Raw genomic sequence first — 226,982 nt, 5'->3', positions numbered from 1 at the left:
CAGACATATTCCCTGGCAGACTCACACGCACGCCCACACTCATATTCAGGAGGGCAGCCAAGCTTTCAGCGGATCTACACTGCAGTGCTTAGCGGGAAAACCTTAGAGACACTGTTAAGGAACTGAGGAATGGGGAAAGGAGAGATTTGGGGGGATGGCATCTCTTTTACCTCCAGCAGTATTCTGTAGTGTAGAGAGCGCTGGGGCTGAAGTTGAAACATTTAGGTTGGAACCTACCCACTGCCTCGGTGACCTTAGGCAAGCATTTCGTCTCTCTGAGTCAGTTTCCTGGGGCTGTAAAATGAGGGAGTTGGATGGATGATCTCTACTGCTCCTTCCAGCTCTGGCATTCTATAGTATTTTCCTGATAGTAGACATCCAGTACCAGATACCTCTGTAGGGAGAGCTTGCCTAGAAAGGTGACCTCAGAGAAGTTTGCAAAAATATAATAAAAACAGTGAGAGAATGACAGGCTGTACCAAATTCAGAGTGATTAAGGATCTATTTTAAAAAAAGAAAGAAATGAGCCTGCATTAAGTTTATCCTACTACCTGTGTAGAAAATAAATATAGTTACAAAGTTCATGCGAGCTGCAATGTACCCCCTTAGCTACACTCCCTACTCCCTTCAGAAGAGCACAACACTGGGTGGGGGGAAGGGAGAGAGTTTTATCCACTGTGCACAAGTAGGGAAATCCAAACCTTATATAGACAACCTTTCATTGACATTAAGGCTTTTCCACCAACAGACTGGATCACTGTGTTCCCAAGTTCATAAATGCAACTTGGAAATACAAGCCATTAAAAGCACAAAGCCGCAGTTTTACCTCAACTTAAAAAAAAAAAAAAGACATCAGGCACTCGAACAGAACTGGTCCTCTGGCATTTCATAATCTCATCTAGATCTTTACTCTTTGAACTAGAAATTTTTTTAAAAATCCCAACCTTTTCTTATGTAGCCATTTATATATGGCTCTAAAGTGTGCAGAATGCTGTACATACCTTCTCTCCTGTGAACCCTAATATCCTACCTGGGAGGTGCTACATGTGTTATCCTCATTTTGCAGATGAGCAAAGTAAGGATCCTAAAATTTTGAACTTTCTTATGGTCATAGTGAGTGTTAGTGACAGGATTTGACTACTCTTTCTGACTATAATATTACATTGTGTTTTAGTAATTTTCCAGTCATGTGTGACTCTTGGTGACCTAATTTGGGGTTTTCTTGGCAAAGATACTGCAATGGCTTGCCATTTCCTTCTCCAGCTCATTTTACAGATGAGGAAACAGAGGCAAATAGGGTTGAGTGACTTGCTCCAGGTCACACAGTAAGTGTCTAAGGCCGGATCTGAATGCATGATGAGTCTTCCTGATTCTGAACCCAGTCCTCTATTCACTGTGCCACCTAGCTGTCCATAATATCACATTGCCTTCCCTTGTAAAGGGGTTAAGCATACATTGGAAGAGAACAATTTTTTATTTGTGCCCAACATGATCATCATGAGGAGTCTAACTATACCCATATACAGCTTTCTTCAATTCATCAATCCCTCCCTGCAAGGCACCTGTTAAGGAAATAGTTTCATCACCAGTTTCTTCGAGGGAAATCTGAAAGAAGGTGTATAATGATGCCTGTCTCCTGAGGCTGAGCTAGAGAATAGAGAAAATAAATGAAGACCTCGGTTAGATCTCCTTTCACAAACAATAACCCACATGCTGCCCACAAGGACCACAGAATTCTATGGATTTGGGTCAGGAGCATTTGCTAGGTGAAAGAACAGAAACTCCTGGAAGAGGGGAAATGTTCAATTTTGTCTTTGCAACTCCAACACCTAGCACGGCACCTAGTACGTAGTTGGTCCTGAATAAGTACAGTAGTTGTTGGTTGATTCACTTGGCTAAAGAAGTTGTTTTCATAGGATCATAGATTTAAGGCAGAAAGGGACCTTAAAAAGCTATGTAATTCAAGCTCCCCCCTCCCCTTTCCCTGGGCAAAAAAGGATTCCTTATTTAGGAAAGCTTAAGAATCTACTAGTGATTACAAATCACTGAAACAGAACAATATACACAGTGGCTTCAACTATGTCTTTGAAAAGATCACAAAAAAAGAAGCTAAGCTTTAAATAATGGAGAAACCTATAATGGTCCAGGAAAATAGATCGTTCTCTTCCCACAGAGGCAAGGAACCACTAGGGAAGAATACGATCTATGTTGTCAGACACTGTCACTGTATCAGATGTTTTTTCTTTCTGGAAGAGAGAGGATCAGTGGACATTTCCAGAAATGACTGTGAAGTGAAAACAAAAGATAACGATAAAACTTGATCTTTAAAAATCCTTTAATCCAAAGAATTCGGATGTGAATTTGTCAAGCATTTTTTTTGGTACCATCCAGAGCAATGTTTACCATAGTTTGGGCTTACAGATGGAGAGGCTGCTGCTTTTAAATTCAGTAGCAATCATGATTTCCATTTACAGTACATCTTTCATTCAAGAAGATCCCCCGACTAAAATCAGCAAGCAGTGAGACATATGACTCACTCCTCCCACCTTAGACATACAAACACTGCTCAGGTGGAGAGAGTTTCTGTGTGGGAGACAATGCCACTGTTTAAGAACAGGAAATAAAAAAGGTGGCTGTAGCCAGTGGACGCTGCAGGGGAATTTGAGTAGGAAGAATGCAATTACCCTAATTGGAATCTGACTAGGTCATATCAAGGAATACCTCTCCACTTTTCAAAAGAAACTTGGGTTTCCTTACTGGCTAAGTTAAGGATTTTAAGATCTCATTTGATATGGCTAATGGCACAAAGTCTCTAGGAGCCTGCTGGGGCCTTTGCTTTAAGACTGATTCGAAAGACCTGCTGATGAATCACCCTGCCTGCTATCTCTGGATATTCCTTAGAGATCATTTGTCCAAGGAAAATAATTATTTTTCAGGTCTTTATATAACTCTTAGCTAGAAATTTGGTGAACTCCAGGCATCATTCAGCATCTTCAGGACACAATGATTTTTTAGAAAGGTACTAGGGTTCTAGGTCCCTATCCTTTGGTTGGTAGCAAACCGTGTCCTTAATTGCATCTACGATCAGGAAGCAAAAGAACAAACCAAATGGTTTAAGCAGTTTCATTTCCCCTAGCCCTGAGTAGTATATTCCAAGGGTAATTTTTGTGTACATTTTAAAGAACCAGCTTTAACTAAGAGAAGAACCAAAGGTGAAAGCCAATCATTTCTCCTTGACCTGACGTACCTCCTAGTAGGTGGTAACGGTATTACTATTCCCAGTTTATTGGGGGGCGAGGGGGAGGAATAGAGTGACTTAAAAGTTACACAATGGCACCATGACAATAATGGTAGAACCAGAAACTTCCACAGCTTAGTTCTAATTTAGCTAGTGGGAGCAATCAGCTCAGTCCAGGGTTTAGGAATAATTAATTAGTCACACTAAAGTCAAGGCAAATTAACCTTTTCCTTTCCACACCCAGCTACAAGAAACTGAACAGCCCATGCAGAGCACACTGGAGACTTCAGTCAGTATGGCAGTATAAAACAATCAATCATCAAGTCTTTATTAAGTACCCACTGTATACCGATGCTAATCCCAAATCATTTATGGCATTAAACGGATACTGATCAACACTTTACTATACAAAGCATGGAGCCAATAGCCAAATAAATATTTTGCTGGTAGGAAAACTATATAATCCATGCTCAGAAGCTTGTTGAGTTAATGTAAGTCTGGTTATCCCTGTTAGAAATACCCCCCTGGAGTTCAAACGTGGATGAAAAAAAATATTATTTTGGAACATAGTATGAAACATTTTACATTTTGTGTTCCAACCAAACTGGCCTACCTTTTTTCCTGACCTTGGCATTCTATCTCCACTTCTGTGGCTTTGTGTGTCCCATATCTGTAAGTTGCTTCTTCCTCATCTCTGTCTCAGAATGCTTTGAGTCTATTGACTCAGAGTGTATAATGATGATGATGATGATGATGATGATAAATAATAATAATAGCAATCATGTTACAGAATTTATATTCCATACCCATACTCATAATAATGGCTGATATTTATATAGCATTTTAAGGTGGGCAGAATGTGTTCCATGTTATTGCAATCAGTCCTCATAACACCTCTGGGAGATAGCTGCTATTATTATCCCCAATTTATAGAGGAAACTGAAGCTGAGATAACTTAAGTGACCAGCCCGGGGTATTTCAGCTGGAAGTATCTGAAGCTGGATTTGAATTGATGTCTTCCTGATTCCAAGTCCAGGTCTCTAGGCACTACTGTGTCATACATGCATATACTACAGGAAGCTTAATCATTAGAGTTCTCTCCTTGAAGAATAACATTGATTTGTTTGTTTATATATTGTATCCTACTGGTAAAATATAAACTCCTTTAGGGTAGGGACCATTCCCACCCCCCCACCCCCCAGGACTTTGTACTTAGTACATGCTTATTAAATTGGATTCTATTTCTATGGAGAACAATTATTAGTCCTTCTCCAACTTCAGTCTATGTGTTACTTCGATTTAAGCAATAATACAATTGCTATGTTCCCTGAGAAGCAGAAAGGAGAAATGGATCTAAATCAATAATTAACTTGCCATGAAGTACTTTGAGTCAAGGTCATTTATGCAGTTAGAGGGATCCTTCTTTAAATTTCAGCTACAGTTGTAATTAACCTCTACCATCTTTCCTCTAAATTATAGAATACCAGAGTGTTGGAAATGATGTTGACCTTGCCCCTCCTGATAGAAAGATCCCAGAAATGTCTAGACCGGCAGGGCATCTGCCCTTGTTTAAAAGCAGGGGAAATCTTCCCTTCCTCCCAGGTCCCCCCTCCCCCGGGTGTTCCTGTCACAATTGGCAATATTCAAGCCAAATCCTCCATTCTGAGTAGTGGTTACTTAGTCCAAGAGATAACTCAGACTTTGCTCTTCCCAGGTTTGCTATCAAGGAGTTCTTTTCGGATTGTAAATCTTAAAAATAGAAACCGTTAATGAGTGACTGATGACTAGAACTGATTAAAGATTTATAAGCCATGGTATCTCTGGCTGTTATGCATCTGGATGGATCCACAGGCAGGACACATAAAGTTATTCCAATTTTACCTAACTGGAAGTCAGCATAGTAATTCTGGGGTTGGTTCATAGGTTGGATGTGAAGGTAGGACCCAAGCGATACCATAGTTACAAAAGATAAGCTGGGATCACTATTCTAGACATGGGAAGGATGTTATAAAGGTTGAGGAATATAGGGGTCCTGCATCTAAGTTATAGTACCAACCTAAACTGAGAACTTGGAATAGGTGAAGATGAAGCCAACTCTGTGTCATAGGGATAGAATACCATTTTGTAGCCAGGTGTGGCAGCACATGCCTGTAATCCCTACTCCTTTGGGAGTGGGGGGCTGATATATCATTCGAGCTCAAAATTCTGAGCTGCAGTGGGGTTAAAGCTGGTCCCATAGCTGATCTAAATCTGACAAAGATGCAGGCCCCCAGAAGAGAAGGGCCTCTAGGCTGCCTAAGGGGGAGTGAACTGACCCAAACAGGAAGCCAAGCACATTAAAGTTCCCATGCCAATCAGGACTGGGTTGGAGCCTGTGAATGGCTGCTGCATTTTCAACTGGATGAGACAGGGAGACTTGGGCTTAATTAAAAAAAAAAGATAGGTAGAGAGTGGATTGTGTGGTACATTGTATTTAAGATCAAAGAAGAATTGGAGAGAGAACACAGAAAATTTTATATACATGCAAAACACATTAACTTGTAGTTAATGAAACACATTGTTTCACTTCTGTTCACACTTCAGAAAATCCACATCAAATTTAAAAACAGGTCGGGTTTTCCCAAGGGAATCTCTGTGCAACCGGGAGTTTGAGCCTTCTGTTACCATGTTAGAGAGGCCCTGAATGCTCCCTTTGTTACCTCTGTGACAATAGGGGAGTAGTACTCCCAGGAGCAAGGCAGGGGCAGAGGTTAAGGGTCTGAAAGTAAAAGCCAGCTCTGACCTGCAGGAAATCTAGAGGTTGTGGTTTTTGTTTTCCCAGTTTATTTTGGGATAATGATAAACACAATTAATCCCAGGGGACAGTGCCTGGGTTCTAAGAGAACACCCAGGATGATTCTTCAAGGAAAAAAAATTGGGGGCTATGTGGCATGCTAGAGGATCTTGTGAGTGGATATCTAAGCCAAGCCGTGAAAACAAAACAGACAGGAAGGGAGATGAGGAGAGAGAGCTGCAGACACAACATAGTCAGGCATTAGAGGATGTTGGAAATACAAGACAAAGAAATGAGAAGAAGCTTCAGAGGAAGAAAGCAAAGGTTTGGGAGGAGAAACAGGATGAGTTAAGTTAGTGGCTCTCAAGAGAAACAGATAAAGGAGACTATGGGAGAGAATGGAAGGAGGCAGGCTAGGGTATGTATGTGTCTGAAATTATGTTTTTGTGTTTGTGTGCATGTGTATGTGTGTGTATGTGTGTGTAGCACTATCTGGGGTTACCCCCCAAACCCATAGGTTGGGTCCCCATGGGGAAGACTACTCTTGGGTATCACTTCTACACTCCTAAAATTATGGCTAATTTTAGCCCCAACTAGTGTTCTAGCCTTTAATAGTCAGCCATCAGACACAATTAGCTTAAAGCAGAGGCATTTAATGAGATGATGTCATAAGAACAATAATAATAAATATTCTTTCCATAATCCTGTGGCACATTCTCTGATGACTACACACAGCATCAGTGGAAAGACTGGTCACACACATAGAGAAGAGGGGCATACATGTAGAGAACATACATGATAGCCTTTCTCTTCTCATTGTTTCTTTACACTTCTCCTCCTGGGCATACCATGTAGCTGAACATGTTACTCAGCTGGTCTTCGTGGGCCTATGCTTCTCCATAGCTCAACTCCTGATAGTCAGGGCTAGTTCTCTTCTTGATAGTCTCTTCTCATATTCTGCAGAGCTATTTCTTGCCTCAGCTGATCAAGCCTACATTCTACTATGTGTAATCTCTCCTACTGAGTAGCTCTACCATGGCCAATGGTGGGGGTAAGAGAGGGGAAATAAGAGAGGAACTCTTCCTTTCCTTCCCCAAAGGTGAGGAACCATTTTCTCTAAAGCACTAATTTCTTCTTCCATAGCTGGTTCTCTTCTCTGCTTCCAGAGGTCACAATCCTTAGAGCTATCTCCTTCTCCAACTGACTTCTTGGAAGATATTTCTCACTTTTTAAAGGGCCACCAGGAACATGGCTGTCTTTTGACCAGCCAATGGCTAGCTTCCCTAATTCCATTAATTTTGATCAGAGAACTTTTTCATACTCTGTAAAGGGATATCCATACCATGATATCTCGTTTTCTCTGTTATCTGCCCTTTTCTATTATTTCACCAGCTGGCTGGGGGAAAATCAACTGATCAGGAATATCAACTATTCTCCCTACATATGTTTGTGCATGTTGTTCATGAGAACAAACCCCAAAATCTGAAATAGTTTTAGAAAGAAATTTATTAGGTCATTTGGTAGAGGAGAGTGAGCCAGAAAGGAGGTGTGGCTCCCTTTTGTCCAGACTCTGGAAGGTTTACATTATATAGGATTTAGACAAAGGTGCCTATATATGAACCACACATACACACTAAGCAATTATGCTAAGAGGGCAACTTGAAAGAAGAGTTGACTGAGATGGATATGAGTAAATGTAAACATTTGATAAAATTCAGATAAATCCAAAATATAAGTTTGGGGGGACCTAAAACAAGACCTGGGTGTGGGTTTTGGGTGGATCCAAGACCTAGGGAAACCCAAAATTCCTTGTAGCCATTTCTAGCATTCCTAGAGAGTTACTGGGGTCAGGTGACATCCTAAGTGAAGACAATCACATAAGGTTGGATTTAAACAGTATAATCATTTCCCCAAACAATATAATAAGTCATTTCCCCCACAGGCACATATAATATCTGAGCGTATTTTGTAGTGAGATTCCCTTGTCTGTGAATGCTTTAAATTTTTTCAGATCCTCTCATATCCCTTGTTTCATTTTTTTTCTATCCCAATACCTGTGAGGTAGGTAGATGAAGGGAATTAAGGCCCAGAGAATACTGAATGTCACATGACTACTTAGTAGCAGAGTTGAGACTAGAACTGGGTCTATAGAATTCCACTAGACCACATTGTCACTAAATATAGTGGGACCTTGGATGAACAGTTGACTATAGTATATATCCTTAGTATATAGTAATAAATGTTTATTCCTTACCCACCATAGTATTTGATGAGTCAAGGAAAATATATACCCAGATGCAACCAAAAAAATTTATAAATCTACCAGATTAAAAAGATGCGTAGACTTGAAGTAGCAATGATGGAAACATTTCATCGTGTAATATACTAATTCAATTAAATAAACGTTTACTAAGTATGTACTCATGCAAGGCACAGAAACATGGTACCATAATAGAAAGAGTATTATACTTAGATTAGGAAGACTCAAATCCTGCCTCTAAAATTTACTGTAAGTCCATGGACCAGTCATTTAATCTCTCTGAGCCTCAGGCAATTTTAACTTATCTACAGATAGTTTGTGATCAGCTGAGTTGGAGGAAGTTTTTATACCAATGAGATCTAACGGGGGCAGCTAGGTGATGTAGTGAGTACAGCACCGGCCCTGGAGTCAGGAAGACCCGAATTTAAATCCGGCCTCAGACACTTGACACACTTACTGGCTGTGTGACCTTGGGCAAGTCATTTAACCCCAATTGCCCTGGCTTCTCCCCTCCAAAAATAAAAAAAAAAAACAACAAACCAATGAGATCTAATATCCTATATTATGGACATGTAAAAGTGTAGTATATCTTTTTTCCCCCACAAGACCACCTGCCTTCTTACATGGGTACTAAGAACAGTAAGGGAGGTAAGTGGACAGGTTTATCTACTCCAAGTTTAATTTCTATTATATAGAAATCAAAATTACTGGGTAACCATAACCCTGCATATGCATGGATATAAACTGCCTGCTTGGCCCCTAAACAAGTGGGAAAAGATTGACCTGGGCTCCCAACCACCTCACACCTGTGAAATTAGTTCATATTTGATCCCACCCTGGAGTGGAAAATCTGGAGATGAACAATTTACACATTTGTCAAAATGGCTCAGCTTCCACCCCTTCCAGATTTTAATCACCTTTCCAATGTTGTGCGATTCAAAGGACTTTCACCTTCATATAATATGTACATTAGGGTACATTTATTGAGTAGAATAAAAAAAATAAAACACCCAACATTAAAAGAGTGATGGGCGACCTGCTACTTCTAGCAAGGTCTGAAAGCCCAACTTCCCCTGCAGCCCAGGCCTCTCCCATTAAGAACTGAGTCCTTCACTTTTGTCTAAGGAACAAATGTTTCCAGTGATTATTTGTAAGGGAGCCACTATCAAGCTGCCCCTTCCCATATCAGTTTAAAAAAAAGAGAGGGGGTGGGGAAATGGAATCACCTACCATGAGGCGGATAGTATTTACCACATGGACTACTATAAAGACAGTGGCCCCTTTTTCAGCTATCACCACGTAAAATCTGGAGTCTACTGGTCACCGGGAATGTCTCTAACATCTCCAACATCACCCTGAACTACCCCTGGGCCCAGCATCCCCATGAACTCACACACTATGATCTCACTATCCATGCTACATTTTCTGGAATGTTTTCCTATATCCAGGTAAGTGTAGCTTCACCACTATTCAAAACTGCAAGTTCTGACCTGATGATGGGGAGGGAGAGGAACAGGGACAGAGGAGGAGAGGGAAAGGGAAATAGAGGGAGAGAGAGAAGAGTTGCAAAATGCTCTGTTATACCATTTTAAATTACCATGAGAGCTTTGTGACCTGTTGCAACCCTGTTGCAACTGTTGCACGTGCAGTAGAATATAAGCTCCTCGTAGGCGTGCCTAGAATGGTTTTTTTTCAATAGTTGTCTCTTACAATAGTTGAGTCTTCTTCCCCACCCCACTTCTCTTCCTTTGGTGCTTAAGTAAAATGAAAGGTGAAAAATGCCTTGCTACAATCAGGTGTTAGAAATATGCATAAAGCATCATTCTAGGCACTGAGGATACAAAGACAAAAACAAAACAGTCCATGCCTGCTCTCAAGGAACTTACATTCTGCTAAAGGCATAAACATGCACACAGATAATAATAACAAGTTAATTTGAGAAAACAGAAGAGTATTAATAATTGTGCAGATCAGGAAAGGCCTTGAATGGCAGGGTAGTGCCTGAGTCATCCTCAAATGAAGCTAAAGATTCTAACAAGTCACAGGTGAGGGTGGGGGAAAAGAAGGGAACAAGTTTTTATTAAGAAACTCATATGTGCCAGGCACTGTGCTTAAATGTTTTACAAAAATCTCATTTAATCTTCACAACAATCCTGTGGGGCAGGTGCTATTACAATCCTCATTTTACAGTTGAGCAAACTGAGGCAAACAGAGATTTAAGTGACTTACCCAGGGTCACATTTAGTTCTAGATATGTAGGATAGCAGGTAAGAATACATGATGATGGGAGATCAAATTCTAAGTTTGGAGAATAGTCAGTAGTTCACTTTGACTGCAATTTAGAGTTTATGAAGATGATTGATATGAAATCAGTCTGGAAAGATACCAGAATCAGAGAATCTTAGAGTTGGAAGTCATCTGAGAGGTCACTTAGTTGAAATAAGTGTACAAGAATCCTCTCTACAACATATCCAAGAAGTAATTGTTTTCTTGAAGTCTTTGCTTGAAGACCTTCAGGGTGGAGGAAATCGATGCTTCCTGATGAAGTCCATTTTTGGATAGTTCCAAATGTTTTTCCTATATTGACTCTCAATTTGCTTCCCTACATTTACACCCATTACTCATAGTTCTAACCTTTGAGTTGTCCCCAAACAACACAGTAGACAGTACTTATATTTGAGGAAAGCGATCACGTCCTCATAAATCTTCTCTCCTTTGGGCTAAATACCCCCAATTTTCCAGCCGATAATCATCGGTCGTGATCTTTAGACACTTTACCATCTCTGTTTAATTCTTCTCTATACTTTTCAGCTTATAAATGTCTCTCCTAAAATATGGTGCCTAGAACTGAACACAGTGCTTCAGGTGTGATCTGACTGTGGCAGGATACAGCAGGACTATCACTTACCTAGTCATAGACACCATGTCCTTCCTAAGACTTCCTAAGATTGCGTCAGTCTTCTCAACTAATATCACACAATTGATTCGTGTTGAGTTTGCAGCCTGCTAAAACTTGTAGATTGTTTTCAGAGGATCTGTTGTCTAGCCATACTTCCCCCATCTTATTCTTGCCAACTTGATTTTAAGACATATTTAAGACTTTACATGTATACCCTATTAAATTTAATGTTATCAAATTTAGCCCCAAGTTCTAGCCTATCAAGATCTTTTCGAATGACTACTGTCATCCAACTTGTTCATCATCCCTCCCAGCTTTGGGTCATCTGCAAATTTTGCAAGTATGTCATCTATGCCTTTATTAAATCATTAATGAAAATGTCAAATGGCACAGGGACAACCCCAGATCTCTGGAGATCTCTACTAAAGTCTTACTTTCAAGCTGGCAGCCATTTAACCAATTTCAAATCTACCTAACTCTTCTATTGCCTAGCTTCCATCTTTCCACTTCTACCACAAGAGTAACACAAGCAACTTTATCTAATGGCTTGCTAAAATCTAAGAAAACTTTTCCTACAGCACTTCCTTGACCTGCCAGTATAGTAGCCCTGTTGAAAAAGGAAATGAAGGTAGACTGGCAGGACCTGTTCCTGATGGAGCTATGTTGGCGCTTTGCGATCGTTTACTTTTTTAGATGTTGACTAACCATCCCTTTAATAATACATTGTAGAATTTTGCCAGGAATCAAAGTTAAGATCAGAGGGGTATAGTTTGCAATTCTTTTCTTTTCCCTATTTAAAAGTTGGGACATCTGCCTTTTCTCTAGTCCTTTATTACCTCCCGTTCTTCAAAATCTTTCAAAGATTGCTGACAGTGCTCCAGCAATCACATCTTTCAGTTGTTATCTTATTCCCCTTCCCACCCCCTCCAGTATCCTAGGATGTAGTTCATCTGGGCTTGGTCAATTGAACTCATTCAGGGCAAGTAGATGTTGTCTTACTATCTCTTTACTCATCTGGGGTATCGACTACCCGATAGCCATTTTAGATCTGTTCTTTCTAGTCCAAAGATCATTCAAGGTGGGAATCAAATGGTGGAGAGCTTTTAGTGTTAGGTTAAAGAGCTTGTATTTTATTCTAAAGACACTAGGAAGCCATGGAACTCCTTAAAGTATGTTTTATTGTTGCCTTTATTTCTTATATCACAGTCATTACTTGAGACAATATCCCCTCTCCCTTGGGAAATGAACATGCCCATGTAACAAAGAAAAATGACTGAGCAAAAAAACAAAACAAAAACCTGACAGTGACCGCATCTGGTGGTACATGTGGTATTTCTCCACTATAGTTCCCTACTTCTCTGACAAGAATAGTGAGCAGTGTTTAATAATCCATTCATTGGGACCTATGTTACTCAGAGTTTCGTTTCCATTTAGTGTCCTTGTCATTTACACCATTGCCTTCATGCATATTGTTTTCCTGGTCCTGCTTATTTCAGGCTGTATTTGTTCATACATATCTTCCCTCCATTTCTCTTAATTACACATATTCATCATCTTACTGCACAAGAGTTTGCCATTCCATTAATATACCACAGTTGGTTCAATGGACACATACAGAAGGTTCTCTTTGCCTCTACAAAAGTGCTATTATTGATATATTTTATATATATATGTATATATATACATATATACATATATATGCATATATATACATACACACATGTATATACATACATATATATATATATATATATATATATATATATATATATGTGGAACTCTGTCTTTGACCTCCTTGGGACATATCTCTAGTGGTGGGATCAATCAGCCAAAGGGTAGGAACCGTTTACTTACTTTTATCACGTAATTCCAAATTGTTTTAAATTCCTAGCTGTACCAGAAGGACGTAAGTGTACTTGTCTTTCCACTGTCACTCTCACATTGACTCTTTCCAAATTTTTTGTTATCTTTACCAATTCCCTGGAAGTGAGTGGAAACATCAGAATTTTTAAAAATATACATTTCACTTATGATTAGTAATTAGTAGCTCTCTATGATTGGTAATTTAGAGCATGTTATCATATGGTTATGGATAGTTTGCTATTCTTCTTTAGAAAACTATCCCTTGACTATCTTTTTGGAATTACTCTTGGTTTCATGTATTTCTGTCAGTTCCTTATAACTGTGATACCTGAGTAGCCAGCTATTGCTAGAAAAACCCTGCCCCCAGCCCCTAACTGCAAACCCCAGTCTGCATAAGACAAAAACAGACTGAGGTCCTGCCTGTGGCGAGTGTCCTGGGCCCCTAAGACATTTCCAAGGAATGTAAGCTAATTAACTGAGTGGGCTGAGAGACAACTCTATCTCTCCTCTCAACAAAGCCAGCTGGAGCATCCCTCAGTCTGCCTATGGCCTTGAAGGATGAAAGCCTCAGCCCCAGATATTCTTTTGAATTATGTGACTGTTCCTAGCTCTTATCTCATGAGTCATGTTGTGGGATATATGGCAAACTGGACACAGAGATCCTGGGTTGTAATTCCAATTGACACTTTGTCAACTATCTGATATGTTGTATTTACAATCTATTAAGGAGTTTCCTTTGATCATGGTCATAAAAGGTACAGGTGTGCCGAGTCTGCAAAATGACATTTCAAGAGATAATTAAGCACTGAATCCTGTATTCTCTATAAAAACTACCCTCTCCCTTTAAACGTGGCCATTGATTTGGGAAGACCCCAATGGCCGCCGGCTAATAAACTTCTCCATTCAAAACTTATACTCTGTGGCGTGTCTCACTCGCTTCTGGTATAACATAACCACTTCAGAGTCTTTTGAGAAAGAAAGTGATATTGTCAGATCTGTGCCTTTGGGAGATTATTTTGGAAGCTGTGTGGAAGATGAACTGGGAAAGAGACAAACCAGAAGTAAAGAACAATTAAGAGTCTATTCCAATAGTTTAGGTGAGAGGTTCCAAATTAGGGCAGTGGCCGTATCAGTCAAGAGAAGACAGATGTTATGAAAGAAGAATCAACAATATTGCTGGGTAAAATTTTATAACATCCATTTCTATACTTGTATTAGCCAGAGACTCAGCATCTCCTTTCTAAGCTTCCATGGAGCAAAATGAATCTGTATGTTACTGAACATATCAATAGAATCAGAGACAGCCATATGGTTCAATGGATAAGAGTGCTGGGCTTGGGATCAGGAAAACTGATCAGGAACTAAGTTCAAATCTGACCTTCGGTGTGTACTAGCTTCATGGCCCTGGGCAAATCACTTAATTTCTATCTACCTCAGTTTCTTTTTTTTGTTTGTTTGTTTTTTGGCAGGGCAATTAGGGTTAAGTGACTTGCCCAAGGTCACACAGCTAGTAAGTGTGTCAAGTGTCTGAGGCCGGATCTGAACTCAGGTCCTCCTGACTCCAGGGCCGGTACTCTACTCACTGCACCACCTAGCTGCCCCTACCTCAGTTTCTTCATCTGTAAAATGGGAATAAACATAATAGCACCTACCTCCCACGCTTGCATGAGGATATAATGAAGTAATATTTGTAAAGAGCTTTTGTAAATTTTAAAGTGTTAGCCATTATTATTAGTATCCAGGCATTTTCTTTGGCTGCTCTCCATGCTTGGAACGCTCACATCTCCTGGTTTCTGTGTTCAAGTCTTCAGTCAAAGTCTCCCCTTCTTCTTGGAGCCTTTTCCAGTCTTCCTTAATCTTAGAGATTCTTCCCTCTGAGCTTATCTCCGAGATTATCTGTCTTCTCTATGTCTTTTTTGTGCATAGCTGTCTGATGTTGTTTCCTCCATTAACCTGTGACTTCCTTGAGAGCAATGTCTGTTTTTTTGTCTTTCTTTATATCCCCTATGTACCTAGTAGGCACTCCATAAATGCTTACCTGGACTGTTGGATGAAAGTGGGAAGAAGTGAGGGTTTTCTTGTTAAAATTTTATTGATGTCTGCTGTTTTTAACATCACATTCATTTCTGAATATGACTTTCTGCCCCTCACCCACTGCCTACTCAGCAGGCATAACAAAGATCGAAAGAAAAAAGCACCAATTCAACAAAACTAACTCACACATCGACATTGTCTGACAAAATAAGCAGCATCCCATACTGATGGTCCCTTAGCTCTCCAGTGAAAGGACAGAGGTACACTTTCTCATCTTTCCTAGAGCGCCGAGACTGGTCATTATAAATACATTGATTAGTTTCCTTTTTTTCCCATTTTTTCCATTTACTTTGATGTATTTGTTGTATATATTGTTATATTACTTCACTGTGCCTCATTTCATATGTCTTCAAATTCATCCTTTCTTATGGCATGGTAATATTCAATTATAACTATGTAACAACTTTTTAAGCCAGTCCCCTATTGATGGGCATCCACTTCCCATCAAATTCTTTGCTATTAAAAAAAGAGCTTCTATGAATATTTTGCTACATACACACAGGACTTTTTTTTTTTCTGTCTCTGACCTCCTTGGGGCCACATATCTAGCACGAGTATCTCTAGGTCAAAAGGTATGGATATTCTTGTCATTTTTTTTCATAATTCCAAATTGCTTTCCAGAGCAGATGGACTGCTTTACAGCTTTACCATGTGTTGAGGGCTTTTAAGGCATTCATCCCTTGGTTTGCTACTAACCACTCTGCCATAGAAATCTAATTCTGCTTTTTTCATCCTATGAGGATGAATTTCCCCTTCTATAACAAGAACTCTTGCCATGTGTCTGCCTAATACCCAGGATAGAAATGACTCTTTACTGTTTTCAGTTTCTGCATTCAAGTCTCTTTCTGCTCATAGATGAAGACTGACAAGCTCTCGGCCACATGTGTGTCCACTCACAGAGCGGGGCAGCCGTTTTCTTCATCCTGTCCATTGTAACATATTTAGCTTAATCCTTTCTTTTGGAGAAAGAGCCCAGCTTTCTGCTTGTCATTCTTATCAGCTCAAGCTGATTGAGCCTCAGGGAAGGCAGAATTTTGTCCTTACTGAATTATAAATGCTAGAGTTGTTATTTTCTGCTTTCTCCTGCCCTGCCCCCTCTTGCTTTTTCTATTGGATTGTCATGCTAGGGGGAGAGAGAGAGAGAGAGAGAGAGAGAGAGAGAGAGAGAGAGAGAGAGAGAGAGAGAGAGAGAGAGATCAGCTTGAATAGCCTTTTTATGATCTGAGCCTTGTGGTCCAATTATGATAGCTGTGATGGGTGAAAGACTTTGCTAGCTACTAAAAAAAAGGGGTTCCCCCTACTCTGACACTTCCCTCTCTTTTCCTTTTCCAATCCATGTCTCCAATGATTTTTTTAATAGAATGCTGCACCCACATACCCTTGTTCTACAGTTCAAAGCACCTTGTAAATTGTGATTGTGAAGAGGGAGAGAATCCGCCCATTTTCTTCCACAAAATCAGATTCTTTTAAGGAGCTCTACATCGCTCACTTAGGAAATGAGCAGAGAAGCCCAGGTTTTTGGCAGTGTAAGGTTTTTTTACAGATTGCTTTGTGATAATGGAAACAACTGGCAGAGGAAGTAGCCAGTAGTGGCATTCTCACAGATGATCCCCAGTTGGAATGTTCGGTGTGGGAGTATCTGCTTGCATACATTTCTCTTTGTTGACTTGAGACTGCCTCTTGGCTCTGGGTCAGTTTCTAAACATCGGGCTTGGCATGGAATACAGTCCTTTGTGCTTTCATGGGCAGACTTCAAAGCTTTATAAAAAACTGCTTCAACTTCACAGCCTCCATGGGAAACTGCTGAGCACCAGCATTCCTATTTTAGAGATGGGAAAACTAAGGCATAGAGAGGTTCATTCATTGGCTTATATTATGGAGCAGTTTTGAAGCTTGGTAGTGGAAGGACCTCAGGGAGTCTCTTCCCTCCCACCACTTTGATGTCTTAACTTCACTGAAGGAAAGAATCTTCCAGAACAAAGGTGCCCTTTGCCTATTTAATTATAACTTTTCCTTGGATTCAAAGAGAGACAGGCAAAAACAGGCATATTTGGAGTGGAGATGTTCCAAAAAGGAAGGGGGAGGAAAAAGGCTTTATGGCTTATACAGAGTTATTTTTGATGTTAGTCGATAAACATTTATTAAGCACCTACCATGTGCCAGGCACTATGCTAAATGCTAGAGATACAAATATATCTATATACACATATACACACACATATATATACACATCTATGTATATGCAAACACATACATATATATGTATATGTGTGTGTGTGCGTGTGTGTGTATGGTCTCTGCTCACAAGGAAGCTGACAAGGAAGTCAAGGAGGGAAGGTACCCAAACTGGTGGGGGGTAGGTTGTATGATAGACAAATCCAGTTGGACATAGCCAGGTGGAAAATGAAGAGATGGCATGGGCATTGTCCTTAAATGCTCTGCCCTCCAGTTAGCAGATAGCAACTATAAGAAACTCCTTGCAGCTTCTTACGTTGTTTTATTTCCCATGGGGTGAGATTTATTTATTTATTTTGGTTTTCAGTTACTTTATACATAATTATTTAGTTAATGCTTTCTGGGATATGTGCAAGGTTATGGTAGGACACAAATGTTGAATGGAATATATATTTTTAGAAATTCACTAGCTGTATTAAGGGTATCAGGGCCCATCCCAGCGATCACGTGTGGGAGGGGCCTGAGCTCTAGCCCCTCCCAGTAGAGCAAATGTGTTCTGGTCCTTTGCTAAAGGGCTAAAGGACAGGTCCGAGACAAGCCAGGTCTAATGGACTCAGACCCATCCCACACATGGTCCATGGGATAGACCCTGATACCCTTAATACAGCCAGTGAGTTTCTAAAAATATAATTCAATACATCCAACATTTGTGTATTGTACTAGAGTGATACAAACATCATAGAATATAATTGATAACCAAAAAAAAAGTTCCCACTCATTCAAAACAAAACAATCCAGTGTACTATGAAGTATTTTTTGCAATCTTTGATCTTAGTGGATTTTAAGGGATTGGAACTTTGCCAGTGGTTTTAACTGATGTGTTTCAGTGGAAGCTGGTCAAAGAATCATGGAACAGGCTTCCAGAAATCCCAGTCCTGTGCCTTTAGACAGTCCAACCAATCTCTGAAACCAGTGTATCAGTTGTGGATTTAGGTATTGTTTGTTTTTATAATAGGTGTTTGCTCTTGGTTTTGAAATATGTGTTTGGATGCTTCTAATAATTTGGATCTGTTGTGTCTGCCCTCCAGAACTGGGCAAATCAGATTGATTAATGCTTGAGAAGAGCATGAGTGTGTCTGATCTTTATTACTCATCAAAAAAATTCAGACTTGTCTGCTCTAATCTTCAATTCTCTGCAAGCAGCTTATTTCATTTAGGGGAGAATTCTTTTCAGGGTGACATAACTGAGGAAGAAATGCAGTTCCCTAAAGCTTAATTAAACTTTTCACAAATTAATTTAAGAGGGGGCAGCTAGTGGGTACAGTGGATAAAGCACCGGCCCTGGAGTCAGGAAAACCAGAGTTCAAATTTTACCTCAGACACTTACTAGCTGTGTGACCCTGGGCAAGTCACTCATTCCTACCCTGACTGCCTCCAAAAACAAACAAACAAAAAAGAAATTAATATAAGACACTTAGTCAAAGCATTGACTGTGGAGTCAAAAGACCTGACTGAAATCCTACAAGATGATTACTATTCTTGTGACCTTGGGCAAATTCTTAAACCTTAAAAAGCCTCAGTTTCTTCATTTGTAAAATGAGAAGGTTGGATTAGATGGCGCCTAGGCTAGCTCTATATCTATGATCCTATAAATGATTAAGGTTTCCAGCATTAAAGTTTTGTGACAATAAAATCTATGATGCTGGCTTGGTTTGGTGACAGGCAAAGGCTTAGGATTTGACTGGAATAGAAGGACAAATACTCAAAGTCACCTTGAGGACCTATCTCTAGGCTATAACAGAGAATGGAGGCTGGTCTCTTTATCTTTCTCTCTATCTGTCCTCCCTAACATTTGTACCATCACAATCATCAGCTGTTTTGAGCACAAAAAATGATTATGTCATGAGTATTGGGATACAAACTATATGCAGATAAGTGAACGGGGAAAACTCGGTTTCAATCCTCTTCAAAGTTAAGAGATGTTTTCTCTAAGTATTTCCTTGGTTCTTTGTTTTCTGCCCATTCTCACATTTGCTCCAACTCCAAGCCCCTACCGCTTAGCTCTCTGGGACATGGAGAACACTAATTGTGATAATTGTGAACCAATAAATCAGCCTGACTGCTCTACCAATCATGAAAACCAGAAAATCCATAGTGAGGCAGGCAGTTTAAAAGGGACATCATTTCAATTGAAAGACAAAAAAGGGAGCATATATCACAAGATGGTTATGGTCATCTGCTAATTGCTAAACGGGTTTGGAAATTTTCTGAAGTGACTTTATGAGGGAATTGAGATTGGAATGGCTGAAACCACTGGGAATTCTCAAAGGCCATTAGTGATCATCAGTTTTCCTTGAGGCAGTTATTTTTTATTGATTCTCATGATGCAAACTCCTTTCAACCCTGTCCTACCTCGAAGGTCATGAGTTTATGCTCAATATTTATTCCAGAGATTTGCTTCTGTCACAAATAAGTATTTAAAATGGGACAATGTCAAAGTGAAATTGCACCTTAACTATTTTTCTTTCCCTCCTTCTTGATCATCTCTGTACAAAAATTGTCATGCAGGACAGAGCACCTATTTGGCTCCAGAGCCAGGCGTGTAGAGGGTACATGTGTTGGAAAGACTCAGTAAACTGAATAGGTGAAGGACTGGAGACAAGGGTAGGAAACTGGCGAAAGGAGTAAGGGGAATCTGGGAAATAGGAGTGTGGAACCTCCCTTGCTTCTTAAGATTGTAGCAGGAGGTAGGTAGGAGTAACACTGAAGATGTCCACCATCTTGCACATTTGTTGTTCGGTCATTTTCAGTCATGTCTGACTCTTTGTGACCTCACTCGGGGTTTTCTTGGCAAAGATACTAGAGTGGTTTGCTATTTCCTTCTCCAGCTCATTTTACAGATGAGGAAACTGAGACCAATAAGGTTAAATGACTTGGCCAGGGTCACATAGCTGATATCTCAAGGGCAGATTTGAACTCAGGAAGATGAGTCTATGCATTGCATCACTTACTTAGCTGTCCTTCTCTTGCACATAGCCTTTGGTAAAAATGTAGCTTGAGATGGAAGATCCTGAAGGCATGCCCTCTGTTTCCAGATTCATCATATTGAAAGCTGGAAGGAACCTTAGATATAAACTGGCCCAGCCCTTCATTTTGTAGATGAAGAAAGTGGGGTCCAGAGAGAGGAAGGGACTTCTTCAAAGTCCCATACTCAATCAGCAAGCATGTATTTAAAACTTACTAAGTATAAGGCATTGTGCTAAGGTAGGCCTGCACAATATATGGTCCTCAGGCTGCTTGCAGCCCGCCAAAGGATTTCGGGCAGCCTGTGAAAAATGTAGAGGATGTAAAGGACGTAAAGATGTAACAAGTGCTTTGTCCGTGCCCAGCTTAACCCACCTTCCACTAGTCACTGCCACTGTACTCGCTCCTGTTTGTCATGTGACCCTCAGCAACCAACCATGGGGTCAGTCTGTCTCTAGTCTAAGAGGTCACAGCTCTAGTCTAGAGAGATATCTTTTTGCTGTGTTTTTGGTCATTCTTGGCATTGACCAGGCACAAAGTGAGTGCAGCCAAGTGCCAACGCAGCTGATGCCCACTATGCGATGAGCGGCAACAATGCAAGGGCTTCTTCCCCTCCCTCCAAGTTACTTGAGTGTCTGGAGCTCTCTCCAAGGTCAGACACTCAGTTCAGTGTTTCTTTGTGTATGAGCACTTGCTGTGGAGATTTTTTGCCTCTAACATTAATGTTTTTGGGGTGACTTTGTAAAAAGGATGATAAAAAGAAATGGAAGATCAAATCAGAACATAGGGTGTTTAATCCAGAGTGGACAAATAGATACTTGTTTACTTACACAAGAGACAAAATATTGTGCCTTGTTTGCTGAGAAGTAATAGATGTTCCGAAGGAATACTATCTTTGTCGCCATTTCGAATCAAAATATCCTGACTTAAGCAAATTAGACAGTAATGAAAAACTAATTAAAGTGTCCAAATTGTTGAAAAATTTCAGTGGGAAACCATGACTTTTCAAGAAACTCAGAAAATGAGGCAGCTACTGAGATTAGTTTTCAGACTTCTAAAGAAATTGATTTCAAACATGAGTCCAGAGTAAGAAGTGTAATATGTCCCATTAACTAAAAGTAAACAGAAAACCTGAAACATGTATTAAAACTCATACTGCTTAGCAAAGTAACTTTTCAAACATTATGATTTAAAGATAAATAAAATATTAAGTTATAATTGTAATTAATTGACATTAATTAAATTTTCCTTTTTAAAAATATGGTGTGTTTGCTAAATAGTTTAATCATTAATTATATCTTTACTTAGAAAGTGAGCTGCTAAAAACCTATCTGTGGCCCAAAGAAGTCTAGCCTATTTTAGTTTTGGCCACTACCTACTGCCAAGTTGTGCAGGTCTTTGCTAAGGGTACAGAAATAAACTGAAACAGTTTCTGACCTCGAAGGGCTTATGTTGTATAGGGGAAGACGATGGAAACACATATGAGTATATATAAAATAAATACAATGTAATTTCGTGGTAAGTTTTCTCAGATTGGGAGGTATCAAGAAAAGCTTCTTTTAGGAGATAGCACTTGACTGTGTACTGGGAGAAACTAGGGATTCTAAGGGGCAGAGATGAGGAGGAATAACATTTGAGGCATAAGGAATGCCTTGTGTAAATGCATTTTCTAGGCTCAGATCCTTCCTCTCTCCTCCCCCCATTTTCTTCTACATCCTTATTGTCTTCTTCCCTTCTTGAAGTAGATGGGATGTCTCATGTGGGGAAACGTGAAGAGGTTTGTCTGGACCAAAGAATATATAAAGAAAAGTAAAATATAATGTCTAGAAAGGCTAGTTGGAGCCATGTTGAGAAGGTCTTTATAGAGAAGAAGGGTTTGTAAAAGGGAGCCTTTGGAATTTGTTGAGTAGGTGGTGACATAGTCAGGCTTGCGCTTTAGGAAAATGAGTTTGACATCTCTATGGAAGGTGGATAAGAAAGGCTAAAGACTTGAGGTGGGGAAATCAGGTAGGAGGCCATTGCAATGGTTCAGGTGATTGGGGCTCTGATCTGAAGTGATGATCTTGTGCTTGGAGAGAAGGGGATGCATACAAAGGCTATCACTGAGGTAGAATCAAGACTTGGCAAGTGGTTGGATTTGTGAAGGGTGACGATGAGATCAAGTCTGGGTATATAGAAGGATGGTGGCAACCTTGATAGAAATAGACAAATTTGGAAGAGGGGCAAGGTTTTTTTTTGGGGGGGAAAGATAACAAGCTCTGTTTTGGGTATGTTGAGTTTGAGATGCCTATAGGACACCCAGTTAAAGTGTCCAATAGGCTGTTACTGATGTGGGATTGGAGGTGGGGGGGGCAGTGTCTGGGAGTCATCTGCATAGGGATAATTGAACCTATAGGAAGCGGTTAAGTCACCACAAGTAGTAAGTAGCAAAACCTCAGATTTAAACTCAAGTCTTCTGACTCCAAATCCAGGGCTCTTTCCAACATACTATGTTTGCCTCCTACACTATTAGTACAGGTCCAAGCTTCTGGCTCCATCCATTTGGGAAGAATCCAGAGATTCTTCTCAAGGTGCTAACTAGCGTTCTCCTTTGTTAAAGCCAAAGTATATCCTGTTGGCCTCCATTTTTCATGCCTTCTTCTTTAGGGTCCCTTTGTTCTACCCTTTGACCTCATGTCCTCTATTCTCTCCATTTTCCTCTGTTTTTATATTTTATATTTCTCTCTCTAGTATCTATCCTTTATTCCGAGACACTTTCCTTCTTTACCCCCACTCATTATTTCCATCTTCCATTTATCTCATTTCTGAGTTGTTCTTGAATTTTCAGTGGGTTATGGTGAATGAATTCATAAACCTGAATTTCATGAATCTCATTTTCTTTAGTTCACAGAGATGGTTCATCTTTCTCTGACACTGTGCTCAGCTTCAGGGAATGAGTCTTGGCTTCTCGGTTCAATTTTGGAATGCTCTCCACGTGGAGGAATTTCAGGTTTTCACTTTGAAAGCCACACCTAACCCAGTGCTCTACACAGGCCTCTACAGACCTAAATGGATATAGGTTCAATAAATAGTAACCAGGGTCTTTGTCCCTGCAGGGAGGGCTTAAAAAACAACTTCGAAGTGAAGGCACTCTTCAGAGAGGTCCTTTCACCGCGCTCCTGTGAGGGAGGTGGACAGCAAACCCAACGCCACTCAGCCTACAGATGGGCAAACTGAGGTGCCAGGTGGCAAACGACCGATGACTTCTCTCAATAACATCGAGGCAACTGAATTCTTGAATCCTGAAAATGCGGGTTCCCTCCGTATCCGTGCTCCTGATAACGTAGCTTTGGAGCCAGAGGCCTTGGGTTCAAATTCCATCCCGGCGTTGTATTGCCTTCATTCTTTGCCACTACTAAGATGGCCGCCCCAATCATGCTCACAGTCGCCACCACCAAGATGGCCTCTGGAGGCGGCTGAGAGTTTTTTTCCTTCGCTCGTAGGGGCGGGGCCTCGAAGCCAGCATCCAATGGCTTCGCAGGCTTCGTCGTGGCCAATGAGCAAGCAGCGCGAGCGCGGGAGCGAGGGGAGGCGCGCGCCAGCGGCGGGATTGAATGCAGAGATCTCGCTATGTCTGCGGGGCCCTCGGACTCGCCCCCAGTGCCGGCAGCGGGCCGGCGTAGGAGGGCCTTGTCCGAGCTGCTGGGTATGTGGCGGCGGGTGGGTGAGACGAGGCCGCCCTGTCACCGGAGGGGGCGGTGGAGACCCCGGCGGGCCAGGCTGACCTGAGCCTGTCCTGAGCCTGTCCTTCCTCCTGCCCCTCTCCCCCGCCCCCCTCCCCTTGGAAAGACATTATTCCCTCTCCCTCCGTGGTCCCGCCCCTTCCTCCCTCCCTTCCTCCCCCTCCCCTTCTTCCCAGCCCCTCCCCCTCTGAGTCCCTACTCCCTCCTCGTCTCCCTCCCTCTCCTCTCCTCCCTCCCCCTGCCCTTCTCCCCTCCCTCTCCTCCTCTTCCGCCTCTTGTCCCTCTCCCCTCCCTCCTCCTGCCCTTCCCCCTTCTCTTCAAGTCCCCCTCTCCCTCCTCCCGTCCCTCTCTCCTGCCCCCCTCCCCCCTTCTCCCCTGGCCTCCTAACTTGTGGTCAGGGGAGGCTCATTGGTGCTCCCTGCCCCTGATCAGAAGGCTGCCCAGGAGCCCTGACCCTTCCGCCTACACGGCCTCCCTTTCTAGGCTCAGACTCCCCCCACCCCATTTTCTTGGACAGGCGTGTTGTCTTCTGGTCTAGAGTGTGGGTTCAGCGCAAAGACTCGGAGTCAAGCGTCCTGGGTTCAAACTTTGGACCGCCTGAGCCTCGATTTTCTCATCCGTAAAGCGGGCATCACCGGGCACTGTTTGGGGGACGGCGTTGGCCTGCGTAGATGCGCTGAGTTGTTAGGCTGAGTCCTCCCCCTGTGGCGTGTGCCCAAGGCTGGGGTCTCTTTTTGCGTGGATGTCTCCTCATACATAGATTTGGGATACAAGGATCGCTAACATTAAGTGCCAGTTATGTGCCAGGTGCTGGGGCAGGCGCTGTGATTATGTCCTCATTTTACAGAGAAGGAAACTGAGGCACACAGCGGTTTCCGTGATTTGCCCAGGGTCACAAAGCTCGGAAGTGTCCGAGGTCGGATTTGAACTTAGACCTTCCTGACTCCTGGCACAGGGCTCGGGCTGCACACTGGCAGCGTAGGAGGGGACCTTCAAAGATCACCTCATTTAGGCCCAGGGGTTAGAATGGCCCCCTACTTCCTCGAGCATCCCCTGCTATGTTCAAGGGATTTATTCAGTAAGCGCCAGTTAAATGCGTGTTACTGTTCCAGGGCTCAGCACTTGGCTACTCCCTTTGCCCAGCTTTCTTTGGTGCCCCCGTGACTCCCTGGGGACAGGAAGGTGGCGGGCTGTGGGCTTGGCCTGCCTTCACTCCAGCTCTCCACCCTTACAGTCCCCGCCCCCCCCCCCATATCTTTTCCCTGGGGGTTTGAAGCTGTGGGCTCCAAGGTGAGGGATGGAGGGGGAAGGGCACCAGTGGCTGGACTCCAGGGATGTGTGATCTGACTGCTGAGGCGGTGCAGTGGATGGAGGGCCAGGCTTGCGGTCAGGAAGACCCGGCTTTAGACCCAGCCTTAGACCCTTCCTAGGCACGACTCTGAGCAAGATTGTTTGCCTCAGTCTTCTCAGCTGTAAAGTGGGACCTACCTCTCCCAGGATTGTTGGGAGGATCACATGACATAAGATTTGTCTGACCCTTAGTACAGTGCTGTACCCATAGTAAGCTCTGTATAAATGGTAGCTATTATTAGTATTTTTCCTCTTCCCCTAGTATACTCACCAGTGGGGAAAAAGATCATTGATGGGACCCATGATGAAAAAAGAATTGGAGACCACAGGTTTGGAGGATTAAGTACTATGTTGAAGTGTAAGCACAAGTACCAAGAAAAGAAATCTCAGGGACGAAAAATTCTAAGCCTCATTCAACTCATAATTTATTGTGTAATTTTGTTAAATTCACTCTTATAATCTGCACCTTTAATTTCTTGCTTTGTGAAATAAAATGCTAAACTGCTTTCTGGATGTATGAAGAGTAAGAAATGATTGCAGTTTTATTCACCATGACGATAGGATTAAAGTCTGTTTTTTTTTGTTTTGTTTTAGAGAAAGCTAGCTTAGTAGGTCAGTAGATTGGGTTAGACAATTCTGTGGTTCAGTCTCCACATGAAATGGACCAATACTGTAGGATGGCCACAGGTCAGTGATACTTTCCCAGGGAAGCAGGCATCACATCTGTGAGATGTTGGCATGTGGAAGAGGGATTAGGTTTGTGCCCCTGGCAGAAGAGGCAGAAAAAGTAGCAGTGGGTGGAAGTCGCAGTCAGGTTTAGCCTTGATCATAAGGAGAATCTTCCTCAGGAGATTTCTAGAAATGGAAAATGAGAGCTGTTTCTCATTAGGTAGTAGGGAGGTCTTCCAGCCAAGCCTGGATGATGATTTGATGGGAATATTGTGGAAGGGTTGTACAAATATGGGATGGAGCAGATGGTTTCCGAGATGGTATGATCTCAAGAGATCTGGGAATGGCTCAGCAGAAGGGGAGTTTGTGGAGCAGATGGTGCTGGGGTTGTCTACTATTACTGCTGACCTTTTTTATGAAGAGAAATTTTATATTCATAGATCAAATGGATGTTATGCATTAGAGACTCTCTTGTGGAAACATGAGATGTGGGCTATGGTTTTTTAAATTGAACTTTTTTTTTTTTAAGCGGGAAGAGTCAATAAACAAAAATACAAACCTGAAAGGGAACAGAAACTACAGGAAGCAGCTATATACCTTCTGAAATGCCATCAGAACTTAAATGACCTATTTCTTGAGGTAAGAGGGTTGATTGGTTTGTACTTAACCATGTTAAGGCATGTTGGGTTTGTGTGTGTGTGTGTGTTTGTGTGTGTGTTTGAGCCCAGCTGAGGTATCACCTTCACAAGAGATCTTTGGAAAGATCAGTGACCATCCATTGATATAGATTCTTAATAAATTTTGTTAACTGGGTGAGAAAAAACTAGTGGAAGAATTTCAGTGTTTAGAAGTAAGATCAAGTTATTTTAAAATAAACTCTGTAGCTCCCATAAGTCTTCAGGTTTTTGTTTTTTTTTTTACTTTTTTGTTATATCTTAAAATATTTGTATGTTTTGGTTTTGCTTAGCAGTCAAACATTGTGTACACCCAGTTTATTTTTATATAAACACAGCTTGTAGACTCTATTCTTTGTGTTTTTGATTCCAGGTAGATGGTGCACAATGTAAAAAAACATTGTGTTTTAGCAATTTAATTGACCGTGAAAACTGTGGAGTGCCAGGTACACATTCTAAATCATTTGTAGGTGAGTTATTACACAAAATCATTTTTTAAGTGGGGATGGAGGAGTGGGATATTGAGGGATAGGATAAAAAATAAGGCGTTTTTCCTCCTGGGTCTTCACATTTCTGTAATAAATAGAAAGTGAACACTAGTCAGTATTCACTTCCGGGAATCAATACTAGTTAGCTGAATTTTGCTTAAGTGGATGTTTCCAAATTTATTTTTTATTTGAATAATAGCTCTTGATGTTCTTTGCATCTTTTCACACTAAAATGGCAGAATTATTAACACATTAGAATATTGTGGTGCTTTGAATCTAGAGGTAAATTTTAAGGTGCATAATTAATGGCCTTTAGTAAATGAAAATATGTTTTCATTTCCATAAACAGTTTCCTAAAAGCTTACATTTTCATTACAATGAGCCTCGTTCAGTTGATACTGAACTGCCAGTGCTTCTAGAAGCATAAGACCTTATTTTAAAAAACAAATAATAAAAAACAAATTTCTGATATTCAGGTGTTAGGTGTACAAAGGTTTTACTTTTATTTACTCGATAGAATAAAAGCGTAAATAAACTTTGATTTGTGAATTTTCTACTTTTTTGTTGGAGGCTTTGTCTGATCTGAGTATACAGGCTAAGATTAATCTCTAACTGTAAAGTCAGTGTTTGATAGCTCTCTCTCCCCCAAAACGACTTTGTCCTGCCTCTCTTTTTGGAAGTAATTTGCTATGTTAGCTTTAGTAGTAAGAGAAGAAAAAGAAATTGAAGGAATTAGAATAGGCAAAGAAGAAGCAAAGCTATCACTCTTTGCAGATGATATGATGGTATACTTAGAGAATCCTAGAGAATCAAGTAAAAAATTACTTGAAATAATAAACAACTTTAGCAGAGTTGCAGGATATAAAACAAACCCACGTAAATCATTGGCATTTCTATATATAACTAACAAAGCCCAACAGCAAGAGAAATTCCATTTAAAGTTACTTTAGACATTTTAAAAAATTTGAGAATCTACCTGCCAAAACAAACCCAGGAACTATATGAACACAATTGCAAAACATTTTTGACACAAACAAGTCAGATCTAAATAATTGGAAAAATATCAGTTGCTCATGGGTAGGCCGACCTAATATAATAAAAACAACAATCCTTCCTAAATTAAATCACTTATTCAGTGCCATATGAATCAAACTACCAAAAAATTATAGAGCATCTGGAAGAACAAATGGTTCAGAATATCAAGGGAATTAATGAAAAGAAATATGAGAGAAGGTAGTCTAGCTGTACCAGTTCTTAAAGTATTATAAGGCAGCAATCATCAAGACTACTTGGTACTGGCTAAGAAATAGAGTGGTGGAACAGTAAAATAGGTTAGGTATGAAAGACACAACAGTCAATGATTATAGTAATCTACTATTTGATAAATCCAAAGACTCCAGCTTCTGGGATAAAAACTCACTATTTAACAAAAACTGCTGGGAAAACTAGAAAATAGTACGGCAGAAACCAGGCATAGACCAACATCTTATACCCTATACCAAGATAAAGTCAAAATGGGTACACGATTTAGATATAAAGGCTGATACTGTAAGCAAAGAAGGAGAGAAAGGAACGGTTTACTTGTTAGATCTATGGTGAAGGAAAGAATTTATGACCAGACAAGAGATAGAGAACATTATGAAATGCAGAATGGATGATCATAAATTGAAAAGTTTCTGCACAGACAAAGCCAATGCAACCAAGATTAGAAGGGAAGCAGAAAGCTGGGAAACAATTTTTACAATCAGTGTCTCTAATGAAGGCCTCATTTCTAAAGTACATAGAGAACTGAGTCAGATTTATAAGACTACAATTGATAAATGGTCAAAGAATATGAACAGGCAATTTTCAGAGAAAGAAATTAAAGCTATCCATAGTCATATGAAAACATGCTCTAAATTACTGTTGATCGGAGAAATGCAAATCAAAACAACTCTGAGGTGCCACATCATACCTATCAGATTGGCTAAATGACAAAACAAGAAAATGATAAATGTTGGAGAAGATGTGGGAAAATTGGAATACTAATGCATTGTTGGTGGAGTTGTGAACTGATCCAAGCATTCTGGAGAGCAATTTGGAACAATGCCCAAAGGACTAAAACTGTGCATACCCTTTGACCCAGCAATACCACTACTAGGTCTGTATCCCAAAGAGATTATAAAAATGGGAAAAGGGCCCACATGTACAAAAATATTTATAGCAGCTCTTTTTGTGGTGGCAAAGAATTGGAAAGTTAGGGGATGTCCGTCAACTAGGGCATGGCTGAACAAATTATGGTATGTGAATGTAATGGAATACTGTTATGCTATAAGAAATGATGAGCAGGTAAACTTGAGAAAAACCTGGAAAGACTTATATGAACTGATGCTGATTGAAGTGACCAGAACCAGGAGAACATTGTACACAGTAACAGTAACATTATGCAATGACTGACTTTGCTAGACTTAGCTGTTCTCAGCAATGCAGGGTTCTAAGACAACTCCAAAAGACTCAAGATGGAAAATGCCATCTACATTCAGAGAAAGAACTTGGGAGTCTTGAGTGCAGATGGAAGCATACTATTTGCTCTCCTTTTCTTTTGGTGTTTTGTTTTATTTCTTCTTGTGGTTCCTCCCATTAGTTCTAATTCTTTACATCATTACTAATGTGAAAATATGTTTAATATCAGTGTATAAGTAGAACCCATATCAGATTGTATGCTGTCTTGGGGAGGGGGGAGGAGAGAGTGGGGGAGAAAATTCAAAATTCAAAATCTTAGGGAAATGAATGTTGAAAACTAAAATTACACACACACACACACAGGCACACATAATTTGCTGTATTCTAGTAGACTAGGTAGAAAAATTATATCCTTTGTAAATACCTGCTAATTCTGTGGACCTATGTATTTTATGTCATATTTGTACAGGTCGCTGTTACTTTTGGAATTTTCTAGTGATCAGCATCAGTTCTGATCATCAGTGCTGAAGTTAATTGTTGATTTCACTTTTAGATGCCCCCTTCCTCAAACCTCCTTCCCATTTTCCCAACATTTTTAAAAGGAGCCTCAAGCTTCTAATTAAAATGTAGGTCATAATTCTGTATACTAAGGATAGAATTGTTTAGGTTTTTTCATTAAAATATTACTATATGTTTACCACCAGGTTTTTAGAAAAATACAAAAATCCAACCCGAGGTTTAGTGCTGCTGGTTTTGTATTGCTTTTCAGTCTCTGCTCTACAGGAACAAGCTTCAAAATTAGGTGTCCCAATGGGAATCCTGTCAGCTCGAACAACTGCCTCCAGCCTTGAGCAGCTGTGCCAGGCTCCAGGGGGATCCAAGCTGGCTGCTCTGCTGAACTTGGAACAGAGGGTGAGAGGCCAACAGCTTCTGAGCTTTCTGGAAAAATTATTATTTCCCTTGTACTGATTAAGTGCTTTCTTTCTCCCTCACTTTCAGAAGAAATTTTCCTCCCTGTTAGATATTGCCCAAGATCTATTGGAACGTGGTCTCTTTTGTCGTGTTTCCTTCTGTCAAGAACTTTGGAAGGTGCAGGTAAACTGCCTCCTTGGTAGCTCCAGCCCTGGAGCAATATTATGAGGACTCAGCTGAAGCCTAGTCAAGTACTTAGATTCTTTTAGATCTCTCTTTGACATTTCATTAGTGCTAGATCAGATGAGCTCATTGGAACTTCTGTGAGCCAGAAACTAGAACCTGCTGTAATTCTCTTAAGTCTAAATTATCATGATCTGCCACTGCTACTCTCTCATAGTTTTTCTAAGCCCTAAGATACTTACCTTCTGGCTTTGTTTCAGCTATTTTTCAGTTAAAAAGCTATGTTCCATAGCTTTTCTTCTACTGTTACATGTTGTGGGATAATTCTTTTTTCATGTCTTTTTGGCTTCTGTATTTACAGTCCCTTCTGGGCTGACATAATTTGTGTCTAAAGCATTCCTTGTTAGTAAGCCACAGTCTTATGTTAGCAATTCTTAACAACCTCATATGCATATATAAAAGTATGTGTCTTGAGTGGGTAGCTTTGTATAATGGAAAGAGCACTGAATTTGGAGTCTGAGGACCTGGGTTCAAATTTGGGCTTTGCTTAAATCACGTGTGTAACCCTGGGCAAGTCCTTTTACCCTTCTAGGTTCCATTTTCTTCATGTTAGGTTGGGCCAGATGATCTTTCATATCCTCTCCCTGATCTTGTGTATATATATGTATGCATATAATTACATATATATATTCATGCTTAATATGAACCTACTTACATAGGGCCCCACACTGATTTCTTCTGACCATTAATGTTACTATAGTAGAATGAGGAAAACATCTGAACATTCCTTATGCTATCTAAGCATTTTTAAACATTTTCTTATAGAGAAAATCTCTGAGGACTGTGCAGGAAGCTTAGAAAACTTCATTGTACTTTAAAAATTATTCCTATTTATTATTCTCTTGAAGAATTTGAAAACTTGGAAGATTTTTTTTCCAGAGACTTATCTATAGTAATTGAATAGATCAGCAAATATTTAGGGGAAGGATGTAGAGGGGAGAGGGAGTCTTATAAACCAAGACTTTTGGAAATGGAAGAGAGTTGAGAAACAACATTTAAAACAGGTGCTTGTTATTTTTAAAATTTCTTTCGCGTATACTAGACATATTTGTGAGGAAAACAATTTTGAATTTACCTCTGGTGAAACAACCAAATGTGATCTGAAGAAATGAAGAAAATTGAAAATGTTTAGTTTTATTTTACAAATATTTTAAGAAAACAAAGCTACCAAATAGCACCTGTCAGTATCATACCAGAAAGTAGATTTTTCTGTCTAAGTCAGGTCCCTAAGAATTTAGTAAATACTATTTGCTAGACACTGTGCAAGGCCTGGGAATACAGATAGAAGCAAAAGGAAAGATAGTGCCTGCCCTCAATGAACCTTCCTTCCAGTGGGGGGCTGGGGGAGATGACACAGCAATGGAAGCTGAAGATGGGGCTGAGATGGGAACGAGGTACCCAGAGACATTCCACAGTTGGCAGTGGGTCTGGAGAGGAATGAAAACGTTCACACTGGAGTTGTTTTTAACCTACCTGGGACAGGAACATGAAAGCCCTACGGAGTTTTATACTGCAACTCTTGACTCTTGTTTTTCTTTAGCGTTCTCTGGTACTTGAAGCTGTCTGGCAACTTCACTCCAAAAGCATTATTGGCTTAGAAGAGCTGATAGAGAGGTAAAGCTTGTGATGAATGAATTTATAGTTACTTTTTTTTTTTTTTTTGCAGGGAGGAAGGCAGGGTAATTGGGGTTAAGTGACTTGACCAAGGTCGCACAGCTAGTAAGTGTGTCAAGTGTCTGAGGCCGCATTTGAACTCAGGTCCTCCTGACTTCAGGGTCGGTGCTCTACTCACTGCGCCACCTAGCTGCCTCTATAGTTACTTTTAATGCAATCTGATTAGTCTCTTGCAACCCAACTCAATCTAGGATTTATTATTTGAATCTAAGACCTCCTGACAAAACTTGTTTTTTGAAAAATAAAACTTTGCTTATATGAAGACCCCATTGTGTACCAGTTTTGCAATGCTATTCCAAGATAGTGGTGTTTTAAAGTAATATGTCATAGTTCACCCCTGCTAAAAATTCCTTCGGCTAAAAATGGTTATTGCAATGAGATGACCATGGTTAAGAATTACTATAGTAGTACTATTAGGTAATACTTTCTATGGGATGTTGGGTGTTCAGGAGTAGATTTTCAGGGTCCCTTTTTAATTTTATGCTCTTCCACATGGTTAAACTCCTGTGTAGCATGATGCAGTGTAGAAAAATCTAATAAATAATGTATTTTTCCTCTTTCCCATGTGAGAGATTTCGTTAGAAATTATAGTAGAATGTTCTGTGAGCAATAGGTACGAGTTTGCAACCCTTTTACAATCTGCTAAGTAGACCATTTAATGAATTTTGGCTGAGGCCTAAAGACAATCATCACCTGGTAATGATGACTCTCTGAATCTAGTTAGGTTAGTCCCATACTTTGGGTAGAATTCTCTAACCCTTATTCTCTGGTGGCATAGTCTTCAAAAAAACCAAAATACCAAAAAACCCCAAGGCTACCAAATCATAATGAAGATGACTAAGAAAATACCATCCATAGAAAAATCATTTGCAAGTGCTTCTAAAAGAAAGCTTTGCTTTATAAAGTATTCATTTAGATAATGATTTGCCATAATTCATTTAATTTGTGCTTTTAAAATGTTTACATCACAGGAATTTCAACCATTTCAATGAACCCATTGCAGGAAGAAAAGACACTTACACATTTATTCCTGTGGATTTGGTGAAATGGTGCTCACTTTAGCCGTTCTGTAATTAGAAAATGAACAAGCTGTTTCATACTAAGTAGAGAAATGGAATGTATGGAAATCATTGAAAACAGATTCTATTGTAATAAGTTTTCTGGTTCTAGGAACTTTACAACATCAGATTTCTTTTAGTAAAAACAACAGTCATTGAAAACTTTTTAAAATATAAGTGTTTTTAAAATATAACCTGAAATCTTTTAAAATTTTTGCAAGCTTTGGGCAGGTCACTTAACCCCAATTGCCCTGCCAAAAATAAATAAATAAACAAACAAGCAAATAAATAAATGGATAAATAAATGAATGAATGAATGAATGAATAAATAAACAAATAAATAAATGAATAAATAAATGAATGAATAAATAAATAAATAAATGGGATTTTTGCAGGCTGAAATTTGATGCTATACCAAATTGAAAAGTAAATGCCACTTGTATGTGGGAATACTATTGTGTGAAATGAACAAAATGGTTTGACATGATGTGTCACCAGTCATTGTCTTTTGCCTGCATCATTGTGCTCTTAATAGCATGCATAGTAAAGTATCAGGTAGTTGCGAGAATTTAAAGGGGAAAAAAAAGAAAAGGGCAGAATTGGGTGAAAAGCTGAAAGGAAGATCAGACAGTAAATTCTGAGTCGGAAGGTAAAAGTGAAGAGATCAGTGAAGGTGGGAAATGCTCTTTGAATACATTATTCAATGTGAACTCTATTGAATCTTGTTTTATAGTCCATACTCTGATTTGTAATTTGTAATAATTGTATTGATTTATATTAATGTAGAAAAATTTGTCTCTGAAACCTAGAGGTCAGTAGGATAGTAGAAGGATGGGTTAATTGATTGTATGAGTCAGAATACTCTTATCCCATAGTCTTCTATTACAACCTATACCTCTTCTTATGTTGCTTTGATTTCTCTTTTTGACTCCTTTACATCCCATATGAATGTAGGATGTAATGATATACCACTGGTAGGTCACAAGTTTCTAGTAATCATTACTTTTACTCATTACTTCTGCTGTAAGGCTTATCATATTTCATGCATAAGGGTTCCAAGGGTAGTGCCCTAAAAATGAACCCATAATGGTGCAGTATGATTTATATCTCTTTGTTATCATGACTAAACTCCCTTTCCTTCAACAATTAACTTTCAAATAGAAAGAAAAATGGCTAAAATTAATGGATTTTCTGGTGCTAGGAGGACCTGAACAGAACTTTTTCTCCTAACATCCCATACATTTTCACATATACTGGCCTGGTTTGAGGGCTTCTTTGGGCATTAGCTGTTAGGTAATAATAGAGGCCACTTACTGTTTTTACTAGCTTTGATATGGAATGGCTCATGTTTCCTGATGAATGAATGTTAGAGAAAATACAAGAGTCATTCTTAGAAAAAAAGAAACTAATTATCTATGAATATGTATGTTCTCAGCCATTCAGACTTCCAGACTGTGGTGGATTGGTTGTATAACAACTTGTGCCTTGTGTGTGAACAAATGGAAAACTCCATCCAAGAAGTGGAAGTTGCTGAGCATATACTTTCTGGTAAGTTGGAGGTAGAAGGAAGATCCTTTTTAATTTAGGATCAGAATCTGAAGTTAAGCTTTAAAGATTTATTGGAAATAGAACTTCTTTATCTCATGGGCATAGAAATTTAATCTGTAATGAGTCTGATGCACACTGATTATGGGGGATTTAGTCTTTGGCTAGTGAAATGACAAACAGAAATGCAGTGATTTGGTAAATATTTCTAGGTCCCCTTGCCTTATAGGTGCATCCCTTAGCCTGGTATGGAGACTCTCTTTTCTCATTCTCTCTGAGGCGAGTTATCTCTTAAAGCAGACATTGATTAAGCTCTTGAGAGCGATAAAATCCTGAATAAATATAATATTGGCTGGGAAATGGAGTGTTCAGTGGAGGAGCTTGAAGTTTCCTTTTAAAAAATCTCAAAAGCCTAAATTATCCCTAAAACTTTCTTTTTTGGGACATAAACTCAGCTCTTGTAACTTCTATAACTTCTCTAGTTATGATCTAAAACACTTAATAAAGATGTACCATATTTTAATATTAACATAGTAGGCCTGGCTCTTCAAGAGACACATGAGTTTTTTGGGGAAAAAAGGCCCCCATACAGTAAAACCTTGATTAAAATACTTGGGGAATTGGTTCTTTTGATTAATTGAATTTTCTTATTAGCTGAAAATTAAACCTTTAAAAAATAAAACCTTTTGGGATAAATTTTTATTGGAAATCTTTCTAAAACGTATTTGTTTCTGTTTCTGTTTTAGTGACTAAAAGTATTTGAATCTTTGAGTGCTTAAGAGTCATTAATGTAAATATCAAATCTTTAAAATATTGTTGGTCTAGAAAGTTATTAAGAAAATATAAAAAGTCTACTAAATGAGATATCCTTCACAATATTCTTTAAAAGTTAAAAAATCCCCAGTAGGTATTTGATTTTAATTTATTATAATTTTTTTCCCCAACGTTATAGTACTAAGAATTTCTTTTCGAGGGATTTGGTTAGTTAAGTTCTGTTTAATGGAGGTTTCACTGTATATACTATAGTACTTAATCAAAGAATGTGATAAACAGAAAGTTTCTTATGGACAGAAACTGTTGAATCAATTTTGTTTTTATATCCCCATCACCTAGTGTGGTGCCTGGCACATAATAATAGATACTAATAAATAACTTCCTAAATTTGGACTAGTGCTTCAAAAAGTGAGGTATAACAAGGGCTGTGTTTTTGTAATTGCATGTATGATTCCAGAAATAATTTTAATCCTTCTGTATTTTATTTCAGCAGTCTGCATCCCTTAGGCACCAGGAGATTCTACTCCCTCAAACAATAACGTTATTTAATCAACCCTCCAGTCTTTGCTGCTAACTCTCCTTATGTTCCTCTGGATCTGTTTGTCTTTTTTGGATTGAATTTTTTGATTCATAATTGAGCTGGAAAGAAACCATTAATATTATTTTGTATTTATGATTTTCAGATTTCATGAGAATTTTTGTTCTGAGGGGATTTCAAAACATACCAGATCTGAGAAGAAACGTAGAACTTGAAAAGGTGCCCCAGGTAGGAGGAAAAGTTAAAGTTGTCTTTGGGTGCAGGGAAGTGAGACTTATTCACAATCATCCTACTTAATTTTACTGGAATAAAAGAGAGGAGAACTTAGAGAATCCTCTAATACCATTCCTCCCTTGCCCCTTCTCCCCCGGTTTCTTTTTCCTCAAATTTGGAGAAAATATCTGAGCTTAGGAATTGTTTGGATCAGTACTCGATAGTAATAACAGTAGTAGTAGCTGGTATTTACATACTGCTTTACAAATGTTGTCTCATTTGATCCTCCCAGCAACCTTTGAGGTAGTTATAATATTATTCCCATTTTGCAGATGAGGAAACCGAGGTGCACAGGTTAAGTTCCTTACCCATGGCATACAACTAGTAGGTATCTGAGATAGGATTCCAAGGTCTTCCTGACTCCAAGCTCAGCATTATCTCCTATGTTAGGTAGCTGTGCTAAGTGTTCAGATGGGTCATTGATCTCATTGATTTAGGAGTTCTTAAGTAGTGTAGAAAGGTACACATTCCTGTACAACTTTTAAAAACATTAACCCAAAATTTCACCATAGGCAGTCCACCCAACACGCTGAAGGCTTACCTTAATTTCTCCTTACATTGGAAGGGTACCAGTGAAACCTCTTCATCTGTCATTCTTGCATCTTGCCAAGTAACCCAACCTATTTTCTCCTCTTGTCATATGATTTCTTGATGACATCTTTTATTCCTATTCTTCAGAGTCCCATGTTGATTATATATTGCAAGATGCTCACACATCCTGCGTACCTCTCCATTATCTCTGTTTGATACTTTAGCTCTTCTGAAACAATGGCGTTCTATGTATCACTGCCATATAGAAACACTGAAAAGTTGTTAGTATTTGAAAAGATGGCCTTTTGCTCTTATAGGGAGCTTGAGATGGGTAAGACTTTTTTGTGGTTGTGTCATTTTTCAGTTGTGTTTAACTCTTTGTGATTCCATTTGAGGTTTTCTTTTTTTTTTCTCTGTAAAGTTGATTTTTGTTTTTATTTTTTGGTAAATAGTATTTTATTTTTTCCAACTACATGTCAAGATAGTTTTCAGCATTCATTTTTTATAAGGTTTTGAGTTTCAAATTTTTTCTCCCTCCCTCCCATCCCCTCTTCCCAAGACAGTAATCAATAGGATATAGGTTATACATGTGCAGTCATGTAAACATATTTCCACACTAGTCATGTTGTAAAAGAAAAAACAGAGCAAAAGGGAAAAGCCACAAAATACAATGAAATTACTATGCTTTGATCTGCACTCAGACTCCATAGTTCTTTCTCTGGATGTAGATAGCCATGAGTCTTTTAGAATTGTCTTGGATCATTGTACTACTGAGAAGAGCTAAGTCAATCATAGTCAGTTATCTCACAATGTTGCTGTTATTGCGTACAATGTTCTCCTGATTCTGCTTACTTCACTCAGTATCAGTTCATGTAAGTCTTTCCATGTTTTTCTGAAATCCCCCTGCTCATCATTTCTTATAGAATAATAGTGTTCCATTACACTGAATGCAAATTGAAGCATAATTTTTTCACTTCATTTTTCTTGCTTTTTTTGCGACTTGGCTAATATGAAAATATATTTTGCATGATTTCATGTGTATAATTGACTATGGCAGAGTTAATGGCACTTAATCTGCTTATTCCACCATCTGGCTCCTGAAAGTGAGCAGTTCAAGCATGTTTCTTGTAAGCAATTTTTACATTCTAACAGAAGAGAAGGTATAAGTATTTGTTAAGAATTTCCCAGTCTTCAAGGATCATAGTGGGAGTAAAGAAAGATAAATGTCGATTTAGGGAGGTGGGGAGTGATTTGTTCTGTGTATTGTTTTTAAGAAAAGAAAGAAAAGAGAAAAAGGAATACACTAGGGAACAACTTAAAAAGGAGGAAGAACTTACTATTTCTTGTAATTGGGGTGTACCAGAAGATGAGTATGAAAAGGTGGAGAAAGAGGTGGGTGGAAAGGTTAGAAAAGAGAATTTGCTATAAAAATACATTAAATGCAACATTTGGGGACAGAGGTATAGGGGTTTATGAAGCAGGGCAAACTTGGTAAGGGAGTAGTCAAAGAACAAAACAAACTTTATGCTTGGAGGATAGGTTGTAAAAGGGTCACCAAAAAGTAAAAGAAAATGTAAGAACTAATGATTGGAGTTTGAGTTGGGTAAAGAGAGGAGAAGCAACAATGGAGTCTGATTATTTTACTTATAGCATAATAGTGTTGCTCATATTCCTTTTCTTTCTTCTCTAGTAAAGAGCAAGGGTCCAAAGAAAGGAAAAAGTTCAAGAGGATATGAAGGAGGGAAAACAATTAACAACCATAACTGTCAATAGAAATGGGATGTACTTGCCCATAAAATGGAGGATAATAAAAAAAATGTGTTAGGAAACAGAAGCCAGCATATGTTGTTTATAAGAAACATGCAGCATAGTTGAAACATAAAGATCCACACAGAGTTAAAATGAGGGATTGGAGCAGAATTTATTATGCCACAGATGAAATAAAACAAAAAAAGCAGTGTTGTCTACGTGTTCTCAGATAATCTGCAAATACAAATGGACACTGGTAAAAAAGATGCGGTGTACATACATTATGTTGAAAAGCACCATAGATAATGAAATAATATTAATGCTTCACATATATGCATATATATACATATATATGCATATATATGTGTGTGTGTGTGTATCTACCATATGACAAAGCACTTAAGTATTTAAAGAAAGGCTAAATAATTACAGGGAGAAAGAGACAACAAAAGTAATTGGGGAACTCACTGTTTTTCTTTCAGACTAGATACCTCTTTGGTTATGACTAAATGGTAATTAAATGGAATGTGTGTATTCTTAGTTGTGCATGGCACCTTTAAAAAAATTGAACATGGTCTGGGGCATAGAAACTTTATTATATTAAATACAACATTTATTCACTAAACTTAATAAAAATTATAACCAAAAAAGGTTACTTGAAAAAGATTCAAACTTAAGTGGAAACTGAATAATTTCCTAAAGGATGTTAATCAAAGAATAAATCATAGAAATATAGAAAATTTTTATAACATGGCAGTTATTAGGATAAATTTTATATTTCTAAACACATCAGCAAAAAGAAAAGAGATTAATGATTTGGGTATAGAAAAATGGAACAGCAACAAATTAAAAAACCCCACTAATCACAAAAATAAAAATTTTCAAAATTTGGAGAAGGGATAAACAAAATTGAAGATAAAAAACATTAAATAGGTAAATTAAGGAGCTAGATTTTTAAAAATAAAAATAAACCATTAGGCAATTTGATTTCTAAAAAGACTAAAAAATGAAATGATTATGCTCATATGAAAAAGGGGGAATTCATAATAGTTGAAGAGGAAATTAATCAAATTGCTAGCAACTGTTTTGTTAGACTATATGATAACTTAAATAGCTTAATATTAATATTTATATGAAGTACCCCAATTAATGGAAAAAGAAGTAGAATTTCAGTAATTTAATTTTAGGGAAAAAATTAAGTGATTACAAAAAAAAATTGAATAAATAAATGAGCTCCCAAAGAAAAATAACTCCAGGACCAAATGGATTTACATATAAATTCTATCCTATCTATTTAAATTAAGTCTATTACATAAATTGTTGACAAAAATAGAAAAAGAAGGCAGTCTAGACAAATGCAGTACTAATATAAAAGCCTGGGAAAGAGAAAATTAAAAAGAAATCTATAGGCAGACATCTCCAATGAAAATTAATGTAAAAATATTGAATAAAACAACAGCAAAGAGGCTACAGCAGATTATTCATAAAGAATATACACTATGACCAGGTTGAATTTACACCTTACCAGGAATGTAGGGTTTGTTTAACCTTAGGAAAATTACAGGTAAACTGATCATGTTAATAACATACCATAACAAATGGTTAACATATATATATATATATATATATATATATATATATATATATATATATATATATATATATCTATATATGAAACATAATAACAAAACCATCCAACATCTCGTGATTATATCAAGAGATGTGGAAAACAACTTTTAAAAAATATAATGCCACTGTATTTTGATATAGTTCTATAAATGCTAGTTACAACAATGACAAAAATGTAGAGAATAAGCTTAGGCAAAGAAGAAACAATCTGCTTTTTTGCAGATGACATGATAATTTCCTTAGAACTCTTTAAATACAATTTAAAAAAAATAATTGAAACAACAATGAATTAAGGAGCAGGATTAAAATATACCTACAAAAATTATCAATCTTTATATTCCCAACAAAATCTAGGAGAAAGAGGGAGAAAAAAAATCCCATTTACAATGTCTTTGGGATGTATAAAAGAGCTGGGAGCCCACTTACCAAGATACATACAGGAATTATATGGATACAACTACAAAAACACTCATACAGAAATAAAGACTTAAATAATTACTGTGAGATTAGTTTCTCATTAGTGGATCATACATATAAAAATGACAATACTATCTAAATGAATTTTTAGAACATAATAAACTACCAAAGGTTTACTTTGCAAAACTAGGTGAAATCGTGAAAAAAATTCATTTGCATGAACAAAAAGTCAAAGAAAATAATGAAAAAAATTAGGGAGCAATAGGACCTAGTGGTGCTAAATTTCTATGCTACAAAATAGTAATTATCAAAACTCTTTGGTACTGATTAAAAAATGGAAAAGTTGGTCAGTCACAAAATCCTGAAGCAATCAAATATAGCATAGTATTTTGTAAATCCGAGGACACTAACTACTGAGGTAAGGACCTACTAGTCAGCAGAAATTGCTGCAATACTTGGAAAGCAGTTGGCCAAAATTAGATTTAAACCAACATGTCACATCATGTATCACAACAACCCCTGCCCCACCACCCCCCGTAGATGCATGGTCTATATCTAATAGAGCTTAACATAAATAAGTTAGATGACAGGGGAAAAGAGATAGTTTTCATAACAGTAGATAGGGTGGGGGCATAATTTCTTGATCAAATAAGAAATAAAGATGATCATGAAAGATGAGCTGGACTATTTTTATTACATAAAATTGAGAAATTTTTTGCATAAACAAGTGAAATATATTTAGAATTTGAAAAGAAACAGTTGACTGTGAAATAAATCTGTAGTAAATTTCTTTGGTAAAGATCTGATATTCAGGATAAATAAAAAGAGCCATACATTTTATGTGAAAAGGGTATGAACTAGAACTACTCAAAAGAAGTGCAAGTTATCAATAGTTGTATGAAAAAATACTCCCGTCACCAATAATAAGAGAAATTGAAATTAAAACAATTCTGAGGCTCCACTTTATGCCCATTGGATTGGCGAAGATGACAAGGAAAAAATGGAAAAGGACCCATATGCACAAAAACATAGCAGCACTTTTTGTTGTAGCAAAAAACTAGAAACAAATTTGATGTTAATAAATTGGAGAATGGTTAAATTATAATATGTAGAACTTAGTACAATATTGTGCTTTTAAAAAGACATTTATTAAATAGTCAATACTTTGGTCACATACTGAGAAGACAACTCATTAGAAAAGACTCTGAAGTTGGGAAAGATTGAAGGCAAAAGGAAAGGGGGATAGCAGAGAATGAGATGGATAGATAGTGTCATGGAAGTGACAAACATGAGATTGGACAGGAAAAAGACAAAAGCAGCCTCTGCCCTTCCAATCAAATAGGGAAGATAACATGCAAACAACTGAACATTGAAGATACAGGGCAAGTTGGAGGAAATTTCAGAGGAAAGACACCAGCATTGAGGGGGACTGGGACTGGGAATTTTGAAGAAGGTAGGATTTGATCTGAAACTTGAAGGAAGCCAGGAGACAGAGGTGAGGAGAGAGAGCATTCCAGGCACGGGAAACAGACAGCTAGTGAAAAGGCATATAGTGTCATGTTCAGGAAACAGCAGGAAGGTTAGTGTCTCAGTATTTAGGATATGTAGGAAGGGGAGTAGGAGAGTAAAGTGTAAAACAACTAGAAAGATAAGAAGGGAGTGGGTTGTGAAGGGCTTCAGAAGTAAATGGATTTTCTATTTGGTTCTGGAGATAGCAGGAAGTTATTAGCATTTATTTTTTAAAATTTACTATTTTATTTTTTTCCCAATTACATGTAAAGATGATTTTTAACATTTGTTTTAAAAAAAAAATTGAGTTTCAAATTCCCTCCCCCCTCTCCTTTCCTCCCCCTTTTCCCCCGCTCCCATTGAGAAGGCAAGCAATTTAATATAGGTTATACATGGGCAGTCATGTAAAACATATTTCCATGTTAGCTGTGTTGCGAAACAAAATACAGACACCCCCTCCCCCCGCCAAAAAGAGAAAAATAAAGTAAAGAATAAATATGCTTCAACCTGCATTCAGACTCCATCAGTTCTTTCTTTGGAGGTAGATAGAATTTTTCATCATTAAATCCTTCAGAATTGTTTTAGATCACTGTATTGCCAAGAATAGCTAAATCATTTACTGTTGGTCATTGTACGACATTGCTGTTACTGTATACAATATTCTTCTGGTTCTCCTTATTTCACGTTGCATCAGTTCATATAAGTCCAGATTTTTCTGAGAGCGTCCTGCTTGTCATTTCTTATATCACAGTGGTATTCCATCCCAATCATATACAATTTGTTCAGTCATTCTCCAATTAATGGACATTCCCTCAATTTCCAATTCTTTGTCACCACAAAAAGAGCTGTTATAACTATTTTTTGTAGATATAGGTCCTTTTCCTTTTGTTTTTTAATCTCTTTGGGATACAGACCTAATAGTGGTATTGCTTGGTCAAAGGGTATGCATGGTTTTATAGTCCTTTTGACATAGTTCCAAATTGCTCTCCAGAATGGTTGAATCAGTATACAACTTCACCAACAGTGCATTAGTGTTTTAATTTTCCCACATCCCCTCCAACATTTATCATCTTCCTTTTCTGTCATACTAGTCAATCTGATAGGTGTGTGGTGGTAGCTCAGTTATTTTCTTCAATGAATTTTTGTACCTCCTTTTCCATTTGGTCATTTCGGTTTTTCAAGGTATTCTTCTCTTCATTGAATTTTTGTGCCTTTTACCATTTGGCTTATTCTGTTTTTTAAGGTATTATATCCATGTACAAGCCTCTTTTTCTGTATATGGAAATTTTTATATTTGTTAAGTTTATAATTGAATTTTTAAAATGCATATATATCGAGTGATGGCAATTTGTTATATTTTAACAGATCTGTGTTGCTGTACTTCAGAAAATACTCACATGTAAGTAAATTGCTTGAAGCCCTAGATCATCAATAACTTGCCTGGCTTATTAGCAGTTCTTCGACTTAGAGGTTTCTGCAGTTCTGTTTGATACATTTCCCCTTCTTTCCACATTTCGTCATCTAATCATAGACTCAAGCCTAGTAGGCCTCTTTCCTTAAGTGGCTATCAACTGACTCTTCATGTTTCATTACATCACTTTTACTTCTCATTATTTCCCTGTTTGAATTCCAGAGACTAAGGAGTGTAGATGTAGATTAATGCTAAATTGTAGATACTTTTTATGGACCATTAATACTTTGAAACATTTTTTGAAGGCTTAATCTGTGGTGTAATTTGTTTTCAATCATACTTAATAGACTTAAGAATTGGTATAGGGCATTTAAGCACATGTAACGGAAGAGATAAGTAATTTTTTAAGTTTAAAGACTGTTTATGAATTTATTTCAGGTGTTATCTTATTTGCACAATAAAAGGAGGTGTGAGGGCTTTTTAAAAGAGAATATAGGAATTCACTAGAATCAGAATTATTTGAAGTGTATACTTGCAATCACATGTACAGTTGCCAACTTAAAATTCAGTGTGCCCCAGTTCTTTTTAGCAAAAAATAGTACTGTGCTGTGAGCAAAAAGAGTTTGAGAAACGTAGGCCCACAGTGAACTCTCTCTTCTTCAGTTGTTTTGTTGTTCCAATGTAGAACTAGCGTAAAAATGGTGGTGCTGATGTTCATATGGAAGATTAATTACTGAGACTAAAGGTAAAGTCTTAGCTCTAGTCTTAGCAGACTGTGGTGGGAATATCCCATAGAAGGTATCACTTCTTCCTTCTTTTATTTATTGTAGGAATGTTTCTCTATTTCCTCACATATCTCTTTTCTTCATTTACTAAGAAAATGTTTGAGTTTGTTTAAGAGCAGATGATAAAATATTTTTTCTTTGTTTCAAACTAATCCTGGTCTCTAAATTAATATCCTCTTCTCCAGCTATTACCTCTGCTCTCCCTCTCTCTCTCTAATCTTCAGTCTCTCCCTGTCTACTGCTTAGTTAATATTTATTGACTGATTTCAAAGGAATTTGTATTTGATCCTGGGATAATAAGGAACCAATGGAGTTTAAGTTAGGGAGGTAACATGGGCTTGTGCTTTAGTAAAATTATTTTGGCAACTATGTGGACTGTAGACTGGAGTGGGGAGAGACTTCAGGCAGAGAAAATAATTAGATAGCTATTTTAGTAGTTTTGGTGAGAGATGATGAGGGACTGAACTAGTTGTGAGTAGAGAGACATACATGAGATTCTTTGTAAAGGTAGAACCATTAACATCTGGCAATGGACTAGATACATGGGGTGAGAGTAAGGAGTCAAAGATGACTGAGAATCTGGGTAACTGGGAGAATGGTGGTACCCTTAACAGCAATAAGTTCGGAAGAGGGGTTTGGGAAGAAAAATGAATTCTATTTCGGACATATTGAGTTTGAGATGTCTACAGAAAATCTAATTTGAAATGTCCAATAGATTCTTGTGCGATATGGAACTGGTGCTCAGGAAAGACATTCTAGGGGTAAATATATAAACCTGTGAATCATCTGTATAGAGGTGATGACTGAACCTATGGGAGCTAATGAAATCAACAAGTGAGAGAATGTGAGGAAAAAAGAGGACCCTGAACAAAGCCTTGGGGACACCCACAATTAGCAGTTATTACATAGATGAAGATCCAGCAAGTGAGACTGAGGATAAGTAGGAGAACCAAGACATGGGAGTGTCACAGAAATTCTGAGAGGAGAGCATATCTAGGATGTGAAAATTGAAGGTTAAAAAGGTTGAAGACTCAGAAAAAGCCATTAGATTGGTGATTCTGAAGAGAACATTTATGGTTGAATTCAATTAGAGGAGAAGTGGGAACACTGAATCTATAAATGGCTTTTTTAAGGCATTTGACCACAAAGGGGAGAAGAGACAGGGAGTGGGAATGGTAGGATCAAGTGAGTTTTTGTGTTGTTATTTTTTTTGTTTTCGTGGGGTTTTTTTGGAGGAGTGAGGGCAGGGCAATTGGGATTAAGTGACTTGCCCAGGGTCACACAGCTAGTAAGTGTGTCAAGTGTCTGAGGCTGGATTATGAACTCAGGTCCTCCTGACTCCAGGGCCAGTGCTCTACTCACTGTGCCACCTAGCTGCCCCATGTGAGTTTTTTTTTTTTACAAGGATGAGAGATGGAGTCAGTTATTTTCTCCCCAAAATTCAATTTCAACAGAGGGAAAGCATGCTTAGGCATGCAGAACATTTTGTTCTTTAGCAGCCATTTTGCTGTATTTGTCCCCTGCATGAACTGTGCAAGACTAGCTGCAACAATGGGCTTCTTTCAGTGTCTCCTTTCCTTTTCTAATTGTTACAAAAACACTTAATTGGTAAAGAAAGATTTCAGACTCTCCGGACTGTTCCCCTTGCTTATTTAGCCTGACAGGTAGTTCCCTTTGATTTAGTGAAACTGGCTATACTAACAAGAAAGTTCCCTTAACTATCTCCTACAGTAAATGATACACATTTTCCTTAGCAATCATACTATTTTTTTTCTTTGTGTGGCCATCTGTGTTTAACGAGCAGCCACAGGTTTTTTTCCTTTTGTTTCATCTAACATAGAAATACTGAAATATAAATATTTCATATAATGTAGAAATTGCTGAATTGTGAATGACATTCTCTATCAACTGTGAGGTATGCCACACTCTGAGTATAATAATGCCTATCTTCTGATTTGTTCTGGCTTATTGGCATTAACTAGTCAAATTGATAAGAAAATTGATCTGACACTTCCTTACTTCCACTTCCTTAAAAAGTCAGCTCAGTACAGTAGGCCTTTCCTGGTCTCCCCCCAGGTGCTAGAGATTACCTCCCATCTGCTGTGTGTGTGTGGGTGTGTTTTGTATATGCCTTTTTATATACTCATTGTCTAGAATGTAAACTCCTTAAGGATAGGGGCTGTTCTTTACTTTTTCTTATACCCCAAGCATTTTCCACAGTGCCCAGCACATAGTTAATGCTCAATAAATACTTATTGACATATTGATTGATTCAAAACAAAGTAGATAGGGACATGTTCTGGGTGATTTTGCTTTTTTAAGGTGCTTTAAAGATAATGGAGCTCAAAAAATGGAAGATTCCTTCCGTTGCATTTCTTATATATTCCCACTGTCTTTTTTATTTACCTGGTATGACTACGATATGTCATTGCAGAGCCTGTTAACGATGGTATGTCATTCCCCTGAGCCATTACCACCAAAGTCTTAGTCTTAAAGTGGGTGTAATACAGCAAGTGTGGCAATGTCGAATGCTGAATTCTGTCTTTCCATTATTTTGTTCAAATGATTCAAAGTAAAACTCCTTAGGCTTATCATCTAACAAGTACATTTTCACTTAGAGTAGTTATACAGTAATTGAATTTCAGTTTTTAAATTTTTAAATCACATTGTTGTCAGAGCTAATATTTTTTATGTCTTTGCCACAAGGAGAGTTTTCAGTAAGTAACCAGACCTTAACATTAGGTTCTGCTGTCCATTTCCCTGATAGGGTCATCTGCTTGGTAACTATTATAGAGATCATTAGAATTAATTTCTCCCTGATAGTAATAACATGATTTGGTTTTGGTTCAATGCTCAATTATGGTTTTTATTTATTGTGATGTTTGTTTTGTTGTCAGATATACTTAGCGCTTTTGCTACTGAGATACAAGAAGAGTCCGTTACATTTAAGGCAGTGAAATGCTGGTATGTATATATTTATGCACTGGTGAATATCTGTGTAACAATACTAGTGTTTTCTCCAAGCTTAAGCTCTATTTCCTCCCCATATGTTCAGTAGTCACTTGCACCAAAAATCCTACCTTGACGACTCAGCTCCTTATGGCATAGAGGTAGCTCTGTCTTCTCAAAGGTCATGCTATCAGAAGAGTCCCTGCTAGACTCTGGACTGTCAAGCGGGAAAGACTTTAAGTACAGGCCCAGTGGTAAGTTCTTTGTCTGCCTTCCAATGACCAGTCTGGCTAAGAGTAGAGAGGCTGATCACCAAAGAGATTTTTTTCTGTTCCCAGAAGTTCATTAAGCCAGCTATGAAGATGTGGAGAGACATTGGTAGAAGGTGTGCTCTTACTATTAAAACCACAGTCAGTAAACATTTATTAAGCACCTATTACATGCCAGGGACTATAGCATAGCCACTATGCTAACTCTGGGGAAAGGCAAAAGACAGTTCCTGCTCTCAGAAAGTTCACCGTGTAATGGGTGAGACAACATGTAGATAACTTTGTACAAACAAGCCGTATACAGGATAAATCGAGACAATCAACAGAGGGAGACATTAAAATTAAAGGGGATAAGAGGAAAAGCTTCTTGTAGAAAGTGGTTTTTTGTTTGGACTTAAAGGAAGCTGGGAGACCAAAATCAGGTGGGAGAGCCTTCTAGGCATAAGAGAAGGGAAGAGCCAAGGACAGTTCGTAGACTTGGGAGATGAGGTGTTTGTGCAAGAAGGGCAGGAAGGCCAGAGTCACTGGATCACATAGTACATGAGGGATAGTAAGGTGAGAAGGAAGAGTGGAGAGGTAGGAGGGGGCCACCTTACAATGTCCTTTCTGTAATATCCTTTGCTTATTATGGCTTTGAGTACTGAACAGAGGATTTTATATTTGAGTCTGAATAGGGGTGTGACATGGGCAGACCTGTGCTTTAGGAAAATCACTTTGATGGCTGAATGGAGGATGGATTGAGTGGGCAGAGACTTGAGGCAGGTGGATGCCCTGCCCCACCGCCCCCAGCAGCCTATTGCAGTATTCCAGCTATGAGGTGACGAGGACCTGTACCAGGGGGTGCTGTTGTCAGAGGAGACTAGGGGGCATATTTAAAAGATGTTGCAGAGGTGAAATCAACAATAGATTGACCCCTCCTACCATCCCCTCTCCGTAACCAAGGATGAATTAGTCAGTCATCAAACATTTATCAAGTGCTTAGTATGTGCCAGGTACTAAGCTAAGCACTGAGAATATACATAAAAGCAGAAAGAAAGATAATCCCTGCCCTCAAGTGACTTACATGTTAATGGGAGAAGATAACACATAAAGGGAGCTGAAAATCAGGGGGTAAAGGGGTTGGTAGAGAAGCACCAGACAGGAGCATGGCAGAGCAAGTGCTGTGGGGGTGAATTAGCAGGGCACCCTGGAGAGGAATGAAGACCTGGGAGCTTGTGAGCATTAGAACATTTTCCCATCGTTTGTATAGGATGTCAATAAATAATCATGAAATCATACATTTTTAGAGTCCGAAGACACCTTAGATATTGTTTAGTATTTTATTTGCAGCTAGGTGGTATAGTGGATACAGCACTGGACTTAGAGTTAGGAAATCCTGAGTTCAAATCCAGCCTCAGACAAACTGTATGACCCTGGGCAGATCACTTAACTTTTGTTGGCCTCAGTTTCCTCATTTGTGAAATCGAATTAATGACAGTACTTGCCTCCTGGGGTTATGGTAAGGATCAAATGAGATAATAATTGTATAGCTCTTGGCACAGGGCCTGAGACATAGTAATAGCTATATGTTAGTTGTTGTTGCTATTAATACATATTAAAACATGGTCATAAATGAAACTGTAAACCGCATTACAGTTTGTTTTGCAAAATATGTTTAATTTTAAGAATTTTAACTTTAAGAAAAAATAGCCTGTTTGCTTTCATGTTCACTTTTGAACTTTTTTCTTCTGTATCTATATTTTTTAAAATTTGATGCTGCTTTTCATCTTTTTTCTTACATAATCTGGGTATATTCTAATATTATTTTTCTTTTCTATTTTTATACTATTCACGTTTGTTATTTCTTATTCCTTTACATTCACTTACTACAGTTTGTTTAGCCATTCCCTAATCTTGCACAATCGGGCTGTTTTCAGATTTAATCATGAATAATGCTGACATGAAAATTTTTGTACAGCATTGGTCTTTTTCCTTTCACTAATATTCTTAGAGAATTGGGGTCTCTCAAAGGGTATTGTTTATTGCCATATTGTTTTCCACAAAATTGTTCTAATTCATGGCTTTACCAACATGTGCTTGTTTCTCTGGAGCATTTTGTACATTGAATTTTATCATTTTTAGCTGTTTGTTAGCTTAGTGGGTGTGAAGTGCCAGCACCTTACTTTTAAAGATGAGGAAAATGAAAGCTATAGAGAATCAACCAGCTCCTGATCAGGCAGTTAATGGCAGATTTCCTGATTCCTGGGCCAGTGCCCTTTCTATTTATATCACTTTACCTATCAATATTTGTTTCAAAAAGATATGCTATAATAAAAATCCTGAGAGTTGTTTCTGTGCCCGAAAAGTCTCCCCACCTTTGACTTATGTGAACATCCTGGTTCTCTTGTCGTTTTGTTTTTTGCGCATTTTCTATAGACAGTGTGGGATAGCAGAGACTTGGGGTCAGGATTGTTGTTGTTTGTCCTTTGTTCTTGAAGAGGACCATGACATTAGGAAGGTCATGCCATGGCTTGCAGATGATTTGGATTTAAGTGATGGAGGTCTGTGCAAAGTGGTAGGGTCAGGACGATTCTGGTTTTGTAATCATGCCTCTGACATTTACTTAGCTATATCACCTTGGGCAACTTAAAGGCTCAGAGTCCTACTTCCCTAACCTGTAAAGCAAACCTAATAATACTTGTGGTACCTAACTCACAGAGTGATTATGAGATTCAAATGATCTAATGTACTTAAACTGCTTTGCAAATTTGAAAGCATTAGATAAAGATCTGCTGTTATTATTCTACTTTGTTACTGTCTCTTCTTTTTTCCAGCCCCTAATTTTAGTTTTTCCCCTAAGACTTAGTACTTGGCTATCAGCTATTATCTCTATGTTCATTTCCTTTAATAAATCATTTCTTATGACTTCATTCCTCACTTCTGCTCATGACTTTTATCCAAGCTTCCTTTGCAAGTTGTAACTTATGAGCCCTTCTTTATCTTGTGCACTTCCTTCTTCCTATCAAGACTATTATTCCCTTTGTCAAGTGCTTACCATGTGCCAGGCATTGTGCTAAATGCTAGGGATGAAGAAAAAAAAGGCAAGAAACAGTTTCTGCCCTCAAGGAGCATATATTCTGGTGGAGGAGATAATATGTAACTAGGTACCTAGACACTGAATACAAAAAAGGTGAAAGTAATATGAAAGGAGAACATATTAGCAGCTGGAGAAGACAAGGTAAGACTTCCTGTAGAAGATGAAATTTGAAGTGAGCCTTGAAGGAAGCCAGGGAAGTTTAAAGGGCAGAGTTGAGGGGGCAGTGTGACCTGGGCATGGAGCACAACAAGTTCAAAGGCATGAAGATGGGAAATGGAGTGTCATGTTCAAAGAAGTGCAACTAGACCAATGTATCTGGGTCACAGAGTGTGTGGAGGGCAGTCAGGAATGAGAAGACTGAAAAGATAGGAAGGAGATGGGTTAGGAAGAGCTCCAAATGCCAAGCAGGACTCTATATTTGGTCCAGCCAGTAGAGCTCATGGAGTCAGACCTGTGCTTTAGAACATGGGTTCTTCCCCTGGGGTCCGTGGACCCCGTACCCATGGAGTCTGTGGATAGATTACATGGAGTCTGTAACTTTGGATGGGGGAAGAAATTGCATCTTAAGTTTCATTAACCTCTAACTTAAATTTTGTATTACCTCGATATATGTAAAAATGTGATTAAAAGGGATTCATAAATTGCCGAAAGGGGTATATAACACAAAAAAGGAAAAGAACTCCTGCTTTAGAAAAATCATATTGGCAGCTGAACTGAGGCTAGATTAGAGTGGGGAGGTACTTGAGGAAGGGAGCTCAGTTAGAAGGCTACACTGCATGCCCAACTAAGAGTCCAGAGCACAGATAGTGAAGCATGCTGCTCACCTCCCTTGCCTTACTTTGTTTCGCCATCGAGCATTTAGGTGCCTGCAACACAGTGGGTGCTGGTTGACTGACTCAGGATGCAGTCACACATATACTTTTGGCTGTAGTTAATGCAGGAGTGTTTGCTTGACTGCGTATTTGTTGCGAGGGTTTTGTTTTTATTTTTCTCAGTGGGGTATGGAGAGAAAATAGGTTTTTGTTAATTAGGGGAAAATTAGGCAAAAACTGAAAAATCTAAAAAAGCTATTTCATTAGGTGATGGAGGCCTAAATGAGCATTGTGAATGCGTAAGTGGAGAAAAAAGGGATATGTGTGTATATGCCCTCTTACATATATATATGAGATATATGATATATGATATTTATATATATATATAAAATGCGTATATATACATGTACATATACACATGAGAGATGTAAAGGTGGAAATAAGCTTTGTCAATGGATTGGATATATGGAATGAGAGAGCATGAGGAGTCAAAGGTGACAGTGAGACTTCAGATCTGAGTGACTGGAAGGATGGTGGTGCCCACGACAGTAATAAAGGAGGTTCTGAAGTGAGGAGAGTTTAGAGGGAAAGATAATTCTGTTTTTGACATAGTGAATTTCAGGTGCTGCAGGTCGTCCATTTGGAGCTTTCCAAGAGGCAGTCAGAGGTGTGTAATTGACTCTAGCTTAGCAGAGAGATGAAGACTGGATATATAGATAGAGAAAACAATCTGCATAGAGGTAATTGAACCCATGGGAACTGATAAGATTAAGGGAGAGGGTAGAAAAGAGGAGGCGCAGGCCAAAGTCTTGGGGAACACCCACTGAGAGTGAATGAAAAATCAGCTAAGGAGACTGAGAAGAGTTTTGGTCAGTTGAAGGAATTGGAGAGGGCAGTGTCTAAAAACTTAGAGGGATATCGTAGGCTGCCCAGAGGTCACAGAGGATTAGGCTTGAGAGAAGGCCATGGAGTTTGGCAGTTAGATCATTGATACTTTTGGTGAGGGCGGGTTAAGTGGAGTAATGAGGCCTGCAGCCAGATTAAGAGAGGGAGAGGGACCAGAAGAGAGAAAGTCAAGGCACTGATTGTAAATGATTTTAGTGCAAAGGGGAGGAGGAGAGATAGCAGTAACATTTATGGTGCTTTAAGATTTGCCAAGTACTTGAGAAACATTACTATCACCATTTTACAGTTGGGTAATCTGAGGCAGACAGAAGTTAAGTGACTTCCCCAGGAAGACACAGCTAGTAAATGTCTGGGACAGGATTTGAACTTAGGTCTTCATGACTAGTACCCTATCCACTGAGCCAATATGGGATGAAAGCTAGCAGAGTTGGTCAGATTAAATGAGGGGTTTTTTTTTAAAGATAGGGGAGACATGGGCATGTTTATAGGCAGCAGGGAAGGAGCCAGCAGATAAGGAAAGATTGAAGAGAGGAAGAAGAATGGGGATGATGGTGGGGGCAATATTACTGAAGGAGTCAGGTGAGGATGGGATCAAGGGAGCCTGGAGAGGGGTTTGCCTTGGCAAGAAGAAAGGCTGCCCCTTCATCTGAGAGGAGAATGAAAGAAGAGATAATGAAGGGAAATGTCAGACTGATGTGAGAAGGTGGGGCTTGGGTGAATCGTTTCCATTTTTGGGTGAAGTATTGAGGTAAGATCTCAGATGAGGGGGTGAGGGATTTTTGAGAAGAGATTAGATTTGAAATAGCTCCTGTGGCAACTGAGATGCTTGATCAATGAGGAAGGAATAGAATGTTTGCCTGGCTGTAGTGAGTGCCTGGTGGAGATGAGGTCAAATTGCCGATTTCCTTCCGCTTATTTCAGCAGCATGTGAATAGGAACAAAGGAGAAGGATGCTGGGAATGATACAAAGTTGGTGCTTGGCAAAGTGCTGTTGGTGATAGGAAGAGAGAGCAAAGGAATCAGGCTGGTGGGTAGTGTAGAATTGAGTTGGTTCACCAAGGGGTTGAGATTAGGAAGAATGATGGCCTGGGAAAGAACTGAGAGGTGGGGGGAAAGGAGGTCATAAGGAGGACAGAGGGCATAGGGAAAGGTAGAATGAGAAAAGGTTATGGTCAAATAAAGGAATTTTGGAGTTTATAAACATGGAAGTGGAACTTGTGGGTGATAGCCAGGTGTGCCCCTCTCTGTGTTTAGCTGAGGTGGAATGGAAGAGGAGGTCATGGAAATTGAGTAGACAGAGGTACTGGGAGCTTCTTTAATCACTTTGTGTCATTATGGCTGCTTAGAAACCCTACCCTGCCTGGTTTACATTCCCAGTCATCTTATCCCGTGCCCCACCTTGCTTCTGATTAGCTTTCATATTTGTCTAAATTGAAGTTAAATGGACCAATCTAAGATTAGTATTGTAAAGATGTAGAATACATTTTTAAGGTCTTAAAGAAATTATGTACATATAAGCTTTTCCCACCCACTAGTAAAAAGGGAAGGTAAATCAGTCTAACAGTCCATGAGGATTTATAATTAAATTATTAGCATAATCAATTATTAGCATAATCCCACACCTCCCATCCCTATCCGTGATTCTGATTTCCCAGCTATTGCTATACAAGCACAGCACCCTGTCCCCCACTGCCTCCTCCCTTGTTCCCATCTCCCAGTATCCCTGTCCAGGTCTCCTCACTCCTCCCTCTGTGCTCTCTGGAATGCCTGCCCCAGAGATAACAGACTTGCTTTCACCTTACAGCTTTTCCTTCCTCACACCTTCTGTCTTCTTGCTCCCACACGACAGCTGCCTTTTCTCACAACCTCCGTGTTGAGGAAGGGCCCAGACCAGCCATGTTTCACTACCCAGCCCCAGAGCAGGTTCCTCCCTGCGTCACCCCCAGTTCCCTTTTAGGTATGGTCTTCCTCCACTAGAATATTAGCTCCTTGAGGGTAATGACTGCCTTTCGTTGTATTTGTATCCTTGGTGCTTAGCATAGCACCTGGCACAGACTAAGCACCTAGTCCAGGCTTGTTGACTCACTTGCCTGCTATGTGCCCTGCACTCTGCTAAGCACTGAGGAGACACAGAAAGACAAAACAGTCCATGCTCTCTAAGAGCTCACACTCTAATTGGAAGACAGAATGCATATTAGGATGTACAAACAAGATAAAGACAGGATAAATTGGAGACAATCAACAGAAGGAAGGCACTAGCATGAAGGGAAACTTGGGAAAGGCTTTTGGTAGAAAGGGGAATTTTTGTTTTGACTTAAAGGAAAGCCAGGAGGTAGAGATGTGGAAGGGAAAGATTCCAGGTGTAGTGCACAGCCGGAGAAAATGACCATAGTCAGGAGGTCAAGTGTCTTTTGCAAGGAACAGCAAGGAGGCTTTTATTATCACTGTATCTTTTATATTTGCCCTGGAAGTAGTAAGGATCCGCTGGAGTTTATTGAATAGTGCAGGTGGAGGGGTAGTGTTCAGGCTTTCAGAGGATCGGTTGGATAGTTGAGTGGAAGAGGGATTGGAGTGGAGAGAGACCTACCAGGGGCTATTGCAGTAACCCAAGGGTAAGGTGATGAAGGCCTGCACTGGAGAGGTGGGGGTGCAGGGGAGAGAATGGGGCATATTTGAGAGATTGTACTAAGGGAAAATTGACAGGCCTTGGCAACAGCTTGGATATGGACCTGCAGCGAGAGTGTGAGGCATTACAGATGATACCTACGTGACTAACAGACATTCTTTTTATGAAAACTTTTTCTTTTTTTTTTTTTATTCTTTTGGCAGGTTAAATATGTTCAAGTGCTCTGTTTATGGCAGTATGGTTTCACCAGATTCTCTACAAAGGTTTTTTTCTTACACCTTGACCCAGATACTTATTTATAATCCTGTACTAAAAGGTAGGCCTCAAAAGAGGATCTAGAATGTTTACTATCAGCTTTAGTACACTAAACTGTCCTCCATAAATGGAGTAAGATCAGGTAATAAAATCCAGATGACCATATTGCTATATTTATAATATTGCAAACTAACCATATTTAATGTTGTGAAAAAGGAATTGCTACATTTACTAGGTAGATACATATGAACTAAAAACTTTGTAGGTGACCTATTTTCTTTCATATCTGAAAACCTAAACTTTTAGTGTTTAGAAATACCATAAAGTTAATCTTTGGATCCTTACAAGTGCTAGGAAAAGTACCAGTAAGTGGTATCTCTGGTCACAAATGGAATCATAGTATACAAAAATGTGAATTTATTCTTTTTATTGGCCTCTTATTTATAGTTTAACTTCATGCCTGCAATGAAACCCATAGGGTCTCTTAGACATCATCTTAATTACACTGTGGTGTTAGTTTGACTTACTGTGTAATTAAGCCATGAGAGGGTAAGCTTTAAGAAATTTTGACTTAGTAGTATATGTCTGGATTGATTCTGGATAATAATGATTTTCATGTTAACATGAAAGCTAATAACATCTACTTCCACTGAGAACTTTTCTGTCTCTCTCTGGCACAGTGTGTGATGCTGTTCAAAGGCAGAAGGATTGGAGCTTTGCAAGAACTTGTCCCTTGCTTACTACCTTATATCGAAGAGTAAGTTGATTTCATTGAAATATTAAGTTTTCAACTTTCTTTTTCCTTATTTTCAGTTCTAAATCTTTTCAACCAGGAATTAAATTATCTCAGCAGATTAAATATACAGGGCACTAATGTCTTGCCCCAGTTAAAACTGCTTTTGGGATACCTCCTACCATATTCTGTGTAGCATTCAGCAAAATGGAAACAGGCTGCTAAGACAGCAGAATAATCTCATGGGCTGTCCATTAGGAGACAAATTGATTTAATATAATTTAGTCATTGAACTGCTAGCTAGAAACCTTTCCTAAGTGTCCAGTTCCACAGAGTAACCTTTGAGAACCCAAGGAGGTATCCAAATAGACATGTAGAGGAGGCTGTTGTTGAAAATGATTAGGAAATGTTGTTAATCAATTATCATTTGTAAAGTTTGCAAAAATCTTTGAAAGAAATAACATGTGGATTAATCATTCTTTTTATGAAATTAGCAAACCCCATAGTATACCAGCAAGGTAAAGGTATTTGTGCCTTATATTATAATATGTATTTGGTTGAAAGAATGGAAGGAATGGAAGGGACAGGAAATAGAATGAAAACTTCTAGTATCACAGACTACATGGAATACCTACAAAGGAGTGGAGCTGGAAATAAATCTAGCATTTTTCTAATGATAAACTTGATTTGGGCATTTTGGAAAAGAAGAAACTGGTGGTTAAATTGGTGGATGGGCATTTATAAGAAGGATTATGGCAGGCTTTATTCTTTAGTTTAATAGATATTTGGGCTTTAAAATAAAAAAGATTTGGTATTTCTCTTTCTAGCTGTTTGTGATTTTCAACCCCAAAGAGTTGATTGGACATTTGCGAGAAGTCCTGGAAACACACGAGGTCAACTGGCAGTTTGTGTTGTCTTGTGTGTCTACCCTGGTTGTGTGCTTGGCCGAAGCACAACAACTTGTTAAAGGTATCAAGTCAGTAAGAGTTTAACAGGGCTGGTTTCTCTGCTGATACCCATGGGATATTAGACACTTACTGTGGGTAAAAATAACTAGGGAGTTTATTGGTTTTAATGGGTAAACCAACAGATTTTAAAGGAAGTTTGGAATTGTAGAAGAGCCATTCTACATGTTTTTCACTTATGAATTCCACTGATGAACTGGAAATCAGTTATTCTGGATACATGATTTTAAAATATTTGTAACATTAGTAAACCGATCCTTGTTAGTTTCAGCATGATAATAAAATGTCATCTTTATCATATAGCCAAGAATCAAATTTTGTAATAGTAAATACTCTGTTATTTGACATTATTTTAATCAGAACCTTCTACTAACCAGAATATATACAAGATAATAATTAGTGTGTATAATGATAAGCCTAAGGTCCTGACATACCTTCTGAGTAATTGAAGAAAGATTACAATGTATCCAGTTTGGTTTTTCTTAAGTATGTTTTGTTTGATCCCTTTGAATACTGGTAGTCTAGATGTGATATAATAACTGTCATATATAAAGTAATTTTACTAACCTTTTTTTTTTTTAACTAACCTTATTCTTTTACCATGCTGGTTAACAGTATACTGTACCAGGATTTCAATTCTAATTTATACTCTAGATCTGTAGAGACTGTAATTTAACTTTTTGTTCTTCTAGATTTGTTGGCTCATTTGATGACCAAAGCATTTGAGAGTTATGACTTAGAAAGCATGATCACTGCATTCCTGATAGCCCGCCAGGCAGCTCTGGAGGGACCTTCTGTTTTCATTCCTTATGCAGAGTGGTTTAAGGTAGGTTTAGTGCATAGTATAGAAGTATTAACTTAAAGTGTATGCATTGAACAAGTGACATCATTTAAATCAATCTTGTCCAAATTTCTAAAACTTTGCATTAGTTCATTGTAAGTTGGTATTCTCCCTTTCCTGTATCAGGGGACAACCCTTGAGAGAGTAGGAAGAGACTTCTTAGGTGCCAAAAGGTATCTGCTTGTCTAGGTGATACTTAAAGTTGGCCCAGGTCCATCTGTTTCTTGTCTTTTTGTAGTGTTACTTTATTATTTTTAAGTAAGTTTTTATTGATGTCTTTTGTTTTTTTTTCCTCGCTATAATTTTCCCTAATATTTCTCCCTTTGTCCCTCTCAAAGAGGCATCCCATAAAATAAATAATGTCTTTTAAAGATAAAAGGAAAAAAAATCAGAATAATGGATCAATAACATTGAAAAAGTGAAAATATGTGCATTGTATCACACATGTACTTCCCACCTCTGCAAAGGGAGAGGATGGGAGATATGTACCCTCTCATATCTGTTCCTTTGAACCATCCCTGTCCTTTATTATGGTGAAATGTTGACTTCTGATTTCTTTTTCATCATGGTTCTTTTTGTTTACATTGTTATAGTCACTACATGTAGTGTTTTTTTGTGTCTGTTGATTTTGCTCTGTATCAATTCATGTAGACTATAACACAGTAATAATCATATTCATGAACCACAGTTTGGTTAGCTGTTTCCCATTTGATGAGTAACTAGTTTGTTTTCAGTTCTTTGCTATCACAAAAAAAGTGTTGCTATAAATATTTTGGTTTATTTAGGGACTTGCTTTGTATCAGTGGCCTTCTTGTGATATAAGCCTAGTACCAAAATCTGTGAGTCAAAGGGTATATACATTTTAGTCACTTTATTTTGCATGGTTACTTTAACAGGATAGAGAATGTGGGGGAATCTAAGCAGCAACATGATTATTGTGTGATTTGTAGAATTGTTTGGCATGAGACCTCACAGGCCATTTTGCCCAACTTAAAGCATGAGTCATCTCTGCAGATCGTCACCTATCTAATCTCTCTTTGGATACCTCCAGTGATAATGATCTCACTGTTCTCTGAGAAAGCCCAATCCATTTTTTTGATTGATAGTCAATAAACTTTTTTTTTCAATTTTTTAACATCATTTAAAGGGTTGAGTTCTAAATTCAATTCCTCCTTCTTTTCCTCTCCTCCCCCCTCCATGAGACAGTAAGCAGATATAGATTATACATGGCAATTGTGTAAAACATTTCCATGTTAGTAATTTTGTACAAGAAAATTTGAATTAAAAGAAGAAAAAAGAGTGAAAATAGCATGCTTCAATCTGTGTTCAAACAATATCATTTCTTTCTCTGGATGTGGATAGTATGCTTCATCATTAGTCCTTTGAGATTATCTTGGATCGTTGTATTGCTGAGACTAGCTAAGTCATTCACAGCTGATCACCACACATATTGCTGTTACTGTGTACAACATTCTCTTGGTCCTGCTCACTTCACCATACATCGATTCATTGTAAGTCTTTCCAGGTTTTTTGAAATCATCCTTCTTGTTATTTCTTATAGGACAATAATTTTCCATTACAATCATATATCACAGCTAGCATACCCCAATTGACCGGCAGCCCTTAGATTTCCAATTCTTAGCCGCCACAAAAAGAGCTGCTATATATATTTTTATGACAGCTCTGATTATTAGGATTATGTGGAGCCAAGATATGATGCCCCTCTGTCTCTGGAGAAAGTCCTCCTTTCCTTTCTCACAGTGAAAAGAGTAGGCATACGCCAGCTCTTCCTGTGAACCATTTATGGCTCTTTCATTCACAAATTTGTATCCATTTATAGGTACTGCCAGTACCACCTTGGCATAATGAATTCCCCTCTGTACTGTTTCTTATTTGTCCTAAATTTAGTTTGCTCCTATTTCCATAGGAGCTCTCATATCTTGGGACTCACTCTGACCACAAATACTTAGATCCTTTTGGTAATGCATAACTGCTAGGCAAATCAGTTGTTCTTACATTGAGGTTTATGGGAGTGATTCGCACAGCTTTGAGCTTTAGACTTGTTTTGGGTGTGTGTGTGTGTGTGTGTGTGTGTGTGTGTGTGTGTGTGTGTGATGAACTGGTTGGGAAAAATAACTACATTAAACCCTTACATTAAAAAAAATTCACTTCAGTTTTCTCTTTGTACACTTCTCATTTCTCTGTTGGTGAGCAGAGTGCCCTCCCAAAACAGCTAAGAGTTGCTACTGGTATTCACAGTTTAAGCATCCAAAGATTTGAGTAAGAACTCAACCTTGATACCTGCTTTTTTTTCTCCTAAATCTTCTGATTGTCATTCAACTGATAGTGATAAATTTCCCACAAATATATTCAACCAGTTTGTCAAAATAACTATAGTTCCATAGAGAAATTCAAGTCTTCAATCAGAAACATAGTTTTTAACTTGTAAAATTCTCAGAACTAAAAATGGTTGTGAGTGAAACACTTCTGGCAACTTGTAAAGCTTTTCAAGGACATTTTAAATTCATAATGTTAAGTATTATTAGTGTAGATAGAATAATATGGCTAATGTTGGTGCTGTGACATGTGAACTGATGGAACTCATAGAGGGCGGGGAGTTCTTTTTGTGAAGTGCCTAGGGCAGCATCAAAGGCAGTTAGCCACCTAATGTTTCTGAATAATGAAAAAGAACTATCATTTGTTCTGGAACTAGTTATAATGGAGTAACAGTATATGAATGTAGTCTCCTGAGAGCTTAGAAATGCTCGGCTCAAGTATAAGAAGGTCATCTATGTCAGCCAGAATTCTAAATAAACCCTGAACGTTGGTAGAATTGTATTTCTTTTTGAATAGATTCTATTTTCAGCGCAATACCTCACTTTACTTTTAATTGGACTAATATTTTCCAAGAGCAAGAAATAGTTTCAGTGTAGATCTGGGGCATTGATAATAGTGAATGTTTTCTTTTATACTTTGATTCCTAGTACTCTCCCCCAACCCCAATATATAGCCTCCCTATTACGTTTCCAGACCCTTCCACCAAGTTAGCATTTATTTAAATGTCTTTAAACTGAAGTGTATCTGACATGTTGCTAAGATTCATTCTTTGTTGATGGATTTTATTTATTCCTAAAGGGAAATCAAGATAAAAAATACATTTTTATTGCAGCAGCTTCTTAAATAAAGAGAATCATGATATCTCAGGTTGGGAAAGGATCTCAGAGGTCATCTAATTCAACCCAGTGCCTTTATAGAAATGCCCTGACAGTTGTATATTCAGCCTTCATTTCATTTTCTCTGGTACCACATGAGGACAGTACACACTTTTTCTCTACATCAAAGTATATTTTTGTTCCATTTCTATCAGTATTGGTTCTGCCCTTGGTAACATGGCAGCACAGATCTAATCTTATTCTTCCATATCATAGACTTTCAAGTAATTGAAGACGGATACTGTATTTTTCCTAACTCTTTTCTTCTCCAGGCCAAACATTCCCATTTCCGTATAGTCCATGTATATCATTCTCTAGGCTTCCTCACGATCTTACTTGCCCTCTTGTGTTCAGTCTTCACGTTATTAATGTTCTCCTTAATATGTGTTGCTTGGAACTGAAAACAGTACTCTAGATATGGTCTGACTAGGACAGACTGGAATGAGGGACTGCCACCTTTTTTGTTCTTGACCCTCTGACCCTCTTAATGCAGTCAAAGATGACGTCTCTCTTTTCACTACCATGTCTCACTGTTGATTCATATTAAACTTGCTCCTATTATAGGAGAGTCTCCTGTAGCTTTGGACTTGGCTTGAAAGAGAGAGAGAGAGAGAGAGTGAGAGTGTGAGTGTGTGAGATATGATCTGGTTGGCAAGAATAATTGCATTCTTTCCTAGATTTTCTAGCTGACTTCTCTGGTCTAAATTATTATTCATTCTAGGCAAGTAACTATTTGTAAATTTGATTGGAAGTTATGGTTCTGCCTGGTTTTTAAAATTTCAACTAATTACATTTATAAAAGGGACAGAAGTTATTCCTACACCTTTAAGCCATATGGAGCCATTTAACAATTTTGACCCCAGTATGAATGTTATAAGGCTCTATCATTCATTATGCAGATAGACTGCATATGGCCATTCTTCCCCAATCTTGGTGATTTTTCTTTTAACCTAAATGCCCTAGTCTCTAAGTTTTAAATCCGCAATTTGTAATCATCAATACTTTCTCTTCTATAGTACTGCTCTTTTAATTACCAAGGAAAGGTCATGCTTATAGGTGGTTTTCTGCTTCAGCTTTATATCTGTTCTGTAGTTCCTTTTGGAGTAGGAACCAGTCACCCACACAGGGATTTAAAGGAGTTGAGCTTTTTTTTTTTGATGCAACAAAATAAGGTCTAGTTTAATTTGACTGTTTGGCATTTTGTGTCAGTCATTATTAATTTCAAAGAAATTGGCTGAATTTAACAAAAAAATTTTTATTCCTAATGGGAATAAGATGAAGTTTATTTTAAAACTCTCCTTCAGCCTGCTATCTTAAAACAGAGTATGATCAGTAAGAATTTTTGAAGGGATATAACTTTTGATAACAGATTTCAGTGAAATTGAGCATATGGATGGAGATTGCAAAGAACATTTACAGTGGGTAAGCTCTCAAGTTCCCAGATTCCCTAAATCATTATTCATTCAAGGCAAGTAACTATTTGTAAGTTTGATTTGGAGTCCTGGCTCTGCCTGGTTTTTAAAGTTTCAAGTAAGCATATGTCTGAAGTTACTACTACTACAATTTTAGAAGGTCACATAGAACGTTGAGCAATGCAGATGACATCCTACTTATATGATTTGGTAGATAAAACCTACAGGATTTCTTGGAGAAACATAGAAGGCAAGTGACTTGCCCAGGGTCACACAGTATCGGATTTGCTTGACTATAAACCCAGTATTCTATCCACTAAATCACACTACCTTATATAATAAAATTAACTTAAATAGTTTATCAAGAAATTAACGAAAGACTTAAGACTCTGAATAAGACATGCATATTTAGACATGGCCAATATGGGAATTTGTCTTACGCATCTATGCATATTTATTACAATGGCTTTGTTTTTCTTTTCTTTCAGTGGTGGGGAGGGAGCTAAAATTAATGCTTGCTAATTGGAAAGTTATCTTAAAAATAAGTAAGTTAACAAAACCTTTGATTTCATCTCTATTGATGTATGTCCATGTAATATTTTCTTCTCATTGTAAGGTAAAGTCCTACTCCCCATATTTGACTGTTATTTTTTAGTTAGAGAGCTTTAAGCCTCTCTCATTAGTCCATGACTTGTCAGTGTCAGCATTACATAACTTTATCCACATTTGGATATTTTCTAGTAGCAAGTTTTCTAAGTATGAGGTGAAAGATTGCTTATAGTTGGTGGAAACCTTTCTACTGAAGTTTTTTTTTTTTTCTAGAAGTGAGAGCAGGTAAATGGGTTGGGTAAGATTTTTATTCTGGCAAGACCCTTTGAGACTCAGATGCCTTACACTCATTATTTTCTTTTCAGGTTTCCTTTGGGCATGTCAGTGGTTACCATGGCTGTAGTAAGAAGGCTCTAGTTTTCTTATTCAAGTTTTTATCAGACCTAGTACCTTTTGAAGCCCCACAGTACATGAAGGTGAGAAGACACATACAATTCTCTTCACTAGGTTTCATTTTATCAACCTTTTTTCCTGAATTAGTAGAAATATCCTAATAACCTCTCGTAGACTATCTCCAGGGCTTGATGTGTGTTTGTTATTGTTTTTTAAATATCTTGAGATGCACTGAGAATTGGAAGTGTAAAAGTTGCTTTGATAACTTGAGTACTATGGATCCAGAGTTTCTTTTTTTTTTTGGCACGGGTTTTGTCTTTATTTTTTTGCACTTGGGTTTTATAAATTATGTTAACTTTCTGCTGAATTCTCAATAGAAGCAGCTTTTGGGATAAAGTTGTAAAGCCTCTGTAATAGAACTGTTAAAATATCTAACTTGATAAGTAATCCCACTCTGCCCTTTTGCCTTCAGATACACATTCTCCACCCACCATTGGTACCAGTAAAATACCGGTCTTTGCTTACTGAATATATTACACTAGCCAAAACTCGATTGGCTGATCTCAAGGCAAGTTCAAGATCCCAATACTTCCATATAGACTATTGAAAATACTGTCTTTTAATCTCAGAATACAAAGTATCTTGGGACAATTTCAAGTTTTTCACCCTTTTGTCATCTCAAGGTTGCTATAGAAGATATGGGACTTTATGAGGACTTATCATCAACGAAAGAAGCTATAGAGGTACTGGAATAGATGCTCTAGTCCTGGCACAGTCTCTCTTAGATGCTGCTGTTTTGATTGAAGAAGAGGTCTTTTTCATAGTGTTAATGTTATGCATTGGTCCAGACTCATGGAAATCTCTTCCCTATAGCCACTTATCACAAATGTTGTCATTTTATTCAGCAGCTGACTCTGCTGCTTAGTGTTGAGCTCTGGAAATATTGGTTCTCTTTGTCAGTGATGCAATTTGAATTTCATTTCCCATTCAGGAAGTTGAGGGGAAGTATATGCAGAAAGGATTGTGATATAAAAACAAAAGACCCCAATAATTTTTTTTAAGTAATCAGGGTTAAATGACTTGCCCAGGATTACACAGCTAGTAAGTGTCTGAGGTCAAATTTGAACTCAGGTCCTTCCGACTCCAGGGCCGGTGCTTTATCCACTGTACCACCTAGCTGCCTCATCACCAATAATTTTTAAAGAAAAAAATGGTGTTTGTCATAAAGGCATTTGGTTCCATGTTTTACTTTTGGATACATGTGTTCAGAACATGAGGAAGTAAATTGTTATTTATTGAAAAGCAAAGTAGAGAAAGAAAAGCTGTTAAAATATGGCTCTGTGGAACAATATAGTTCCTAAGAAGCCCTAGATTTACATAAGACACATATGGAGTGATGGTCTTTAGAACTGAAAGGGACTTAAAATTTTCTTAGGGGATCACGTAAAATAGGAAAAAATAGACACATGTTTACATGAAGATTAACTTTACTAGGATCATAGTGATTTAGAACTGGAAGGACTTAAGACAGTATGGTCCACCCCTCACTGAAAATAGCTAATTTGGAGTATTTTTTACATTTTTCTAATATTATTGATAACTTTCATTTTTGATATTACCTATGTTTCTCAATTTATCCTTTCCCCTAAACATGCCAGATAATGATCCCTTATGCTAGAGAAAAAGTACAGTTCAGCAGAATTAACCAACACATTGAAAAAGTTTAATATTTGAGATGTTACCCATGCATGGTACTGTACCTCTACCAAGAGGAGAGGGAGGTGCCTTTATACCTCTCTTCTTTGGGGCTAAACTGAGGCACTATAAATTCATACTATTCCTTTTCAGTAGTTCTCTTGTTGATTCCATTTATTTTGTTGTAGTTATTTTGTATATTCTTTTACTATTTCTGCTTACTTAAATTTGTAGCTGTTAGAAGTCTTCCCATGCTTTTCTGTATTTATCACATTCATTTTCACTCTGTTGGTCAGGCAGGCAGATTACAAGAGTTTATATTTCATTTTCAAAAAGCAACTCTTTTCACTTATTCACCATATTTTACATTACCTTTTTTCTCTGAGAAGGCATAAAAGAGACAGAAAAACTCCATAAAATCAAGTAGTATGTGAAAAGACAAGTCTAGAGAATATTTCTTTAAAGTTACATTTTCCCTATTTGCATGCATATAATTGTGTACAATTGTCTTAAATGTGTGATGAAGATCAGTGTTGAGTTTGGATGTTAGAATTGTGTGAGATAATATATAAAGCTACATTAGAAACATTCCTTCATTTATAGTATGGATTGTATTTTTTAAGGTTGAACTATTTAAGAGTACTTAGCACTCATACAGAGGCAGTGTAAAAATATAAATTTTACCATATAGTTCATTGGCCCTTAGGATAGTTCATACAAAGGGTTAAATTTTTTAAAACCTGGGAAATGAATAAATTAGTCTTGGTTCTCTTTTGTTCATCAAGTATTTTTTTTTAACTGCACATCAATCTTTTATTATAGTGAACAACAACAAAAAGCAGGGGTGGAGGTTAGTACAGTTATGCTCAAATTGATAACAGGACCAAGCTGGCAGGTCTGGGTGGCCAGATACAATGTGAAAGGCAGTGGGACACAGTCAAACAGGTTTTGATGTGCTTTAGAGGCATTTCACTGCCTCCACTCCTTAGAAATCAAGGAATCAAGCCTCACTGGTGGGGCTTGAGATCTTTGATGACTACCATGTGGGACAGTTTAATTTCAAAGGCCACTAGCAACAACCAGTCTAAAAGAAGAGTCTTCTGTGTATATTGGATTCCATGCTGTCTTGGGGCGATAGGGGAGGAGAGGGAGGGGAAGAAAATCTGGAACCCAAAAACATGTGGAACTGAGTGTTGTAAACTAAAAATAAAAAATCTTAATTAAAAAAAAAAGAAGAGTCTTCTGTGGAAGTAAATGCAACAAATAGACATTAAGGCATCATCCCAACTTCCCATATCCATTTTTCTTGGGTTAGGGAGGAACATGATCCAAACAAGCCTTTGATGATCATTAAATTACCATTGAGATTGTAGGCAGCTTCCTACAGGAGCCCCTGGGAGTGGTGCCCTCCTGGAAGGACTGGTTTATAGGAATAACTGGGAAAATTGCTTCTTTTAACTCCCCTCATTGGTCACTTCTTACCATGTCGCCAACTCTAACCCTGAGCCAAGTCCTTTACTGAGCCAAACCATACAGGAAGTGTTTATTTTTTGTGTATCAACCACTTTAGCTGTTACCTTCCAGCTGTTCTAAGGTGATAATCATTGCTGAATATTTAAGGACAGGAAGATAAAAGCCTGTATCTCATCAAGGTCAGCACTGTTTAATTTGTTACTCCAACTTTCCTTTTTATGTACATGAACCAGCCCCACTTCCAGGCGCAACAAGATGTTGAAAAGGCCATTCAGGTATTTGAACAGACAGGGAAGATCCCAGTAACCGTAATGGAAGCCAGGTAGGATGTTATTGCCCATGTAGGACCTAGCCATAATACTCCACCTGGAGTAGGTGCCATTAAATGTTTGATAACAGTGGTATTATTCAAAATTCTTTATATATGAGCAATTATAAATTTAAATTGGTATTGTTATTTATATACATGCATATTCATTTATCATAAAGTCACATGAAGCAAGTATTCTCATTTTTACAGGTGGGGAAACTAAACCATAGAAAAGTTTAGTAACATGGCCCATGGTTAAGTGATGGTAGAGCCTGGTTAAGAACTCAGACTTTCTGTTTCTAAGGAAATGCTGTCAGTCCTAACAAAGCATAGCTTATGAGTATTTCCATACTTAATCAGTGGTATAGTGGAAAGATCCCTGGGTTTGAGGCTTAAGTTCTAACACTGGCTTCTGTGAGACTATAAAATATAAAATGGGGGTCTGTATCCTCCTGGGTTATGAAGAAAATACTTGGTGAACTTCAAAATTCTCTGTAGATATGGGTGTTATCTATAACTACCACGGATCACTGATTCATCTCCATGAGTTCTCCCAGCCATATAGATTACTGCCTGTCTATGCCTTGGGATTGCTTTTTGTTATTATTAATTTGGAAGCCTATGCAACTGCTGTTGTTTGGTACAGATACCAGTCAGAGAACAGAAAGCCAGGTGTACACTGTAGCAACAATAAGTGATCCTTTATTATTCTAAAGCTTGATTGTCAGTTTGCCTGAAGCCACTGCAGTGAGCTAAATGGCCCATGAAGGCTGAAGGACCACTTGGTCAAGTATGGATCGGACAAGATGGCCTCTGGGGACCCTTGCAACTCTAAGATACTGCATTTATTGTATTCTGAATATTATTCAAGCTCCTCTGTTACTTTGAGGGATCCTCACTGTGTTTTCATTTCTATGTTCCAGTATATTTAGGAAGCCCTACTATGTGTCTCGTTTTCTTCCAGCTCTGCTTATACCTCGTGTGGTTAGTATTTTTCTTTTTTCATATGTTACAAATTACAGGAGGACAATTACAGATCACTTTAGGCCTTGCATTCTGACTCCTATATTTTTATTATGCAGCTGCCTGAATCTCCTGATTCCAGAATGGTTTTTATAGATTCCCTCAGAAGGTAGGAATATCAGCTGGGGATGGGTTGGGAAGATTGATGAATTGACATGTTCCTATACTATTTACTAATACATCTTGAATTATGAAGCTTATAGTGTATTTGTAGGGAAGATTTGGAAGTCACGGGGAATATTTTCTTTTTTTTATAAATTTATTTTTTATTTTTAGTTTACAGCACTCAGTTCCACAAGTTTTTGGGTTCCAAATTTTCTCTCTCTTCCTCTCCTCCCTTTCCCCCCACCCAAGATGGCATGTAATCCAATGTAAGTTCTACATATACCTTCACATTGAACTTATTTACATACTAGTCCAGTTGTAAAGCAATGGGGAATATTTTCTTTACGGAGTAATGGCATGAATTGGTAGTTAGATTGTATTTTAATTTCTAGAATCACTAATGTATTCTAAGATAAACCTTTGGGATGAATTATCTGGAAATTTGGAAAGTTATATAGTTGCACAGTCACCATGGTAAGAGAATTTAAGCAAGGAAGGAAAATGAAAAGGAAAACTTGTGTTAGATTTAGCCTACAAAGAAAATCACTGTCATTTAGAAAAGTTCTTAATTTGAAATAATGCACTACCACAGCACACCCTCATCTTTACTTGTGATTCCTAGTATTTGATAGCAGTCCTCAGTTTCCTCGGTAGAGATATAAAACAATAAAGTCTGTTTTCCATACAAAGCTTTGCAAAAGTAATGAAATATATGAAAAGGTTGAAATGAGAAAAGTAACACTATTATAATTTCCTATTTGGAGACTGTCTCAGGAACTTACTTCATCTTTGCTTTTTCTATGCACACTTCACTTACAACTCTACATTTTATGCTGAAAACCCCTTGCTTAGATATTAGAGACAGTCTTGTTGGCATCTGGTAGGTACTGGAAGCTTCTCCCCACACTTAAGAAAAATGCATATGTTTGGGGATGTAGTATCTCATGCAAATGTTTATGCCATGATTGTTCATCTTAGCATGTCCATGCTCACTCTTCCATATCCTGCCATGGCTTACAAGTGTGACAGCAGGCATGGAATTTAATTCTTTGCCATCCCAGAAAACATTATTAATTTGTGCCTTTTTAAGTGGCAATACAGTCTTCATTATTATATATATTTATTATATATATATCTTCATCATTATATCTATTTCCCGTATTGCAGCTTTATATATTTTAAGACATATAAACATCCTTAACAAATCCAACTGTAAAAAGTTCTAATGAATCCAATTCATTTTTGTTTTCCCCTGATACAGAGCTAATAAACTTCCTCCAAATTTGTATTCCAACTACCTGCAAGCCTGTTCTGCCACAGAAGAGAGGCAGCTAGAAGGTAAGTTCCCTTAGTTACTGATTTAGCGCTTAGTAAATAATTTGATGTTATCCATTTCCTTGATCAGGAATTTTTTTCATATAACATATATTTGATTAGATATAAAGCTGATTAGGTCAACATCGTGGGGTTCCAGCCCCACCTATGCCAACTAGATACGCAATGTGTGTCTTACTCATCTTGTTAAAAATATATATGTGATGGAGGAGAGTTAGAGGAGAGTGTTTGGATGGTTCATCAAAGATCTATAACTATTTTTGTTTTAAATAAACCCTACCATTTGTCTTAATTTCAATGTAAAATGTATAAACAAAAACATACCACTTTATCTGTATCCATCTAAGATTGCAACTTCATTCCTGCTTTTCTTCCAGTGTTCAGTTCTTAGGCACAGATTGCTTTTTGTTTGCCTGAGGGCTGTAAGTATACAAGTTCTAGAGAACATTGTAGGCATTGCTTCTCTTTTTTGTCGTGTTTAATCGTGTCCAAATTTTGTTATTCTTGTTTAGCGTATTGAAATTTTGCTTTATGCTTTTTCTCCTTCTAGGAAAAATGTTGAAGTAGATCTTGATGAAATTTTTTTCAGCACTGATAATTTGTTCTTTTATGGTAGCTTTACTCTGGATATGGAAAGGTTTGGATGCAGCTATCTATGCATATTCCTTATCTCCTTCATTTTATCTCATTCTGTCAATTCTTCATGTGAGGAATGATATGAATAAACTAGGGCAATAGGAAAGCATACATAACTTTGTAGGATCTCATCTTATAATTGGCCAGGTGTCAGCTACGTAGACTTCATAGTGCACATAGCTTCTTAGTTTTTGTTTGTTTTTTAAGTTATTGTTCTTACTTTAAAGTTAAGAGAAACATCCCTGGGTCAGGTAGTTCAGTTGAAACTCTTTGTGGGCTGGTCTGATTTTTATAAATTAAATGATCTTTTATAAACTTAATATTGAATATTAGTATAACTAACTAAACTTATTTCATAACTTAATTCAGATAAATAAAATATCACAACTTTGCCCGTTCTCATTTACTTTTCCTCTTAAATAGTTAATTTTGTACTCTGTTCTTCTTAGTCTGCCTTTTTTGCACTTCACATTATGTCCTAACAATCTTTCTAAATAGCTTTATGTTCCTTATCTTGGAGGCAGCATGTTTCAGAGGAAAGGGCATTGAATTTGGAGGACCTGAGTTGAAACTCTGGCTTTGCCAGCTATTACTTATGGGATTTTGGGCAAGGAATTTATCCGCTTTGGACCGTGATTTCCTCATCTGTAAAATAATGGGTTGAACTAAGTGATATCTAGTATCCCTTTCTGTTCCAATCTGATTGACTCTGTGTAGAGTGCTTAATAATTCGTAAAAGAATACATAGGCCAGTTATTATCATAAATAATATTAAGTTATTATAGCATTCCATTCCATTAATGAAACACAATGTATTTGACCAGTTTTCTATTGTTGGACATTTAAGTAGTGCCCAGTTTTTTTGTAGTTACTGATGATGTAATATGAAAACCTTTAAAGTTTCTCCTTTTGATTGAATCGAATGACTAAATTAGAGGGTAGGATTATTTTTGTGGCTTTCACAGAACACTGCTAGATCTCTATCCAGAAATTTGTAGTTCCAAAAGATACGAATGAATGTACATGTTTTTCTGCAACTTCCAGTTCATTACTATAATTTTTTTTATTACCATCATTTTTTAAAAAATGTTCATTTTAATCTTTTTCTTCTGAACTTAACAAGTACCAACTGAAATAAGCACTAAGATAGAAGGTTGTACATGAAACTGTTATTTACAACTTGTGTTTTTAAGCACATAATAAATTCAAAAAGTTGCTTTCAAATCTGTCTTGTTTGTGATTCCTTCTTGTTTTCCCTCTATTCTGTGCATTTCGAAAACATATTTCAGTGACCTTTTTTTCTGTTTTTGCCTCTCCTCTCTGAGAAAAAAGAAAAACTGGACCTTTGTAAAAGTTCTGCACTCAAGCAAAACAAATTCTCACATTGTAGTAATCATCATCTCAGACAGTGCAACAGTAAAAATAGAGATAGGATGGACCAAGCAAATCAAAGACTTCCATAGGGCAACAAGAAATTTAGGAACAAAACCAAAAGACTGGGGGAAAAAATAGAAAAATATATGGCATCTCTTCCACTTAAAACAACTGATATGGAAAAACAGGTCAAGAAGAGAACCAAGGGGCAAAGTGAAACTAGCATCCACTAGTGACCTCCTGAAACATCCATAACATGAAAATTCAGGGGCAGCTAGGTGGTACAGTGGATAGATTGTCCCACCTGGACCCAGGAAGATTCATCTTTCTAAGTTAAAATCTGGCCTCAGACACTTGACACACTTACTAGCTGTGTGACCTTGGGCAAATCACTTAACCCCAGTTGCCCTGCCTTCCCCCCTCCAAAAAAAAAAAAAAAAAAAGCCATAACATGAAAATTCCCAGGTACATCAGAGCCAAAATACAGTGATTCCAAGTCCAAAAAAAAATACTGTGAAGAGCCAGAAAGTTCAAGTACTGGTGATCCACAGTCAGGATCACATATGACTTGGCAGCTACCTGTTGACAGTTGGAGAGCTTGGAATATGATATTCCCCAAAGTAAAAGACAAAGATGGATAAGCAAGAATAACTTACCCAGCAAAACTGAGTATAAACTGAGAGAAAAAAATTGACCTTTCATGAAATAGAGAATTTCCAAGCATTCCTAATGAATATAAATATAAAACATTTTACAGAAATGAAGACAAATTGGAGGAATATTTATTACTTGTTGGTAGTCTATGCCAGTATAATAAAAATGACAGTGCTATCTAAATTAATTTACTTACACGGTATAACAAATTATCATAGAATTACCTTATCAAGGTAGAAAAATAATAGCAAAATTCACCTAAAGAAACAAAAGGTTAGGAATATTAAAGGACATAATGAAAAAAGGTAGGAAGCAAGAAGGCTTAGCAGTAGTACCAACCTCAAACTGTATTATATAGCAGTATTTGCAATTGGTTGAAAACTAGAGAAGCCAGCCAGGGACAGATTGGGTGTATGATATACAACAGTTAATGAACATAGTTGCGTAGTGTTAGATCAAGCCATAGTCATCAACTACTGAGGCAAGGGTTTGCTATTTCACAAAAAATTATTAGAAAACTGGAAAGAAGGATGGCATAAATTAGGTTTAGACCAACATTTCACAGTATATATCAAGACAAACTCCAAACGCATGCATTGTTGATGGAGTTGTGCATTTGGCTGCCCTCCAACTATTCTAGAAAGCCGTTTGGAACTAGACCCAGAAAGATACTAAACTGTGTGCTTGCCCTTTGATACCATGATGCTGCTTCCGAAGAGACAAAAGGAGAAAAAGATCCTATATGAAGAGAAATGTTTAGAGTAGATCTTTTTGAAGTGGTGTCAGAGAACTGGAAATTAAGGTGGCACCCATCAATTTGGGAATGGCTGAGTCATGATTGATGGATATAGTTGAATATTATTTGCAACATAAGTAATGATTAAGGGAATGATCAGGGAATTTTAGGAACATGTATGAATTGACACAGAGTGAAATGAGCAAAAACAGAAGAACTATTTATACAAAACAATGGCAACATTGTAAAGAAAAATAAATGTGGAAGATGTGATGAAGAGCTGATGAAGAAGAATGCTCCTGAAAGAGAGGTAATGGTCTCACGGAGCAGAATGAGACATATATTTTTGGACATGCCCAGTGGGTGGATTTGTTTTGCCTGAATATATTTGTCACAGGTTTTTGTTTTTCCTTTTCCTTTTTCTTTTCTTTTTTTTTTTTGGGTAAATGATAGTTGGGAGAGAATTGAGTGAAGAGGGAGACCAGCAATTGTGTTGCTGAAAAAAAAAAAGATAAGAAAATACATTTGGTGTTCAATATGTTACTTTAACAATTATCCTGTCTTGCTCATCCATGAATTCTTCCTTCTCTTCATTCTAGAGGAATATTTAATGCTCATGGATGGGCCATGCCAATGTAATAAAATTGGCAATACTCCCTTAGTTAATTTACAGTTTTTATGCAATAATCAAACTACTAAAGCAATCCATTGCAGAGCTAGACAAAACAATTCATTTGGAAGAACAAAAGATATAGAATATCAAGGGAAATAATGAAAAAATAGTAGGAGTCAAGGGGGACTAAAACTTCTTGACCACGAACTATATTGTAAAGCCGCTGTCATCAGAATTATTTGCTATTAGTTGAAAAATAAAAAATTAGAACAATGGAAAAGATTAGGAAAAAAACAGAAATATTTGAACTCAGTAACTAACCAAATTGTAAGTTTCCTAGGAAAGAATTCCCTATTTGATAACTTTTGGAAAAACCGGAAAGCAGTCTGGCAGAAATTAGACTTAAGGCAATGATTTAAAACATATATGAACTGAATATTAAAGATTATAGTATAAAAAAAAAGATGAGTACTATATACCTTTCACAGTTATGGCTTAGGGAAAAATTCTTAACTAAACAAAGGCTAGAAGAATTTTTTTAAAAGTAGATAAGCTTTGGTTACATGAAGTTGAAGAGATTTTATACAAGAGTTAATGTGTCAAGGATAAGAAAGGAAGCAATTGCCTGAGGAAAAAAAATCTGATAGCTGTAATAAGGGTGTATGTGTGTGTGTGTGTACATATACATACATACACATATATGTGCATATTTATGTTATTTTTATTTATACATACACATATATAAATTTTAAAATTCGTTTTCAAATTTTGAGTTCCAAATTCTTTCCTTCCAGCCCTTCCCCACCCATTGAGAAGGCAAGCAATATGATACCCGTTATACATGTGAAGTCATGCAAACTTATTTCCATATTAGCCATGTTGAAAAAAAAGCAAGAAAAAGTAAAATGAAAAAAGTATGCTTCAGTTTGCACTCATAGTTCATCAGTTATCTCTCTGGAGGTGGATGACATTTTTCATCATGGGTCCTTTGGAATTGTTGTAGATCATTGTACTGATCAGAGTAACTAAGTCTTTCACAATTGATCATCATTACAGTATTGCTGTTACTGTGTGCAATATTCTCCTGGTTCTGCTCACTTCACTCTGTTTCAATTCATATAAGTCTTCCTTGTATGAAAGTTTTTCTGAAACTATCCCCCTCATCGTTTCTTATAGCACAGTAGTATTCCATCAGTCATATGCTGCAACTTGTTCAGCGATTCCCCAGTTGGTGGGCATCCCCTCAATTTCTAATTCGTTGCCACTGCAAAAAATTCTGCTATAAATATTTTTGTATAAATAAGTCCTTTTCCCTTTTCTTTGATGTCTTGGGGATACAGACCTAGTGGTGGTATTGCTGATCAAAGGGCATGCCCAATTCTATAGGTCTATGTGCATAGTTCCAAATTATTCTTCAGAATAGTTGGACCACTCTACAACTCTGCTAACTGTGTATTAGTATATCTATTTGTGCACATCATCTCTAGCATTTGCCATTTTCCTCCTCTGTCACGTTAGCCAATTTGATAGGTATGAGTTGGCATCTCAGAGTTGTCTTATTGTTAGTGACTGAACATTTTTTCTATATGATGATTGATAGCTTTGATTTCTTCAGAAAACTTCCTGTTCATATCCTTCAACCATTTATTATTTGGGGAATGGCTCTTATTTTATAAATTTGACTCTGTTGTCTACATTTCAGAAATGAGGTTTTTATCAGAGAAAACTTGTTATACATTTCTCCCACAGTTTCCTGATTTTCTTCTAATTTTGGTGCATCGGTTTTGTTTGTGAAAAAACTTTTTAATTTAATTTTATGTAGTCAGAATTATCCACTTTACATCCACGATTGGCTCGGTCACTTGTTTGGTCATAAAATCTTCAGTTGTCTTTATATCTGATAAATATTTTTCCATATTCCCCTAATTCACTTATGATATCACCCTTTATGTCTAAAATCATATACTCATTTTGACCTTGTATTGGTATACAGTGTGAGATATTGGTCTATGCCTAGGTTCTGCCAGTTTTTCCAGCAGTTTTTGTTAAATAGCAAATTCTTCCCCCAATAGCTTGGATCTTTGGGTTTATCAAATACTAGATTACTGTGGTCATTTACTTCTATATATTGTGTCCCATATCTATTCCATTAATCCACCATTCTAGTTTTTAGCTATTGCCAGATTGTTTTCATGATTACTGCTTCATAATATAGTTTGAAATCTCCTACTGGACCTATCTTTCACATTTTTTAAATTGATTTTCCTGATATTCTTAAGCTTTTGTATTCCAGATGAATTTTGTCATTTTTTCTAGCTCTATAAAATAATTCTTTAGTAATTTGATTGGTGTGCCACTGAATAAGTAATTTAGGGAGAATTCTCATTTTTCTTATATTGGCTTAGCCTGCCCATGAGCAAGTAATATTTTTCTAGTTGTTTAGATCCATTTTTATTTGTATGAAAAGTATTTTTTAATTGTGTTTATATTGTTCCTGGTCTTCAAGCTATATAGAAAACTAACAAATACGTAAAACCAAAATCCATGCCTCAATAGATAAGTAATCAAACAAAATAATAGTAATAACAGTAATAGGATGTGAACAAACATTCTAAAAGAATTACAAACTATTAACCATGTAAGAAAATAAGGGAATTGTAAGCCAAAACAACCCCACATCTAGCAAAACGGAAAAGATGACAAAAGATAGTGATAGTTAATGTTGGAGAGGTTTTTGAGAGACAAGCCTAGTGATGCGTTGTTGGTAGAGCTGAGATTTGGTATAGTCATTCTGCAAAGTCTGAAGTCCTTACTCTGTGCCAGACCCTGTGCTAAATGCTGAGTGTTTGAAGAGTCAGAAACAGTCCTTGCCCTCAAAGAATTTATATTCTACTGCCAAACAAAGGGCAGTAGGGGTGATGTAGTCAGAGCTGCCCTTTAGGGAAATCCTTTGGCAGGTATGTGGAGGATGGATAGTGATGGGAAGAAACTAGAGGCAAAGACATCAGCTGGAATTAGACCAGGTGCAGGAGTCTAGGCAAGAGGGCCTGAACTAGTGTGAATGTTTCGTGAGTGGAGCAAAGGCCATGGATACAGGAGATGTTGTGGAGGCAATATGATTTAGCGCAGATTGAGCAAGTCAGATGTCAGAGGTGATGTGAAGGGGGGGGCAGCATCCTTTGTGTTGGCCAAATGGTGGCGCCCGTGACAGTAATAAGGAAGTTGAGGTAGGTTTTTGGGGAAAGATAGTGAGTTTGAGATGTCTCTAGGACTTCCAGATGGAAATGTCCAATAAGCAGTAGGTGTTTTATGGTGGGAGCTCAAGAGAGACACTTGGGTTGGGTTGGAGGTATAGAGAAGTCATCTGATTTGAAATGATCGTTGACACCGTAAGTGCTAATGTCATATTATTTTTTGGACGTTAATATTGTCTAGCTAATTTTCACAGACTCTGAAAGTCTGAAGGACCCTTAGAGGGTGTTTTAATCTAAGAATCAACTCTGTAGCTTACTTAAGAAGTAATTGTTCAGCCTTTACTTAAAGGGTCTGCTTGGTGTAGTGGAGTCAGGACACCCTGGATTTGAATTTGGCTTCTAGTGCTGCCGGCTGTGTGATTCAGGACAAATCACTTCAGCTCTGTGCACCCTAGCTCCCTCTCTGTGAAATGAGCACATCAGAATTGTCCCCAAGTTCTAAATCTGTGATCCCATGACTTCACTTGAGAAGGGAAGTCGTTAACTCCTGGAGTAGCTGGCACCATGTTTGGATATTTCTGATTGTTAGGAAGCTTTTCCTTAAATCCGTTCTAAATTTATCTCTTTGCAGCTTTCAGTCCTGGCTCCTAGCTCTGTGCTTTGGAGCCGAGCAGAACAAACCATGTGAGAGCCCTTCAGATACTTGGATACAGCAGCCATGTTTGCTCCCTAAGTATCTTCTTTGAGCTAAATATCTCCAGTTCCTTCAACCATTCCTCATATGGAACAATCTCAAGGTCTTTACTGTCCTGGTCACCTTCTTCTTGCCACTCTCCAGTTTATCAGTACCCTTAAAATACTGATCCCAGAACCAAATGAGTGTTCCATATTGGATCTCCTTTGTTCTGGACAGTTTTGTTATTCAGTCATTGTATTCGAACTCTTCATGACCCCATTTGGGGTTTTCTTGGCAGAAACACTAGAGTGGTTTGCCATTTCCTTCTCCAGGTCATTTTACAGATGAGGAAACTGAGGCAAGCAGGGTGAAGTGACTTGCCCAGAGTCACATAGCTAGGAAGTGTCTGAGGTCAGATTTGAATTTAGGTCTTCCCGATTCCAGGCCTGGTGCTCTATCCACTGCACTAAACTAGCTGCCCCTGTTTTGGACACTATATCTCTTTCAATGTAGCCTGAAATCACATTAGCTTCTTTGAATGTAACTTGTTAGGTTTCCTCCATGTCAATTTTTGCCTTGCCTTCCCTCTCTTAGGTTATACTTATAAAATTGATTTCTTTGAACCCAAGTGTGAAACTTTTTACATTTATCCATACATATTATATTTTATTTTGCCAGATTCAGCCCAACATTATAGCTAGTCATGCTATTTTTGGATACTAATTCTGTCATTTGACATGTTAATTGTCCCTCCTTGCTTTTTTCATTTGCCAGTTTAATAAACATTACATCCATACCTGATGGAAGTCCTTGGAAAATGTTAAATCTCATAGTACCAAGCACAGATCCCTGGGGCACTCTAGTAGAGACCTCCCCTCAAGTTAATATTGAACCCTTCATCTTTGGATCTAGCCTTTCAAAAAGTGAAACATGTTCCTAATTGTACTGTTGTCTAAGCCAGAGTGTTGTTAAGCACGTGGCACGCAGCCGCCAAAGACAGATTAAAATGTAATTGTGAAATATTTAACAAAACAAAAATACAATAAAGCAAAGATTGTGTTACATTTTAAAACTGTCCATATGAAGCCTGCAGGTGACCTGATGCATGAATTAGTGGCCCCCATCGCTGTTTGAGTTTGATACCACTGATCTCTTATTTCCATCTTTCCCACAAGAATAACCTAAGAGACTTTGTAAAATGCTTTGCTAAAATATAAATAAACTCCTGTCCTCTGCAGTCCCATGATCTGTCCATTTAGTAACCTGTCAAAACAGAAATGAAGTTATCCTGACATGGCTTGCTCTCACTGAAGCCATGCTGGACCTTTATCGTCACAGCTTATTCTTCTGTATGTTCTCTATCTGTCCTAAAAATTTCACAAGGTTGCTAGGAATCGAAGTCAAACTCACCAGCTTGTAATTTCTAAATTCCATTCTTTCCTATTTTTGAAAATAATAACTGGATTTACATAGCACTTTAAAGTTTGCATTTGACCCTCACAACAAGTCTCTGAGGTAGGTGTTATTATTATCCCCTGGTTACAGATAGGGAGACTGAGGCACAAAGAGGTTAAGTGATTATTTGCCCAGTTGTGTGGTCTGTCTCCTTAGATCATTGACAGTGGCTAAGGAATCACACCACCCAGTCTTCAAGAACCTGGGATGGGCATCATAGAGACCGGAGACATACAAACATCAAAGGTATCTCAGTCCTCTCCTCATCTGGAGCCTTAGCTTCCAATTAGCCATTTGTATTTTGTCCTTTTCAGTTGGAAGGCCATGTTCCTTTGCAGAGTAAAGCAAAAAAAGCCAGATTACTCAGTAGAATAGGTTCTGCTGTCTCTCCATCTGTTTTCATTAATCCTGTTACCTCTTTACCCCATATGGCTTTAAAACAAGTTTTTGCTGTCTTTTGCTCTCCTAGCTGCCTCAGCTCCTTCTGAGCTTTAGCACTGACAATCAGATGTCTTGATAATTGAAATCCCCTGCATCTGTTTCCCAAATTACTCACCTTTTCTTTCTCTTGAGATGATCAGTCATGTGTGCTGATGACAATGTCACTTCTGTTTCTTCCTCTGTTGATCTTCATCAAAATGTACCCCTCCCATCCTTTTTTCAAGGATTTCTTCTCATGAGTATAGATCTTTAATATATAATGCTACTCTCCCTTAACTCTTTCTTCATCGTGTTTCTTTTGAATAAGGTATAATAACTTTCCAAAGCCATATTCCAGTTATGAGTCTTATCCTACCACATCTGTTATACCTGTGAGTCAAATTTACCTCCTAAGTTTAGGATTTCTCATATAATGTGCATTTTATCCATTCTTTGTGCATAGTGTGTAGAAATTTAAGACCATGAGTTCTGTTGCTGGCTTCTGTCTTGTTTTTAATTTCCTGTGAACTTTTGGGCTTCACTACCTCTATTCTTTCTACACTGGAGCCATTCTCTGATATCAAATTTGGTGTGTATCAGTAGTTTTTCCCTTTCTCTTTTCAGCTGAAAGCTCTTTTGATTGGATTTTTAAGACCCTAAGCAAATAGATTCTTATCAACTCTTGTTAAAACACTCTCTTCTTGGCCAGAAGCCTGTCATTGCTATATTTTATATTTTTTCCTATATTACTTTGTGTCTTAGGTTATAGTAGTCAGTAATTCTTGATTTTAACCATGGAATATATGTTAAATTCTATGTAAAAGTCCTTGTAAAGCTGCTGGATTCACATATAGAAAAATGAGCCTTGTTGATATAGAGATGTTTGGGATATTTAAAATAAATTAGCAATTAAGGATACATAACAAATTTCATTTTATACAGACCAAGTAATAAAAATGGAGACTGGTAATGCTGGAGAGCCACTGGAGCAGTTAAAAGGTGAATTAGAAGATCTGAGAACCTTAATAATCGAGCCTGCCAATTATGATGGTGAGATGGTGGTAATTAATTCCTTTAGAAATCTGTCTTTAAACGTGAAGGTATTTGAAGAGGCTGTATCAACTATAACTGGAAATTGGTGGTTTTATATCTTTTTAATGTAATCTTCTGGGATAAATGATTTTGAATAAATTAATTTAATTCTCCAGAGATTCCCCCCTCCAAATTTTGGGCCAGTTCTTTTACCCTTAAGCACACTATCTTTCCACTTCTTTTAAGCTTATAATTCAATTCTCTTTTCCCTTGGTTTAGTGATAAAATCTGATTCTAGGACTAGAGCATGTTAGGGATACCGTCTTCCACATAAGTGATAAAAGCTGAGTTCTCTTCAAGCTGTCACAAGTCTCTGGTGGAAAATTTTTTAGAGTTACCGTGACATTCTAGTCAAAAAGGTCCTATCGGCCAGAAACATCAAAGAACTTTCATGAGATGCTTATGATAAACCTTCCCAAGTACACCAAGCGGCGTTGTGGTCTGTCAAAAATAGAGCCTCAGTTTCTAGAAATTTCAACCACAACTACCACTAAGTCTGTTGATGATGGTGAAGGCTGCTTTGTCCCTATATATTGCTTAACTTTCTATAAAAGCTTAATAAAAACACTAACTTAGGCCGTATATATTCCAAATAAATTGTAAAGAACTCAGTGTTTGCAAGATATTCCATCAAAGTCAACTGGGAGTTCTTAGATATATGTTATAGGGAGTGTATTTTGAAGTGCTCTAAATGTGAAATTGAGTTTCTAAAGCAAAGAAACAGGATTTTTTGTTGAGAGAATTAAACAGGTTTTTAGTATGAGATTGCTCTCAAAGAGTCTCTAATAAAGTTGTGAGTTCATTCAATGACTTTTGAGGATTTATCATATCACTCTAAATATTCTCATATTCGTTGCTCTGCATTGTATCCTAATAACCTTTGAAATGGAATTTTTAGCTTTTAAAATAGTATGTGTACAAAACTGCACCTTGTATTTTAGGATTGAAGTCAGACTGTGTTAAAGCCAAAAATATGTTTACACCTCAGATTAGCCCTTGTTTAAAAGCATGCCTGAGTTGGAACTGGTCATTAGAAGAGACTTCTGGGGCTTAGTGCTTGCAAAATTTCACATTGATAGGACCTTTGCCACCTGCTCAGTATGTGTAGTTAGCTAATGGCTAAGGTTTAAAATCTTTAAGGGGAACGGATGGTTGGTTTACTATTTCAGATAAAAAATGAAAGGGTTTATTTTTTCATGTGTTTCATCCAGGTAGGCTATTTCATTAAAAGATAATGAATTATTTCAGACTCTAATGAATAGGTCAGCAACTTTGTAGAGGGGATAAAGTTAAAAAAATCTAAATTCAAATCCTGCCTTAGGCATTTATTCACTGTCTGACCCTGGGCAAATAACCTGTCAGCTTCAGTTTCCTCATCTGTAAAATGGAGATATTATGGCACCTGATGTGCTTTGCAAACCTTAAAGCTCTATACAAATGCTATTCTTATTCTTATTTCAGATTTAGCCTACTACTTCCCCTCAGTGTCAAGTTCAAACATGTATAACTCTTGTGCCTGCATCGTTACGTCTTTTTTTTTTTGAGTGCTGTACAGATTTTATATAATGCTTTCCTCATGACTCCAAATTTTTTTGCCTTTTAAATAAACCTTTCAGTGGTATGATGATAACTTATATTTGCAGTTTTTTCTAACCTGTGGCTGAGGCTTGAGACTTTAGAGTTGCAGGGTGTTTGAGAATTCATGTATGCGCCAAACATTGCAATTTTGATCCTTAGTTGGTGCCAACAAAATACATACTCAAAATAGATATCACACATGTCTGTAAACTAAATGCTTGTCTCAAACAAGCATTAATATTTTTCAATAGGTATTGCAAATGTTATCATCCCCATTTTACAGATGAGGAAACTGAGGCTCAGAGGCATTAAGTGATTTGGCCCCAGTCTTATAAGTCTTCTGATTACAAGTCCAGAGCTCTTTCCATTGCTCTGAACCTATGTTTTGCAGTTTGAAATAAGTTCTCACATCTTTCACTGGTTAAGGCCTTTGGTTCTCGCAAACATCAGAAGAGGAAAAATAATCCATTCTAGACTAGCTATGAACTTCTGGAGTGATCACCACAGTATATTTAACTGGGAACATGTTGAGAGCAGTTTGAACTGGACCTCGTAGTCATACTTAGCTGACCCATTCTATCTACCCCCTTTTCCTTACCTCTAGATAAGTAAAATTATATGTTAACTAGAAAAGTAAATTGATGTAAGTACTAATTATATTCTTTTTTCTCTTGCTTCACCTTTCTGCTAATCACCCCAATCCCGACTCTTTCTCCCTTTCCTTCCACTTGCAGCTTTGTCTGCTCAGATTGCAGTGATCTCTGAGAAACTGAAAGTTGTTCTGGGAGACAGTGGTGACAGTGGAACTGAGACATCCGGGATTCACCTTGACGTCCATTCTCTAAAACTTGGGCCACGGGAACAGAAAGTGAGTGTGAACTAGCTCAGAGTAAAGAGGGTAGACGCTGGGATAAGGCAATTTGAACTTCTCTGTGTTTATAAAGGGCATTCAGGGGGTTAGGCTTCTCCTGAACTTGTATTTTGCTGGGTTAAGGATTTTTATATTAGACTGGAGCAAATACTATTTAACTCAGTTAATGGATGTTCATAAGCATGTGTCTTGTCCATTCCTGGACATAGAGGATTCCTGGGATTTGAAAACAGATTTCCTTGAAACCTGTTTTCTCTGTATCTCCCACTAGCACATTTTGTATTCAGGGTTGCATTTCAAAGTTTTGTGTAGGTGTAAGCACTACAGTATTATCTATGATGTAATGTTATCACAATGCATGGAACCTGCACTCCCCAAAACAAATGCAAATATATTTTTGTCTTAGGTCACTGATCTTCTGCTGACATCTTTTTGCCAAAACCTAATGGCTTCTTCTAGATTCAATCCACCTGATAGGTAAATATGCTACTTTCTCTTAAGTTCTGAACCAATTTAATGGGCAGCCTGAGCACTTGATGACTTGTTTTGTTAGGATAATAAATAGCTAACATTTATATGGTACTTTATAGTTTACAGAGGGCTTGTCCTATCTACATTATCTCATCGGATTCCCCTGACTCTATGAGCCAGTTGTTATTATTCCCGTTTTACAAATGAGGAAACTGAGGCTTAGGTTAAGTGACTTGTGAAGGTCACATAGCTAGTGTCTTTGGCAGGATTTAAACACAGATCTTCCTGACTCCAAGTCCATCGCTCTGTCCATTGATTCTAAAAGATAATGGAAATAATCCTTTGTTTTCCAGTTCTCCTTAATGTTTTCCAAATACTTGAATAGCAGTTTAGTACTTTCTTGGGAAGCTTCAGTAAAACTGTCAGTCTTATTTCCAGCAGTTCTCTCTTCAGTATCCTGTTAGGATGAGACTGCCAAGGAACCACAAAGTCTTCAAGCTTATTTATGTTCTTTGGAGTCCCAACGTTTTTATAACAAAGTGCCAAGTGCCAAAGTTTGTGAGGCATCTTAAGTGAAACCTCCCAATCCTCCAGAAAATTAAATCAGTCTTTACTTGTTTATTAATTGCTGAAAGAACATTCTTGATTTAGGGTCCAACCCTTTCCTGAGGCAAGGAAGAGGCTGTTTGTGGTGTGGGGTTGGAATGAGCCAGAGAGCTAGAAAGGCCGATGTATTGCAAAAATGACTACGACCCTTTTCTGTGTCTGCCGCTCAGTAGCAGTTGGAATAGTTGTGGGTACGGTCCTGTCGGTAATAACTAAAGGGCATTAAGAACAGGGATTTATTTCTAAGGTCAGTGCATGAATCTCTGGTTTTTAACCTTTCATTAGACTACTTGAGACCTGGGAGGGGCTTCCCCTACATGATGCGACCAGTCATTTTGGGACTGGGCTAAGGATATTTTTTGACAGGTCCTGCTGATAGCTCCATCTTTGGGCTGCTAGTTTGAAAATACTTCACTGTAGATTATTTAGGGCCATTCATATATATATAAAAGATGATTGTGAAGTTAATTCCCCCATGGTAACATGGCTCTGAAGCAGCCCAGTAGCGTCCCAGTCAGGCCCGTTTTCAAGTCCTATCTCTGACACCTTTGTAACCTTGAGCTAATGCATCACTTAACCTCTTGGTACAGTAGGCCACTCTCTTAGACTTAGGGGTATAACAATTACCGATCTACATTGGTAGGAGCTTCCTCCTTTGGAATTCCTGACACCATGAAATCACAGGTTTGGACCAACACAGCTTTGGCCAGGAGGAGTAGGGGTGTTTTGAAACTGATCTTTCCTTAAGCCCATCATGTCCACTCATCTTTTCAGTTTTTTCTCTTTTTCCAGCCATTTTTTGTAGGGTGTCTTTTCTAAAATAAGCCTGCTGGAGTCTCCTACTAATCTTCTCAATACCATTTCTTGAGCTCGAATGCAAAATGGTCCGTTTCAGTATGTATATTAATGCCAAGAGTCTTAGGTTAATAAGAGATCGCCTTTAGCCATCTTATCAACACCTTTTTACTCTGGAGTTTAAGGTAATTCAAACAACTATCAGTACAAATGGTCTTTTATAACATTTGTCTCTTTGCAGGCAAGGCTCCTGGCCATCACTGTTTGTGAAGATGATCTGTGGACACAGGCATCTTCTTCCTGCATTGCTTGCCAGGTTCTGCCAACTTATTTACCACCAGGTTAGGTTTTCTGACTTACTATCTCAGTGCCCCACCTCCCACAAAGTACTTATTGAGCCCCATATGCCTTGGGTTGCACACTGAACAATGGGCTGTTCTTTGCTACGAGGATGGAGAATTGTCATTCACTGAGGGAATGTCCTTTTGCAACGGGAGATGACTAATAAAGAGGAGGTACTTCACCATCACCGAGACCCACCTTTGTCTCAGCTTTTTTTCCCCAAGAAGAAACTGTTTTTATTCCCCTCATAAAAAACCATTCTTTTCCACTTCTCAGAATTAATTCACAGCTGACTAAGTTCATGCTATTCACAACCTTCATCATTGTATCCAGGACTATAAAATATAAAGATTACACCTGCTCTGAATGCAATTCCCTGAGCTGGATCCAAGGAGGGTGGAGGAGAGAGTGGGTTTCTGTTTCCACTCATGCTCTGTGTGGATTGTGTCTTGGCAGACACTTATTAAGTGTCTCCTGTGTACCGTGCACTGTGCTAGGCCAGGAATACAAAGAAAAGCACCACAATTCCTGTTCTCAAGGAGCTTTGAGTGATGAGACAGAAAAGATGGGCTTAGGCCAGGTTATGAGTGGCTTTCCAAGCTCAACAGGGGAGTTTTTATTTTATCCTAGAGGCAATAGAAAGCCAGTGGAATCTGTTGAGTAGAGGAGATATGTTCAGACATACACTTAAAGAAAATCAATTTGGCAGTCATGTAGTGGGTAGATTGGAGTACAGGGAGACCAATTAAGAAGCCATTTTAGTGGTGGGAAAATAGATAAAAGGGCCTGAATTAGAAAGCGATTCTGTGAGTCGAGAGAGGGAGTCAGATGAGAAAGATGTTGTGGAAATAGAAATGACAAGGTTTCTAACTGATTGGATATTGTGGGGTGAGAGAGAATGGAGAGTGGAGGATGAGGATGAAATTCTGAACCTGAGAGACTCTCTGAGGGCTAGTGCCTTTGGCAGAGATGGCAGAATTTGGAGGGGGAAAGATGACCAATTTACTTTTGGACACTGCCAATGTGTGATGTCTCTGAGACATCTAGTGTGAAAAGTCTTATAGACAGTAATGTAACACTGAGGCCCAGGGGAGATGTTAGGGCTGGAGATATAGATAGATAGACAAATGGACAGATCGATCTGGCAGTTATCTGTAGAAAGATGATTATTAAACCCCATGGGAAATGCTGAGGTCACCAAGAGAGAAAAAGAGAGGACAACCCAGGAGAAAAAAGGCAGTGAAAGAGCTCATGGCCTCTCCTCTAATTCTCGGAATTCTCCTGGTTCTGTGGCTTCAGTTAGATTGGAAAATTTAGGAAAACGTTAATCTTCCTGGGAATGTACATTCACCAGTTTACAACCAGGATTGTTGTTTTATTTGTAGTGTTGACATTTCCCTGAAATACCTGCAGTATGTCAGCTCTCCAGTTTGGAGAAAGTGATTGAAAGCAGTAGATTTCTTTTTGGTTTGTTTGGTTGGTTGTTAATCCTTTTGAAGCATCAGAAGCATCAGCATCCTCCAGCCTCCAGGACAGCCTCCTGTGGCTCGTTGAGTTCAGCTGGTGTTGCTTTGGGATAAATGCCACATTCCTCTCCTTTTTATGATTTTTCTGTTTTGATTTTAGGGTGAATGCCTGACTGACATTCATGTTTTAGGCCTAGCTGCCCTGGCAGTTCACTTAAATGAGTCAAAGCCCTTTATTCCAGAATTGGTTCTTGGAACTTCTGCCCATGCAAAGACTCACTCCATCACAGCATTCTGGGAGAACATTCTGGCATGTAGAACTAGGAAATCCTTTTCCCTTTGTATGAGGTAAGTTGCTTCCTTCCTTCCTGCATCATAATAGCTAATATCTAGTGTTTTTATAGCATTTTAAAGTTTCTAAAGCTTTTTACATGTCTCACCTCCTTTGAGCCTCACAACAACATCCCTGTGAAGTAAATGCTCTTAATCTCCATTTTACAGAGGAGGAAACTAAGGCTGAGAGATGGGAAGGGGTCATGAACCTAGTGAGTGTCTGAGGCTGGATCCAAATTCAGACTTCCCTGACTCCAGGCTCCCTTGGTGCCTAAATCATTGATTGCCTGGTTTATGGAATTGGTTAAGTTTACTGCGCTTAAGATGAATCTCCCCCTTGTATTTCATGAAGTTGTTATTTAGCCAAAAAATAGCTGCATTTCTTGGTTTTAAACCAATCTTCTAAAACTTTTAGGTGACAGATCTGTTTATGCAACCTTGAAATTAACCACCTGCTCATACATTTATAAGATGCCCCAAAGTTAGGATAAGAAACCTATAGCACTGTCGCCACCAAGTGGTATCTAAAGTAGTTGTTGATCACATGCTCTCCATTCCCAACCATATGTTACTTACTTCTTCTTCTTTTTCCTCCTTCTCCTACTCCATTTTTTGTTCCTTCCTTGCCTAGGTCTTTGGCCTACTGGTAGTGTCATGTTAGAGGCAGGCCTGACACCAGCACCTTTTTTGTTCAGGTTTGATTTGGGGACCAAAGGAGGCACTTGTGAGTCATTGAACAGTTAACAAAAGGAGGTTTACTTAGCCCTAACATAGCAATAATGTGCTCAAAAGATACAGTGACATTCAGCTTCTAGAGACTGGTAACTCCTGTGGTCTTCTGATAACTACCAAATTGGAGGGGCTCCTAATTCCATGTGGGTAGGACTTTGCGTGTCCTTAGGTGACTAAAAGCTGCATTGGGCAGGGGTCAGTCAGGTCCTGGGACAGCTTTGTTGCCATTTAGGGAAAACTAATGCCTGTTTGGAGCTGGGGGGCAAGGGTAGGGGCAGGTTTCTGGTAGCTATTGGTCCTGTCACACCCCAGTAGTCATTGTCTGGCCTTGCTTGAGATCCTTAAAGCTAAAGAGGTCCCTGCCCCCTTCTCTAGATTTAGCTCCCAGCCTGGCACTTTTACTTCCTCCCTCTACCCCAGACCCTAGATTTGTTTTATTGGAGCTACATGTCAGAAAGCTGAACAAAAGGAGCTTGTTCCTTCATTTGATAAATGCCTTCTCTGGAGGCTCACATTGGAATCCTGAGAGATGAAGAAGTAGTAGAGGAGGAGGAAGAGGAGAAAGCAGGATAAAAGACAGGGGGCAAGTAGACTCATCCGCATGTCACTGAGGTGACATTTTGCTCTGCTCACCTTTCCAGCAAAGGGAGACAGACCTTTTCTCCTCCCTTTTTCATTGCCGATTTGGTTGTTATAACTAGACAAATTTCAGTTTGATTTTCTTGTTGTACTTTCCACTTGCATTGTGATGTAGATTGTTTTCCTAGTTTTGCTCACTTCAATTTACATCTCTGCACATGTTTCCCCATGCTTTACTATATTATTCTTCATATTCTTTTATTACATTGCAGTGATATTCCATCATCTCCAGGTTTCAAAATTCCCCTTGTTGATGGGCAGTGCCCCCTTTTAAAATTAATGTCCTGGTATGGACATATGAAATTATCCACATGTCAACCAATCATTTCTTCCTGATTCTGTTTCATACTTCTAGAAAGGGGCTGTACTGTCTAGTACTGTTTGCTATTCTATTATAGTACTGTTTGCTAATAACAACTAAAAATAAGTTTCTTAAGTACCTTTTTTCTAGTTTTTTTAAAAATATTTTTCAGTGATTTCTGAAGCATGTTTTAATTCACAAAAGTCCTTAATTAACCCTCTGAACATTGGTACAAATTAATCTTCATTGTTACTTGTCCATTTGTGCAGAAATAGTGGGATGTCAATATCAATTACTAAAAAATTACGGTGTCATTCTGCATGTTAAAAGAAAGCTTTATGTGAGGAGGAGATGACAATAATAACATTTGTCATAGTTCTATCTTCTTGCCTAGGTAGCCTTTTCCATCTGATGTTTCTGATCTGTCTTCAGCTCTTTTCGCTTTCCCTTGGACCTCAGTATTCTAAATTGTTATTTCATCAATTCAGTGGAAGAGATTGATGCAAATAGGCTTTCTTTCTTGTGCTCTGGGGGAAATGGGAAGAAGGAGTAGTCTGCCTGTGCCATGGATGCATTGGAGCTCCAGGGACTGTGACAAAACCCTTTATCCTGACCTTCCTTCCCCTCCCCTCCCCTGCCATGTAGATTGTAGAGGTTGTGTGTGAGTGAAAACATATCGGGGTATATATAGTACAAGCACCTGGCCCCTTCCCAGACCAGAGAAGGAATGTGTATTTTTTCCTTAAGTACCGTTTTTAAAATCTAGATTAGAGATCTAAACTTGCCATCTCTCTAATTTCAAGATGGTTACAGTAATAAATTCCCAGGAATTCCACAGAATGAATAATCAGTTACCAGCTTACATGGAGATGGGGCACAGTGTCCTATTCCAGGCAGCAGATTACTCTTGAGCTACCTTTCTCTTCTCTTCTTCCTAAAACAATTCAGTTAATGTTTCCTTTATTCAGTGTTTCTACTTCCACCCACAGACCTTCTCTGCTCTGCCTGTGCCTGTGTCGTCCTACCCTACCAAGACAACTCTTATAGTTCTTTGTTTTCCATGATTAACTGTAAGACAGAAGACAATTCCTTTTCTAACTACCCATAAGAATGCACCCCATTCTTGCACTGGACCCAAATTCATAGTATATTTTCTGTGTTTATTTGTATGGCTTTAGGACACTATCAGTCTGTAACACTAATTTTGCACAGGACCTAGCTCAGACACTTAAAATTATGTCTGATAATTGTGATGGTGAGTTCTAGAAAGTGAACTGATGGTGGCGTTCTGGGTCTCCTAACAGCAAGGACAGCAGCAATAATAATAATAGCATTTGTGTAGAGCTTTAAAGTTTGCAAAAAAACACACTTATCTCATTTGATCCTCACAAAACCCTGCGAGGTAGGTGGTGGTATTATTATCCCCATTGTGCACATGGGGAAACTGAGACTAATAGAGATTAATTGATTTGCTCAGGGTCTTATCGCTAGGGTCTGAGGCAGGATTCGAATGCAAGTCTCCTGGACTTCAAGCCCAACAAACATTTATAAAGTGCTGGAGGTAGAAAGAAAGGTAAAAGATGGTCCCTGCCCTCAAGAAGCTCACATTCTAATGAGGGAGATAATATGCACATAGCTACATACAAACTATGGACAGGATAGATTGGCTGCCAATATTGATTATCCTTTTCTTGTTCTTTATAAAACCTAGCTTATAGTTTGTATTATCTTAATAGAACTGACCTACTTTGAGGTCCAGTTAGTCAGTTTACTTTTCTGCCCAATAGCTACAAGAGATCCTTTGTTTTTATATAAAGTTCCATAATATCTTTTCTGTTTTTCCATTTCAGGTTTTGTGTTGCAGCAATTTCTTATACTTTGTGCAAATTTTCCTCCCACTCACATGATGTTTTGTGTAACTGTTTATCTGCAGGCCTCATTAAAAAGGTAGATGTATTTTTCGTCTTATTTTATTTAACATTGTTCTCTAACTACTCAACTCTAGTGTGTCTTTCCAGCCAGAGGCAAAGGTCCTTGTTGGCTTGAGCTTTTTTAGCTTACTGTGTGACACTCTGTTACATTATTTATAAGGGTTTTCTCATCAAAGCCGTTGCAGCTGTCTGCTCAGGCAGACACAAAGGAAGCAGTGTTAGGTATTCAGTGTGGTATTTTCCATCTTTTCTAACTGTACATAAATGACAGATGATGTTATACTCCTCATGTGCACCACTTTAAGGAAAACAGTGACATTTACAAAATAGATATATTAATGAATGATTATCATATCAGAAAAGGATTCTTGCCTTTACAAAAAAGATTTAAGATTAAGTGAGGGGAGGCAGAGCCATGATGGTAGATTAGAAGCAACCCAGCTGAACTCCTCCAACATTACCCTCCAAACAATTTAAAAATAACACCTCAAACCAAATTTTGGATTTGTAGAGCCAACAAAAAGTCAGGGTGAGACATGATTCCAGCCTAAGAAAACTTAAGAGGTTGGCAGAAGTTTGTGACACTGGAGTGGAGGCCTCTCTGGGAACCACTTACTGCAGCAACAGTGGTTCCAACAGCAGCAGCAGCTTTAGGAGCTCTCGGCTCAGAGTGGGTAAGAGGGTCAGATGTCTGGTCAGGAAGAGATTACAGGGAACTCTTTGATGGCACTATATGCAGCTGGCACTGATTGGCAATTCTATTGCCCATTTGCAGTTGTGGGTTGAAGTTCCAGGGAGGAGAGGATCACTGGGGGTTTGTCACAAGAGAAAGGGCATTGATCTTGATTTCAAGGCAAAGAGAAGCACAAGGGCTCGTGGCTGCAGGGGACTAGGGGGTCATTCTGGGTAAGGAGCACAGACCAGGAGAGCAAGAACCACACGTCTCCCTGGATCACACCACCTTGGAAGTACTGAAAACTTGCAGATTCCCAGAACTAGCTCTGAAAACAGCAGCATGAAAAAGCCTGAAGCTTTCCCATCTCTAAGGGAGCAGAGCCCAACTTTAACATAAAGTTGATGAGAAACAACAAAAGAAGTATTTGACTATGAAAAGCCACGAAGGTTGCAGATAAGACAAACTCAGAATATGAAAATAGCTACTAACAGAGCCTAAAAGAAAAATGTTAATTCGATCCAAGCCCAACAAAAATTCCTGGAAGAGTTAAAGAATAAGTAGAGGAGGGGCAGCTACATGGTGCAGTGGATAGACTACTGGCTTTGGAGTCAGGAAGACCTGAGTTCAAATATGGCCTCAGACACTTGACACTTACTAGCTGTGTGCCCAGGACAAGTCACTGAATCCCAATTGCCTTACCAAAAAAGAATAGTAGAGGAAAAATTGGGAAAAGAGAATGATACAGGAAAAGAGAATTAACCGCTTGATAAAAGAGGCACAAAAAAATCCTGAAGGAAATAAAACCTTAAAAAAATAGAACTAACCTAATGGTAAAAGAGGCATAAAAATTCACAGAAGAAAAGAACTCCTTAAAACAGGGCTGTCTAATCTTAGGTTTTCATTGAAACAATAGACAACATATTTTGATTTGCTATTTTAGTAAGAGCTCTGTGGTAGCTCAGCTTCGTTTACTAAAAAAATTAATGTAAATTTCTATGCTTGTAGGCGGGCCACATAAATCGCATAAATGTGGCCACATTTTGGACAACCCTGCCTTAAAATATGGAATAGGCCAAATGGAAAAGGAGGGACAAAAATTCACTAAAGGAAAGAACTCCTTAAAAAACTGAATTGGCCAAATGGAAAAAGAGGTACAAGATCTCACTGAAGAAAATAAATCCTTAAAAATTAGAATTGGCCAAGTGGAAGCTAGTGACTCCATGAGACATCAAGAAACAATGAAACAAAGTCAAAAGAATGAAAAAAATGGAAGGAAGTATTAAACATCTCATCAGAAAAACAATGATCTGGAAAATAGGTCAAGGAGAGATAATTTAAGAATTATTGGATTACCTGAAAATTGTCATCAGAGAAAAAGCGTAGAAGTCATATTTCAAGAAATTATCAAGGAAAACTGCCCTGCTCTTCTAGAACCAGAGGGTAAAATAGAAATTGAAAGAATCAACCAATCAACCCCTGAAAGATCCCAAAATGAAAACTCCCAGGAAGATTATAGCCAAATTCCAGAGCTCCAAGATAAAAAAGAAAATACTTCAAGCATCCAGAAAGAATTCAAATATCATGGAGCCTCAGTCATAATCACACAAGATTTAGTGGTTTTCATGTTAAAGGAGCAGAGGGCTTGGAGTATGATGTTCCAGAAAGAAAAGAAGCTGGGTTTACAGCCAAGAATAACTTACCCAGCAAAATTTAAGTATAATCCTTAAGGAGAAAAAGTGGATATTTAATGAAATAGAGGACTTTCAAGCACTCCTGATGAAAAGACCAGAGCTGAATAGAAAATTTGACATTCAAACATAAGACTCAAGAGAAGCATAAAAAGGTAAACATCATATGGGTCTTGATAAAGTTAAACTGTTTACATTACTATATGGGAAGATGGTATATGTAACTCATAAGAACTTTGTCATTTTTAGGGTACTTAGACTTCTACATAGACAGAGAGCATGGATGGAAGTTGATTTTATTGGAATGATTTCCACCCCCCGCCCCAAATGAAGGGTTGAGAAAGAGGGATGCACTGGGAGAAGAGAGAAGGGAGAGATAGAAAGGAGGAAATTTTCTTATTTAAAAGAGGTGAGCAATAAAGAGCTTTTACAGTGGAAGGAGAATGGGGGGGGGGGTTGTGTCAGGCAACCTCACTCTCATCAGAATTAGTTCAAAGAGGGAGGAATATATGTATATATACACACTCAGTTGGATATAAAAATGTAGCTTTCCCAACGGGGAATAGTAGAGGAAGGGGATAAGAGAAAAGACAGAGAGTGATAAAAGGGAGGAAGATTAAGGGAGGCAGTGGTTAGAAGCAAAACAGACTTTTGAGAAGGGACCGGATAAAAAGAGAGCGAAGAAATGAAAGAAAATGGGATGGAAGGAAAAACAGTAATCATAACTGTGAATGTGAATGGCATGAGCTCACTCATAAAATGGAAGCAGATAGAATGGATTAGAAACCAGAATCTGACAATTTTTACAAGAGACACACTTGAGACAGAAAAACACACATAATTAAAATAAAGAGCTGGAATGGAATCTAATATGTTTCAGCTGAGCTTAAAAAAAATGCAGAGATAATTATGATCTCAGATAAAGCAAAAGCAAAAATAGTCCTAATTAAGAGGTAAACTATATTTTGCTAAAAGGTACCATAGACATGAAGTAATATCAGAATTTTTTACAAGATTCTCCGATAAAGGCCTCATTTCTCAAATATATAGTGAATATAGAACTGAATAATATGTATAAAAATAAGCCATTCCCCAGTTGATAAATGGTCAAAGGCTATAAACAATCAGTTTTCAGAAGAAATCAAAGCTATCTATAGTCATATGAAAAAGTATTCTAAATAATTGGATTAGAAAAAGGCAAATTAAAACAACTCTGAGGAACCCGTTCACTTCACACTTTTCAGAAATGACAAATGCTGGAGGGGATGAGGGCAAAGTAGGTACACTAATAAAATGTTGGTGGAGTGAACTAGTTCTGGAGAATAGTGTGGAACCAGGCCTAAAGGTCTATAAAACTATGCATAACCTTTGAGACAGCAATACTACTATGAGATCTGTATCCCACAGAGATTGAAGAAAAAGGAAAAGGACCTATATGTACAAAAATATTTATATCGGCTCTTTTTATGGTGGCAAAGAATTGGAAATGGGATATTCGTCAATTGGGGCATGGCTGAACAAGTTGTGGTATGAGTTTGATAGAGTACTATTTAGTGCTGTGGGAAATGACGAAGGGGGTGGTTTCAGAAAATACATGGCAAAACCAATATATGAAATGATGCCAAGTGAAGTGAGAAGAACTGGAAGATAATTGTGCACAGTAACAGCCATGTGATCATGATGATCAATTGTGAAAAACTTGGGACTCATGGTGAAAAAATGCTATCCACTTCCCCAGAGAAAACTGATGAACTCTGAGTGCAAATTGAAATAATTTCAATAAATATGGCTAATATGGGAATGTTTTGCATGATTTCACATGTAAAATTGATATATTGCTTGCCTTCTCAGTAGTTGGAGGAGGGTGTAGAAGGTGGGGAGAGAAAAACCTTTTAAAAAGAAAAGTCTTAAAAATTAAATAATAAAATGTATTTTGGAAAATAAATATTAAATGACTATTAAAAAAAGATTTAAGTGCTACTTTCAATGGGCAGCTCCCCTAGTGTGTTTAAGGGTTTATTTGAGACTTATTCAGCAAAAGGGCATATAAACTTAGAGCTGTTGGAAGTCTTAAAAATCAATCAAAAATTACATTAAATAGCTTTGAAATTATAATGTAAATTAAATTAATGAGTAAATGATTCATTTTACAAAATGTCCTACCCTATTGTTCACAGTAGATTTCTGATTCCTGTATTTCCTACCTTTCATAGTATGGTCCTAGGTTTTAGCAGTTTAGTGTCAGGGGCTCCATTTTGATGGGACACCAAAGAGACTGAAAGGAAGGACTCAGAATAGGAGCCCCTTGCAAAATGTAGTGTTTGCTTGGCACAGTATAACTCTTTATTAACTTGTTCAGAAACATCAAATGTTTAGCAAAGCCCAATCACTTGTACATCTTTATTACAAATATTTTTTTTATATATTCTTGGTTGGTAGAGACCAACCCTTGCAAGTAGAGGTGCTTGTGTGTGATGCTTATTTTCCTCTTTAACAAAAAATATAATTTTTTCATTTGACGATATTTTATATTGCTTTTCAGGAGGTTTAAAAATAAGTTATATTTGAGAGTTGTGAGGTTGATGTGGATTACCTCAATTGAATCTTCTGCCCAAGCTACAAATTGAATCATTGGTGAATGGATGATTAGAAAATAAAATTCTCCTGTTCATTCCACTTATCTACCTTTGAAAGAACTGATCTGATTTCTCTGAATTCGCTTATGTTACATTCAAAGTTGGTATTTAAAAGCCAGATGAAGGAATGAAAAAGCATTTATTAGGTGCTAACTGTGTGCTGATACTTTGCTAAGCACCGAGCATACAGAAACTGAAGAGAGGTCCTTGTCCTCAAGGAACTTACATTTTAATAGGAGGTGACAGCACATATTGGGAAGTGGTGGCCAGGGAAAATGTTTTAGTCTGGGAAATTAGAGGAATAGTGAGTGGAGCCATAGAGCCATCAAACTGTTTTATAATTCAATTTCTGAATTCTAAAATGTATTTGTATTTATCACAGGTGCAATTTGTTGTGCTTCGAGCATACCTGGAAGCTCGAGGAACTACTTGTCAAGAAGATGTAGTGGATCTCCCTTGGAGGAACTTGTCTTCTTCCTTTGTAGATTGGAAGAAAGCCTCCCTCTGTTTGTGGAGGCAAAGGAAGTTCCAAGAACTTTTGAAAGAAAGACAATTTCAAGTAAGCTTTATGATTGTACCTTTTGTTCTCTCAAATTAAATATTAAGTTACATGTGTTTCATGTTAAGATTTTCAAGTTTTCTAAACGCAAAGATATATTAACTTGGTAGAATCCTATTAGATGTATATTGCATGTATTTGAGTTCCTGTCATTAATAATGTCATCAATACATTGATTAAAAGAATACTCTGATGGAATCTATAAGGTGAGTATTAGTCCTATCCCCCAGGCCCAATAATTTGAAAGAGATTTCCCAGTACCTCTTTTTTCCTTGCTTTTTTTTGATCATCCACATTTTCTTCACCCATACAAATTGGCATGTGCCATGGGGCTTAAAGAAAATGAAACAGTTGGTCTACTTAAGAGACATCAATAAATTTTTCCTTTTTAAAAGTCCTCCGTAAGAAGGTTGCTGTAGGCAGAGTTTGAGGAGCTTTGCTGTAAACAGGAGTTTGCTTTTCTCTGCCTATTAATGTAGGGAATAACAAGGAATGTATGAGTTTTGATTGGGCTTGGTAGATATTGATAAATGTGATGGAGAGTATGTACGGTTGTGAGAGCTGGATTTTAAGGAAAGCTGAGTGCTGCAGAATCGACAATTGAATTGTGCTGAAGAAGACTTTTGAGAGTCCCTCAGACAGCAAAGAGATCAAATCAGTCAATACTTAAATTAATTCAGACTATTCACTGGAAGGTCAGTTGCTGAAGCTGAAGCTTAAATACATTGGCCACATAATAAGAAGATGAGACTCATTGGGAAAGACCCTCATGTTGGGAAAAGTTGAAGGCAAAAGCAAAAGGAGACCGCAGAGGATGGGATGGATAGAAAGTGTCATGGACACAATGAACATGATCTTGAACAGACTTTGAGAGATTGTGGAGAATAAAAAGGCCTGGCCTTCTGTGGTCCATGGGGTCACAAAGACTCAGACACAATGAACAACAAAAACAAAAGAATAGACATTTTTCTTGTGAAAGATGGTTATGATTGATTTCTTTTTATACCACTGGATGAAATCTTCCTAGTCTGCTATAGATTGTTTTAGGTAGAATCTTGTAACATGGGGACCATAGATCTTATCAGTAAGATGAAAGGCCTAAAATCAAATTAAAAAGCATTTATTAAATGCCTGCCATGTGCTAGACACTCTGAAAAGCTCTGGAGATTCAAAGAAAGCCAGAAATAGTCTCTTCCCTCAAGGAGCTCATGTTATGATGTAGGAGACACATACAAACAAATACGTACATATATGCTATATAGACATAAAGATAAATTTGAGGTAATCTCAGATTGAGGGGGACTGAGATTGACTGAAATCTCAGAGATTTTAGTTGAGGCTTGAAGCCGGGAGGCAAAAGTAAGAAGAGACAATGTTCCAGGCCTGGAGGACAACTCGAGAAAATCCATAGAATTGGCCAGGTATGCTGACACTCCCCTATAATCCCTGCTCCTAATAAGGAAAGCTTAGGATGATGGACCACTTAGGCTCTGGAATTTTGAGCAGTAATATGGAGGTTCGAGGGAAAGATATTTAGTTCTGTTTTGGACGTTGAGTTTAAGATGTCCACAAGATAACCAGTTTGAGATGTCCAAAAGGTATCCAAAGTATGTTCAGCACCAGTCTGGAAGAGGAACTCACCAGGTGGTCTAAGAAGGAACAAAGTGGCCCTATTCAAAAACAGAGCAGGTCCAAGCTACTATATCCATCAGTCAGGGGGAGAGAGAGGAAGAATGTGACAGAGGAAGGGAGGGAAGCAGAAAAAGAAGAAAGGAGAGGGAAAATGTGACAGAGGGAGAATGATGGAAAGAGGAGAGGTGGGAGGGAATGCATAGAGTCCAGAGGTGGAGTATTTTATTTAAGGAACAGCTTGAGTCAGTCTGGTGTTCTTGGATCATAGAGTACATGGAGAAGAGTGAAATATAAGAAGGCTATAAGAAAGGCAGGAAGGGGCCAAATAAAAGATTTTATATCAGTTCCTAGAGGCAGGAGGGAAGCTGTTGGAGTTTACTGAGTTGTTGGGGAGACAGGGGACAGACACATGACATGATCAGATTTGTCCTTTAGAAAGATCACTTTGCAAGCAGAGTAGAGATTTGGTAGGAGTGCAGAGAGACTTGAAGCAGGAAGACCATCTAACAGGCACCCCAGTAGGCCTGCACTAGGGTAGTATCAGTATTAGAGGAGAGAAGGGGGGACTGAGACTATGAGAGATCTCTCAAAGGTGCAATCAGCAAGGCTTAGCAACAGATTGGATATAAGTGGGGTAAGAGAGAGTGAGCGGTTGAGGATGACATCTGGTGATTAGAAGGATGGTGGTGCCCTTGGCAATAGTAGGGAAGTTTGGAAGAGGTGATGATTTTGGGGAAAGAGAACATGTACTGGACGTATTGAGTTTAAGAAGTCCACTGAGGCGCAAGTCTGGGAGCAGCCTCTCACATCCAACTCAGAACTTTCACAGCCTGACCAGCAACCTCGATATCTCCCCAGATATCCTCCAAAATGGCATCTACTGTCAAGGATCAGCTGACTTTGAATGTCCTAAAGGAAGAACAGGTTTCCCAGAACAAGATCACTGTTGTTGGGGTTGGTGCAGTTGGCATGGCATGTGCCATCAGTATTTTAACAAAGGATTTGGCTGATGAACTTGCCTTAGTTGATATAATAGAAGACAAACTAAAGGGAGAGATGATAGATCTCCAACATGGCAGCCTTTTCCTCAAAATGCCAAAGATTGTTTCTGGCAAAGACTACAGTGTGACTGCACACTCAAAACTGGTCATTGTTACAGCTGGGGCACGTCAACAGGAGGGAGAAAGTTGTCTTATTTTGGTCCAGCGTAATGTGAATATCTTTAAATTCATCATTCCCAATATTGTTAAATACAGCCCTAATTGCAAGCTGCTTATTATTTCCAATCCAGTACATATTTTGACATATGTGGCCTGGAAGCTCAGTGGCTTTCCTAAAAATCGTGTTATTGGAAGTGGTTGCAATCTGGATTCTGCCCATTTCTGTTACCTAATAGGGGAGAGACTTGGTGTCCATTCTTCAAGTTGTCGTGGATGGGTCCTTGGGGAACATGGAGATGCCAGTGTTCCTGTATGGAGTGGTGTGAATATTGCTGGTGTATCTCTGAGGAATCTCCATCCTTCTTTGGGAACTGATGCTGATTCAGAGAATTGGAAAGATGTGGCTGAAAGTGCTTATGAGGTGATCAAGCTGAAGGGCTACACTTCCTGGGTCATTGGCTTATCTGTGGCAGATCTGGCAGAAAGCATTATGAAGAATCTTAGGAGAGTGCATCCTATTTCCACCACGATTAAGGGCCTATATGGCATTAATGAGGATGTCTTCCTTAGTGTCCCATGTATCTTGGGGCAGAATGGCATTTCAGATGTGGTGAAGGTAAACCTGAATCCAGAGGAGGAGAGCCGTTTAAAGAAGAGCACAGACGCTCTTTGGGGAATTCAGAAGGAGCTGCAATTTTAAAACCTTTTAATGTGCCGCCATCAAGAGAGAACATGACAGTCGTCGAGGGGTTATGTATGATGTGCTCTTCAAATAGGCCAAATCTTTCCTCTGATTGGTGATTGAACACCAGAAATGTAATACCTGTGAACCCACTCTAGTCTCTTCCTAAAGTCAGAAATGGGGAATAGTACAGTGTGACTACTATTTGTTAAACCCTGTTGTTGTTTGCATCAGATGCTGGATGTGACTTGTATAGTCTACAGTAGTTGGTATCAAGCAGAGCCAGCGCCCCACAGGTATATGAACTACCTGCCATGTATGTAGGTGCTATAGATTCCCATAGGTCCAGAAGACAACACTCCTGGATACAAAACACCACACAGTAGTAATTTATTTATTGATGCATTGATTACTTTCATGTTCCCCTTCATTAGGGCTCTACAGCACGGCACTATGTATCACCTTTCCAGAGGACCTGATTTTGTCTATGTATATCTCAATAGTTGTAAATTTCCATATTATATAAAAAGATCTGTATATGTACAATGATGCAATCAATTCCTCAAGTGTCATACTAACCCTAAATACTGAATAGACAACAAATAACTGAAAAAAAAGAAGTCCATTGAATATCTAGTTCGAAATGTCCAATTGGCCATTGAAAATATGAGACTGGAGGTCAGGAGACAGGTTAGGGCTGGATAAGTAAATCTGAGAATCATCTGCATAGAACTGATCATTAATTATGTGAGAACTGATGAGTTCACCCAGAGAAATAGTATAGAAGGATAGAACTCTGTAAGGCATAGCCTTGAGGGGCACTTTGGTTGTCACTCAAGGCTATGTCCTGGGTAAATATTCAGCAGAGTTGACTGAGGGAAAGCTAGTCAGACAAGTAGGAGGAGACAACTAGAGTAATGAGAGTATCAGAGGAAGGGGTGATTGACAGTGTCAGAGATCAAGGATAAGGGTTGAGAAAAGGACATTATATTAGGCAGCTAAGGGATCACTGGTATCTTTGGAGAGAACAGTTTCAGTGGAATGATAAGGTCCAAAGCCAGATTGCAGAGTTAAGAAGAGATTGAAAGGAAAAAAGTAGGCCTGCTTTCTCCCCAAGGAGTTTATCCATGAGAAGGGGGAAAGATAAAGGATGATAGCAGATAGGTATCAAACAAGTGAGGATATTTTGAGGATGGGGAGACAGGAGCATGTTTGCAAGGCAGCAGGGAGGCAGCCAATATAGAGAGAGAAATTGAGGATTATTAATGAGGCAGCAGAAATGATAGAGAAGGCAAAATGCTTAGCAATGCTATTCATTGTTCTGACCTTTTAAATTAAACTATTGGTTTTTTCTCTCAGTTAACTTACAGAGATTGGCTGCTATTTGAGATGGAAATCAAACCTGACAATGATATTCTTTCAGATGCAGAAAGGTAAATGTATCATAGTCCTGTGGATAGAGAGTTAAAGGCTGTGACATTATAAAAATTCATTCACAGGTTTCTAACTTGTAATAAGGTCATATTCCTCTTGGACACCCAAATTGTGGCAAATTCTTTGATTATTCCCTTAATTAAATTCTGTAATTCTAATTTTTGTTTTCATTAAAAGACATTTTGGTCCAATATTGAGAAGAGATGTACTAGAAAGAAATTCTTTATCTCGAAAAAATCATAGGCAAGAAACTTTTTTTTTTTTAAATGGAGCCTTGAATAGTCAAAGTACAAGATTGTTTTATACTTCAGTTCTCCCTAGTAGAACCTTTGATAGAAATGGTTGGTTCAGAATGTTTCTATGGACAGATGAACAATTTCTTATCATCTCTGTAAGTAATTTAACTATTATGTCCATCAGGGTCCCAGCTGAAATGTTTTTCTTTTCATACTGGCCAGGATCAAGGCTCATTGTCTAGTTTATTGTTTTAGGCTATGAAAAGAAACTGATTTTTGCATTTTGATGTTGCAGGCAATATTTTCATCAGTGGGCTTTGTATCAGCAGTACCTTCCAGAATCTTCTGTGACTGGAGGCTGTGATGGAGATTTGGAAAAAGCATGTGCAATTCTTGTTGAGACAATGGTGGATTTCAGCCTGAGGTACTTTAATAATTTGGGAGGAAGCACTTGTGCTAAAGGAGGATTCTTAATTTTTGTTTGTCATGGACCCTTTTTAGAGTGTCTCATGAAGCCTTTGAACCTCTTCTCAGAATAATGTTTTTAAATTCATAACATAAAGTACATATGACTACAAAGTGAATTAATTACCATTATCTTAAAAAAAGGACATAATTTGTTTTTCTATATGAGGTCACAACCCCTTAGAATATTATCCACCGGCTCCCCAAGGGTTCCATGGATCCCAGATTAAGAACCATTGTTCTAGAGGAGTATTTTTATTTTGCTCTTAATTGTAACATTGCTAGAACTGAAGCTATATTATTGCTAGTCAAAGAAAATGATAGATTCATCAACAAAATACATGTTGATACATGGTTAAAGCAAGTCTGATTCAAGTCAAAATAAAGTATTAGCTATTGACTTTACCCTTTAATTTTTTTTAAGGTTATTTCTGAATGTCAGAACTTTGTCTTTTTCTGTTCTGTTTTGGTACTACTTAGCATATGTGAATGTGTCACATGTGTTTGCTGAAAAGACTTAAGTAGTAACTTAAATTACTGGCATTATTAACTTTTCCATCCAATATGTTGATGGATCTTTGATGTCATGGATGTGGATACTCCTATTCCCCACTTTGGAGAGAGTATAGATCACAGCACATTCTTGCCATCTCACTTTCTATGACTTGGCCTTGTATAAAGCATCCATAGGATACCAACTAATGTGCTAAAGGCTCTCCCCTAGATTTCTTCACATGGTGTAGCTACCAGTAGACCACACAAGCTGGCCAGCAGTTTTTCCTCCTTCTCCAGTTGGTTGTTGTTTAATCTTTGTCAGTTGTGTCCAACTCTTCATGACCCCATTTGGTTTTTGGTTTGTTTGTTTTTTTTGGCAAAGACACTGGGTTGGTTTGCCATTTCCTTCTCCAGCTCTTTTTATAAATGAAGAAACTGAGGCAAATAGGGTTAAGTGACTTGCCCAAGGTCACACGGCTAATAAGTGTCTGATGTCAGATTTGAATTCAGGTTTTCTTGACTCCAGGTCCTGGTCTGTATTCACTGTGCCACCTAGCTGTCCTAGGTGGACGTTTCCAGTTGGACATTTCTCTAATTACAGCTTTAATGCCGTTTCTTCATTAACAGCATGTTGCAGTTTTTTCATGAGCCCTTTGCATGTCTTCATTTCCACATGGGTGACATCTACAACTTAATTCTACAAAAACTGGAGTAGTCCATACTTTGAAGTGATGTAGCATCACCAGAAGAACATTAATTTTTAAAAGGCTTTTGTTTTAGGGAAAAGTTTGGGGGAAGTACTGTACAGTTTCCCAGAATGCATTCCAGTGTAGGGTTCTATTTAATTTTGGGTCCAGTTCATCATCTTTGTACATTGTTTTACCAGGCTATACATTCTGATGGACCAGCCCTGTAGACTGTCACAGTCCAATTACATGTCATAGACATGTCACAAACAGCAGGCATTCTTGATGCACTTGGTTTTTCCTAAGTGGGTAGTTAGTCAAGATTCTTAAATGATTATGGACTTCATTTAAGAGGCCCTGCGATATTTCAGTGCTGAGTGAAATAGCACAAATCTGCAAACTGGAGCATCCATTTGGGACTCCTCTCCCATTTGGATCCTGTGTCAGACATCCTTTGTGATAGTGGCAGACACCTCCGGCAAGTGTAGGTCTCTTCGTTTTATGCCTTGCTCAATATTTATAATTAGAGAGTTGTTGAACAGAGATATCTCGTTGTTCTTTGTTTTATTTTTAACATGTGCATGGTAGACAGCCTACTGGAGAAGAGCCTTTTAAATCAACAAATCAAATGCTTTTTAAACAGCTAAACCAATAAGCACAATGTCATCTTGCATCCTTTGTACCTTTAATTCAGTGATATGACTGCAAAGATGTGATCTGCTTTAGAATGTAGTTTGTGAAAATCTGCTTCTTCCCTTTTCATAACTTTTTCCAGGATGATCTTGATTAATCTGTAAGTTATTCTCATAAATATCTATAGAGACAGGGAAATGAGCATGTGGATTATTGATATTTTCTATTTGGTGTCTTTGGGTTGGTAATTTTTTACAGGTGTTAAGTAATGTCCTCTTTTAGATATTCTGAGAATTGGTAGTTGCTTCAATTCTTTTGAAATTATATCACTTCTATCATGGACCTTCTTTCTTTATAATTCATCTAGGTTAGCTACTCTTCCCCATCATAGTGTTTTGTAGTGTCATTTCTTTTTCTCATGGAACCCATTGGGGCCCATAATTTTAAAGCTCAAATGCAGTGGCTCTTTTGTCATCAATGAAGAAAATGGTTTATTACAGTAATCTTGACAGGAGCATTAGGTTTTTCTTTTCCACTTAAGTTTCATCCTTAAATATTCTAAGGGCTTAATTGAATCATTAAGTTTTCTACAAAAAATATTTTCCCTCCACTATATTTTTTTATTTTTTTATTTTTGAGGCATTAGAGCATAATACTACAGTATGCTCAGCAAGATTTTACAGACAAGTTCATATTTTTAACCAGTGTTGCCCTGGGTTATCATATCTCTCTTGCTGGGAAGATCAAGTATTTTCTGAGTGAGGTAGTTGCCAGTTTCTAGATTAATTAGCGCCAGTTCCCATGGAAGTTAATGTGTTGATATCTGGTCTTTGATTAATTACCCATTTTAGAGGTCAATAGCTTGTTTAAATAGGTCATTGTGGAGTTGTTTTAATTTTAGGCTGTATCTTCTCATTCTGCTCTTCTCCTGTGTTACTGACTTTGGTCTTTGCTTTAGTAAGTTGCTGGTCTCATTGTACAGAGATGACTGGTTGGTAAATAACTCCTTCATTGATAACTCGTCATTTCCTAACTGTTTAGATAATTTGTCGTTGTTGTTATTTCCAATACTTCCAGCTCTCTTCCTGGTAAAAGCCTCTATGATGTATAAGCATCAGGCTTCCATGTAAACACTAAGCCTTTGGCCTCGTTAATATTTTATTCTTGAGCCTTGTTTTCCTGCATATTTTTTGCAGTTATCCTCATGCTCATTTTTTTCATTGAATACTTTTTCACAAATATGCTGACATATTTTGGAGGGCTTTAACTGAGTTCTTTCTAGAATTTTCTACCTCTCCATCTGCTATAACAAGTGCTAGCATAGAACTGGAATTGTCTTTGTGGCAGCCTTTTTACAAATGCTTGTGGTGAACATAGCAGTACAAGATAACCAGGCATCCATCCTATGCAATGTTTCTTGTTGCCTTTGCGTAGAATTGGGTTTAAACAAATTACAACAGGAAGTAGCATCTCATTACATGGAACACATTTTACAAGGTTCATTCTTTTAGACTCTGTTCTCATTTGATGTGTTGACTAATGCAGAAGATGTATCACACCCAGTTTTTCTTCAGAAATATAGAATTTCTCTATGACAGGTCTCTCACGCCTTAGGTTGTGTCGTCAGTGTAATATCCATGATATAATTCATTTCCTTCTCTTGATTCACCTGTTAGGTATTTAATGAATCCTTACTGTAGAATTTAGTGCATCTTTCAAAAACTTTATTATATTGTGGTAATTGTGATCTCATCAATGCCAGTAACCTTCCAAGAGTTTAGATTGCAGCTTATTCCCTCCCTTCCTTCTTTCCTCATTCCTTTCTTCCTTCCCTTTCTCCTCCCTTCCTCTCTCACTTCACCTCACCTCACTGCCTACTTCATTTATTTAAGAAGCATTTATTAGGTACCTGCTATGTGCCAAGCCCTATGCTAACTGCTGTGAACATAAAGATAAAAACAGAATAGTCCCTGTTCTGCCCAGTAACTTACGTTCTCCTTGGGGAATGTGTGAGTAGTTAAGTCAGTATAAAGAATATGCAAAATCAACAGATTTTCAGGTTGTGGAGTTAAGGGCCCTGTTTCAGGATATAAGGAAAGTCTTTTGTGGGAAGTGGCACTTGAGCTATGCATTGAAGGAAGCAAGGATTCTAAGAGGTAGAAGTGACAGAGGAGTACATTCCAGGCAGGGGCGCAACCTGTGTAGATGCATAGATGTGACATTTTATCCCAAATGTCACATGCAGTGACCCACAGATGGAAGTTTGGTTGGAGGGTAAGGAATGTGAAATCAGCCTGGAAAGATGGGTTGAAGCCATATATTAAAGGGCTTTAAATGCCAGTCACAGGAGTTTATATTTTATTTTAGAGGCAATAGAGAGCCACTGAAGTTTCTTGAGTGAGGGAGTAATATGCTCAGACCTGTGCTATAGGAATATCAATTAGGCAAGTGTGTGAGGATGGATCAGAGAGTGGAAAGGCTGGACAGAGCGAGGCAAATTAGCTATCTGTTGAAAAAGTCCAGGCAAGCGATGTTGAAGGCTGAAATTAGGGTGATGACTATGTGAGGTGACAGACATGGGATATAATTGACATGACTTGGCAGCTCATCAGCTGTAGGGAGTGGTGAAAGAGGATAAGGTGTTGGTGATAACACTGAATTGTAAACCTGACTTTGGACGCCAGGCAGGTTGCTAGTGTACCGCCTAGAGAAACAGGGAAATTAGAAAGAGGGTGAGTTCTTATTAAACACTAAAGCATTGTTCACTCATTTAAGATCACTTGGAAGAGCCTCAAAAAGATTTATATAAAAGCAACCTATAAATTGTGGAATGACAAGATTAGCTCTGTAGCAATTAATATTGTGGACATCATCATTTAAAATGCAATGCCTAGCACTTTCTCTACTCCTTTGTGCAGCTGACTGTGTGTTCCTTATGGCTGTGCCACAAACTCAAACTAGAAGATTTGATGAGCCTGGTGATAGACTGCATTCCTGTCTTCTGAGAACCAACCTAAGTTCATGTCAGAGACGCTCTTCACCAGGCTGGCCTCAGGGTGATAAATTTTCCAGCCGTAGAAACTCAGGAAGACTAGTGGCTAAGGCAACTAAGGTTGCAGTCTAAGTTTGGCATTGTCTTCTGATGTAGTAACATAACCTAACGATCCCTGGGCCTTACAGTCTGACCCTCTGCTGCACCCTTAGGAGTTCCATGGTTTTTCATTTGCTCTGCAGCTGAATTTTGTTTTATGTGTTATCTCCCATAACTAGAGTGAGTTCCTTAAGAAGAGAAGATGTCTAGCTTTCTCTTTTAAAAAAAAAAATCTTTTTTCTCTTCCTTCCATCTCCCCCTATTGGAAAAAAAGAAAAAAAATCTCATTTAAAAAAACAAACCTCAAAATCAAGCAAAACAAATTCATATATTAAACTTGTCTTTAAAAAATGTCATATTCTATACCCAAAGTCCATTACTTGCAGATGAACCTCATTATTATTTTTACTACCTCTCTAAAGTAATCCTTTGAAAATGATCAGGCACTAAGTACATTAATTCACATAGTATTGTCATTTCTATTACATTAGCTCGACTCTCCTCATGAACAATTACCATTTCTCCAATTATTGAGGTCTGTCTTTGTCTGAAAGAGTGTTTTGTGGTTTTATTCTTTTAGCTCCTGTGTGTGTAGACTTGATATTTAAACTTCTATACTTATGTACATTCTACATTTATTTGAAATGGAATTTCTCTTTCTATCACTTCTTATTGGGTTTTGTTTGTAATATACAAGAATATTAATGATATTCCTGGCTTTATTTTATATCCTGCAACTTTGCTGACGTTATTGTTTCAGTCAACTTGTAGGGTTCTCAAAAACATAATATAAGAAATGATAATTTTCTTTTCTCTTTCCCTGTGCCTATTTCCTCAGTTGCTTTTACTTGAATTATTACTATAGCTAGCATTTCTGGCCCTATATCCAGTAATAATGATGATAATAGACATCCTTGCTTTTACCCTGATGTGGGAAAGATCTTTAGTTTATTCCTATTATGTATAATTCTGACTCTTGGTTTTAATTTTTATTTTTAAATATTTTATATTTTTCAAATTACATATGAAAACAATTTTTACTATTCCTTTTTTTTAAAATTGTGAGTTCCAAATTCCTTCCCTTCTTTTCTCTTCCCCCTTATTGAGAAGGCAAGCAGCTTGATATGTTATATGTATTAAGTCATGTAAAACTTTATTTCCATATCAGTCATATCTTGGTTTTAGATAGATACTACTTACCATATGAAGGAAAGGTCTATTTATTCCTATATTTGTAGTTTTTTAATATGAATGGGTATTGTATCTTGTCAAAAACCATTTCTGCATGTATTGCTATAATATGATTTTTGTTGTTGTTATTAATATAGTGTTTTATGGGGGCAGCTAGGTGTAGAGCACTGGCTCTGGAATCAGGAGGACCTGAGTTCAAATGTGGCCTCAGACACTTGACACACTTACTAGCTGTGTGACCTTGGGCAAGTCACTTAACTCCAATTGCCCTGCCTTCCCCCCCTCCAAAAAAATATATATATAGTCTTTTATGTTGATGGTTTTCCTAATATTGAACCAGCCCTGCATTCCTGGTATCAGGTACAACCCAGGTTATCTGGAGTGGGATTAAGATACCCATTTGTATTTTACCCTCTGGTACCTCATTAATGATAAGTGACCTAAGATGGGGGAGGGGAGAGGAAGAAAATTCCCCTCCCTCTCTCCCCCAGTGGGATCAAAGTACCCAGCGGGATCAAAGGGACATCTAGAAAGGCTGGCCTTGGCCACTCATTATTATAGATTGGAGGAAGTGTGTGTGTGTGTGTGTGTGTGTGTGGGTGATATCAAGGGGTTTTGAGATGAATCTTCAAGTAGCTTATAGTCTAGGTGAAGATCCAAGGCATAAATACATGAAGCAACTAGAGAAGACAGTAGATGATGAAATAACAAATCCTTGGCACAGGCAGCAAGGAGAGAGAGGAGGTCTATGATCAGCATGATTAGAGAATGCTTCATAGAGGAATGGGACCTGGGGACAGGGGATTTGAATAGACAAGGAAGGGAAGGGCAGTGCAAGAAGAGGGAACAGCACAAGCAAAGATAGGGATGTGTGGGGTATAATAAGAATAACCAAGATGTACATGGTGTTAGACTTGGGCCCTTTGTTCTTTTCTGCCTCTCTGGATTTGGAATTTTCCCATTTTCCTCTTTGACACTTTATTGTTCAACCACCTATGTGAGAAGCAGCATTGCAGAGTAGGAGGACTAGACTTTTAGAGTGAGGAGAGCTCTGCCCAAGTCTGAATCCCAGCCCCGTGTGGGAGTGTGAGCAGATGAGTATGTGTGTGCACATGTGAACGTGTGTGTTTGCATGCGTGATTATGTGTGTGAGTGGGTGGTGTGCTGTACCAGCATTCATTTAATGCTCATTGTGTGGTCTTAGGCAACTTACTGAACCTTGACAAGCCTCAGTTTGCTCATCTGTGAAATAGGAGTCTTGAGAAGTCATCTAGTCCAATAGTTTCATTTTTACAGATGAAGAAATCTGGGCACAAAAAAAATCAACTTTACAAAAAGGTGGGGGGAAGAGCAGCAAGCTTGGTTATGTAGTAAGATCTTGGGGTTTTAGTGGATTGCCAGAGTCAGCAGTGAGGTGTGGCAGCCACAAAAGATGATGGACTACATTAAGGGGAGCAGAGCTTCTAGAAATAAGGAGATGGTGATTCCACCATACTCTTGCCTCACCAGACTTCATCCGGAGCTTGTGTTCTGTTCTGGGAACCGTAGTTTAAGAAGGACATTGAAGGCCTTGACTTCTGGTCATATGAAGAACAATTGAGGGAACTGAGTCTGGAAAAGAGAAGACTCAGGAGCACATGATATGTTTCCTCAAGTATGTGAAGAACCGTCATGTGGAGCAGGGGTTAGGCTTATTCTGTCAGACCCTCAGAGGGCAGGACCAGGAACAATGGATCAAAGTTGCAAAGATGTCCATTCAGACTTGATGTCAGGTAAAACTTTACAACAATTGTCACTATCCAGAAACGAACTGAGCTGCCTCTAAGCATGGCAGGTTCTCTTGCTTGGAGGCCTTACAGGGGAGGCTACATGACCACATGGGATATGCTATGATGGCCATTCTTGTTCAGAGAAGGGTTGGGCTAGCTGGTCACTTGGGTCTCTTCCAACTCCCAAATTCTGTGATCCTGTGAAATTGAGACCCTGAGTAGTTACAAACTTGCCCAAAATCAAACAGATAGGAAGTGGCAGAGTGGAGATTTGAAGCCAGCTCCTCCGACTCCATATTCCTTTTCTGTTGTGTCAGCCTATCTCCATGATGATATTTGTACTACCTATTTCAAGAGTCTTTTAAGAAATATAAATACTTGCCTCATTGTTACTTATACAGAGTCATAAACATTTCCTTTAAAAACTCCCCATCTCCACTTTTTTCCTACCCATCACAACCCTAGAGGCAACATTTTAACTGATAGGGGCAAGGAAGAAAGCAAATTATTGCTACATAATCTGTCTCCCTTATCCCCCTCATGGTCGTGGTGAATGTCATATACTGTATCTTTTCATCGTTCCTGAAAGAAGTGAAGAAAGTAGTGCCTTTTGCCACCTGGTGGGGAGACTGGTGAATAAGACTTAGTAAATTCCCAGCCCTGTCTCATTCATTTTCAAAATATACACAATCCTTAAGTCAACAAGTCAGCAAGCATTTATTAAGTTCTTACTACGTGCCATGCACTATACCAAGCAGTGAGGAGTTAAGAAAGACTAAACAACGGAAGAGACAACACACAGGCCGCTTCATACAAACAAGATATATACAGGACGAATTGGAGATCATCTCAGAGGCGAGGTACTGATGAAGGAGGACTGGGAAAGGTTTCCTCTACGAGGTGGGAGTTTAGCTGAGCCCGGGAAACCATTAGACAGTTATAAGAAGGGAGAGAGTTCCAGATGCAGAGGACACGTAGCCAGGAGGTGAGAGGAGTGTGTCTTGTTCAAGGAACAGCCAGGAGGCCAGGGTCACTGGATAGCAAAGTTGATGGAGGGAAGACTAGAAGTATGAGAAGGAGCCAGTTTATGAAAGGCTTTAAAAATGAAACAGAAAATTTTACATTTGATCTTGGAGGCATTAGGAAGACACTGGAGTTTATTGAATAGGAGGATGATTTGGTTCTTCCTGTGCTTTATGAATGGACTAGAGTGGGGAGATCTTGTGGCAAACAGATCAACCAACAGGCTGTTGCAGCAGTTACCAGGTGTGTAGCCAAGATGGGGTGGAGAAGTAGATCATGGCAAATGAGCTAAGTTGAGGAATTGAGAGGCTAGTTTATTTGAAGGAGTATGAGTATGTAGGCTGAAGTCTCCTAGGGCAAGAGCCAGGAAGGAGAAAAAGACTGAGCCAGGCACTGAGCTCATTGAGGAAGGAAGGGAATATCCTGGAGTTCACCAGAATCTTGGAAGGCTGGCAGATATGGATTGAGTGACCCTCAAAGTAGGAGAGGATACTGAGTGATGGTGATAGAAAGGAAGCCCTAGAAGTGGCAGTGGGAGCAAGGAGCATTCCAAATCCCCACCACAACCAAGCACCGTAAGATAAAGTGTTGAGAATCATGCTAGAAGCAGTCCTTGAGAAGTGCAGGTGTTTTAACAACCCAGCTAGCAGCTTCTGTGGGGGCATAAGATCCCCCCCACAGTCAGCACCCAGGAGGTTGCCGGGATGCCGGGAAAGCACAGGTCCTTTTTATCTGCTTAAACAAGGAAAGCACGGTGAAGGGGTTGACCAGCTTACTTTAATCCAGCATTCAGTTAGCATACAGACAACATTCATTTAGTTCAGGGGAAAAATGCCAGCATTCAGTTAGCATTCAGTTAGTTCAGGGGAGCATACACACAAGCATCAAGAGACATACTTCAGGGGAAAAAACCAGCACCCTGAGGTTCAGAACATTCATTTAGTTCGGGGGAAAAGAACTAGCACCCCAAACCTTAAAACCAAAATACAAACAAATTACAAATATCAACAGACAGACCCAGTACAATTCAGTTACCAACATATGGGCTCGGCCCGAGAGCAAGGGCTGGCCCAGAGTCACGCTCGCCACTCTGCCGCGCCAACCGGAAAAGGAAAGAGAGATTTTCAAGCTGTCCTCTCCCCTCTTATAGAGTTCTTGACATCATCAAGCGCCGCCTGAATGACCAGGGCTGATTGGTTCTTGAGTTGGCCCCTCCCCCTAGCGTAGACTAGGTTAACACCCAATAGGGCATGGCTCTGGAGTTAACACTTCCCCTCAGCCAGCCCCATGACTCATCACACAGGAAGTTCTCTTCTTCCTGGCATGATTTCTGGGCTTCCTGTCCCAGAAGAGGAGCAGCAGACCCAGCAAGGCCCAATGAGGTAAACTGAACAACCCAAAGAAAACAAAGGCCATTCTGGTTACAGCAGGTATGACTACCTGTCTGTGTCAAGGTCACTGAGTGGTTATGCCCACACGCCTAAATTTTAATACATGTGTAGGATCAAAAAGGACAAAAGCTATTATGTGGCTCTAAGGTTCAGAATGTTGGGATAGCATTTAGGGTGGTTTTAGGCTCCATTGGGCACATAGGTCTTCACTGGGAAATATATCAAACAAGGCAGTAGAGAAATAGGATTCTCTAATTGTTTTCCTTGCCCACTTCCAAGGAAACTTCATCTTAAGGATCATAGATAGATCTTTGCAAATGAATTGGGACCTAAATCTCAAGTGAAGAAACTAGGTCTGGTCAAGGGCTAAGAGAAATACAACTTGATAAAGAAAAATATAAAGATGTGGGTAATTCTGTATGCTTGGTATCAGTTTATAATAGTATGTAGGTTCCTTCCAATATTGAGCAAAATTGACATGGCCTTAGAGGATGAAGTGACCTTCCCCCCTTTAGTGGACAATATACCAGGTAGTCATTGTACCACTGTACCAGATGCTAAGATGCAAGAGGCAACACAATGGATGTAATTTGGCTAATTGTTGAACAATTAAGATTTTTTTAATCTGTTTTAATTTCAGATCCAGTAATTGTTATCCATTAGAAAATTCAGAATTGTCCCTTTGTGGCAATATAGTGAGTCGTGATGTTCTCTCCAAATTACAGGTGGGTTGGTTTAAATCAAAAAAATTTTTTGTTTGTGTGTGTGTGTGTGTGTGTGTGTATTTGTACATTTAAGCCTATGGAATACCTCAGAAGAGCACTCTCAAGATGACATTTTTATCCTACCTTTATTGCCAGTGATCAGCTGTCCATTACTGAGTTTTATTTACCCTAAAATTGCCCCCAAAATGTCCACCTCTTTGTGCATGCTTAACAGAATACAGTAGAAATAGACTCATTGTGACTGATCACCCTCCTATAGGGAGGAGTGAAAGCTGCTTAACTCCTACCAGGATTTCATTATATATGTAATGATCATCTACATAAATTTTATATGTACAATAATTTCCCTTTTTATATGTCAGATAAATATTTTTAAGAGTTATTCTTACACAAATGAAATTATTATAGTAAGTACTAACATTTTTTCATGTTTCATTGCCTGAATAAAAACTGTTCATCGCTGTTTAAAAAAAGAAATAGACTCATTGAAATAATTAGTAACAAACTTTTGAGACTCAAATTCTGGAAAAAGTAACAGCTCATAAAAATAACGTAGATTTTAATAGTAAAAAGTGAAGTTAGAACTCTTATCTTCATTTGGATCTCCCCCTTGAGACAAAGATGGAGGAGCATATCTTTTATCTTGCTAGGATAGGGCATCTAATGATTTTAAATCCCAAGGCAAGTTTTCTTTTTAAATAGTGTTAATTTGAACTTCTCAAAGCTATTGAGATTATTGAAGCAAGAGGTACTTAGAAAAGGGCAGAATTTCTTTTTGACTTTGAAAACCAAATAAACTTTTCCGTGTGGTTTTCACACATCTGAAAAATACTTCCTTCCATAGTAACCTCCATCCATGCTACTGCTAAAAACTTTTGAATAATTAATTGCCAAGAGAGTCAGCTAGATTTCACTGTTGTCTTTTATGAATCTACTATGAATGTGCACCCTTAAGAATTCTTGAATCAAGAGACATAGAATGAGGTTTTGATTTATATTTTTACTTCATTTCTGTTTAGACTTTATGCTTCTGTGACTCTATTTTGAAAATGTGAAAAAGGGCATAACGTGGCAGGGTTTTTGAACAGTGAACAAAGCTCTAAAATAAAGTAATCTCACCAAAAAAATTTGAGACATCTGCCCACTTTATCCCTTAGACAACTCTCAGGTAGCTGTTATTAAGAATAAATTACAAATATCAGGCGCTTAAAGCAGAAGTATTGTACTACTCACATTTAGAATCTAAAAGAGAGTATTCTGATGGAAACATGGTGTTAAGCATTTTTAACAACAAACCAAAAAAATACTTTAAAATGTTGCACCGTTCTTCATTCTGTTCATTGTCCATGAATGTTAAAGTGTTAAGCATTTTTAAAAACAAACCAAAAAAATACTTTAAAATATTTCACCTTTCTTCATTCTGTTCATTGTCCATGAATGTTAAAGGAAGAGTGAATGGGGAAGAAGAAAGGAAAAGATTTATTTAAAAACTGACATTATGTAGCAATAATTCGGCTAGCAGCTACTGTGGGGGTGAAAGACCAACACAAGCCCAACAACAAGAATGCTGCCAGCACAGGTTCTTTTGATCTGCTTTACTAAGGAAAGCAGCATTAAGGGGTTAACAATCTTATTTCAATCCAACATACAAATATCATTCACTTAGTTTAGGGGGGAAAGCCAGCACCCTGAACTTCAGAGCAAATACAAATTACAAACATACATTATGAACAGACCAAATACAATTCATAGTTACCAAGAAATCAACATCTGAGTTCAGGAGCCAGGGAGCTCATAATAACGGCTGGCCCAGAGTTACTTGCCACTCCTTCTGTGGCTCAGAGCCCCAAGGGAGACTGCCAACCTCTGGGTTTATATATCTTGTTCAGGGTCAAAGGTGAGTCACACATGCAACTCACCCACATAACCTAAAAGCATCACAAAAATCTGACTTAAACTCATGTGGTCTAAAAGCCTCTGAGGTCACAAACCTGTCATTCAAACCCATGAAAACTAGGCTTTCCCTTGAGGCAAGGAGGTCATCAAGGACTCCTAATTTAATCAAGGAAACAAAGGCCAAACTCTTCAAGGGCACTTGATTGAATAAATGCTAAAAGACCTCCTTAATTACCGATACACATTACAAATTAATTTATTGATTAATTTTTTTGTATTTAATGGGCTCTCAGAAATTCACTGTTGATCATCTCCTACAACTTGGTTTTAATTGTGTATAACAGAGGTATGATCTTAATATCTTTCTTTTAGAAGATTACTTTAGAAAATATATCAGATGGCACATGTATAACTGTAACCTATATAAGAATCCTTATCATCTCAGGGAGAGTTCTCTGGGAGGGAAGGAAAAAATAGAATTTGGAACTCCAAATTTAAAAAAAAAAGCAGCGAATGTTGAGAATTGTTTTTACATATAATTGGGGGAAAATAAAATATTATTTTTTTAAAAAGAAAGAAAATATATCAGAATTTACACATGCAAATGACTAAAACTCTCTATAGCAGTAACCTTAGGAGGCTATATGGATACTCTACTATGCTGTTCAGAACAATTTTGGAGCTTTTGGGGAATTGCTGTCAGAGCTTGTTTGCTAGAGACATAAATCATTTTCATTATTATATATTCATGCCTTATACAATTCTTAGCAAACCCCATATCTATCCTAGATGTCTTAACTAGTTAACTACCACAAAGGATTCCTTAGATTGGGATGTTACTAGCAAATCCCAGAATGTGGTTAGGGAAGGCAACATTTATTTCTTTTAACAGATTGATTTGGAAATAAGTTATTTAGGTTAAATAAACATAGGCTTTATAAGGAGAATCTTAGGTCACCTAATAGAATGTTTTCCCTCTTCCAGGAAATGGTACTTGAACTCGAGCTGGAAAGGTGGAGGGCCTCAAGCATAGGCCCATCAGATGATGGTGGACATTTCATGTTCAAAATTTTTCAAAAAAGGTTACAGGCTATGGGAAATGGTTCCACAGTTGGGGAGAGACTCTTGAGGCAACAGGAGCTGCTTGTGTACAAAAGGTAAAATCCAAATATAAGAAGGAGTTTCTTATTGAACTGTTAACTGATTTCTGAAAGAAAATTTAGGCAAAAATGAAAAATAATAATAATTTATTGCGGTTTAGTTTACACTGAGAAAGCAAAGTCTATTTGCTTTCTCCCTTTAATGACAACCCTACATTTGATAGTTCAAGCCTTTTGAAAGCTTTTTGAGGGGACAAAAGTGTTGAAAAGCATTCTGAATGTTCAGTTAGCAAGTCCTATCCTGTTTCTGGAATGCACATAGCTGGGATTTTGAGAATTATAATCTGTATGCCATCATCAGCTAGTGATGAAGAAAAAACAGGGTACCTGTTTCAGTTTGTCATTCACTGGTGTCCAACTCTTCATGACTCCATATGGGGTTTCCTTCATAAAGGTACTGGAGGGGTTTGCCATTTCCTTCTCCAGTGGATTAAGGCAAATAGAGGTTATGTGACTTGCCCAAGGTCACAAGCTAGAAAGTGTCTAAGGCTGGATTTTAACTCAGGTCTTCCCGACTCTAGGCCCAGTGTTCTATCCAGTGAGCCATCTAGCTGCCTCTTTCTTAGAAATTAAACCAAATCCATACTCTGGTATACATATGTGAAAGTTCTATAATTTGCTGTCCTGGATACCAGACTAGGAGAGAAAAAAATTGGCTACTCCAACTAAATTAGTAGGGTGACATTGAGTTAGATACTTAATATATTTGTGTCTTATAAAATCAGGATAATCAGTACCCGCCTTTCGGAAATATGAAGACACAGGAAAGAATACATAGTGCCATTTAGCGGACAGTTAGTGGATTTAGAGACTTTAGCTTTAATTTTTAATCTTGGTTCTGCCAGTAATTTGGCTGAGTTACTTTCGATAGTCTCCTAGAAAATAACAGATTTTCATGTATCAGGGTCCTTAGCGGTTAAGTGATTTGCCCAAGACTACCCCGGTGTTAAGTGGCAAAGAGGGGATTGGAAACCAAGTGTTCTGATTTCACATGGTTTTTTTGTCACTGTACTAATCAGTGGGTCATGGAAGGATCACGTAAATGAACCTTACAGCCTCCCCAGCACTAAACTGTATTTCAATATGAAGCATTGGAGATCTTTGAAAAAAAAAACCCACAAATATTTTTCTTTTGTAGCTTTATTATTGATCACCTTTTAAATCTTTCTTTCAAGTATTCTCATGGGTCTTCCTCCTTCGGTCCTCATCAGTCCGCATGGGTCAGGATGGCAAAGGTCTTTGCATTGTGAAGATTTCTTTCACTTTGTCAATAATGAATTGGTATGTATGACATTCTTGAGCTAATTCAGAATATAGAGTTTTACTGATCTGAAAGTTGCATGCAGGCAGTGAGTGGTGACCAAGATGCACAAACATTTAAATTCTTAGCATTTTGGAATCTGACAACTTTTACTTGATATGACACCTCTGCTTTTGCTCATCATCAGATGAGTTTAGATAACCTCAGTCAAGTCACTTAGTCTGCAGTGGGTTTCTAAAGAACGCTGAACATTCTCCAGAGCCAGTGCTGTTGAGTTTGACATACTTTATCTCCATATGGGCACATGAGGATGATCAGCAAGAGTTCTCACTGACCGGCCAAGGACAGCCAGTTCATTTCTGACAATTGACCTTGGATTGTTTCTTTATGTGCTTATGAAGAAATGCGTCATTTGTCCTTTGCCCCTCTAGGTTGAGCAAAGCCTCGCATTTTACCAGCCTTTTCTTGCCAAAGGTGAGACTGATGATTTGGCACTTACTGCCTCAGTTTCTGGCTACCTGAAGGCCCCACAGTGGATGACCCCTGAGTGTGCTGCCGTCTGTGATTTTGCACTGCCTCCCTCTCCATTTAGACTAAGGCAGGAGGAAGGAGTCTGTGTTGCATTAATAATCAGCTCGGCCCAGTACAAAAACTGATGTTTATACAGAGTACCCAGAGTCTCTGTGAGATCTAGAAGTTCCTCCTCAGGCTTCAAAGAATAGCTCAGTTACATGTTTAGTGAAGTTGCAGTGTTAAGTACATTGTAATGCAACTTAATGCTTTGGAGAATTGGACATCCGTAGATGGTAAGACTCAGTTAAACCCTATAGTCAGTTAACCCTAAAATCCTATTTCCCCACCATGCTGTATAACAAAAGACATTTGTAATAAACCATACATTAAGTAGATTTAATTCCATCATATGAGTACCTCTTCCAAAGATTATAGCACTTGATAAAATCTTGCTCAAGAATAAATTATCTTGACCCTGCAGAATGCAGCAACCATTTTTATTGTATAAAGAGAATTTTTCCTTATGTTGTTCTAAATTTCCAATTTTTAAAAACACGACATGGGTGTTATATTTGAATGGCATATGTCTCAGTGAGGTAATAAAGAAATTGTCCTCATTTTTCTGAATTTAGATGGAGCTTTAAAAGAATCATAAACAAATGTTTCATAAAGGAGAGCCTTAGTCTTCTTTTATTATCATCTGGACTTCAAAGTCCAAAGTAGAGAGAACTGCTTATCAACCTATTTGATTTGAAGCCTGTAGAGAGTCCTTCCCTAAAGCTGGAACAACCTGAAATTCTGGGACGACAAAAATCTCCTTGTGTTCCAGACCTTTGTGTTGACTATGAGGTTACTAGACCCACATGGTACTGTATGGATGCTATTTCTCTGGATTTAAACCGCAGTTAATGGGATAGATCATCTGCTTCAACAAAGGGATACAAATAGTAATACATGGAGGAGGAGAGTTGTTCTTATTTATGTACAAAGTAAATTGTCTGAGGGCCAAGTGATGATCTAGCACTTACTTGTCCCTTGAAAATTGTGATCGTTTATTTATCTAAATTGTATTGTATTCTAGCCTTGCAAATTACTGCTTAGGCTACCAGCCCTCACAAATTCTGTGTTTTCTTCTATGACAAATCTCAAGTATTTAAGAAGAATTCAAAATGCTACATGACTTTTACCTTTCTATATTTCTCTCTCCCAACGTCTTTTGTGTACCATTCACTTGCTGGTGATTTGTTGTTGAATTGGTATTTTATTGTGTTACAGAAAAACATCTCTCCTAGAGAATGTGCCTTGGCCCATGACATCACCATCCACTTCTTCAGGGTAATCTCTCTTTTTCCTGGAGTGCTCCCTTTCAACTCCATTTTTATTAAGACCCTACATTGTGTGGTTCACTGGGCTAGGTGGTAGGAAGACAGAGCTGGAAAACAATACAACACTCATCCTTAAAGAGCCTACGTTTTACTAGTTGGTAGAGAAAAGGGTACCAAATCATTTAGATTATGATGAAGTGTATTGTAGTGAGGCATGAGAGACTCAAGAGGAGATTACGTCTAGGTAGAAGGTCCAGGAAAGCCAAGTGAAAGAAGGCTTCTCATAGGCCCAGATGGAAGGAAAGTAGGTTCTAGCAACTCCATGAGCTTACTCTATGCCAGGCACCTGTGCTGGGGGGTGAGCCTACAGATACGGTGGATACCAGTACAAACCAGAGCACAGGTCCTGCCCTCAAGGGGCTTACCTGGCTTGTGCAGGCTGCTACACAGCCATGGGACAGTGAACAGGCTGGTTTGACTGGAGCAGAGAGTGTGTGCTGGGGAGAGCACCGAGGGAAGTTGCCCTGCTCCTTCCCCCTTGGAAAGCAGGCATGGAGATGGAGCCATGTCTCTGCCATGTGCATGATTTCCAAATCATGGCTTCTTCATTAAGGGGATAGTATCAAGATGTAGCTGTTGTTTTGTGCATATAAAAAGGGAGAAGGATGGAAAGGACTAAAGTTAGCACACAAAAAAGCTGCCTTTTTAAGTGGATGCTAGAGAACTATAAAATACTCAGCAGTATGTAAAAATAACATCTCCTTTTCAGGGTCTCCTGAGTGCCTGTCTAACTTGCAAAGATCCATCCAAAGAGGTTAACTTGATCCTGATTGCTTGTCAAACCCAATGTCCAATAATCCTGTCCTCTGCGGCGGTAAGAGAATAACTTTTTTTTTAATCTTTTTGGGTTTTTTTGGAGGAGGGAGGCCAGGGCAATTGGGTTTAAGTGACTTGTCCAAGGTCACACAGATAGTAAGTGTGTCAGATGTCTAAGGCCGGATTTGAACTCAGGTCCTCCTGACCCCAGGGCCGGTGTTCTACTCACTGTGCCACCTAGCTGCCCCAAGAGAATAACTTTTAAACAGTTTTTCTATCCTGGAAGTTTAATGCAAAGAAAGAAAAACTCTTCTTGTCTATCTCTCCTCCTAGCCCCCTGATACATATATGTACACACACATATACACACATCCTTTTTTTTTTTTTTAAAAAAAGCCCACATCTAATACCCTAATTGAATTTACAAGAAGCTTTTTTCCTTGGGTCTAAGTATGTTCTGTTCTTTTAAGGCCTGAACAGGAAGTTCTTGTGGATGAATAAGAGCTATTGCATCAGCAGGGCCTCTTCAGACCTGTGCCTATATTGGGGTGTCCCATTTCCCCAGGATTGTTTCGATCTCTCTCAAGGGGGTCTTTCCTCCTAGCACAAAAGTTGGCAAGAAACATCAGACTATTCCAGGTACCATAGAGCACCTAGGTGGCACAGTGGGATAGAGCACCAGGCCTTGAGTCAGGAAGACTTGAGTTCAAATCTGGCCTCAAACACTTAACTGTCTTTGTGACCCTGGGCAAATCACTTCACCCTGTTGGCCTCAGTTTCCTCATCTGTAAATGAGCTGGAGGAGGAAATGGCAAACTAAGCAGACTATCCCAGACAAACCTGTCTGACCATTCTCTGCTTCCCTCCCCCTCCCCACCCCAGCATGCCATTGGCACACCTTTGCTCAATTCCTTTATTGAGCAATAGCCTCCCCTTCCTCTGCTCATCTGTGTCCTATCCTTTCTTCAAGGCCCAACCTAAGTCCTCCCTTCAGAGAAGCCTTTTCTGCTTGTACCATGTCTTATCGGTCATTCCCTCCTCTGAACTCCTGGAACACTAGTCTACATCGCGCATTTGACATTTGTTGTATTTTTGTTCTCCAAAGACGGTGTCTTTTTCCTTGTTGTACTCCAAAGTCTAGCACTGTGGGCACTGTAAATTCTCAATAAATGATAAGACCGTCACACTTGAAGGCGGATGCCCTACATTCCTTCTGGGAGGAGGAGGAAGGCTGATAGGCCTGCACCTTTCTGTTAATGGCTTCTCTGGCTTTTTGCCCCAATGCAGACTGGCCCACGCCATTTGGATGCTTCCTATTTCAGCTCACTGTGATGTTACCTTTTTGTTCTTCTAGTTATGGTGGCCAAGACTGGAGCCAGTGCTTCAGTGTCAGTGGAAGAGACACTTCAAGATTGCATTGCCCCAGGAGATAGCCCACATAGCCACAGGTCAACAGTTTGCCAGGATGTAAGTAGGAATAGCTGGGATAAAAGGATGGTAGAGGGGAGGGTCCCTTGCTGAAGCTGATAGTCTAGATGAGTGTCATATGCACTCATGGGGGGAAAAACAAGACTTGTGGCACAGCGGCAGAAGGGAACTGGATTAGTGTCTGCTTTGTAATTCATTTGGCTCTCATGAGATCCTTCTACAGTGTGCTGGGCTTGTGCTTCCCCAACTCTTCCTCTTTTGCTGATCTGCCTGAGTCTTCTTGGATTTCTAGACCCAATGAGGTTCACTTCATGATACCCTGATTTTTAGAGTAGGGAAAAATCAAGGTACTTTCACACATCTGACCCCATAGGATCACCTTTTAAGTCACAACTGCTGACAGAAATGACCATCAGTGGCAATAGGTGGCACTTTCAGCTCCTAGGTATAACGAGTATAAGCAGCCTCAGAAATCTGGAGAGCCTGGAGATTAAAGAGGCCTCTTGGAATGCACTAGGAACCTCCAGTGGTAGAGCTGAGTCCCATTCCACTAAGGTTCTGCTACTTCCACAAAGGGTGGTTCTAGAAAACGTCCAGCATCAAGGTCCCATAAAACTTGGCACTCATGTACAATCTACACTCCAGCTGACCTTTCTAACCTTGAAGCAATTTCCCATTTGCCAGAGATCTGGAGATATAGTTGTGTGACAAAGAAGTTGGCTCCCTCACGATCAAGGATCAGGGCGGCCTCCAGGCTAAATTGTGAGGCAGAAAGGGTCTAATGGTGACACAAGACCACGTAAAATAATCTGACCTGCCCCATTTCATTTTAGAGCTGAGAAAATACTACCTTAGAACTGTGTAGTGTTTATAAAGTACTTTCATGTAATATTTCCAATCTCACAACAACCCTTCGAGACAGATTTGAGGGTATTTGTCCTCCTTTTATAAGGGAGGCAGCTGAGGGACACAGGTGAAGTGACTTGTCCTGAAGCAAAGAGTCCTCAGTCCAGGTCTCTGGAGCCCTATCAGAAGTTCTAAGAGCCCCCAGGTTCCCCCATTAGAGCACCAGCTCTCTGGTTAGTCAGTAGGCAGGGTGGCCCCTTCTCTCCCCAGGTTCACCATGCCCTTGGGCTGACCCTTCATTTCTCAGGCATTTCATAGCAGTAGGGTGTAAGGATCACCATCTCTATGGGGCCTCTGAAGCCAATGGATAATATTCATCCTGTTTGTACTGGACCATAGGCATGTGGCCTGGGGATCAAGTCAGAGAGAAAGGCAGGCTTGTGTTAAGTCACTGGACCTCTCTGGGCCCCAGTTTCCTCCCCTGTAGAATGAGAGGATTGGCTGGATAATCCCTAAATTCTGTGATTTCCTATGACTATTAAAAGGGACCACACAACCTCAAAGGAATGAAGCTGATAGATAACATTTCACACGTTAGTGGGAAGATCTGTCCTTGCTCTTGTCCTGCTGTAATAGGTGTTAGTTCTTATGTAGATCCTTGAAAGAGAAGAAGGCTTCATTGTTAGGGGATGAGAAAAGGGCTGTATCACAGCTCACAAATGGTCATGGGAGCCTTTCTTTACTTGGACTCAAAATGTAAGGCTATGATATCAAGTGGGCGGGAGGATTGTAGAGCTCATGATTCTCAAGGCTTCCATAATAAGTTTCTCTGGAATCTTCCTCAGCTTCCTGTCTTCTGACACGGTGCTTTCTTCCAACCTGTGCACTACTTGGATTTCTGCTGCTTCTTTGCATTTCACAGTTCATCAGCAAGCAGACCAGGAAATCACAAAAAAAGCCCTGAAGAAGTTGGAAGGTGAAGGAGAGGAGGTGAGAAAGGAAGTTCTTTATCTCTATTTTCTTTCCCTTTAGCTTTCCACTTCAAAACAGAATGCCTTCTCCAGCCCAAGCTCCTAATGATTGCCTCATTCTCCATTACCCAAGGAGTGTCCAGGTCCCATCATTTTCCTCCTGACATCTGGTGTTTCTTAATAATGCTTTCTATTTGTTTAGCACACTCACTTCCATTGTTTCATCTGTTGACTGAATGTCTCAGTTAGTCAGTGAAAGAAAAGCAAGTTGAAAACCTGGGTTCTAAGACTATGGAAGAAGCAGCAGCATGAAATAAAGGGAAGAGCTTAGGTGAAACAAAGAGTGAAGTTTATAAAAGCAACTCTCACTTCCGCTTAGCTGGGTAGTAGATCACAGTAGATCACAAAAAAGAACTGAAGAGGGGATGGCAGAGAATTTTAGGAAGCTTCAGACAATATCCCCAGACCTGAGGTACCTATGCCATCCTGGCAGGCAGTGGTCAGGCATTGAGGCTCCCTCCCTGAGTCCTGCACTGCTGTAGGGCACAGGGAAGCTCCCTGCTTCACCGAGGCAATGCTGCCATCTCCTTCTTTCCTCCACTGCTGCTGGGAGTGGGGAGAAGCTAGGCCATGGCTATTCAGATGCCTATAGGACTCCTGCCCTCCTTCTACCAAGTCTCCCAACTCCAAAACCTTTACTTCCATAGGCACCAGTAATGATTCTCTACAAGACTACTTCCCATTCCCTTCCATATAGCTCATAGAGGACAAGTGTACATAGCATTCCATGTAGAAACCTCATCTGCAGCATGGTAATTTACTTTGGAAAATTAGGTGAAGTGTGGTTCAAAGAACGTCTAAGTATTTCTGTGTAGCAAATAGCAGTTCTAGTCAGAAACAGATAGCAAAAGATTAATACCTAACCTGTAAGAAATTTACCTCTGATGGAGAATTTTCATCTTATTTGATTGAAAGTAGGTTCTGTGTACAGTTTTTCCCCCAGGAAGGTGTCCTAAAGTGAAGTTTGCGTAGTATTTGTATAGAAAGATTTCATATTCAGCAGTGATATGTGAACTTTTAATGTGACATATGTAAATGTTTTTATTTACAGCTGTTGGTCTCTCTTTTCTTCTTTTCCCTCATGGGCCTTCTCTCTTCATATTTGGCACCACATGTAAGTCTGAACTTGTTCTGAAAAAGTGGTATGTAAATATGTGGGGATAGTCCAGTGGGCAGCCTTCTTCCAATGTGAGTCAGCATAGAATTCCTGCTCTACACAGGGCCAAGGGTGACCATCTTCAAGATACAGGAAGACAAATCTTTTTTTTCACTTGAGTAAGGTCTCAGGGATAGTCTGGATAGTCCTTTGAGATGACAGCAGGAAGACTGTGCCTTCCCTTCTCTGACCTGGTGTGCCAGGGTGTATTATCTAGGTCTTTATCCCCTCCTTCACCCAGAAGGGGTCTAGACATCCACATGGTGTCCTGTATAGGATCCCAGCCTTAGGACTCAAGCAGAAATGGCAAAGAGACTGCAGGATCATTCCCAGTTTGGTTATTTCAGCTGCCCTTGCCCTGTATGCCATGGGAACTCTAAACATGTTTCATCCAACTGAGAAATCTCAACATGAAGTTGAGAACACTACTATTTTACAATGGCCTAGCATCTCGCCTTTTTAAGGAATTTTTAATCCTTTGCATATTGCTAAGTGAGGCAGCATAGGAAGAAAATAACACTCACAGGATTTGGAGTCAGAAGACCTACGTCCACATCTGGTCCCTGTGACTTAACCAGTGGCACCTAACCTTGCTGGTCCTTAGTTTCCCCCTTTGTTAAATGAGGTGGTTGAACCCGATGGCCTGTAAAGGGCCCTTTCCACTTTAAATCTGTAGTAATTTACTCCCCTTCCAAGTATCCACAGAAGGCAGCATTTCATGATACCTATACCTCATCTTATTTTGCAAATGAGGAAACTAAAGCAAGAAATGAATGCTAGTGTCAGAGAGAAGCAGGCTAGAACAGGGGACAGAAATTCAGGACCAACCACTCTAGTGAAAAGCTTCCAGCATTACTTTTTTTGTCAAAAAACAAAACAGGATGGAATGAATTCCCTGAAATCTTTAGATGTCTGTGCAGAGGTCCTTGGATGTTTGGAGAAAAGAAAAATATCCTGGTTGGTTCTCTTTCAATTGACAAAGAAAGGTGAGTAAAAAAGAGAAAATATGTGTGACTTAACACTAAGACCCAACTAGTGATGGGATCTTGGCCCTCCCAATCCCTCTAGCCTATAAATTTGTCCTGCTGGCTTTCATGACACCACCTGTAATGAGATCTCATTGTAATAGTCACTGTCTCCCACCTTGCATTAACTTGCCCATGAACTTTTAGAGCTGGGTATCAGATAGTTCTGTTCTGCTTAACAGAGTCTCTAACTCCTAAGGCTTAACAGAAAACAAACTCCCCCAAAGTAACCCATCCTCAAGGGGAATAATGCATTTCCCATTATTATGCTGTGTTGGCAAGAATACGTCAGCCCCTAGGCACAAGCTAGCCTTTCCTCTCTCTTGGCATTACAGAAAAAGCATCAAACGGAAGGTATCGAATTCTTCTGCATTTAGCCTCAGACCAGTACATCAGGCTGTTGCCTTTCGCCTTCTACAGGTAACAATTCAGAATGGTGCCTAGAGGGAGGAGGGTTTAGCTCTGCCATGTTGTGTGGAAAGACAATACCATGATTTGGACCAGCTCTTCCTTGTGAGGAAAAGTGACCCGGCAGATCTCCGTGGTGCTCTCCCACTTAGATTTGATCACACATTTTGACTTTTACACAAGTGCTAGAACAGCACTTACCTGGAGCTTTGTTCTTAGTAGGTAAATGACTTCGTCCCTGCCCTTTACCTTCTCCCATTGTGATAACAGAACCTCTGATCCATCCGTTGTATCCTCCCCTCCCCTCTGTCTTTTCCATACTAGCCTTGTTACCTACTTTGATGAAGATCTCTTTAGTAGAGAGCAAGCCTTTCTGTATGTTGCTGTTGACATGTACCTGAAGTTGGTCCAGCTTTTTGTAGCAGGAGAGACCGGTGTGATTTCAGCCAAAGCTCACTTAAGCCAAGAGCGTGGCAAACAGGTAAGTGAGGGCTGCACATCAGGGTCTTGTTTCCCTCCCAATGGTGCCTTTCCTGTATCCATCAAGGACACTTTTCAAAACATCTGCTCCCAGATCGGAGGTACAAAATCTTAAAATTGGTTTGTTATGACTAGTTAGATGATCCCTCTTGTCTAAGGACTGTTATTTAGCAGTGACAAATTAGCTGAAAGGAAGGGTGACTCTCAGATAGTTTTTAAATGAGAGACCTGAAATTATAAATTAACATGTATACATAAAATGAAGCTAGTTATAACATGTTTCACTCAGTTTTTAAAATAAAACCTAAAACAAGTTCATACCCTTCACTTCTGTCTGACACATCTCCTAGGTGGATCCTTTAGGACTGATAACAAAAGCTCGTCTGTTTCTGCTCCACTCAATACCACAGTGTCCAAAGAGAAGCTTTTCGTGCATAATGGAGGTAACATTAAGATTTTCACTTGTGGTTTTTATCTAAGTTTAAACATAAAGCTGTTGAAGTTCAGGTCTTAGGAATTAGCCCCATTCTCTCTCACTCTACCCCTCCTGTTAGCTGAAGCAATCAGCATTCTCTGTTGAACTTGATCCTATGGGGGGTTGGTTACCAAGCAAGAAAGTAAAGTGTCTTGGGCACCTTTGCTCCAAACATTGCTACTTTTATCACTTGATAAGTATTCAAGATCAGCATTAACCTGCAAATGCCATTAGACCGGAGACCGAGCTCTCGATAGGCTTGGGTTCTGTTGTTTGGCTTTGATAGATAAAACAAGTGTTTAAAGTCTGCTCTCACCAGGAAGCCCATGCCTTTGGGTTTGGCTGGCAAAGTGTTGTAGGACGGGCTGGCAGTGACTGCAGCCAAGAAAGTGTGTGTTTTCTCACAGCTATTGGCCACCTGTGAAGAGCTGGACCCAGAGATGAAAGCTGCCCTGCTGAGTAGTCAGCAGTCCCCTGAAGACGCTGACTTATACAGTGAACCTCTTCTCTTCTGAAGGATGTCTGTGCTGGGAGCGCCTTGTCCCAAGGATGGCTTTTGTTGGTACAACAGTTTCGCTATGGTTCCTGAGCAGTTTTAAACTGAAGAATAGAAAGACCACTTTCTTACTGGACAGAGGCAGCAGAATACCAGTGTTCATCAGCCCAGGCTACTTTGTAAATAATTTATTACAAGCATAACCATGGAGCTCTTGTTACACTAAAAAGTGGATTACAAATACCTTCAATTGCTTTGAGGCAGGGGTAATCAATTATTTAAAATCTGAGCCTGGTTCCAAGTCACTCACTTTCCCAGGGGAAATGAACCTTTTGCCCTGCAGAAGAGCTAGTACAGACTTGAGGGGCTGTTCCATGACCGAGAATGTGAGGACACCCTACTTCTACCAATCCACAGGGAAAAGCAGATGTGTACACATCTGTCCATACCCTTAGAGTGATTCCATTCCATTTAAACCCTGCTTCATTGGACATATGCACAGGCAAAAAAAAAATTAAAGCATGGTTATCTTTGTGTTGGAGCAAGCTGAAACTATTGCCATTGAGTCCAGTTCAGTTGGAGAAACTATTAAAATTTTTGTTAAAAACTCTATTTGATCATTTGATTTGTACAAGGATGAGTGACTATCCACACTGAACCTTTCCAGGCTTTCAGGTGGGTTCCTGTTGTGCAACCAGTTCAGGTTTGACAGCCTGACTTTCCATCGTCCCTGAGGGGTTCATTAGACCAGTTGGCTGCTCACTCTGCAGTGGTTTGGCTTTGTCCTGGTTCTGGGTCAGTGGATGCACCATGGACATGTGGACATTCAGGTTGTGAGCCTTTTCAAACCTCCGGCCACACTGGTCACAGGCAAATTCCAGCTCCGTCTCGGCTTTGTGTTTGGTCATGTGGTATTTCAGAGATGCTCGCTGCCTGCACTGGAACCCACAGATTTCACATCTGAGAGACAGAGAGAGAATGAAGGACAGACCCGATGTGGGGTCTGAACTGCCACTTACAAACTATTCAGACTCACCAGCTCTCAAAAACAAATTTAATTAGAAACTTTAAAAAACCCAACTACCATTAAATTAACAGCTGCATGTATAAAGACGTGAAAGAAGTAAATGCATGAGAGAAAAAAAAACATCTTCCAAATCATCACACATTTGCCCAGTGGCTTCAATGCAGGAAGGGGGAATAAAAGACAAGACCCATCCCTTTTTCCCCTTAGCTAAAAACATCCTAAAACCAAGTTTTTCATTAGAACTGCCCAACCCACACTTACTGGAGGGGCTTCGCTCCTGAGTGACGCATCTGGTGAACTGAAAGGTGCTTCCGCTGTTTGAACGTCTGTCCACATTCATCACAGATATAATTCCGTACCTCTGCAATGCCCCCCAAAAAAGTGAGACTCAAATTCAATTCCCCCTTCACAGTTTCTAAATATAACCAATGAGGGAAGGCAGACTGATCCAGATTGTCTGTTTTCATCCTAATTTCTATTTCCAAGGAAATGGTCAGGAGAAGAGGAAAAAGAAATATTAATATCTACTTCAGAAGCACCAGGCAAGTAGCCACATGGTTAGAGAGTGTTTATGCCTGAGACTTTTCCAGGGTAAATAAAAACTTTACCATTTAGGCAAGTGTGTTAGGTGCAAAGAGAGGGATATAGCTTGAATTGTGAATTTTACATTATATTAGTGAACATCAAGGGGCAGCTAGGTGGCGCAATGAGTAGAGTCAGGAGGGCCTGAGTTCAAATCCAGCCTCAGACACTTGACACACTAACTAGCTATGTGACCTTGGGCAAGTCACTTAATCCCAATTGCCCTGCCTTCCCCCTCCAAAGAAAAAAAAGTGAATATCAAAAAAAAAAATCAAGCTAAGTTAAGGAAATGTTGCCAAATAAAGGTTGCCAGCTTCTTTTCTGGGGGGTTAATAAAATTATCTGCTAATTATGCTTGCTTGAAGAGTTGTTTAAAAATTATATCTCTTTACGTAAACATTCCCTCTCCAATCGAGTTTATCCTGTTTGTTTATCTAGCCTGTTTTTGCTAAAGTAAAGGGAAACTCACTAGGAGCCTGGCCTTTGACATCTGTGTCTGTCACCCAAGAGCTTTCCTGGCTCTTCAGAGAGGCTCATCAGCAAGGTGGCCATGGGGTGGTGGAGCAGCTCTCCCAGATGATAATAAGAACAGCAAGCATCCCCATCCCTCTTGAAGGTTCTCACTTTATGCTCACAGCAGCCCAGCCCTGGGAGGGAGGTGCTATTGTATCCCCATTGTATAAATGAGGAAAGCTGAGTCAGACAGTTAACTACCAAATCATGCAGAGTTTATGCTTTGCATAAGTGGAGGGATCATCCATGCTAACAGAATTGTGTAATTTTGAATATTAGGGTAAAGATAAACTTTAAGACCAAATTAGTGGGGACAATACAAATGAGGCTAGAATTATTTTTAATATTAACAATTGCCATTTTCTGAAGTGATGAATCTCCCCCCTCCATCCTGAAAAAAGTTTCCTTTATGTCTCATAATTGTTAGGATCAAAGATATTCTTAGTCATGTATGGGTTGAATTAAGTTATATGGCCTCTGGGGTCCTTTTCAACTTAGAGATTGTGTTTCTGTTAGCTTGGGGAACACCCTACATGGTATATGCAAGTGAACAAAGGAAAAACCTTTCTTTAGCAAGAATGAACAGTGTAGAGATAGTGCTCATCTTAACCATGAGCCTTAAAATTCTGATTCATAAAATACAAGGACCATATCAGAAAAAGATTAAGGAAGTAAAGTAGCTTTATGAACTCGTCTTCATGTGCATAAACATACCCAGATTGTGATCAGGAGGCCTGACCTGCCAATGTCCTGAGCTCCAAATGTACAAAAGGAGACAAACCAGGAGGGCCTACGAGGACCTAGAGCAGAGGTCAGCCTACCTGTGTGAATGAGCTTGACATGACGCTGCAGATAGCGGTCAATCATGAACACCTTGTTGCAGCCAGGGTGGGGGCAAGGCCTTTCTCGTACTTCCTCATGATGCTCTTTTATATGTTTCTACAAATGAGAAAAAGAGATGGATAGATACCCTTGAAGTAGCCATCATACACCCTACAAAAGAAAAAGTAAGAACAAGAGTCCGCAAAAGAAACTAGTGAAAAGAAGAAACAGAACTCTCTACATCTTTCCAGACTGTATGAGATCAAAGTGATGCTGAACAGATCTGGGGCCACAATTTTATTATTCTTCTCCTGGAAAGATAATATGCCAAACACTTTCTCTAAATGTCACTAAACTGTTCATAGCCTTTGAGGGAAGGCAGCATCGGACACAGAGTCATGAAGACATGGATTCAGAACTGGCTTTAGCACCTAACCGGCTGTGTGACCATGAGCAAGGCACCTCTCCTCTGTGCTTCTCTTTCTTTGCCTCTTTGACAGGGGTGTGTGAGGAACAGATGAGAGGGCACGTGTGCATGTGTGACACACACCTCTGTTCATCTGGCAGTTAAGAAAACACTTTCTGAAATTCTGACTTGGAGCCTCAGTGTTTAAACATGTCCTGAGGGTAATCTCTAACATTTCGAAAAAGTCTTAATGGAATGAAAAATTATAATATCCCTCTCTTCAATGATCCAAACACAGGTATAGGATTATAGAAGAATAAAGAATTAACAGGGGGACATATCTCAGATGGTCAAGGAATCAACCGAGAAACTTGGTATAAATTAATTTCTGACCAAAAACACCTAGAAGTTGTTGGTTGTGTCCGTCCTATCATTTCTGACATGAATAACTAAAAACAAGGAAAGTGATTGCTATTCCAGCCCTATCTAGAATACTGGAAAAGCCCCGTTTTGTGGGTGTCATTTATGTGTCTTTAAAGCCTGAAAAAGTCTTTATTCAATGAAGAGACCTTTCCACTGAGGAAGTACAGCTTTATTTTAGCTGTACAATAAAGTGTAAAATTTGAGCCTAAAGGCTGAATTTGAATTTTTGTAACCTCTAAAAGGAACAATTCTATGAATCCGTAGTCCCACGGGAGAAGATAAACATTTTTCTCTGTGGAAATACTGGCCTTCAGCATCTCTCATCAGTCTGTGCTTCACTCAAATCTACCTTTCAAGAAAAACCCATGGACTATTGCAAAAGCCTCTCCCTTTTCTGATCTGTCCTTCAAATAACTGCCAAATTGATATTCCTAAAGCAGATCACATCATATCACTCTCCTCAGAAAACCTTCACTGGCTTCCTAATACACCTAGGATCAAATGAAAAATCCTTAGCCTGTTACTTAAAGCTCTCTACAACATGGCTCCCTCTCATCTATCTTTCCAGGCTGGTTTCCTCCTACCCTCCCTCACATACTCTCCACTCTAATCTGTGCTGCTAGCTCTTCCCTGCCAATAACATCTCAGTTCCCATCTCCCTGCAGAGGGTCCCTCATATCTAGAATGCACATCCCTCTTCACCTTCACTTCTGAGAATCTCTAAATTCCTTCCAAAGAGGAGCCACTCCCTAAATATACAAAGCCTCCCTAGTTATTAGTTTCTCTCCCTTCTTCCTTCCCTCCCTCTCTCCCTCTCCTTGTACGCCCTAGAAGAATATAGGCTCCTTCAAGGCAGGGACTATTTCATTCTTGTCTTTGTATCTTCCAAGATAAGATTTATGAAGATCACAACAGTCACTCTACTTCTGAGCATCTTTGTTAAAGAAAATAAAAAAGATTCCCCTACCCCCACCCCCCACCTTTTGCTCTCATATCCCCTGTACATTATAGGCACTTAATGTTTTGTAAACCTTAAATTAGTATATAAAATTTTTTTCTTGGTCCTAACCTGATTTCATTGTTGGAGAATGCCCTACCAATGCAACTAATAGTATCAGAAACACTGAAAAGTTAAGTGATTTGTCACACATAGCCAAGGTATATCAGAAATAAGACTTGAACCCAGGTCTTCCTGACCCCAGGGCCAGCCCTCTATCCAGTACACTATGGCACCTCTTGATATTGTTACCCCTCCATCTCTCCTCAGACTCAGGACTCTAAACCTAAGAACCTTGGGAATAGCTACATTTCCAACCCAGGCCCACCTTCAACCCCACCAACACACCAGCTGCCACTTGGGAGTCACATAGCCTAAAAGGCCTTCTGGTCATCATCCCCAAAAGCAACTCTGAGGGAGATGCAGTATGACAGTTTCTCCTACAGATGCTATAGGTACAACTACCTGAAGACCCCAAAAAAGAGTTTTCCCCACAGCCTTTGGCCTTGTCAATGGGTCCAGCCTCAGAAAATGATGGAGTTCTGGCATTAGTACTTTCTGCTTTGCCACTACATCCTAAGGACCATGGGACCTGCTCCTGAAAATGCCTGTGTAGGTTGTCTCCTCCATTAGAGAGCAAGAACTAGACTCCTTTTCTATTGGTATCCCCAGCACTAAGCACTGAGTTTTATACATAATAAGTACTTAATAAATGCTTTTTCAGTCATTATTATTATTTGAACCAAGTGACCCTAAATACCCTAAGGAAGGTAGAAAAGCCTTCATATATACTAAATATTCACAAATTTTTTTATGATAGCAAATAACTGGAAACAAGTAGGTGCTCATTGATTTGGAAATGACTGAGATCAAGAATGGAATACTAATAATAAATCACCGAAATACTACTGTATTATCATAGGAGATGACAAATAAGAGGAATTCAAGACTGCGCCATGTCACACTGAAGTTTCTCTTACCATCTGCTTTTTCATTTGGGTTTAATATAAATTTGTTCAGCACCTCTGTTCATATATAGATCTAGATATAATGCTGATACCAACAGATAATACAGCACTTCCCTCATCCTTTCCCATTAATGCTGCTTTCATTTAAGTACAGGCACTACCAACCTTGCCTATGCCATCTGTGAAACTGCTTCAGATCAAACCCCAATGTAAACCCAAAAGGCTAATTTTTGCCTTACCTTCATCCCATCTGCCCCTCTGTACACAGCTGTGCAGCCTTGGTAAGGACACTTATAAATGGTAGGCAGCTCTTCCCTGCAATTTAAAGTACCATATGAGTCAGAACTCCTCCCTGAAACCTGTAACAACTGCATCAGTGTTCCCTCTTCCTACTGACCTTTCACATTTTATCTTCTTCTTCCAACCAGGTTTGGGTCCTGGTTTCTTTCTAATTTTGGGTTCATCTGACTTCTTGGCTTTGCTGTCACTCATCTTGCCAGAGATCCTGAATTAAAAATAAAAGACATTGATTTTTTTAACTAAGGGTAAAGTTTAATGTCCTATGTCTGATTTCTATGACCCACACTTTGTGTGTATGGCATGTTGTGTTCTTACCACACCTACTCATGTAGAAGGCTTTGCAGTTTTTTCTTTCTTGAGCCATCACAATTAAAAATGTGTATCATAAATACAGCTTCCAATCTTCCTGGTATCCTAGCCTCTCAGAATCTCCAAATCTCACTTTGCAGGCCTTAGTATTCTTCATTCACCAGAAGAATAGTTTGGTTCTCTCCAGGAATGTAAATATGTGTTGTAACCCCCTCCCCCAACCCACCTTCTACCAGGATGCAGGAGCAAGAGGGGGAAGAGTGATTTGGTAAGATCTAACTAAAAATGTATACATTTAAGTGCCAAGACACTTTAGTAACTTTTGAAGGAAACATTTCTAAAATGTATGACATACTTCTCTGCCTTTTAAAATAGAATACTGAGGGCAGCTAGATGACCCAGTGGCTAGAGCACTGACCTTGGAGTCAGGAGGACCTTAGTTTAAATCCAGCCTCAGACGCTTGACACTTACTAGCTGTGTGACACTGGGCAAGTCACTTAACCCCAATTGCCTCATCAAAATAAAGTAGAATACTGAACCTAAATTAACTGTTGCTTAATGACTCAGTATTAACATAAAAAGCAGTTACTATAATATGCATGTCTTCAAGCTATTTAACTATATGGGACTAAAAATGTCCACACACAGCCCACCCCCTGCCCCAGACTGTTATGCTTTGGGAGTTCTCATATTTATTTTTCAATGATTTATCTTTTTTGACGATCAGCTATTCCATTTTGCTGCTGTCCACTGGCCTACCTGCAGCAGCACCATTTTAAATTTTCTGTTATAAATCTGCTATAAACTGGGAAAGCAGTTAATCAAGCATGTCAGAACTGTGTTTCGACTGAAAGCATAAGCAGGCTCTGAGGGAGACTCTGAGGGGCTCTCCTTTAGGTAAAGTGCATAACTTTTAATACATAAACTCTGAGCTGTCCACTTTTGTTCAGGAGACCTTTTTACTTTTGGCTTGCTTTCTAGTTCTGATCTATATTCTACATAATAGACAGTGGCAGATAAGTGAAGTATTGCTTTATAAAGAGAGGGAAATTCCCAAATGTCTAACTTCACAGAGATGTGAGGAAAACACTTTATAACATTTATAGAAATGTGGTCTGTTCTAGCCAAAAGATATTTTTAAAATTCACAAATTACGCCCAATACCTATCATGTAAGGAATTTCTTAATCTATTGTACACTTTCCAGTGCATCTCTGTGTGAATACCTGTGACCAGCCAAAGAATAAGCACATGTCAATCAAATATCAAGTGCCCACAAGGAGTCTTTGGGTTATACATTCCCCAGGTTCAATGAAGCCTTTCTTAATAGTAGTCCTAAAGCAGCTTTGGTGGAACATGAAAAGATAATTGAAGCAGTTCTTGGTGAACAGGTTTCTACCCTTTAAATGCCTACTCTTTGCAATTTCATGGACTTCCAATCATTCTTTAGTGATAACTGTTATATAATCTAAGTTAAATTAATCTCAGTATCCCCAGTTTAGATATGGTAGGGGCATTAATTGACTCATTCCTTGTGAGAGTTCTTAACTGCCCCAACCCACAGACTCACTACATGGCAACTCCCTGTATACATCTTGATGCCATGTTGCCACCTTTGTACCATTTCTCTACTCCTTTACCCCCTTTCTATCTCTCGCTTTGGCAAGAGTAATCAAATGAAATTCCTGGAAAGACAGGTTCTAGTCCAAAACACTCCTTCCCAGTCATACTACTACTTTTTTTATTTGTTATCTCCCTTTATTAGAATATAAGCTCCTTGAGGGAAGGGATTGTATTTTTATACTTGTATCCCCAGCATCTGGCACATAGTAAGCACATAATAAATGCTTTTTCTTTTGTTCAGTCATTTATCTATGGCATGAAAGAAACTGTAGGGGCTTTCTTCACAGACTCATGCTGACCAAATAGACCCCACGCTCATTCTTAGCAAATCAAATTTCAAAAGGCTTTAAGGGATTATACCAGGCAAAGGGCCCAAGCACTGTCTGGAGGAAAAAGACACACATGCAAAACATTTTTCTGTCTCTTTCTTTACCATATTCAAGCCAGGATATCAATCTCTAGAATTATCCACTTAATACCAATCACTACCCAAAAATTTACTTGTAGACAAGAGGCCTTACTTCTTTTCTGGATAAGGCTCAAAGGATTCATCAGATGACTGAGTATTTCTCCTCTTGTCATTTTCATCATCACTCAAGAAGTCTCTGAAAAAGAAGAAAGCCCCTTTTAACAAAGCACTGACTGAGCAGTGTTAAGGCTTCTGCAGTATTTACAGTTCTTATCTGTAGGCCCTGGCCCTCACCCCAATCTTTTGTAATTTGTCTTATCTCGTTACCAAAATACCTTAAATGTTAAGAACACCAAGACCTCCAAATACATTCCCTATCAAAGTGAGTGAACAAACTATCACTAAGCTAAGAATGATTTTATGTAACAGAGCTCTTAAGGACAACACGATTCTTTAGGGCAGGTGGATTAGTAGCTTGCCTTTCTCTCCTTTTCATGGGCCTAATTTAGATAACCAGGGTCTCATCTGCATGAGCTTTGTTATTTTAACACCTTAAAGCAACAGTGCAACTATTCACACAGTGAAACTAAACCTGAGACCTTCACTCTAAAATATTTGTCCCTAATAACATTCACTAGCAAATTGTGTCCAAGTTAGAAGGAAATGTGTCTCTCACAGCATCTCTCTCACTGCCCCGAGTCATACTCCACTCAAAAGACCCTTGAATCAGCTCCTGGTCACAGTGCTAAGACCCTAAAGGAATTCCTATTTCTGTTCCCTTCTACCACTTAGGCACTAAAGCTACTCAATTCAAAACAAGATCTGCCCCACCCCCCACTCCCCTAGGGAACAAAGCTCCTTTCTAGTTCATATGTTACAATAACATTTGGGAGTTAGACAAAATTGGTATCTGGAAGGGCGTACCTGAGAGATGATAACTAATGGTAAACAGATACCAGAAGACAGAATTGTTTTGACAACTCTTCAACACTGCCCAAGCCAAAAAAAATTATTCAATTGAAAAGGGATTTTTTTTTCCTTTCAATACCACTGGAACTTAGGGCACTGACCCATCTCCAGGAGATCCTAAATTAGAAAGAGAGAAGCTCAATCTGGGCTGCAACTCTAGCCCATAATAAGCCACCATTAAAAGTATGGTGTATTAGAATGAATGCTAGATCTGGACTTGAGTTCGACTCCTGGTTCCACTTCCTTTATTACTTGGAATAAGTCAAGGGTAAAAAGTGGGACCCAATGAATTCTTCTAGTCTTTATTTCCAGATCTCAATCCAGGAAGGCAGGGGCTCCTGAGGACAACTCTGGACATTAAAAGTCTATGATGACCAAGTTTGGTTTGTGAAGAAGAAATTTTAAGCTATTTAAACCCACTCTTCTCTCACCCCTCAGAAAGGTCACTGAACTCGTCTTTTACCCGATCATCCAAGGCTGAAGATGAAACCTGCTTCACACTCAATTGCCCTGAGAAATAAAGAAAAAGGCTTGTGTTACCAACATAAAATGGAACTGTAAGACCCAGCTCTGGAGTACTCTGCAACATGACTTGGTCAATAATTTTTTTTTTTAAATTGCCACTTAAGAGGGAGGACAGTGTGTGAAATCACCGGTCACTGCTATGTGCCTGGGAGAAAGAATTACTTGAATACAGTAGCTATTTCAGGCACAATTGAGGGCTATTTCACACTATTTTCTATAGGGCCTGCATTTTTCTATAACTCAAAGCCTGCTTTCCACCCTCCTCCCCAAGACCCTGCTGCTAGACAGACAGCTTCTCCCTCATACATGGCATCTTGTGGTTGAAGTACTAAGTACAGTATCCCCAAGGTGTCATACAGGTCCAAGCTTTAAAGATAGCCCAAAGATACTATTAGACCTAGTCCCCTACATAACTGGTCTGTGTTCTTTTCTGCTGGTCAGCTAAAAGAAAAAAGCCATGTATGATCTATCCCAATGGAGTGTCACCAGGGCATGCTGGAGGAGGACCAGGCAATTCTGCAGCAGGAACCAACACACCATCCCCAGTCATGACAACCCACTTGCCACCACTGCATTCTCCCCCCACATCCCATGGACAAGTAACTGATTCTTCTCTTTCCCCACAATCAACTTGTTCCACAAAAATAGGTCTGTGCTTCCTGTCTGCAGCATTAGGGTGAATGGAAGACTGGGTAGAAGAGAAGTGAATGTTAAAAGGAAACCTGCTGAAATAAGGTCTTGTATATCAAATGACCGAAGAGAAAGAGACCAGGCAGGATAAAGGTGCCCTGCTTTCTCAGCAGCTTCAGTGGGAGCACAAAGTGCCCTAGCCATTACCCAGCTCCCCTGTGAAGGAAGGAGATCCATAGACTGCTTCACCCACAGTTGCACCACCTATGGCCACTTATAGAGTTGACTGTTGTGGCCACAGGGAGCTCAAGAACATTGCCAGCAACTTGGGGTGACCAGAGACAAATACAAGCCTATGGGAATGAACAGAATCAATGGAGCAACAACTGGCCAGCAATTGTTGTAGGCAGTCTAGAGTCGCCTACCTGGGAGGAAGCAGTGGGCATGAGGCTTCTTACCTTGGGCCCCGCTTGGGGGCTGGCTAGGCTCTGGTGGTGAATCTGGCTCAGGCCCCGCAGGGTTGTCGTCCAAAGGGGGCTGAACTTCATCTGTGTTGGGCAGTGACTGGCTCTCTGTGCCAGCTGGCACCATGGTCCCTTTGCTCCTAGGACTCTGCAGGACAGCTGCAGGAGGCTTGGTTCCACTGTTGATGGAGAGCCGATGGGCTGTCTCTCTATCCCATTCCCATCTGACGGCCAGTGTGCTGTCAAGTAGCAGGGCACTGCAGTTTGAGTCTGTATCCATGATGTAGTCATGGCCCTGGTCACAGCCCCACACAGCCTGGATGATGCCACAGTACTCGGAAGACAGCATGTTCTGGAGGCTTGGCACTGCTCCACAGCTCACTGCGTGCCCGTGGGCCCACCCCACCAGTCGGTGCAGGCACTGGGGACTGGAGGTGATCAGGTCCACTGTGCAGTCAACAAAGACAGAAGAGCCCCCAGAGGTGGTTAGCACCCAATAGCGGGCATCAGACCAAACATCTGTCACAGGAAACTAAAGTTCCCAAGGAACTGGGGGACATACTCACTCAGACAGGTTCCCTCCTCTGTCTCAGCCTGGGACCCATCATCAGTGCCGCCCCTGCAAATGGAAGCAGCACCAGTTGGATATCACATGGGGATGGAGGGGGAGGGAGGAAAGGTGGCATAGGCCAATGGGCCCAGGCCTCTTGCCTATAGACAACAGAGCATGCCCTGTCTGCAGTGGAAGCTGAAACCAAACAGCCTTGCCGCCTCCTGGGTTGGGCGCAGCCCAGGAACCCAACATGAGGTGTGGTTCAGTGGCTACAACTGCTGACTTGGGAGCTGTGAGCTCTGTTCCTGCTGCCATCAGCAACTGGCTGTGTGACTCAGGGCAACCTCAAAACATCACCATTCAGCCCAACTCAACATCTTGGTACAAAAACAACCTACTTTCCTCGGGGCTTCCGGTGGCCTGTGGGGGATGTATTGACCCTCTGCAGGAAGGACTTGAGAATGCTGTGACACTTGTAGAACTGGGCGTGGCAGTTCTTACAGACAAACTGGGGGAGGGCTGGGTCCTGGTGAATGGGCACCCCCAGCAGGCGCTTGAAGTCCATGAAGAAGACCTGCTCCATCCGGCGCGGCTTCTCACAGCTCTCACCTGGCACCTGACCAAATATGTGGCGGAGACTCCGTGAGGAAAACTTCCCGTGACAGAGGCGGCAGTACCCCATGCTAAGAGGACGGCCTGGGCCTGTGAAGAGGATGAGAAGAGGCGAATGGCACACCAACCCGGCAAGTGGATTTTTTTTTCCTAAATAGACAAGGCTGAGACATGAGCTCAGAGATTTCCATGTCTCATTGGAGTATGTGTGTGTTGGAAGAAAAGAGATTCTCAGCACACTTATATCCCAAATGCTGCTGAATCCAAAGTTTCTCCATGCTTGAAGGGGGGAAAACAGCAATATTTATACCCACAATTCTATCAAACTCAAAGCATTCCTGCCAAGCATGGAGGCCCTCCCCAGCATCTTCACACACAAACAAACTTTAAACACTGACTAATGTGTCTGGGCAATAGTCAAAGCCATGGAGTTTGGCTCTCAGCCTGCATTCCTAGACTTGAAATGGAGACCTCTAGTGACTGGCGATGATACCAGTACTTCATAGTACATAAAATACTAGAGCTGAAAGGAACCTGAGAGATGAATGCATCCAACATGATCATTCTATGAGTGAGGAAACTGAGGCCCAGACACAAGCGACTGGTCCAAATTCCCACAGGGAACAGTCAGCAGACCCGGGATTCAAACCAGGCTAATGATACCAAATGTACCATTTTTCCCCCATGCCACATTGTTATCTCATAAGCAGTGTTGCTCACTCAAATCCAGGTCTCTGAATCTTAGTCGAATGCTATTTTTACTTTACTGTGTACTTCTGGAGCACCTTTTAAAGAATTCCTGGCATTCTCCCATCAATAATTTCATTTCTCCTTAGAGCATCTCTTCGAGGATAGAGGATGCTGGCCCAGACATGTGTCTGAGCTCTGCCACTATTTAGCTGAATAGCCTAAGGCAGATAACCCCCATCTATCAAATGGGGATACCATCTATCCTACCCTACCTATCTCACAGGGTTCTTGTGAGGTTTAAATGAGAAGATGAACATGAAAGCTCTTAAAAATAAATGTCAAGGGGCATCTAAGGTGGCGGAGTGAATATAGCACAGGCCCTGGAGTCAGAAGGACCTGAGTTCAAATTCAGCCTCAGACACTTGACACTTATTAGCTGTGTGCTAATAAGTCACTTGGGCAAGTCACTTAACCCCAATTGCCTTGCCTCCCCGCCTCCAAAAGCAAACAAAAATAGATGTCAAATATTAGGCCTATTGTTATTCCTTCTTTTGAAAATGGGGAAAATGAGACAGCAATCAGATGAATAGTCAGAAGTCATACTATGATTGTCACAAAGGAGGGAACTTATCAAACCTCATACCTAATGTTAAACCTTCCCATATCAATATCCGTGGACAACAATAAAGGCAAATGGAAGCAAAACAATTTTCATTTAAGTGCTACTGAATGGCCACTGATATCAATTGATGAGCATTTATTAAGTTCTAACTATGTGCCAGGTACTGTGGTTAAGTAAGTGTTCTGGATAGAAAAACAAAAATGAAACAATCCCTTCCCTCAAGGAAGAGAACATCCATTCTCTTCATTCACAAATATAACCACATATGGTCTTGGAGCCTAAAGAGTTCTTTCTCTCTTATAGGAGAGAGCCTGGCTTGTGCTGCTGTGGTTTTCAACCCTGCCTAGAAAAATATCTAAATCACAATGTACAGGAAAAATTATATGGCCCTTAGAACATGATACAAATTTTCTCAACAAAGCAATATTTTCAGCATCACTAAAGGTCCCTTACTTTATAGAGGAGGAAAATAAGACTATTGTTACTACCAGTTAGCAGTAGAGCTGGGACCAGACTCCTGGTACATGGCTTCTGACTCCTAGAACTATGCTCTTCGTAATATAATGTGTCTTTCTGGAGCATCTTCCACAGAATTAGAGGGCATTTCACACCCATTTTACAGAAACCCTCCTTCCCTGAATACTGTTCCCAGGTGGTAATTCCTGCTGCTGCTTCTGCGAGCAAGAGCAGATGCTATGACTAGCTGAAATCTGAGGAGGAGGAAAAAGACTATCTGGGGGAATAAGGGAATGTAGAAAGAAGAACAGAATTTGTCTCCTGCTCTTCATACCCTGAGACAAGGCTCTAACAGCCTTTAGACATGACCTAAAGCGGCACTTAAGAATTCTCACAACCCTCAAATATCGTTCCCCTCCTCTCAACCCTAAGAGGCAGGCTGAAGTAATACATACTCTGATGCTTTCAACGGACATCTCATCTCAGATCGAGTCAAAAGACGTAGAGTATTAATATTGGGCAGCCTTGCTCCCATTCCCCACCTCCCAGTTAAATCATACTTCTTCTTCTTCTCTGCATGGTCTTACCCCCAGCTACCTAGGGCTCAGTGTGCCTCCCTAGTCAGACACAAGGAATCTTTCCCCCTGCAGACTTGGGGCCTACTCACCAATCTGGTTAGAAGTCCAGCACCACACAGTGCTTACTTACTCCCAGGATCAGAGTTAGACTTTAGCCCCCTGATCAGCTCAACCAGAGTCCTGTTCAGGGTAGTACAAAGTGTTTGAGACTTAGGAAGCAAGGATAGAATGAGGCTTTCCCACTTTCTGAGTGACTGGCTGTTGAGAAAAGTGACTCCGCTTGCATTTTGGTAAGGAAACTCAAGAACAGAATCTTCCAAAGAGCAGCTCCTCCAGAACTCTTCTCAGGACTCTCAACAACAACCACACTCAGCTTCAAGGGATAGGTTCTGACCAGCTCATCTTGGGATTTTGGTGCCCGTTCCACAACTAGGTAAGTCCTAGTGATTGTACTTTTAACTCTCAACATATGTGCACACTAGTCTTGGGCCTCTAATCAAAAATTGTCACTAGTGGGATAAGAAGCAAACTAAGTAAATACTACATGGCGAAGTGAGCAAGGTTGAGCCCCCCTTAATTGGCCAAAGGATGGGAACAGGGCTAGAAAAGCAAAGTTCTGAGGCTATCACAGGGACTAATAGCACCTTCCTGCCACCCCCACCCCACCCCCCAAAAAGAAAGAGAAAGGTCTCAGGAAATAGACAGTGTAGCATGTGAGGAGAGCAAGTTGAACTATGATGAAACGCACTGCCTGTCCCAGTCCCCACTAAGCAGCTGCGGCTTTCAGCACTTGTGAAACAAACCAATCTGTTACCAAACTGGTAGCTTTCACACCAACCCTCTCTCTAGGTTACACTGTAGCCAGATACAAGAAAGAAACACACAAGGAATGCTTATCTAACAGTGGGATTTTAAATGACCAGTCTTCTAATGTTACGAATTATTACCTAAAGGGAAAACAAATTGATTCTTGGTCTCCCTATTTAGATAGGAAGCAGGGGACAGTTGAAGTCAGATTTGTTACTGTTGTTCAGTCGATTTTCAGTCATGTCCAACCCTTCCTGACCCCATTTGAGGATTTCTGGGCAAAGATACTGGAGTGGTTTGCTATTTCCTTCTGCATCTCATTTTACACATGAGGAGACTGAGGCAAACAGGGTTAAGTGACTTGCTCAGGGTCACACAGCTAAGTGAGTGTCTGAGCCAGACTTGAACTCAGGGAGTGGCATCTTCCTGATTACAAGTGGCCTGACCACATAGCCTAGAATCACTAGGTCCAAAGTTCCAGTCTCCCAACTCATGCTCAATCTCTCTCTCTCTCAGAGTGTGTGTGTGTGTAGAAAAAATTCTGGGGTGTAAAGCTACCACACATATGCCAATGAAGAACATGACTTCCTCTAGTGATGGAGGAAGACGTGGGGATAGATGGTGACCTGAAAAAAACAGGCTAATGATGGATTTGGAAGAGTGACAGAGGCTACTGTTATAGGTTTGGGATACCATTTCAAATGTACAACACAAGTGGCCACTGCCTGAAAGTTCTCAAGACAGAGAGCAGAAATGGAACAGGGTAGGCTGGCACCTGACTGATCTGGGGTCTGCCAAGCCCTGTGTGACCTTGGACAAGTCTCTTAACTTTTATGGGCATCATTATTGGACCAAATGATCTCTAGGGCCCTTTCTAGCTCCACATCCTTGGAGTTCCTAATGCCCACTAGTTGGGAGGCAAGCCTCCAGGGGTTGCTGCGGGGTGAGAGGACAAAGCCCGTCATCCCCTCAGATGTCTCTGACTATATTAGCGAGTTGAGGGGATTCCTAGGGATTTCTCCAAGAATGTAAGGTGAGAGGGCTAGGAAAGGACTGGGAGACTGCCTGGGTGACCTTGGGCAAGTCGATTCCCCCTCTGGGTCTCAGTTTACTCCTCTGTCAATGCAAGGGGGTGGGAGTGCTGGTGATGATGATGATGATGATGATGAAGTGCGGGGGGGTGGGGGAGAGGCTCACATAACGCCCTCCCAGCAACACTCTGGGAGGAGGAGGAGGCAGGCTTTGGAAGTTGCGGAGAGCCCGGAACGGGGCTGGCCTGGCCAAGAGGCCGGCACCCAGAGCCCGGGCCCGGCGGGGCGGGGGCGGAGCGGGGCCCCGCGCCCACGATCGCGAGCGCACGCGGCCACCCACCTGCCTCGTCGGAGCCGTCCTCGGTCACGGTCACGGCGGCGGCCTCGTCGTCGTCCTCGTCGTCCCCGCAGACCCGGGGCGGCCCCGCGCCCCAGCTGCCCCCGGGCCGCGGCGGGGCCTCGGCCGCCCCCTCGCCGTCCTCCTCCGGCCCCGAGCCGCCTGAGCCAGCCCGCGGGGCCCGGGCCCGGCTGCCGGGGCCGCTCGTGGCGGCGGCCGCGAGCCCGCGCTTGCCGGCCGCCCCCGGGGACAGGAAGCGGCCCAGGCGGTCCCGCTTCATGGCGGCCGCTGCGGCTGCGGCTAGAGGCCGGCCGCACTCATGGCCCGCCGCCGCCGCCGCCGCCCCCGCCGCCGCCGCGCCCCTCTCCGGGGCCGGGGGAGGAGCCAGGCCGGGCCGGCGGGCGAGCGAGGCGGCCGGAAAAGCGGCACGAGGGGCCCCGGCGGCGGCGGCGGCAGCGCTCTCTGCCGGCCCGGGGGGCCCGTCGCCCCAGCGCGACGCGGGCCCGGCCCCGGCTACAGTCACGGTTCCGGCCCTGGCCAGCCCAAGGTCACCGGCTAGCGCCGCAGCGGGCGCTGCTGGGCCCCCGGGGGCCGCGCGGGGCCAGGGCCGAGGGGTACCAACGCCGGCCTGCCAAGAGCCCCCGGCCTTCCGCCTCCACCCCCGGAAAGCAGCCTTTAGGGGAGGGGGCTCGCAGGGCCCCAACCAGGGACTTAATGCCCAGCTCTCCTCTGCCCCCCAAACGTGTGCAAGTCACTTATACGTTTTATCTGCGTCCCTTAAATCTAAACAGTCCACGAACTCGAACCCGCACTTGTAGCGGTGGCCCATTTTTGACGTGTAAATATTCACGCTGAAAATCTGCCCAGAGCTGGCTTCTGCACACCCCGGCCCAGCCTTCGCCATCCTCTTCCACTAATCTCCTCTTTGCGATCTAAAACCCCACCAAGCTGAGGGCGGGCGCTTTCTTCCTCTTTCTGGCCTCCCTGCCTTAACTCAGGCTCTATCCTAGGCTTGAAAGGTCCTCTTTCCTCCTCTTCCACCAAATTCCTACAAATCCTTCAAGGTCCACATCCCTCTTGAAACCTCCCTTTTTCCTTTATAAAAATCTGCCTCTTAAACTTCGCGTTTCATTTTGCTTTCTTCTTTAACGTGAGTCATAATCCCTATTTGTACCAGTATTTCATTCCCCTTCTAAGCTGTGATCTCTAAAGGCAGAGACTTGTTTCTTGCCTCAATTTTATATCACTCCCAAAGTCTGACACAACATTGTACACACAGTAGTTATTTAATGCATGCTTTTGTATTTCAATAATAGCAACTCACATTTAAAGAATGGTTTTTGGGGGTCCCAGATGGGTGATTTCAAAAGCATGAGAAACTCCTGGTGTGGGGTTGTCCTCCACCAATGCATATCAGCAGTCCTGTATTACTTGTAGTTATACAGTTTCATGAAGGACAGAGAGTTTAAGGATCTTGCCCTTGGTCACAAGTATGTGTGAGAACCTAGGTCTTCTTCATTCCAAGACTTACTACTTTCTATCCCTTACCCCAGTAGCCTTTCTTTATTACACTTAATGGTTTACAAAATACTTTGCATACCTTATCTCATTTGATCCTCACAACCCTCCCATCAGGGTAGTTGGCATTATGATCCCTATCTTACAAAAGAGGAAACTGAAACCCACAGAGATCTGCCCAAGGTCACAAAATCAGCCGAGCTAGGATTTATACTCCGGACTTCAGACTTCTTCAGAGTTGCTCGAACTGACCGAGGTGCTGAAGACTAAAGACAAGACTAAATTAAAATTAACTACAAAAAGGACAGCTAGCATTTATACAATGCTTTAAAGTTTAAAAAGTACTTCATCTGTGTTAATTTATTTGATCCTCACAATAAATGTGGGATTTTTCATCTGTTTCCCATCTTTGCCTGAATTGGCCAGAGTATTGCAACTGAAGGCTAAAGAGATAAGCAGAAATTAAAGTTTTTAATTCATCCAAATTTACCAGTGGAACTTTCTCCCTGGTTTCCTCTTTCTTCTCAACTTCTCTACAGCCTCCCAAATCCTTCAACTCTTTGCTTCGGTGAAGTACAAAATATCGAGGGAAACCATCCTTCTCCCTTTCCTGGACTAACCAAACCCAAATTTTCTATCCTCCAGACTTTAAAAGTGGGTCTCCCAGAGAGTCTAACCTAGAAGTAAAATGCGTAAGGGGAGAGGAAAAATCAGTCCAGAGCAACGTGGTAGAAAGAGAAAAACAAGTAGGACTTCAGAGAGCTCTGCCTCTAACTAGCTGGGTGACTTTGGGGTAAGTCCCAGCCCTTCTCTGAACCTGAGTTTCCTCATCTGTAAAAGGCATGAGTTAGGAAAGATAATAATTCTGACAATGTATACTTTCTTAAAGAGGAAAGTGTAGGGCAAGGGTGACGGGTGAGGGGAGGGAGATAATTTGGACTTGAAAATAAAATCGAATTAAAAAAAAAAAAAACAAAAAAAGGGACCTTTCAGATCCCACCAATATTGTAACCAGACACTGAGGTTTATTGTGCGATTAAAATAGGATTTTACAGTCTCTACACGACATCTAGTGCTGGAAAGATCTTCACCTAACTGGCTTAAGAAGAAAGTGGGGCCAGGGAGTGGGTGTGAGTCACACATGCGTTGTAAGCCTCAGAGGTGGGACTAACACCCAGTCCCTCTGACCGCAGAGCCGGGGGCTTAACAGTGTCCCACCGGGCTTGGTCCCGCAGAGGCAGCTTGGCTTGGGTGCCAGAGAGCGGGCCGCCCCGGGGTCAGGACCCCCGACTGGCAGCCATGAGCAGTAGGAGCCCAGAGTCTCAGCAAACTGAACGGGTGGCGCTCTGTTTAGGTGGAAGGAGTTTCCTCCTCCGGAGTTCCCGAGACGGCTCAAGATCTGCGGGGGTGGGGAGGTTGGGGGGTGGATCTTGGCTCCCAGTCTTAGCACCCCCCCGAGGTGTTCTAAACCGTCGTGGTTCCCTGGGTTCGGATCTCTTGCGTGACATTTCTGTGACCTCTAGCAAAGCAGTTCCTATCTCTGTGCCTCTGTAAAATGAAGAGTCGAGGAGAGGATCGCCATAGCCCCTTCCATCCCTAGCAATTCACATTCCACTTAGTTGGGGGTTTTGTGCTCAGTCGTTGCCATGACAGCTCGTCTGTCCTGGCCTCGGCCTCCGGGGCTTGGGATGCTCAGCCCGGGGATTCCAGGAGCCAGGTATGGGCGGGGCCTGGAGCGGCTGCGCGGGCCCGTCAATCATCAGCTGAGGGCGGGGAGAACCCTGCTGGGCATGCGCGGGAGGTTGGCAGTGCGCCCGTTCCCATCCCCGAGGAAATCGAGCTAATTAGAAGCTGTCCGAAACTTCCTGTTAGTCCGTTCGCTAACACTGTCCGGGTGGAAGGAAGTGCCTTAACCGTGTGCACCGCCGGGACCTTGTTCCCTTGGCTCAAGGTTCCGGCCGGTCGCAGGCCCCATGCCCGGCCCCGCCCGCCGCTGCCGCCGCCGCCGCCTCCTCCCCGCAGCCGGGCGGGCGCCATGGCGGCTACTGCGGCGGCGGCGGCGGCGGGGGCCGCGGGGGACTGCGCGATGAAGCCACTGCAGAGCGCCATGAAGCTGGCCCACGGGGCCATCGAGCTAGACGCTGGCAACCAGCCGCTGGTGAGCGGGGTCTGGGAGCCCCGGGAGGAGGACAGCCCCCAAGAGGAGGGGGAGAGGGAAGCCCCTGTGAAAACGGAAAGGGGGCGGGGCAGCCCTCGGGGGTCCGAGGAGGGGCAGCCCCTCTGTGGCGGGGAAGCCCCTGTGGGGACGGGGAGGAGGAGGAGAAGCCCCGGCGAGAAAGAAAGGGGGAGGGGCAGCCTCTGGGGGTCCGGGGAGGGGGAGTCCCTGTGAGAAAGGAAAGGAGGAGCGCCCGTGACAAGAGGCACCCATGAATACAGGGAAAGGGGTGCAGACCCCACTGAAAGCCCTTGCCCATCACCCACACACACCCCCAGCACCCCGTGGGGCTCATTATCCCTAAAGAAGAGGGGGTGACTGAAGGGGCGCTCTCATACTGAAGCATTCAGGCCTTGGGAGATTTTCGGGCTCCGGCTGGAATTGTCTCCCCAGTCGCGTTCATCGTATGTTCCCCTTAACTTTCTGGGGCCTCTTTGGTACAAAATTCAAATTTTTTAAAGTGCCTGCTGGGTGCCCCGGGCCGGGGAGATGCAAAAGTAAAAGAAAGAATGGTGCAGTCAGTCTGTGACCTCAAGGACGGTCCGCTGGGAGATGTGACAGGATGCAAATAAGTGTGATTCGAGGTAGCATATGGCGAGAAATGTGTAAAGGGAGAGTTGCCTTTAAAGATCCAGCACGCTTCACCAGTTTCCAACCTTTCACATGGTCCTGAATGGGGAAGGCATGAGGATGAGCATTGACAGCCCCACAAAAAGGCTTCCCCGTGTGGAGAATGGCTCCTTGGGGAACTAGCCGGTCTTTGATGTTGTGGCCTAAATCTCCCTTCACCAAAGGCCAATACACCCTGGTGCTTCTGCCCTGCCTATCCAGTGATCAATTGGGCTTTTTCTAACTAAAGATAAAGCAGCTCCTTGGGGAGTTGTTGGTATGGAAGCCTGAATCTTATCAGGTAGTCAGGAAGAATAATGGAGAAGAGCAAAGACCTTTAAGAAGGATTGTGGATCATTAATAAGAAGGGAGCCAAATCAAAAGTGAGAGAGCAGGTAGAAAAGCAGGCTGAGCCACCCACTAAACTGGCCAGCAAAGTAGGAAGGTGCTAAATGCCAGGTGTAGTATGAAATCCAAGTTCCTGAATCTAGTTCCTTTTTTCCTTAGTTTATTTTCTTGGGGAACAGGTTTCCCTTGATGTCAGGAATTCTATAAAGAATTTTTATTGGCCTCATAATAATTATTGAAGGTCATCATAAGTTACCGATCTGAGATGCTGGAGCCCATTGAGGTTCCACAGCTCTAAGCTATGCCATACAGATCTACCACTCCAGTGTGTAACTGTGGTAATCTTCCCAGAGGGTGTTTTAAGGATGCAGAGGAAGAAGGAGATTTCCCCATATTTGAAAGGAACACTCAAAGCATCACATAACCCCATTGGTCTGAACCATATGCATTATGCCTTGGGCTAGAGGTTCATATGGATACATTCTCAGTGCATGAAACTATAAGTTTAATATATGCTTTTAGATTCCTACATACCCAACTGGGGGCTGAAAAAGCTGTAAAGTAAGAGGCGATTCAAGGATATTTCTGAATTAACTGATTTGTTTACAGTAGAAAAAAAAATCCTAAAAACTGAAAATTTTTTAAAGCTACAGGTTGTGGGAATAGGAAGGAAACTTCATTATCAAGGGTGTAAGAAGTTTTAGCTGACTCTGCTTCTCCTATTCCTCTTAAGTGAGAGTTTCATTTCCTTCTTTTGTCTAAGGAGAAGCCAGAGAGAAGATGCTCAGTTGATTTCCAGTCACTCACTGCTTAATATTGATGTGGGTTCAGTTTTGTAGACAGCAGTGGTGCTTTAAAGTTGGAAAATTTGCCACATTAAATTTTAGATTGTTCAAATGGAGTCTTTTCTTTCAAAGTCTCAGCAATTTAGTATCTTGACTTTGGTCCAGTCAATAGTGCTGATTAGACTTTTGGGAGAGAAGAAACAGAATCAACCAATAATGGATGCAACAGGACCTGGACATCTTCATTCACTGATAGATGGGAGGATTTAACCCAGGAGTGGGGAACCTTTGGTTTCAAGGCCACATTGGGCTGTCTAGGTCCTCAAGGGCAGCCCTTTGACAGAATCCAAACTTCACATCTAGATGCAGTCAAAGGGTAGAATTTGGGGACCTAGAGGGCCCTATGTGGCCTTGAGGCCAAAGGTTCCCCACCTCAGGACCTGTGGTTTGAGATGCTTGAGTTTTCTAGGCCAGTACCAGGTGGAGCAGTCCTTGGTCGACTTTGCCCTTGCTGACCTCACGTTCTCCTTTCCTCTCGGGAAAATAGGAGGCTTACCTGGAGTACCTGAAGAGCATCCACTACATTTCCCAGGTGCTGCTGGAAGAAGCAGGGACTACAAAAGGTACCAAGGGGTTCTCTAACTCCTGGGCCCAGAAATGCTGATTATGCCCCTGCTCTGAGCAGCCTTGATGGCTTCTCATTCCTTGGCAGGTCCCGTGTTTCAGGGTCTTTTAGATTTTTCCAAACTTCTCATAATAGAAGAGATTTAGCACTTAAAAGTTGTACATAAGCAATCTCAGCTGTTTCCAGAGAGAAATTCCAAGGGTCCTCAAGATTTGTTCCCTGTAGTCTCTTCAGAGGCACAGTTCTAGTTCCACAATGTTTCTTCTTATATGGAAAGACTTAAGGAGAGCCCTCCTCTCATACTTGGATTATATTTTGTCTCATTGCTGGCAATACATGAAGACTAGGTGGGAGCTATACCCGTTGGTCCACTGAGGAGAGCTCTGGTCTGAGGGTCACGAGACCTGGTGTTCATTCCTGATGGGTCTTAGAAAAGTGGAATCCCTCACTGGTTTGGGGAGGCAAGTCAGTTCTCCCTGTGCTACTACTTGAATATGTAAAACAGAAGCAATAATTCTGGCACCCTCTTTACTTCCCAGAGAAGGCTCAGAGTATAAATGAAGACAAGAAGAGGAGAGATAAGATAAAACTATAGGAGTGCAGTGGAGAAGGAGGTAGTTTTTGCTCACTCCACCCTTTATCTCGCCCTAGCTTAGGAAGATCCTTGTTTGGAGATCCAGCTGAACCCACACTCACTCTCTTATCTCTCCATCAGAGGGGGGCGACACTGTGACTCCAGACACCCCAAAGATGCTAAAGCTGGCTGAGCAGTGTTTGGAGAGGGCCAAGTCAACAGCTGCCAAACTGGGTGAGTACAGAGGGGAGCAGAAGGGAGGCCTCTCTGGGACTCCTTTCTCTCCTCCACCTTTGATACGCAGTGTGGCCTCTTTTCTTCTGACCCTTGGCTTTGTGTATCGTTCAGGGACAGCCCGACTGAAACCGGTCATCCCTGCAGCCGTTCCGGGTCACAACCCAGCCAGCCGACACCGCAGGGTCTATTCAGATGAGGGAGGAAAACTGTGTCCCTTTCTGCCCCCTGAAATCTTCCAGAAGCTACAAGTGGTGGACTCACAAAGCTCTAAGAAGTAAGAGGAGCAAAGCCAGTGTTAGAGCCTTCCCAGGGTGTCTGTGGGGAGGGGTAGTGGATGGGGCAGGAAACGTCAGACTTAGTGGAATCCAGCCTTCCTCTGCTTCTCCTGGCTCCCTGGGCAGGCCCTTTCATTGCACCTGCCTTTGCAGTGGGCACCCAGCTCCTGGGGAAGATAAGGGAGCCTGGCTTCATATAGGAACCAGTGTTGAGATGGATAGATTCAGTTTGTTTCTCATCCCCATCTCCAGACTGGCCTCTCCCATAGCCTTCTCCAGAATGCCTGAGTGCAGTAGAATGTACCTTGACACCATGAGGTCCCAAGTTTGGTTGGGTTTAAGCATCTGTAGACCCGAGTCTTCTTCGCATGTAACCTACAGAACAAGTAGGGGAGGTGGGGCATTTGGCCTGGCTGTAAGGGCTCATGGGATGGGATAGTCATTTAACCCTTGACTTTTATCAGTGGGATTCTGTGTGTGTGTGTATATGTTGGGGGCTAGGGGATCCTGTGGTACCAGCCAGCACAACCTCCACTTGTACCATTTGAAGCAAGGAGCTTGGAGAGGGGCCACTACTTCTCTTGCTGGCTCCAGGAACACCAAGCATTGCCAAAGCATACTGAGAATGCCAAGGCAAGGTGGCAATTTATGGAAACTTTGCAGGGAATTGACGCCCCTGGAAGAGGCTTCATTACAGAATCAGAAGCTGAAAGCTTCCTATGAGGCGCGGATGGCACGGCTGAATCCCAGCCAGGCAGTGCAGAAGACGTCGTTGGTGAGTGGGCCTGGGCTCAGTTATTGGTCTCTGGCAACAGTGGAGAATCTCCTGGCCAAGGCAGGGAGAAGAGTCTCCATAGTTAGAATGGGAGCTGAGGTTTGGGGGTGCTGGCAGCAGGGACAGGGGCAGTCTGGGGAAGCAGGCTGCCTGTGATAGAGGGAGCCTCACTTTTCTACTTCCACGTCACAGACTCTGTCTCTGCAGCGGCAAATGATGGAGAACTTGGTAATTGCCAAAGCCCGGGAGGAGACAGTATCCTTTCCAGCTCCTTTGGTATTTGTAAAGTGTGGAACTTAGAGCTCAGTTGAGAGTGTGGAAGAATTGAGAGCGCTTTGAGCCCTGGGATGATGTAGGGACATGGGTTTAACTTTATCTGACCTGGAAAGGAGCTCTCTCCCAAGAAACTTTTAGTCCTGGGAGCAGCTTTTATCTTTGCCTCAGTATCCCTGGGCATGACTACCCCTGGCTCTTAGCCACGATGACCAGGCCTCTCAGCTCAGGGACTTACAAAGGCCAGAGATGTATCTCCTTGACTTGACCACCCCCAGCTGCAAAGAAAGATGGAGGAGCGCAGGCTGCGGCTACAGGAAGCTGCTAACAGGTGAGGCTTATTTAACACCTTCCCAGAGTTTGGAGAGTAGGGATCCCATCCCTGGCCCCCCTGAGTCACTGCCCCCATGCTCTCTCCACAGAAGGTTCTGTAGCCGAGTAAGCCTGACCCCAGAAGAACAGGAGCAGCGCACCCTTTATGCTGCCATCCTGGAGTATGAGCAAGACCATGTGAGTCCTGGCCTCCCCTGTGGTCTGCTTTGCTTTGGTTTTCTCTGCCAAGGAGGGCCAGCCTCTTCCAGGAGTGGCTGGGTGGCAGTGGGGCCTTCATCACGGAGTGAGGAGCAGGCAGCCTTAGAGGGGGCTTCTCCTAGATTCTGGCAGGTGCACCTGGGGATGCAGCATGTCCCGGAAAGAGGCACTGCTGCTGACTGCCGCCTCCTCCCTTCTGGCAGGATTGGCCAAAGCACTGGAAAGCCAAGCTGAAGAGAAACCCGAATGACCTCTCACTGGTGACCAGCCTCGTCTGCCACCTACTCAGGTATTGAGCCTGATCCACGTCCTCATCCCCCAGTCTGGTTATCGCAGAGGGGCCATAATGATGGCCACTGGTGTTTGTGGGGCCTTCAGACTGGCAGAGCAGGTCACAGTTATCTCATTCGAGCCTCCTAGCCCCCTGTGAATGAGGAATTAGAGACAGAGTTCCTGATGAGGAAGCCCAGGGTCAGGGAGCCAGTGACTTGTCTGTGCTCTCTGACTCAGGAGCTGAACCCAGATCCTTCTGCCTTCAGATCCAGGGTCAGGCTGCCCAGGGAAGGCTTCTGGGCCTCAGCTTACTCATCTGTAAAATGAGGAAGTTAGATTGGACCACTTCTGAGGTCCTTCCCAGCGCTAGAGCAATGATCCTGTGATCTCAGGCAAATAAACACCTTGTGGCTCTGGCTTTTTTGGGGCAGGACTAGAGCTAGCAAGCCCTGGGTTTCTTCTGCTCTTTTTTAGCAAAGAATGGTATGAGTCACTCAGCAAATATTTATTAAGCATCTTCTCCTTGCCAGAACTGGGCTAGGTGGCCAGTCATTTTCAGTCTTGTCCGACTCCGTGACCCCATTTGGGGTTTTCTTGACAAAGATACTGGAAGATTTGCCATTTCCTTTCCCAGGTCATTTTACTGATGAGGAAACTGAGGCAAACAGGGTTAAATGACTTGGCCCAGGATCACACAGCTAGTAAGTGTCTGAAGTCGCATTTGAACTCATGAAGATGAGTTCCCAACTCCAGGCCTGGCGCTCTGTGCACCATGGCGTCCCCTAGCTGCTAGGGACACAAAGACACAAGTAGAACAGTCCTTGCCTATGGGGGTAGTCAGGTACATGAGGCTAGACAGACACAGAGGGCACTGGCAGCTGAGGAGAACCAGGAAAGGGTCTGAGGACAAGGTGCAGCCTCTCCTGAGGTTTGGATAGAGCTAAGGATTCTTCAGAGGCAGGGAGAGCCTGGAGCATGCTCCCAGCAGAGGGCACAGGTTGGGTAACATGACCGGAAGGCCAGTGGCCCTGGCCCTGGGGATGTCAAAGCAAGGGAGGAGCTTCTGTTTGTTCCTCGAGGGAATGAGGAGGAGCCTCTAGAGTTTATTGAGTAGGACAGTGGCCCAGTCAGCCCTGGATTTAAGGGAAATCACTTTGATGCTTGGAGGACAGCTTGGCTACAGGAAGATCATTTAGGAGGCCATTGCCATGGTCTGGGTAAAAGGTGATGAAGGCCTCAGTGTGGGGTGGTGGCTCTGAGGGACAGAGATGCAGTGGTGTTGGATTGGTTGTATGAGGTGAGTGAGAGGGAGAAGTCAGGGCTGATACCGAGGTCCCTCAGCAGAAACAGAGAGAGTCAGAAGAGGACTGAGGATTTTGGGGGAGGAAGAGCCAAGTTCTGATTTGGACTGATAAGGATGTACACAGCTCAGATTCAGTGGGGTGGCAAGTATGAAAGCCTGATTGCAGAGGGTTTGGGGAGTAAGAGGAACCAAAGTGGAGGCAGCAAGGGTGTTCAGTTCTTTTTGTCCTCTTTAATGTCATTCCTGTTTTTGTTTTTGTCAATGAACAAACATTTTCTCTTCCTCTCACCTCTCCACCCCACCTACCCCATTGAAAAAGAAAAAACAAAAGTCTATAGACAGTTTTTTTAAGGAGTTTAACTGTGAGAGGAGAGATTTGGGACAGTAGTTTGAGGGGAGAGTAGAGAATATTGAGTGTGTTTTAATGATGGAGACTTGAGCATGTGTGTAAGTGTACATTTTGGGATAATCTACTGGAGAAGACAGGAGGGGATGGGAACGAAGCTACTCAGAGGAGCGTTTGCCTTGGTGAAGAGGAGGGCCCCTGTTCCTCAGAGGCTGGAATAAAGGAGGGAATGGAAGATGCTGTCAAGGAGGGGTAGGACGGAGAGAAGGGACAAGGAAGACTCACAGCCGTGGCCTCTTTGGGAGAGCTTGGACCAGGAGATTGGAGGGCCAGAGGCCATCAGCCTTACAGTAAGGAGAGACCAAGTGCATGGACTCTGAGTCTGTGGTCAGGGGAGATGGAAAGCTGAAAATAGGCTGGAAACAGGAAAGCTGACTTTCAGAGATCTTTCTCTCAGGCTGCTTTGACTCTTCTGATCCTTTAGATTTCAGTAGCTCTTCCTAAGAGCCAAGAACCCTTTCCTGTGGATAGAATCCTCCTATGAGAGAGGTAGATGATGTAGGGATTGGACACCTCATTATCATGGGGAAATGTAGGTCTGAAGGAACTGCATGCTTTCTCCCTGGCTGCACAGTGACTTCTGAGGCAGAAGGGTCAGGAGCTGGGTCCCTGGCCCAGCCATCCTTCCCTGGTGTCACGGCTGACTCATTGCTTCTTAGTTGCATTTTTAACCAGCTGCTCTCCCTTGGCTTCTAGTTTCCCTGACCATCCAGTCTCCCAGCTCCTGAAGAAGCTACAGTGTGCCGTGTACAACAGGCTGTACCCCATTATCAGCAAGCATGCCGCCGACTCCAAGACCGGCCTGGGTTGCCCTTCCCTTTCCCTGGACACAAATGGGCTGCTGGCCCCTGGCAGTCGGCGGCTTCGAGCCTCCCAAAGCCTCTACTGCATGTTTACCCTCCCTGAGCCTGTCAGGCTGAACCAGGAAAGCTCACCAGCTGGCTTCCCCACCCCTCTGCCACATCCTGGCCCTCTGGACAAAGAAACGGAAGGCAGCTCCACAGGATCCCCTTCTCCCCTGGTGGACGTCACTCCCAGTCTGCTGGACAAGGACAGCTCCTTTGAGGACCTGGAGCACCTCTTAGCAGCTCCAGACACCTGGGCCCGAGGTCCTGGGGGTCTCCCAGGGTCACAGACCCCCGGCAAGAAGCCGGTGACGTTGCCGGAGCAGCTGAAGAGTATTGTAAAGGATGTGCACAATGCCATCGGTGAGGGTCAGCAGCTGGGCAGTGACGGGACAGGAAGAAAAGGGAAGTCCAAGTTAGAGCTAAAGATCAGAGATTACACCTGTTTCCGCCCCACCCAGGGCTCTTCTGAATCTCCTGATGTTCCTTGGCCACAAGAGGGAGCCATGTCCCACCCAACTTTGGCCTTTGGTCCCCCATGGGCTTGAGACAAAATTAGCCTTGCTCTCCTGAGCAGAGATTACTTGTTCCTACCGTTAGCCACAGCTACTTCACCCTGGAAAACCCACAGGTATCAGGAACCTGCCAGGCCTAAGTGGCTGTGGCCAGGTGGCATGGTAGGCTCCCCAGGAGAGCCTCAGGCACAGGTGGTAGTAGTAGGGAGGGTGGTGGCAGGAGAGGTGGAGGAAGAGCAGCGCCATCCTTCAGCTCCTGCTGAATTCTCATGCAGACCCCAGGTACTGGGAGGGACAGAGGTGGACTCAGTGTACGTAGCCCTCCTCCTTTCCACAGCCAGTCTGCAGGTCTGCTTTACCCTGACCCTGGGCTCTGAGGCTAGCTGCGACTTGGCCTTGCTGTCGTGAGGGTCCCTGGAATAAGCCAAGGAGCAGCATGGGTCTCTAAGAAAGGAAGATTACTTCCCCTAAATCTTTACAGAGCCTCTCTCCTGGTTAGGATTCACAAATAATAGCCATTAAGATAGACAGGGTCCAACGACTTCTACAGATCCAACATCTATGGGGAAATAGGAAGCCAACAGAAGGTATTTAGGTGTGAGCCTCCTGGGGATTGGAGAGCAGGGTGGGAGTGAATTTCAGCAGCCAGTGTGGACTATTCCACAGAGATTTATGACCCGAGAAAGGCCACTGGAACCTGGGGCTCCTTAGCACTTCCTGTGGCCTCTCACGAATGTCCTTAATTCTGCTCCCGGCAGACAGATTGCTTTCCCTTACCCTCCTGGCATTTGAGGGCTTAAACACAGCTGCCTCCAAGGATCGATGTCTGGCCTGCATCGAGGAGCCCTTCTTCTCCCTGCTGTGGGCACCGCTGCTGGCTCTTTACAGGTAGGGCACCTCAGGGTGGCCGGTTTTCTATATCTAATGGTACCTCTTCTTCAGCATGAGCCTTTCCCTTTAGTCAGACTGGCATCCTCATTGCCTGACAATTAGAGCTGACCAAAAGCAGAATGGATGCCGTTGCGAGGCGGTGGTTCCCCCGCGTTGGAGGTCCGCTGGAAGATGACTTGCCCCGCTTGTTACAGTCAGGATTCCTTTTGGGTGTTGGTTAAATGGCCGCCGAGGTTCCTTCTAGCTCTGAAATCCTGTGAATCTGTGGAAGACAAGATTTGTTCTTTCTGTCCCATTTGCTTCCCAAAGGCTCCCTAGGCCACTCCTGCCCCCGGGGATTTCTTCCTTGTCTGAATACTTATTTTCTTTATCACTCACTTAGCTGTTATGCATAGGAAGCCCCTAAGTACATAAACTGTGGTCTAGGACCATGTGTCATATTATCTTTGAAGCCTTTCTGTGATTATAACCCAAAGTTGTATTTGCATTTCTCTTACCTACATGAATTTACCTCACTGTACTTAATGTCCTCTGGCCCATTTTTAACTTTGCCTTCCTTAATAGTTGTGTGATGCTGGGCAAATCACTTAAATGGTTTCTGCGTCAGTTTCCTTAAATGTAAAATTGGGGTAGTAGCACCTCCATCACACAGCTCTTGTGAGGATCCACCAAGATAACACATGTAAGACACTACAAATGTTAAGGTGATTACGTAAGTGCTAGCTGTTATAAATGTGAGCTATCTGGATTCAAAGCCTCTCATTTTATGTCTTGGATTATTTCATTTTTTCCTAATAAGATGTTTGCTCCTCCTTGGTTCTAAATGAACTTTTTTTTTGGACCAGTTCACCTCATGAAGCTATTTAAAAGTTCTTTCTTTCTTTTTTCTTTGATTAAATTTTATTTTTTTTCAAAATCAGTGCTGTTTACTAAGATGCTGGCTGACCCCTCTGTACCTTGCTAGTGCCCCATGATTTTGCTGAAATGTTAGGTTAATATGTGATTACAAAATGCACTTGTTCTGTGGTAGCCAAAGTCAATTCCTATGCCCCAGATTTCATGCTTTAAGGGCCTGCCCTTTGTGAATCCTTTCTATTTTTAGTCTTTTTACCCCGTATTTGAATTTTGAAATCTTATACTTCAAAACTACATGGCTCGGGACCTGGTTACCTCATTAACCTTGATTGTAAAGAGTAAAATACAAATAAGGAGCCAGAAGCTTTTTTTTCCCTAGCATCAGACTTTCCCTCTCCTATCTAATAAAGGTCAGCTTTTGCCTTCTATGTTCCTCTTGTTTATTTAGATTTTCTCTTTTTACTTCTGGCCCCAATTAACCCTCATTCCTTTATTCATTCCAGGGAGAGGGAGTGGATGCTTATTCTTTTGTACCCATCTTGAGGAGCCTGTCTCCTTTAGGGGTTCAGTGGTGTTCCTTTTGGCATTTCAGGTCTTTATGTGGCTCTTCCTGTCATCTCACCTTTCATTGCAGGCTTGGGGATCATCTTTGTGTGTGCCTTTAGTATGGTTTCTGAAGAAACATCCAACTTGATTTTCCTTGGACCTGACAAGGAATTCCCAACCCTCTTTCCCATACATGCACACCTGAGACCAATGTGAAGGATGACCCCACAGTGCTTTGGTGGGAAGGGATGAGGTACAGATAACCTCACGTGACCACCCTGTCATCTACAGAAGTGTCCTCCTTTAGGAGCCTCAACCCCACGGGTCACCCCAAATCTCTGAGACCACCAGGGTTAGGAAATTTACCTTCCCTATGCCATTGCTTCTCCAAGCCCAGTCTAAGTCTCACCTCTCTTCTGACAGGATTGTCCACCAAGCCCGAGAAACAGCCCTGAGCAGGAGTATGGAGCTCTGTGGAAACATGCCTCCGTCCGCACTGGGCATCGCCTCCAAACTCTTCCCTCAGGAGTCAGGGCTCAGAGGCTCAGGTTCCTACCCTTATTGTACAGCAGTCCAGGAGCTGGGACTGATGGTTCTGGAGAGCTGTCCTCAGAAGAAGCTGGAGTGCATTGGTAATAGAAGGGGGTGTCTGTCATTTGGGGCTGGGGGAGGCGAGGAATATGCCTGTCTCACAAAAGCCTACTCTTCTACACCTCACAGTCCGAGCTCTTCGCATAATCTGTGAGTGTGCTGAGGAATACTGCGGCACCAAGGAGTCACGTCTACAGCCCAGCACGATGGCCATGTGAGTATCGTGCCCACTTCTGGTTCCCTGGTGTCTGAAGGGTTCCCTGGCCCTGGAAATGGGCTTTCCCGCTGGCGGGCCACAGTAGGAGCTCATGAGTAGGAGCATCCACTGAGAACCTCGGGCTCAGGCTTACCTTTGTCTGGCAGCAGCACCAGGGATCTCAATACAACCCCCAGAGTCTCACTTCTTAAAGGCATGAGCAGCAGGGGGAAGTCTTTGTCTGTTTTAGAAGCCGAGCTTAGGGCTGGGCTGGCTTCAGAGGTTTCTTCCACCGAACCCAGTCAGTCACCCCCTGAAAAGTGGGTGTGGGTGCAGCTTCTGCATCTGAAGCCAGGAGAACAGCCTGATTGGCGTCATGGCCATCAGACTCAGCTAAGGGAGGGGGAGATGGTTTTTCCTATGAAAACGTTCAGCTTCTGCTGCTGGGAGCCCAGTTACAGAAGACGCTTCCATTGTAGCTGCAGAGGCTTATTCTGGGGTGTAAGCCTATATCCCCATCTTGGAAGCTTTAGGATAAGAGCCTGGACTCTGGCTGTGAAGACCTGGGTTCACAGCCTGCCTCAAACCCTGGGCAGATCAATTAACCTCTTAGCTTCACTTTCCTCTTCTGTACGTGGGGATAATAACAGCGCCTACTTCCCACTGTGCTTGTGAGGATGAAATGAAAGTAGCCGGTAAACCTTTATTAAGTGCCTGCTGTCTGCCAGGCTCTTCCCTCAGGGTGCTCACAGTTTAATGGGGGAAGGGGGAGGGGAGAGGAGAGGGCATGATGAGAAGCCCAAGGAGTGCGGCTGGGTAGAACCTGTGTGAGAGGCTTTACAGACTTTAGAGGGCTGTATGAATGTTACTGTTATCATTCTTCTAGGGAAACACATTGTGCTTTCTCCATCCCCTTCTTGAAGTGGCCTTGACTTTAGACACCGCCAGCTCTCTGATGGCGTCCAGCCCTGTCTTTCCTGTGCTGAAAACTGGGAACACAGAACAGGAAAACTACTCCAGGGCTCTGGACCCCAAAGCTCATACTCAGTATATGCCCCAGTCCTCCTGAGACACCGCCGCCCCCCCCCCCCCGCCACGCCCTGCTCCACCAGCCAGGGCAGCAATTGGGAAAAGAAGGATCACGGAGACTTCCTAGGAGGTGCCTTTTCTCTCTCACTTTATTATGTGACCCTCATTTCACTGCCCCATCCCACTCAGGCACTCTCCTACCTCCTGAGTTTAAATGCTGCTACTTTTTCTTATTCTAGAGTCTCAGAGACCCTTGGTTTCTTTATCCTTCCTGCTCCTAATCCCACCATCTGAGCCCCAGAAATTGGACAGCTGCCTATCTCCCCTCTCACTATTTTCTGTCCCTGTCTATTTTAGCCATCATTCCCCACATCGGGACCTCATTCTTCCTGACTGTCTCAGCCTGAAGCAGCTTCCTTCTGAGCTCGGCCAAGTGGGAAAGGGCCTGAGGTCAAGAATAAGATGGCCCAGATCTGGGGAGGAAATGTGCTCCAAGTTGGGAATTAGGCAGGTCCTGGACCCTGTGTGTCAAAGCAGCTGTAGTTGATGGGTCTTCTTCCATTTCTTCCCCATCCTTCTACAGGCCTCAAAGAGCCATGGGATCCCAGTGAAGGCGGCAGGGTCCTCCATTCAGGAGTCCCTGGCTGCAAATTCCACTTTAGACACATGCAGAAGATAATCCTAGGCTAGTCTGTTAACACTTGTGTGCTTTACTGTATTCATGTATAAAATGAGCATGGCAGCACATGTCTCTGAGTCATTGGAGATCGGTGAGACCGTGTGTGGGAAGGCAGTGTGCAGACCTTCAGAAGCACATGACGCTCTTGTGTCAGGACCCCAGACGTCTCCCTTTGAAGCCTGGACCGCAGCCTTTTCCTGTCCTTAGGGTTGGACTTGGTGCAGGGGAGGCTTACGGCCTACTGTTCGATGATCATCTCTCTGCAGATGACTCTGGGAGCCATTTATCCTGAGCTCCAGTCTCACACCACCAGCTGCCTCTCAGACATCTCTGAAAGCACATCTGACACAGAACTCATTACCTTTTCCCCCAAACCCTCCTCTCTTTCTAACTTCCCTGTTATTGTCAAGGGTACTACCACCTCCCAGTCACAGAATCTTCGTGGCATCCTCAGTTCCTCACTCGAACTCATTCTTCACATCCAGTTTGTTGCCAAGTCTCTTCATTTCTTTCCTCGTGAGATTTCTTGGCTATGTCCCCTTCTCTTCTCTGGCATTGCCCCCACCCTGGTGCAGGCTCTCATCGCCTCACACCTGCCTGAACCGTCATAGTAGCTGCTGGTTGGTCTCCCTGCCTCAAGGCCCTCCCCGTGCCAGTCCATTCTCTACTGGCCTGCCAGAGTGACCTTGCCGACCCCCCTCTCAATAAACCCCAGGATCTCTGTTGAGGTTTTAAATGCCTTCCCAGCCTGGCCCCTTTCTACTTTTCAGTCTTTTTTCCCCTCAGGTTTCTCTGAAGCCATCCCGTTCATCATTTCTGAGAGCACAGTGGTGTTCCATCATATTCATATATCAGACTTGTTCAGCCATTCCCGGATTGAAGGGCACCGCCTCAGTCTCTAAATCTGTGACACCATGAAAAGAGCTCTTCTAAATATTTTCCTACATAGGGGTCCTTTTTTCTTCCTTCGATTTTTTGGGGTAATAGACCAAGTAGTGGTATGGGTCAAAGGGTACGTACAGTTGAATAGTTTGGGGGCTTAGTTCCAAACTCTTTCCAAAATGGTTCTTTTCCAGTCCTCTTAAATGTTCCTCCCTACTACACACCCTAGCTAGACTGACCTTCTTCCTGTTCCTTGAGCAAAACATCCCATCTCCTTTCCACTGACTGTCCTCCATGCTCTCCCTCCTCATCTCTACCTCCCGGCTTCCCTGGCTTCCTTCAAGACAGTTCAGTTCCCTCCTTCTTGAAGACACTTTTCCGGGTCCTTCTCTGCTAGTGCTGGCTCTCAGAGATAGCTTTCCATTCGCACTGTATAGATTTGGTTTGTACAGGTTTTTGTACATTATCTCCCCAGTTTGGAACATGAAGTCCTTGAGGGCAGGGACCATATTTCCGCCTTTCTATCCCCAGCGCTTGTCAGAGTTCCTGGCCCAGAGTAGGATAGGGGGTTAACAAATACTGCTGATGGCAAAGAGGAGACAAAGGGAAAGGGAGTGGGGGTGCTGGAGGCAAGCACAGCAAAGAAGCAAAACTGTCAGCTGACCACTATGTGTTGGACACTATTCTAGGTGCTGGTAAACAAAGGCAAAAAAAAAGTCGATCCCTAGCCTCAAGGAGCTCACATTCTACTGAAGCATATGTGTATATATATAAAAGCATACAAAGTGAATACATAAGTGTAATTTTGGTGGGGAGAAGACATTTGGCAAGACATCAGGAACAGCTTTGTATAGAAGGTAATACTTGAGCTGAGCTGTCAAGGACAGTGGGGATCCAAGAGCTGTGAGGGAGAATAGTTGTCCAGGCTCGGAGTGGGAGAGGGGAATGTCATGGTTGGGGGACAGCAAGAAAGCCAGTTGGTGGGACCCTAGAGAGCAAAGAACAGCCCCTGGATAGGGAGCAGGTGAACGTGGTGGTGATGGGGGGTGTTGTCTGCTGAATGGTACAAAAGGATGGGGTCAGGGGCACCTGTGGAGGGGTTGGTAGGATAGGGAGCAGCTGCATGAACATCCCTTCCCTGGTAGGGCTTGGGTACTGCCCTCAGAACTGTAAGGCTCCTGGCCACCGGTAGGCAGGGTTCATTCCCTTCATGTTCACATCCTCAGCTCACCTGGATATCCACAGCAGGGTTGCTAGAAAACAGGTTCTCTGTCTAAGGGAAGATGACCAGTTTCTGGCTGCTGGGTGGGCCTCTCAGGGCCAGGTTTCCTATGGAATGCAAACAGGGGGCAGCTCGACAGGCCCTTGGGTGCTGACCTGATGTTCAAGGTGAAGGTGACCTGCTGTTGGCAGCATCATGAACCAGAAGCATCTGCTGGGGCCTGGGCTTCCAGCATTTCCTGATTGCCAGCCTCTGCCTTCCCACCCCTTCTCTCTACAGCAGAGCTGAATTCACATGGGAATCTTACAGATGGTGAGATGCAGAGTGGGTGCTGGGGTCAGCTCAGAGTCAGGCACATAATCCAGTGGGGAAAAGCCCACTTGAAGGGTCCAGGCAGGTACTAGAGAGGCTTCCCTTAAGGCCTGTCTTGCATGTCCACTGCTCATGGTAAGGATCATGCTAGTCCAGGGGGCACTTGGGGCATCTGCCCTGTTTTCTCTAGTGTGTACATGTGTATAGTCAGTCCACCTCAGCCCCAGAGACAGGAGAGGGCCTCTTGTATTTTTCTTCTTTCTATTAATCTACCACCTTGAAGTGACCTCAGCTTCTGAGCACTCTAAGTTTTGCATTTTTAATGATTTATTAATAGAAATTAACAGTAAATGTCAACACAACCAACTTTGTAACAATTTATATTCAAATGAATTTTAGTGCTTTGTAAAATTTCATCTTCACAGTCTTTGTGCCCCATTCTTCCTCACTTGCTTTTCCTCTTATGGACTCAAGTTGGTGTTGTTCTGGCACTGACTGCATTTCATAAAGATGTCTCCATATTTATATGCCTCATGCATGTTGTCATATATTAATAATATTCCATTGTCAGTGTGCCACAATTTATGTGACCATTTTCCTAGTCTGGGACATTTAGGTTCTCTCTTTTTTGCAATTACAAATAATGATGCTATGAAAACTCTGAACAAATTCCTTTTTGTGTTTTTGATGCCGACAGTGGGATTATTGGGTCAAAGGACATGATTGCTTTTGTACTTACATGGAGATATTGTTCTACAGAAAGATTCAGCTGTCTTGCTGTGCCACTAACTAAAATTATTGTGCCTCTTTCTCTGCAACCACACTGGCGTTGAATCGTTTGGGCCAATGTGATGAGCATGAGGTGGTATCTTAAAGCTGTCTGACTTGCATATCTTTAGGAATTAGTGAGGTTGAGCATTTTTTCAAGTGGTAATTAATTTTTGTTACCTCTTTTGAGAAATTCTTCATATCTGGCCGTTTTTCCACTGTGACTTATAAGTTACTTCTGTTATATTTTGCCTGTTCCTTTTGCATTTTTCAGTATTTTTATCTGTTATATTTACCACAAATGTTTTTCCTGGTCATCTATTTTTAATCCTATAGAAATTTTTTATTTAATGCAAACACCATTCATTTTGTTACTAGTAATGCCTTCTGTTTTTAGTAGAAACAAGCTTACTCCCATAATTCGAATAAATAATTATTCCATGTAGAAGACAGAAATGTAATTTCTTATTTGGTTTTAGCATTTGGAATAAGCATAAGAGACTGATAGATTTCTTTCCACCTGGGCAACGCTAAAAATAAGCAGAAGAAAATATTAAGAGACATCAGACTTATGACAGATAGCCTCTATACAGGGATCTCCTGTGTAACCACCACATGGACTTTTCCTTCACCGGATCTCTGCCAGCCCATTCCCACTATACTGCTTTTTGGTATGGATAGCACTGTACCCTTTCACCCCTGACCTCAGCCTGCCTTCCCTCTGGATCAGAAGCTTTGATTCCTTGATTTGCCTGGCATTGCTGAGCTGTTATCCTTAGGCCAGAGTCCACTGACTGAACTATAAAACAGCCAGGTGGTACAGGGTGTAGAGTGCTGAGTTCAAATTCAGCCTCAGAGACTTACTAACTGTGTAACCCTGGGCAAGTCACTTAACCTCTGCCTGCCTTAGCTTCCTAAACTGTAATATGGGGAATATAATAGCACCCACCTCTTAAGGTTGTGAGGCTCAAATGAGATAATGTTTGTGAAGTGCTTTGCACGGTGTCTGGCACGGAGTAGCTGCTTTATAAATACTTGTTTCTTTCCTTCCTTCCTCCGATTTTTGGTTTCTGTGCAGTGGAGCCGATGATCTGTTACCCATCCTGTCATATGTAGTGTTGAAGAGTAACCTCCCCCAGCTGGTGTCTGAATGTGCAGCGCTGGAGGAGTTCATTCACGAGGGGTAGGCGTGGGAAGGTGCCTCTGAGACTAAGGCTGAAGGGGCTGGGGAAGTTAGGAAGGAGGGCAGGCTCCCCATTGGGAGGAAATCTGACTGCTGGAAGGGAATCTCCAGGAGAAAGGGCTAGAATTGATCCACAAAGGGGCTGGGAGCTCTTGACGGGGCGGGCGAGTCTGGCCGGCTCCTCCCTCGGGAGTTCTAAGCCAGTCGGTTAGCCTGGCCTCTGGTTATTTGTTCAGAATTGTTCTGGTTCTGGCTAATTGTTCAGAATCACTCTATACTTGGCCATCCAGAGCAGTCATTACATGGAAGGTAACATCCCGACCAGAAGTGTAATCCGAAGAGAGTTACATACGGTAGCGGGTTTTCCTCCCAAGCTCCTCTCTGTCTTAAAATTGTTGGGATCTTTCTTGTTCCCCCACCTACCCCACTGACTTTGTTTGACCGGGACTCTCTCTTTAGACCCTCTCCTCTTTCGAGGAAGTTAACACAGAGCACATGATTCCTTAGAAATGCCTTTTTTTTTTTAAAGTCAAAGTCATTAGAAGACCAACAGAAAAGAAAGATAACCCCTAGTTCTACCATCTCCACTGTGCCATCTATTGTGTCTTTCCCTTACCCTCATTTCCTTGGATGTGGGAAGAAGAGGCAGGAGGCCACCCCTCTCTTTGGGGTCAGAGCCATTCACTAGCTAGCTGACAGTTCTGCTCATGAAACTTGACAACTCGGCAGCCTCCCTGGGGTATGACTTGGGGAGTAAGCTGGACCAGCGGCCCTTGGAGTCATCTGAACCTTAATGTGATGGGGCAGGAAAGAGAGGGAGGGGAAACTGGAGGAGCTTGAGTGTTCTGGAAAGCCATCTTTCTGGTAGCATAGGCACCCACCAGAGAGACCTTGGATCTGTGATGGGCCCTTCAGCATCTTACTGTGTAGCCCCTACACTCTTGGTCACTCAGCTGCTTCTTAGAGCTGGGTGCTCCAGCATGTGCTGCCACACTTCCTCAGCCTTTTTGAGTATACTTACATGCAGAAAATATCTCCTCCTCTCATTCTCAGCATATCCCCATTTTTTATTTACCAAGGCAAGAGTTGTCAAGGTTCATAACCCTTTGGCCCACCAGGTATCCTCTGAATTGGATGAAAAACGGAGGGTAAGTTAGCAGAGCTCAGTAAATCTCTAACTTAACCATGAGCTCTCTATTCCATTCCCCAGGGCCTAGCGCTGTACCTTGCACACAGTAGGTGTTCAGTAAATGCTTGTTGAGTTTCCTTCCAGCTTCCCCAACAGTCCTGCTTTTGAGGAGCTGCTCAGTCTGCTCTAACCAGAAGCCAGTCCTGAAGGACAGAAGGGAATGTAGGGGGTACATGTGTGTGGTAGTGGAGGGCTCCCTCGTGAGAGGGCTTGGCCCTGGCATGATGCTGAGGCCGATCCTGCTGGGTTGTGTCCCCAGATTGATGATGGCGTGTGTCTGACCTCTTTGTGCCAGGTATCTTATTGGAGAAGAGGGTTACTGTCTGACCTCCCTGCAGAGTGCCCTGAGCTATGTGGAGCTGCTGCCTCGTGGGGCTTTGGTGAAATAGCAGGAAGGAAGGAGGTGCTGTCATGGTCTTGCTGGTCCATGGAGAACAGTGGAGCAGCCATCCCTGGGAGATCCTTGAAGATAAAAACCTGCAGCCACCATCCTTCCCTTCCCTACTCTTCTTCCCAGAGAGAGCAGAGCTGAGGGGCCTCTGCCTCCAAGTCCGAGTTTGCCAGTGACAGGGCTCCTTTTCCACACCGCCTGGATAGTTTTGGTGGTTTGAGCACAGACAGACAGAGAGCTCTCTCCTAGCTGTATTTATCATCATCAAGTTCTCCTACTCTCCATGCACCAGGAGCAGCAGAATGTTCTGGGAAATGGGCATGAAACTTGAAAAATATGGCTTCTGCCCTTCATCTTCTAGGCTTCTCACCTCCACCTTGACATCTGCTCTCCAGGGGGCTCATGAGAAGCTCCTCTCCAGCACTGTGGAGAAAACCTGCTCTCCGTGAGCAGCCAGTGAAATGGGCAAGACTGGCATCTCCAATCCAGCTTTTCCTGGAGTTCTGGGCATCTGTTTTCCCTCCCAAGATCAGGGATGGGGAAGGGACTTTCAGCAAAATTGGGATATTCCCAAAACTCCCAAGATGAGCCCCTAGCTGCTTGTACTTGCTTCTGTGAATGCAGCTGTAGGCATTAAGTGAGGCAGCTAGAAAGTCCTTACTCTCAAGCCCTGGGCTGGTTTGCTTGGTCGTTGCTGTAACCCTCTCCCCTCTGTCAAGGCTGTCTCCCTAGGTTGTAAGGGATCCTCCCCCCTTCCCACCTCTGCCCCCCACTGTCTGGCTTGTCCTGTCACAGTGCCTGTATTCCTAACTCCCAGTTTGGAAGCCAAAACTCTTAAGGTTGGCATGACGCGCTCCGTGCCCTGTCTTCTCTGAGTGGGGCCCAGTGGGATATTCCATCTGTCCCCAGGCCTGTTCCTCCTTGTTCCCTAGGCTTCATGCCACAGTGGCTTCCTCGTAATCTAATGGATGTGTGGACTCAAGGAAGGGTAGAGCCAGGGAAAGCTAGTGATGACAGGGAGCACCCGCTGAGGAGGTGACATGATGAAGGGTCCATCTGAGAAGACTGAACTGTCTGTCTCCCTGCCCCCTGAATCAGCAAGCTCAAGGGAAGGCTCCATCCTGCACCTGGCTGTGAGGGATTCTGGGCCCCATGGGCCTTCTGTCTGTCCTCCACTGCAGGAGCCAACCGTGATAAAGGGGTTGCCTTGCCTGCTGACAGGTGCCAGGGTGTGCCCTATCACCCATGTACATCTCACCAACAACTGCAGGCCTTGGGTGCCCGACCATTTTGCCAAGTCTTTAGTGCAGTTGTGGCCCTCCAAACTCAGGCCCTAAGGTGGTTTTTCCAAACCCTACCATGAAAGGAGAATCCCCAGGTCATGGACTAGGAAGCCCCAAGCTGAGCTGCTTTAGGGTGTGCACTCAGAAAAAGAGCAGGGCTCAGAGTCAGAATGTCTGTCTCAGTAGTGGGTGAGCATGGCATGGGCCCCTTGCTGGCTTGGCCACCCTCGATGAGCATGAAGATACCAGGAGCCAATAGTCACTTTCCCTTACATTTGTCTCATTCTGTCCATCTCCCAAAAGAGCCAGAAAGTGAAGGGAAAAGAATTCTGGCCCCAGAATTGGAGCACCCCTGCTGTGGGCAGAGGGGCCAAGCCTGTCAGAGTTCTTCTGGGGTTAGGTTTAGGGAGCTGTGATTTCCAGGCTGCACCCAACAGAATTACTGCTGAAGTTTGGCACTCACAGGGGACTACTGTCTAATCCCTGGCAAGGGGTTGGGATCCACCATTCAAGATGGGGCATCTTGCTTAGTTAGATTTCTCCTAAGAAACAAGGAGCAGAGGAGAAGGGGTTAGAAACCTGGCTTAGGATGTAGGATTCTTGGATTTGGTTTTTTCCTCCCTTTGTGACTGGTTGTACTACCGCTGTATCTTAGTCGTTTGTGGGGCCAGACTGTTCTAGAGATCCTCCTAGAGAAAGCCCAGAATTTTTAAGCTATTTTGAGATAGAAACAATTGTACTATATTTATTTATTTATTTGTTTGTTCACTGTGCTTTGCTGTACACTAGAATTTAGCTGGTCTGGTCCCTGTGTATACATCTGGGAGAGAGTGGGAACAATTGCTGTCTCCATGTCATAGGGATGCTGAGGCTTATCTTCACGCTTCTGGTTTGGTTGCCCTCCCACCTCTCCACCCCTCTTCCAGTTTGTCTCCTGTGCAGTGCAGGTGATCCTTTCCACCCATGAGTGAACCAGGAGCTCTCCAGAACCTCTGCTCCTCAGATGAGGGCAGGCGAGAGCTCCTGCTCGCACTAATAGTTTCGTCCTTGCCAGTGGTAGTGGCCAGTCTGGCTCTCTCATGGTCTCTCCCACACAGGCTTTTCACTCCAAATTAGGAGTCCCCCGTTGACTTTCCCTGTGTTCTCTCCTAGGTCAATGTGAATCTTTTGATGTCCTATGGGCAAAAGCTAATCAACTCCTACTCACCCTCCCACTTATGTTTGTAAAGGCCCCTGAAGGCCCTGGATGGGACAGAAGTGTCTGCCAGACTTCACCTTGGCTTTGGCCCTGTTGCTTCTGGACTGTGATAATGTGTCAGAAAGGCCCAAAGGCTGGGGAAATAAACAGGTCACTACTGGCTTTGTTTCCGCCTGGCTCGTTACTCTTCCGACATTACCTACACAGATTGGTTTAAGCCTCCGCCGTCTTCTGTTTGCATTTCTCCCAAAAGGGCAGGAAGTATATCTTCTGCCTCTTTGGTAACACTACCACCCCCTTTCCCTTGCATACAGAACTCTGTCCGTGGGGTGTGGTAATAGGCTTCCATAGGCACCTGGTGGTGAGGCTATAGAGAAGGAAGGGTAAAAAGGAAGCTTATTGTTGCACCTGTTCTCACTGGGAAACACCCAAGAGAATTTCCAGGACTACTTGAGCAAATTTTGAGGGCTTATAAGGAACCAGGGAGAGGGAGGGCTACTTTGATTGGAGGGATGAACTGCCACCCCTCCCCCAGTTCAATCCAGGAGAGACATAAGATCATAAATTGGTGGCCAAGAAATCCCATGTTGCGAAATTGGTTGTAAGTTGGGGGTTGTCAACCTGGAGTCCATGGAGAGGTTTCAGGGCCTTTATGAACTTTGATGGGAAAAAGAAATTCCATCTATTCTCATTAACCTTTGGTTTCCTTTAAAATGCTGTATATACTTTATGCATTTGAAACCAGTATTTTGAAAACTGCCAAACTGCCAAAGGAGCAGTGGCTCACCTTAAAAGGTGAAGTAGAAGGCATCAGGAACATATGAAGAGGCAGGAGATGAGGGAGAAATTTCTGTCCACCATACCTGAGGGAAAGAAACTTGCCTTTCAATACTCCATCCATAACATCAAAAATTACTGGGATTTGGAAATAGTTTTCTACTCTGAGGCCAGCTGTGGAGTTGCTCCTGTCTCCCCTTACAAGGGGTAACAACTCCTCCCCTCAGGAATGATACCTAGGATAATGCCAATCCTTACTCTCCTAGCCAAAAATCAGACTCTGGTCTTGCAGTTCTTTCTACTAAGCTGCTATCTCCGAGGCCCGAATCCTACTGATAGCCGCTGGGCCTCCACATACTTTCATTTCTATGTCTGTTATAGCTCTCCCTCCCCCCAACTAACCAACCTCAGAGCAACAGCAGTATTCTGGGTATACCACTGAAATGTTACGTATGGGGCATTTCAAGCCTAGGTATGAGGCATAACAAGAAAAAAAGCATTCAGCGAAAGACCAGAGTTGGGGTAAGAGACTGGGGTCTCCTCAGCTGCAACCAAAATGGAGATCAAAACCCAGGCTGTAATCAGGTCCTTAGCTAACCATATGGTCTGTGCCTCCTGAGCATATACCTGAATCTATAGAGGCCCCGTTTGAGAAGGGGCAGGGGAATGCCTAAGAATGGGGAGACAACTCCCAGGGAAATGTCAGGGTGTGGAGGAGGTAAAGAACATAACACCCAGAGGAAAGAGTGAGTCTAGGGTTCCAAGGTATGGCAGACCAAGAGGGTCGAGTAGAGACTGCAAAGCTTGTAGAAATATGGCTCCATGAGGCATGCCTCAGCTTGTTCTTTGAAAACTGCCCAGGAACGTGGGTTGCCTGTAGCCAGACTTCTATGAGCATCAAACCAGGAATCATTAAAAGCATAAGCAGTCGGGCTATGCCAGGCTGTATCTAGGTCATCACACCCTAGGGCCTAAGACCTTGTCTGGAGATAAGAAAGCCTCATTGCCTCCAGAGACTAGCACCTTCTCCCAGAGCAGCTGCTGTCTGCCCTGAGGGTTCAAGAGTCCTAGATTTGAGAGCTTGAGTCTGGCAAGTTAAAAAAAATATATTATATTTATATATATATATATATATTAATCTCCAGCTGTCCCCTTAAACCTTACAACCCTCCCTAAGGAGGAAAGACACATGTCAAGCTGTATCAGCCACACCGCACTGCACTCCAGCCTCCCCACTAGGCCTAGTACAACAGGGGATTAGGAAGAAAGACATCTGATTTCCAGTCTATTGGCATCCCCAGGGGTGGGGGGAAGGCAAGGGGCAGTGAAAAACAGCCAGGTGTTCTTGGTTTTGAGACTGGAAAGGGATAGCCTTGAAAGTGTGTCCAAACAAAGGGTGAGGGGAAGTGGGCAGTTCGTAGATTTCCTCTGAGGAAGGGGCCAATCGAGCAGAGTGACTACCAGATAACCACTTGCTACCAAGAAAACAGCATCCTGCTCCACCAGGACGAGATGAGCTCCAAAAGGTTAAAAAAAAAATAGCAGAGCCAAGGGGTGAGGGTGAGCATCGAGGCTCTGACCTGGAAATCATGCCTCCTGCCTGACCTCCTTTGGAAAGACCATCCAAGCCCTTTCTAAACCTTCCCCCTCGTCACCAGCCCAGGCCCCAGCTCTCTAAAATACACTAGTCAGCAAGGGTAGTCCCTTGTTACCATTCCCTTGCCTTTCCCAAGCTTGGCCCCTAAATCACAGAATGACAGAGCTAGAAGAGACTTTGGAGATTATCTCATTGGACCCCTTTACAAGTAAAGAAACTGAGGCACAGAGAGGCCCAAGGTCATACAGCAAGTTACTGGAAGTTGTACCCAGTTCTCCTGAAACCTGGTCATTTGTGCTTCCGAGGGTCCTGTCTGGGCTGTGTTAGTGAGCACATAAGAATGGGAATATCCTTTATCCCCAGTTCCTCTCAGGATATTCTACTGCACTGTATTTTTTATATTCTGCCCTAAGATAAGAAGCAAAGTGTCTACCGGGGCTTAACTCTGATGGCCCAATCAAATCTCCATGAAATAAAACCAAATTCCAAGTTTCTGAAGGGTCAGGCCTCTCCTTCCTTCTCTTACCACAACCATCCATTGGAAAATAGAAGAAATATGATTCTTCACTGTATTATTGAGTAATGACTAATCTTGGCACCAGAGAAGAGATTGGAGGCATGTGCTTGCCTTGTTTCACTGGAGAGGTAAAGGACCAACGTGAAATGTTGCATATGCTGTCACCAGTCACATCAACAAGTATCTATTATGTGCTTACGATGTGCCAGGGACTGTTGTGGATTTTAACAGCTATTTCTGTTCCAAATGAAGGCTCACCAGAGCCATATCCAGAAATGGTGGTGATGTGAAAACAAAAGGTATCCATAAAACTTCCAAAAGAAACAAAGGAGAGGTCCCCCCCTGGAAAGTCACTGGACAGGTGCCCTGATTGCCCTGAGGGTAATCCCACCCTGGCCTAATCCTCTCTCCTTTCTGCATGTCATGCTTTGAATTAGGACATGGGTGTAGAAAAGGTAAGTCAATCGTGGTCAGAACTGCCAAGTGTCAGGAGAGTTCTAAAGAAATAGATCCCTGATTGGATTCAATTGTCTCTTCCACTCTCAAGTGTGGCCTAAGCAAGCCCTCCTGGCAAGGGCCGACGGGTTGGGCCCAGAGTCCTGCCACCTGAGTCACCATCCTGTCATCCCCAGACTAAGGCTTGGTCTGATGATCTAACCTGGCCCTTTGTGTGACTGCCAAGTTTATGGAGCTCTACCAAGCCTCGAAGGTCACCAAGAGGCATGGAAACCACCACCGAGAACAATGGCTTTTGTTCCCATTTCCCTGTCATCCGACAACCAGCCAGGCACTCCTTTTCTTGAGCAGTCAGTCAGAAGGGTAAAATCAGCATTGCAGACTCTGTATGGAGTGGAAGTGAAAAAGGAGACAGACAATCCCCATACCTGAGGAGCACAGTCTAATGAGGAAACAGGATCAAAATATTCTCCCAGTACATAAGCAGGGTCTGCAACAGAAACAAGCTGGCAACTAGAAAAATAAAATCAAGCCTGGTGTGGTGGTATACACCTGAAATCCTACCACTGGGGCTGGTGGATAGCTTGAGCACTGGAATTCTGAGCTGCAGCACACCAAATTGATGGGGTGTCCACACTAAGTTACACATTGATATTGTGAGCTCTGGGAAACGGGGCCACCAAGCTGCCTAAGGAAGGTTGGGTGAACAGGACCAAGACAAGATTGAGTAGGTTGAAGCAACTCTGCTAATCAGAAAGGGGCAGGCCAATGAATAATAGCTCCTGCACTTCTAGCCTGAGCAAGATAGGGAGACCCAGTCTTAAAAACAAAATAAACTGGCAAGTATTTATTGCCAGGCACTTGGGGGTGGGGGAGAGATGTTGAAGGAATTATAATAGTAATAGTAGCACTTGGGTCATAATCTGAGGTTTCCTTATAACAACCCCTTCAAATACTATTACAGCCATTTTTATAGATCAGGAAACTGAAGCCCAATGAGTCAAAAAGCATTTATTAAGTACCTACTATGTGCCAGACACTGAGCTATGCCATAGGAATCCAAAGAAAAGCAAACCAAACCAAACCAGTCCCTACTCCCAAGAAGCTCACAGCTAATGGGGGAGATGATATGTGAACATCTATATACAAAGGAGATATATACAGTATAGATTGGAGATAATCTTGGAGAGAATTCCAACAGGTGAAAAACAGCCTGTCCTCAGCCACACAGCTCCATGTAGAAGTTGAATTCTGATGTAGTTATCTAGATCAGGCTGCAGGTCTTCTCACTCAAGTCTGACACGCTTCTCTCAAACACAGCATTTTCTAAACCTTATTCCCAGCTGTCCACACTTATTTCAAGTGCTTTCTCTCAGTTGCCGAGCTTTCGAGATCTAGTTTCCAACCTCTCCATTCAGCTAAATCTGCTCTGTACTAAAGCCAATGAGCCTTCTCAGTCCTCATTCTTTTTGACCTCTCTGCAGCATTTAGGCAATTAATCAACCCATGCCTCCATATGAGTCTGTTTTCCCAAGTGTTCCTGGATTTTCCTGACTCTGCCCTCCTGGTGCTTCTCCTACTTGTCTAACATTCCTTCTTGGTCACCTTTGCTGGATTACCCACCACCTAACCTTGGGTGTGTCCAAAATGTTTGTCCTGGACCCTCTTCTCTTCTGTCTCTACATACTCTCTCTGTGATCCTATTAGTTCCCATGGGCTCCATTGCCATCACTATGCAGAAGATTCCCAGATCTTTTTATATCCAGCCCTGGTCACTCTTCTGAAATCCAGTCCCACATTACCAACAGCCTGTTGGACACTTCCACTTGGATCTTCCAAGAAGTGTCTCAAACTCAACATATTAAAAATGGAACTCGTTGCCTTTCCCCCTGAATCTGCTACTTTTCTATTTTCTGTTTTTATTGAGGGGACAGACATCCACATTCACAACCTAGGAGTTATCCTTAGTTTTTCTCTTTCACTTTTACATTCAATCAGTTACGAAGTTTTATCAATGCTAGCTCTTCAATATCTCTTGGATCAATCAACAACCATTTATTAGGTGCCTGCTATTTGACAGGCACTGTGTTAGACCCTGGAGATACAAGTACAAAGAATGAAATCATCTCCTTTCAGTAAGCTTATCTAGCCACCACCCTAGTTCAAGCCCTGATCACTTCTTGTCTGGATTACATTGTGTCAGCTTCCTTATTGGAATCCAGGCATCTGATTTCTCCCTGCTCCAATCCACCCTCCACAGAGATGACAAAATAATCTTCCTAACGCATTGATCCTGCCACTCTACTGTTTCATGAACTTTCCATGACGCCTTAGTGTCTTCAGGATAAAATACAAACTCCCTAGCTTGGCATTGAAAGCACTTCCCAATCTGGCTCCAGTCTACCTTTCTAGACTTTGCATGTTACTCTATGTTCCAGTCAAGCTGGTCTGTCAGCTCTTCTCTCAATTCAGCACTCCTAACTCCATTTCTGGAATGCTCTCCCTCCTCACTTTTCCTCTTACAATCCTGAGTTTCCTCTAAGGCTCAGCTCATGTGCCATATCCTACAAGAAATCCTACCTGTTCCCCCAAATTATTAAGGGCTCTCTCCTTCCTCATATTATACATTATGTATATGCCAATGTATCTATACATACTATGGATATACCTATCTGTTTATATGTTTCACCCCTAGACTAGAATATATTGTTATATGCATTTTGCAGATGAGAAGCTGAAGGTCATAAACAGAACTGGAACTTGAGCTTAGTGCTTCTGACTCTACTAAGACCAATACTAACTGTTTTAAATACTAAATTTTATTTTTGAAAACATAACAAAAATCTATTTTGTCTCCCTCCTACGTCCCTCCCCACAATTGAAATAAGCAAAAAAATAAAAAATAAAAACTCTTGTAACACACACGCCTAGTCAAGCAAACCAAATTCTTGCATTTGGCCAGGTCCAAAAAGTCTGTCTCAGTCTGCATGCTGAGTCCATCCCCTCCCTCTCTGTCAGGAGTGGGGTATCATGTTTCATCATGCAGTCCTCTAGAATCATGGTCAGAGAAATCAAGAAGGATGAAGACTGAGGGAATCCAGCAAACAAGAGATCATTGATGACTTTTGAGAAAGCAATTTCAGTTGCATGACAAGGTCAGAAGCTAGACTGCAAAGGATTGGAAATGAGAGAAGCAAAATTAGACTTAACAGATGGGCTGAGAAGCAAGTCAGAGGAGAGAAAAAGGGAACAATGAAAAGCACAAATGTAAAGCAATTTGGCTGTGGGCAGAGAGATATAGGACAATAGCTTGAGGGGATGGTAGAGCCTAGTGAGGACTTTTTAAGGATGGGGAGACTTGGGAGTGAAAGTTAGGAGCAGAAACTGCTAGAGAGAGATGATTGTTCAGGCAACCCACTGGAAAGGAGAGGGAGGTACGGGATATGGTACACAGAGATGGATCAGTCTTGTGTAGAAGGGCCACCACTTCATCAGAGTCTGGAGTAAGGGAGGAGAAATAGGGGAAGGGGTGATGTCAAGGGATTATGAGATAAAGAGAAGGGGAGAAGAAGAAGCTCGAGGCAAAGGGCCTCTATTTTCTCAATAAGGTAAGAGGCAGAGTGTTCAGTTGTGAGGGTTGGAATGAGGTGGTGGTGTGGAAGGAAGAAAAGAGAAGGTACGGGAAGGCTGCTGTTGGGGACAATCAAGGAGGAGTAGAATGGCGGCTTTGCTGCGGTTGAGATTAAAAAAACGTGCATTGGATCTGGTCACCATGGTTACACTTGACTTAGCCATCTCTATTCTTGAGCATTTTAGTAGGACAGGAAAATATTGGAAAATCCCATTGTGACCTTGGAAAATCCAAGGTCATGATTTTTAAGAGCAGTGATTTGTTGTGAGAATCAAATGAGCCAACGTGAAACAAAAGCATTATACTAAAGTAAGGTTGCTATTATCATATCTCTTATTCCTCCTGTTAAAGTGTCCCACATACCTGCAAAATTATGTTTATGTTGTGTTCCTTTGTCTATGTGTTTTCCCCAAATGTAGGTTCCTCTAGGGCTGACTTGTGTTTCTGTGTCTGTATCCCCAGCACCTAGGACAGTGACCAGTACATACTATGTGTCTGGTAAATGTTTGTTGTATTATGTTTCCTTTTCTGTGCCCTATGCAGGGGCAAGATTCAGGAGAGTCCACCCCCAGAGAACCCCCAGCCAAGGATCAGAAGCAATTTGGAATTTGTACAAATTTTATTAAAAGAGAACAAAATGATTGGGAGAAACATTGGGCATTAGGGGGTGAGGGGTAGGTCGGTGATATTATCTGCTCCAGCCTGGGGAACTATGTCAGAGAAGCTGTCATTGGGAATGGCCCAGCCAAAGATTAGAGTAGGAAGGTTAAGCATTCTTGGAAGTGGAAGGAAGGCAATAGGAATGGAAGAGAGGAGGGTGGTGGGATGGGGTGGGGGGAAGCAATTAGGACTAGATAAGGACTCCTTTCCAGGGGCTGACGGTGTGGGAGAAGCATTCTCTAGGTTTCTCATCTTTTCAGCTGCTCTTACCCTGTCTCTGATCTCTGGCTCCCTGGGAGAGGAGTCAGAGAGAGGAGCTGATGCTCAGATGGCTACAGGTGCTGCTTCTTGGTAGATACTCTGGTGCTTGTGAGAGTCCAGATTGAGTTGGGGGGACAAGCCCCAGGCTTCACTTCTGTCTCTTGGTTCCTTCCTGTCCTCCTATCCCTACCTTCCCACCAAGACCCTGGGTCTCCATGAGTTCCAGATGACAATGGGTGGGCACTTGAGAGTTAGCTTCTTTTATTGTACATCCTTTCTTACCAAGAGCAAAGCCTGGAGCACCTGAACCTTCCTCCCACGTGGCCCGATGCAATGGGCCTCAGAAATGTTGACATTCTAGGCTCTAGGTTGACGCTCTAGCTCCTGCCCTTTCCGTGGTGTAGCAAGGTTCTGTGTCTGTGCACAAACCACTCAGCTTGTTGTGTCCCTCCTCAAACCAGCCCTCCGTTCCCAGGAGAAATGGTGGATCTCACCTGAATCCCCATCTGGAAGGGTTCTGGGTAGTAAGAGGAAGTGATACAGAAAACAGGAGATTCATTACAGGGATGGCTCAGGCTGAGGGGGCTTTTAGAAGCATCCTCAACCCAAGAAGGAAGCTCCATGGAGAGGAGGGATGGGTAGGGGTGTTGATGGTGGCCAGCTGGAGATGGGTGCATGCTTCCTGGGAGAAGGTAGGGGTCATAGTTTCCCATCTGAGGTCAAGACCTGGAGGTCAGCAGGGGAGTTTACACATAGCACAGTGTGTGAGACAGCAAGCTTCTCCACCAAGGAGGCCACAGCCCGGCCCACCTCCAGGTGGCTGACGAAGCCAGGACCCAGAGCTTCAGGGAGTGCAACCCCCATATTGATCTTCACCTGAGTGGCAGAGAGGCAGAGAAAGACATCATCAGTCTCTCTCTTCCCCATAGAGAACACAGTTCAATGGAAGTTGAGGGGGCAGTCCCATCTAAGGCTCAGCTCAAGTATATCCTCCTACAAGAAGCCTCCCCACTCCACCCACCCCAAGCAGCACCCTTCTGTCTCTATGTTCTATCTACTTTCCTGTGTTCATGTCTCTTCTCTTCAACAGAATGAGAGCAGAGAGGGCTTTCATTTCTGTATTTGTATCCCTGGTACCTATCAAGGGGCCTGGCATGTAACAGGCACTTAATAAATGCTTATTGATTTAAACTAACACAGGAAAGAACGGTCACCTACCTGAACAACTGCAGGAACCTCTGTCCGGGTCTTCCCACCTCGATTTTTGCCCCTCTAATCCTCCCTTTATACCAGCTGTCAGACTGGCTTTCCTCATGCATGCATGTGGTCACACATCTGTTTTAAAATCCCCTATTGCCTTCTGAACAAAGATCAAAATGCCTTTGCCCACACCTTCTAAGCCCTGCACAATTCTGGACTTATTTCACATTATTCCTTTTTGTGTATGCTCCATACAAACTGGAAAATCCTCCCTATGTCAACATATTCTGTCGGTTAACAAGCATTTATTAAGCACTTATTATGTGCAGGCACTGCTTTCTCTTGCCTTCATGCCTTTGTTTTATGTTTGCAAAAGTCCCCACCTTCCCTGTCTTCAAACACTAAATGGAACTGTAGGCAAGTCACTTCACCCTGTTTGCCTCAGTTTCCTCAGCTGTAAAATAAGCTGGAGAAGGAAATGGCAAACTGCTCCAGCATCTCTGCCAAGAAAACCCCAAATGGGGTCACGAAGATGGGGCCACAACTGAAAATGACTAAGCAGCAACAAACTAGGATCAAGATTTTGCCCCAACGTAGGAAAATTTTGAGGGCATCAGTACTTCCTGGTGTCTCAGAGTGAATTCATACCACACACACCCACACACACACACGCACACACACACACACACACACACACACACACGCACACACACACACACACACACACACATACACACACACACATACACACATACACACACACACACACGCACACACACGCACACACACACACGCGCGCGCGCGCACACACACACACACATACACACATACACACACACACACACACACACACACACACACACACACACACACGCACACACACACACACGGGCACGCGCGCACGGTCCACACCCGCACTGCAGATTGCCCCAGGCACAAATTACTCATGCTATAGCTCTGCAAATTCATACTAATTTTTAAAAATCCAACCCAAATGCTACCTTCTCTACGACGTATTCCCGCATCCCTCCTCAAGCCTCACATAACAGTAACAGTCTCTTATGTGCTTATCTGATATTATTTTGTATTATAGCCAGCTTTGTTTGTGCCTAATCCCTCTTCTAGACCATAAACTCCATGAGGGCAGGGGCTGTGTCTTATCTAAAATTTTCCTATTTCTCCCAGAGCTATCACAGGGTGGTTGAGTTGAATACTGACGTCTTTCAGGAATCCCAATGGTTAGATTTCCAGTTTTTCCCTCCCTGCCTTCCACCTCAGATGCCTGATGCCCCCCAGACCACATTACAGACGTTCATCCGGAGACTTTTCCCCTAGGGCCCCTCACCTCATTCAGCTTACAGGGTACATCAGGGTATTCCTCACGGACCACCCTGCTGAAGGCCAGGGCCCCTGAGGCCCCCAGGGTCAGGAAGCCTGTGCCTGGCCTGAGCAGACGATCTCCTGCACTGCCTAGAATACAACAAAAAGGTCAGACAGAAGCTTGGCATCCAGCTGTAGGGTGGGAGGGAGGGCGATGGACAACCCCAATGGTGACTCTTCTAGGGCTCCCCCAACACCCAGGGGACCCTAGAGTGACACAGACCTTGTTGGTCACCTTGCTTATTGCTTAGTCCCAGGGCCAGAGCCTCACCTGTGATAAAGGTGTAGGAGCCTTCAGGGTTCTCCCAGACCAGAGGAAAGAAGGCTTTCCAGGCAGTGAAGGTACTCAGGAGCAAGGTCTCCAGGACCTGAGGCAGGAGGGATCTTTGTCTTAGCCACAATTCTCAATGCTTTTCCCCATCTTCCCACCACTTACCTCCCTCCACTCTCACCCCACGGCCCCTCCATACCCACTGTAGCTCCTGCAGGCTCTGGGTATGGGGTGCTCCCCCTTGCCACCAGCTGAAGCCCAAAGAGGATACCACGTCCGTGACCTTCCTGCCTCCTCCCAGCAGAGCTGCCTTTGCTGCTTCCGCTCCATCCTCAGTGCCTACAGAGGGAAAGGGAGCCAAGCGGTGGGTAAGAGACTGGAGCTCTCCCTCCTCCTTTGTCCTGTGTTTGAGAAAGCTACACAGGTTCTCTGAAGACAGCCACACTCCTCTTCGGGTGAGATGAGTGTCAGCATATGGACCTGAAGGGGTATTCTTCACTTGTTATTCCTGATGTAGCCCTTTGGAGCTGGCTGAAATCGGGGAGCCCCAGAATAGCCTCTTGGTGTGGCACAGTGTTTCCACTCTGGAGTCACAGGACCCGGATTCAAATTCCGCTTCCAACACTTACTATCTCTGTGACCTTGGGCTGATTGCTTAACCTGTCTGGCCCTCAGTTTCCTCATCTGCAAATGAACTTAGTGGAAAGAATTCTGGAACTATCCTCAGGGGCCTGGGCATGTTGCAGACATCTTTTTCATATGGGAGTAGGATTGGATGGTCACTGAATGCCCTTTCAATTCCGAAATTCAGGCCTGTGATGTGAATTCAAATCTGGCTCTGCTTTGAACAAGCTGCTGGTTTAAGCAGCTCTGGGACTCAGTTTCCTCATCTGTAATATGAGGGAGTTGTATTAGATCATAGATTTAGAGCTAGAAGGGACTTTATTTTATCCGATCCCCTTCCATATTATCCCCTTCTGTGTACTTTATGCTCTATACAAACAGACACCTCTCTCCCCGCCTCGACATATTCTATGTCAGCCAACAAGTATTTATTAAGCACACACTGGTGGTGTCAGATATGGAATATGAACTCAGGTCTTCTGATACCAAGTTCAACACTCTTTCTACTGCTCTGCCTCCAGAGGAAAAGTTCTTAACCTTGGGTCTGTGAATTTTTTAAAAAAAATTTTTTTTTAATTTTTTTAAATTTTTTAAAATAATTTTATTTTTTTCCAATTAAAATGTTAAAACAATTTTAACTTTTTTTTAAGTTTTGGGTTTCTACCTCTCCAACGGTATGGCAGAAAAAACTTTTTAATAACTGTATTTTGATGGAATTTATTTCCTTTATAATACTATGTATTTGACTTTATGCATTTAAGAACATGATTTTGAGGAGGGGTCCAGGACACAGAAAAGGTTAAGGGCACCACTTTAGAGTTACTCCAGATCACGTCTAGGGTTCCTCTCAGTCCTAATGTATGACCCTGTGGCTGCCGGGGCTGGGTTCAGGGCCAAGTTCTCACCTATCTTTCTAGCCCCAGCATTTAGCTTTGGTCGCTGCCCTCCCTTTCCCATGCATCTCTCCCCAGAACACATTTGCCTCTTGGTACAAGCCCAAGGCCCAACCCCTACTGCCTTGGGCACTCCCAGAACCCCTGCCCCACCCTACACCTGGGGCAGTGACTCACCAACATCCCCGACCACAGTGAAGAGTCTATTGTGGGCTTCTGCTGGGAGGAAGTTCCGCAGTTTCTCCAGGCGTGTGGCATCCCTGGAGATGACAGCAACCTGGAACCCTGTGGTGGTGGAGGAAGGTCAGGACAAAGGCTCCTAGAAACACCAATCTACAGAGTGGGACCCCACCGGCCAAGGGTCTGGGCCAGAAGACACTCAGTCAAAGCTGGTACTGTGTACCTGCCTTGAGCCCATTAGGAAGCAAATAAAGCCCAGAAATTTAGAACTCAAAGGAACCCCAGAAACCATCTAATCCAACTAAGGATAAAGTAGAAAGAGCTAGAGGAGACCAGGCTTCAAATCTCAGTTCTGCTACTTCCTTTAATTTTAGACAAGGCTTCCCCTATCGGGCCTTGGTTTCCTCATCTCAACAGGGTGTTCCTAAAGTCTGGACGAATTGGCAAAAATGCCTATTTTCAAGAAATGAAATGAATGAAATTTTCAACCACATTTTATTTAACAAAATACATCTTCAATATGATTTCCATCATTTGTGATGCAAAGGTTGATGCGCTTTGCAAGATTCATGTGAACTCGATGCAATAACTCCACATTGCCATCAATTTTCCTGTGTCCAGACTTTAGGGACACCCTGTAGAATAAAAGAATTGGACTACATCAGAGACGCTTCCCCCTTTTTTTGTTTAATGGACCACTTTGGTGGGCTGAGAAAACCCATGGAACCCTTCTCAGAATAATCGGTATTTTTAAAATTCATAATTGCTAAATTGCTGAATTTTGTTTAAATATTAGTAAAAATGAAGATGCAATTTTTTTTCTCATCCAAGTTCATGGACCCCCTGAAATCTGTCCTTGGACCCCAGGTTAAGAATCCTTGGATTACATACTCCCCCTGTTGGTGCTTTCTAGGTCTAAACCCTATAACCACTTCACTTTATGGAGTAACTGAAGTCCAGGAGGTTTGAATAGTCTGCCCAAGAGACACCCAGGTATGGGCAATGGGAGGAAGTGGCTTCCTGAACCCTAGGTCTAGTCCTGTCTGGCCCTGGGAGCTGGGCTACTGACCCACAGCCAGGGTGTTCTCCCACTAGGCTACTGGCCATCTATCTATCCCAGCTCTGCACCTCCTTCCCCCTCCAAGTCCAGTGGGAAAAGAAAGGACTCGGAAAAAAAAAAAAGCACCACTTGACCAGATTCATTGTCCAGGAGCCTCTACAGAAATCCTGGGGCTGGGCGGGAACGAGAAATCTGGCTTTAGCTCCTTCCCGGGAGGCTATGAGAGAGTATCCTTCCAGGATCGTGGGGAGTGAGTACTGAGGTAAGACCGGATGCTCTGCAGAGCCTGCATCCCCCAGGCAGGGCACCAGCAAGGTGGAGTGGAAAGCACACTGGATTTGTAGTCAAAGGACCTGGGTTCGGAACTCAGCTTTGCTGCTTCCTACCCGCCTGATCTCTTTGGGTCTCAGTATTCCCTTCTGCAAAATGGGAAGTTAGACTAAAGTGCCTGGTTTTAAATCCTGTGACCCAGGCTTCCTCAACCTGGGATTTCCTCAGCTGGCCTCTCCAACACCCCCACCCTCCATCTAACCTCCCCCTTTGCTGCCTTCTGCACCCGCAGTGAGTTCCCACCCAACTGGGGACCATGATCCCACCCATCACACTTTCCCCGAAGTCCCTCACCCTTGTCCAGGAGTGACTTCACAATCCCAGAGCCCACGGTCCCAGCTCCTCCCAGCACCAGGACCAGGCGCTCAGAAGGGGCCATACTGTCAGGGAGGGTGCCCCTCAGACGAAGCGAAGTCTTGGCAGCGAGGAAAGATTAAGTAAAGAAGGTTCCTTGGAGATCCCGCCCTTACAGCCCCTCACTGGCCAATCCCTCAGCACCTGGGAGGTGTTGGCTCCGCCCCGCGGGCTGCCCGCCAACCCCCCCAAATCTTGCAAGCTAATTTACTAGCTCTATTGTGTAGTCTGGGAACAGAACTGGAAAGGAGTTTAGAAGTTATAGGCTCTAATTCCCTCATTCTACTGGGAGGGAAAGAAAATTGCTCCGAATCTCACAGCGCAACTCTTCCAGTCCAACCCGGAACAATGAATCCCCTCTACAATTGAGCTAGTGTTCATGTGATGCTTTAAAAAGGTTTGCAAAGCACTTTATATATCATTTGATTTTTACAACAACCCTGTAGAGGTTATTTACATTATCTCCATTTTACAGATGACAAACTGAGGCTTAAAGAGTCAGACCTGGAACTCGGTTCTTGCTGGCTTCAGGTCTTTTGTTCCATCCACTGAACTACCTAGCTGTCTCACCCACCCTCTTCAACAAGTGGGCATCCACAGAAAAATAGTAGTTATTGCTCTAGTCATGTCTGAGTCTTCGTGACCCTATGTTTCCTTGGCAAAGGTACTGGAGTGGTTTGCCATTTCCTTCTCCAGCTAATGTTACAGATGAAGAAACTGAGGCAAGCTAGGTTAAGTGACCTGCTCAGGGTCACACAGCTGACCACAGGCCAAGTGCTCTGTCCACTGAACTACCTAGTTGCTAATAATAGTCACAATAATCATAATAATATTTATTAACAGCTAGCATTTATAAAGCGCTTGTTATGTGCCAGGTACTGTGCGAAGCATTCTACGAACATTATATCATTTGATCCTCACCACAACCCTGGTAGGGTAGGTGGGAGCTATTATTATTATCCCTGTTTTGCACTGGAGGAAACTGAGGCAGAAAGAGGTTAAGTGGCTTGCCCAGGGCAGACACTCAAGGGTCTGAGGCAGAATTTGAACTCAAGCCTTGCTGACTTTAGGTAGCTAGGTGGCGAAGTGGATGGATTTCCAGCCTGGAGTCAGGAAAACTCTTCTTTCTGAGTTCAAATCTGGCCTCAGACACTTACTAGCTGTGTGACCCTGGGCAAGTCATTTCACTCTGCTTGCTTCAGCTTCTTCATCTGAAAAATGAGCTGCAGAAGGAAATGGCAAAGCACTCCAGTATCTCTGCCAAGAAAACCCCAAGTAGGGTGGCAAAGAGTCAGACAGGACTGAAAGACACCTAAACGACAATAACTTGCTGGCTGCCAGTCCTTTGCTCTATCACTGAACCACCTATCTGCCTTCATGCTTTTGTCTGGGAATAAGGGAATTTATTCCACATTTGGAGAGATTCTTTGGCACACTAAGCCTAAAAATACCTTTCTACATTTCTACCCATGGATTCTGGTATGCGGCAGAGTCTAGCGTCAAACCCTGGTGCTTTGACCCCAAACCCCAGTACTCTTTCTACATCCCACTGGCTTTCTCTTCTTCTTCTTTTTTTTTTTTTTCCTGAGCTGTCCTGGGGGAACCATGGAGCACAGCATCAAGAAGGCAGGGGTTTCTCCTGGTCGCTGCCCAGCTCCATCTCTCCTCCTCCTCCACGAAGCCTTCCAGGGGCTCGCAGTTACCCCATGCTGAGTCGGTTTTGTTTGGGGTTCTGCAAAAAGGCCCTGGAGGTTAGTTTTAGAAGACCTGGGTTTGGATCGCTCTGATTTGTTGCATGATCTTGGGCTAGTACCTGCCACTTTCTGGGCCTCGGTCTGACCTACAAAATAAGGAGGCTGGACTTAATAATCTAGGTCTCCTTTCTAATCTCCTACAATCTTGACTTTTGATGCTTCTGTGATGCTGGCAGGCTAAGGTGGTCAGAGAGCAGCTTTTACTCTCGAGGGAACAAACTCAGATCTCTAGTGGCCCAGTATTGCCACCTAGCGTCCGAGTAAGATTGAGTGCCTGCGGTGGGCATTGCGGGGAGGGAGCTACTGGGGTAGGAGAGAGGAGGGAAGGGACAGAAGCCTCCAGGCTCCATCGCCGCCATAGGGAAACTGATTTCACTTTGTTAGAACTAGAAAGGATCCTAGGCTATTATTCACGCCCCTCATTTTACAGGATAGGGAACTGAGGCCCACAGCGGGCCCACAGCAAAGTTGGGGCAAGGCTGGGACGAGAGCCCAGGTGTCTGGTCTTAGTGTTATTAATTTGTGCCACGCACACCCTGATGTAGGAAGTATTACTTCTCAGAGCGAAGCTGAAACACATGTACAGAGACACAACTTTTCAGACTGGACTGGGCAAAGGGCAGCGGCCCCGCACGTACTAGCCTTTGACTGGTCGCATCTTAGGCAGAGGGAGCGATTTTCCCGACTCTTTTGGGCCACTGCTTGACTAAGGGAAGTTACCCCTTATGTGAGTCATGAGTTGTGAACCGCAGTGCTTCCAAATCCATGCTCCCTGGAGCCCTCACTCCTCTGGCCCAGGATCCTAGCAGGGTCGTGAGACTGCCACTCATTTTACAGTTAAGGAAACTGAGTCCTAGAGAAGAACATAGCTAGGGGGTGGTGGAGCCTGATCTTTGGACCCCAAATCTAGACGCTGATGACAACTGGTGAGATGATGAATCGGAGTGCCGGCTTCCTCGCTTCCTATCCCCAGGTGGGTGGGTCCCCACCCCTTTCCCCACTCTCACCCTTCCATTCTCTGCAGAAGCCTCCTAGTTCCTTCTTTCAGCTCCTTCTGTCCGGCAAGGACACAGTTAAACTCCAAAATTGGGCGGGGAAGGGGGGGGCGGAACCCCCAAACCACGCCCCATATGCGTCAGCCCCCGTGTCTGACCAATGGGGGGGGAGAGACCCCCACGAAGCCGGAAGGGCCCTACAGGGCCATTGGGCTCTGGGCTGTGCGGCGGGCGTCGGAGGCGACTCCTGGAACCTGGACAGGTACAGACGCCTCCCTGGGTTCCCGCCTCCCCTTCCATTTCCCATCCTGAGGCTGAGGCTGGGATCCATCCGGGGGCGGGTGTGGGGGCGGCCTGAATCTGGTCCACGGAGCACATCTGGCTCGCGCTCCCAGTCGGCCAGGGAAGAACATCTGGCTCGGCTCGTCCGTTTCTCCGGGGCGCTGGGCTGGGGGCCGTGGAAGGTACCCATGGAGGGGTCCCAGGGGAGGTCGGTGGGACTCCGCACCTAATCAGCCACCACCCCCACCCCCACCCTCACCCCCCAGGATGGGCGCCAGCTCCCTGTCGGAGGATTACCGTCTGTGCTTGGAGCGGGAGCGGCGGAGGGGAGGCTCGGGCGTCTGTGCAGACCCCACTCTGCGGGCCGTGCTCTGGCAGATCCTCGTGGAGGATTTCGATCTCCACGGGCTGCTCCAGGACGACGCCCTGGCCCTCTTCACCGATGGGCTGTGGGGCCGAGGAGACCTGGCCCCCGCCCTGCGCAACCTGGCCCGGGCGTTCGAGCTTCTGGAGCTAGCCGCCGTCCACCTCTACCTCTTTCCCTGGAGGAAGGAGTTCACCACCATCAAGGTAGAAGCGGCCCGGGAATTCCCCAGCTGTGCCTGGGCAAAGGGGACTCTGTCCTGGGCTCGAGTCGTGTGCTGGGCACAGGATGGGGGCGGGGAGTGGGGAGGAGGAATGCAGCCCGCATTTGGCTAGAGTGGCTCGGGGGTGGGGGTGGACCCTGTTGCTCTTTCTGGGGCCAAGGCGATAGAGCAGTCGTGGCCTAAGCCTCTGAACTTTGCCTGGCCTCCTAGGGGCCAGGACACCAGAGCCTAGGCAAGGTGCCCAAGCTTAAAAAAACACCTTTCCCCGAATTATCCCATCCCCTGGGGATCATCTCAGTCACAGGCAATTTTGCCAGAGTGGGGTTAAGTAGATATGTAGAATAATGGAAAGTGGGCGGGATTTGGAGCCAGGTTCAAGTCCCTTTTAGTGCCTCGGTTTCCCCATGTGCAAAACAAAAGTGTTGGACTGAAATGATTTCTGAAGGTCCCAAATCCTATGAGCAGATGGAGAACGAGGACAGACTACAGAGAGGACCCAGTCCCTTAGTAGGTGAAGATTCTATGCCCGCACTCATTTCTCCCTCTTGCTTCCTGTTTATTCCGTGCCCAGAAGCAATAGAGAATAAGGTTTCTCCAGGGTAGCAATGAGCTGCCATGGCAATCAGGATGCCAGCTAGAACGAGCTGGAAAAAAGATTGCCCCAGCAACTTTGTGAATCCAGAATGTTGGGGAGGCAGCTGAGTGATGTCATCTTGGGCAGCGTGGGAGAGTAACACCTCCACTCTGTTACTGTGGCAACACCAGCCTCACCAGGAGCGTAGGGGCTAAGTTAGAAAACCAGGTTATCTCAGCAGCGACATCTGCTGGTCGGTTCGGCAGCATACCAGTCTAGCGAGTAGGGCTTCTTAACCTTTCCTTGGGTCAAGGACCCCTTTGACCTTCCGGTGAAGCCTAGGGATTCCTGTGAGAGCAATCTTTTTAAATAATGGAAGGAAATGTTCGATTTCAGTTAGAGGTTAGTGAAAATATAGATTTAATTTTTTTTTCTCCACCCAAGTTCATGGATCTCACAAATTCTGTCCATGGACACCTAAAAGGAGTTAGATCCCAGGTTGAGCACCCCTGAGCTATAGGAAAGAGTGTTAGATTTGGAGTCAGAAGAGACCTCGGTTCAAATGACACTGTAAACCAAGGGAAGTCAGTCAACCTCTCTGACCCTGTTTCCTTATCTGTAAAATGAATACTTATACTACCAGCTTCACAGGGTTGCTGAAAGGAAATCCTTTGTGACCCAATAGCAATCTCAGTTATTGATGGATGGGGAAAAGAGTTATGACAGGCTGAGCATCCCTAAATCAATAACATGGTTCTTTTTGGCTACAGACCTTTTCCGGGGGCTATGTCCACTTCCTCAAGGGTGTGCTCTCAGAGGACCTCATCACCAAGTGCTTCCAGAAGATGGGCTACACCAGGAGGGATGAACATCACCTGGTCGTGGCCACTCCACCCCCAGGCTATGAGCTAATTCAGGTGGCTCTAGGCTGCTTTGCTCTGAGGTTGGAGTGTGAGATTCTAGGGGAGATCCTGACCAAGCTGGGAACCAGCCTATTGTCTGCAGAGGAGCTGATTGAAGAGCGTCGAGCCAGTGGTGATGTGGACACGTGTGTGGACCGGCTAAGGAGGCGGCTGGCTGGAGCTGGAGAGCCGTCCACAAGGCCCTTGGTCAGTTACCCTGCTGGTATTGATTTGTATAGTGACATGCTGGAAGAAGGGGCTGAGGACGATTCCTTGTATGGTGAGCCCCTAGGTGGGCCAGAGTCACCCTCCCCGGAGCTAGCCTATCAACCCCCTATCTGGGAACAGAGTGCCAAACTGTGGGGCACTGGACACATGGCCTCCAGTGCCAGGGAGCTTCGGGACAATGGGAGCAGCTGGGAGTCTCCAAGTGTGGAGGAGCCAGTTGAGGAGAGCCTGTCCTATGAGGCCTTTGAAGAACCCACCGAAGAGAGAACCACCTTCTCCTTCATTGCCTTGCGGCGGGAGCTGACCCCAGAAGTTGCAGGGAGCAAGAGCCCCAGCCGTTCCCCTCGGCACATCAGGGCCAGTGGGCATCTTGAGGCTGCTGAAGGGACCCCTACTTCTCCCTCTGCGTCTGGTGGGGAGCCCCAGCGCTACCAGCTTCATGGTTGCCTGCCAGTGGGCACTCTGCCCACCTACTGCTGTGATACGTGCTGCCAGCTCCATGCCAGCCACTGCCAGGCTGTCTATAGCTGCCGCTTGGGCCACACACTGCATGAGCTGCTGAGTGAGAAGCAGCGACGTCTCTGGCTCCAGAGGACCCAGCTGGACTCCCTGCTTTATGAGAGTCCCCCCAGGGCCAGGCCCTAGGATGAGTTGGGCCAATAGTGAACTGCCCAAAATCGTATGGCTTTCCCCCCTCTTACCTCCAAGGAGAGAGCTGGCTCATCTCCTGGTTGATAGAGGGGATAGGAACCTTCTAGCTGAGTAGGAAAGGAAGGAGTCCTGTAATCCTGATCCCCTGACCTAGACCCTCAGCCCCTTCTCTAAATAAAAGGCTAGAGGTAGCAGTATCTGGGGGCTCAGAATTTAGGAGACCTGGGTTCTAGTTCCTTCTGCACCAACTAATTGTGTGAGTTCCGTTAGGTCATTCACTGTCTCCATTTGTCACTAAGCAAAGTTAGGCCCTGGGAGACTAACAACAATCCTATAAACCCCATGATATATTTGAAAACACTTTGAAAAAGCTTAAAGCATTCTAACAATGTCAGCTGGAATTGCTCTGCCAGGGAATTCCTGTCTCTTGGAAATGGAAAGGCAAAGTGAGTCTTCAGTGAGGTGATAAGCAAGCCAGCTGGGTTACCCATAAAACCAGCCTCCCTCTCCCTGCCACCTATGGCATCTAGGTGCGAGCCCTTCTGCCAGGGAGAGAACAGCCCCAGCCAATGGCAATCTTGGCATTTCGTGAGCTGGGGTTGGCCCACCCTTCTGCACTGCCCAGACAACTCCAGCAAAAACATTCCTCTTCCACAAGACCCTTCTGACCAGCGAGGGTTGGGACCACGGAGGAAGGGCCTGTCCTGTGTAGGTGGCTGTCTGTATTAAAGTGTGAGGTGATTCAGTGTTTACCAGGGACTTTCTTTGCCTGTTCTTGATGAGTTCTTTTGCCGAACTGTTCCAAAGCTGGCTGCCCCAGGGACTTCAAACACCACATCCTCTTTTCTCCCCCTCAGCTGATTACTGTAGGTATGTTGAAAACAGTTGTGTTGTGCCAGGCACCCAGCACGATCAGCCTGCCTGGGTCTTCCCCTAATCTGACTCAGACAAATTGGATTTGGCCTCTCCTCTGAAACTTCTTCTATATCCTCATTATCTTTACCCTAGTATTTCAGGGCTCTCAGGTCCTGCCAACCCTGAGAGAGGGGTAGATGGAAGATTTTTGTCTACTCCTTGTTGTCCCCCTCCCAGTGGGATGCTGTTTGGCAGCAGCAACAGCAGCAGCCAATTGGAAGGTGAAGTCTGAGCAGCCTGAAGGATCCCTCTTTGCTGGATGCCAAGAGTTGACAAGCATTTATTAAAGGCTCGCTCTGTGCCAGGCACAGAGTGCCAGGGGGTACAAAGGCAAAAAAAAAAAACCCCTGCCCCCAAGGAGTCCACAGTCTAATTAGGCCCAGGGGGCATCTGTTCCAAGGGCCATCTCTTCTAGGGGTTATGTGATCTTGGATGGAGACTAAAGGGTCATTTACCTAGCTCAATGGCTATACAGTGCACTACATGAATGTAAGATGTTCGGAAAGGGTTAGGTGCTTAGCCTGAGCCTGTCCAGGTTGGGGGAAGAAGGGAGAATGTGTCATCCTAGTTACAGACTTGGCTGGCCAGACCAGGCCACCACAGCCACCAACAATTTGCTTGCAATAGCTTTTCCCTAGCCACTGACCATGAACCCAGCCTTCACACTATGTCTATTGAGCAAACGTCCCTCTTGGTTTCTTCAGTGAATTTGGCCTACAACCAGACACTGTTTTTTTTTTAAATCCTTCCTGTTTTATTGGTAAAATCAGCATTTTAAGAAAGGGTGTGGGAGATGAGAGGAAAATGGGGAATTTTATAAGTAGAGTGAGCAAAAAGGGGCCAGTACCAGGAAAGTTTACAGGGCTGGCTGCTGAAAAAAGAGATCCAAATTTAGAAACTGGCCCTTCCCAAGTGGCCATGGAGAGAGGTGTTTGCAAAAACACCCCCAGATGAAGGCCAACCTGCCACTACACCAAGAAAAAAAGGTCATCTGCAAAGGAGCTGATTTGGAGACTTAACAAAGGTGCCTTTTAAAATACTTGGGTGAATGCCTTCACTTACTATTAACAGCCTTTTCTGAGAAAGGGTGTCCTCCTGGGAACTGCTAGATCCAGAGGCAGAGGTGGGAGGGGCAGTCAGCAGCAAAGGAAGCCAGATCTCTGCTGGGGAGATGGCTGTGAGGCTTGGGAGGTGAAGCCCACTATATGCTCTCATACTTCCCTCTGTCTGTTTGTACTTGGGGAGTGGGACGAAGACAAGACAGCATGGAAGAGCACCAATGACCCAAGTGAGAATTCTGGGCAAAGAGGCATGTCCTCATCCAGCGCTCTTACGGCTGGGCCTTAAAAACAAAATTGTGTTTGAGGAGGTCTGAGGTTGCTCCCAGCCCTCCCCAGCTGCCTTAGGAAGGGGCCATGGATGACCTCAAGAATGGATTCAAGGCCAATCACTGGGCCTAGAATCTGTCCCATTCCCTAGATCAGGGATGGAACGGCTCACTTCCCCTCTTCTTTGGGTGACCTCAGCAAAGCAGAGCTGAGCTCCTCCGGGAACAGCATTGAGGAGCTGAGATCAGCCTGAACTTCAAGAGGACAGGTGAGGTGAGACAATGAGCCTGACTCACTACCCACACCCCTTCCCCCTCTAATTTAGGTGCTGCAAGGTCACAGGAAGATACCAAACCAGCGGAAAGGGAGGAAGGATGCTTGAAGGTGCCTTGGAGTTGGAGTCAAGGGGGCTGGGAGTCAAATCTCAGTTCAGCTCTGCTGCTTTCTGGGTGACCTTGGCTGGTCACAAACCCTCTGGGCTTCTGTTTCCTCATTTGGGACTTTAGATCTTGGGGCCCAGCACACAGTAGGTGCTTGCTGATTAAATCCCTTCCAACCCTAAAATGCCATGACCCTAAAGGAGCACTTTAGACACGGGAGAAGGGGAGGAAGTAGGAAGCTCCAATCCCCCCTCCCCCAGCACAATCCTTTAAAGGAAGAGGGGTTGGGAGGATTTCTCCCCAAGCCCTGCCTTGTTGAGGCAAGTGGTATCCAGGGGTATCCTAGAATGGTCCCAGGCCATTCAGGAATAGTGGCATGGAGAAGCTTCTCTCTCCCCTGACACCTCAGTTTAGACTCTGGGTAGAACTGTTCGGTGCTTTCATTGGCAGGCAAAAGCCCAACGAGGCAGCTTTCTGTCCTCTCTCTTTCCTCCCACCCTGGTATTTCCTGCCCACTCCCCTCCACCCCCCTTAGCTTCCACATTCCCAGCTATTCTCTGAAATGGTCCATGTTTCACAAAGCCAAACACCAGGAGTAGCATTCAAAGAGCAGTCTTTAAAACACTTTTCAAAAGCTGCATTTGAACAAACACAGTTTGTTTCCCCCCCAGTGCCCTCTTACAGAAGGTGTAATTTTGGCTCCTCTAGGACAGGAGGCTAACTCTATCCCCCATCAGGCCCCAGAGTTCCTGGTCTCATTCGTGAAAGGCTGCTGAGGTCCTCCACCCGGGGTCCTGGGGACAGGACATTATTTATACCAGGATACAACTGGATCTCTGTTCCCTTAAGTTCTTCCTGACATCCGGACCTCCTGAAGCACTCCCTTCCCTCGAAGGGAGCTCAGCATCAGGGTGAACAAACTCGGTCCAGTCCTTATGGCTGAATTATAGGGGGGCAGGGTTTCCTCCACACTCCATATGACAGAACCCTGCTAGACCTCATCTCCTCAGAAGAAGGAAGCAGGTAAGATCTAGCAGTGACTGGAACCCAGATCTCTCCAGCCCAGCTTTCTTTCCCTCCCCAAACCTTGTGTCTGTCTTCCAGGTGGGGAAAACCAAATTCTCGCCCTGTTCCAGCCTCGTCACTGCCAGCTGGAACACTGGGCTGAACGCCAGAGAAAGAGTCCGGGAGGTGTCTGCTGAGGCCCAAGGTGAGTTCTGGCAGCTACCTGTTCTCAGTGAGACATTGGCAGGTGTCTGGCCATCGCTCACCAGACTACTTACAAATCAATCTGCACCCAAGGCTATGTACCTGGTGCCTCAGCCTCCCTGATCTACCTGGAAAAAGGGGGTGACTTTTACTGAATGAGAAGCTAAGAAGGGCAAAGGGCAGAGAGAGCATTAATAGAATCTTTTGTCCTAACACCACAACTGAGGGCATGAACTGAAGGAGAAGGAAAATGAGTAGAATGTCCTTATACCAGCCACAGTGTCCTAGGCCCAGAGAGCTGGAAACCAAACATGATGGCCTAGGCTGCCTCTCCTGGAACATCCCATGTGTTCTAGAGTAAAAGCCGGGACGTTCCAGGAGCCATTGGCTGCTCTCATCCCCCACCTCTTCGTGCCACCCAAGCTGGCTCCAACATCCACCCGGGGAATTTTACTGGTCTTTGAGTGAAGAGACTGAGCCAGCCTTCCGGCAGAGGCTGGTATCTGCTTCAGAGAGCTCTGATTTCATCAGTGTGGGGGGCAGACTTGCGATCCTGCTGCCTTTCAGAAGAAAGTCTTCCTAAGTATGTCATGGCTGAAAATACTCATTACTTTCTGGCTGGCCACTCCACACTGCACAGGGCCAGCTCTCAGACCACAGTCCAGTCTATTTGGCTATTCTGGTTCTGACTTTTCGGGATCCACCACGGTGACCTTTGAGGACAATTCAGAACTTCAAACCTTGACAAAGCAGCTGAGGCCGGCTTGCAGGGGAGAGGAAACTGAGACTGAACGAAATAATCTGACTCCTTCCCTGATGCGAGGGAAGGTAGAAAAGACCTCCCCTGAAGCAGAGGAGTGAGGAGGGCTTGACCTTGTGGCCTCTTCCAAAGACAGGCTCCTGTTTCTGGTCAGCCCAGAGTCTTGGGAGAGGGCCTAGAAGCTGAAGGAGGAAGGAGGACATGAGTGGAGGGCAGTTTTAAAGCTGAGAGTTTGCTTCTGCCCCTGGCCTGTGGTTTTGGAAGGGGGATGGCCAGAATTAAACTGGAGTCTGGCAGCTTACTTCATCCCCAGCTAGCATATCCTGCAGAGCGCCATGGCTGCCTCCCCTTCCACACTCCCTTCAGTGTCTTCCTTTAAGAACCCAATGCGATAAGGAGAGAGAAGGAAGAAGGGGCCCTCTTACCACCTCAGGGCTTGCTTCGCTTGCCCTGGCTCTCAGCTCCCGCCAAGGTGGTGGTGCTTGTGGCAGCCCGCTTGTTCCGATGGTGAGGGAAGGTGGGCATGAGCTCAGGCTCACAGGCTGTGGGCAAAGGTGAAGCTGTTCTCCTTGGGGCAGGGGTCTAGATGACTTTCCCTGCCCCCGAGCTTCCCTGACTTCTCAGACACCCAGATTCCCAGGCATTTGCTTCCTGGGCACACCCACAGTACTCCATCTTGGCTGCTCCCAGGACTGGCTCACAGCTACTTCCCACCCCCCAAGGCCCAAGGTAGGGGCACTTACGCAATGGCTTTTCTTTAAAGTAGGAGCTTTCCAAGCAATCCCCAGCCGTGGCCCTAGAGAGAACCCATTAGCTTGTCAAGGAGAAGTAATGCCATGGCAAATATAATAAACATTTATTATGTGCCTACTGTGTACAAGGAGCTGTGCTGGGCACTACCACAGCTCCTGCCAGTGCTTTAAAGCCTTGTTTAAAAATGGCTCTCCAATTTACTTACAGCCTCTCATTCGGGGCAGTGTTGCATTTCCCAGTCCAAAGGACCTCAGCAAACTTCCCCAGAACAGAAAGTCAAAAGAATAAGGGAGGCTGTTGATGATTAAAATGGGGGCTTCCTTGGCTCTGTGAGCCAGAGAATAAATCCACAGAGTAGGGAGAAAATCTGTGAATCTGTGAGGCAGGAACAAAGGCTGATCCCTGGCCAGCCTAAACGTTCCAGAAAGACAGACAAAATTTGCTGCTTAGGAACTCGACGAAAGGATGTGGAGCCCTTCGGGAGAAAAGAATGGGGGGGGGGGGGCGAATGCTCCAGCCTGCACCACTTTTATGCATGCATGTATCCAGGGATTGGCCCTTCCCACACATGGATTGGTCAGCGCTCTCCAGAGTTGGGGCAATGGGAAAGCAGATACGAAAACACCCAAATGAGAGCCAACTCTCAGAGCTCAACCAAGCCCAGAGGGCCATCTGCCTGCATGGGCCAAGAGCGGATGCTGGCTTTCGTTTTCCTTTTCCCCAGGAGCCAGCCAGGCCTGACTCTCCCCTCAGCCCCACACTGTCAGTCAGAGCCCTGGGTACCTTTTCTTTGGGTCATACATGAAGAGGAAGTTGAGCAGACGTAACCCTGCCTCAGAGAGCCACGGAAACTTGTGTTTGAGGTTGTTGTACGGCTGTTTCCTCAGGCTATACTGGCTGACTAGAGGCAGCTTGGAAAAGCCCTGAGAGGAGGGAGAAGAGCAGAGACAGGGGAATGAGAAGGAGCCTGGGCCAGCTCCAGGAGACTGGGCAGCCCGGCTCCAAGGCACTCACCGGCCAGATGTTCTCATTGGGTGTCCCAAGCAGCTGCACGATCAGGTCAATCTGGTGGATCTCAGAACTGCCTGGGAGGAGGGGCTTATGAGCCAACAACTCCGCCAAGATACAGCCCACCGCCCTTGAGAAAGAGAGGAGTAAGCAGGAAGCTGATACTTTCATCCTGCAGCGTCTCAATATGCCCTGGGGCATGGAAGCAACAGAAATCACTTCTGGAATTCGTCAGGACCCCATTATGTAGGTGTAAAAGGGGCAGGCAGAGCATGGCCGGGGTACCAGATGTCAGATTCAGAATTCTGAATGGGGAAGGGACATCGAAGGCCATCTCATCCAACCCGTACCTGAACAAGCATCCCCACGATCTCTCCATCACTTGATCACAATCCAATGTCAGTCCACATCTCCCTCTGCCTTGCAACCCCCAACCCTGTGGCCTCCAATCCCTGAGATGCTCAGGACCATTTCCTGGCCACTGCCTATGCACAGCCTACATTCAGCTCCCTTTCCCATCTTGATGCCTCGGTGAGCCGGTTCAACCCCAAAGCTGCCTTCTTGAGTTCCTTGCCCTGCCAAGCTTCAGCCTTGGCTCCCTCCTGCCATCTGCTGCCTTCATTCCTACTCACATTCTGCTGAATAAAGCTAGAGAGAATCATGCAGCCTTGCTGACTGGTTGGTCCACTACAAATCTGTTACATAATCTCAACTTGCAGCAAGGCAATCCTTTATACCTCCTTAATTGACTCATCCACTCACCAGTGTTTTCACCCCTTCTCAAACCTCCCATAGCTCCCTTTTCCCCACCCTCCCAGCTAAGACCTGTGCTTCATATTTCACTGAAAACACCGGAGCCTCCCTGATCTCTTAGATTCTTTCTGCCACCATCTCCTTCACCCGTCTCACATGAACATGGTGGCCACTTCCCCTCCCTCTTCATGCACCAATGCCTTGTTCCCTCCTGTCTCCTCCAGTGGGCTGCCTACCTCTTCCATCTTCTCCATTGTCCACTGGCTGCTTCCCTTGCTGCCTGGAGACACCCTCAAAAAACCCTCCCTAGATCCAACCATCCCTGCTGGTTATTGTCCCATCTCTCTTCTCCCTTCTGTGGCTGAACTCCTTGAGAACACTGTCTGCAATAGGTGTCTCCACTTCCTTTCCTCTCACTCTCTTCTTAACTCTCTAGAGTCTGGCTTCCGACATCATCATCATTCAACTGAAGCTGCCCTCCCCGAAGTTATCAGTGATCCTGTAGTGGCTACAGTGAGCAGCCTTCTCTTCATTCTCATTCTCCTGACCTCTCTGCAGTCTCTGACCCCATCAGCCACTCTCTCCTCCTTGAGACTCTCCTCCATCTACGTTCCTGTTACTCTGCTCTCTCTCCTGGTTTTTCTCCTACCTATCTGACCACTCCTCAGTCTCCTTTGCTGGATCTTCATCCAGGTTTTGGCCCACTCACTGTGGGTATCCCCCAGGGCTCTGGGCTGGGCCTTCTTCATTTCTCCCACTATGCTATTTTGTTTAGTGATCTTGTTGACTTCCAAGGATTCAATTATCATTTCTATGCTGATGATTCTCAGATCTACTTATCCAGCCCGAATTCTCAACTAATTTCTCTTTTTTGGGGTGGGGAAAGGCAATTGAGGTTATGTGACTTGCCCAGGGTCACATACCTAGTAAGTTTGAACTCAGGGCATCCTGACTCCAAGGCTAGTGTTCCAACTGCTTACTGGATGTCTCCAAATAGATGTCCCATAGACTTCTTAACCTAAACCTGTCCAAAACTGAACTCCTTTCCTTCCCCTCTTTCTCACCTCCCTGTTATTGTTGAGGGCACCACCATCCCCGCCAGTCACCCAGGTTCAGAACCTTGATGTCCTCCTTGACTTTTCCCTCTCCATCTGTTGCCAGGTCCTGTCCATTTGACCTTTGCACCCTCTGGTGCTATCCCTCATCACCTCCAATCTGGACCACCACAATAGCTTCCTTGTTGGTCTCTCTCCCCAAGGAGGAGGACACGCCTACCTTACATTCACCTGTCAGAATGATCTTCCATATCACCCCCCTATTCAATGAACTCTAGCAACTCCTAATCACCTCCAAGATCAAATAGAAATTCCTTTGTTTGGCATTTCCAGCCCTTCCCAACCTGCCCCAACCCACCTTTCCAGTCCTCTTGCACCCTCAAGGGCCCTCCCTGGACACTGTGATTCAGTGACACTGGCCCCTGGATGCTCCTCACACACGATCCACCATCTCCCTACTCTGGGCACTTCCACTGGCCACGTCCCATGCCTAGAAACCTCTCCATCGCCGTTGTCTCCTGGCTTCCTTCAGGTCGCAGCTAAACTCTCCCTTCTCCAAGAAGTCCCTCCTGATTGCCCTTGATCTGAGGGCCTTCCCTCTGGAATGGTCTCCAAGTTAGTGCATCTAGACCTTAATGGGCCACAGTTATTTCCACGTTGTCTCCCCTATTAGACTGTAAGCTCCCTGTGGGCAGGCATAATCTTCTGCCTTTCTTGGTATCCCCAATGCTTAGCACAGTGCCTGGCATATAGTGCGTGCTTAATAAATGCTTGTTGACTGAGAGACTCTCCTGGAAGATCTCCGAAGTGGAAAACCTGCTACCACCTTCAGAGACTAGTCCACTCTATTCTGGGATGTCTCTGAGTGGTGAGAAATTTTTCCTAACACCCCAAGCTCAAGTTTTCCTCACTGCAAAAAAAGCTCTTTTGTTGCCTTCCAGTGGCCAAGGAAGCACCATTTTCCCTCCTAATGCTTTGAGAACTCCAAGTGTCAAAGTGGGTTAATAATTATTTTGGTCTTTTTCTGAATTCAAAGGGTCAAATGGGCTTTTGACTCACAGGCCATATTAATGCATGAGACAGTCTCAGTCCTCAAGGGGCATACATTCTACTGGAGAAGATAACACATACAGGAAAGAAACAGCCTCAAGTGCACCCACACATACACACATGCATTGTCCCAAAGTAAAGCTTCAACCTGCACTAAGGCTTTTGGGACACCCTGTATAGTAAACAGAGTAATTCTCAGGGTGGAAAGCATTAACTGAAGGAATCAGGACAGGCTTCTTGTAGGTGGCGGTGTTTCAGCTGAGCCCTGAAGGAAGCCAGGGTCCAAGTGACTGATGTGAGGAGGGAGAATCTCCCAGGCATGGGGGCTGACAGCCTAGGCAAAGGCCTGGAGATGTGGAGGGTGAGGACGCCTTCACCGGGTAAAGGCCAGTTTTCTAGAAAGATCTTCAGTGTATTCCCTCCACCACTCCCAAATGATCAGACCCACCATTTTCTACCCGTGTTTTCATACTTGAGTCTAATCTCCCTGGATTGCAGCCCAACACAGCATGGACAGGACAGCTTGGATCACTGGGAACCAGGATGGGTAACAGTACCAACTCCTTCTCCAGCCAAGCCTTGCAAACATCCTCCCACCCCAAGACTTTACAGGAGAGGAAGGACACTCCTTACCACATGTCGATGCTGGTAGTCTGGGTTGCTGTTCCCAAGAGGAGTTCAGGGGCCCGGTACCTGCACAAGAAAGGAAAATAACCAACACTTGGGTCACTTCTTCCTCGGAAGAAGGTCATGTCCTGAACTACTGCCCTCACATTAGAGGACTTCAACATACATACAGATTCTCCCTCAAACACTCTCTGGCTACTCACCTCCCATGAGCTCTCCCTCAGCCACACACACAAGATGGTCATACCCTTGACCTTGCCATCATCACCAAATGTTCAGGAATTCTGAAATCCCCTTATCTGGCCATAATCTAGTGGCTTTTCACCTCTCCCTCTGCCTTCCCTTATATAACCTTCCTCTTTACCCTCACCATGACCTTCAACACCTTGACTCCCCAATTCTCTCCCAGGCCATCTCCCCTGCACTGGTCACTCTCTCCTCTTCTCCCCATCTTGGCTCCTTGGTGAACCAATTCAAATCTTCACCATCCTCTGCTCTTGAAGCCCTAACCCCCTTATATCACCTATGATGTTCAACCAAGCCTCAGCCTTGTACCATTCCCACCATTCATCTCCTTCACTCTTATACATGAGTGGCTGAATGAAGGTGGAGAAAATCATGCTGTTCTGAATGAGCCCAGGACGAATTTATGTTACACAATCTTAATTGAGCCCTTGCTGCCGCTAGGCAATCCTACTATAACCCCTTATCAACTTACTCTCCCACCGTGGCTCTTCCAGACCTTCCCGTCCCTCTCCAAGGCTCCCACAGCTCCTGCTCCCAGGACTCTCTCAGCTGAGAACCTTGCCTCACAGTTTACAGAAAAACATGATGATATTCACTGTCAACTCTCTCTCCTCCCTTCTCTCCTATCACTCTGGTGCCTTTGGACACTCTCTCCTCCTTCACCCCTGTCTCACATGATGGAGTGGTCTTACTCCTCACCAAGGCTACCCCCTCTACTTGTTCAAGTGACCCCATTCCATCCCATCTCCTCTTCTCCAACACACTGCCCCTCTGTCATCCCCACTCTATCATCTATTCTCAATTTTACTTACAACTCAGTTTTTATCATCTACCCACTCTCCTGGCTCCTTCCTACAGTCCACAAACATGCCGATGTGTCCCCCATTCTGAAACAAAAAAAAAGCTTCCCTCGACCCTTTCATCCCTGGATCTCTTCTGCCCTTTGCCCTCCTCCAAAAGATCACCTATAATAGGTGCTCCCACTTTCTCTCCCTTCAGTCTGGCTCCTGACTTTATCACTCCACTGAAATTGCTCTCTCCAAAGTTACTAACAATCTCTTAGTTACCAAACCCAACGGCCTTTTCTCAATCCTCATTCTCCTTGACCTCTCTGCAGCCTCTGACACTGTTGATCACTCCCTCCGTGATACATCTCTTCCCTACAGGTTTTCAGGACACTCTCTCTCCTGGTTCTCCTTCCACCTGACCCCTCCTTCTCAGTCTCCTTTGCTGGGTCCTCCTCCAGATCACACCCTCTAACCATAGATGTCCCACAGGGCTCTGTCCTGGACCTCTTCTCTCCTCCCTCCATACTGCTTCCCTTGGTGATCTCATCGGCTCCCCTGGATTTAATGACCATCTCTGTGCTGCTGATTCACAAATTTACCTATCCTGCCCCAATCTCTCTGCTGACCTCCAGTCTCACAACCAACAGCTTTTCAAACATCTCAAGCTGGATGTCCAGTAGACATGTCCAAAACGGAACCCTCCCCCCAAACCCCAACTTCCCTATGGCTATAGAGGGCAACCCCATCCTCCTGCCCCTCAGGCTCCCAGCCTAAGTCATCCTGGACTTCTCACTCCCTACTCCCATATTCAAACAGTTGCCAAGGCCTGTTGATTTCACCTTTGTGACATCTCTCAAATACGCCCCATTCTTGTCCCCTTCCCCATCACTCCAGTGCAGACCCTCGTCATGTCATGCCTTGATTATTACAATAGCCGCTGGTGGGTCTGCCTGCCTCAAGTCTCTCCCCACTCCAAGCTGTCATCCATTCAGCCACCAAAGGATTTTCCTAAAGCAAAGGTCTGATCCTGTCACCCCTACTCTAGTCACTTCCTCTTGCCTCCAGGATCAACTACAAAATGCTTTGTTTGGCATTCAAAGCCTTTCATAACCCAGCCCCCTCCTACCTTTTACACCTTACCCCCACGCCCCCATCATGGACTCTTCTGTCCAGTGACACCGGCCTCCTGGCTGTTCTATGAACAAGACATTCCATTTCAGCTCTGAACATTCTCTCTGGTTGTCCTGTTCCTGGAATGTTCTCCCTCCTCTACTCCAACTTCTGACCTCCCTGGCTTCCTGTAAGCCCCAACTAAAATCCCACCGTCACGGGAAGCCTCTCCCAGTCCCTCTCAATTCCAGTGACTTCCCCCGTTAATTATTTCCTATTTATCCTGAACAGAGCTTGCTCTGTATACATCTGTTTGCATGTTGTCTCCCCCATTAGATGTAAGATCCCTGAGGGCAGGGAATGTCTTGTGTATCTTTTTGTATCCCCAGAGCTTAGTGCAGTACCTGGCACATAGCAGGCACTTAATAAATGTTTAATGGTTGACTGATTGGTCTGCTTCAATCTATTTATCCTCCAGGGAGGGTTGATCAAGTGTCTCTATTCTGGCCCTGTGAGCAAGGCAGTGGCCACTCCCAGGAGGAGGAAGAATAAGTGTGGCTGCTGGCAGAACCTTCTTACCCAGCTGATGCCCTTTACAAGCCCATTGGCCACCCACACTGGCTCAGCTTAGAGCCCAGTAGTGCCCCTCCCATACAAAGATGGTGTAGTATTGGCCATGCTTACCTCACTGCCTCCCAAGACCCCACGAAGGGTGCAGACCATAGCAATGGCACCAAAGGCCCCCAATCTTGGCCAACTTCGCCCATGACCAGAGAAGTACCTATTTTGACTCCTTTCAGAGGGCGGTGGGGCGCAAATCTTGAATAAAATATTACTAGGGAAAACCAGTTCCCCATGGCTATTAATAAGATCAAACCTTTGGTCCATTTACATGATTTTTTTCCTTGCCAATATGGCTTTCCAGGGTAAATACCAACAGGTTTTGAGTTAGCTCATCCCACAGCATAGACAATTCACTGACCTCTGTTTAGATCAATAGGAGACAATCCTGATGACTAGCTAGCTGCTAACCTCTTCTGTCTTGTGCTTTGCCTTTGCAAGTAGCCCTGCTGATTGGTGTCCGTTAGCATGCAATGGCAGCCCTCCTATAATCTCTGAATTTGCATACCCTTCCAAGTTCTCTGACATCTCCAGCTCCAGTATATGGTCCGTCTTAGGGAACCTGACCAGCCCAGTTGAATACAGGCTTCCAGAGAAACCCAGAAGGCAACCTTCTCCCTCAGACACTATCTGTGTGACCCTGGGCAAGTCACTTAACCTCTGTTTGCCTCAGTGTCCTCAACTGTAAAATGAGAATCATAACTGCACCTATCTCACGGGGCTGTGTAAGGATCAAATGAGATAATATTTGTAAAGTGCTTTGCACAGTGCCAGGCACACAGTAGGCACCGTATAAATGCTTATTCCCTTACCTTCCCCTTTCTCCCTTTACCCCTCCTCTCCTAGAATCTGGAGTGTGAAGTATCTGACTCACCAGAGGGTGACCACCTTCGGGGTCATTGGCTTCACGGGAACACCATAAGCCCGAGCCAGGCCAAAGTCAGCTGCCAAAAAGGGGAGAGGAATGTGAAGGAGGAGTTAAGTACTCAGCAGGCATTTAATAAGTTCTTGCTCCATGGACAGGAAACAAAGAAACAGAACACTAGCTGCTCCCATTCAGGGGGATGTCTGAGAGGCTTGGGTGTTTACATGTGGGTGCAGGGAGCGTCCAAGTGTGTACACACGCACATACCACACATATATATATACACATACACATCAAACACACACATACCATGCACATGCCACGTATACACACACTAAAGACACACCGACCCACCCACCCACACATACATACACACACACACACAATGGCGCCAGGGAAACATACAGATACTCACCTGTCTTAACACAACCCTTATCTGTCATAAGCAAATTGGAAACCTTTAAATCCCTGTCATTGGAAGAAAAGACACCAGTCAGTCATCCCTAGGGAAGCCAACTTCAGTGACTGTTGATGAGAAGGATGTCCCTTTCAAGCCTTGGGGTCTTCAGGCTGAAGATGTGAAGGCACCTGGCTCTTGGCTTGGGGTTGGTCTATCTTGGTCTCTAATTTGTCTATTCCTTGGATCAAAGGTTCTTAACCTGGAGTCTGTGAACTTGCTTTTCAAAATATTTTGATAACTTTTTTTAATTTTGGGGGGAGGGGGAGCAATTGCAGTTAAGTGACTTGCCAAAGGGTACACAGCTAGTAAGTGTCCGAGGTTGGATTTGAACTCAGGTCCTCTTGACTCAGGGCTACCTGCCCCAATAGCTGTATTTTGATATATTTGGTTTCCTTTGTAATCTTATGTATGTGATGCCTTTAAAAACATTATTCTGCTCAGGGTTCCACAGGGTTCACCAGACTACCCAGCAGGTTTGTGACATAAGCAAGAGTTTGTCATCTGTGCTCTTCCTAAGTCTAGGTTTGCCACCCCTCTTCCTTCCAGAACCTGCCTCCTGCAGACCTCTCAGCTTCCCCTGCCCCTCACCTGTGAATGATGAAGTTTTTGTGAAGATACTGAAGGCCCTTAAGGACTTGCAAAATGATACACTTTACCTGTAAGGGTGAGAATGGGGAAAAAGCCAATGAATGACGGACACATCCACCTCAGAGGCGGGTCTGTCGTTTTGGGGACTAGAGGAAAGGCCCCTGGTCACAGCAAGAGGGAAGACTGTCATGCCCTGCCCCAACACTGGACTCTGGGCTACTCAATAACTCCCATGGTGGCCAGCTAGAGAACCACATGACATCAAAAGGGTCAGCGGCCAGTGACCAGAGGAAAGAAGGAAGGAGCATAAGGTGCCACAATGGGGAAAGGAATGAGAGAAAAATACGATGGGGAGTCAATTCAGTGAACACTCTCTAAAGCCCTTGGAAGGTGAGCTCTTTTAAGGCGGCACCATTTCCCCTTTGTCTCTGAATCCTCCCAAATCCCTATAAGGTCCTATGCAAGGTATATAACTATATATATATGTATGTAAGTATATATGCAAGTACCTTAATAAATACTTGTCTGGTAACTGAATAAATTCTTACTGCATCAGTAAGGACACAAGTCCCACCAGTCAGCTGCCTTTAGAGTCCTTCTCCTTCAAGGCATAAGCCAAGCGCTACCTCCTACAAGAAGCCTACCTTGATTTCCCCAGTTACTACTTACTTCTCCCCTGGCAATTACATTGTATATACCTTATGTTGACTTATCTGCATTCATATCTGCTTCCAGTCAATATGAATTTAAGCTCCTTAAGCTCAGAGACTGGGATGGTGGTTTTTTTTCTTTGTATCTCTGGTGCTTAGCACATAGTAGGCACTTAATGCCTGTTGACTACCTGAAGGGCTTCCCCAAGGTGCATGGTTCTTGACCAGTCACTAGTAGAGTGTGTAGAAGAAGGTTAAACTTAAAAAGTGTTAAACCAAGAATAAAGGTGACTGGAACCCACATGTACCTGAGCCTCTGAAAAGGGTGTCTGCATGTTCTCCAGGAGGCTAGCGAGGTCCTGCTCACAGTAACCCATCACCAGGAAGATGCTAGAAGAGAGACAAAAGAGGACAGAGTCACCTGATGCCACCCCCGATCCTTCTGAAGGGCTGACCCTTGAGAGAGAAGGCTGAGGGAGGGAGGGACGTGTCTTTGGTCTAGGAAAATGAAGAGAGAGAAAGAAGGGAAATCACATCTTCAGAGCAGAAAGTAAGACTGAGCAGGGAACGGGAGGAGTATGGGGGAGCTGTACCCCAGCGGGGTAAGAATGACCAGTAGTGGTTACCTCTCCAGGTGGTTTCCCACAACCACCTCCTTCAGCTCCACAATGTTGGGGTGACGAAGCCGAAGGAGCAGTGTGATTTCCCGGAGGCTGCTAATGGGAATCCCTGACCCAGAAAAACGATACAATCAGGCCACTGGCCCCGGGCAACAAACCTCCCCTTCCCAAGCCCTGGGTCTCTCCCAGCTCCTGGCTGGGCAGTGACACAAGCTTCACACACTCCTCCCCAGACCCAGGGTGGAGTCCCTCCCTCCTCATCCTCTACCAAGGGAAGATGTGGTTTGTTAAATCCTCCCTGTCTCAAATACTACTAGCAAGGAACACCTTGCAGCTAAGCCAAACACAAAGCTCAACGTATGACTAGCCTTCAGTTAAGTATAGCATTTCATGGTTGGCAGAGCGCTGAATGTGAATTTCACAACTGTGTGCAGTAGGTAGGCAGGCCCTATCACTCTCCAAGACATTAAGTGATTGATCCTGGCTCAGCAAGCTGATTAGTGGCAGTGCTGGGATTCGAACCCAGGTGTCTGGACTCCTGGCCCAGGGCTCTCTGCACCACCTCCCTCTTACCCAGGATTTCTCAGTACTATTAGCTGTTGGCTCCCAATCAGAAGTACAGATGCTCATTCCTACGTCTCCCTTGAGGTCCCTGACTAGGTCTCTGGCAATCATTCTCCCCACCTCACCATCCTTCTCTTTGTCCATCCGAACCTTCTTCAGGGCCACGATTTCATCTGTCTGGGTGTCCCGGGCCCGATCTGAAACAGCAACAGACCCATGGGATATACAAAGTCAGACCCCCGAGTCCTCCACCACCCTGTTCTAACACAGGTGCCAGTGGGAACAGTGAAGTACTGCTTTACTCATTAGGACTCAAGCCAAGCCAGCAAGTGCCTTCTAGTTGCTCGAAGCTGGGGATTCAAAGACATGAATGAAACAGTCCCCTCCTCAATGAACTTACATTCTATTGGGAAGATGACGTGCACTCAGATAAATACATATAGACAGAAAGTAGAGAGGGAGAGAAGGCACCAACAGGTGGGCCTCTTACACACAGTGGCACCTGAGCTAAGAATAACTGGAACCAGGGTTTCCAAGGAGAGGTGGAAAGAGAGACAGGGAATATCCTAAGCATAGGCAGCAGCTTGTGCAAAGTCATGGAAACAGGAGACAGAGTGTTCTAGAAGGGGAATCAACCAGGTTTGGCAGGAACTCTGAATGCAAGAAGGGGAATCATGGGTAACCAGCCCAGAAAAATGGGATGGAGGCCTCTAAATGGCAAACAGGAGTTTGATCCTGGAGGCAACACAGGACCACTGAATCTTCTTGGGCAAGGACTGGCATGGTCAGACCTTCGCTTCGGGGATTATGAATTTGGCACCTGAACTGAGGCTGGATCACAGACAGGAGAGGCAGGATGAATGAAGACCAAGTAGGAGGCTGTTGTAACAGTCTGGACAAGAAGCGCCAAGGGGATGAATGAGGGGAAGGTGTGGTGTGAGTGGAGAGACGTGGAGGAAGAATCAATAGGACTTGAGAACTGATCAGATGGGGGAGGGGAGGAGTGAGACCGAAGAGTCTAGGATGACCTTTTCCCCCAACACATACTCTTCTTTGCTCCTATAACTTGGGCCTCCTGGCTTTCTGCTTTGCCAGCCCAGCCATCACCAGTAACAGCTACCCTTTCCATCCCAACCCTGCTCAGCTCTCTACTCCAGACGGAGAGCGGCTGAAGTCTCCATGCCACACTCCTGGCCAACAGCGAGCCCATACTTACATACGATACCATAGGTGCCTTCCCCGATCCGATTCAGCTTTTCAAACTCCTTCACACTCCGACACTGTCCCAGCTGCAAGCAGAGAGGAAGATGTGGCAGCTCATCTAAAGAGCCGATACTCAATGATACTCAATGGACAACATAGGTACCTGGAGTGGCTCAGAGTGGAAGTCTCACTTCCCTCCTCTTATGGTGATCTTGTTAAAAGTAAAGCTACTTTTCGACCAAGCAGGGCACAGCAGCAGGTCAGTACTAGGGTTGGAGGGTTTATATGATGAACTAGAAGGACCAAAAAAATGAAATGCCAGAAAAAGCTGGCCCAGGGACCTTTGTTACAAGTAAGGGAATCTGGGCTGTTCTACCAGATAGAATAATGGCTGTGAGACCTTCAAAGGCTATCCTGTTGCCAAATAGGATAAATTCTTCTTACATGGATTTGAATATAGAATCTCAAATCTGGAGCTCACCTAGGCCAATTCGCACCTGAATCCACAACAAATCAGACATAAATACAGCATCTCCTTTATAAAAATGATTACACCTATTAAGAATCTTACAACATATTTATCCTGTCTGGAACATGGATACACAGGCTAGGATTTCCCTTTAGAGGTAAGAGTCAAAATATCTTGGAGCAGCTAGGTGGCACCATGGATACAGCATTGGCCCTGGCATCAGGAGGACCTGAGTTCATATCCAACCTCTGAGATTAATTGTGTGAACGTGGGCAAGTCACTTAACCCTGATTGCCTCCAAAAGCAAACAAACAAAAAAAACAATTTCCAGCTCTTTCCCTTGGTGGATCCTGCCCAAAATCAGCCACTCTGAGCCTGGGGAGAAGGGGTTCCAGGTATAGATTCTATTGAGACCCATATAACCCTGAACCTAGCTGCCTGTTCTCCTTGGGGACTGACAGCCACCGAGGAGAGGGTTTCTTAAGCCTGGCATTCAATGTCCTCCACAATCCAATGTGGCTGTAACTTCTCTTTCATATTCATCTCATGTTCTTTTCTACATACATGCCAGTCAAATGTCCTCAGGACAACCATCACACTGTCCAACCACAGTGTCTTTGCTTACCACGTTTCCTACGCATGGGATGCCATTTTCCCTGCCAAATTCCTACCCGTCCTTTACAGTCAAATTCAAAGATGATTTCCTCAATGAAGCCTCTGACTGCTTCAGTCTGTACTACGTTTTTACCCTCCCTACTCTGACCTTAGCATTGCTTATACCTATCTTAGATATAAGAAGCTAAAGAGAAAATCACGGATCACCTACTGAACATGTGATTTTGTTATTTTTATGTCATATATGACCCCACCCCCACCCCCACCCCTACCCAGGGAATGTGGTGTAGTAGGGGGCAGATAAGACACAAAAATAGGCAGGAACCCCTCTAGTCCTATCAAAAAAAGACTGTCTGGGGGAGGTAAGTGGGACACAGGTGAGTACATGGTCTCATTCCCACACTGGCCTGAACGAAGCTTTCTGTTAAGAGGCCTGAAAACGATGTGCTTCATCATTTTATGTATATACACATACATATATATATGTATATATATACACACACATATATACATATGATATTAAGTTATATACAACATGTAATAATATATTATATACGATAAATACATAACTACACTTTAACATTGATTTTTAAATTGTTTTGAGTTCTCAATTCTCTCTCTCCCTCCGCCCCTCCACCCCCATTGAGAAGACAAACTATGTCAATTGTGCACGTGAAGTCACAGTGGAAAGGGATGTGGATTTGAAGATCACAGACCAGGGTTCTAGTCCCACCTCCCCCGCCCCCGGCTTCAGTTTCACCCTCTGTAAAATGTGGAGAATAGGCCCAGATGATCAATAAGTGCCAGAGATATTTTTTTTAATCTATAATTTATTTCTAGGAGTAGGGTGTTTCCAGGGAGAGGGCGGGTCCTGCCTTGACTGCACCCCGCCAGCTGTGGACAGCTTTCCTGAGGAAATTGACGCGAATCCCATCCAGGCCCCGCCCGACCCCAGCACCACTACCGCCGCCGAAAGGAACCCTGGGAGTTGTAGTTCTTTCTACCAAGGAAGCACAAGCCAATACCCAGCAGGGCGACAGGCCGAGGGGAAGCAGCGCCGGCCCGCATGATATCTCGTGCACACGCACCCTGTCCTCCGGAGGCACCGTGAAGAAACCGTCCCGCCGTATGCACTTCAGGCGAATCTGCTCCGATTCCGGCTCGGGATCCCCCATGTTGCAGTCCGCGTCTTCCGTTCCCCCCAAGCATGCGCAGGCGCCTGGGGTGGAAGAAAGGATTGCGCACGCGTAGAGTCGACTTCCTCAGGTGGCCCCGCCTTCCCTTAGCAACGGTTGCCAGGAATGACCTGGTTCTAAGTCCCCAGTTAGGGCTGCACTGACTCGGAAATGTATATAGGCTGGGTGTACAGGAGTCATGGTGGTAGGCCAAGGTTCATCATCATTGTGGCCTATTCTAGACACACCATTGCTGTGTCCTTTACTGGGGCAGTGAGAATTTATACCCTCTGCACCGGGCTATTAGAATAATCAATCAACAAGCAATGATTAAGAACCTACTGTGTTCCAGGCACCCTGTCAGGCACTGGGAATACAATCAATAAACATTTATTAAGTACCTACTGTGTGCCATAAATTGAGAATATGGGTAGAAAAAACAATTCCTACCCGCGATGAATAATAGGGGAAGACAAGTACCTATACAGCTATATAAATATATGTAAATAACACAATATAAAGTGAATAAATTCAAATAGATGCAAAGTATACACATAAAGTTTTGTGCTTTAGTAGCTTAAAACTGCACTAAGACTTTTGGGACGCCTTACAGGACAAAGTAGGGGCAGCTAGGTGGTGTAGTGGATAGAGTGAGAGGCCTGGAGTCAGATGAATTCAAATCCATCCTCAGATACTTCCTAGCTGTGTGACCCTGGGCAAGTCACTTAACCTTGTTTGCCTGACTTCCTCATCTGTAAAATGAGCTGGAGAAGGAAATGGCAAACCACTCCAGTATCTCTCCAAGAAAACTCCAAATGGGGTCATGGAGAGTAAACAGCACAAAATTGTTTGGGAGGGAGGGAACTAGCAGTTAGAAGCTTGAAAAGCCGTCAGGCAGAGAATGGTGCATCTTAAAGGAAGAGACAGGGAATGTATATGAGTCCGAGGTAAGGAAGATGCACCTCAGGCTTGGTGGAGTGCCAATACAAAAGAGAGGGATGATGGAGTAAAGGGAGATTGAGTGTCCTGTGTAGCAGGTGACTTCTTAAGGTCAGGAAGCTACTTTGGCTGAATCAGAGCGTGCCAGAAGGGCACAAATGTCGAATGAGGTTGGAGAAATGGGTTGGGACCAGGTTATACAAGAGTCCACCTTGATTCAGCAGCCTTCTCACCCTGGAATAGCACTTCTTGCCTTTAGCCCGCTTATCATCTTCTTCCAGCCCCTCCATTTTAAGGAAAGTGCCCAGGCCAGCCATGTTTATGTTGAGGGAGAAATGAACCCAGGGATGTAGAAATCCCAAACCAAAGGAGAAATTAACCCAGGGGATGTAGAAATCCCAAACCAAAATTCCCAAGGCAAGGCTGCCTGGAATGAATTCGCAGACCCAAGCATTCTTTTAGTCAAAGAGGCAAAGATTTATTACGCTTTACGTAAATTAGGTGGGCAAGAGTTCTTAGGTAACCTGCAAACATACAGGGCTACAGGGAAAGTTTAAGTACAAGATTTAGGGGTGAAATCTGTCAATTAGGTGTTTTGGGGTGGGATCAGGGAGTGGTGACGGCATGATTAGGGGTTGGTCAGTTCTTAAAGGAACATGCATTTTTTGTATCTACTGCTCAGGTATCTTACCCAGAGTTCACTGGGAAATAGCCCAAAGCGGGGCTACCGGGGGTGTGGTTTTGCCTGTGATACGTCACTAAGACACTAAAAGTTCATGGCTGACTGGGAATGTCCGGGTGGATTCCATCACATGTCTTGTTAGACAAGATTAATGTAAGGGAGTATATATATCTGACTATGTCTAGGATACATGTTAGACTCAGTGTAGTCAATTATCAACATCCTGAATCAATCTATAATTGGGCATAGCTGCTTACTGAGGAAGAAGCAGAGATAATTTGGGGGCACACTGCCTTTTGGCTAGAGAGAGGCTGCCTGGGAAAGAATATGTTTGAGAACTAGATGTGTTCTGAAATTGGAATTCTGCCATAGGCACAGGCACCCAAGCAGAGGCTAAGGGGAAATGTGATGTTAGAATTAGGGTCCAAGCACAAGCACCCCATCATTTACTCCTTCAACCCGTGGTTGTGTACTGCTCTCTCCATTCCTGCCCCCCCCTTTCAGTTTCCCTTTGTTATAAATACACTCACATTGTCTAGGAATAAACAATACTCGTTGGGAAGCCAGGAACGTTTCAATTGTATGTTACATTTATTTGGTCTGAATAAATGGGTACGTCCCCTGAACAGAGTACAGGAGAGTACAAGGACTCAGACAGCCCCCAGTCCTTTTATTGATTTCCAATTCGAATCTCCCGCCAGGCTCTTCATTAGCCAGATGCAAATCCCTGAGTCAAATAGCTCAGCTAAGAATGCGTACAAGCTTCTAACCTTTCACCAGACCAGAAGCCTGGTCTCTGCTAGATCACAGATGGTTAGTGTGATACCTGAGTAGCCAGCTATTGCTAAAAACCCTGCCCCCAGCCCCTAATCGCAAACTCCAGAGTGCTATAAAAGAACAGGCTGAGTTCCTGCCTTTGGCGAGTTCCCACGGCCCCTGAGATATTCCCATGGAATGTAAGCTAGTTACCAGGAAAGCCTAACGATCTTCCTTTACCTAACTAAGTTGACTGAATTACAACTTTATCTCTTGTCTCAACAAAACCCAGCTGGACTATTTGTCCCGGTCTGCCTATGGCCTTGAAGGATGAAAGCCTCAGCCCCGGATATTCCTTTTCTTATGTGATTGCTCCTAGCTCTTATCTCATGCTCCCGTGGGATGTATGGCAGATTGGACGAAGAGATACTGGGTTGTAATTCAGTCAACGCTTAAGTCAGCTATCTGATATATTGTATTTACAATCTATTTAGGGGGTTCCTTTCTTTCTGTAAAGTTAACAAAGGCTTATTGAGCCTGCTAAAAATAACATGTGAGTTTCAAGAGATAACTAACATCTGTACTTAGATTTTTGTATAAATACTGCTTCTTCACTGGCATCGTGGCCGTTTTGATTTGGGAGACTCTATTTCCCCGAACGGTCGCCGGCTAATAAACTTCTCCATTTAAAACTTAAACTCTTGTCGTGTGTCTCACTCGCTTCTGGTATAACATTTTGGAGGCCCCAGCGAGATGAGGCGGTATTCCGTGTTACCGCCCTGGAGACACACACAGAATTCCGGACCTCAACAGGGAGTCTCTGCCCCCGATCCACCTTCTCTCACTTCAGAGGGCCGGCTCCTGGGGATTTCTTTTCCTAGGACTCTGATGTGGGGAGATGGTCTCGGAGAATGGGCTCTTTGCTGACTCGTCCCTTTTCGGCCTTCGGAGAAGATCTGGTTTCAAATCCTCTAGAGGTAAGGTTCTGTTCTGTTCTGGGCTAGCCACTCTGGTCTCTGTTACCACGACACCCCTGACGAGGGGAAGGTGGGCAGAGTGGAAGAGCTGAGACGTCAGCCTCTTCCTGCTGGGGTATGGGGAGATTGGGGGTCCTATCCCTAAGGAGGAAATCTGGTTCACTTTTCTTTCCTCTGAGGGGACCTGTTTAGCCCTCAACCAACTCATGCCATCTGGTCTTCTGTTTTGTGTTGGGTGTGGGGAGATTGAGGGTCCTGTCCCTAAGGAGGAAATCTGGTTCACTTTTCTTTCCTCTGAGGGGACCTGTTTAGCCTTCAATTCGATCCACACTGTGTCTTTTTGTTACGTTTTGAGTTCGTCTCTGTTCGTGTGTCTATGTCAAATTGTGAAATGTCTATGTTTTGTTAAAAAACTTGTAACACAGGCAGCCAGAGATTCCAGGCTGCAAGTAGGGAAACAAAGACTTTTTTTCCCTTGTAGTTCTATTTGTGGCCAAATTAGAGCTACAACGGAAAGAAAAAGGGTTAAAATTTTGGCAAATTCTGGGTTTTAATTGTTAAAAAGTTTGGAAATTGGTTAGTTGAATTCCGGGAGAGGGAACTCCTGAAATTGTAAATTCATTCCAGGAGCTCCTCTTGCTGAAAGACCTCCTCCCAATGAATGCCTTCTGGCTAAAACCTCTGTTGGAGTTTTCTATGGGACTCTCGCATTTGTCTTTGTCCCTGATCACAGTTAGGAGGGAATCTTTTCCCTTAGATTCTAGTGCAAAAGTTTTCTTTAGGAGTAAGCGAGGAGTGAAGTTTACTTCGTTGAGATTTTTTCACCATTGTTATCCTGTTTCAGGGCTGCAGTAAAAGTTAGAGCAGATAAAACAAACTCCTCTCCTCTCAGATCAGATTAGAAGAACGCAGGAGAGCTGTAGGGAAAACTTAAATCACCCTTCCCCACCCGGTAAAAAGGAGGAGAAGGACAGAAATTCACAGACTAACAGTCAGTCCTGTGCCCCTGGGTAGCCCATCCTTTTTGGCAAAGCTTGGAAATGCCATCCAGGTCCTTTGCATCTTGCCCACTCTGACCTCAGAACCTGCAAACTGCCCTAGGCTCAGTAACTTCTGCGGTCGTGGGGGAAGGGCGAGGTAGATGGATTTGGACTTTCTGCCTCCCAGAATTGTCACCATTGGGATACCAGCTTCTGCTCTAGGTAACTTCACATTTTTGTTCCAATTGCAAACTGTATTTTAATCTCTGTCTGACCTGTTTCCTGATTTGCAAAGGGAAATAATAATGATGGTTGTTTATATTTTAGACACAACATTATTATCTCTCTGATTTCATGTAATTGTTAACCTTTGAAGTAGTTTTTTGGATACCAAAATAATAAGTTGAACAATTTCTATATGTGATAAAATTGGGAACTGTTATATGTGGTTGTAACAAGTGAATAATTAATAATACTGATATTAACCATGAGAACACACTTTCCATGTGAGAAAGTTTTTATGAGCATATATCTGGTGGTTTAAAGACGAGATGGAAGATTCTCTATGCATAGAGGTTTAGAAATTTGCTCACCTAAATTGGTAAATGGGCTCTGAATTAAGGGGTGGTTAGATTCTAAAAATAATAAAGCTGGGAGAGTATGTAATTGATTATTCACTTGAAATGTTTGAGGTACTTTGGGTCAAGAATTAGGAAAGAAAGAGAAAACTGGTATGGGGAAATTTAGGTGGGGGGATGTTGCTCCTGGCCACATCCCACCCTCCACATTGAAAGACTGTGGAAGCTGAAGCTAAAAGAAACTTGTTACCTGATTGAGAATATACAGTTAAATAAATAAAGTGTATTTAAGATATTAATGTATTGATATATGTTATACATGTATATTAATATATTAATATAGAAATACCAGAAGTAATAGGCTCAATAATTCCTATATGTGATAGTCTGGAATTGCAATCTGAAATTTATTGTTTTTGTACTTCTAACATTATATTTCTAAAATTCTTAGATTTTGTAATTTGAAAAGACTATTATGCGATTTTAATCTGAGTTAGATATATGTAAATTGAGTGCTCTTAGAGGATGTGATGAGAATTTGGTAGTTTTAAACTATCATATTTGGTTTAAAATGTACTTACCTAGACAGAAATGAGTAGTTCAAACTTTACACACATAATAATGTTTAGCGCTTAAAGTTGCATTAGGTTGAGAAGCTGGACAACTGCTGTAACTTAAAGAATTATGAACTTCCAAGTTTTGTCTTTATTTAAAAGGAAGTTCAATTGAAATTGTTTTTGCTATAAGTCAGGAATTTGTGCAGAGGCCTTTCGGGTTCTCTTGTGAACTGTTAAAATATGGTTTTATAAACAGTAATGTTTTCTTTTACTATGCTAAGAGTATTGGGCCTTAGAAATTAAGAATGTTACGACTAGTGGTTACGAACCAGATCTGATTTGCTTATCCAACTCAGTTATGATCACTAGATTGGTAATTAATTAGAATCTGTTTCAAGTTTTAAATACATGATAATTGCTTGTGGTGTACTTATTTCTAAATTTGTTATTATATACAAATTGGTTAACATCGCATTACCTATGCTGTTAGAAAATAATTTCTCTCATAATCTGGATTGTTAGATTAAGAATTGTACTTAATTAAGAAATTGAGGTTGTTAACTGAACTGAGGACGTTTAGATATTCAATCTTGTGAAAGTTTTCAGGATAGAGAGATTCCTATGAACAAAGTTTTTAAAGGTCCTGGTAAACTTTGTTATTGTAATAAAAGCTAACTTAATTGGGTATAGAAACTAAGTGTTATCCCCATTACAACATCTTTTTGACTAAGGATCTTGTAATATCTAGGAATTCTGGGCAATATTTGAGAATGAGGACATTTGGCACCAACTTAGTTAATGAATTCCAGCATTTAAGGGTTAATTTGCTTTAAGGAAAAAGAAGGAGATGTCTATCATTTAAAAAATATATATTTATATATGTTAATCTGGAGGTTTATGGACTAATTTGTGAATGAATCCAAATGTTTAAAGGTTATTTTGCTTTAAGAAGGGAAAATACTTTTAAAATGCTCCGTAAAATCTTTTCGTATGATTTTCAGAAGGCCTGCTGAATTTCCACCTGTAAGCAAATTGGTTGCAGTTCAAACCTGCAGTTTTCCAAGTTCTGGGTGAGAACCTTGTCTGTAGAAGTCTTGGGAAGGGTGGTTAAAGCGTGGCCCATTCAATGTCTTATTCTACATTTTTGAGTAAGGAGGCAGTCTACATTCCTTACTCATCCCCCTTTAGTTTAAATAAGAAGAAAGAGTTCTACTTTTGCTCACGTGTCAGAAGGGAAGAAAGGGGGAGGGGCAACAATTACTGGGATTTGAGTTTTTACTGAAAGAAAGAACAGTAGGGGTCTCAAACCTGGCTTTTAAAGTCAGCAAAGGTGATGTTTTTAGGATAAGATTAGGTTTCGAGGAGGATGTGGGTCTTAAGGATACAGTTCTTATTAGTGAAGCTTGCCATCTGATGGGAAAGAACCCACCCTCAGGGGGAGATGATGTGGCAGATCTCTTTAATCAGAAATAAGCAGGTAGTGACAAAAGGGAAGTTATCTGCCAGAATCTGTTATCGTTGTGAAAGAAGTTGTTTTAAAAAATGGGAAATTGGATAAATGCAAATATGTAAAATCTTGTTGTTTTAATCAAATGACTGGTTATATTGGTACTCTTCTATAGTCAAATGAAAGATAATATGGTTTCTAAAGTGTTAATGAGAATAATTAGAAAGGGAAGAGAAGTTTTATGATGTAGGGTTGAATCATTATCCCATAGACTAAGGCTGGGATTTTAAAGTTGTATTGTATTTATGCGAGATAGAGTTCTTGGATGTTGTGAGGTGATTTAAGAGCAATTGGGTATTGACACAAATAGTGTAATTAATTACTGCGACTAAATCAGAGACATCTTCAGTTTAGGTAAACAATTCTAGAAGTATTTTGGAAAATGTTTTTGTGATTTTAAGCGAGAGTTAGAGCTTAACAATGTGTATAAGACTTAATTCCTGAAGTGTTCCTTTTTTCCTCCAGAAGGAATTAACAGGGACAAATCCATCAACTTGAGAGGTCAGTCATTAACCTCTTTTGTTTGTTTAAGCAAACTGGAATGGGATTCCAGTATACACAGTTATGTCAGTGAAAAGTACTAACTTATGAGTTGTTTTGTGTTATGGTTGAAACGTAAAGGGACACTGAGTAATAGGTTGGAAAGGTAAATAAAAGCTTGAGGGGATACAAAAGGCAGATGAGAGAGTTAGGGGACAAATGGGAGTTAGCTAAGCCTCCCCTGTCCTGAGAATGATAGTTTCAGATGGTTTTAGCAAGTTAGGAAAGAGTGTGAGGAAGTATTTAGAAGCTGGAAATGTTATGTAGCTTGATTTGATAATTATTAGCTCAATGAAATTTGGGCAGTCTCATGTGAAGGATATTTATTTGCTATTTAAGATTTTATGGGACTACAATTTAATATTGTTTTAAGCTCTGATTACAGGTTTAGGTCACGTGAAGCCAGTGGTAGTATGGCGGGCATTGCAAGCTGAGAACTTGAAAGGTCTGTGCCTGGGAAAAAAGTCTTGAAGACGACCTTGGACACAGCCTAGGTAGGATCTTCCTGACTCTATTTCCCAAATTCTGCTATTTCCTTTCTGAAAAGGAAAGTCTCCACCTGATTACTCCTAAGCCCAGCTTTCAGCACCTGGTGACTATAAGATTGGCTATCAGATATGACTCATGCCTGGAATCAAACAGAGCTGAAGAAGTTCTTTCCTTTTGTTAAGATATATGACGTAGTCCCTCATTTCTTTCATAGCAAATTTATATTAACAAGAAGTTTTGTAAGCACTATGCTAAATCTATTAGGTAATAGAAGAATATTGAAATATTTCTGAGTTATTATAATAGGATACAAGTATGACTAGCTTACAATTTTAACCTATGTTCATGGCCAAATAAAACATTGAAATAATATAGGGATAACATCCTCCAAAAGGGGAAAATGATTAGGCAAAGCAAATAAGGCAAAGATGTAATGTGATCAATGTCTAGGGGAAGGAAGAGATAGCAAATTTTGAAAAAGGCAATTCCCCTAAGAATTATATACAGATGTGTTTGGCTGGCTCCATACTTTATAAATTCTGGAAATTCGAGCTGATAAGTATGTTTTGGTAGCAAGATCTTAAATGTGGATTTTTGCACAAGGAAATTGTATAAGATATTGTTACAAGTGAAATTATATCTCCTTTGTAAGGTATCTGTCTGATGATTTTAAAAGGAAGATGAGTTCAATTTATGGTTGGACTTTCATATTTTAAAGGATTCTTATACCAGGTACAAAATTTAGGTAAGGACAGAAACAGTAGATGATATATGAACTGAAATACTCTGAAGTTAAAGGGGAACCAAATTTAAGCGATTGTACTAAGTTATATTAAGTTAGAATTGTTTGAGAATTTCTAGATCTGAACCAGAGAAGCAGAATTCTCTTTTACTATCTAGGTATTGTATTTATTTGAACTTAGCCCTGTGTGGCTGGGACCTATGTTGTGCTGTTTTTCTCTCAATTATCAAATCATATGTATTCTGGAAGCTCCTATCAGATCTGACTACTTCTACAGCTGCCAACTTGTGGATGGACTCCTTGATCCTTCTGTCACATCTGCCCCTGATCCCAAGTGGACATCTGAGCCCATAGGACACCTTGCCCTCCTGTTTCAAAGGAGCCTGAAGGGGACAGCAACAGACGCAGGCAGCCCCTCCCCAGACTCTGGACCAGAACCTGTACGAAGGACAACTCTCTTTCTGAGTCCCTTGCGTTCCCAAGACTGTTTACTTGTACCTTTGGTGTCTTTAGCTTATTTTATTTAAGTTCCCTAGTTTCCCCATTGTGCTCCCTACTGATCCCCCTTGCAACTTGCTCCCCCTGCTTGTTTACAAGTGGTTTATAATTACTGTCCATCTCTGGGGATGTCCAAACACAGAAAGAAAAAAAAACCTGAATCCACCTAGATAAGGATTTTTAGAACTTTTAAGGTAGAGTTTTTTTCCATACCTTAATTGGTCTTCAGGCGAAACCTTCAGTTTGCCTTTGACCAAAAGGGGGACATGTGGAATGTTTTATACCATTTTTAGCCTGAATTAATGAGTAACTGGAAGAAGATCCAGGACCTGGGCTTCTTTGTTCTCTAAACTTTGCTCAGGAAATACCCCTACCTTTGTTGACAAGGCCAGATCAGACTTACTTAAGGATATTTTTCCCTTGTTAGCCATTGAGGGATGAGACCCTAATCCTGAGAGGAGTACCTTGCTTAAATATTTTACAGGTATATACTTTAACTGACCCTTGTCAACACTCTTGTCTTTACAAACTTTTCACTTGGCATGTTGATGAAGGGACAGCACAGGCTTTGGGAGTCCTAACGCAGTCCTTAGTTGCCTAAGCCAGTTGCCTGTTTAAAAGAACAGTTGGACTCCCTGGCTGCTGCGGCCACTCTAATTGAAGAAGCTTCTGAATTTCTACCTGAGCCTTGCCCTCTATTGTTACTTTATGCATGCCTTCAGTTACTTCCCAAACCCCTGCTTTACAGGATGCGTTTAGGGAATTTTTACTGCAAGTTTTTCACCTGGCACTAGCCTAAGCTGATATTGAGTGATTTTCAGGGGACCAATGTCCCCCCTGGCTCACCACCCTGCTAGCACTTTGGCTGCCCCCCCCCCCTCATTTTATTGATCCTGTCTGTAACTATAGGTTCCTGATTACTTTCTCATATCCCCAACCTTATTCGTTCTCATGTTAATTCTGTCCCTGTCTTAGTGGCCCAAACCTCAGGTGCTCTGAATGAAGTCATTCCTTTTCAAATATTTGAAATGCTCCATAAAAGAAGTGGGAGATGTGATACCTGAGTAGCCAGCTATTGCTAAAAACCCTGCCCCCAGCCCCTAATCGCAAACTCCAGAGTGCTATAAAAGAACAGGCTGAGTTCCTGCCTTTGGCGAGTTCCCACGGCCCCTGAGATATTCCCATGGAATGTAAGCTAGTTACCAGGAAAGCCTAACGATCTTCCTTTACCTAACCAAGTTGACTGAATTACAACTTTATCTCTTGTCTCAACAAAACCCAGCTGGACTATTTGTCCCGGTCTGCCTATGGCCTTGAAGGATGAAAGCCTCAGCCCCGGATATTCCTTTTCTTATGTGATTGCTCCTAGCTCTTATCTCATGCTCCCGTGGGATGTATGGCAGATTGGACGAAGAGATACTGGGTTGTAATTCAGTCAACGCTTAAGTCAGCTATCTGATATATTGTATTTACAATCTATTTAGGGGGTTCCTTTCTTTCTGTAAAGTTAACAAAGGCTTATTGAGCCTGCTAAAAATAACATGTGAGTTTCAAGAGATAACTAACATCTGTACTTAGATTTTTGTATAAATACTGCTTCTTCACTGGCATCGTGGCCGTTTTGATTTGGGAGACTCTATTTCCCCGAACGGTCGCCGGCTAATAAACTTCTCCATTTAAAACTTAAACTCTTGTCGTGTGTCTCACTCGCTTCTGGTATAACATTAGAACTGGTTCTAATCAGTCACCTGACTTACATTTTGCTAAAGCTGGGGGAAGGGGGGAGATACTTTCAACTCTGTGGAAACAAAACTGCCCCCCTCCCCATTTCTCACACCTTTACATGGTTATCTTTCCCTCATTAGACTGTAAGCTCCTTGAGGTCAGAGAATGACTTTCTTTCTTAATAAATGCTTGTTGACTTGACTTAAACTAAACAAAGGAGTTCATATCCAAAGACTTTCAGAAGCTCCCTTTTGTTTCCTCTGTCTGCCAAGATTTCCCATAATTTTAGAGGAATCTGACCTTTCCAGGCTTATCCCATAGAACTCCCTTCCACAAACTATACCTTCCAACCATAGTACCGTTTTGACTGTTCCTCTATTTGACTATCCCTCCTCCCACTACTGAGCCTCAGCTCACATTTTTCCCTATGCTTGGCCCCTTTGCCTCGCTGCATTCCTAAGCATACTTTTAAACTCAGCTCAAATGTCACCTCCAGGAAGGCTTCCCTTTCCCACTCTGGTTGTTAGCAACCGTCTCTCTCATACTCACATTATACTTTGTGATGTAACCCTTTAATGCACTTACCATGTGGTATTGTACAGTATAACTATTTATGACCATGTTAAATATCCCTACTGGATTGTAAGATCCTTGAAGGGAGGGAAGCTGCCTATCCTAAAGTTTACATCTTCTCCACTACCTGCACACATCTGTTTGTTGACTTTTCTACCATGCCTCAGGAAGCCTACTATTGGGGAAACCTCCTCATCCTGCAAGACCCCATCAGCTTCATCAGCTTCTTTTTGTGCATTGTTTTTCCCCACTAGATTGTAATCTCCTTGAGGGCAGGGACTGTCTTTCTTTTTTGTGTTTGTATCCCCAGGACTTAATACAGAGCCTGGCACGTAAATGTTTATTGATTGAGTATAACTGTGCTATTGATCCAACCACGTGGGGAGGAAGGAGGTAGAAAAGGTCAACATTAAATGTGTATCCAGCATTTGTGTTGTGTTTACCGCTGTAGGAGACACCTCTGTTTGCTGGGAATACTGCTGAGATACAGCTGGGCTTAGAAGAACATTATTGGTTGTTTAACAAGGTGTGCTCTGGCCCTACTCTCTGGCCTCAGGCATGATATGTACCTCCCCTTTTCTTCCCCCTCCCACCCACCCAAGGGTCTCAGATAACCTTGAGGGGTTGGGGTTTCTCTGATATTGGCTTGATTCTTCCATGGGCTGTGTCTCCTTCTTTTAGGTAGCATCTCAATTCTATTTAGCTGCTTAACATAAAGTATCTTTTGCAAATGACTATTTTCTTCAAAAACATAGCAATAACAAATGTTCAAACATTTCCCCCAACACCTTGGGGGCATAATCCCTCCTATACCACCTCAGTCTCTAGGGAGGGTGGGCTCAAAACTTAGCTTATTTCCTCCATAGCATTGGTCCCCCCAAATCCCCATTCAAAGGTGGTATGGACATATAACAGATATGACTTCTGCTGGCCTAGAGTTCCAAAGGTTACTCCAGGTGTTCTGTGCTCAGCACATCATAGCTGGGCTGGCTGCAGCCATCAACATGGATTCTTGGACTTTCGGGTTCCTGTGGCTCATGCTCCTAGTCCTTTGAAACCCCTGAGGTCAGAGACCCCACTCCCTGCATCTTGAATAGGAAAGAATGAACAAAAAGACCAAGGACCCAGGCCCCTTCCTCCTTACCTCATGCTCTCACTGGAAGCTATAATGATGGAGTTACTTTGTTTACCCAGACTCAAAAGTATCAAAGAGATGGCTGATGTTGACTGGGACTCTTTTGAAGATGTTGGTAGTTCCAGCTACGCAGCCAGTGGATAAAGGTTCTTCCCAACCACATTTGGGGCAGAACAATAAGAACCAGTTCTAGATTATCCACATATTCTCCACTCTCTTCTAGCGGCTTCCCTCCTACATCATTCCGATTTTCCTAGAAGCAGCTCATTAGGGTCCTTCACATGAAGATGGCATCTAAGAAGCCGATGATATCTCGTGCTAGACAGCCCCATTACAGTTAAAATGAAGCATTTGGGAGGACCCTCATCCCTTGCTTGGGGAGGCAGGGTAACCATAAACATACACATATACATGCATACATATATATACATACACACATGTATATGTATCTTCTTTAGAGGAAGGTTATCATCCTCTCATGATAACCCTTTCTCCCCCAAAACAAAGCTGGCCTATTGTGCTATAGAATCAGCTGTGGAGGGAGGAAAGGAAAGATGCACAGAAGTTTAAGTTTTCCTGCATTTGTACATCACTAGGCAACAGAACGACTTATGGGACTGTGGGCATATAGCCATTAGGAGAGGCAGCAACAGATTGGGGTTTAAGCATCATGCTGGTCTTAGGATGCAGTCTCTAAATGGAATTGACAGTGGCCTAGCCTAGCTATGACTACAGCCCCAGCTCTCACAGAAGCTTTTCAAGCTAGACAGCTTAGAAACCCATAGTAATGAGGAAGAAAACTCTCCTCTTTCCCTTGCCCCTTTCTGTTGGCAGAAGAGGGACTAGGGATTGAGATTTCAAGCTACCACTTTGTTTAGAGGGAAACAAACAAAAAAGATTTTCCTTCGGGGAGCCAGCTATATCCTGTTTAGTCCTCTTAGACCTCTGCAAGGCAGGGTCAATTGAAAATGGGTCTATGCACAGCAAGGCCAGTTTTAGGATAAGAAGACTTGGCAAAGAAAACCCACCTCCCATGGGAGATGACAGAAGTGTTTCAGTCTGGTTATCTATATGCGAGAGAACATAAATGTTTCAATTTGGTTGGCCTTGAGTAAAAGTAGTGTCTCGTTCCCAGGAACAAGGAGATAAAAAACTTAATCAATGCTTTATTGTACTCTTTTTGAAGTCAGGATAACTCAGCAATTAACCTGTATAAAATACTGTCAATAACTCCATGAAAATCAGTCTATAGCCCGACTATACGACTTGCCTAGCCCCATGTCTTTGTCTTTTTGTGTCAATTACTTCATCATATTTTCATGCCACTGCTGGCACATTTTCCTCCTTTCTTCAATCGAATAAAACTTTCTCTTTGGACTACTGTTTGCTTTGCTTTTCTCTCCATTTAATCTCTGATGATTTCCTAGGCTTGGTGACTGATAATGATCTTTGGGATAGTGGCCAGAAAGCTGGCCAGGAAGATCTGTCTTCCTGTCTCTGACACATACTGGCTATGTGATCAATGTCAAGATATTAAGAAACTCCCTGTTTTCTAGAGCTAAGGGCCAGCAAGCTTGGCATAACAACAATCCTTCGTGCTCACCTTCTGGAACCGATGGTCCCTGAGCTCAGGCAAGCACCAACAGTCTGGGACATGAAGCCCTGTTCTGAACAGACTTTTTGTCACTACACAACCTTGTCTCACTGTTGCGACTCTATACTGTTTGACTCTTTGTCTAGTCACAAATATATAAATCAAGGGTCAGCTCAACTAAAGTGGGTTTCCCCACTCTGGGGGCAGGGCCCTGGCACATGGGTCTAATTTGCCTTCTTGCTTGAGAGACATTTCCCTTGCTTTGAAATTAAACGAGGGAGTTTTCTCTATACCAAAGAAATCCCAAGTCCCATCCCTTTCCCTAGCCATTTTTCTCTTCTTTCTTTTTTTTAAAAATATTTTTCCATTTACATATAAAAATAATTTTAAACATTTAAAAATATTTTGAATTCTCTCTCTTGCCCCTTGCCCTTCTCTTTCCCCCTTCCTGAGATAGCAAGCAACGTGATATACATGTGCAATCATGAAACACATATTTCCGTATTAGTCATGTCATAAAAGAAAATACAGATCAAACCTTCCCAAGTGAGCGTGTGTGCGCACGTGCGCGCGCGCGCGCGCACACACACACACACAGAAACAGTATGCTTCAATCTGCATTCAGATTCCATCAGTTCTTTCTGTGGAGGTGCATAGCATTTATCATCATGAGTCCTTTGGAATTGTCTTGGATCTTGCTGAGAAGAACTAAGTCATTCTCATCGCACAATAGGGCTGTTACTGTGTACAATGCTCTCCTGTTCTGCTCATTTCACTTTGTATCAGTTCATGTAAGTCCAGGTTTTTTTTTTGAAGTCTGTCTGCTCATCATTTCTTAAAGCACAATAGTATTCTATCACAACCATATACCACGACTTATTCAGCCATTCCCCAATGGATGGGCATCACCCGAATTTCCAATTGCCACCATAAAAAGAACTGCTAGAAATATTTTTATATAAATCGGTCCTTTTCCTTGTTTTTAAAAACCTCTTTGGTATACAGACTTAGTAGTGGTATTGCTGGATCAAAGTTATGCACAGTTTTATAGCCCTTTGGGCACAGTTCCAAATTGCTCTCCACATTGGCTGGATCAGTTCACAACTCCACCAACAATGCATTAGTGTCCCAACTAATTAGTTTCCCACATCTTCTCCAACATTTATCATTTTCATTTTCTGTCATATTAGTCAATCTGATAGGTGTGAGGTGGTACCTCAGAGTTGTTTTAATGTGCATTTCTCTAATCGGTAGTGATTTAGAGCATTTTATCACATGACTACAGATAGCTTTAATTTGTTATCTGAAAATTGCCTGTTCATATCCTTTCACCATTTATCATTTGAGGAGTGATTTGTATTCTTATAAATTTGACTCCGTTCTTTATATAAGTGAATATATATGAGAAGTAAGGCCTTTATCAGAGACACTGGCTATAAAATTTCATACCCCTGCCCCCCAGCTCTCTGCTTTCCTGCTAATCTTGACTGCATTATTTTTGTTTGTGCAAAATCTTTTTAATTTAATATAATCAAAATCATCCATTTTACATCTCGTAATGGTCTCTATCTCTTGTTTGATCCTAAATTCTTCCTTCATCCATAGATCTGACAGGTAAACTATTCCTTGCTCTTCTACTTTGCTTATGGTATCACCCTGTATCTAAATCATGTACCAATTTTGACCTTATTTCAGTATATGGTGTGAGATCTTGATCTATACCTAGTTTCTTCCAAACTTTTTTTCAGTTTTTCCAGAAACTTTTGTCAAATGTTGAATTCTTAGCTCAATAGCTTGGATCCTTGGGCATATCAAACACTAAATGACTATGGTCATTTACTACTGTGTATTGTGTATCTAATCTATTCCATTGAACCACCACTCTATTTCTTAGCTGATGCCAGTTTGTTTTGATGATTACCACTTTATAATACAGTTAGTCCATTTTCCTTCACGTCCCCCCACCCCACCCCAATTAATTCCCTTGATATTCTTGACCTTTTGTTCTACCATGTGAATTTTGCTATTATTTTTTCTAGTTCTACAAATTTTTTTTGGTAGTTTGGTATGGTACAGAATAAATAAAGTAGTTTAGGTAGAAATGCCATTTTTATTACATTGGCTCAGCCTACCATGAGCAAGTAATATTTTTCCAGTTGTTCAGATCTGACTATTTGTGTGAAAAATGTTTTTTAATTGTGTTCATGTAGTTCCTGGGTTTGTCTTGTTTCAACAATCAGGCTAGCAGCTGTTGTGGGGGTGAAAGACCAACACAAGCCCAACAACAAGAATGCTACCAGCACGCTGCAAAAGCTCAGGTTCTTTTGATCTGCTGAACTAAGGAAAACAGCGTTAAGGGGTTGACAAGGTTACTTTAATTGAGCATACAAATACCATTCACTTAGTCCAGGGGGAAAAGCCAGCACCATGAACTTCAGAGCAAAATACAAACAAAGTACAAACATCGACAGACAGACCTTATCTGATTCAAATCCCAATACATAGTTACCAGAGTTTAACAAAGTCCCAGAATCTGGGTTTACAAGCTGGAAGGCTCTTAGCTACAGTTGCCTGGAGTCTCTTCAGTCTGCATCAACTCACGAGTGAGAGCCCTGCGCAAATGGCTCTGTCTTCTCTTCTTATAGCATTTCAGACATCATCAAACGTCATCTGAATGACCAGAACTTAGGCTCCTATGATTGGCTCTTGAATTAGCACCTCCCCTTGGGACCCTGGGAGGTTCACACCCACATAGGTTTAGCACTTAATAGGGGTTAGAACCTGGGGCTTAGCACTTAGTAAGACTCAATGAAATATACTGAATTACTCAAAGGAAACAAAAGCCAAATTCTTCAAGGGCACTTGGTTGAACTGAGTGCTAAGAGCCCATTTTGCTTACCAACACAGCAGGTAGACTCCCAAGTATTTTAGGTTGTCTACAGTTATCTTAAATGAAATTTCTCTTTCTATCTTTTGCTGCTGGACTTTATTAGTAATAGAAATGCTGATGATTTATGAGGTTTTATTTTGTATCCTACAACTTTGCTAAAGTTGTTAATTATTTCAAGTAGTTTTTTAGTGGATTCTCTAAGTATGCCATCATATCATCTGCAAAGACAATAGTTTTGTTTCCTCATTGCCTAATCTAATTCCTTCAATTTCTTTTTCTTCTCTTATTGCTAAAGCTAACATTTCTAGCACAATATTGACTAATAGTGGTAATAATGGGCATCACCCCTGAATCTTATTGAGAAGGCTTCTAGTTTATCCCCATTACAGATAACACTTGCTGATGGTTTGCAATAGATACTACTTATCGTTTTAGGGAAAACTCCATTTATTCCTATATTCTCTAGTGCTTTTAAATAGGAATGGGTGATATATTTTGTCAAAAGCTTTTTCTTCATCTATTGAGATAATCATATGATTTCTGTTAGTATTATTATTGAGATGGTCAATTATGCTGATATTTTTCCTAATATTGGATCAGCCCTGCATTCCTGGCATAAATACTATCTGGTCATAATATATGCTCTTTGTGATATATTGCCTTGCTAGTACTTTATTTAAAATTTTTGCTTCAATATTCATTAAGGAAATTGTGGTCTATGGTTTTCTTTCTCTGTTTTGGCTCTTCCTAGTTTAGGTATCAGCACCATATTTGTGTCATAAAAAGAATTTGGAAAAAGACAGAATTT

At 42.3% G+C, this 226,982-nt stretch overlaps 7 protein-coding genes across 12 annotated transcripts; 4 read left to right on the top strand and 3 right to left on the bottom strand.

The window, feature by feature from the left end:
- The first annotated feature begins 23,935 nt into the window (after positions 1–23,935).
- On the top strand, positions 23,936–127,238 carry FANCA (FA complementation group A). The gene is made up of 43 exons (XM_036750246.1): positions 23,936–24,011; positions 26,597–26,706; positions 27,115–27,211; positions 30,441–30,583; positions 30,671–30,766; positions 32,367–32,440; positions 34,994–35,106; positions 36,561–36,643; positions 43,889–43,922; positions 47,617–47,683; positions 55,561–55,673; positions 56,293–56,369; positions 57,173–57,314; positions 58,003–58,136; positions 63,690–63,800; positions 64,190–64,285; positions 64,401–64,460; positions 67,119–67,207; positions 68,119–68,179; positions 68,278–68,327; positions 69,585–69,661; positions 80,359–80,466; positions 82,821–82,954; positions 83,364–83,434; positions 85,071–85,170; positions 86,798–86,985; positions 90,493–90,589; positions 95,956–96,132; positions 100,966–101,039; positions 101,572–101,700; positions 112,661–112,745; positions 115,626–115,798; positions 116,977–117,082; positions 118,851–118,910; positions 119,670–119,774; positions 121,071–121,183; positions 122,836–122,980; positions 124,073–124,135; positions 125,058–125,163; positions 125,538–125,622; positions 125,935–126,091; positions 126,441–126,533; positions 126,973–127,238. The coding sequence occupies exons 1-43, from the start codon at positions 23,936–23,938 to the stop codon at positions 127,078–127,080; spliced, it is 4,380 nt and encodes a 1,459-aa protein (XP_036606141.1). The 3' UTR covers positions 127,081–127,238.
- Positions 98,626–99,651, top strand: LOC118842912 (L-lactate dehydrogenase A chain-like). The gene has a single exon (XM_036750248.1). The coding sequence runs from the start codon at positions 98,635–98,637 to the stop codon at positions 99,622–99,624; it is 990 nt and encodes a 329-aa protein (XP_036606143.1). The 5' UTR covers positions 98,626–98,634; the 3' UTR covers positions 99,625–99,651.
- Positions 127,220–143,843, bottom strand: ZNF276 (zinc finger protein 276). Its single transcript, XM_036750247.1, has 11 exons — positions 143,718–143,843; positions 138,980–139,283; positions 138,595–138,647; positions 138,023–138,475; positions 136,841–136,919; positions 135,553–135,636; positions 133,197–133,304; positions 133,039–133,114; positions 130,005–130,122; positions 128,350–128,449; positions 127,220–128,021 (listed from the first exon to the last, which is right to left on the bottom strand). The coding sequence occupies exons 2-11, from the start codon at positions 139,261–139,263 to the stop codon at positions 127,733–127,735; spliced, it is 1,644 nt and encodes a 547-aa protein (XP_036606142.1). The 5' UTR covers positions 139,264–139,283; positions 143,718–143,843; the 3' UTR covers positions 127,220–127,732.
- A 3,393-nt stretch (positions 143,844–147,236) lies between these two features.
- Positions 147,237–169,198, top strand: VPS9D1 (VPS9 domain containing 1). 4 transcript variants are annotated; one of them, XM_036751477.1, is made up of 15 exons: positions 147,237–147,390; positions 149,737–149,812; positions 150,530–150,622; positions 150,737–150,899; positions 151,564–151,675; positions 151,868–151,930; positions 152,227–152,279; positions 152,371–152,458; positions 152,683–152,768; positions 155,158–155,669; positions 156,580–156,709; positions 158,537–158,745; positions 158,834–158,918; positions 164,871–164,975; positions 166,460–169,198. In XM_036751477.1, the coding sequence occupies exons 1-15, from the start codon at positions 147,268–147,270 to the stop codon at positions 166,551–166,553; spliced, it is 1,992 nt and encodes a 663-aa protein (XP_036607372.1). In that variant the 5' UTR covers positions 147,237–147,267; the 3' UTR covers positions 166,554–169,198. The 4 variants fall into 4 exon arrangements, with proteins under 4 accessions (XP_036607372.1, XP_036607373.1, XP_036607374.1 ...); XM_036751478.1 differs by having other exon boundaries at positions 147,289–147,390; positions 152,374–152,458; XM_036751479.1 differs by having other exon boundaries at positions 147,289–147,390; positions 168,991–169,198.
- Positions 169,199–177,634: 8,436 nt separating this feature from the next.
- Positions 177,635–183,252, bottom strand: LOC118844616. Its single transcript, XM_036752546.1, has 6 exons — positions 183,168–183,252; positions 181,481–181,588; positions 179,986–180,125; positions 179,787–179,883; positions 179,481–179,605; positions 177,635–177,811 (listed from the first exon to the last, which is right to left on the bottom strand). The coding sequence occupies exons 1-6, from the start codon at positions 183,250–183,252 to the stop codon at positions 177,635–177,637; spliced, it is 732 nt and encodes a 243-aa protein (XP_036608441.1).
- A 2,858-nt stretch (positions 183,253–186,110) lies between these two features.
- Positions 186,111–189,959, top strand: SPATA2L (spermatogenesis associated 2 like). Its single transcript, XM_036748340.1, has 3 exons — positions 186,111–186,238; positions 186,525–186,828; positions 188,190–189,959. The coding sequence occupies exons 2-3, from the start codon at positions 186,526–186,528 to the stop codon at positions 189,192–189,194; spliced, it is 1,308 nt and encodes a 435-aa protein (XP_036604235.1). The 5' UTR covers positions 186,111–186,238; position 186,525; the 3' UTR covers positions 189,195–189,959.
- Positions 189,960–192,419: 2,460 nt separating this feature from the next.
- Positions 192,420–209,042, bottom strand: CDK10 (cyclin dependent kinase 10). Of its 3 annotated transcripts, none has more exons than XM_036752095.1 (14): positions 208,926–209,042; positions 206,767–206,839; positions 205,676–205,747; positions 204,993–205,095; positions 204,675–204,756; positions 203,717–203,784; positions 203,084–203,136; positions 202,678–202,747; positions 199,045–199,104; positions 195,560–195,683; positions 195,329–195,468; positions 194,536–194,588; positions 194,218–194,334; positions 192,420–193,974 (listed from the first exon to the last, which is right to left on the bottom strand). In XM_036752095.1, exons 1-13 carry the CDS (start codon positions 209,010–209,012, stop codon positions 194,222–194,224), a joined length of 1,098 nt encoding a protein of 365 aa, XP_036607990.1. In that variant the 5' UTR covers positions 209,013–209,042; the 3' UTR covers positions 192,420–193,974; positions 194,218–194,221. The 3 variants fall into 3 exon arrangements, with proteins under 3 accessions (XP_036607990.1, XP_036607991.1, XP_036607992.1); XM_036752096.1 differs by having other exon boundaries at positions 194,221–194,334; positions 208,926–209,040; XM_036752097.1 differs by lacking the exon at positions 208,926–209,042 and adding an exon at positions 206,917–206,990.
- Between the last annotated feature and the right edge of the window lie 17,940 nt (positions 209,043–226,982).

Source organism: Trichosurus vulpecula, chromosome 3, assembly GCF_011100635.1.
Source record: "Trichosurus vulpecula isolate mTriVul1 chromosome 3, mTriVul1.pri, whole genome shotgun sequence".
NCBI lineage: Eukaryota > Metazoa > Chordata > Mammalia > Diprotodontia > Phalangeridae > Trichosurus > Trichosurus vulpecula.
This window is presented reverse-complemented; position numbering and strand designations above follow the sequence as displayed.

Coding starts and splice junctions, on each gene's coding strand:
- FANCA (XM_036750246.1), top strand. CDS start 23,936: ATGTCTGCGGGGCCCTCGGACTCGCCCCCAGTGCCGGCAGCGGGCCGG. Junction 43,923..47,616: donor ACTTCAGAAAATACTCACAT/GTAAGTAAATTG, acceptor TTTTGTTGTCAG/ATATACTTAGCGCTTTTGCT. Junction 125,623..125,934: donor TTGCCTTTCGCCTTCTACAG/GTAACAATTCAG, acceptor TTTCCATACTAG/CCTTGTTACCTACTTTGATG.
- SPATA2L (XM_036748340.1), top strand. CDS start 186,526: ATGGGCGCCAGCTCCCTGTCGGAGGATTACCGTCTGTGCTTGGAGCGG. Junction 186,829..188,189: donor AGGAGTTCACCACCATCAAG/GTAGAAGCGGCC, acceptor TTTTGGCTACAG/ACCTTTTCCGGGGGCTATGT.
- LOC118842912 (XM_036750248.1), top strand. CDS start 98,635: ATGGCATCTACTGTCAAGGATCAGCTGACTTTGAATGTCCTAAAGGAA.
- LOC118844616 (XM_036752546.1), bottom strand. CDS start 183,252: ATGGCCCCTTCTGAGCGCCTGGTCCTGGTGCTGGGAGGAGCTGGGACC. Junction 180,126..181,480: donor CACTGTGGTCGGGGATGTTG/GTGAGTCACTGC, acceptor TTCCCTCTGTAG/GCACTGAGGATGGAGCGGAA. Junction 179,884..179,985: donor GCCTGCAGGAGCTACAGTGG/GTATGGAGGGGC, acceptor CTCCTGCCTCAG/GTCCTGGAGACCTTGCTCCT.
- CDK10 (XM_036752095.1), bottom strand. CDS start 209,012: ATGGGGGATCCCGAGCCGGAATCGGAGCAGATTCGCCTGAAGTGCATA. Junction 204,757..204,992: donor GTGGGAAACCACCTGGAGAG/GTAACCACTACT, acceptor TCTCTCTTCTAG/CATCTTCCTGGTGATGGGTT. Junction 199,105..202,677: donor CCGAAGGTGGTCACCCTCTG/GTGAGTCAGATA, acceptor TTTCTTGTGCAG/GTACCGGGCCCCTGAACTCC.
- VPS9D1 (XM_036751477.1), top strand. CDS start 147,268: ATGGCGGCTACTGCGGCGGCGGCGGCGGCGGGGGCCGCGGGGGACTGC. Junction 151,676..151,867: donor CAGTGCAGAAGACGTCGTTG/GTGAGTGGGCCT, acceptor TCCACGTCACAG/ACTCTGTCTCTGCAGCGGCA. Junction 151,931..152,226: donor CCAAAGCCCGGGAGGAGACA/GTATCCTTTCCA, acceptor GACCACCCCCAG/CTGCAAAGAAAGATGGAGGA.
- ZNF276 (XM_036750247.1), bottom strand. CDS start 139,263: ATGGGGTACTGCCGCCTCTGTCACGGGAAGTTTTCCTCACGGAGTCTC. Junction 136,920..138,022: donor GCCCCCAAGCGGGGCCCAAG/GTAAGAAGCCTC, acceptor TTTATTTCTCAG/GGCAATTGAGTGTGAAGCAG. Junction 128,450..130,004: donor TGTCAAGCTCATTCACACAG/GTAGGCTGACCT, acceptor GGGGCATTGCAG/AGGTACGGAATTATATCTGT.